The sequence below is a fragment of the Dreissena polymorpha genome, chromosome 1, assembly GCF_020536995.1.
Source record: "Dreissena polymorpha isolate Duluth1 chromosome 1, UMN_Dpol_1.0, whole genome shotgun sequence".
Taxonomy (NCBI): domain Eukaryota; kingdom Metazoa; phylum Mollusca; class Bivalvia; order Myida; family Dreissenidae; genus Dreissena; species Dreissena polymorpha.
This window is the reverse complement of record NC_068355.1, coordinates 177,679,478-177,967,835: the sequence shown is the minus strand read 5'-3', so window position 1 is coordinate 177,967,835 and position 288,358 is coordinate 177,679,478. Positions and strand designations below refer to the sequence as shown.

The following is a 288,358-nucleotide window of genomic DNA, read 5'->3' as shown; positions in this document are numbered from 1 at the left end:
ATACAAGCAGGGTTATTCAGAACTTCTCTCCTTATAATGTATATGAACTTTCTTTATTCACATATATTGTTTAAGGATTGTTGGGTGTTTTACTATGGTATGGTTAAACACATGATCTAAATAAGACATTTACTGGCACTTTATTGTAATTGGTACTGTTTACATACGACCTACAATCAATGCAGAGTATGAAAACTCATAGTCCGAAGATTGCTTTATATTGAATATGTAACTTGGCTGATAAAATGGCAATCTATATTGCAACTATCTTAGTTTGAGATAAATAAATGATATAAACACTCGTCAATAGACTGTATCAAGATAAATCCGGATAAAACCCCAAACACGTGTTGTTGACGTCTTAGCATTTGACCTGTATATGCATATCAGGTGATTTTAAATAATCAGGTGATTTGACAACATGCGATCATTCATGTGACGAGGTGACCTAAACATAAGATAATTCAAATAGTATCTGTGTTTTAGATATTCAATTTATAGAACACGGGATAATAAAATCAAGGTGTCATTTTCTATACCATGTGATATTCAGATAAAGGTTGCAAGCTATTAGCCAAGTCAGCATTTAATGTCGTGCATGGATATCCAATCGTTTTACTGATTTGCCGTATACAAATGACACGCTGACCCCAAAATATAAAACCTAGTGAACAAGTTAAAAATAACGTTACGACTCAATTTTCATGAACTCGCAGTAGGGGTAACCCCGGTTGTTACGTTACTTTTCAGTCAAAGTCTAGTATCGTTCTATTTGCGAAAACAAAACCATATTTTTCAAAACTAAACATATTTTAATCAATCAATGTAAACATGAGTTTATTTAAATTTATTGACCTTGAATGAAGTGTCCTAAAATGTGTTAATCGCATCTTGCGAATGATAGGTGACACGCTTGATTCAATCATCACTGGATACTTCTAGGTAGCAATTAGCTGCTGATAATATCAGCTTGATATACAGAAAACATACCTATGAAAGTAGATTCGTGTATTTCAATACATTTAAATAAACATGTGTTTTAACGTTTAGTTGTGTATTAATAGACTGAAAGGAGGTATGATTCTTGAACTTCCGTAAAATACTCTACATCAATATAATATGTTTGAGATTTTGTAATATCTTCAATACCGTTTACGTAGTTGTTCACAAACAAATGGAAATAATAACTACAAATGAAAAAGTATACGTACTGAGGTACCAGTAAACCTATTGTAAATACTTGTAAATTAAAGAAATTGAAGAGGTGTGATCACAAAGAAGGCACAGGGGGCAAAAGTACGTTAATAGACTCTGGAAAAGTGGCATGCATAACTTAGTGACAAATCTTTAAAAACAGACATAATAATACGCACACACTTAGTATTGCTAGTGGGAAATTTCAACACAAAATATGTATACAAACCGTTTTTTTTGTTAAACAGTCAATCTTATGGATGCGACCACTTGTATTAAGCGACCTTTGTCTTATGCGACCATTTTGAAATCCCACGGAGCTTTTTCGCGATATAATGATATTGTATTAAGAGACTTTTGTCTTACGCGACCAGCGGCCGCTGATTTTTGTGTATTTTGATGTCCGAATCTTGAATTAAGCGACCACAAGGAGGTAAAAGTGGTTAATCTATTGATCTTTCAGGGACAAATCTGTGTTAATTGTTTATCTAAGCCGATAAGATGTACTGGTACACATCTGCTTTGTTTTCACACCAACCATTATGATTATGCTTTGTCTCGTTGACCGATTCTGACTGGTATTGTTGTAGACTGCGTATCAATTTATTTAGTTGAATTTTAGTGGAACGTATAACGCACAGTCTACAGCTTAAATAGTTTACTATGTGGAACGTTAAGAGACAACGCCGATTTTTCTCGAGTATAGATAACAGGTGCAGAAACAATGCACTGTAACAGGTGCAGAAACAATGCACTGTACGCAACAAACATTTCCTGAGAAGTACGGAAAATAAACTATTAATCGGCAACATCTGTCGAAATCCATACATTACCAATTTGTAATTATGTTAATTAGTAGATATTTGTTAGCCAATCACATTGTTATTTTCTTAATAAATTTTCCAATCAGGTCTGTTTGTTTGTTTTCAATTGACGTTTTTTTATTTTTTCAGCTCATTATGTATCATAGTCGAGTCAGATTTCCTTAAGCGTACATGCAGAAATTAAAATGTCAAAACGAACAGTGTTAACGTTGAACGAGAAAATTCGGGTTTTGGACGTAAAATTGCAGATGAGTTTGGAGTCGGTAAAACTCAAATTCAGAACATTCTTAAGCGTAAAGCCGAGCTGCTTGAAGACGTGGTAAATAATGTGTCAGGTGGAAAAAATTTCCTTGTCTTTGTTGTTTTTGCAAATAAATATGTACACACAGATCATTTATAATAAATGAAAATTTATAATAAGTGAAAAAATAAAACACATTATAAGTAAAATATTGTTTATGTATTGTGTTTATATTCATTTTATTATAAAAGTTAAAATCATTGTTGACGAAAGAGATTATCCTTCATATAGATTAAAATTGGGGGTAAGCATTCTTCCAGAATGGCCTTTTTTATTTAAAGAACATTTTATTAAGAGACCACTTTTGATTACTCCCTTAAGTGGTATCTTAATACAAGATTGACTGTACTTCTCATATTAAGGATACATATTTGACAGTATTCATTGGGTTGAATTCCTAGATGTGTATTATTTTGTTTTCTATCCCTGTGTGCATTGCTATCAATCTTTCACATATTCTCAATGACTTACTTTCACAATATTATTACATGGGACACTTGCAATAATCAAACTCTCACCTATATGACACCCATGGTCGTTAAACGAATGTACTCATAAAAGCTCCAATCATTCAAGATGAACAAGGCAGAGTTAACGGGTATTTCAGAAAGAACTCAGCGGAAATCATCATTATCAGCATCAATCCCTTGACCGGTTTGGCAATTTTGGGGGGCGGAGAGTGAGAAAAGCCGATAAAAAAATTCTCCTCGAGTCAGGTCTGCTGTGTGCTGCTGAAAGTAATTTATTCATCGGAAGGGATGTCCATTTCTTTCTTCTGACGGCCTCGATGTTGACCTCCCTCTAGCATGCCCTGGGGAACCGGCTTGCACAGAGAGTCGTGTCTGGTCACGTGTCCAAACCAAGCCAGCTTTTGTTGTATGACAGTCGCAAGTAAGGCCTCCTGTGGACTAACGAGTGTTGCAGTCATGTTCATGAACGTACTATTTGGTCTTGTGCTCCCTGAAGGAGATACTAAGCAGTCTTTGGAGATATTTATGTTCACATGCCAGTATCCTGCGTTCTGTATCCGCGTAAAGGGTCCAGGTGTCGCAGCCGTAGAGTAGGATGAAGACTACGAAGAAATTGTAGAGCCTGCACTTGGTGGGGAAGCTGATGGATCGGTTTTTTAACAACCTGCTCATTCTTATAATCGCTGCAGTCACCATGACAATTCTTTTTCGGACCTCAGCGGTACTGGTACCATCCTTGGACAGGGTTGGCTCAATTACTTGAAGGTGGCCACTTCTTTTTGCTTCTGGCCGTTCATGGTGATGTCTGCACTTGTGTTCGTCGTGCTCTTAACCATGATCTTCGACTTCTCCATGCTGACCTCTATCCCGTATGCTCCTGCCCTGCCATAGAGTATGTGGGTGAGATCTTGAAGTTCACTGCTGGTGCCACTCATGGGGTCAATGTCATCAGCGAATCTCTAGTTAAAGATGGATCTTCCAACGGTGCAGATAGAGGTGTGATGGTAATAGAGAGTCTCCAGCATTATCTTACCTTTTGAATGTAAAGGTTGAGCAGGACGAGAGAGAGCAGACAACTCTGACGAACGCCCAATGATGTCCTGATGAAGTTCCTCTTCTGTCGGTTGAGAAGCACTGCGGTGCTGGCGTTTCCCTAGATTCTTGAATGGCTTGCACCAGACCTTCGTTAATGTTGAATGCTCTAATAACATGCCATAGCTCATCATGTCACACGCGGTCGAAAGCTTTTTTAAAGTCAATGAAGTTGTGAAAATGGTCACGTTGATGCTGCAGGTGTTTCTCAATGATGATGATGAAAAAAAAGATCTGTTCCACCGTGCTCCACCCAGCTCTTAATCCGGCCTGCTTTTGGCTAGCAGTTCCTCTGCCATACGTTTCAAGTGATTAAGGATAATGCGTGGCATGGAATGACTGATGAGGCTGCTAGTGCGGTTATTCTTAGAACAACTTAAGGTTGCCCTTTTTCAGTAGGGGTTTGACCGGTGACGGGGTTCCCTCCTTGGGCCACTGCTTTTCCTACCAGATATTTTGGCATAGTACCGTCATTGCTGCTGTCGTTGCATCTCCTCCGTGCTTAATCAGCTGGGAAGGGACGTAGTCCACTACAGGGGATTTTGCTGGCTTAAGACTACTTCTTCCTCAGACTACACACTGCCTGGAAATCAGCGGATCCGCAAAACATCGCAACCATGGCATTTCTGATTACAAATCTGTGTATGCAGCGTGATAAGGCAGCTTAGGCACGACGATGCTAATGCCTCGACGGAAATGTGCAGATTATACAAATCATTAGCCAAAATACCACAAGTTGTTCCACATTTAATGAAACTAAGGCAATCGAAGGCGCATAACTGCATGTAACAATATATCATATTTGTCATATGCAAACATGCACTCATCTTCTTCTGAATGCATATGACAGCAAAACAGGAAACTGTTTCATCTATCATAACCGCATACTTTGCAAGCTCATTGCTCATTTTGAATTCGTATCAACACCGACATTTGCAAAGTTTCATTAGAATTTCTAAACAAATGAATTTGCGTTGGATATGCTATTGCTTTTATATAACGGGTTCAGCAAATTGCGATTCAGTTCAATCTTGCATCTGCACTCTATCAATAGTGTAAAAAGCGTTCCATAAAAAACTTCTTCAATCATGAATATCGTTTAAAGAAATTCTCTGCATCGCCCAATATTTTTTGCAAAACAATCATCCATTGAAAAATGTGTTCACACATGCACGCATGCAATTAATAATGTGACCTGCACGCATGCAATTAATAATGTGAACTTCATTTAACTTCACTCAGAGACGAACAATAATTATTGTCCTTCTTAGACTGAAACAATGAGTGTGTAATGGGTAAATGCCAATAATCATACCATCAGTGTGTTTATTTACAAGTATGACCATCCTAGATACATCTTGTCTGTATTCTGTATCAGTGTTGATTCCTAAAGTTGAATGTCATAAACGAAGTCAAAAATAAAATATATGATCGTTCATAATCCGATTTTAAATCCAATCAGTTCATGCTTTTGTTTAAAATCCTAACATGGTGAGCTAATTGTTTGGATTCAACTCTAGTTTTAGTTTGTTGTTAATGGAACTTTCGTTGATATTTGCATTTACAATCGCTTAAGAAATAATAAAATATACAAAAATGCATTCAAGTTGATATCAGTCAGTAAGGTTTTTAATATCAAAATAAGATACAATATTGTATTGTTCTTCATGTAACTAAGCTTTAATTTTAGAAAATGTTTAGAGGAATCAAAGTTCATAGTTTTAAAGTTTGAAGTCATTTTTGTCACACAAACTGAGGCTGGCTGTTGCAATATATATATATATAACTCTAAGCTCTACAAGCGTTAATTGTCACATATACTAATACTCATGTCTAAAATACCCAAATAATACTAGTTTAAGATAAACCCAACTTGGACATCAAAACTGAGACCGGAAACGGCTGCCATCTTGAAAAAAAATCGACGCCATCTTCCATCTTCGGGTGGCTCAAAGGTTTTATTGAAAACGCACATCAAACTTAGTTTTTATACCAAATTGCATGTTTCCTTGCTGATTTTTTAAATTATTTTTCATTTTTATATAAGCTGCCCAACTTGTTCACATAAACTGAGACCAGAAATGGCGGGCATCGATCTTGTACCTGGACGCCATCTAGAATTTTTTTCTTACTAAAGGATTTATCAAAAGTGTGTATCAAACTAAGTGTTTATACCAAATGTCATGCTAAATTGAAGATTTGCACAGTTTTTACGCATAGTTGCTTAAGATATACCCAACATGGCTGTATAGGTCATAAAACACCAAATGGTTTCCCTATATAATTCAATGTAAAAGCGACAACTTTGAGCGAAAATAAATGCAACATTTTGCACATAGAGACCCCCATAACCATACCTTTTCTTAAAGGCCATTCTAAGCGGAATCGATTTATGCAATAAAAAAGATATGTCATGTACAATGCAAGAAAGAACTTGACACAAATCAAAATCGACTGTTTTTGCAACTTTTCTTTTCGGCCGTTTCTTAGTGGAATGTAACCTTTTCTAGTGCAATGGTTTACTATAGTCTTCAAGTGTATCATATTTCAGGGATTCAGTAGTGAACACCTATTCATGCCCTACCATTATCTCCGCAAGATAACACCTGAATAATGGTAAAAAGTGTAAAACATGCCTTCCTGTCAACTATGATATTTTTTTAGAGAGTACAGCCCTACATGAAGCGTTCATTTAGTGTATTGTAACCTATAAGACAACGTTTACTGTTAACATCGCGAAAAATAAGCACTTCTCGATACTTATAAACCTATTTTCTATGTGCGTGCCAATTTTCAGACCGATCTTTCACGTAGAAATACTTGAAAATGCATTTTATTATAACGCCTGATAAGCCATGAGGCTTTCGCGTTCGGAGCTTTGATTTATAACGGGCGTTCAGGCGTAAAACGATTACCCTAAATAATTACAATCGGTCAAAATACTGGAATATTGTTACAAGCTATGTAGAAAAAGAAGTAAACAACTATTAAAACGTGTTCATGAGCTCTTTCAGCACAAATTGTTGCGATTTGAGATGCTCAAGACGAGTTTTTGTACATTTTTTTTCTTATTTTCCTCTGATAACGTATTTTTTTCTTAAAAACTCACGATGCTCCTTTAATTCGTGAAACAAACGCATTATTCCGTGAAATTTGCCAAAACGCATCATATCTCACTAAAAAAATGATGATTTTCTGTAAATACAGCTTCTTTGTGACTAGGCCTGGTTTTGCGTTTAGGTCATAATACACCAAATGGTTTCCCTATATAATTCAATGTAAAAGCGACAACTTTGAGCGAAAATAAATGCAACATTTTGCACATAGAGACCCCCATAACCATACCTTTTCTTAAAGGCCATTCTAAGCGGAATCGATTTATGCAATAAAAAAGATATGTCATGTACAATGCAAGAAAGAACTTGACACAAATCAAAATCGACTGTTTTTGCAACTTTTTTTTCCGGCCGTTTCTTAGTGGAATGTAACCTTTTCTAGTGCAATGGTTTACTATAGTCTTCAAGTGTATCATATTTCAGGGATTCAGTAGTGAACACCTATTCATGCCCTACCATTATCTCCGCAAGATAACACCTGAATAATGGTAAAAAGTGTAAAACATGCCTTCCTGTCAACTATGATATTTTTTTAGAGAGTACAGCCCTACATGAAGCGTTCATTTAGTGTATTGTAACCTATAGATTGAATTGGAAATGGCGGCCATCTTGAAAATGGCCGCCATTTTGAATTTTTGAGTGCCTAATGATTTCTATCAATTGTGCATATCAAACTGAGAGTTCATGCAAAATTTCATGCCTGCTTACAGATTTGCAAGATTTTTATGTTAATTCTCCTAGCTAATAATGGAAAGAATTGTTGATGCAATCAATTTATGCTAAATATAAATGTGCTGAAGACATTAAATGATGACACAGTAGTCAGGGCGGGTATTCATAAAGCACCTAAGGATTAAGGAGAAAATTTCCTTAGTTATCAAACAATTTTCCTAAGGTAAGGATTTCCTTAACTTTCGTATTCAAAACGTACCTTTAAGGTATCACCTAAGGTAAGATTTTTCCTTAAATACTTAGGGGAAATTTATGTGTTTTCGTTTCTTAAATAATTCTTAAACTTGATAGTTCACTCAGAAATATTACTATATTTAGTAACATGACGCTAGGAAGAGCTCGCAAAATGGCGGAACACTTTCACTGAACAAATGTGTAGTCACAATAATTCGTAATATTTCACGTGGTGGATAGCTAATTAATAAAACAAGTGCATAATGTATGAGGTTTACGCTTCCGGCATTTGTCGAAACAGTTGTCTCAAAATGTGTGTATCGATTTTATGCTGTTGTCGTTGATCTCTTTTGCAACAACAAACGTATCACACATTTTCATGATTTTGACAAAACACGTAAGTACTGTAAATGCAGGAAAAAGTTGAAAAAAATGGCGAAGCAGAGAGCCCCGAATTTTGTAATTCAGGAAACTGTCCTTTTCGCACAATTGATGGGCGAGGACTATAGAAACTTTGGAATTTCCTGATATAAATTTGACTGACAGATTACGGTACCAGTCGTAAGTTTTGTTATTATGAAAATTCAATGATTTCCCAAAAAATAATAATTACCAATTGGCTTTGTTCTCTTGAATATGTATGTAAATATATTTATTGTCGATAATTTTATTCCTAAACTTTTTAACGCTATAATAAACAATATTTGAAGTGACTGCCTCACATAGCAAAAAATATAATTAAGCATTTTATTCATACATTCATGTTTTACTTGATAAAGAGTTCATTCAGATGATCCATTTATTAGCTCGGATGTTTTCGGAGAAAACCAGAGGTATTGTCATAGCCAGCTCGTTGTTGTTGTGTCGTCCGCCGGCGTCGTGCTAAAACCTTGACATTTTGCTCTACAATCAAAGTGCTTCTTACTACAACTTTGAAACTTCATATGTAGATGCACCTTGATGAGTTCTACACGCCACACCCATTTTTGGGTCAAAGGTCAAGGTCACTGTGACCTCTTTAGAAAAAAAATTCTGACAAGCTTTCGCAGCCAAGCGTGGCACCCGTTATGCGGTGCTCTTGTGATTGCATATATTGCATGCGTTTTCATATTGCTTATTATGAAGTTAGTGGAATCTTTTTTGAGTTTTAGGTATGAAAGTTAAGTGCACAGAATAATAAAGTATATTATTTAATTTTTATGAATTGAAATAATTGAATTTTTAATTGGTTAACAATAACATATTGAGGCAATGGTTGAATAAATGTTTCATCATTTCATGATGTAGTTCATTTGCACAAACATTTATCAAAAGCATTATAAAACAAGAGCTGTGTTTGTCAGAAAAAAATGCCCCCTACTGTGCCTTTTTTTTATACCTTTGACCTATAAGGATGACCTTGACCTTTCAGCAATCAAAATGTGCAGCTCCATGAGATTAACATGCATGCCAAATATCAAGTCGCTACATGTATCTTCATTATTCCAAAAGTTATGACCAAACTTTAACCAAGGTTAAAGTTTTGGGACAAAAATATGCAATGATATTTGACCTTGAAGGATGACCTTGACTTTTCACCACTCAAAATGTGCAGCTCCATGAGATACACATGCATGCCAAATATGAAGTTGCTATCTTCAATATTGCAAAAGTTATCAAACTTTAACCAAGATTAAAGTTTTGGGACAGAATGACAGACAGGCCAAAAACAATATACCCCCTCTTCTTCGAAGAAGGGGGCATAAAAACAAGATTTAACATATTCTGATAGTGATATTTAATATAGAAAGTCACAATTAAGTGTATAATTAAGAGTATATTTATGTAAAATTGAGGATACATGTATATGTTTGGCACTTTGTTGTATGTAATTCGAGATTTCATGCTCGATAAAGAAAGCCAGTGAAATTGAACACAAGTGTGAATATCTCATTGCAAAATAACATGAACAATTTCAAGTGCATGCTTTAAAACTGTCAAAAGGAATGTTTTCTTTTACGTTTTTCAATATATTTTTTTCTCACCTTTTTCCGTGTTTAGATTTATTATTCACCCAAAATATAAGACTGGGCCCTTTCCTCAAGTAAAAAAGGACAACTTAAAACACTGTAGTAAATGTTGATACATTCTTTAAATAAAATGTAACAAGTATGTAATGGAATCTATATAGCTTGCAATTATGACCAAATAAATTTGCCATAATCATTTGGCAATCAAAATAATAACTTGTTTACTTATTTCAATATTAACTTTAATAAAGATTACATGTACATATAAATGCAGTTCTTCCAACACAATCCGTTTTATTAAAAAGCAATGATAGATATATGTGCATTTCATTTTTATGCCCCCGGTAGGGTGGCATATAGTGATCGCACTGTCCGTCAGTCTGTCCATCTGAAATTCCGTCACACTTTGCGTTTAGGTTTTGCGTTTAGGTTTCGAAAAATGTGGAAAAAGGGGGCATATGTCATTTATGTTTTACAACATTTATGTTTGAAATTGTTCAATCTATAAACAAACTTTAAGTTGGTAAGTTTGTTATGCCATCTTAAAAAAAAACAATGCTGATATTTAAACATACAGACTGGAGGAGGATGTATTTTACATTGTTCTTTAGTGGTTCAATACAGAGTCGAGAATGCACACTTTAACTACTACCGTATACATGCGCTTATAAGACGCCCTAGCTTATAAGACGCACCCCGATTTCGACTTTATAATCGGTGGATTTAAGACTGACCCGCGTGTAAGACGCGGTCAAATTTTGCCGTATCATCGGCCGAAAAACGGCAGAATGTTGAAGAAAATCAATAAGAAACACATTGAGAATTTTCAAACTCGCGCTGCATACAATTAGTAATTCACGCAAGTCCGAAAAATAAAACAATCAAACAACAAAGTAAATAATATTTGTTTATTTCATGATATATAAGTAGGTTTTAATTTATTTTCAAGTATTATTCATACATTAAAAATAATTTTCAAATTAACACAATTTCTAACAATTGCGTATTTAATCAATTTGCCATAACAATTTCAAACATATAACGTTCGTAATTGATCGTATCAGTCATCTTAAAATCCTTCGAAATCCTCATCATCACTTTCACCAAACAGTTCGTAGAATTCCTCACTAGTGAGATTGTCATAGTAAACCCAGTAGCCGATATCATCATCATCATCGTCGCAATCACTAACCTTTGCACAGGCCGATACATCCTCAGATTGATCGCAATTTTCCACAAGATCATCAAACAACTCGTCGTCCTGTGTACCATCCATTGAGTTTGAGATAATAAGAGTTTCGTTTGCGTTTCATTTTGACGATTCCAGTAGTTGTAATTTGTTAATATAATTGTATTGTTTGACGGGTATTGAAAACTAAGAGGCAGATATAGATTACCTTGATTATGCAAATGTTACGCCCATTGTCTATAGGTAATGCCTACTTTCATAAAATTAGCCAATCGCGTGATAGAGTGAAATCACGGGTCAAGAAGAAAGCCACCTGTGGATAATTGCATGCGGTCGCTCTTTGCTCCCGCTGTCGTGGGTCCCTAATAAATAAGGTGTCATAGGCATAAGGGGGTCGTCTGAATGAACGTGTTTATTTAACAATTGACAGTTGCAAACTGGTAACTATTTTCAGACGATACCCTTATTACCATTTATGTCTTAATTGACAATTAACAGCGTCGAAAAAAGACGATCAGGTGATACAAATTTGTAAAGAAGCACTTGTAATCGCGTGTTCATTTAACAATTGACAGTTTCAAGCTGTGAACTGATTTTGCTGTTATTTTAAGCATGTTTGGCATCGTGTCGCCGCTTACACACGTATACTATTATGTCCAATTTATATGACATTTAACGACGTCGCGCGCAGACAATCGGGTGATACAAACTTTTCAAGTATAACCATGGACAATATAACGCCTTACGACCCCAAAATAACAAAATTCAAATAAAAAGTAGTAGACAACAAAATCAATAACGATACATTTTATTTCAAGTAAATCGGTAACTGAACATAGCGTTCCGATACACGGTACGGGCAAATACAGACTTTGGAGAAAATGCAAATGGCTGCCGCGATGATTCAAAACAATTGACAAGTGTCCAACTTGGCCAGCGTAAGCCCAGTAAACTCGATATTTTGAAAAATTTCACTTATTTTCACAAGTATCTCGCTTATAAGACGCGACTCCCACTTTAACTTATTAATTTGAGTCTTAAAAATGCGTCTTATAAGCGCACGTATACAGTAGTTAATAGCAATTAGTGTACTCCGTAACAAGGAAGATTTTAGGCTGGCAAGTCTATACAAAATGACAAATTTTAAATTGAAACTGAAAGGCACACTGCACTAAACAATGCTTTCATTGTTACTTCTTACTTGGAAAAGTATTGTTAGTATTACCCATCATTGGTAAAAGAGGTTTGATTTTAGAAGATTCAATTCGTACTCTTATGCAATTTTAAACAAGCTCCACAAGATACTTTGCACATTATTTGTACATAACGGACATATGTATTTTAATATAGAATATATCTGCAATGTGCTATGTTGACCATCAATGACAGTATAGTACTTGCATATTACTGCATATAGTGTTATCATTTATTTCCATGGTTTTCATACCTTGATACAAGCAATTATTTCCTTTTTGCCTTATACAAATGGCTTGAGCAAACGTTTTGGTTCAAATTGTAGAATAAAGTGAATTTTAACAAGTTTGCAATTTCACTGCAGTTTACATTACCATTTTAAACTTTGTTTTCATTAATTTTCATTCTACAACCACTCTTACCTATTTTTTGTAGACAGATTATGAAATGAAAGATTCCAATCAATATTGAAGGGCTTTTTTTCCTTCTTTGCATGTGGCCTGGGTTAGCCATCTCACAATTTTGACGCAAGCATTTCACAAATCTTATGAATCAAAACTATTTTACAAAAACAGTCTTTGTAAACTGATTGACATTAAACAAACATTTTATATTCAAAAGAACAATTTGTGTTGATGTTTTTGTTTGTATTTCTTATTTCGCAAATTTGGTTTCCTTCTCAGGTAACGGGCTATGCTTGTTTTAATGGATTATAATTAGTCAACGCCAGGCGGGGGGATATACGTTTGTATCAGACCGCCTTTATAATCAGTCCATCTCTCGGGCTGTTTGTCACAAACTTTTTAGGGCTTTATCTCGGCCTGAAATTTTATGCACGTAGGTGTATAGATATAAATTAGGAGAAGGCGGGGGATATCATTTATACAATTTTGCTTGTTGTTACAGAATTAAAAGTATAAAACTGGTGAAAACAAATTTGTAAAGTAACCTGAACTAATAAACCACACCATTGCATTATAATATAAGTAAAGTGTATAGTAAAACTTTAGATCCTTTGTTAAAAAAAGTCAAAATAGGGCGCAGATGCAGATTCGTTCAAGTCTATAGTCACTTCAATGAAATCACAGTAAGATTTAACCCTTTCCTTGACAGCCATTTAGCCAATATAAGCCTCTCCAGTTACCACAAGACCTAGCTGCCTGCTGACCAGTGGCTGATAGCCATCTTATCAATATCAGTACCCCATCTTTACAGGCATTATTGGAAAAACGCTGTTTTATGACCCTCATTGCTTTTGAACCTGATATTCTCATAAAAATTGAATTATTATTGAAAAATACACAATATGAAAGTTTAAGCTAATAAAATTACCTTTCCTGTGGTGTAAACTGTATGTTTCTACCTTAATTTATTGGTCAGTTATAGTCATGCAAAGTTGACCGTTGTGTGTTTTACTGCGTTTCAATGCAAATCTACCTCTTTGGAAACGCAACCGTCATTGCCTTTAAACCTGATTTTCTCATAAAAGTTGAAATATTATTGAAAAACACTCAATATGAAAGTTTTAGCTAATAAAATTTCCTTTCCTGTGGTGTAAACTTATGTTTCTACATTATTTTATTCATCAGTTATAGTCATGTAAAGTTGACCGTTGTGTGTTTTACTGGGTTTAAATGCAAATCTCTTTCCAGCTCATATAGAAACTTTGCAAAGTTGGTGTGTTGAATCAAATACAAATAATTATATTTTGGAATATTATTTTTTTTTCTTACTTTCCAAACTACAATTCTTCTTTCTTGAAGATTTTTTTATTTTATAAATTCATTCTGCAAGCCTCAAAATTTATGTAAATTCTTATAAATAACTATAGAAAAACACAGAGTTTCTCAAACAACTTCATGCATTTTCAAAATCAATTGTATTATTTCTTATAAAATTCGTACGATAATTGGTATTTCTATTACATTAATTCACCAAATGATTTATAAATATTTATAGATACCGGTAACAATTTAATTGGATGTTGCATAATGTGCCATGAATATTCATATAATTAATTTGCATTTTGCATTTTATTACCGATCGAAATCCGGCAATGTCGGCGTCTTCAATAAGTCTTCAGTTTGTGTATTTATTTGCAAAATTCCAATTTTAAGCGGCTACTTTATTATCAAATACTCCAGTTTATCTGATCGCCGACATATAACTTTACAACCCAGAAGTCGCCGACAAACCCGTGTATTCGTGTACCAAATTACAAAACGCCGAGGTAACATGGCACGCGCGCCAATGTCATATGAAGACTACTGCTGCGTCCGGTAAACATGTTTATTCAAAGTGTCTAGAACCCGTGTTTCTTATCCCTAAATGTTAGATTAGCACGTGCGCTATTAATTATTATTGGTCAGTTCAAAGGCATATTGAAGACCGCCGACTGCGTCTTTGTTTTATTGCCCAATCAAGCACCGATAATCCAATATCCTGTGTATTACGAAACACAAACTTTAGATAAGCACGTGTCGTTTGTAAAAACATTTTAGTGTACATGCCATTAAACATATCGATGACATTAAACATACTGATGTAATTCTCGTATATGATCTCGGAAACAAACATTTACGATATAATGGAATCAAACAACAATAAGAATGAAATCGATTTACACCCAAATGATATTATATCCCTATGGAACGTGTTTATTTTTGCGACATTTTTAACGAGTTATTAATACGTTTTCGGAAAATGTCCAAATTAAAAACGGTTCGAGAATAGCAGTTATTTTAGGACATTACGAAATGCCTGAAGCGCGCACATCCCGGAACGTGATCTACGCATGTCAAATGGTAAACCCTCGTCTTGATTGGTCGCCAATTGCATCATAACTTTAAATAGCAACATTACCGGATGTTTACTTGACAGTTTAGAAAAATGATGAACGCAGGTGTATATGCATTTCTGTTACACTTAAAACGTCATTTTAAGCATTTAAATAGCAAATTAAATCGTGCCGCGTAAAAACGCGTATATATCAGGTAATAGATAGGGTAGTAGAAATGCGTAGATAACAGGGAATCGATACAGGCGTAGATACGCGTATTTGACAGGGAATCGATAGGGTCGTAGAAACGCGTACCTGTCAAGGAGAGGGTTAAGCAGTCACTTTTACAACGAAAATGGCTTGAATAAGAAAAATCATGGGACAAAACCCATGAGTAATTAAGTGATGGCTAATTGCAAGAAAGTGCAGCAAGCTGTAGTTAATTATTGTATTTGTATCCATGTACATGTTTATGCGTTAACATTAATAAAAGTTCGAATCATTTCTATTCAAATTAATTATGCCCCCCTTCGAAGAAGAGGGGGTTTATTTTTTTGCTCATGTCCGTCGGTCGGTCGGTCCATCCTACAGATGGTTTCGAGATGATTACTCAAGAACGCTTAGGCCTAGGATCATGAAACTTTATAGGTACATTGATCATGACTGGCAGATGACCCCTATTGATTTTCAGGTCACTAGGTCAAAGATCAAGATCACAGTGACCCGAAACAGTAAAATGGTTTCCGGATGATAACTCAAGAATGCTTATGCCTAGGATCATGAAACTTCATAAGTACATTGATCATGACTCGCAGATGACCCCTATTGATTTTAAGGTCACTAGGTCAAAGGTCAAGGTCACTGTGACTCGAACCAGAAAAATCGTTTCCGGATGATAACTCAAGAATGCTTATGCCTAGGATCATGAAACTTCATAGGTACATTGATCATGACTCGCCGATGACCCTTTTGCTTTTAAGGTCATTAGGTCAAAGGTCACAGTGAATCTAAATATTAAAATGGTTTTCGGATGATAACTCTAGAATGCTTACGCCTAGGATCATGAAAATTCATAGGTTCATTGATCATGACTGGCAGATGATCCCTAATAATTTTCAGGTCACTAGGTTAAAGGTCAAGGTCACAGTGACTTAAACAGTAGAATGGTTTCCTTATGATTACTCAAGAATTATTAGGCCTAGGATAATGAAACTTCATAGGTACATTGAATATGACTGGCAGATGACCCCTATTGATTTTCAGGTCACTAGGTCAAAGGTCAAGGTCATAGTGACAGAAAAGGGATTCACACAATGGCTGCCACTACAACTGACAGCCCATATGGGGTCATGCATGTTTTACAAACAGTCCTTGTTAAATTGCATTTTTATGAAATACATAACACTTTCAAACAGTGTAAATATTTGTTATGTGTTGAGAATCCTATGTGACATGGCACAATTGTTATTAACAGAGGCATCGGAGCTGTGGCGGCAGGGGCGGTGGCCGCTGGCCAATTATTTCCGGCAAAAAGGAAATTTTGGTAAAGACCTTAAAAAAAAATCCATTTCAATACCCGTATATTTGAAAATATCTTTACCACGAAGCAAGGTAATCACGCTTTCGCGGTTATGACACGTGTATTTTTGTTTGCCATCACCCGCCCGCAGTAGTGTATGTGTCAATTATGTTGTTAATTGATTGATCTCCTTTATAACGATAATCCCTTAATTATTGAGTAATTTAACCTGGGAATCTTTAATTGTTGGTATGATTTAAGCCTTCTTTCCATTAATATAAAGGAAAGTATGACATGAAACAAATGTGCCGATATCCAATGGTCCTTAATTATCACAAAATTAAAGATACCTCAAGATACCTGAATTAATTGTAATAACTCGAAGTAAATCGATAATTCTAAAAAACTTATTTAATGTTTTTTACCACTTTTTTGTGTCATTTTAATATTTCTACTCCAAACTAACGAAATTCAAATTTCAAAAACGGAATTGTGGAATTGTTTTTCCAAAGAACATTATTTTAACCCACATGATCCCTATCGTTGTGTCGCCTGCTACAAAGTACAAACTTTGACATAAAGAGATCACTTCTCCATCGATTGTCTGTCTGTCGCAACTTTTGTCTTACAGAATATGCCTGCAATAGACATGTTTAAGGTCAGGTAGCAGGTATAAAAATGCACCAGAATGCGCAGTTTGATGCTAAATTTGAAAAAAAAATCCGGGGGAGGCTCCGGACCCCCACCAATTGGAGGGGGATACCCCCTCCCATACCCAACCCCGCCGCGGCCCAAATGTCAATTTGCTTCCGACGCCTCTGAATAAGAATGCCATTCCTGACCACTCAAGACCATTCCAGTGCTCCCTTTAGCAAGACAGTATGTACTTGTGTAAATGTGGTACTTGTATGATCACATTTTGAAATTGTTCAGGTCTGAGTAAGCAAAAGAGAAAACATGTCCCAAGCCTCTTATTCCAAAGTAATTGTTTAATTATTTTAAATGTTTTGAAAAATTGCTGACAATAAAGGCATTAATAAATGCTGTATATAGGGATTTGTGTGCAGTAAAGTATAATTACAGGTATGTTTGCATTTATTGTTGATTTGCCTGCAATGAAGGGTTAATTCTGTCAATGTTTCATTTATTCTCCCCCGCTAGAGGCGGAGGGATATTGTTTTGGCGTTGTCCGTCCGTCCGGTCGTCCGTCTGTCCGTCCGGTACTTTTGTGTCAGGAGCCATATCTTGGAAGTGCTTTGGAGGATTTCATTGAAACTTAGTAAGAGTATATATATGCATAAGAGGATGATGCACGCCAAATGCCATTGTACACCATCTGTTAAAAATAGAGTTATGGCCCTTTGTATCTTGAAAAAATGCTTTTTACTATAGGCTCTTTTGTGTCCGGAGCCATATCTTGGAAGTGCTTTGGCGGATTTCATTGAAACTTGATATGAGTATATATATGCATAAGAGGATGATGCACGCCAAATGGCATTGTACACCATCTGTTAAAAACAGAGTTATGGCCCTTTTTATCTTGAAAAAATGCTTTTTACTATAGGCACTTTTGTGTTCGGAGCCATATCTTGGAAGTGCTTTGGCGGATTTCATTGAAACTTGGTATGAGTATATATATGCATAAGAGGATGATGCACGCCAAATGGCATTGTATACCATCTGTTAAAACAGAGTTATGGCCCTTTGTATCTTGAAAAAATGCTTTTTACTATAGGCACTTTTGTGTCCGGAGCCATATCTTGGAAGTGCTTTGGCAGATTTCATTGAAACTTGGTACGAGTATATATCCCCCGCCAGAGGCGGAGGGATATTGTTTTGGGGCTGTCCGTCCGTCTGTTCGTCACTTTTGTGTCCGGAGCCATATCTTGGAAGTGCTTTTGCGGATTTCATTGAAACTTGGTATGAGTATATATATTGATAATAGGATGATACACACCAAATGGCATTGTACACCATCTGATACTGTGAAACCATTATTATTCGTCCGACATTAATTTTCGCCTTTTTCGTCCTTCGACCGATGGACGAATTCAAGATCCTTACGCACAATCATGTCCCATATTTGAAACAAATAAGACTGAATTACCGTAGGCATGAGGCATTTAAATCCATCGTAATCCACGCATATACACAGGGCTCGAAATTAACACTTGCACACTCCCAAAATGCGAGAAAAAAAGATTGCAATGGTAAGTTATAAGCCACTAGTATTTTTTGCAAATAAAGAAATAGTGAAAAAAAACGAGTTATATTGCTTAATGCGTTCGATGGCGTGAACGCTAAACCGTAGGTCAATTTTTTGAACGTCCGAATACCCATATGCGGAAGCGCGCACCTTGTTTGTTGACTGGTATAGTTATAATACAGATACACAGATGGTATTGATACAAAGAACATGAAACAGTCGACTATTCACACTCAAGTTAAATCCGGTTTTGACACAAAGGGGTGTTCATTATACAGTGTACTGACAACTGACATTTCCTGTAAAACGCGAAGGCAATAAGGCTGTATCAAATGCGTCGACTTCGTTTAGGTATAAAAGTGTTGATTAGCGCTAATTGTTAACAACTTTATTACCCATTGTGTGTATTGTGTTATTCAGGGGTGTTGCAGATTATACAGCCTACACGCGGCAAAACCGGATTAAAGACAATACTATTAAACGCAATTAAAATATGACGATGTGTGATCAACACCTGACTGAAATATATCTGCGCTTTGTGACAAATTGATAAAGAACATTTTGATTTGTGTTTGGTTGTTTGGTTTTAACTGCATCTACTATTTTTGTACATATACATAAAAACCCGTACCTTTGTTTTTTGAAATATGACCAAAATAATTTGCTTACGCTAATTATAACCCATAATGTTCGCACCTTCTCTAATTGGCGCTGATAAAGGTAAGATCAGTTTGACCGTGATAGTAATGGAAAAAGACTAATTGGCAATTGTCTTCGTTGTTTAAAACACTCGTGAACGATTATTCAGTCCCACTTATCGGCTAATCATAACAAAGAACGTGTCAATGACATGAAATAATAAGGGACAGTTACTATCACCTAAAATAACAGACTTGTTAATTGGCATATGCCAAACAAGGCCCACCTCCTGCAAGTGACTTCCAAGTGTCACCTCTCTTTCCCCAGCACGATTTTTTTGCAACCGCGTATTACATGTATTACAAACAAATCGGACATTTTTTTTCAAAACCAGAAATGGACGAATTTAAGAGCGGACGAAATAGTCAGAAATAGTCATTTTTATAAAAAGGGCTAAATTTTGTGCCGACGAAAATAAATGGTTTCACAGTAATAACAGAGTTATGGCCCTTTGTATCTTCAAAAAAATGCTTTTTTTGTGTCAAATATAACACTTTTGTGTCCAGAAGTATATAGGCGGGGGATATCAATTCAACGAATTTGTTTGTTTATTATGTCATTATTACACTACACGACCCGTGATTTTTGCCGCAATTCTCGCATCACCGCAATCGATGCAACGTGACAAATCGCGGTGTTTCCGAGTGACAAGAAAATTTGGGTGATGTCTCAGCGACTCCACGGTGACCGTCGCGCGATGTATCTCGCTGTTACGCAATCAGCGCAAATCACCGCAAACCGCCGTGGTTCACCTTTTTAAGCGATTTACGTTTAGAGTTACACTACATTACATGTAACATATATATGTATACACTTACTTTATACATTGCAATACTAAAGCTTTTGTTGTTGTTGTTGCGTTTAATGGGCGTATTAGCTAAACTACTCCCGTTCCGACATGAACTTGATGAAGTAATGTCGGAAAAATTAACGGCTCCAAATTAATATAGCAGCGCAGAATGATCACGCAATAAATATTGAACATAACATGTAAACATTATTTAACTAATTGCATTAGCAGAATGTTTATTAAAACTTACATCAATTATATTCCAGGCCCGAATACACTACCACTGTTCAAATTCCATATTGTTGCCATATACAGGTACATGTAGCGTAGCACTGTGTAAATTGAAAGTTGCATAGTGGTTCGTCATTGGTCGGTTATAAATACATTGTTTCTCTATACATGGTATTAGATTTAGACGAAACTAATAATCTGGTAATTTACAAGAAATATGATATAAGTTTTCCATTTAAACTTTGATCTTACCGTGTGTGTTTATTGACATTATTAATTATGTTAATGCTTATTTTTGCATTTCATTAAGAATTATAATGTGTAGCCCTTTTGTTAACAGTGTTTAGCAAAATATTCGCGCCTTAAGACACGGAAAATTGTTTAAGTAACACTTTCATTTAAAGGTTAAATGTAATCGGTAGATTACGTCAATTTGGACTAAATTATGCTATACTTATTTATTTTCTGTTTCAGGCTCCAATGCACATAACTCGTGTTACTCGTGTTACTTTCCACAAAACAAAAAAAACAAACTCAACATTTGATTATTTATTGTGTATTGTCCAGTGGGTGATAGTGTTTGTTCTAGTGTCTAATTGGCACTCTTTGTACGTGTTCAAACTGTGAAAAGATGTGACAATCACAGAAACAACAGGATGGCACTGCCAATTAAGTGCGATAATGGATCAAAGGGCATTGACAAAAATAACAGTTTGTATATATTTTTCGGCGTTTACTCAGATGGTCTCTCACAACAACAAAACTATACAAGTCAAGGTATTATATTTTACATCTATCAGTAACGATACGGATACGGCGTGTTTGATTTGAAATGACTTAAAGAAATATCAAATTGTTGGCGATATAACTGTTTTAAAAATACGAAAGAAACATTTAACCGAAATCAACAGAATTCAATGTTCTCTGCGTATGCAGTTTGTATAAAAAATCAATACTTGCACACTCGTATACCTTGACGTTGTACATTGCCGCATAATTTTCGCGCTCTTTTGTCGGGAAATATACATGATGACTATATTGGAAGCATTTGTAAAGGTCGTGTTAACATTAAAACATCGGAAGTGAGTTTCGGATTATAAATTATTATTCTCATGTAGGAATTTAACGGAACATTTATACTTATGGTATATTTATTTTTAATTGTATATTAATTTGTTACAACGCTTTACGTGTCGAAAACATGTTTTGATAATATTATGCATTAATAGCAAAATTTCCAGGAGGAAAACATTTTTTACATGAAGGCTAATGACGCTATAAAACGTTTTTTTTGTAAGATCGTATTGCATTCAATCTAAATTTAAATTCGCTTGTCCAATGTAAGCTGTGTCCAACATTATGCGCTGTACTCTACACTTCTGAAAAATGGCGTAGTCATATGGTTTTGTTAATGAAATTCTCAAACATATTTACCGACATAAATGTTTAAGATTCTTTTTTTGAGGTTGGATTATCGGATTATTGTGAACATTAGAAGCGTTATGTAACATGTATACAGTTATCAATACGATTCGGTTTCTATGCATGAATTGGCGAGTCATTGTTGTCACCGATTCCACTGCCATCACGGCGAATTGCAGCGAATCTGCACCACAACATTGAGGGGGGTTCAGCGCGAAGATTATCTTGCTCTCGCGCGACGTCGGGGTGACAAATCACGTGAAATCGCAGTGATTTTCCACTCAAAAAGCAAAACACCTGCCTTGACTCCGCGAATTAGACAACAATCACGGGTCGTGTAGGGTATGTTAATTTACATGCATTTCAAGAATAGCCCATGTTGTGTGGTTTTTTAATAAGAAAAAATAATACAAACCAGGTTCATCTTTGAAAATAATCAAATAGTGATACATTGCATTGTTTCTAATTTGTAAGATTTTTGAATAACCAGTATATTGTTAAAACCTCTTCTTTATATGAATTAAAGTTATTCAATCAGTTCATACTTATAAAGCTATGTAATTGGATTAGATACGGAGATAACAGTATTAATGTTAATTTAATTGAATGAAATATAACATTAAGTCATACACATTGACTTTGCAATGATATTTTTGCCATTTGTCATGTATCAATTTAAGTACAGGGTACAATTTCAACGTTACTAATGTTGAACCTGCAGCCTTTATTTGAAGGCACTTTTTTACAATGTTAAAGACAAATGGTTAACATGACGACCAGATTTTTGCTTCAAATTATTAAAAGCTTTCAGTGGTCTGGGTATGTGGATTTTGTGTATTGACATGTACTTTGCATGCAAAATGATTTTATATAACAGTATTTCTCATTAAGTTATTACAGTATTCATTAATTAGTTTTGGAATGTCAATAATTAAAACAGCTCAGTTCATTTGTTCAATTTTATGCATTTTCACAAATATTAATAATTGCGTACACATTTCTATAATTATTCATCAAGATTGTTGTGACGAATTTTATGTTTTATGTTTAAAACATAGAAAAAATGTTTATTTGGGGATAAAATACCAACATTCAAATAATGGTAACCATGGAAACCATTTTTAATTTAAAAAAGATGCTTTTTTTTTTATATGTAAACATGTGTTTATATGTAAACATTTTAAAACTATTTTACTTGTGTATTCGTTTACTTGAATAATGCTTAAAATGAGTAGTTTATGAGTAATAAAAACAAACTCATTTAGACTTTTTCAATTTATTTATTTCATACATTGTGTTCACGAAAAAGGCTGTATAATGAAAAATACTAGGAATTTTTGCACAAAATTTCATACTTTGATTCCCCAAACTCTACTCTACCAGAAAATGATGATATCTCAAAATGTCATTTTTTTAACAAATGGGTCAAAATTGCTTGTGGGGCCACATATAAGTTCCCAAACATGTTTTTGTTGTGTTTATTTTGTATAAAATTTGCATTATACAGTAAGCAACAATATTTTATTATGCCCCCCTTCGAAGAAGAGGGGGTATATTGCTTTGCTCATGTCGGTCTGTCGGTCCGTCCACCAGGTGGTTGTCAGACGATAACTCAAGAACGCTTGGGCCTAGGATCATGAAACTTCATAGGTACATTGATCATGACTCGCAGATGACCCCTATTGATTGTGAGGTCACTAGGTCAAAGGTCAAGGTCATGGTGACCCGAAATAGTAAAATGGTTTCCGATGATAACTCAAGAACGCTTAGGCCTAGGATCATGAAACTTGATAGGTAGATTGATCATGACTCGCAGATGACCCCTATTGATTTTCAGGTCACTAGGTCAAAGGTCAAGGTCACAGTGACCCGAAATAATAAAATGGTTTCCGGATGATAACTCAAGAACGCTTAGGCCTAGGATCATGAAACTTGATAGGTAGATTGATCAGGACTCGCAGATGACCCCTATTGATTTTGAGGTCACTAGGTCAAAGGTCAAGGTCACGGTGACCCGAAATAGTAAAATGGTTTCCGGATGATAACTCAAGAATGCTTCGGCCTAGGATCATGAAACTGAATTGGTAGATTGATCATGACTCGCAGATGACCCCTTTTGATTTTCAGGTCACTAGGTCAAAGGTCAAGGTCACGATGACCCGAAATAGTTAAATGGTTTCCGGATGATAACTGAAGAACGCTTATTCCTAGGATCATGAAACTTAATAGGTAGAATGATCATGACTCGCAGATGACCCCTATTGATTTTCAGGTCACTAGGTCAAAGGTCAAGGTCACGGTGACCCGAAATAGTAAAATGGTGTCCGGATGATAACTCAAGAATGCTTATGGCTAGGATCATGAAACTTCATAGGTACTTTGATCATGACTGGCAGATGACCCCTATTGATTTTCAGGTCACTAGGTCAAAGGTCAAGGTCACAGTGACAAAAAACATATTCACACAATGGCTCTCACTACAACGGAGAGCCCATATGGGGGGCATGCATGTTTTACAAACAGCCCTTGTTTAATGTTATTATCAGTGAGTGTTCTTCTTAACAAGGAAGATTATAGACAGATGGTAATATTGATAGTGAGAAGTGTTTGTTTTATTTGTATGATAAAACTTTTCAGGGCAATATCTTAGATAGGCTACACTATTTCAACATGAAACTTCATGAATGTGTAGAAATTAATGGGAAGATGTGCGATGTACAATAACCATAAAACCTGCACTTTTTTAAGAGTTATTGCCCTTTGTTGTGTTTGTATGATGTAACGTTTAAGGTTTTACATTATGTATCTTATATAGACTACAATATTTCAACATGAACTGTCATGGGTGTGTAGATATCACTGAGGAGAATTGCAATTCATAAACATCATTACCCTACACTTATTACTACCTTTTAATTACCCTACACTTAATTATTATACTGTTTATCAAGGTATTTGCACCGATCCATAAACAAAGTTTATCATTTCAACAACTTTTCTTGTTTTTATAAGATTCAATGTGACTGTGGCTTTTATTTGCCTGCACGTGTTACGACAAAGTGGTCTGCACTGTAATTTTTCATTATCCCGCTATCTAAAAATTGATTACGACCATCTTAATATTTAGCCTGAAAGCACATTGTTCACTGACAGTGCCTTTGTCATTCATCATGCAATTTTAATATGATGCACTTCACATGTTAACCATTAGAGATTGTGTGTCATGTGTAACAATCTTCTCTCTAGTGAGCTAAAATGTCAAGAAAAGAATCAGAGATCAAAAGTGTGTCATGTGTAACAATCTCTCTAGTAGCTCAAATGTCAATGTAACAATCAGAGATCAAATGTGTGTCATGTGTAACAATTTTCTCTCTAGAAGCTCAAATGTCAAGTAAAGAATCAGAGATCAAATGTGTGTCATGTGTAACAATCTTCTCTCTAGTAGCTCAAATGTCAATGTAACAATCAGAGATTTAATGTGTGTCATGTGTAACGATTTTCTCACTAGTAGCTCAAATGTCAAGTAAAGAATCAGAGATCAAATGTGTGTCATGTGTAACAATCTTCTCTCTAGTAGCTCAAATGTCAAGTAAAGAATCAGAGATCAAAAGTGTGTCATGTGTAACAATCTTCTCTCTAGTAGCCCAGACGTCAAGTAAAGAATCAGAGATCAAATGTGTGTCATGTGTAACAATCTTCTCTCTAGTAGCTCAAATGTCAAGTAAAGAATCAGAGATCAAATGTGTGTCATGTGTAACAATCTTCTCTCTAGTAGCTCAAATGTCAAGTAAAGAATCAGAGATCAAATGTGTGTCATGTGTAACAATCTTCTCTCTAGTAGCTCAAATGTCAAGTAAAGAATCAGAGATCAAATGTGTTTCATGTGTAACAATCTTCTCTCTAGTAGCTCAAATGTCAAGTAAAGAATCAGAGATCAAATGTGTGTCATGTGTAACAATCTTCTCTCAAGTAGCTCAAATGTCAAGTAAAGAATCAGAGATCAAAAGTGTGTCATGTGTAACAATCTTCTCTCTTGTAGCTCAAATGTCAATGTAACAATCAGAGATCAAAGGTCAGGTTCAAACGTCCCTTTCAGGCCAAATGTCTGATTTTAGCAAATTACAAATTGTCTGCAATTTGTCTAACATTGTCTGCACGTTTGTTGTTCCGATGCTTGTTATCAAACCACTCGTGGTTTAATTACTACGCAAACCATTGGTTATAACCGCAATAACCAACGCTTACATGTAATTTATTTCTTAAACATGTAGCTTTTATTTCTGCTGTATCCTTGCCTGGAATGGTGCTTGTATAATGTAAGTGTAATAATTGTGTGTCTTGACAACCTTGATGGTTTTCAGAGTTTCCCATCATCAACAAAGATTTATTAATCTATAGGCCGTGACTTTAAGCTTTTGTTCCAAGCTGGGGTTTGGTTTAGCATTCAATGTTGAAATAACAAACCTAGCATAATGTCAGAGCTCCAGATAAGGGTCGTATTTTCGTAATTACAAATTATTTTCAAGTCCGTTACGTATTTATTTTAAAGTCTTGTCGTTCCATTAAGAATTACAAAATCAAGTTACGAATATTATTTTTACATCGGTTTGTATTGATTTTTATTGAGTTCTTTTCGCGTATTAAAGATCTTTGCGGTGCTTATATTATAAGAATGGTTATCGGGTTTGTTAAACAAAGCGCATTTTTTCCAATAAAAGCGGCATATACAGTCTATCTGTCAAAAAACAATGGCGGCGCCTAGAGAGCGTCCTAAAAAACTGCAAAGCGTCCAAAAACACGCTTTTAACATATTGTACGCAAAGTGAGCCGACGTTAAATGTTTAGAAAGACATTATAGAAAAGATCTTATACGATGTTGTATGTTCAGTTGCCGACACAGTCGGAAAAGCTAAACAAAATCGCGACACGACAGGTCCAAACTTAAACACAATTTTTTTTTTGAACAAGTGGGAGGGACAAGTCACGTGGCTAATCGTTGAAAAGATTGAAGGGGAGACCCGTTTTAAATGTGAAATATGTAAAAATTCATCTAAGGCATGCAATCTAAGCACAGTTTGGGCATATGAAGGTATTGGAAAAATAAAATTGTATAATACTGAAAAGACACTGTTGAACTCGTATAAATAAAGTTGCTAGTATGTTTATTTTGATTTTTTTTGCATGAAAATAACCATTATTATTTATTTTTAGATCATTTAGAAAAAATAAGAATTATTTTCCAAAACTTAGTAGTAACGTTAAAAATAAAATTTCAGAGTTAAGAATTCTTTTTGAAAATCTGGTAGTAATTTAAGAATTTCACAAAACCTTATCTGGAGCTCTGATATTGTAGGCAAATAGATTTGAAAAGAAGTCCGGTGTATGGTTTTAAGTAGAACGGACCTGATTCTGAATTTCTCACCATTACAGTTAATACAACTCATTAGCGTTTGATTTTATTTACACTTCTGAATTAATAAGGCATTGGACATTATTTAAACAATGGCTATACTATAGCCAATGATAAGATGGCGTACCACTTCAAACCACTTCTATAATTGCTATTACAAAATATCGAAACAAAAACATATCAAACGCATGGTAGTGTGTATACCTAAGTTTGGGTCAAAATCTGGTTTACACCAAAGTGAGCTCCCAGAGTTACAACGCATTAACATCGAAATGTTAATCAACATAGCCGTCTGTATGATTAAATGATTAATGAGTTCAATCTTTCTCTAATATTTATTTGTAAGCACGGCTGTTTTCATAGAAAACCAGAGGTAATGTCATAGCCTGCTAGTCGTGTCATCCGACGTCAGCCATCCGCCGTCCACGTCGTGCTAAAACCTTAACATTTTGCTTTAAAATCAAAGTGCTTCCACCTACAACTTTGAAACTTCATATTTGGATACACCTTGATGAGTTCTACACGCCACACCCATTTTGGGGTCACTAGGTCAAAGGTCAAGGTAACTGCAACCTCTAAAAAAAATCTGACAAGCTTACATTTATTTAAAACTGCACCCGCAGCGGAGTGCTGGCGTCCGTTATGCGTTGATCGTGTTAAGATATATTGATCGATTATCTTATTGTGTATTTTAGAATGTTTATGTGATATTAATACTTAATTGTTTTGTAAAGCAAGATTTGATCAGGATATTGTATGTGTTGCCTAATAAGAATCCAATATTCTGACGGCATATGCATGTGTTGATGATTGCATACAAGTTTAATTTATCTTCATGGTTCAAATAAAACAAGTGTCATCATACTTGCTATAGTTTCAACAAATCTAAAAAGAGGTCTGTTGGTGTTATTTGTACTAACTTTTTATGTCCACCACTATAGTAGTGGGGGACATATTGTTTTTGCCCTGTCTGTTGGTCTGTTGGTCTGTCTGTTTGCGCCAACTTTAACATTTGGCAATAACTTTTGCTATATTGAAGATAGCAACTTCATATTTGGCATGCATGTGTATCTCATGAAGCTGCACATTTTGAGTGGTGAAAGGTCAAGGTCATCGTTCAAGGTCAGAGGTCAAATTTATGTGGCCCAAATCGCTCATTTTATGAATACTTTTGCAATATTGAAGATAGCAACTTGATATTGAGCATGCATGTGCAGTCCAGAGAATCATGCCACGAAAATGGCTCATTCAGGCTGGTCAGTGACAACCATATGTACAGTTACAGATAATGGCAAGATGCCCATTAACGTGTGCTGTGGTCAGCACCCCATCATGATTAGAGTAATTAAGGGGCCATTGTAGTTGATAAGAAGTTGGCTGGTATGCCCAAACTTCAATTCTGAGGTAGCTTCTGGGATTTTAGTATTTCACAGCTACACAGTGTTTTATTCACTACAAAATCATGGAAGCACCTGCAAAAATTGTTGGAAATCGAGATTTAATACCTTGTGCATAATAAACATTGCGGGGAAATTGTTTGAATTTTTTCAACAACAACCATTTCTACTGACATCTGAAAACAGAAGGTAAGTTGAATTTATGCATATTTGTAAATGTTGAGTGTCAGTCCTGGAGATTAATGACAGCACAAACTATACTTAACTCCTGTAGAAGTTTGGCATGGTTTTGCGTCCAGGCATCGATATTACGTGTTTCTGGTTCAACCGTTTTTCGGCGTAAGCTGTATTACATGTAAGCCAGCTTTTCACCCTGACTTGACCTTTGTAAGTGTCCAATAATACTCAAATAAAATTTCCCGCGGCTAGGTACGAATGAATACACTTCATTTATTCCATTGGCTGATTTGAGTATAACACCAGAACATTGGAAACATATCCCCGTCTTTGTAACACTGTTTTACTGCATGAAACAATTTTATCTCTAATGAAAAGGCTCAATAGATAGAACAGTTTTACAATCAATTTTCGACATAAATACAGTTTGTGCGTTCACCTTTTATTTTCAGAGAATTACCAGCGCAAAAGCGTTTATACTAAAGGCTATGTTGTCATATTTAGTACTTACTTGCATTGCATTTCAACTCGCGAGGTTTCGGGTCAATTCGCGGCCATTTGTGAAAGTCAGAGTTTATATACAGTTCATCACCGGAGTTCGCAGAAGGGGTTGCGAAGTGTTACACCGGTCTTACTGACAATAACGTAGTGACTGTAATGCATTGCATTCCAATCCGCAAGGTATCAAGGTCAGTTTGCGGTCAGTTGCAGAAATCTTTATATAAACGCCGTCTCGTAAACTTTGTGCACTTGAAGTCTGTTTTGATCAGAAAGATACTAAATAAAGATATTCGGCGATATTATTGTGGTATGTCAATCATCGATTTTTAATATGGTTTCAACATTTGCATGATAAGGACCAATTTTGATAAAATTAATTAGAAATATTTATCCATTTAGACCAGTTTATTTATGAGCACAATAATTCACTATACTATAATTATGCAATTAAATAAGATTCGAGTATTGCCGGCTGACCTATATGCACTCGTTTATTTTCATGTTTCTTGTGTTTTTCTATTCTGTAAATATAGATATCTGAGTAATAATATCACATAAAGCAAAATAAGCCACGAGATCTGGCGCAACACCCCGTAATTGATTTGCTTATGATGTAGCTAAGAACTGTGCAGAAAAAAGGCAAAAGTTTTATTTCAGAAGAACTTTACAGAAATATCCTGGTGGAATTATAGATTTAGATAGAACGGAAGTTTTACCTGTTCGTTCTGTTTTGAATTACTGCTTTCAAGATACAGACAGTTCACAACCATGTGCAAATATAGCAAATATTGTCTGAGCTTTTGGGCGAAGAAGATTGTGTATTGTCCTCTCTGGAATTATACAGACTTATAGCCAAGACTAGCTGTGATTCACGAGTCATCACCTTTATTCCATACTGTTGACATTGATGAAAGCATAATAGATACATTAATAGCTGAGCACACACAACTGTTTACAAAAGAAGAATGGATCAAAATTTGTTGGTTTGAATGCCACCTTTCAAGATATCAAAATATCAGTTTAGACGTGCTTGTAATGATGATATTAGCAATAAATAATTCTTGTAAATTATGAGAGACATATTTGTTTATGTAACATAGTCTTGAATGTTTTACAGTATCTAATGAAAGAAATTAATTTTAAATCAAGGTAAGTGAATTAAAACATAAGAAATTATAACCAATACAGATCCAATATTATTTCAATCAGTTGTATATGAATATTCAAAGAATTTAGTTTTGTTTGCCTCAACAACAAAAAATTATTGGATGAAAGGTTGCATAATTTATAACATCATATATTTTGTGCCAAGCATTATTTGTTCATACATTAGCAAACATAGTTTAACCTAATCATGTACATCCTGTAGGAGCTGTCTCATCAGAGTTATAATACTTATTTTGCAAAAGTCGTTCATGGCGTCATACTATATTAGGACTGAATTGCCTTAGTACTATAACTCTGTAATAGTGTAATTTGTAAGTTGTTTACTTGACCTGGACATTATCTCTTAAATAGAATATGCATGGTCAGTATCAATATTATTGAGGACTCATTTAAAGCAATACATGATTATACCTTTGCATGCGTGAATTCAAAAAGATTAAAGTTAAGTAGAACCTGAGAAACAATTAAAGAGCCGTTCAATGAGCTTTCTGTTGTGCACAAAGTGTTGCACCTTTTGGAGAGCCTAGAACAGATTTAAGCTTAAGTTATAAATGATTGAGGACAATTTTTACTCTGGTTGTTTGAACATTTTTTTTACTCGTAGTGTTTAGAAATTTTTCAACATGTCACTTAACTTTGTATTTTAAAATTTAATAGATTTTAGATTTTATGTTTAAAATCTCGTGCATACAAAATCAAAGGATCTACACTGTCGATAATGAGCATTTTTGTCATTTGCTTGGCAAAATTTTTGTTAACTCCCATAGATTAGTGTAATTTCAGTGTCAACTTCGATTAAAATATCAAAACAATGCACACTGTGAGCTTAATTACTTCATTGATCTGTAAATAAATTTGTGTGACATTGTTTTTTTCTGGATATTTTGTTTTGTTCTTATTGCAAACAATACATTTTGAAATTAATAATGTAGCAATATGTCTCAAATATGACTCCAGTACATATTGTTCATACATGTACCTAATTTTTATCAATTCTGAATTTTGAAATATTCCATGTATTTTAAATATCTTAAAATTATATATTTTACTGTATTTTAATTAACTTGTCAGTCTAAACATATATCATGAAACATGCAAAACTGTTTGTTACAAGAAGAATTATTAGAATACATGGTTAAACAGTACTTGGAAGCAACTTGAAACCACACCGGCCCTGTGCAGATTTATGGCAGTTTTATAGCCCCTAATTACCCTAACATGCTGAGAGACTGACCACAACCCACATGTGGCTCATTAGCATAACTGTAAATATGCTTCAGCCAAGCCAGCCTGAACGAGCCATTTTCTTGGCATGATTCTCTAGACTGTGTGTATCTCATGGAGCTGCACATTTTGAGTGGTGAAAGGTCAAGGTCAAGGTCATCCTTCAAGGTCAGAGGTCAAATATATGTGGCCCAAATCACTTATTTCATAAATACTTTTGCAACATTGAAGATAGCAACTCGATATTTGGCATGCATGTGCATCTCATGGAGCTGCACATTTTAAGTGGTGAAAGGTCAAGGTCAAGGTCATCCTTCAAGGTCAGAGGTCAAATATATGTGGCCCAAATCGCTTATTTTATGAATACTTTTGCAATATTGAAGATAGAAACTTGATATTTGGCATGCATGTGTATCTCATGGAGCTGCACATTTTAAGTGGTGAAAGGTCAAGGTCAAGGTCATCCTTCAAGGTCAGAGGTCAAATATATGTGGCCCAAATCGCTCATTTTATGAATACTTTTGCAATATTGAAGATAGCAACTTGATATTTGGCATGCATGTGTATCTCATGGAGCTGCACATTTTGAGTGGTGAAAGGTCAAGGTCATCCTTCAAGGTCAGAAGTCAAATATATGTGGCCCAAATCGCTTATTTCATAAATACTTTTGCAACATTGAAGATAGCAACTTGATATTTGGCATGCATGTGCATCTCATGGAGCTGCACATTTTAATTGGTGAAAGGTCAAGGTCAAGGTCATCCTTCAAGGTCAGAGGTCAAATATATGTGGCCCAAATCGCTTATTTTATAAATACTTTTGCAATATTGAAGATAGAATATTGATATTTGGCATGCATGTGTATCTCATGGAGCTGCACATTTTGAGTGGTGAAAGGTCAAGGTCAAGGTCATCCTTCACAAGGTCAAGGTCATCATACAAGGTCAAACTTCATATAGGGGGACATTGTGTTTCACAAACACATCTTGTTATCATATGAACTCTGAAAGAGACAAATGGAAAACACGTTGTCCATTGCAATTAGATAGATTGTCTTATTATTTGGTAGAAGTAACAAGCATGGTTTGAAAGAGTGCAAGAACCAGGCCCCTCGGTCTGAGGTTAAGTTCACTGTTCAAGATCAAATGTAAAATATAAGAAACCAATTCATAAAACTTTGTCCTTAGAGGGACCTTTTTAAAGATTTTTGCATGTATTGATAATTGTCATTAAATGCTTTATATTGATACGTACATGTAAACATTGGATATAAAGAGCTCTATTATAAACTATTAAAGAAAGAAAAAAGTAACGTTCAAATGGGCTCGATTCACTGAACCCTGGAGTATATCGCTTAGACCACTCTGCCATTCGTGCTCATACTATGATTGATTTATTCCAAACTTTATATAAGCAGTCCTCGTAGTTTCACAAAACATAAGTACAGCAGCAGAACTCTACAAATTATTCAATTGTTTTGCGTTGCAACGCTCTATAATGTTCATGTTTTTAAATCCTCAAAATATACATATAATGAATATTTTAGAGCACAGTTTATGTACAGTTACTGTTTCCTCACACATATCATAACTACAACAAAAATTTGCGAAAATGGAACATTTTAGCTCACCTGTCACGAAGTGACATGGTGAGCTTATGTGACCGTGTGATGTCCGGCGTTTGTTGTGTGTGTGTGCGTGCATCAACAATTTGTTTGTGTAGACAGTAGAGGTCACAGTTTTCATCAAATCTTTATGAAATTTGGTCAGAATGTTTATCTTGATGAAATCTGGGTTGGGATTGTATTTGGGTCATCTGGGGTCAAAAACTAGGTCACTAGGTCACATAATAGGTCAAATAATAGAAAAAAAACTTGTGTAGACAATAGAGGTCGCAGTTTTCATCCAATCTTTATGAAATTTAGTCAGAATGTTTATTTTGATGAAATCTGGGTTGGGATTGTATTTGGGTAATTTGGGGTCAAAAACTAGGTCACTAGGTCAAATAATTGAAAAATCATCAACAATTTGTTTGTGTAGACAGTGGAGGTCACAGTTTTCATCCAATGTTTATGAAATTTGGTCAGAATAATTATCTTGATGAAATCTGGGTTGGGATTGTATTTGGGTCATCTGGGGTCAAAAACTAGGTCAAAAACTAGGTCAAATAATAGAAAAACCTTGTTTAGACAATAGAGGTCGCAGTTTTCATCAAAACTTTATGAAATTCAGTCAGAACGTTTATCTTGATAAAATCTGGCTTGAGAATGTATTTGGGTCATCTGGAGTCAAAAAGTAGGTCACTAGGTCAAAAACTAGGTCAAATACACTGTAACTCCAATATAGTGCGGTCCGTTATAACGCTGTGTCTAATATAACGCGGGGGGTGCTTGGATCCCGTTTTTGCTCCAACCTTCCATTTCTGATTCAAATCAATGTTATGCATCTTCATTTATTTTCAGAAAATTAAAAGATGGCGGCGATCACAGCCTGCTTGCTTTATCCGTCTGTTTAACCGATTTTAATCGATTTTAATCGATTAGAAGTTAAACGACACGAGAAAGCTAACTGGTGTTAATCTCTTGTATAATGTCAATAAAGGTCAATAAAGGTGTGAAAACTTGCGAGTCAGTGTTTATTACATGTTTTCTCTATCAGAGCGGCTCAGTGCGCTATTTTCAATAAGGTAAGTGCAAGTGGAATAATTATCAAATAAAAATTATTCAAAACGATTAAAACATTTTTACTTTGATTTGATTGCAGTTTGTCCATATGAAAGGAGCGGCTGTGAAATATACTGCGCACAGTTAGTATAAAACAGGGTAAGTTTTGGTGACATTCATTATCGTTCTGATATTATTGAGTACAGCAACATAGAATCACGAAAAAGGAAGGCATACAGTATTGCGGAGAAATTGAATGTAGTTGACCGGCTACGGCGTTGAGATGCGCAGGCAACGGTCTCGAGAGACCTAAACATCGCAGAATATACTCTGCGTGGTTGGTTAACAGATGAGTCGAAACTGCGATCAAGTCTGGCAGACATGGACTGCGAAGGGTCACAGCGGAAACGCCAGCCGCCGCAAAAGATTCTCAACTTGAAAAAGCCATGATAGACTGGTTCAACCAGGAACGGAGTGAAGGAAACACTATCGGGGCCAATCGTGCAAGGCCAAGCAAAGGCCTACCACGAACTTATACACGGCGTTGGTGCAGGAGGGTTCGAGGGCAGCAGCGGTTGGATAGATGAATTACCTGTTAATGTTTTGTATGTATCGTGTATTGTATTTCATTGTATAAACTTTGACAGTGTTATCGTTTATTATATGCTATACATGCTTGATAAATAAAAAGATCTTTGTTTATGTTTAATGTTTCTGTTGTTTCTGTACGTGTACGAATAATAAATTAAATAATCCTAACGATTTATTTACGTGCTAACGCAGTATACTTAACAGAGATTCACTTTAATTTACGCCATTTATCAGAAAGTCCACGGAAAGCACGATTTTTACATGACGCGTATGACGCAATAAAACATTTCTTTGTACATGTGTCGTATTGCATTCAATCTAAATTTAAAGTCGCTCTCCCAATTAAAGCTCTGTCCCATAATGCACTGTACTCTTTTTCTGAAAATTGGCGTCGGCATATGGATGTGTTTATGAATCTCATATTTCTCGTCATAAATGTTAAAGATTATTATTTTTTTCGTAATTGATGTTGTAATTATATTGGATTATAGGATGCATGTGCACATTAGAAAAGCGGTATGTATTACGTTATCGTTGGATTCGGTTTATATGCAAGTATTTGCGGATGACAACACAGCATGGCAATACACAGGACCTATATTATAGGCTATACTTTACCTGTTTTTATATCCCCCTGCAATAAATTAGCTCAAAACTTATAACGCTGTCCGTTTATAACGCGGTTGCGTGGCTTGGACCCCGTCATCCGCGTTATATTGGAGTTACAGTGTAATAGAAAAACCTTGTGTAGACAATAGAGGTTGCAGTTTTCATCCAATCTTTATGAAATTTAGTCAGAATGTTTATCTTGATGAAATCTGGGTTGGGATTGTAGTTGGGTCATCTGGGGTCAAAAACTAGGTCACTAGGTCAAAAACTAGGTCACTAGGTCAAATAATAGAAAAACCTTGTATAGACAATAAAGGTCACAGTTTTCATCCAATCTTTATGAAATATGGTCAGAATGTTTATCTTGATAAAATCTGGGTTGGGATTGTATTTGGGTCATCTTGGGTCAAAAACTAGGTCACTAGCTCAAATAATAGAAAAACCTTTGGTCAGAATGTTTATCTTGATGAAAACTGGGTTGTGATTGTATTTGGTTAGTCAGGTGAGCGATTCAGGGCCATCATGGCCCTATTGTTGTTTAGTTTAGTCAATTGACCGAAACGTGAAAAGTTCCCTTTAAATAAGTTTGGCTACCATAGGCATAATTTTACATTCTTTATAAGTAGTGACTATATTGTATTGTTTAACAAGTATTCTTTATAAAAGCCCATGTCAAAGCCACAATTCAAGTTCAAACGTCATAACATAGCCCATCTGGAATTAGTTTTAAATAAAATGTACCATTCTTGTTAACCTGGGCAGTCATTTGTATTATATGTTTTATGTGCTTTAAGTCAGTTTAAATTAGAATTTTATTGAATGCACTTCTTACAATTTCATTCCAGTAGGTTAAACGCTTTCCCCAATAGATGCATATAATCCCGAGCGCCGACAACATTGTAAAAGCTTCGTAGTAAATTTCCATTTGAGTATCGGGGTATCTCGCAAATGATTTTGATATTTTCCTGAATAAAATAAAAGTAATATACGCTGTATCATTTTCATATTTTAGTTCCTTCAATATTGCAACAATTATTGTACTGTATCTGATTGCACGCAAAGTGCCGTCCGTGTACAGTTCATATTCTTTTACAACAACCAATTAACAGCGTCATCTATATTTAGATTTTATGCAATATGTACAATTCATTTTCTGGAAATTGGGAGAAAGTAAAAGTGATTTTTCAAAAATTAACAAATGTTTTTTTTCCCATTTAATTTGTCATAATTATTTATATTTTGTGTTGTCTGTGTATGTTTGTTTGGTTCTCTTTTGTTTTTAGCAAATCGTATGAAAATTAATATCGTAATGATACATGTATAAAGCAAGTCCCGTTTCCGAGATCATATACGAGAATTACTTCGATATGTTTAGTGACATATAAAATCATGATTTTGACAGACGACACATGCTTATCTAAAGTTGGTGTTTTTGTAATACACAGGATATTGGATTATCGCTGCTTGATTGAGCAATAAAACAAAGACGCAGTTGGCGGTTTTCAGTAGGCTTTTTGTAATGACCAACATAATAATTAATAGTGCACGTGCTTATCTAACATTTAAGGATAAAACACATGGGATACTCGACACTTTGGGCTTGTTTGGGCCATAAAACGCAATCCCCGTGGCTTTTTTCAGTACCAAACGTGTCCAGAAACTAATGAGTTCGGGTAATAAAGCAAAGACATTCCCTTGTCAAAAAAGTGGGCAAAACCCGGTTTTAATCCGTGTTAAAACCGTGTTAAACCCTGCGGTATTGGCACCGGGTTAAAGCGTGTCTTTTAAACACACTTTTTGCTTACCGACTTGGTTTTTTGTAGGTAAACCCGGGTGTACTTTGTCCAGGGTTTTCCATGGAAATCCATGGAAAATATGAGGCTGGAGTATTCGGACTAAGTTTCCAGCCTTTTCCAGCGTCAATATTTAAAAAAAAAGGGTGGAAAATTGTCCATGGTATGTGAAAATAGCCTGGAATAGTTTCCATGGTTTTCCAGGCTCCCTGGAATAATAACCATGGAACAATTTCCAGGGTTTTCCAGCCAGCATGGAATAAATACCGTCCGAATACTCCATGTAATCTGGAAAACCATGGATTTTTTTCCAGGGTTTTCCAGATTACATGGAGTATTCGGACGGTATTTTTTCCATGCTGGCTGGAAAACCCTGGAAAATGTTCCAGGGTTTTTCTTTGTTTAATATTCCATGGATGCCTGGTATAACATGGAAAATTGTCCAGCGTTTTCCATGGTCACTGAATAGAAAAAGAAATTTCTGGTCTAAAAACAATATTCATGTATTAAATGAATACAATACTCACAGCTTAAATAAATCATAATTTAAGGTTAGATTAAAACAAAACAAAAAATCAACATAATGCCTTAGTTTCTTCGATGTATTATTTTGTTCACAATTCATCAAAATATAACATCAGATTACAAATTGTGTTACATTTATTTAACAAATTATTCAGATCAAACAAGTGTTGTTTAATACATGCTTACAAAGCCTCTAGGTCCATTATCATAAATCAGGCCCTTACATAACAGAACAGGCGCTACTTTAAAAGTTAAAAAGTATAACGCAACCTTAACAACATGTATTCAAAGTAACAAAATACAAGCAAGTCAAGTAATATACAGTAACAATTCACGAACCCTGTACAAACGATATACAAGAAACAAAATGAAAAATTAAAGTTATTTTAGCTACTTCATGTTTGTCACAATATATGTAGCTGCCCATGAGCACAAGGATACTATTTTTCTCAGCTACTTTCACTTTAATGCAATTTAGGTGCTGAATTTCATTAAAATACTTTTATATAATTTTATTGTTCAAAGAAATTCAGAACATAATGCATGTACATGTATTACTTTCCAAGTGACAGTTTAAAATATAATTGCAAGTCTAAAACTTGTGAAGGCAGCTTAGTAAATTATAAGTACCCAGGTGGGATAAAATTACAGTTTTTAAAAAACTTTTTTGTTAATTAGCTAGGCTTCAGTAGGTCGTGGATCTTTTATAGAACTTGTACTGCTGTTATACTGTACGGCTCCTGCATGATCTCTGAAAGAAAAACAAAGCAAACAATATTACAAGAAAGTCATAAGTTTTTTACATTTATCTGTAAAAGTAAATGGGCAGCAATCATATGATTGAATATCTATACTTCAATGCTCATTCATATTTTAATCTATTTTAGATATTTCATATCACTGCTCAATTAGGTACATCTGGCTTTTTTGTATTTGAGCTAACATTTACGATCCTAAGTAGTTAGCAATTATTTCTTTTCCATTTACTGAAATTTATTCTCTTAAAGTTTGCAAGCGGGCTTTAATCTACTTGCAAACAGGCAACCACACAGGAAAACTGAGACTTTCAAGTGAATAAATTGGTGATTTAACTTATATTTTTATATGACTCTCTTTTATTTTGAAATTTATATTGTTGTTTTCTTAAATGCCCCAAAACGGGGTACACTAGCATGTATCTGGAAACTCAAACATATATAGGAATTTTATATTCAGATATTGCTATATGAAAGTTATGCTAATTTGCTAATTCATATAAAAATAACCTGTAATTGAAACTAGACCAAAATATTGGATACCAAAAAGACAAAATACTTTCAGGTGGTTAACACTTAATTACTTATATGAGCCCGGGGCATAACAATATTTACCATGAATTTGTGGCCATGTTAGTCCTCTTGGTAAATGCGCCAAAAAAGCCGCTTTGCTGTCTTGGGTTATTTCCCTGCCAAACTCTGCAGTATCTTCCATCAACTGGTCAGCTACAGTTAAAGCACATAATGAAAATGTATATAGAAAATAATTCAAGTATTGTTTTAAATATTTAGTCAAATGGTCTTTAAATAATAACTTACAATGAAGTTAATACATCACAAAGCATAGCATAACAAAATTTGTAGGTATGATTAGTACAAATTTATTATTGCTATAATTAGAATCATGTGTAATTCTATTGGTATGAAAATGCACAGTGAAACCTAAAAAACAATGCTATTGGTTTAATTAATTTATTTATAAACATTAACAGCATTAATGAGCATTGAGTTCTCATCATGCACAGCACATAACTTCCTTAGCCTCAGTTCCCTAGCCATGCATTATAAACTTCCGATACTACATTCAAGCTTATTAATATCTCCACATAGGACTTCCTTTATCAAGCTGCAAACTGCACTTAGTGAAAATGTGTGAGACAGCTGCTTTTAAACTTCTATATTTGCCATACTTTTACCTAAAATGTCACATAAAAGAAGTCTACAATGATGACATAAGAAGAATAAATTTAAAGGAATATTTAGAAATAATGAAAAGCACAAACCTTCAGTTGTTGTTCTATTTCTAGACAGACTTCTGAAACACTTGTATGCATCACTTTTTAACAACATTTCATGTCACTTTCCAAATGATATCCATACATTATAATTTTAAGAAATTCTTGTTAATGGAAAATCTCATTAACTCTACTGTTTGTGAACATTACATTAACTTCATTTTAACAACAAGTTTAACCTGCATATTTTCTGCAATACGCCAGAATTTCAATCTAACAGGTAAACTTTCTGTATTTGAACTCAGCCAATCAGAAAAGGCTGTGATATTTTATAACCAATCGATTAGCAGCAGACATATCTGACTCACACACAGGTTTATCAGATAGTTTGTTAATTGCAAACCTGGACTGTAGTTAAATATTGAGTGTGCATACACCTTGAACAGGGTTAAATAATTTAAACTTGTAGACATTGCTTTGAAAGTTACTACTATTACTTCTACTACTAGTACTACTACTACTACTACTACTTCTGCAAAACTACTACTACTATTACAACAGCCACAACAACAACAACAACTACTACTACTACTACTACTTCTACTACTACTACTACTACTACTACTACTACTTCTACTACTACTACTACTACTACTACTACTACTGCTACTTCTACTTATACTACTACTACTACTACTTCTACTACTACTACTATTACTACTACTACTACTGCTGCTACTACTGCTACTACTACTACTACTGCTTCAACTACTACTACTGCTTCAACTACTACTACTACTACTGCTGCTGCTACTGCTGTGGCTGCTACTACTCCTGCTGCTGCTGCTGCTGCTACTACTACTACTGCTACTGCTGCTGCTGCTGCTACTACTACTACAACTCCTGCTGCAGCGACTACTACTACTACTACTGCTGCTGTTACTACTACTACTACTACTACCACCACTACTACCACTACTACTACTACTACTACTACTACTACTACTACTACTACTACTACTACTACTAGTACTTCAACTACTATTGCTACTACTGCTGCTGCTGCTACTTCTACTACTTCTACTTCTACTACTACTACTTCTACTACTACTACTGCTGCTGCTGCTAATGCTACTTCCTTAACTACTACTACTACTGCTGCTACTAGTATTGTTATTATTATTTATACTACTATTGCTACCGTTACTGCTACTATTTCTGTAAATGCTAAAACAACGACACAATAATAACTGCTACTACTGCTACTGTCATTTAAATTTGCACCAATAGTATAATTATAAGTAGTTTAACTGCTTATACAACTTATACAACAACCACTTTTACTTCTACTCCTACAACATATTCTACTGCCAGCCTCAGCATTACTACTTCTACCACTACTACTACTACTATAACTACTACTATTTCTGCCCAAACTATGCACATTGTTTTATGTTTTATTCATATGTTGTGTAAATTGTTGAACTCTGATTTACTTTGAATAAAATGTGTTGCATTTTTATAAGTTATTTTCTCCTCTTATAAAGTCTAAGTTTTTTCCAGGGTCAGTTGAAAATGTTTGAGTCTTTTCCATGCTTAAAAAATTCTATGTTCCACTTTCCATGCTATCTGGAAATATTTTCCATGGTTATCCAGCCTAAATCCAGCGTTTTCCATTCCTTTTCCATGCTTTTCCATCCAAGGCTGGAAAATGCTTGGAAAAAAAGTCCACGTTTCATGGACATTTCTAGAACAAAACCCTGGAAAACCCTGGAAACTGTTTCAAATTCCAGGGATTTCCATGGAATTCCATGTTATACCATGGATTTCCAGCCTAAGTTCCATGATTACCCTGGACAATGTACACCCGGGAAACCTGGATTTCACTCACATAAATCAACACACTTATACCTTCTTATACCAACTTAAACCAACTAAAACTAACTTAAACCCACTTAAGTGGGTTAAAAGTGAGTGTGTTTTCCTTCTCTATGTTGGCTTTTAAACCCGCTTCTACACATCAAGTCGGTTTTTCCTGTTCTTAAGCGAGTTAAAAGTTGGTTTTTGTTTGAGTGTTAAGTGAGCTAAATGTGTGCTTAACTCAGATTAAACGCAGTTAAAACACGCTTTAAAACCGAGTTTTACCAACTTAAGTTGGTTAAAAGTTAGTGTGTTCTCCTTCTTTATGTTGGCTTTTACACCCGCTTCTACACATCAAGTCGGTTTTTCCTGTTCTTAAGCGAGTTAAAAGTGGGTTTTTATTTGAGCATTAAGTGAGCTAAATGTGTGCTTTTCACAGATTAAACGCAGTTAAAACTAGCTTTAAAACCTGTTAAATGCTCAGTAAAAACCCACTTTTCACCCACTTGAAAACTGAAAAACTTTTTTATGATAAGAACAAAAATATCATAAATTAAATTCTAATTACTTTTTTTTAAACGATAAAACATAAAACTTTACATATATATCCATATACACAGCATGATAAAACTATTTTGACAGACATGGCATTGTTATAATAAAATATAATAGTGTTATAACATAACATTGAACACAAAGAAAGAACTGAAAAAAGTAAGATTGTATGGAATAAATACAAACAAGAGATGTGGATGTGTTCGTCAGAAACACAATGCCCCCTACTGCACCGCTTTGAAATAAAATTTCTATTTATCATTTGGCAGGTATAGAAATTATCTCTCTTTGCTTATTTCTTCCATTGGATTTTGACCTCTGACCTTGAAGGATGACCTTGACCTTGCACCACTCAAAATGTGCAGCTCAATGAGATTCACATGCATGCTAAATATCAAGTTGCTTTCTTCAATATTGCAAAAGTTATGACCAATGCTAAAGTTTTCGGACGGATAGACAGACAGACGGACAGTTCAACTGCTATATGAGACTCTACCGGGAGCATAAAAATAAGTTAATGTTGTTGAAACAGGTGCAAATCTATATAACAAAGTGAAAACAATGGTTAAATAATCATTTTATTTACAAAGACTTCAGTCTACTTGTGCATCAGCCGCAGATGCCTTAAACAACCTCTCATCTTTTCTTCAACATCAACCGAAGGCTTGTCAAAGGTTTTGGCTATGACATCTGAAAAAATATGATAGACTATTCATTTTAAAAACATGCAAAAAAACAACAAAATCTGTTCTTAAATAGAAAATACTCTAGCCAGAAAAAGAGGTTAAATATTTGCATATTAAGGAAGTCAACACAAATGAGTTAATTAGTGATTGTCCTGGAGACAGTGACTAGAGACACAGACAAAGTTTTTCAATCCCTGTCTTCATGAATAAAAAAAACAACTATTGTTAACTGTCACTTGGATTATAAAAACTCCCCCTTTTCACAAATGATGTAATAAAATGATATTTATGCGACTGTAAACAGTAAGTGATCTGAAAAATATTTGTAGAATGTGTATTGAATTTCTATATGGATAATTGGTACTTCAAATTTTTATGATGAAGAAAAAGAACCAATGATTGCATTTCTCTCAGCAGCGGGGAGGCTTGGTCTTGGTGACCCCTTTGTAGTTGTTGCTCCCTTCATGGAGCAAGTCACAAGCTGGTGAAAAGTGAATAGTCGGCACATGGCCTGTGCGATGGCCATCACCTCCCTGGTTTCATGCTGGATTTCAGCTTAAATGATACTCTGAAACCAAAAAAAGAAAAGGAGTTTTGACAAAATATTTACAATTGGTAATTTTCCAAAGCTTGTAATTTACTTTCATCACATTTCAAACTCTAAAAATCTTTGTCACATTGATCAGAATGGTGACGCTTTTAAAATGCAATAACCTGTATAGTTTTACCTCTCAACAAATCCAGCTTCCTTGTTCAACGACAGGGCGAGGTTTGCCCACTTCAGTTCCCCTCAAGTTGGCCAGCTCGTGCAGGGTAAAAGCCTGGTGTAAAAGTCCATACATCAGGTAGTATGATTTTGCTCTTGGGGCAAGAGTTTAACCTTCAAAATTAAAATATGAGGGAAAGAAATCTGTTCAGTAGTAACCAGAAATATCTATAAATAACAATAAAGATGACAATAATCATAAAACACAACCACAATAATTCACTGTACCCAACATTTACACTTTGTCATGTGTATGTTCATCTATTTTTTGCTTCAAATTGTGTTGTTTTTCCTTTAAGTTGCAATACATTAACTTATCAATTTACATTTCCCAGTGACAATACATAAATATAATAATGATCATAATTAATTCAGTAAACTAAATAAAAAAAGGATGAAGAAATGACAATACAAACCTGTTAAAACTGTTCTTCAGTATTCCAAAAAAAAACAGTTGAACTTCTTTTCCAACAAACTTATTGTTGATTTCCAAATTGTAGTAAAATACACATTGTTTTCATCACACAATACTTCATGCTGACAGTATTTCAATACATTTTACAGAACAATTATAAGTCTTAATGTTAATTTAATTTAGCTCAATTCAATTGCTGAAACCAGCTTGTTTTTCAAAAGTTGTTGTTTTCTAATAATTTCCTGTGCAAAAAATTGAACCAATCAAAAGTCTTATACCTCATTCCAGCCTTATGTCTGGGCAAACCCTATCAGTAGCCTTATCTGCCCCTGATAATCAGTACCCTGTTTAGCTCTGAATGCCTGACAGATTGTTATCTGTTTATTGTTAGTGGTGTGAAAAGGGGTGTTTTTAGGTATTGTCTTGTTATTTTGTTGACTGTTTATGTAACACAGGTCATGTTTGGCATCATATTATTTTATTGCAAATTAAGAAAATGGATACAATGGTATCATATGAAAATATCAAAATCTTGCATAACTTATGTACACAAATTAATAGATTATTTCCAAAATAATGTTTCCAATACCATAATTATTTAAATATGCAGATTTAACAAGTAAATACTGTTTTAAACAAATATAAACAATCATATAAGATTGTTTTAAAATTTAAAAAAAATAAAAATTTTAAGACATAAAACAATCATAAGATATTGTTTATAATAAAAACAAATATAAAGAAAAAAATCAAAGCGAAACACAAACTCTTTCATTTTCAGGTATAAAACTAAGTTTTATCATTTTTATAGTTTTTGGCAGTGATACTTGTTGTCCATCTGTGAACCTGTGATGTTCTGAAAGAGCCATTTTCATCCAATATTCACTAAAAAATTATGGGGAGCACACACATTTACAATAGGGACAATGGCAAACAAGCTGTAAAAAAGCCCCTTTACAATTGACTTGTATTATATAATGGCTATAAACATGAAACAAAGACCTATTTGAAGAATTCTTGTTTTATTGATGAGTATTATTTATAAACAAAAGACCAACTTATTGAAAAGTGTGTTTAAGTGAGTCTTTTAGCCTGGTTTCAGCTCTCAAATTATTTACAAAAAGACCAATTTAAACTCGCTTAAACCCACTTCTGTTTAAAATGGATCAACTTCTGTTGTAAAAGACTCGCTTATAAAACAAAAAGACACACTTAAACACACATAAACCAACTCATAAATAAAAAGGCTCACTTTTGACACAAAAAAACTGACTCCTTACAGAAAAAAACTCGCTTAAACACACATCTTCTTAAAATAACCAACTTTAAACTCAGTTAAGCACAGTTTAGCGCACATAAAACTCGCTTTTAATAGCAAAAACCAACTTCCGCTGAGAAAAACTCAGAAAAAACACAGTTTTATATTGGTTTAAGTGTGTTTTGGTATGAAAGTGGGTTATTTTTTTGACAAGGGTTATGATCTGAAAACTGCATGGAGTCTGAAATGAAACAAAATGCTGACAAATCAAAAGATTAACTGCCTAATGTTTCAGTATAAAATTCGATATTTTAAGGTGGGGTTCTCACTGCATTTCCTATTGCATTCGCATACGCTTGTATTACTATTTATATCCTCGTATTATTTGCACAAATTTCTTCTGTTACCATGGCTGACTACTTAGATCAGCTATTTGACAGTGATTCGGATGAGTCTGAGTTATCTGGTTTATCAGAGTTGGACTCTGATATTGAAGTCGGTGATTTGTCCGATGATGACATTATTCCCAATGCTGAGGCTGCAGATGATAATTGGACAGATGACTTCAGTCCATTGAGGGTGCGTCTACACAAAATATATGACTACACAAAAATAAAAACGTAGAATTATTGCTGTGCAAATTTGAAAATGTCAAAACATTTTTTTTCATTAGTAACCGCTAGCACCACATTATACCTATAATTATAATGCCCTAAACATAAATTATCGTAATATAATGTACATGTTATAAAATAAAATATTTCACATGACACGATCATATTATTAATAATATAGTAATTTATATTATAAATGTTGATAATTATAATATAATTATGTTAATAATAATATTTATTTCTTTTTTTCATTTCAGTTTGATGAGTTCAACGAGCAGCCGGGAGAACGCCTGCCAGATGGATTTGATGTAGACACAGCCACTCCCATGGATTACTTTTGGCTGCTGTTCTCTCCGCAGCTGCTTCAGTCCATTGTGGGGCATACGAATGGTTACTTCGATTTGAAGATGGCACAGCCGGACTTACCAACAGACCTTTGATGGCAGGACACAACTGAAGAAGAGATGAGGGCATTCCTGGCCATCAACATCCTGATGGGAATCATCCACCCCCCAATGTCGAGATGTTCTGGTCGTCTAATCCCTTCATCAACAATGCTGATATCACCAACACCATGAAATGCAACAGGTTCCAGAAGCTGGTGCAGTACTTCCATGTTGCGGACTGGTCGACTGAGCCAGGAAGAGGAGAGCCCGGATACGACAAACTCTTCAAGGTGCGACCTGTAATGGAGAGCGTCAGCCGGACATTTCAGGACATCAACATGCTCAACAAGGAGGTCTCCATTGACGAGGCCATATATGCGTTTACCGGCCACCTCAGCTTTAGACAGTATATGCCCATCAAGCCAAATAAGAGGGGAATCAAGATGTGGATGCTCTGCGATGCCAGGAAAGCCTTCCTTGCTCGTTTTGAGGTAAACCTGGGGAGACAAAATAACCAGACGGAACACGGACTTGGCGACAACGTTGTGATGAGGCTAGTGGACCACATCTACCACTCCTTCCGCTGGTTGATCTTCGACAACTTCTTCACAGTTATACCTCTCATGAAGGAACTCCTGGAGAAGGGCCTCTACGTCTGCGGGACTGTCAGGGTCAACAGGAAGGGATTCCCCAGCCAGTTGAAGAAACCAGCAGAGGTACGACAGCGCAGAGACTTCAAGATCATGCAGATGGATGACACCAACCTGACTGCCACAGTATGGAAAGACACGCGACTTGTTCACCACTTGGTCACGTTGAGCGACCCTACCATCATTTTACCTGTACAGCGACGATGTGGAGTCAACGTCCTGCAGCTACAGTCGCCACACAGTGTGAACGTCTACAACATGTATATGGGTGGTTTTGACCTGCATGATCAGTACCGCGCTAAGAATGACGTTGGGAGCTGTTCCAAGAACTACTGGCGATACCTGTTCTGGTTTCTTCTGAACTGTTGCATAGTGAATGCCTTCATCATGTACAAACTGACGTCCCGCAGGAGAATCGGCTGGAAGCGGTTCACCCACCTTGATTTCGGTCTGGAACTTGTCTGGGAACTGGCTGGGGTGTTCTGCAAAAGAAAAGGTGCAGCACCGGAAGGCAGAGGGAGAGATGGCTTGGTGGAGCAGATGAACATGGGGGGGGCCATGTCATGTTCCGACTCTCCGACAAGACAAAGGCCTGCAAGTACCACACCTGATACCTGAAGCAGTGAAAGGAGAGGAAGTTCGGGTGTGCTACTTGCGGTGTCCACCTGTGTCAGGATGGTTGCTTCGCCAGATATCACAGTCTGTGATGAGTAATTTCACTTTTTAATTTCGTTTTTGGAAAAAGTGTCATGCAATCAAGTAAAAGTTATCGTGGACATTGTTGCTAAGGAAAGGACATTGGTTAGGACATTGCTACTGTATATATCGCAACTATATTTTCAGTATTCAGATTATTATATTTTTAAAACTAAGAAGTAAATAATTTATTTAATATTTTATAAGCCATGAATTATAAAAATTGATTTTATTTTATTTCATTTGTCATGTAGCATTATAATTAAAAAAACTTAATAGTCAATAAGTTGTAAAAACACTTCTAACTTTTGTCTACAGAAGTCTCATATGTTTGCAAATTATAATTTATTGCAACCTATAATTGTTAGCTAATGTGTAAATACTGTTGTTGTGTTATGTAAATATATATGTTTATTGTTATGTAAATATTTATGTTATGTAAATATATATGTTTATTTTATTATTAAATGTGTAATAATGAATATGCATTGCAATCATGTGTATTTGTAAATTCAACACTGAATAAATTCTGTTTTATCTGAAAAAAGTATGTCTTCTTTGTTTGTTCAAACAATTCTTATGCGTTGTTTACAATACAGACTTAAAATTTATATGGTTGGAAGAATTTATTTCTCTACAATCTTTACATTTACACAAATGATGTGAAATGAAAGGAACTAAGTGAAAATTAAGCTTAAACTAGACAGGCGTAACAGTTGATAATTTTTCCAATATTTTTTAAATAAACCTATGGAGATGGAGTCACTGTTATCAGAACAGCAGGACTGATATTGGCCTGGAGTGGAGATGGTGTAGTCAGGCTTATCAGCCTTATATGGAGTCACTGTTATCAGAACAGCATGACTGATATTGGCCTGGAGTGGAGATGGTGTAGTCAGGCTTATCAGCCTTATATGGAGTTACTGTTATCATAACAGCATGACTGGTATTGGCCTGGAGTGGAGATGGTGTAGTCAGGCTTATCAGCCTTATATGGAGTTACTGTTATCAGAACAGCATGACTGGTATTGGCCTGGAGTGGAGATGGTGTAGTCAGGCTTATCAGCCTTATATGGAGTTACTGTTATCAGAACAGCATGACTGATATTGGCCTGGAGTGGAGATGGTGTAGTCAGGCTTATCAGCCTTCAGTGATTTTTTTTGCTCAAATTTACAGCCGAATTTCGGCTGCTTCCCAATCGCAAAAAAACACGTTTTTTCCCAAAATTCTGACCAAAATTTCCCAAAAAAAGCCCAACTTCCAAAAAAAAAAAAAAAAATTTTTTTTTTTTTTTTTTTTTTTAGAAAGAAGTCTCATATAACTTAATTATGACTTCTTAAATCTAGGTCTCAACTTTATTTTTTAAACATCTTACAAAATATATAACTTGAATTTAGTCATTTTTGTCCATAAATCATTCCCAAACTTGCCACTTTTATTGATTAAAAAAAAAAACAATTTGACCAGACTCCTTTTCTAGAAAACTCCCTGAACATGCACTTAAAAACAATATCACTTCTGTTACTTATAATCCTATTTATAATGCTTCATTTTTCCAAATTTTATGGTTTATCGTGCTATTTTTCCCAATTTCACGGTTTATCGCGCTAATTTTCCCAATTCAAAAGGCACAGGCTGTAACAAATTAAAGCAAAAAAAATCACTGGCCTTATATGGAGTCACTGTTATCAGAACAGCAGGACTGATATTGGCCTGGAGTGGAGATGGTGTAGTCAGGCTTATCAGCTGTATATGGAGTCACTGTTATCAGAACAGCAGGACTGGTATTGGCCTGGAGTGGAGATGGTGTAGTCAGGCTTATCAGCCTTATATGGAGTTACTGTTATCAGAACAGCATGACTGATATTGGCCTGGAGTGGAGATGGTGTAGTCAGGCTTATCAGCCTTATATGGAGTCACTGTTATCAGAACAGCATGACTGATATTGGCCTGGAGTGGAGATGGCGTAGTCAGGCTTATCAGCCTTATATGGAGTTACTGTTATCAGAACAGCATGACTGGTATTGGCCTGGAGTGGAGATGGTGTAGTCAGGCTTATCAGCCTTATATGGAGTTACTGTTATCAGAACAGCATGACTGGTATTGGCCTGGAGTGGAGATGGTGTAGTCAGGCTTATCAGCCTTATATGGAGTTACTGTTATCAGAACAGCATGACTGATATTGGCCTGGAGTGGAGATGGTGTAGTCAGGCTTATCAGCCTTATATGGAGTCACTGTTATCAGAACAGCATGACTGGTATTGGCCTGGAGTGGAGATGGTGTAGTCAGGCTTATCAGCCTTATATGGAATCACTGTTATCAGAACAGCAGGACTGGTATTGGCCTGGAGTGGCAAATCAGATAAGGGGTCTATCAGGGAAAGGGTTAACTATAGAATTTCAATGGTTTTATACAATAGTTTATGCTGACACAACCATACAAAATATACAACTGAACAATGAAGTCCATACATTTGTTAAAAAATGTAATTTTTAGAAGAGTCTATATATTATTGTATACTTTTATGAATTTATTCCAAACTTAAATGAGAGTTTCGCTTTTGCACAATTTTAAACTTACTGCTATTAGTGTATGGTAATGACTTAATTCAAATAACTGAATTTTTGGAGGTGTATTGATACATCATTGCCAACACGTTTTTACTTGACAGCAAAATTAAATAATGGCTACATTTTTAACCAGGTTTTCCGAAGGAAAAAACTGGTTATTAGATTGGCGAATGCGGGCGGGCTGGCTGGCTGGCGGGCTGGCTGGCGGGCTGGCGGGCTGGCGGAATAAGCTTGTCCGGGCCATAACTATGTCGTTCATTGTCAGATTTTAAAATCATTTGGCACCTTTGTTCACCATCATTGGACGGTGTGTCGCGCGAAATAATTACGTCGATATCTCCAAGGTCAAGGTCACACTTTGAGTTCAAAGGTCAAAAATGGCCATAAATGAGCTTGTCCGAGCCATAACTATGTCGTTCATCGTCAGATTTTAAAATCATTTGGCACATTTGTTCACCATCATTGGACGGTGTGTCGCGCGAAATAATTACGTCGATATCTCCAAGGTCAAGGTCACACTTTGAGTTCAAAGGTCAAAAATGGCCATAAATGAGCTTGTCCTGGCCATAACTATGTCATTCATTGTGAGATTTTAAAATCATTTGGCACATTTGTTCACCATCATGGGACGGTGTGTCCCACGAAAGAATCACGTCAATATCTCCAATGTCAAGGTCGCCACGACTAAAAATAGATTTAAAAAAAAAAAAAAACTTACAAAGGGGGTTAATTTTTTTTGGTCATTTCAAAAGTTCAGTTTGAGTTTTCTCCCTTTATCAGATTTTTTTTTCACAAAGAAAACCTGGTTTTGTGACAATTTTGTCCCTTGTTAAACATGACATGATAAGTCTTAATTTTGTTGATACATATACTTTATATGAAGAGGACTTTCATTTTCAAAGTGATATACAAGACATACATGTATATGAACAAAATACTGGGTACTCATTTCAGAGGTAAAGCATAACAATTTATAATATTCTTTTCCTAGTTATGTAAATATTTAATTTCTCATTTTGCAATTAATTGATGACTACCAGTCAGTGCACGGTCTCTCACTTGATCCGTATATATAATTCTATGATTTGCCACCAGGTTCAGCCACTTTTTTTCCAGTTTTTCAGCTGATAGCTTGCTCGCTTTCGTATTGTAAAGTTCGCACACACTTGCCCACATCTTCTTTTTTGTTTGGCTTGCGATTCCTGTTATTAAATATATGTATTTCATTCATAAAACAATTAACATGCTATAAGATTCTGTTGTTTTAATGGTAGCAAATAAATGAAATAAATTGATATGAAGATTTTTATGTTTATTATTATTATGGTCATTGAATATAAAATTATGAATATGATAAGATTATCTTCCATTTTTAAGTTCATGAGATAAGAGAATGGGAATGGGAACCCTTTTGCATGAAACTATACTTTCCATCATTCCAACAGTCATTCCCCCCCCCCACGATTGCCCCCCTTAGACGTTTCACTCCCATTTTGTGGGTGAAATGTGTACATAATATGAAAATGTATATTAGAAGTAGTACAGGGATTTCAATAGACGCAGAATCCTGCGTTTTGACGCGAGCAAATTAAAAACGACTCGCTTTTGACGCAACCCTTTTTTCTGCCGTGCGTCATTTTGACGCATAGAAAATTTGACCTGTGCGTCAGTCAGTTAACATCTCGAGTTCCATGGTAATAAATCCCGTTGTGCTCCTAATTGACATTTATGTTTCAGTATTTGAAACTCGGTCTATAATCGAAGGAATAGTCCCCGGGCTTTGTTTATCTAAATCTCATCTCTTCCAATACACATGTCACCGTCTAAATAGTGCGTGCGCACTAACTGGGTAATTAGCAGCAGTGATTACGTGATTTTCGATTGACAATCCAATAATTGCAGGGTTTTTGCAGACGGCATGGTTAAAGAAAGTAGGCAAAAATAATTAAAGAAAAAACAAAATTGATCAAAGGTCCATTAATTACGTAGATCCATTATTAAGTCCAGCGAGTTTTGTCAGTTTGTTAATCCACCGATAATTACGAGTAACACCCATCCTATATAAACTGGAATCACAGTTCATTTATTATACTAACAAGTCATAATACTTCACATAAACATTGAGAATACACATTTCTTTGATTAGATATAATTTATCCGAGTAGAATTAAATTGCTATGTCATGACCTTCGACATTGTAAATGCCGGACGCATTGTAAATTAACAGTCAACCCGCGTTCAATTCGAGCTGGCAATTCAACAACAACAGATTCAAATTACAAGTAATGGTTATTCAATAATGGAGAAAGCATTAACTGGATTTAACGAACATTTGATTAGGTATGTTAAACCAGATAACAACAAGGAAAATTTGGATTATTAAAGTTAAACTACTGCAGGTAATTAAATTCTTAAGTGTGCATATTTCGGACATGTATAGTATTCGGATAAACAGTAATAGATATTCTACATGTTCCATGCAGTTAGATTGTGTTTTGTTACAAAAGGGATGATGATAATAAACATGTAATGATGATAAATATGTGATGAAAAGGTGCTACCGGTACATATCTTAAATTACTTAAATGTGTTAAAAGACTTAAATGTGTTATGATGAAGTAGATTTTAATGAGCATTTATTGTTTTTACAAATAAACATAGTATAGTGATAGAAATAATAAAACTTGTGAAAGGAACAGGTTTTGTTTTTGAAAAACTTAGTCGATATTGTTCGCACAAATTATTTATATTTTGTCATTATCTTTGTGTACCAATTCATTAAAATATGTTGTGTTATGTATCCTGGTATTGTTATTTAATAATTAAAGCAGTATAACTTTTTAGATATTGTGTTACTCTTAGAGCATCTTTTTATCTGAAAAAAATGAATAATACAGACAAAAACACAATTAACGCGCTTCAAAATTGACCCCAGCATTTTTCAATTTGACTCCTCAAAATTTCAATCCAGGGGTCATTGACTCCTGGTTTGTAAAATCTATTGAAATCCCTGAGTAGATATTTGTAACAAAGTCGTGGATGTTAGAACTTTTAGCTTATTTCTTCTTGAAGGGTTTGAGTTTTATCAGTATATTCATACAGATCAGTGTCAGTAGCTGGAAGTTTGATTATTGCAACTACTTTAAGCTAGATTGAAATATTTGTATAAAGTTACTTGTTTAATAATGTACAGAAACAGCTGTATGTTCAATGGTGCAATTGCAAAATTTGCTAGAGACACTAACCTATAATTTCAGGGCCTAAAAAAACCTCTCCGCAAGGGTCCTCTGTTTATTGTGCTTAACCAAAAAGTCCTTTTCCCATATATAATTTTTATTTAAGTGATGCACTTTTCTCTAAATTTCTACTCTATCTCAGTATTTTTCATTCCCCAAAACCAGAAAAGTGTGTCTTTTTTACTTAAAAAAAGGCTGTGGTCCTTTCCCCAAAGTTGGTATGTATGTGTGTATGTATGTATTTCTTTTGACCTTGTGGTCAAGGATAACCCATGAAAGTGCAAGCACTTATTTCCAATGGGGTCCTTTGGTTTTTGCTGAAGAGACAGCAAGCAGAAGAGACAGTATTGAGATACAAGGAATCCGGGTGGGATACCCTAGCTCTTTGCGAATAGATCCCTTGGTTCTTTTAAGTGCTCAGTGTATAGCACCGATACACGCGAGAATTACCTGGGTTTCATACCAGTACATCTCTAGTTGGGTGGGAAACACTTGAAGCATTTCTGAAATTTCCAGTGCCCCGGCCAGGAATGGAACCAGGGACCTCTGGAATGGTAGACCAGTGTGTTACCACTAGACCACCGTGTTTAATGTAGTCTTTTACAAACAATGTTGAATCATGCCAATGTGTTCAAAATTAGTCTTGCTCCATTACCCAGGTGAGCAATCTTGTTCAATGTCGGCCGTCTTGTTAAAGCAGTTGTCACAAAAAACTTTTTGTCCCCTACCGGTTTCACCGGAGGGGACTTATGGTTTGCGCTCTGTCTGTCAGTCCCTCAGTCAGTCACACTTTTCTGGATCCTGCGATAACTTTAAAAGTTCTTAATAGTTTTTTCATGAAACTTGAAACATGGATAGATGGCAATATGGACATTATGCATGTCATTTCATTTTTTTCCTACATCAAAAATTCGGGTTGCTATGGCAACAAATAAACTAGAAATACTGCTGAAAATGGTGGTTTTCTGGATCCTGCGATAACTTTAAAAGTTCTTAATATTTTTTTCATGAAACTTGAAACATGGATAGATGGCAATATGAACATTATGCACGTCATTTCATTTTGTTGCTACTTCAAAAATTCTGGTTGCTATGGCAACAAAAAAAAATTATTCTGATAATGGTGGAATTTCTGACAATGGTGGAGCCGGTAGGGGACTATATTGCTTGGCAATAGTCTTGTTAAAATTTCAGATTGCATTTTATGACGAGAGTGTAACCATAATTTTGTGTTAACAAAAAGTAAACTGAAAAAAGAAACAATATAATGTTTATGCTGAACTGTTTATGCTGAAGGATCAGATGTGTGACTAATTCATAATACTACCTGTATAATTGATAATGTGTAACAAGCAGATTTACAGTAAGTTTATGCTACGCTACAAATCTTATTCAATGCAGAACATAATCTGAATGTCACGTGAGCCAATAGTTAGTTGACAGCTCACATTGTTAAACTGTTTACTTGTATCAGACCAATGAATGTCATTTGAAGCTCAGCTTGGTTTCTGTTCAGATCTAAATCTTTATTTCTAGACTTTTAACACACAATTTAAAGCGACTTATAAAACAAAAGGTGTTTTTGTTAAATATAAATTGTGTTTAACAGACAAACTCTGGTTTTACATTTCATTTTAATTTAAGTTTGCTTAAATTTCATTATTAAACATGGCAACATTTTCTGTAGATTCTGTTGCTCAAGGCCATGTTGTGGATAAAGAATATTGTTGTTCAATCTGCCAAGATCATAATAAGGAGATAAATGCAGTATTTTACTGTAAAAAATGCAATACTTTTTACTGTGGACAGTGTATTAAGTATCACAGAAAGCATGGTCGGTGGTTTAATAAACAATCTCCTTATGGAAGGGATAAAATAAGGAAGTGGCCACTGTCTAAGAAAAAGGAGCATTATCTCAGAACATGTGATATTCACAAAGATGAACAATTAACTAAATTCTGCCAAGACCACAGTTCTCTGTGCTGCTCTAAATGTGTTGACTTTGATCACAGGTATTTTAAATATATATTACCTTCTTCAATTGTAATGTAATATTTCAATACCAATTATTGTACTGCATTAAGCAAAAGTGACTAGCAATATTCAGTCTTATTGATAACATGCTTAATAAGAATCATGGTGTGGCAAATTGCTGTGGTAGCTAATTGCTACCTAGATACATTTTCTGTCTGTTTCTTACTGTGGCTTCTAAAAAAACACTTATCATCTGTTGTGATTTTACTCCCATTTATACAAATCATCATTTTGTTAATTACCATTTGATAATTCATCTTTTGACCATACAATCCTTTTTGGAATACAGGCTATTAATGAAGTAGCTATTCATTATCATGTCTATCTGTAGTATCGGCCATCTTAATGAATACATACGAATTTTGGAAGTGAAACATTACAAAAACATGCATGTAAAATGTCAACCAAAGTTTAATGTGTATTATTGGACATAACAACAAAAACTGCGTTTGAATTGGCAATGTTTTGACAACATACTGGCTGGACTTTAAAAAAATAAGCAGCATTTAAAACATTTGAAAAAGTACTATTAATCCATAAACAAATTAACATAATTGTGAGCTACGTATTTAAAAAGCATAGCATCACTGGCAAAACATTACCTACTTTCCAACGAACACTGGAAGTCATGACAATTATTGTTGTAATAGTCATGGATAACCATCAAATACATTAAATTTAACCAAAACATTAACTGTCCAGCACTTCTTGAAGGTGTTTCTTTAAAGGAAGAGGACCAATTAGAGCTCCAGATAACATTTGGATCAAATTCTTATTTTACTGCATAGTTTAACAATTAATTCTTATTATACCCCCTATTTATAAAATTGATTATTATATTTCTCTGTATGTGTTTAATTATTTATTTCAAGCCTGATGTATTACTGTTTCCTTGTCTCAGCTGTTCTTCTGGACACTGAGCTTGAATGTTTATTAAACCGCTTTAGATTCACAGTCATTAACGAATTAGCTTATAAGTTCATCAATTATTTACGAAACCATGCTTTGGTTATTTTGTTCTTTAAAATCGGATTGAAAGAATGCATGCAGCGTGGAATTTTCAAATGGCTTTTGTGCCTTCTATGCTTCGATACACCGCTTTGGTCGGCCATTTTGGTTTTTTAGCTCCAGAGGCCAGCGGGGCTTATGTCATGGTCCTATGTCCGTCGCGCGTGCATGCGTGCATCCGTGCGTGCGTTAACTTTATTTTTTTACATCTTCTTCTCCTAAACTCCTGGTCCAATTCTGATGAAATTTCTCAGAAATGTTCCTGGGGTGAACCTTTTTCAAATTTGTTCAAATTATGCTCCTGGGGTCAAATTTGACCCTTCCCCGGGGGTCACAAAATTGAAAATTTTCTTATATAAGGCCTATTTTGTGAAAACTTTAAAAATCCTTTCGTCCATAACCATAAGGCCTAGGGCTACCAAATTTGGTACGTAGTGACATCTTATAGTCCTCTACCAAGTTTCTTCAAATTATGCCCCTGGGGTCAAATTTGACCCTGCCTTGGGGGTCACAAAATTGAACATATGCTTAAATAAGGCCTATTTTGTGCAAACTTTAAAAACCCTCTTGTCCATATCCGTATGGTATAGGGCTTCCAAATTTGGTTTGTAGTGACATCTCATAGTTGTCTACCAAGTTTGTGCAAATTAAGCCCCTGAGATCAAATTTAACTGTTTCCCAGGGGTAACAAAATTGAACATAATTTATACTTATATTGGGCCTATTTTGTGCAAACTTTAAACAACACTTTGTCCATAACCATTGGGCCTATTTCTACCAAATTCGGTATGTAGTGACATCTAATAGTTCTCTACTTAGTTTGTTCAAATTATGCCCCTGGGGACAAATTTGACCCTGCCCCGGGGGTCACAAAATTGAACATATGCTTTAATAAGGCCTATTTTGTGCAAACTTTAAAAATCTTCTTGTTCATAAATATAGAGCCTAGGGCTACTAAATTTGGTATGTAGTGACATCTAATAGTCCTCTACCAAATTTGTTCAAAGTATTCCCCTGGGCTCAAATTTGACCCTGCCCCGGGGGTCACAAAACTGATAGATTTTTACCAGGGGAGATTACTGCGGCCGTGTGGCTGTGACCAACAACAACAACATCTTGTAAACATGAGATAAAACCCTGTGATTTAATGCCATTTAAGATCAGATAGTGACTGCTTACAAAGGAATTGAAGTAAGAACATGTGTTATGCATGTTTTTCTTAAAAACTGAAAACAGTCGGGTTTTATTTAAATATGTCGAAAGTGACCATATATCCGGATAAAAATATTTCGGATGACATGTTAAGTTCATGTATTTTTTGTAGTGTTTAAAGCGGGTATATACGATTTTTTATATGTGTTTATTTGTAATATATTGATAGAATATGTTACAATTACACATAATAGACAAGAAAAATTATACATTAAAGCTGAATTTCATAAAATGCAGCAAAGACAAATTAGCGGCCCGAGCCGATTGTGACAAACATATTTTCCTACAATAACCAAAGCATTCGTCTTTGTATTAGGATTGGAGTTAGTGTTCGTGTGCCGTATAAATAGATATCGTTGCAGAAATTCAAATAAACCATTAAACTAAGTTTAGATTCACATTGTACATGTATGATATACATGCTGGCGAATTCGGCTGTACAGCCGTTTTCAATTTGAGCATTAAATATCTGGCTTATTTCGCATTTTTCAACACATGTTCTTCTTAACATTTATTTTAATTTATATTGAAATATATATATAATTAGTTTTTCACACATTTTATATAAATTCATAAATATTTGACAAAATCGTATATACCCGCTTTAAACCAGTATAATAATATCTTATTATGCCCCCCTTCGAAGAAGAGGGGGTATATTGCTTTGCTCATGTCGGTCTGTCGGTCGGTCTGTCGGTCCGTCCACCAGGTGGTTGTCAGACGATAACTTAAGAACGCTTGGGCCAAGGATCATGAAACTTCATAGGTACATTGCTCATGACTCGCAGATGACCCCTATTGATTTTGAGGTCACTAGGTCAAAGGTCAAGGTCACGGTGACCCGAAATAGTTAAATGGTTTTTGAATGATAACTCAAGAACGCATACGCCTAGGATCATGAAACTTTATGGGTAGATTGATCATGACTCGCAGATGACCCCTATTGATTTTGAGGTCACTAGGTCAAAGGTCAAGGTCACGGTGACCCGAAATAGTCAAATGGTTTCCGGATGATAACTCAAGAATGCATACGCCTAGGATCATGAAACTTCATGGGTAGATTGATCATGACTCGCAGATGACCGCTATTGATTTTGAGGTCACTAGGTCAAAGGTCAAGGTCACGGTGACCCGAAATAGTAAAATGGTTTTCGGATAACTCAAGGACGCATATGCCTAGGATCATGAAACTTCACAGGTAGATTGATCATGACTCGCAGATGACCCCTATTGATTTTGAGGTCACAAGGTCAAAAGTCAAGGTCACGGTGACCCGAAATAGTAAAATGATTTTCGGATGATAACTCAAGAACGCTTTTGCCTAGGATCATGACACTTCATAGGTACATTGATCATGACTCGCAGATGACCCCTATTGATTTTCAGGTCACTAGGTCAAAGGTCAAGGTCACAGTGACAAAAAACGTATTCACACGATGGCTGCCACTACAACGGACAGCCCGTATGGGGGGCATGCATGTTTTACAAACAGCCCTTGTTGATTTTAAAAACACAACTTCCATGAACATAATTATTTCAAGAAAAGTCAATGTATGATACTGCATGGTAAACTCAAACTTTGTATCCAAGAGAAGGAGTTGAAATTAATGAAGTGCAATGTTCTTAACTAGGCTGCTTTTTAATTACTTATGATTCATTGTTCTGTTTGTGAATCATGACTCATGAATTGTGGATATGAGTGTCAATTGCTCAACGATCCATGATATATTTCTGACCATTTTATAATTTTCTTAATATAAGTTATGAATTGATCTTAGAATTCAAATGTATTATTTAATTAAATACATTTATAAATATAAAGAAATAATCTTTAGATTATCATAATATTCTCAGGCCTGTTGGTCTTAGGGATGTGTGGGTTGTAAATTATATTTTGAAATGATTCTTTACAAAGAAAGATGCTACTATCGTATTTGTTATAAATGTGTGAAAGGCTCTAAGAAGAAACAAGAGATTATTACCCCTTTACCAAACAATAACAGGATTTTACGGGTTTGTAGTAAGCAATTTCTCCTTTTATCACAATTATTTCTACCCTACCTGATTATTTCCTTCATATTCCATTACAATTTAGTTGTCATCTGCAACGTCTTTCAAATTGGGACAGTCCAAAATGTGTCGTTTGGTAAAGGGTTAAAGCATTTTGATTCCTATGGGTCTTGTGAATCTGATTCAAATCAAATGCGTTGTAACATTTTCCATATATAAAATCTGACCCTTCCAACTTTAAGCGCCCAGTGGGATGAGGGATAGAAAGATAAAGTAACATGCTTGCATAAAAAACAGTGGAACGATACAGTGCCATCATGGTCCTCTTGTTTATGTAAAACGGTCACTGACAGGGCTTAACACTAAGGCACGTCCAAACGACATTCACTGCCTGTACCTAGGTCTGGGCTAGCCAATGTCCCAGGAACATGCCCGACAGGTAGTGTGTATTTTGGGAGGGATTATGTGTTCTATATCAATAAACTGCATTTTAAATAAGCTTTTCAAAGATGCAACAATCTTAATACAGTACGATCAGATGACAGAAGTCCCAGAGTGAAGTGACTGTCAGAGACAACAAACGGATCGTACTCAAAATAGATTTGGAACCCCCTGATTGCAATAAAAAAGAGGCAGATACATGTTATTCAGAAAATCCCCGGCAGTTTTCCCGGTAAAACACGTCAGTACCTATTTTTAAACAGAATTCCGCTAGATACGGTTTTTGATTGGTTTCCTCGTAGTGACGTGTTTTCTCGATAAAAATACGTTATAATCTAAAAGCCAGGATCGCCCATGGTTTCCTCGTAGTGATGTGTTTTCTCGATAAAAATACGTTTTAATCTAAAAGCTGGGATCGCCCAGGATCGTCCGGGGGGGATGAAGGCAACTCGACATTAACACAAAGTTACTATAAAATTATTAGTTAATTAATAATTGTAATTTGTTTGATCGATTAGAAGTGTTTGAAAATCTTTTTTACGCAATTCAATTAGCAAAACTTATATTAATGGTTGATCCCGGCTTTTAGTAGAGAGTTAACCCTGTACAATTGTTACGACTACAGTAACACGTTATTTTGCGAAACCTAAGATTCACTTTCCATTTGTTGTCAGACGGTAACCGCGGCAATCTATGTAAAAAAAGGTTTGGCTTTACGGGTGGGGATGGGGATTCCTCTGATAAGAAAAGAAAAGGGAAGGAGGCAAGTAAGAGAAAGTATCGGGGAAAAAAAGGGAAATTTCTCCCGAAATGGCATGAAGATTACAACTAGATGTCTTAAGTAGATGAATATTGAATTCATTAGCATTAGAAAGGCAAGCTAATAAGAATGATTGAATCATAATTGCGCATCTCTACACACAAGAAGATACAAGTTGAATGATAAATATTAAGGTTTTGATATACTTGGGTCAGGGCACATGAAACATTGGTCAGGGCTAGTAGGTTCTGCATTTACAAGCCCGAATGGGCTAGTTGAAAAAAAAGTTAGTGTTAAGCCCTGGCTGAAACTTTGGCTTAGGTCATAATGGCCAGTGGCTCATTTACATTGAATTGTTATGACATTTTGAATAGGCATACAGTATATTTATTGTGTATAAAAGTTATGATTAGTGTTATTTACCAGATACTATGAACAATAATGACTCGCCTGCAATAATAGGAGAACAGAAGCGAGACCATTTGACCTTTCGACCATTCTTAGGTTTGACTCTATTCCTCACAGCACACGCTTGAGTGCCGTTGACTTAAAGTTGTAGTTTGTTAGCGCCTAGACAAGTAAGAACCAGGAGGAAATGTTTCTAGTGTACAGGGGTCATCAAACAGAAAACTTGCAAAAACATTTACTATAATTGATCTGGCTACATCTAAAGCACATTGCAATTATCCATAATTAGGATTGATAGTCATAATTCACACGGTAATTACACATCTTATACAATCAAAATGTTACAATGGTAACACCAATATAATTATTCCCGCAAATCTGATTTGCTTGGATAATCACCTTTCCAACTATTCAACAGGCTGTTTTCACACTCGCTAGGCCATATTTGTGTTGAATTGTTTAACAACGCTGTGCTCTCGTTGGATAATAACTGAGATGTTACTTTTTTGTCAACTATTGCTTGGTCTACTCTTGGTGTAGGGAGCCTGAAAAAGCCCGTTTAATTTTTTGAAAGCTTATGAACAAAAGTACTTAAAATTCAACATCAATTTTCTTAGGCAATTAACAAAGCATACCTGTCGAGTTTTCTAAGTGTCTCTTTGGTCAGAGATTTAAACAACAGATTTCATATGATCATTTATGGCCCGTATTTGCATCGAAGCTTAATATGCAAAAGAGCTTCAATACCATATGTAAACAGCACACACAAATACACCAACACGATGGATTGTTATGTCAGAGCTTCAATAATATGTACAGGTCACAGCAAACACAAATACACCAGCACGATGGATTGTAGTGTCACCATCTTAGAACCGTAAATGCAAAATCACAGGTAAACAGCAAACAGAAATACACCAACACGATGTACAGGTAAACAGCAAACAGAAATACACCAACACGATGCATTGTTGTGTCACCATATTAGAAAGGTAAAGACAAATTCACAGGTAAACAGCAAACACAAATACACCAACACGATGGATTGTTGTGTCAACATCTTAGAAAGGTTAATGCAAAGTCACAGTAAACAGCAAACACAAATACACCAACACAATGGATTGTTGTGTCACCATCTTAGAACGGTAAATGCAAAGTTACAGTAAACAGCAAACACAAATACATCAACACAATGGATTGTTGTGTCACCATCTTAGAACGGTTAATGCAAAGTCACAGTAAACAGCAAACACAAATACACCAACACGATGCATTGTTGTGTCTCCATCTTAGAAAAGTTAATGCAAAGTCACAGTAAACAGCAAACAAAAATACACCAACACAATGGATTGTTGTGTCACCATCTTAGAACAGTAAATACAAAGTCAAAGTAAACAGCAAACACAAATACACCAACACGATGGATTGTTGTGTCACCATCTTAGAACGTTAAATGCAAAGTCACAGGTAAACAGCAAACACAAATACACCAACAGGATGCATTGTTGTGTCACCATCTTAGAAAGGTTAATGCAAAGTCACAGTAAACAGCAAACACAAATACACCAACACAATGGATTGTTGTGTCACCATCTTAGAACGGTAAATGCAAAGTCACAGTAAACAGCAAACACAAATACACCAACACGATGCATTGTTGTGTGACCATCTTAGAACGGTAAATGCAAAGTCACAGTAAACAGCAAACACAAATACATCAACACAATGGATTGTTGTGTGACCATCTTGGAACGGTAAATGCAAAGTCACAGGTAAACAGCAAACACAAATACACCAACACGATGCATTGTTGTGCCACCATCTTAGAAAGGTTAATGCAAAGTCACAGTAAACAGCAAACACAAATACACCAACACAATGGATTGTTGTGTCACCATCTTAGAACGGTTAATGCAAAGTCACAGTAAACAGCAAACACAAAAACACCAACACGATGCATTGTTGTGTCACCATCTTAGAACGGTAAATGCAAAGTCACAGTTAACAGCAAACACAAATACACCAACACAATGGATTGTTGTGTCGTCATCTTAGAAAGGTTAATGCAAAGTCACAGTTAACAGCAAACACAAATACACCAACATGATGGATTGTTGTGTCGTCATCTTAGAAAGGTTAATGCAAAGTCACAGTAAACAGCAAACACAAATACACCAACACGATGCATTGTTGTGTCACCATCTTAGAAAGGTTAATGCAAAGTCACAGTAAACAGCAAACACAAATACACCAACATGATGGATTGTTGTGTCGTCATCTTAGAAAGGTTAATGCAAAGTCACAGTTAACAGCAAACACAAATACACCAACATGATGGATTGTTGTGTCGTCATCTTAGAAAGGTTAATGCAAAGTCACAGTTAACAGCAAACACAAATACACCAACACAATGGATTGTTGTGTCACCATCTTTAAAACGGTAAATGCAAAGTCACAGTAAACAGCAAACACAAATACACCAACACGATGCATTGTTGTGTCACCATCTTAGAATGGTAAATGCAAAGTCACAGTAATCAGCAAACACAAAAACACCAACACGATGGATTGTTGTGTCACCATCTTAGAACGGTAAATGCAAAGTCACAGTAAACAGCAAACACAAATACACCAACACGATGCATTGTTGTGTCACCATCTTTAAAACGGTAAATGCACAGTCACAGTAAACAGCAAGCACAAATACACCAACACAATACATTGTTGTGTGACCATCTTGGAACGGTAAATGCACAGTCACAGTAAACAGCAAGCACAAATACACCAACACAATACATTGTTGTGTGACCATCTTGGAACGGTTAATGAAAAGTCACAGTAATCAGCAAACACAAATACACCAACACAATACATTGTTGTGTGACCATCTTGGAACGGTTAATGAAAAGTCACAGTAAACAGCAAGCACAAATACACCAACACAATACATTGTTGTGTGACCATCTTGGAACGGTTAATGAAAATCACAGTAATCAGCAAACACAAATACACCAACACGATGCATTGTTGTGTCACCATCTTTAAAACGGTAAATGCACAGTCACAGTAAACAGCAAGCACAAATACACCAACACAATACATTGTTGTGTGACCATCTTGGAACGGTAAATGCACAGTCACAGTAAACAGCAAGCACAAATACACCAACACAATACATTGTTGTGTGACCATCTTGGAACGGTTAATGAAAAGTCACAGTAAACAGCAAGCACAAATACACCAACACAATACATTGTTGTGTGACCATCTTGGAACGGTTAATGAAAAGTCACAGTAATCAGCAAACACAAATACACCAACACAATACATTGTTGTGTGACCATCTTGGAACGGTTAATGAAAAGTCACAGTAAACAGCAAGCACAAATACACCAACACAATACATTGTTGTGTGACCATCTTGGAACGGTTAATGAAAAGTCACAGTAATCAGCAAACACAAATACACCAACACAATACATTGTTGTGTGACCATCTTGGAACGGTTAATGAAAAGTCACAGTAATCAGCAAACACAAATACACCAACACAATACATTGTTGTGTGACCATCTTGGAACAGTTAATGAAAAGTCACAGTAATCAGCAAACACAAATACACCAACACAATACATTGTTGTGTGACCATCTTGGAACGGTTAATGAAAAGTCACAGTAATCAGCAAACACAAATACACCAACACAATACATTGTTGTGTGACCATCTTGGAACGGTTAATGAAAAGTCACAGTAAACAGCAAGCACAAATACACCAACACAAAACATTGTTGTGTGACCATCTTGGAACGGTTAATGAAAAGTCACAGTAAACAGCAAGCACAATTACACCAACACAATACATTGTTGTGTGACCATCTTGGAACGGTTAATGAAAAGTCACAGTAAACAGCAAGCACAAATACACCAACACAATACATTGTTGTGTGACCATCTTGGAACGGTTAATGAAAAGTCACAGTAAACAGCAAACACAAATACACCAACACAATACATTGTTGTGTGACCATCTTGGAACGGTTAATGAAAAGTCACAGTAAACAGCAAGCACAAATACACCAACACAATACATTGTTGTGTGACCATCTTGGAACGGTTAATGAAAAGTCACAGTAAACAGCAAGCACAAATACACCAACACAATACATTGTTGTGTGACCATCTTGGAACGGTTAATGAAAAGTCACAGTAAACAGCAAACACAAATACACCAACACAATACATTGTTGTGTGACCATCTTGGAACGGTTAATGAAAAGTCACAGTAAACAGCAAGCACAAATACACCAACACAATACATTGTTGTGTGACCATCTTGGAACGGTTAATGAAAAGTCACAGTAAACAGCAAACACAAATACACCAACACAATACATTGTTGTGTGACCATCTTGGAATGGTTAATGAAAAGTCACATCTCCTTTTTGACAGCTCGATGGTGTGATCACTAGCACGCGCATTTAAACAAAAATTAACCTAACAGTCATAGCATTGGTCAAAATAGAAATGCAACACAATTGCATCTAAAATAAATTTAATTGCAATTTATTTCCATTCTGTTTTAATATGCTCTTGTGAAAATAATAAAACCTGTCTGGGGATAAACAATACTGAAGTTAATTCAAAAATGAAATACTTTATTTCTGATTTACAAGATTTGGGCAAGTAGCATCATACACAGGTGGTTAGCGTGTGGCTATGATATTAATTAGTGAAAACATCATTTTGAATGATAAATAATCATATTATAACGAAAAATTGAATTTTATGGAAAAAAAATTCACTATCAAATATATATAAAACAAGGTATGCAACTCAAAATCACCCCAAAACGGGGTGCATTGCTTTTAACAGCCATATCTTCATCAATTGTACAGCGATTTTCACGATCTCGGTCTTATTCAACGCAGAAATGAATTTCCGTTTTACAAATGTATATGTCTTGCAATATTTTTACAAATGCTGGGTCAACTTTTAAGAAATAACACGATACACAGCCGCCTGACCCAGTTGACAATGATCATGCAGTCTTTAAGACTGAAATCTTCACGGAGTAAAGGGCATCCAGGCTTTTTCCGCCCTATGCCACGGGTCTGAAATTCGGCCCCATTCCCAATGCAAATCTGGTTGTTTTTTTCCCAATTGAAAAAAAAAATTCCCAATTAAAAAAAAAATATATATTTTTTTTTTATTTTTTTTTTTAACCTTAAAATATATGAGTTTACCTGATCCAGTGTAGAAAATAGAAAGTATTGCATAATTAAATTATTTGTTGCCTTGAATTTGTTTTAAAAACTGTTAAATATGTTAATGATTATTTAAGACTTTCCTTATTTTCCTCAAAATCCGGCGCTTCGCGCAATTTTTTTCACCTCAAAAAAGGTCAGGCCTTTTCCCCAAATTCAGATTAAAAAACCTGCACTTATTACACATGTTCATATTTTGTAAAATTTTAATAATAAGTTATCAAAATAGTCATTATTTACCAGTTAACGGTTTCTTTGAAATATAAGAAACACTTTTTACTTGCGATAATTTTTCCCAATTGAGCCAATTTTGCGATAATTTTTTTCCCAAAATAGGGTTTTTCACGACGCGAAATTCCCAAAATTCCAGTGTGGCGTTTTCCCAAAATGGAGCGGAAAAAGCCTGTGGCATCTTCCCTACAAAGTTCATGTACCTCGATACCATAATTCAATTAAACGTATGAAAAAACATTATTACCGTTCTTGTCGTTACATTATGCATCAAGACTAACTGTCCAGCGCCGTTTGAAACATTTGTTTACATACATTTCATCTAACTGACATTTATATCACACGAGTGATTTCATTGGTCCAATGTGTGTCTTTACAACTGGAGATTTCATTCATAAAGACTGCATGATCATTGTCAACTGGGTCATGCGAGTAATTACAATTATCTCTATACAGTTTTACTGTTATTGCATGTTATTAAAATGGACAATATTCAAAGGTAAACATATTAAATATATTTATTGATTTTAGTTGAATACACCACTAATTAACTCTCAAGTTTGTACAGATGTGTTTATATGTGTAAAAATATTCCCCAAACTGAAATTTATCAAATTGGTGTTTATTTGCGCTTTTTTGGCCCCTTGACTTAAGCATTTACTCACATGCCATTTGTGAATATACTTTGCCATGACTCTATGCCCTCCTGGGTAAAACACTTTTAATTGAGGGGGGAGGGGGTGCAATTAACGACTGCCATTGAAATGTGTGCGTCCAGCAGAACTGTTTAAAATCCTATTATTAAATGATACACATATCTATTTATGCGGCTGTTATTGCAATTGTAATTTCTATTTATTATCGTTGTCAATCGCACCGTTATGACCTTCAGATTACTGCAATGAAACCAGATTATTTTACAACTATATTCTGGAGCAGGTAGGTTATGTACAAAGTTTTCTGAACCTCTGTCCTGTACAAAGTTGACTAGTTGTGCGAAGACTGTAACGTTATTCACACATAAATTCCTGTCAATGAAATTGCATTACTATTTTTACACCACAAAGTATTGTTAAATGGTAAATGCAGTGTGTTTTATTCAGCAAAACATAAAACAAACATAAAAGAATGTTTACCGGTAAAAATGAATTTGAGCAAAAAATATTGTGGTCATGTTTCAGTCAATATTTTGACGATATAATTGAATTTGTAAAAATTACATAGTGTGTTCTATTTTAGTATAGGGGTCAGTGTGCCCAGTGTGTCATACAAATCAACCCAAAGCTTTGATACACATGTACAATAATATTAACTGCTTTTTGTACTAAAATTTTGCAACCTTTATCTGTATATCATATGTAAGGGCAAAGTACAAATAGTTTTATCACCCCATGTTCTATAAATGGAAAACCAATTGATAAAGTCTGATACTATTTAAATTATCTTACATTCACTTCACCTTTATAAATGATCTCCTCGTAAAACGACCTGACATGAATAAACAGGTTAACTGTTAGAACATCCACAGGACATTTTGGTTTATCGTCCTCATAATCGTAGAAACATATCAGTTCAGATTGTTGACGTTAAATATTTATCTCAAACTAAGATAACTACAATATGGGATTGAATTTATCATCTTAGTTACGTATGAAAAGTCTTTGTACTGTGATTTTACAAGCTCTGATTTGATTGTGGTGTACTATGCGGTCAGTACATGTAAAATTAAGGGCCGTAAATGTTTTGATAACGTGATTAATTTCATTCAAACCCAACAAACAAACAATTAAATGGTGTTTTTACAAACGATTATGACCTCATCTTTTCAACCATACATACTTAAATATAAGAATGTATGGTCATGCCGTTAATTGAAATAAAACTTTACATTCTCTTTATAGAAAGACATAATTTATTTGACTATTTGTAACTTTTATGTTTTCTCAGGGAAGACAAGTAGCCCAGCAGCAAAATTACTAGCCCAAAATAATTTTTTTAAATATACACCCTGCTAATGGGTTTCATCATTCAATAGCAGATAATCTTTTAAAAAGTAAAATTGTATCAGCGTTAACTGTAAAGCCTATTGCAAAAACAATTGCAACACAATATAACAAGTCGAGGTAAGTATGTCCTTAAATGGTATATTAATCAAAACTCTTTAACATGTGATAAACGACTTCTTCGTTCATCTCATCATCACTGCAATCCTGGAGATCCTCTTTGTCAGAAACCATATCCTGTAAAACAAGCCTGATCATTATTTTCCATAAGATTACTTGACACGTGAAGGCATAGATGGCATACGTTTATCATACATGTTGACTTTTTTCTTATGCTGTGTTTTAAAGCATAGCTTATTAAACTCTGTCTTACAGAACAGATAGATAGTTTATTTGCGACTTAAGCATATACAGCTCATCGTCAAAAACAATAAATCAATCATAAATACATATACATACACATGCGTCAAACTAACAACAAATGTTTATGCATTTTTACACATAGATGATTTTTGTGAGAATGCAATATGAAAGAGAAAGAGAAGGCTCTTAATTGTTTAACAAAGTTAAGTAAATGATTATGATCCGTTAGTGATTGAGAAAAATAAAATATAGACATTATGCAGTTATAAATTATTTACAAAATCACAATTTTGGGGAAAAAACTATTCTCTCATAAGACTATAAATTTTCGGCTCTAAGTTTAAATGCTTTTATACAAAAATTAGCTAGACGTATCAATACAGATTTTCTAGTCTCATTCAACAATTGTACAAATTTAAACATACTTGGTCTTCTTTTGTAAAAAACAGGTATACATGTATTTCTAATATTATCATATAAAGGACATATAAGAACAAAATGGTACTCATCTTTAATTTCATTCATTGAACAAAATGTACATGTTCTTTCATTTCTTTGAATATTTTGGTACCTACCAGTTTCTATAAATAGAACATGGGAAGATAATCTCAATTTTGCGATTATGTTTCTAAATTTCGAATTTTCAATTTTGTCAAAATAAATGGATCTTTCAAATATGGGTTTCAATTCTTTGTACAAATAAAGTGATGGAGAGTCATTTACATCAATTCGCCATTTTGAAATAAACAAATCTTTTAATCTATTGCGAAACATTATAATAAAGCTGTTAACATTAACCGATTCTGGATATAACCATACGTCATTAAAACCTGACTCTTGCAAGAGTTTCCGAACGTTTGATGTCCATGACTTGGAGTGAGGATTATCACATGATTCTTTAAATTGTTTACGAATAATATTACTTAAAATACAGTTAGAAGATTTTTCGTTGAACAATTTTAAGAAATATTTAACTACTCGCAAATATCAACATAAATACATCGGATATCTCCCTACTTCGGCATACAAAGCATTTGAATTAGTAGAAGCTTTTACACTTAAAGCCATATACAGAATTTGCGTTGGACACGCACAATATTTTCGGCTTTAGTAAACCCCCATACCTGGCTTCCATAATTTAGAATCGAGGCAACATATGCATCAAACAGATTTAACATTATTTTAACAGATACATTCAATGATTTTGTAACAGTAAATAATGCGTTCATCGCTCTAAGCGCTTTGGCTGATAAAGTATTTGTGGCTTGTATAAACGAGCCGCTGCTTGAAACTACTTTTTCTAGATAATTAAAATTGTTCACGATTCCAATTGGATTATTATTGTACACCCATGTATAGCCTTTTTTTAATCTGCCTTTATGAAAAATAACAATTTTTGTTTTTTCGACATTCACCGTTATATTCCACTTCGTGCAATACTCAAACAAATTGTTCAAGGATGATTGTAAACCCTCAGATGATTCTGAGATTAGTACTGCGTCGTCGGCGAATAATAGAAGATAAATGGATAATTGATCAATTGTAATGCCCGCATTTATATCAGCTTGTAAGTGCAACTCAATGTCATTTATGAATAATGAAAACATTATTGGCGAACATATTTCTCCCTGTAATAACCCGATGTCGGATTCAAATAAATCGGAAATACTATTCATATGTTTGACACCTAATTTAATCTGGTTATACAAAGAGCGAAAAACGGACAGGAGTTTGCCATCGATACCGGACCTAATGAGCTTAAACCAGAGATGCATACGATCCGTTAAGTCATATGCCTTTAAATAATCGACAAAGCAGCAAAACAGTTTTTGTTTATTATTGATATGACTTTCAATCAATGATTGAAGGACAAATAATGCGTCGACCGTACTATAACCCGGTTTGAATCCGAACTGTGCGTCAGTTAAAATGTCATTAGCTGTAGCCCAATTTTGTAAGCGTTCATTGAGTATACTCGTGAATAACTTAGCAAAACAACTCACAAGGGTTATACCTCTATAATTGTTGGGTATTGAAGGATCGCCCTTTTTATAAAGGGGAATAATCAGACCCGTTGACCAGCTGTGAGGAACTTTCCCGGACTTGAGAATATGGTTAAATAACAATTCCAATGCATCACCTATTACATGAACACTTTCTTTAAAGTATTCGTATATTATATTGTCCGAAGAACATGCCTTATTATTTCCTAATCGTTTTGTTGCCATGATAATTTCCTCGATTGTTATGTATCTGTCGAGCTCCGGGTAAGTACTTTCAAAGTTATGGTTACTGTCGAAATTGCGAACAAAATTTATACTGTTTTCATTATTTATATTACCTTCGTTTTTAGCCAGGTTTTTAAAGTGTTTAACAAACTCATTTAATTCAATTGTTTCTCCGTCAGGATTTGGTGATCTTTATTTGAACATTTTCCAAAAGTCTTTAGGTGACTTAGATTTCATGCTATCCATTTTGCGTCCTAAAGTTCTATTAAAATCTGTCTTGCATTTACGACAATAATATTTATACGATTTCTTTTTCTCTAATACTGACTGTCGATTGCTCTCGTTATTAATTTGGTTATAATTGTACAAAGCATCCTTATATTCTTTACGTTTACTTTTGCACTCCGCATTATACCATTTTTGTTTATTTTTGCCATGTGAATCGAATTGATTTCTATCGCAGTTAATAGTGTGCGCAAAATAAGGATTACCTTTAGACGTTAAGTATTGAGTAAACATTGATGCTAGTTCCTCTGCATCATCGTTATTATCTATCCCTCGTTTTAAACTTAACTCGAGATTCGCAATGTCGCCCGATAATTCTGAAAGGAACGCTTCCTTGTGAATAGGATTCCATTTCACAAAAGTTTTACGTCCTCGCTTATATGTTTTGCTAGTTGTCCCAATTTTTAAACTATATTCAAGGGGAGCGTGATTAGAAAATTCATAAAAATCTTGTATTGTAAAGTGCACGATATTTACAAAATTTTCCGAGCGTGTTAACAGATAGTCAACTAAACTCTGCCCATTGTGTGTAAAACATGTTATTTTACCAATATTATTATCGTTATGTAATCTACTGTTAACAACTCGAAAATTTGTAGCCAAACATAAATCTAGTAATGCGTCCCCGAAGCGGTTTGAATTCAAATCACACGTTGCCCTAGGCATAGGATGGTCAATGTCTATAAAATCAAGATTACTTAAACTACGATCATATGCAATATAATCTAGTTTTCAACCAATTCTTGCATTTAAATCGCCCGTTACGTAAACCGCACCTAGCTCGCTGAAAGTATTAATATCAGATTCAATAGTTTTAAAAATATCTCCATCAAATCGTGGGTGAACAGGTGAATTTTCAGGTGCAATATATGTCACAGCAATATACATGTCATTTTCAGTATTAAAAAAATGTTGATCAAGTTTAATCCATAATAGACAATCTATTTCATTTTTAACAACTGAAACCCCTTTTCGTATATTATCGCGAATATATACAATAATTCCACCACTTGCAAGCTTCGCACGCTTATTTTGATAACGTCTATATGAATGTATTGGATCACTAAATCCAGACAATTTAATATTCGATTTTGAGTTTGTCCATGTTTCAGTTAAACAAATAATATCATATTGTGAAAGTAATTTTACAAATACCGGTGATGAAGACTTGTCCGTTGTGAGCCCCTCAACGTTCCAGGTTACACATTTCACAACACTCCCACATTTCTCCTAAGCATTCGACTTGTATTCACGTCCGTCGATGAATAATTTATCCAGCCTCAGGTAGGTCTCCTTATTCTCTTCTCTCGCCTTCTTCATGATTGGAATAAGCTTTTGTCGGGTTTCCATTACCTCCCTGGGGTATTGTTCCGATATGCCATACGGGGTCCCTTTTAGCTCTTTGGATGCCTTCCGCACTTGTTCTCGATCCGGATAATAAGCAAATTTGGCTACAATAGGCCTAATTTTTGCGCTGTTATACCGACCTATTCTATGAACACGGTGCAATTTAATGTCCCTGGATGCGTTCTCGATACGTAATTTTGATTCCGTGAAGTCCAGTATTTTTTTCTCACACTGTTCATCTTTTTCCTCGGGAATTTTGAAGAAAAGAAGATTATCCCGAATGCTTCAACAATTAAGATCAGTGACTTCGTGCTGCATGAGGCGTTCATGGTCTTTCAACCGTCCAGTTAGAAATTCAATTTCCTTTTGCTTTCTGTTTAAATTCTCCAGCATAGTACCGTCATATTCGCGGCTTTGTTCGATTTCTCTGATTTTGATCTCAATTTGTGACACTTTTTTGTCCATACATTCACATTTCACCGTAAGCGTATTCATTGCTGATTGAATGGTTTCTAATTGACACAGTTTTTTATCTATACAGAAGTAGCTTCTCCTTCATCACTGGTTGATGGACCTGGTGCTGTCATGTCTGTGACCTGTGACTCATCCTCTGGTACCTTCCTCTTTCGATAATACCCCAAACGTCTACCAGTGCTGCTTGTCTGCCAAAAATTGAAAGTCAACATATATGCTGCAATTATTAATTAATATACCATGTGCTTGTGAAGTGAAGTAAAATCAATACCCTAAAAGAGTAAATAAAACAACTGTAATATGATATACTGCACAATATCATATGCACCAACAGATATGTTTATAGTTAAAATAAATAGGTAATAGAAGTAAAGGGAACAAACCATCCACTCCATTATGGCATCATCTGGGTTGAATAGGGCAATGCTGGGGGCCTCAAGGTGGATGGCGACCAAATCATTTAATGTATCAGTGCTCATCTTTCCCCTTCTCTTATGCTTGATAAGCTTCATTGCACTGAATGTTGTCTCATTTTTAACAGAAGTCGGTGGCAGCGCCAGCACCAGTTCCACAAGCTTTAGGGCCAAATCAACATCCCGTCCATGCATCAGACGGAATATGTCTGGCCATTTCACGCCTTCTAGGGAGTCTGGATACCTGAAAAAGTATATTCAAATAAAGCTGAACATGAGCAAGCCTAGTATTCATTTTTTATAAGAATCAAAATCCTACAAAACCTCACTTACTTTTTATACACATGGTCTCGCAGAAGTTTCCAATCCTCCAGAACAATTTCCTCACTGTCAAACTTGAGGACATCTCTGAAGTGGCCACACAAAATTTTGACCTCACCATTTCCATACTCTGGAAGTAAACACAAACTAATTTTATTTACCAATATAGTTGACAATAAGTGTGAATCTTCTGTACAATACTAGTTCACAATTGCATTTCAGAGAAGTACTCATAATGAAGAGAAATAAATGGGGATATGGCTGAAGCCATATACCAGTAAAATTGAATACCATACACTGAAAACTGAGAAATAACCAATAAATAATAACAGAAAAATACAACACTAACAGGAACACCATAACACTTAACAGACCTTTCCCAAGAAATTTGCTAAGGCACTGGGGCAAATAGTCTTACGCGCTTGTACTGGGTAACCACTTGAATTTGTTTAATTTTAAGGTACTTAACTAAACCAAATCTTATTGAACTTAAACTTTAACTTGAATAGCTTTTGAATCTTTCTTAACATCTCCTTTTTGATTATTTTTTGAATACATGTTGAAAGATTATAGCTATACAAATTGGTGTAAACATTGAATAAATTGAATAGTACTAAGGCATAGGGGTGCCCTGGTGCTTAAAGCACACATGGAAATGCCTGCATAACTGTGTTATACGTTTCATTGATTGGTCTGAAGGCCAATTGTTCAGTCCAGTTATTTTGGTAGCTTCAATGACTGGGTCCTTCTGCGGAAAGTGTTCCTCAATTTTGCCTATGATAGAGTCAACATTTTTTTCAAGCACAGGTTGTGGTCTCTGACCCCTAAATGTCAACTCAATGCCATCATAAGCTTTGTCAGAGAGGACTTGCTCAACGTCAGCTATTAAGCACTCTGACTCCCTGAAGCAGGAATGGTTATTTTTTTTTAACTCTTTAACTACATGTATTATTAAAACGTGTTGGCACTATATTTTAACATACTTACGACTTCAAGGTCACAAGGCCTTTCATGGTTACAGCTACCCTAGAGTAAGCATCAGCCAAGGAAACCTCCTACTTCTGTAGATACTTTGACAGTCTCATCAACATTGAAACCACAGCCTTAATAAAATGAAAATAATTTAATAATGACAGCATTTAAATAGGAAAGAATTCCGTTGTACATGTAATATCCAAAAGCCGGTATTTAAAAGCAAGTCAAATATTATATTTTGTCAAATTTTCGTTTATGAAATTAATAAATGAATATCAATAATAAAATAAGCAAATATAATTAGATAGCAATTATTGTTATAAATACATTTAAATTAATATCAAACTAGAAAAAAAACTGTTATCATTTTAAATTACCTTGAGCTGTAGCAAGTAAAGGATCAAAAAGCCATCTGTAGCCAGCTTGGCAAACCCCTCTGCCTTGGCATTGTCATGGGATGACGTCTGTAGCTGGTACACTAGCACTCTGTAGCCTTTAAAGAAGGCTGACAGTGAACGGTCCAAGTGTGGCAACCATCTGGTCCCACCGATGCGTGTAGGCATTATAGATGCCTTGAAGCCCATCATGACGAATGCTCTCTGAAGCGCTTTCTTCTGTTTAGGGGACTTGTGGTACAAATAATACAGTCCAATAAGTAGAGTCATACTCTTTTCATACATGTTTATGTTTGTCAGTTTTACGGCATCTTTGAATGCCAGTTCGAGTCTGTGAGCTAGACAGTGTGTAGCTACTAGGTGTGGCCATTCTGCTTTCAACAGTGTTGCAAGTCCAGTCTTGTGACCTGAAATTTGAAATATAAATGAATTATTTTAAAGAAACTAGTCTAATACTCTATGGTAACAAACACGTAGATTACAATTTTAATTTAATGTGGGAATACATATTCAATGAATAAACCAAATAAATAAAAGACAAGAACATACAATTGATGAACACAAATAATGAACATGTTTGAAAAATGTCGGCTGAGGTATGGAACTCATGACTTAATAGTCATTCAAGAGTTATTTGCACGAGACGGCGTAAATACCTTTCCTTTCATATATAGTATTTTAATGTGTAAATATATAACTTTTTTTTTCAGATTTTGTTATTGACTGCCCCTTTGGGACGCTTCAACAAGCCATAGCCCCTTTAAGCGATTATTCATTCAAAATTGCATAATATATTTGTTTGTTACTCATCATGTTTTTGCTCAGATTTAAAGAAGGATTTACCAACTATTTTTGTTGTAACATTTTTTTAGCTTCTGCAATGTATTTATTTCAGAGTTGTGTATTTATTTAAGATTTTTTTCAAATATGTGCAATATAAAATGTATTTGTTAAAGACTCAGAGGCAAAGTGCAATATATTTAATAAGATTTATTATAAGCTTTACATAAGAATTTTATTTATACCCTGCATATTTGCTGCTCTATCTGCAGTGAAACCGACGAGTTTTGACTGCATTTCATCTGTAATGTGAAGTTTTGCAAACACTTCCTTGACATGCTCATGTATGTGTTTGCTGGAGCCAGATTCGGCACAACCTATGTGCAAGAACGTGTCCTCAACACGTCCGGAGTGAACAGTTCGAATGTAGATGTTTTCAAGATCATCTCCCGTGAAATCAGTTGAACCATCAATTGTGAAACTACAGAACTGTGTATTCTTCAATTTTTCTACAGTTGTTCTTTGCACAACAGTTGCAAAAGCTTTTGTAAAAGAAGCAACAGCTTTGTCATTACGATAGTTCACACCAACATCCAACCCCTTGGCCTCTTCTAACACACATATGGTACTGTATGTTCTAAAACTCATGTGGGTTTTGGCCAGTGCATGGGCAGTGCGAAATTTGATAGCCAGACTGTTGTGCTGACTTTCATGCAATGTTCTTAAAGCTTCAGCAGCCTTACTCTTACAGGATGGTTGTAATTTCACCTCTCCTATCTCAATGTACCTTTTATGCACGATGCTATCATCATGTTGTTTAACAGACTCGAGCTTAAAATTGTCTGTGCCTTTTACAATCTCATGATTGTACAACAAAACCCACAAATCTTGTCAATAAATCATATTCAACACTGGCTGCAGTACTATTTGATAGTAAACGTGCAGCTGCAGAGGCTATGCATTCAAGTTCATGTCTTAGATCATGCAAAGATTGATATGTACAGGATTCCAGCAAACCGATAACCCTATTCAGTCTATTGCTAAAAGTTTCTACACATCCAGGATCCATTCTGGAGCATTGATTTGTAGGGGATAGCTTCGATCTGAAACAATATTAAGGTAATTTTGAGGTAATATACATGTCTAGTATGTGTCATATTGATAACAATTGTTATAACAAAGCAACCACAGTTTAAAACTGCCTCGACAGCTCAGTGGTAGTCGAGCGTTCGCCTCAAGTGCATGAGGTTGTGGGTTTAATCCCTTGCCGCATCCTACCAAAGACGTATAAAAACGGTACCAGTGGCTACCTGAGGTTAACGCTCACCACTAGTGCTGCAACAATATACCGGTATATCGGTATATATCGCAATCCGCATATTGTATTGTGATACAATTTTCATCATACCGGTACGAAAATTCTGCAAAAATTCATCACATTTTGTCCAGAAAACCCATCCGAAATAATGATATCAAGGTAAACTAAACAAAATGGTGTTTAGTTAAAATAAATTGTTACATAAAAATAGCATTCTAAAAAGTCTAATATACGGAGTAGTGTTGATACATGGGAGTCCGCAAGATCTGATTTTGCATGTCATACTGTTACATTTAAGATGAAGCTTATGGAAATACGAAAAAAAATGAATTACATAATAAAATTGTAACTTGATGTTATTATAAACAGAAGTAATAATGATCAAAAAAACATTATATAACTGCATTCTGATAAGTTAAACAACCGGCTTTTAACATCCACAATTCTCTTTCGGGTTATTGTTCTTCTTAATGTCTTGTCGGCTTTCATAATAGATCTCAAAATGGCAGACGAAACAAACGCCGAGTTGGACTGTATAGACAATTCCAAGGGAAAAAAGAATTGCCAATAGGATATAACTAGAACCTAAACATACAATACAAAGGTTGTGTTCGTGTAATTAAGTTGGTTTTGGTGATTAGCTGGCGATTTATAATTCTGTTACAAGTTAGCAATATATTGCAATACGGGTTTTTGAACAGACAATATATAGCAATACGTTTTTTGGCGTATTGTTGCAGCACTACTCACCACTATGCAGGAAAGCACTGGCTTCTTCTCAAAAAAGAAATAAGACCCCCGTGGTGATGGATTCCAGGAATGAACTTGTTTCACAATCTACCTCGAATAATTTACCATAATCTAACCATTACAAATCATTATAACTATAACAAAATATCACACAGATGCCAAACAGTCTTATTTAAAAAAAAAACATTTAAAAGGGGATCAATACAGGATTCCTCTTTGAAGTAATGTTCAACACAAAATCGCTCTCCTGTGCTTCCTTGTACTCTCATGCAAGAGGAAAGCCAAGTCTAAATTGTACGTCTTTGATCAGAGAGAACACTTTTGAACTAGGTTAGATGCTGAAAATATATATAAATCCACCACAAATTAGTTAAACGTAACCATGCTGAGTCCGGTCTGCGTTCAATAGATAATGAGGTCAGACTTCCATGTTAAATCAGATGTTTAAACCTAATATGGTAATGAAAAAAAATATGTAAATTTCTGATGCATTGTTTATTTACATTGTGTTACAAAGTAAATTGTTTACAGCACGCAGGTGGTTGAGAACCACTTATTGAGTAATACGATGCGTGAAACAACCATCTGCATCCATGAATATAACAATGATGATAAAGATATATTTTAATAAATCGTTACCTTAATCTAGAATCGTCCACAATAATAGAAGGGAGGCTACTACTAACGACAATTTGTACCCTAACACCAGTTGCATTGTAGTATGACAATGCGTTGTAAAATGTTGAATTGTGATTCGTCGACTTGTGTTCTGTACAATGGTATAGTGTAAACATGTTATATGCTGACTTGTAGCAGATTACTAATATGGATCGTACAACTTTAAAAATATTCAAGATGCTAATGTAGTTTTTCATCGACTACTTTCAGAGAGATCTACTATCTTTTATTCATTATTATGATTTACAATATTAGGTATATTTACATGTAGACTTTATATATGCGATATCTTCATTTTCAGATCTGTAGTTTATGAAGTTACATGTGTGTATTTAAACATTTAAACCTGTGGAAGTTTAGCAAACGGTAAATTTACTTCAATAACAAAGTGCAATTCTACACATGCGTACTGTGCATTTGTAGAATCGGAACATACAACATTTTACACTTAACAATTGTACAAAACAGATATTTTAAAGTTGTAATTAAGCATTTTAACAATTCTCTGTTTAACAAATAAAATACTATTATAAAAAAGGACAAATAATGAACAAGAACATTGGGTAGAGTCAAATCAGTCTATTCAAGGTTTTAAGAGCTAAGGTCAAGGTGACCTGAAAGGTTTTGGTCAAGGCTTTAAGGTCGAGGTGACTATCACACTTAGTGTGAAAATCGTTTCCGATCAATAACTCGTCAACAAATTAACCGATTGGCTTGATACATGTACATCACTTCTGCATTGGCCTTGGACAGTATATGATCCCTATTGAAATTGTAATCACTAGGTCAAAGGTCATAGTCACTATCACACTAAGTGTGAAAATCGTTTCCGATCAATAATTCGTCAACAAATTGACCAATTGGCTTGATTCTTCACATTTGCATTGGCCTTGAACAGTAAATGACATATATTAAAATTGAGGCCACTTCTTCAAATTTCAAGGTCACTATCACATTAAGTGGTATCCAATCAATAACTCGTCAACGAATTGACTGATTAGCTTGATACTTCATATGTGCATTGGCCTTGGACAGTAGATGACCCAGATCTAAATTGAGGTTACTAGGTCAATGGTCAAGGTCACTATCCTATTTGATACTTTTCATGAACATTTTCCTTGGACAGTAGACTGATGAACCCAATTGAAATAATTTACACAGTAAGTGTGAAATAGTATTTTAATCAATGACTTGTCAGCTTATTCACTGATTGGCTTGATACTTGTCATGTGAAATATCCTTGGACTGTAGATGACCCCTCTCGAAATTGGGGTCACTAGGTAAAAGGACATGGTCACCGGCACAATAAGTGGGAAAAGCGTTTTTGATCAATAATTCGTCAACGAATGGACCGATTGGCTTTTTACTACCCTTGCGCATTGGCCTAGGACAGTAGATGACCCCTGTCAAAATTGGGGTCGCTAGGTCAAATGTTAAGGTCACTGTAACAATAAGTGTGAAAATTGTTTCTGATCAATAACTCATCAATGAATTGACTGATCTGTTTGATACTTCAGATGCTCATTGGCCTTGGACAGTAGATGAACCCTATTGAAATTGGGATCACTAGTTAAAAGCCCTGTTTGGGGGGGGGGGGCATATGCCTCTGACTGCAGAACACTTTTTCTCATTGTGTGTAGTATAAAGTAAATTGCAAAATATAATTCTATTCTTATTTCCCAATTTTTAAAATATCATTGACTCTAGGCTTGCTTCTGTATGAAATGTCAATATCACGCATGAATAAACAGTAGACCAATCTCTTGGATTCTCCAGTAGACCAATCTCTTGGATTCTCCAGTAGACCAATCTCTTGGATTCCCCTTTAAAATATTTGACAATGGCGTCTTTTCTTGTCCACGAATAGATCAAGTGACAACAACAAAAGCAAAATAATCACAATAGGTTAAATAACAACAAAACATATTGTGAGATAGTAGACCAGGTTGCATTTCATAAGCCACTCATCACAGGCTAGATTGTTCATTTAAGAGACTTTATTTAGAAATAGAGGACCTCTTCTAAGATTCGGGGTTATTTTGCTTTGCATCTGTCCTTTGGTCCGTTTGTCGGTTTGCCGTAGACCAATTGTTTCTAGACAATATCTAGGGAATGCTTTGACCTACAGCCATGCAAATTGTTTTATGGTTACATCGAGGAAGATGAAGAGGCCAATCCATCTTGATAATAGTTCAACCTTTTAACATGAAATTATAATGGTGTATATGTAGTAGTCAGGTTTTGAACATTTAATACACATAATAACAATCTTATAAGCAGATTTTCAATTATGATGAAACTTAGTAATAATGTAGTAACATAAGGCATTGTACAGATATATTACAGTACTGCCATCATTAAATGCATTCACTGATTGAATTTTAAAACATTTTAGACAGGTGCTTGCAAAAAACAGTCCCAGCCAGTTTATTAAACAATAATTTATATGATTTTCATTGCTGGCCAATTAAAAAAAATCTGGAAGTCATGCCTGTTTTGTGGGGTGGAAGAACATTAATGATCTTTTCTTGTATTATTATGCATAGTGTTGTCAAGGTTTACAATATCAAAAGTGAAAACAATGTAAACAACAAGATATGTTTTCTTAGTACATGAATATCTCTGCAATCGTGAATTTGTCCCGAAAGTGTCAAAAATTACGAACAAACATACAGAGTTGCACGAGTTTCCCTGACGATTAATATGTTACTGTAGACGTATCCATGTATCATCAATCCTTTTTAGTTACGCTTATCACAATTGAAAAAGATATGATTGTTTGGTTAAAGGGACATGCACGTGGGCAAAATTACATGACGATAAATATTGATGTAAATTGTCAGTCCTCTAGTAGCAATACTGTTTATTTTACAATCGACACATATTTTAAAATGTAATTTTTTTATAAAAATTAGACTTTGCTACAATTATAACTAGAAATGGCGCAGCAGAGGCCGACGTGTATCCCCACGCAGCATGTTTGACCCAGGGGTGCCCCAGGGTTGGTAATGGGGTCATGCATAGTTGAGATTGACCGTATTGTCATAAGAGAAGTTCAGTAACAATTAGAAGTGAATCGGTGTAGAAATGAAGAAGTTAAGTAAAAGGCAATTTTGGGTGGGTGTGGCCTATGTGGGTGGGGCGCCCCAGGGTTGGTAATGGGGCTATGCATAGTTGAGATTGACCGTTTTGTCATAAGAATAGTTCAGTATGAATAAGAAGTAAATCGGTGTAGAAATGAAGAAGTTATGGTTAAAGGCAATTTTGGGTGGGTGTGGCCAATGTGGGTGGGGCGTCTCAGGGTTGGTAATGGGGCCATGCATAGTTGAGATTGACTGTATTGTCATGCATAGTTGAGATTGACCGTATTGTCATAAGAGAATTTCAGTTTCAATTTGAAGTGAATCAGTGTAGAAATGAAGAAATTATAGTAAAAGGCAATTTGGCGTGGCTGTGGTCTATGTGGGCGGGGCGCCCCAGAGTTGTTAATGGGACCATGCAATTAGTTGAGATTGACCGTATTGTGAAAAGAGAGGTTCAGTATCAATTTGAAGTAAATAGGTGCAGACATGAATAAGTTAATGTAAAATAACGTACAAAATGAGTGAAAATCTCTGACCCGCCCGCCCAAACCCCCATAACTTTTGACCCATTGGTCAGATCAAAATTCCAAATAGTGCAGGGTCGCACATATGCTCATAGCTACCATGTGTGTTAGTTTCAAAGTTCTAGTGCTTAAGTGTAGGAGGAGATATTGGCCAGGACGGACAGACAGATGGACGGTGGAGATAACCACAACATCCCCATGCTTTTCAAAAAGCGTGCGGATAATGAAATAAAAAACAGAACGAAAATATAGAGGTGCGCAAGCTCACATGCCTGGTTACTGTACTCGTAAAATTCAGGAATACGTATTGAGTTATATACGACAGAAAAGTCACACGTATGGATGGAAGAGTGCAAATCTATATACCCCTAGCTATTAAGCCAATGAAAAAAGCATTCATTTATTTTCCATGATTGTGTTGAGCTCGACTATTATATATCAAATATATAGTGGAGCTATCATACTCACCCTGGCCTTGGCGTCGGCATTAGCATCTGCGTTAGCGTTAGCGTGCAAATGTTTAAGTTTTGTACTACCCCAAATATTTTCATTGTGCCTTATGACATATTGCTTTCATATTGCATACTTGTTAATCATCATGACCCCAACCTATAAACAAGAGCAGACAACTCTATCAAGCATTTTGTCATAATTATGGCCCCTTTTCCACTTATAATATGCAGCAAATGTTAAAGTTTGTGTACTACCCCGAATATTTTTAATGTCCCTTGACATATTGCTTTCATATTTATGCCCCCCTTCGAAGAAGAGGGGGTAAATTGCTTTGCTCATGTCGGTCTGTCGGTCTGTCGGTCCGTCCACCAGGTGGTTGTCAGACGATAACTCAAGAACGCTTGGGCCTAGGATCATGAAACTTCATAGGTACATTGATCATAACTCGCAGATGACCTCTATTGATTTTGAGGTCACTAGGTCAAAGGTCAAGGCCACGGTGACCCGATATAGTAAAATGGTTTCAGGATGATAACTCAAGAACGCTTAGGCCTAGGATCATGAAACTTGATAGGTAGATTGATCATGATTCGCAGGTGACCCCTATTGATTTTCAGGTCACTAGGTCAAAGGTCAAGGTCACAGTGACCCGAAATAGTAAAATGGTGTCCGGATGCTAACTCAAGAACGCTTAGGCCTAGGATCATGAAACTTGATAGGTAGATTGATCATGACTAGCAGATGACCCCTATTGATTTTCAGGTCACTAGGTCAAAGGTCAAGGTCACAGTGACCCGAAATAGTAAAATGGTTTCCGGATGATAACTCAAGAACGCTTAGGCCTTGGATCATGAAACTTGATAGGTAGATTGATCATGACTCGCAGATGACCCCTATTGATTTTCAGGTCACAAGGTCAAAGGTCAAGGTCAAGATGACTCGAAATAGTAAAATGGTTTCCGGATGATAACTGAAGAACGCTTATTCCTAGGATCATGAAACTTGATAGGTAGATTGATCATGACTCGCAGATGACCCCTATTGATTTTCAGGTCACTAGGTCAAAGGTCAAGGTCATGGTGACCCGAAATAGTAAAATGGTGTCCGGATGATAACTCAAGAACGCTTATGGCTAGGATCATGAAACTTCATAGGTACATTGATCATGACTTGCAGATGACCCCTATAGATTTTCAGGTCACTAGGTCAAAGGTCAAGGTCACAGTGACAAAAAACATATTCACACAATGGCTGTCACTACAACGGAGAGCCCATATGGGGGGCATGCATGTTTTACAAACAGCCCTTGTTTGCATACTTGTTAAACAACATCACCCCAAGCTATAAACAAGAGCAGACCACTGTATCAAGCATTTTTACATAATTGTTGCCCCTTTTGTACTTAGAATATGCATATTATTTATAAATATATGTTCAAATTTGCGTACTTCCCCAAATATTTCCTATATCCTTTGACATATTGCTTTTATATGTTGCATACTTGTTTACCAACATGACCCCAACCTATAAACAAGAGCAGACCACTTTATCAAGCATTTTTATATAATTATGGCCCCTTTTACACTTAGATAATTGAAAATTTTGCTTAATTTGCCATAACTTCTTTATTTATGATCACATTTTATAATTACTTTGACAAAACAACACTTGGAATACCACAATGGATTCCATCCAAACAATTCCCCACTAAGTTCATCTTATAAATTATTGATTATGAACAATTTCCCCATGATGGCTTATGTTATATTGTCAAGCACTCGAATAGTCAAACGCGCTGTCCTCTGACAGCTCTTGTTATTTGACACTGTATACTTGTTTGAAGCATTACATTATTTTACTGACTATTCCTTGGTATGTACATGTATTAATTATTTATTTCAGCAAGTGCAGTAAAATGACCCCGATTTCGGAGCTGACCAACTCCCAGCCCACAGACCTACAGGGACTGTCAGAGGAGCTGGAAACTGTCATGGGGGGAATCAAAAGCCTACAGATAAATCAGGAGGCCAGTGTTCAGTCATTGCAGAGAACATACAAGGAACATGGGGCAGTCATGATAGAACAATTGCATGGCAACTTAAATACTAATATAGATAAGTGTTGTAATAGTTCTGTGGGTACATCAAACAAAAATTTAAAAGAAGAAATGTGTTGGAGTGTTCTTTCTATCTTGAATGAATTTGATAATATTACTGTGAAGGAACTAAATAAGATGAAAGATGAAGTTATAAGCATAAAAGGGTCAATTACAAGTTCTATTCATAAATGCACCAGTCTTCACAATGACTTGTTGCAATTACTTGAAATCTTTCAGAAAATTGGAGATAATAAGGAGCTCTGCCTTATAGCCAGCATAAAATGTAAGCATATAATACAGCAGGCATTGACTCTGCTTGGAAAGTCAGGCAAGGTGTTTAAGGTCCAGGGGAAGTCTGAGTACAATGTGAGAATACCAAGTGATTCAGTTACATGTGATATCTCAGGCATATGTGTTCTTCCAGATGGACAGGTCCTGGTTGTAGACTGTACAAATAATAATGTCAAGCTGCTGAACCAGCAGTACCAGGTGGTGAGTCACTTGGATGTGAATGCTTGGCCATTTGACATTTGTTTGATCGCACCGAGTGAGGTTGCTGTGACTGCTAGCAACATACATGAGGTCCAGTTTATCACTGTCAACCAGGGAAAGCTTGTTCCTGGCAGGAAGTTTCAGTTACAACATGAATGTAGAGGTATTGCCCATCAAAATGGAGACCTTTTTGTCACCTCTGGTATAGAACTGTACAAATACACGCTGAATGGGAAACTGATCTGCAGACTCTATAAAGCTTTGGGTTATAATACAGGTAAGAATCATGGTGAATCCATCCTGATAACATTTATATTATGTACAGGGATTTTTCTAGCCATTGTGGGAAAAGGAGTCTAGTCAAATTGTGTTATTTTAAATCCATACAATGACAAATTTGGGAATTTTTATTGACTAAATGAACCGAATTGGGATTTATTTTTTTAATCAACAGATATTGACCCATAAGGCCTTTATCTTTTTTTTTTAAATCATATAAATTATAGTTATATACTTTGTGAGATGAAAATAAAATAAAATTCAGATGTCATAGCAGAAAACCCGCTGATGTATTATAAAAATTTTGTCCTATAATTCATATGTGCCCTTTGAATGCTACAGTACATTGTAGCCAAAACAAGATTCAGAAATATTGATTTATAAACATGAGTAATGAAGTATTTTGACTGTCACTACATGACATGTCTATAAATAGAAACTGAGTTCCTGGGAGTGAGACACTTTCTGACCTGGTCTTAATTTTGTGGTTTTTAAATGATTGTACATGTACAATATGTTTGATAGATTGAACAATTTCATAACACCATATAACAAAGGTACTCTTGTGGTTGTATTCTTTTATGAAGCGTTCAAATGTATGTATTAATTATATTGTAATTATAGTAGTACAGTAATTTAAACATTTTGCTGTTGAAATTGGTTTGGTAACAAACTAGCTAGAAAAGTTTCAATAACTTTTGTTTTGAATATTATTTTTCTTGTTATAAACACTTGAAGAACACAAATAACGATGTAACACGGCACATGAATAATGTCTGCTTTGGTCAATTTCACTCATTTCAGTACATAGTTATCATATGTATACATGCATGGGAAATCTATTCATGCTGCACATAGTAACATGAAGCATGTTGATTGAACTGTGCAATTGTTTTTGTATGTGTAATTGTTTCCATCTGTGTAATTGTTTTGCTTCAATTTATATCTAACTCACCAGTCGCATTTAAACATGTCAAACGTTAACACAATAGCTCTGCTACTTAAGTTAATTGTCACGCGTAGCTATTGAATCATTGAAATGTATGCATATATTTTAGATGTGTAAAAGCCTCTTTATAACAACATATGCGTAATACAATATCACTGCAGTATGTTTAATAAGATTATTTAACATTGACAGTAATTCAATATCTTGATGTTACTCTGTTTGGCAGTATACAAGTGTGCTGTGAGTCCCTTAGGAGACAGGCTGTACATCAGCAGCTACCTGCAGGACAAGCTTCTCACCCTGGCCAGGGATGGCACACTCCTGGCTACATACACAGACCCAGCACTAGGGTGGCCACATGGTCTACATGTGACCCCTGCAGGCCAGGTGCTGGTCTGTGGATGGCAGTCCAACACTGTACTACAGGTGGGCTGGGAGGGAGAGAGTAAGCTGGCTACGCTGGCTACTCAGGAGGATGGAGTGAGGAGGCCACGGTCAGTCTGCTACAGCAGCACCACATCATCCATCATTGTGGGACTGTGGGGGGACTACATCCGGGTGTTCAGAGTGGAATAGTGTGTACATGTATGTATTAGTTGTTGTAATTAGTGATTAGTATTTCAATGACAATGTGTTGTTAAGCATATGAACATAGTAGTGTGTGATGTTACAATACAACATTGTGTGTGTAGTTAAAGATACACATAATTTATGTGCACATATTGTTATCTGATTATACAATGTGAATGTTTTTGTTGAAACATAAGATGTAATGCATATTATGTTATGTTGTCATAACGTTTTTGTCATTATGGTCCTAAATTTTAGTTCTTGTAAACTTTCCATGAAAAAACAAAGCATTTCACATGAAATTTTAACATATAGATGCACATGTACATAGCAACTAGGGCTATTTTTAGACTTTCATTTCTATAAATACCATGCCATGTAAGAAATGTAAATGGATGAATACTTTCATTTATAAAATATGAAATTGTTTAAGTAATCTTTCGAGTAGTATATATTAATACTTTTCGCATTATTTACAGATAGGTAACACTTTTTATGCCCCCTTTCGAAGAAGAGGGGGTACATTGTTTTGCACATATGTCCGTATGTCCGTCCGTCCACCAGATGGTTTCCGGATGATAACTCAAGAACGCTTAGGTCTAGGATCATGAAACTTAATAGGTACATTGATCATGACTTGCAGATGACCCCTATTGATTTTCAGGTCACTAGGTCAAAGGTCAAGGTCACGGTGACTCAACTTAGAAAAATGGTTTCCGGATGATAACTCAAGAACGCTTATGCCTAGGATCATGAAACTTCATAGGTACATTGATCATGACTCGCAGATGACCCCTATTGAGTTTCAGGTCACTAGGTCAAAGGTCAAGGTGACTTGACAAAGTAAAATGGTTTCCGGATGATAACTCAAGAAAGCTAACGCCTAGGATCATGAATTTTCATAGGTACATTGATCATGACTTGCAGATGACCCCTATTGATTTTCAGGTCACTAGGTTAAAGGTTACAGTGCCAAAAAATGTATTCACATGATGGCTGCCACCGCAACTGACAGCCCATATCGGGGCATGCATGTTTTACGAACAGACCTTGTTAAATGTGAGATTTATTAATTTGTCGTATTTTATGTTATTGAACATTTGTTATTTATTTTTTATTACATTTATATAAATATGTGTGAGTCCTAAATATAAATACAATAAATACATCAATCTATTCTGCTTTTCCAGTGGCTGCTGAGTCAGGACAACAATGATGAGGATGTGGTGGACAAAAATGACCTGAGTACGCAGAAGGTAAAATAGACGTTTTAATTGAAAGGCCTTTTCTTGGCTACTTTGGGAAAAAAATGCGATTTTGACATTTTTTGTGCGAAAAGTTTATTGATTTCAGCAAAACTAATATAATATAACTCTTTCTAATACTTCAAATTATGAAAATAAAATCATAGTATGATAGTAATATACTTTTCTAGATTTAATTGAAATATAATTGAGATATATTAATCATAAGGCACTTATTAAAAAAAGAAAAACGCTATTCGTATGGGTCCGTTTCACTTGCCCATAAATGTACAAGGAAAAGGCATGCTTGTTTATTTCCTATGTATTATGAATGCAAAACAGATGAGGTGGAAAAGAACAGTATGAATTTACATAAGGTAAACTATCCTTTTTAATTGTTTGTAAACTGTAAACCATTCATATTTGTCTGCATGAAATTTCCTGGTTGAAAAGACTTTCGTGGACACAGTAGTTAAGCGTGGATTGCTCAGTTTGGACAAATAAATGAGGAATTTGTGTCAGTGTGTTTGTGTTAAATTTGTGGATCTGTAAAGCCTTACAATCAATACACAATAATGTCCCAATAAAAATAATGATTTGACTGTGTACCTCCGTATTAAGAATAATAAAGATGAATTGGACAATACTGATACGATTTAACAAAAGGTAAAATGACTTATTTTACTTGAGAATCCATAACGCAAACCCTTCTTCAGATCGGGGCTTTCCAAACCTGAGTAACAGAGAATTTCAAAATGGAATTCAAATTAAGCATTGTTCTGTGAAAAGGGGGCTTAATGCATTCAAATTAATTCAGGGACAATATTTTCTGCTTTTGAGGAATTTTTGTTTAAAGGAAATTTCTTCTAAACAAAAATCAAATCTTAGCTGAAATTGTCGTCCCAGGTTAGCCTGTGAGGACAGCACAGGCTTATATGGGACGACACTTTATGCACATGCATTAAGCCCAATTTTCCCAGAACAAGGCTCGAGTTCTTAAGTCGAAATTTATTTTTAAAAAAATGCAATAATGTATGTACAATAAAGAATGTATGAAGAGAACCTATTCATGTATTAGGACTTGTTCACAGATTAGTAGAATGGCAATTTTTTACTAATTATAATATTCAGCAATAAATATTAAGATTGTATTAAAACTAAGGAATACACCTGACTAAGAAACGAAAAAATGAATAAAATAAAGCATTACAAACACTAGGTCAAAGGTCAAGGTCACAGTGACAAAAACATATTTTTCATATTGGTTTCCTCCACATTACAGCAACTGCTCAGCACAGAAGATGACTGTCTGATGAAAAGGCTCAGCCGTATCACAGTCCAGTGATGAGGGGGGATGATGCGGTCGTTCCATGTCTTAAGATCACATCATGAAAGACATTTTAGCTGACACTTGGAAGGGAGAGAACTGAAGATCTGCAACAGCAGTGAGTTGTTTACCTAAAGTTACTGTTTAATTAATTTAGCTGACATTAACAAGGGAGAGAACTTTTGATCTGCACCAACAATGAGTTGTTGCCCTTGTTGTTATTAAGTTTATGAAGCTGACACTAACAAGGGATATAACTGTAGATCTGCACAAGCAGTGAGTTGTTGCCCTTGTTGCTATTAAGTTTATGAAGCTGACACTAACAAGGGATATAACTGTAGATCTGCACAAGCAGTGAGTTGTTGCCTTTTAGTTGCCTTCTAATTATGTCTGCCACTGTTTGTTGATTTACATTTAAATGTTTGTCTATTGAAACATGTATCTAAAATAAAACACCTTTGGGGCATTTTAAAAGCTAAGTGATTAATTGAATAAGTACCATAAGAAAACATTACATTTTCCATAATATTTGTGTTGTTATGCAGGACAGAACTGGCAAACACAAATAAATGAGTCGTGCTGTGGGAAATTGGGGCTTAATGCATGTTCTCGAATTGTTATTCCATATTCGTCTGCGCAGTGCTCAGACTAATAGGGACAACACTTTCCTCTACAAAGGTATTTTTCGTTGAAAGGAATTGCCCTTTTTATAAAAATCCAGTCTAGTTAGGGAAAGTGTCCTACCTGATTAGCTTATGTGGACTTGATATGCTTATCTGAGACGACAACAATTAATATTAATGAGCTGCATATTGGTTTACGAAATAACATCTCTTCAAGTTGAGAAAAAAACGTTATTATAAATTTACAGTTTAATATAACATTGACCAACACTTTTAATGATTTAATACGAAATGGTTTGATTGAATAAATTGTCATGCTTTGTATGCTCCCCCAACATTTATTTTGGGGGGGGGGGAGCACATAGTCGCCGCTTCATCCGTCCGTCCGTCTGTCCGTCCGTGCACAATTTTTGTCCGGTCTATTTCTCAGCAACTATTGACCGGAATTCAATGAAACTTTATGGGAAGCTTCGCTACCAAGAGCAGTTGTGCATATTATCAGCGGGTTCTGGTCAGATAATTTTTCACAGAGTTATGGCCCTTTGAAATTTTGCATTAACTGTACATATAGTGCAATTCTTGTCCGGGCTAATTCTCAGCAACTAAAATCTGGAATTCAATGAAACTTTATGGGAATCTTTACTACCAAGAGGAGATGTGCATATTATCAGCCGGTTCTTGTCGGAAGATTTTTCACAGAGTTATGGCCCTTTGAAATTTTTTATAAACTGTATATATAGTGCAATTCATGTCCGGGCTATTTCTCCCCAACTACTGACTCAGGAATTCAATGAAGCTTTATGGGAAGCTTAACTACCTTGAGGAGATGCCCATGTTATTTGTGGGTTCTGGTAAGATGATTTATTAAGAGATTTATGGCCCTTTTAAATTTTTAAGTTGCTAAACAATCCATCGTATTATTTTGTCCAAAGTTATGCCCCTCAAGACGTTTCCTTTTATCTGAATATACCAAAAAACCTTTGGTGAGCATCACCCGTCTCCGACGGTTTCTTGTTTGGACAAGGAACCAATGAAATGCCTGATTAAAAATTGATGAGAATGAAATGTATCAGTTGAAAACCTTCACATCCAATCCAATTAAGAGGCATAGTTTGTTATAGAGTGTTATATGAACCTTTTTGTTAGCTTGTCTTTTTTTTCAAATGATGAGCTAATGTCAATCACCTTGGCGTCGGTGTCGGCGTCCTGTTAAGTTTTGTGTTTAGGTCCACTTTTCTCATCAAGTATCAAAGCTATTGCATTCAAACTTGGTACACTTACTATCATGTGGGGACTGGGCAGGCAAAGTAATATAACACTGGCGTACATTTTGACAGAATTATGTGCCCTTTTTATACTTAGAAAATTGAAAATTTGGTTAAGTTTTGTGTTAAGGTCCATTTTATTCCTTAAGTATCATAGCTATTGCATTCAAACTTGGTACACTTACTTACTTTCATGAAGGGACTGGGCAGGCAAAGGTAGATATCTCTGGCGTGCATTTTGCCAGGATTATGTGCCCCTTTTATACTTAGAAAATTGATAATTTGGTTAAGTTTTGTGTTTAGGTCCACTTTATTCCTATAGAATCAAAGCTATTGCTTTCATACTTGCGACACTTACTAACTATCATAAGGGGACTGTGCAGGCAAAGTTATGTAACTCTGACAGGCATTTTGACAGAATTATGCCCCTTTATACTCAGCAAATTGAAAATTTCGTTAAGAATTGTGTTTTGGTCCACTTTATTCCTAAAGTATCATAGCTATCGCTTTTAGACTTGGAACACTCGCAAACTATCATAAGGTGACTGTACAGGACAAGCTGCATAACTCTTGTTGTCATTTTGACGGAATTATGGTACTTTTTTGACTTAGTAACTTTAAATATATGGTTAAATTTTGTGTTTACATCCACTTTACTTGTAAAGTATCAAGGCTATTGCTTTCAAACTTCAAATACATTCATACTATCATGAGGGTCAACTCTCAAAGTCAAATAATTAAATTTTGCTAAAATTGCCATGACTTCGTTATTTGTGATCAGATTTGATTGATACTTTTACAAAACAACTCTTACCTGACATACTACAATAGACTCCACCCAAACCATCCCCCATGCCCGCCCCCCCCCCCCCCACAATCCCCCCCCCCCCCCAAAAAAAAAGGTAATGTTTATTTTTATTTTATTTTTTATTTTTTGAAAGATCATCTTTTAAATGACCACACCCTCAAACTATACCCCCGACCCCCCCATTTTTATTTCATATTTTTGGAAGATAATGTAATGAATGACCACACTCCCAGACTATACACCGCTCTCCTCCCAACCCCTCCAATTTGTTGATTGGAGTATTGAGATAGGTCCCTTCTCCTTTAAAAAGAAAAATAGATGAGCGGTCTGCACCCGCAAGGCGGTGCTCTTAACTGTTTCATATCACCCATGGTGCTGTTGTTTTCAGGTGAGCATGAGCATTGTTATCGAGTTGACATGGCAATGGCAACAGTCGGACCCCAGGAGCCTCAGTCCAGGACAACCCTTCCCCTCCCCCCGACCCATAGGTCCTCCTTTTTGATCTCCTGCCCCATAGCTTCGTTGAACAATACCGGTCTGCTGGAATATCTGAGCATGTTGAGTTTTCACAAGCTGTTCTCAACAACTGTCATCTCCGTGTTGATCGATCTGCACTCGAGCCTGAGTAGTTTGTTAAGCTCCAGTGCCGAAGAATAAAAAGTTGGATAACTTGTACCATGCTTTGTGGGACTAACAGAGCAACAGCGAATTATGGGAGAAAATCAAGAAACAGTTGAAGAAGAGTTAAAATTCGAAGCATAAGCTATCCACGGGGGCTACTTCTGATTTCAATAGTTGTAGCATAATGGACCATCCTGATTTGTCCTCTAATGCGTCCAAAATGTTCAAAGTGAAAGTGCTTTTTACGCAGTTGCTGACAAAAAAAACTTTGTTATGAACACTCATAGCATGATTAATACATCGGGTGTGGTTCAGGCGTAAATTCTGAACATCATCGTTTACAAGGTGCTTAAGGTGCACCCATCAGGGTTTGTTACGATCACTTCACACTCCAAGACAAAACGGCCTCGCATTGAATAGACACTAGATAAAGCGTTGAAAAATGACAGCAGTTTTGTTGTGTGGTCCAGTATGCCCTTTGACTTTCAACCCGACATTAGGTAGAACTCTAACTAGGCCCTCAGCAATATCAGCGAGGCCAGCACTTTGTCTCACCTTCTTGAGCCTCAGGTGAGACCTAACAGTTTTATTTATTTTGAAAATTGGGGCTGATTATTCAGTCCCATTCCTAATCTCAAAACGTCTATATTTTAACATAATTACTTGCTAAAGTTCCCAATTGGCGGTTTGCCATGACAAAGGACACTTTTCACAGAGCTAGCCCCTAGTTCTAGCACATGTCTAAGTCTTTTAGAAGAATAACTGGCTTCATAGTTATTTCACTAAGTTTTATTACTATTTTGAAGTTAAAGATGTTATAAAAAAATTATTTATTTTTTTCAAAAAACTGTTAAACCATTTAATTTTCGTCAGTTCGAAATTGTGTGTTGAAGAAAAATGACTATTCATCAGCACTTCAATTTAATAATTTATGATTAAAAATATAAAGAAAATTGTTTCAGTCCATACCCGATTTGTTGGTAGTACATTTCCGCGATGAATTGCGGTGGGAAAAATGGGAAAACCCTTGAGAGTATAACTTGCAGGAGGTAGACCATGTTTAGCACATATAAATTTACTAGTCTTTTATTTCTTTTCTTTCGAAGAAATGGGGGCATATAGTGATCGGACTGTCCGTCTGTCTGTCTTTCCGTCACACTGTGGGTTTAGGTTTCGAAAAATGCTCATTATTTCTATGTCCCTTGAGATATAACCTTCATATTTGGTATGCATGTGTATATGGACAAGGCCTTTCCATACGCACACAAATTTTTACCCCTGTGACCTTGACCTTGAACTTAGGGTCCGCGTTTAGGTTTCGAAATCTGCGTTAAGGTTTCGAAAAATGCTCATAACTTCTATGTCCCTTGAGATATAACCTTCATATTTGGTATGCATGTGTATATGGACAAGGCCTTTCCAAACGAACACAAATTTTGACCCCTATGACCTTGACCTTGAACTTAGGGTCCGCTTAGGTTTCGAAATCTGCGTTTAGGTTTCGAATGATGTTCATAACTGCAATGTCCCTTGAGATATAACCTTCATATTTGGTATCACTGTGTATATAGACAAGGCCTTTTCATACGTGCACAATTGTTAACCCCTGTAACCTTGACCTCCAACTTCGGGTCTGTGTTTAGGTTTCAAATCTGCGTTTAGGTTTTGAAAAATGCTCATAACTTTTTGTTTGAATTCCACCTTAAATCTAGTGATAGGCGTCTTGCTTCCCAATTATCGGTGCAATTGTAGATGATGGCGTGCATTTTACACTAGTTTTATTGGCACAGGAAACGCTTACTGGTATTAATTGGTGTCTTCTAGAGCATAACTGTTTTGGTGTTATGAATGACAATCAATTTAAACAAGGTCTTTTCATGTTGCATTGTAACAAGAATAAAAAATAAAAAATACTTGTCGATTATTTAATTGGCACTTGGTAAAACTTACAAAAAGAAGACTTTCTATGTCCCCTTTCAAAGAAAAGGGGGCATATAGTGATCAGACTGTCCGTCTGTCTGTCCGTATGTCTGTCTGTCTGTCACATTTTGCGTTTAGGTTTCGAAAAAAGCTCATAACTTCTATGTCCCTTGAGATATAACCTACATATTTGGTATGCATGTGTATATGGACAAGGCCTTTCCATACGCACAAAAAATTTTACCCCTGTGACCTTGACCTTGAACTTAGGGTCTGCGTTTAGCTTACGAAATATGCCTTTAGGTTCCAAAAAATGCTTATAACTTCTATGTCCCTTGACATATAACCTTCATATTTTATTGTGCATGTGTATATGGACAAGGCCTTCCATACACACAACATTTTTTACCCCTGTGACCTTGACCTTGAACTTAGGGTTCGCGTTTAGGTTTCGAAATCTGCATCAAGGTTTTGAAAAATGCTCATTACTTCTATGTTCCTTGAGATATAACCTTTATATTTGGTATGCATGTGTATATTGACAAGGCCTTTCCATTCGCAGAAAATAATTTACCCCTTTGACCTTAACCTTGAACTTAGGGTCCGCGTTTAGGTTTGGAAATCTGCGTTTAGGTTTCGAAAAATGCTCATAACTTCGATGTCCCTTGAGATATACCTTCATATTTGGTATGCATGTGTATATAGAAAAGGCCTTTCCATACGCACACAAATTTTTACCCCTGTGACCTTGACCTTGAACTTAGGGTCCGCGTTTAGGTTTCGAAATCTGCGTTAAGGTTTCGAAAAATGCGTCCCTTGAGATATAACCTTCATATTTGGTATGCATGTGTCTATGTTCAAGGCCTATCCATACGCACACAAATTTTGACCCCTGTGACCTTGACCTTGAACTCAGGGTCCGCGTTTAGGTTCAAAATCTGCGTTTAGGTTTTGAAAAAAGCTCATAACTTCTATCAAGCGTTTATAGGGGGCATAAGTCTTCCTATTGTGACAGCTCTTGTTATCAGGTGAATGTGTTTTTTTTGTTATAGGTCCCCGTAGTAACTGGCCCTTATTACTGCATGCAATTAACAAGTTCATTGTTATGAATTAAGCTGATTGGTGGGACTGACTGGTTACATACCATTTTTCTAATATTATTATATATCCTTTAATGGAATATAATTACATCTTTTTTTTTATTCTGGCAATTTATGACAGAAAGTTTAACTGCATGTACATGTATATCAGACAATAATGTCAATAAATTAATCAAATTTGAATTGATACACAAACATTAGATAATAGTAAATGTGGGTAAGCGCAAACAATCAAACACACATTAATACGTTTTTAATTGCTTTGTAATAATAATGCAGAATCTATATCAGTCAGTTGTCGATCATAAAGCGTTCTTGTCTTTGATCCAGATCCGCCGCTTCCCTGCAACACCTGAAAAACACACAACGGATAATGCAGTTGTTAACAATTAGCGCTAATCATTACTATTGTACCTTAGTGAAGTCAATGCTTTTGATACAGCTTTTGGATTGTAATTGGATTTGATTATTATTTAAATCAGAGCCCAGATGTTTGCCAGAAACAATGGTGCTGTATTGCTTTAATATCCTAATGCACACAATTTCAACACTAGAAGTGAAACTTTAAATCTAAGGTGTGTCCTACAAAAAGATGCCATATAATATAGACACACTGTATAACTGCATGTTATATCTATTCAATATCACTTACATTGCATAGTTTTAACCAGAATAGGCTGATAATAGGCAATAATAACTATTAATATTATAAAAGTCCCCTTTAGCAAGAAAGAATGTGGTACACTGAATTAACCATAGACGTCCATCTGTATTACTGTATCTGTTTCTAATCCATAGCCAAACGTGTGTGATCCAATACTCATACACTTACAGTATTCAACTCACATCTATTTGTTTCTGAAGATATGCTTTACAGTTGTATAGTCCCACATTTAAAGTTGAAAAAAGTCTCACATTTAACGTTGTATAGTTTCACATTTTAAGTTGTATGGTTTCACCTGTAAAGGTGTACAGTGTAACATTTTAATGTGTATAGTCACACATTTAAAGTTGTAAAGTCTCAAATGTAAAGTTGTATATGTTCACCTTTAAAGGTGTACAGTGTTATATTTTAATTTGTATAGTCACACATTTAAAGTTGTATAGTCTCAATTGTAAAGTTGTATATGTTCACTTTTAAAGGTGTACAGTCTCACATTTTAAGTTGTGTAGTGTCACATTTAAAGTTGTATTGCTCATACTCATATTAAAGGGGTCATCCAACAGATTTTGGCATGTATTGAATGAAGCATGTCATTAAATGCTTTATGTTGATAAATTTAAACATTTGACCCAAATATCTCCAGAAAAAACACACAAGAATACAACTTTAAAAAAAGGAAAACATGTCCCCATATATATGACCTTTGACCTTGAAGGATGACCTTGACCTTTCACCACTCAAAATGTGCAGCTCAATGAGATACACATGCATGTCAATTATCAAGTTGCTAAGCTTCAATATTGCAAAAGTGACATTAAATGAGCGATTTTGACCAATATAGATTTGACCTTTGACCTTGAAGGATGACCTTGACCTTGATCTTTTACAACTCAAAATGTGCAGCTCCATTTGATACACATGCAGGCCAAATATGAAGTTGCTATCTTTAATATTGCAAAAGTTATGGCAAATGTTAAAGTTGGAGCAAACCAACAGACCAACAGACAGGGCAAAGACAATATGTCCTCCACTATAGTGGTGGGGCAAAACAAAAATAACCCTCAACAGGGCTCGAACAACTGACCCCTGGAGTCCTGGAGTTAAAAGTCTCCCGCCTAGACCACTCGACCATCCATGTTCATGCTTAGAGCGGATGTATTTTTACCTATATAAGCAATCCTCTTAGTTTCCCAAAATATAACTACAACAACTGTTACAGAACTTTCCAAATTATTCAACCGTTTCACGTCGCACGACGCTTTATAATTTGTCTTCAAATTGTCAAAAGATGCATATAATGGAAATTTAAAAGCATTGTTAATTGTCAGTATTACTATTTCCTCAAAAATATCATAAAAAACGAAAATTTGTGAATCTGAAACAACTTTTTTTAATGATGTCAATGTACCAATCTGTTGGACGGCCCCTTTAAAAGTTATGCAGTCTCACATTTGAAGTTGTTTTATCTCACATGTTAAGTTTTTCTTTTCAGCAAACAGTATTAGCCAACAAGACAAATATCGTTGAAGTAAATGTTGATGGCAATTCGCACCCCCTTCTTTAACAAATACTACAACTCGCTCTAGAAATTAAGTAGCAAGACGTCTTGCATCAGCCTAGCACGCCACATCTTCTCCAATGTTGGCTACAGCAACACTTCAAACAGCAGTGCCTTGATGAGTCCGACTTTTGTCCCATTCAATGCTGGACATAGACAACTTGTTCCAGACGAGTTGCTGAAGTGAAAAAGATTTGTCATTATACAGCAGATAGAGCAGGCATTAAGTGACTTTCTGTAATTGTGACTGACCTCGATATGTTGCTCTGAAATAATGTGAACCTGACGCCTGAGGAGCAGTCTGTGATTGACGCCATTTAGCAGCAGCTGTTTACTGACATACCCAATTTTGGGTTTGTTGACTTTGGCATCTGGACTTGCACCATCTCTGTCTGTATCCCATTCAAAGCAGCAGCAACATTTACAACAACAACAGGTAGTAGTTCCGCCTCGCTCTTGGAAAATAGGGCTTAATGCATGAGGATAGTGTTGTCCCAGAAAATCATGTAAAGTTTGCTCAGGCAAATCAGAGGCAACCCTTTCTGAACAAACCTTTAACAAAATATTCCATAAAAGCAGAAATATCATAACTGAAAAGATGTACAGACTGCACAGGCATATCTGGGACAACACTAGCCACATGTATTATGCTCTGTTTTTACATTTTGCGTAAATTGGTATATAACTGTGTTTACCTGTAATGGAAAATGTCTACACCGAACAGCCTTTTAACTGATATCGTATGAAGTAAGCAGTATGTAAAATGTTTTTACTTTTTGTTCTATATCATTCTAGGTTAAGGATTAAGGTGGCATAGCTTTGGCGTGGTATTAAACAATCATGTTGTATTAGTCATTGATACATAGGTCGCTTTATATATTGCATTATATTATCTGATCGTCCATGCGATATTTTAAGTTTCTCTAAATTTTCACCACATTTTTTGTTTCTATATTTTCAGACACCTGCAGTCTTGGAATATGTTTGGTATCAAAATTTTTTAACAAACATTCATTTTTATTCTGTTTAACTGTCTGAAAACTTAGATTAATTAAGGTAGTATAGATTCAATATCACTTACAGCAAATAGTTTTAAGCAGAATATGCAATATTAACACGTAAAATTATGAAGGCCCTGTTAGCAAGATAGAGTATCGTATACTAAATTAACCATAGACGTCCATCTGTATTTCTGCATTTCTGTCTAATCCATAGAAAACAACGTGTGTTAACAAGTACTCATACACTGACAGTATTAAACTCATATCTATTGATTCTTATGATATGCCATACAGTTGATAATCTTACATTTAAAGTTAGAAAATGTTTTACATTTAAAGTTGTAGAGTTTCACATTTAAAGTTGCTTGACTCATGTTAAACATGGTATACTCTAACATAGTGTCACATTAAAAATTAGATTGTCTCAAATTAAAAATTGTACAGTGTCACATTAAAAATTGTATAGTATCAAACGTAAATTTTTCCTTCTTTGCAAATATTATTAGCCAACAAGATGAACATTAATGATTTTTAGAGGTGCATATCTTCATGAAGCATATATACTTTAAAAATTTTCTTAACAAAAGAAACGTACGATAGGGAGATTTTAGGTCAAATTTGGGAAAATATTTACTTTTTTCAATTAGGAATGGGTCCCTTTAAGGCTCTACATTTGAATGAAAAAAAACTACAGTATACTTTTTGAGATTGGAAATCTGCCCCAAAAGTGAGCAAAAAATTCAGTGGTATCAATCCCAACTTACATTTTAAAGGGAGCACTGCTGAAAAAATATAATATGCCCTCAGGGCATAGATATACCACCTTATAGTCATTTTTGTAAATCGGAAATTCCAAAACCAAACAGTGCAAATAAAGCAGAGAGGAAAATGACAAAAAAAAATACTACACATCTGTGTTATATTTATATAAAGTTTGTTAAAATTTTAAATAATGCCATCCCAGCATCGATTTTACTTAGCAACAATTTAATGCTGTGAATCGACAAATTGTTTCAGACGAGTCGCTTAAACAGAAATTATCTGATCCAACAGATAGAGCAGGCGTTGCGTGACTTGTTCCTTATGCGACTGACCTCGATAAGTTGCTCTCGAATAATGTGAACCTTATGCCAGTATGCGATTGGCACCATTTAACAGCAGTTGTTGTTGAGAATTCCCGGGTTTGAGGAGACATCTTTGGCGTTGGGACTCGCTCCATCTCTGTCTATGGCCCCGTCAAAGCAGCAGCAGCAGCAGCAATAAGAACAACAAGTAGTATCTGAGCGGTGCTCTGGGATACGGGGCTTCATGTATGTGCTTAAAGTGTCATCCCAGAATAGCCTGTGCAGACTGCACATACATCAAGCCCTATTAAAGTGTCATCCCAGAATATCCTGTGCAGACTGCACATACATTAAGTCCTATTAAAGTGTCATCCCAGATTAGCCTGTGCAGACTGCACATACATCAAGTCCTATTAAAGTGTCATCCCAGAATATCCTGTGCAGATTGCACATACATTAAGCCCTATTAAAGTGTCATCCCAGAATATCCTGTGCAGATTGCACATACATCAAGTCCTATTAAAGTGTCATCCCAGAATATCCTGTGCAGATTGCACATACATCAAGTCCTATTAAAGTGTCATCCCATATTAGCCTGTGTAGACTGCACATACATTAAGTCCTATTTAAGTGTTATCCCAGATTAGCCTGTGCAGACTGCACATACATTAAGTCCTATTTAAGTGTCATCCCAGATTAGCCTGTGCAGACTGCACATACATCAAGACCTATTTTCCAAGAATGAGGCTCATATAGTTCACTTAACGTCAGTCCTTTTTCTGCCTGATTGAAGAAAAGCTCCTAACATCAAATGTGAATTATTCGTTTTTAAATTGATCAAACTTGGAAAATAAATAATAAATAAAAGTTGATCTGATATCAGTTTTAGTCATAGAAGGTCAGAACATAGTTTTGTCTATTTTTGGGCCAAAATTCAAACCCTGAACCAAAAGTTTCTCCTTGCATAATTAAAATATCTGCTTAAATCGAATTGTTGAATTCTCTTTAATTTGAGTAAAAAAATATTTAAATGCATTCAGCACATTTAAATATTATTTTCTTCATTTATTTAATTTAATTCCTGCATTTTGTTTTAAGAGCCTGTTCCTCCTGGTCCAGGACCTTTGGACAAATGTTCAAATAGTACTACCCACAGGATGAAGCCACTCTGAATCCGGGGCTCCATACTTTCTTGGCCAGGGGCCAAGACTACCTCGTCAATAAGGTATGTTGGTAATGTAATTTACCATGTATAATGTGTAGTGTTTTACTCCAAATGTCAATGAAAATAGTTTGTGTGTGTTTAATATTAATAAAACTATATTCTTACTGCTAACTAAAACAAATCATTTATGTAATTGTAAACTATATATAATAGCTGCCATTTGTATTGCCTTGAAAGGGCTTGGTGGGAGTGGGAGCATACAAATTTGTCCTTGTCTGTAATTCTCCCTGTCCTTCCTTTCATCCTTATTTAAGTCCCAAAGGGACATATAATGTATGTATCAAGTGTTTAGTTTATATCTCATTTGTATGAAGATCCATCAAACATACTTTATTTCTTAAATATTGTTTTAATCAAACAACATTGATTGACTTCTAATATAACTGATGCCATTATTGAGAATATTCAAAAGCAATAAATAAAAGGAAAATTTGTTTGCTTTTGGGGTAAGACAGTCAGTTATTGTTTTCCGTGGTCCTGGAATGAGGAAGTTTACATGTTTCCACAGGTGCTCGTAAACATATCTATTTTCTTACTTTGCTGAGAAAAAGAATTCACGGTATTACCCCAAAAGCTAACAAATTTCCCATTTAAGTTAAATTTACAAGGACTATTAACCCATTTATGCCTAGTGTCTTGAAAAAAGGCCTTGGTGCAGTGTAGACCTGATAAATAGAATAAGTACAAAAAAAATAAATGTTTAACCAGATGGTTTTCCTCCTTTTTGTTATGCAACAAAAAATTGGCTTATAGATAAATAAGCTGTGATGTGGAAAAATGGGGCCTAATGCATGTGCTTAAATTGTTGTCACAGATAAGCCTGTGCAGTTCACACAGGCTAATCATGGACAACACTTTCCTCTTAAAGGTATTTTTCATTGAACAAATAATCCTCTTTATGAAAACCCAGTCTAGTCAGAAAGTACCCTCCCTTATTAGCTTATGTGAATTTCACATGCTAATCTGGATCGACATTTTCTAACATTAGTGATCCGCATATTGGCTTATGAAAATACATCTCTGAAAATGGAGTAAAGACAATAGATATAAATGTACAGATAAATATAGCATTAGCCAACACTTTTCTTGTTTTAATACAAAATGACTTAATTGTATTTATTTTCATGCTATTAAGAACAAGGAACCAATAAAATGCAAGATTAGAAATTCATGTTGTTGAAAACCTTCAAAACCTGTCAAGAGGCATAGTTTGTTATAGATTATAATATAATTTGTTACAAGTTCCTATCACCCACTGTGTTGTTGTTGTTTTCAGCAGAGCACCAGCATTGATATCGAGTTGGCCCAGCAACCGCACAAGTCCCGCCTGCAGGAGCCCCAGTCCAGAACGACCCCTCCCCAGACTTCTAACTCCTCCCCCTTGACCTCCTGACTCAAAAAGTCAGCATCATTGAACAACTCCGTTCTGCAGTAAATTCTGAGCATGATTCTGTTCTGAACAAACGCAATGCCCACGTCAAGTTGTCAACACATAAGCCTGGGTAGTTTTGTTAAGCTAAAGTTCTGCGTGGGCCTGAGAGGGACGAGTTTTACAGACACGAAAAGTTATAGCAGTAGTTATGGTAAAGCTAACAGTCAGTTGTTGCTGTTGGACATCACAACGAATATCATGAAGAATAAAAAGTTCAATAACTTGTTCCAATCTTTATGGGACAAACAGAAATTGAACGGGAGAAAATCAAGGAACAATAAAAGCGTAAGCTTTCCTAGGGGGATACTTCTGCTGTTGATAGTTTGGACAACAGTAGGGTTACAGACTGCCCAAGATTGTCCTCTCAGCGGCCAAAATATCATAATAGACTTTTGGCAATGTTACTGACAAAGAAAGGCAGTAATGACTTGGTTGTGAATACCCAGAGCACGATACATCCATGCTGACACAGAAAGGCAGTAATGACTTGGTTGTGAAAACCCAGAGCACGCTACATCCATGGTGACATAGAAAGGCAGTAATGACTTTGTTGTGAACACATCGAGCACGATACATCCATGCTGACAAAGAAAGGCAGTAATGACTTGGTTGTGCATACCCAAAGCACGATACATCCATGCTGACAAAAAAAGGCAGTGATGACTTGGTTGTGAACACTCAGAGCACGATACATCCATGCTGACATAAAAAGGCAGTGATGACTTGGTTGTGAACACCCAGAGCACGATACATCCATGCTGACATAAAAAGGCAGTGATGACTTGGTTGTGAACACCCAGAGCACGATACATTCATGGGGTGTGCATCAGATGGAATTTTGCCTATTATTGTTAACAAGTTGCTAACAGTGAACACGTCTGGTTATGTTATGAGCACTACCCACTCAGAGCCCAAAGGTCCTCGCATTGAATCGATGCAAAAGAAGACTTTGAAAAATGACAGCAGTTGTGTTGTGTGGTCCAGTAATCCTTTCAGCTCTCAACCTGAAGTTTATCAAAACTCAAACTCAGCCCTTTGCAATATCACACCTTGCAACACAGTGTACTTTACCATGAATGTTTTGCGGTTTAAAACACCAAAATTTCAATTAAAAGTTTGTGCTCGTAACATATTGATACATTGCTATTCTGAGTTCTAATTACGATATCCTTAATATCAATAATAGATGAAATGTTTGGCATTAACAAAACAGGTGTGTAAAGTAATTTGTTACAGTGCATATTCATTTGTCACTAAAAAAATTAGGGTTAAGTTTGCTTGTCATTTCCTTTTTAGCAAACATTATTAGACAACAAAACAAACGTCGTTTAAGTGAAAGTCCAAGACAATTCTGACCCAGTTTGGGCATAAATACAACAACTAATTAAAGAAATTCAGTTTGTCTTGCGTCAGCCTACACGTAGCAAGCCTCTTATAGACATCTCCCAAGTTGGCTACATCAAAGCTTCAAACAGTGGAGCTGGGCATCGACACATTGTTCCGAACGAGTCACTCGAACTGAAACGATATGCTCCAACAGAGAGCAGGCTCTGCGTGACTCGTCTGTTAATGTGACTGACCTCGATATGTTGCTTTCCAATAATATGCACCTTACTCCAGATTAGCTGTCTGCGATTGACGCAATTCAACAACAGTTGTTGTCAGGAATTTCCGGCTTAGGGATGGCGATTTGGCGTCAGGGCTTCATCTCTGTCTTTGGCCTGGTCGCAGCAAAAGCAGCAACAAGAACAACAATTAGTATAAGAGACGTGATCTGGGATATGGGGCTTCATGTATGTGCTTAAAGTGTCATCCCATATTAGCCTGTGCAGACTGCACATACATTAAGTCCTATTTAAGTGTCATCCCATATTAGCCTGTGCAGATTGCACATACATCAAGTCCTATTAAAGTGTCATCCCAGATTAGCCTGTGCAGACTGCACATACATCAAGTCCTATTAAAGTATCATCCCAGATTAGCCTGTGCAGACTGCACATACATAAAGTCCTATTAAAGTGTCATCCCATATAAGCATGTGCAGACTGCACATACATCAAGTCCTATTAAAGTGTCATCCCATATTAGCCTGTGCAGACTGCACATACATTAAGTCCTATTAAAGTGTCATCTCAGATAAGCCTGTGCAGACTGCACATACATTATGTCCTATTAAAGTGTCATCCCATATTAGCCTGTGCAGACTGCACATACATTAAGTCCTATTAAAGTGTCATCTCAGATTAGCCTGTGCAGACTGCACATACATTAAGTCCTATTAAAGTGTCATCCCAGATTAGCCTGTGCCTGTGCAGACTGCACATACATAAAGTCCTATTAAAGTGTCATCCTAGATAAGCCTGTGCAGACTGCACATACATTAAGTCATATTAAAGTGTCATCCCAGATAAGCCTGTGCAGACTGCACATAAGTCCTATTAAAGTGTCATCCCAGATTTAGCCTGTGCAGATTGCACATACATCAAGTCCTATTAAAGTGTCATCCCAGAATATCCTCTGCAGACTGCACATACATTAAGTCCTATTAAAGTGTCATCCCAGATTAGCCTGTGCAAACTGCACATACATTAAGCCCTATTTTCTCAGAATGAGGCTCATATACTACACTTAACATCAGTATTTTATGTGACTGAAAAGTTCCCAGCATCAAACGGGAATTATGTGCTAAATTGATCACACTTAGTAAATAAAATGCAAATAGCACTTGATCTGATATCAATTTTAATCATAGAAGATCATTGCATTAAGTTTTGTATATTTTCGACTGAAATTTAGTTTCTGAACCAAAAGTTTATCCTTGCAGAAAAATCTGATTTAAAAGAATTGTTAAATTACATTTAATTTTAGTAAAATAATTATGGAAAAGCCTTCAGCTCATTTCAAAATTATTTTCTTCATTTATTTTCAATATTTATTTAAATTACTGGATTTTGTTTTAAGAGCCTGTTCCTACAGGAACCCTTGCAATCATAGATCGGTACCTAGCTGAACAACAGGCTGTCTGGTCAGCTGGGCCCAGACGCCCAGTGACACTTCCTGGCCCAGGACCTTGGTGCAAATGCTCAACTAGTCCTTCCCGCAGGGTGGAGCCACATTGAACCTGGGGCTCCATACTTTCTTGGCCAGGGGCCAAGATAACCTCGTCAATAAGGTAGGTTGGTAATGTAATTAATCATTTATAATGTGCAGTGTTTCACTCCAAATTTCAATTTGAACAGTTTGGGTGTGTTTAATATTGATATAACTCTATCCTGGCTGCTAACTTAAACAAATCATTTATGTAAGTGTTAAATATTTATGATAGCCGCCATTTGTATTGCCTTGAAAGGGCTCAGTAATTCACCCCGTCCTTCCTTTCAACCTTCCTTATGTCCGTCCCACCTTTTAGTGTTGCACATAACTTAATAAATATTGGTTCCAGAGGGACACAAAATGTTTGTATCAAGTGTACAATATATAGAAGGCTATGTTTGTATCAAGTGTTTAGTTTATATCCCATTTGTATCAAGATCCTTCAAACTTAATTTATTTCTTAAATATTTTTTTACTCAAACAACATTGATTGACTTCTTATACAACTGATGCCATTTCAGAATGCATTGAATTATTTGGTTTACAGGGACACATTCCTGGTATGCCCTAAGGTTTTTCTATCTGTTCCAAGAGGTCTTATACTCACAAGTTCAAGCCCAGTGAGCGATGTTCACATTATCAAACTCTGCATCTTAATAGGTAAGTCACCTGGCCTTTGCAAAAGGGGCCACTGTGGCAAAGCATTCAGGAGACCCAGTTGTAAAAGCCTAAACCTTTTGATGCAATAAAGCTTTCACAAATACCCAATAGGTAAAACTCAATACAAACTGGGGTTTCTGCTCTTCAATTAATTGACCAGTTTATCTAATCTAATTTTAAGGGTTCAGCCACAAACTACTTATCTTATAAAGAAATTTGAAGAAAGTGCACAAGTTTCAAGTTAAACCCTCAAATTTGCATTTTAAATTTTACATCTAGAGTTATATTAAAACTCAAAACCACAACAACAACAACAGCAAACAATTTATCAACAGGTTCCAACATATCTGACTCTTTCACTCTTTACAAAATCATGTTCCATATCAACTGTAAGTGTGGTTCTTATTATAACATTGAATTACGAAGAGGGGTCAGTGATGTTTTAGTTTAGGGGGTATATAGGAGTGAACTTGTCTGTCGGTCGGTCTGACGGTCGATCCGTATTAAGTGTTCGCTCTCTAATTCAGGTTGTTTTCATCCGATCTTCACCAAACTTTGTCAGAAGTATCTAGATGGTGTCATGGTCAAGTTTGAATATGGGTCATGCAGGATCAAAACCTAGGGCATGGTATCACTTAGTGTGTTTTAAACATTCAGCATGATGTCTGCTCTCTTATTAAAGGGGCCTTTTCACAGATTTTGGCATTTTTTAACATATTCATTAAATGCTTTATATTGATAAATGTAAACATTGGATCGTAAAAGCTGCAGTAAAAAATCAAGAATAAAATTAAAAAAAGGAAAAGATCATTGCCCGGAGCAGGTTTCGAACTAGTGACCCCTGGAGTCCTGCCAGAGTCCTGAAGTAAAAACGCTCTAGCCTACTGAGCTATATCGCCGAATACACACCCTTGACGTATTTTATACGTTATATAAGCAATCTTCGTAGTTGCACAAAATTTAACGACAAAAACAGAACTCTCCAAATTATTCAATCGTTTCGCGTTGCAACGCTTTATAATTTTTAGGTTTTAAAATCGTTAAAAGATGCATATAATGGCTATATTAGAGCATGGTAAATTTTCAGTATTACTGTTTCCTCACAAATATCATAACTAAAACAAAAATTTGCGAATCTGAAACAACTTTTTTCAATTTTGTCAATTTACCAAAGCGTGAAAAGATCCCTTTAAAGTACTTTTCATCCAATCTTCACCAAACTTGGTCAGATGTTTTATTTAGATGATCTATAGGAAACAATTGAACATGGGCCATGCCGGACCAAAAACAAGGTCACAGAGTCACTTAGTGCGTTTTACATAATCAGTAGGTGCCCACTCTCAATTTTAAGTACTTATCATCCGCTCTTCACCGAACTTGGTCAAAAGTTTTTTTTATAGATGATCTCTAGGCCATTATCGAAAATGGGCCATGCCGGGCAAAAAACTAGGTCATGGGGTCACTAATTGCTTTTTACACATTAAGTTTGGTGCCGGCTCTCTATTTCAAGCACTTATCATCCGTTCTTCAACAAACTTGGTCAAAAGTTTAATCTAGATGATCTCTAGGCAATGTTCGAACATGGGCTATGCCTTGCCAAAAACTAGGTGGCGGGGTCACGGATGCGTTTTACACATAAGCATTTCAAGTTCTTTTCATCAGATCTTCATGAGGGGGTGTTTGCCACGTCTATGACAAAGATCTATTTTTTAAAGTTAATGGCTTTTTCAGAGAGTATTAAGTGTGTTGCCAGGGTTGAACCCGCATTTTGATACTTGACAATTTTTATGAAATGCTAATAAAGTCTTAAAAATTGTTGTCTTAATTAACACATGACCAACTTAATTGCAGAAACCCGGATAGCAAAGCGTTGGTTTGCTTTTGAAGCATTTGAACCAGCAACAGTCATCATTCGAGTTTCTGGCATGTCTATGGTGTGGATCCTTCAGTCTATGAACATCATAACAGCACATGAACAAGCAGCAATCATCATCTCAAGATTCTGGTATATCCAAGGTACAGGACCCTTAGTCTGTACAGATCTTGCAGAACAAACTTCGGGTGAGTGTTCTTGTCGTGTCGATGTTTTTTACATGCTCCCAAGTTCAGAGATGTGTGAGTGCATGTAGATGTACATTTGTCCGTTCATACGTACATCCAGCTGTTGAATTTGTATGTCAAGTCTAAACTCAAAAAGTATTGCTTCTTGTGTGATTAAACCAAAGATATTTGCTATTCTGTGAACTTGCCTACTTGTGTATTTTGGTTCTTTGTCTTTTAAATTAGTGGAATTTTGAGACAAAAAGAAAAATGTTGGTGCATGATGGCAAACCAGTTTAACTATTTATTATCTATCATTATTTTATAAATAGTCTCAGGACCATCATTGCCTCAATGGATTCAAATCAGATTAGTTGTAACATTCTGAAATACCAAGTGCGGCGCTTGTTCTTGATTTGTCATCGGTATAAAAATTAATAAAAACTGACATCTACAGTAACGAGTCTTTCTTTTTTCAGATGCAATTTGAGGAAGTCAAACAATCCAATCAGAAACACAGCCTGTTGCAGCAATTGTTAACATATTGACCCCAGTCAAACCTAAGAAGCTCAGAGTTACATACTGTTTTAGATGTGCAAGTCTTCACATACCTCCTGGTTTGTTCAACACTTACTCTGAATCTATGAATGTTATGACGGGTGAAAATGAATGACCTTGTTCAGATCGAAATGGCAGAATGACACATCACAACAATTCAAGTGGAAAGCCACAAAGTCATGTCAACAGCCACATGTTGTATGTTGCCAGCCAAGTTGTATTAAAAAACACAATAGCTTACGTTTTATATTATATGTGACCAACCAAGTTATATTCATACAAAAACAATAGTTTATGTTTTATGGGAATTGTTATGCTGTCAGTCTTTATGTTCAAACATTGTGTTCAATATAGCATGTTAAGTATTTTAAAAGCACGCATATTGCACGTATATGCAATCTCTTTGTCTATATTATGATATCACTACATATTGTGATCCTGATAATGGTAAACTAATGGGAAATACACTTTTATCAAAGACTTCAAGTGTGACAAAGCTTTCTAAATGAGGTTGGTAACTTAGACAACATTAAAAAAATATTGGAGTATTTTCATGTTATAAAACGTGTTTCAGTTTTCTGTTTTTTACCGGTATTATAGATAAGCTAGATAAAAGTAGTGTAAAGAAACTAACAATCTTTCTAAAAATAATACTTGTTAATTTGCTCATTCGGGTCGGTATTCAAACAAGAATCTTGTTTAGTAGCATTCGTGAAAATCTAAATAAATTATGTGCACACTTATGTAATGTACCTAAAAGTATTGATTCTGTATTTACTACCAGTGCTTTGTTGATTTCAATGGATATTGTTTGCGAAATAGTCGAGAATGGCTCTTGCATTTTTGGGGAAACTTTAAGGAAAACTGAAAAAAAAAAAAATGTTTTGAGTTTTATGAAAAATGGCAAAAGTTATAAATGTTAATTTGTGTTGTTAGATCATAGACTTAGATGCTCATAAGTGTTTAAATTTATTTTCGGACATAATAGTTTATTATGCTTTATATTTGTATATGCATATGAAGACGACCAAAATGTATCCTCTTTAATCACTGAGTATCTTAATCAATATCTCTTGATCACTGCATACACTAGAGAGGTATATTTTGACATTTATATACAGAGCAACTGTGAAACAATAGTATTTTAAATGTACATTATTTATTTATTGTTGCAATTTTTATAAGATTCACTCACTGTTTACATTAATTTGTACAAACCATAGTCATACAAATATTGATTGTGTGAATCCTCATATATGTATTAAACTGTTAAAAAAATGCACAGTAACAGATTCTGAAGAGAATACTGTACTCAATGTAATATAAACACCTTGTTATATCAACTGCTTTTGATTAAGAACAACTTCTTAAAATAAGTTTAATTTTGTTTTACATTATCAAAAGAAAATTTAGTACCTTGTTATTTGAAATCAGTCATTCACAAATTAAGGAAGAGTGTTGTCATATGCTAACAATTGTCAAAAAATGCAATTGTCTATATTGGTAAAGTAGAGAGCAATAGTATTTGCTTAAAAAAATAAAAACAAAGATGTCTGCTTTGTAAGTGTATGTGGAATTAACACTTATGTTTGTGCTTATATTAAACGTGAACGTATTGACGTATTGCTGAAAATAAAGTTTGACATTTTATTAGTTTTGTAACAATGTGTTTGACCTTTTATGTTAACATTCCCACAATTGATGACAGTGCAGTGCCTTCAATGGAGCCATTTTCTGTAAATCTCCCACTGTTTTGGCTTACTGAGCTTAATTTTGTCTATAATCGTGAGTACTTTTATTGTGGTTTCTTATGCTGTTGTTTTTGTCCACCATTTCTATACAAAATGTTGTTTGTAAATAATTAAACATGTTGATGTTGGTAATAATGTAATTCCCAATCTAATATTGATGATGCACTCAATAAAGTACATAACCATTTATGTGGACTAGTATTGTTTAGTGATACTTTGTTGTTATTACTAATAAAATCTTCAAGGATTGGCTTTCCACTTACATATAGCTTTCCCCTATTGAACCTGGGGAGCACATTTTGTTTTATTGTAACTGTCCTCTCGCCCGTAAGTCCTGTATAACACTTTTGTCACTCTTCATTATTCTTCATAATTTCAAGAAATACATATCCCTTACAAATCATATTTCACATTCATTTCTACGAACATTGTTATAAAAAAATTGCTTGTGTGAATGATAATAAATGTATTGAACTGTTGAAACAGCATAACGAATTCTGAAGAGAAAAATATACTTAAGGCATTGGAAACAACTTTTAAATAAGGACAAGTAAGTAAAAAAATATTTTTTGTTATACATCATACGAAGAAAATTTAATACCTCGTTATTTGATACAAGTCAATTACATATTAAGGCAGAGTCTTTATTGGTCATACTAGAAACCAATATAATTGCTTATACAACGAAAGCAAATGTGTAGTAGTATAGTAGTGGGGGACATATTGTTTTTGCTCTGTCTGTTGGTCTGTTGGTCTGTTGGTTGGTTTGCGCCAACTTTAACATTTTGCAATAACTTTTGCTAAATTGAATATACCAACTTGATATTTGGCATGCATGTGTATCTCATGGAGCTGAACATTTTGAGTGGTGAAAGGTCTTGGTCAAGGTCATCCTTCAAGGTCAGAGGTCAAATATATGTGGCCAAAATCCCTCATTTTATGAATACTTTTGCAATATTGAAGATAGCAACTTGATATTTGGCATGCATGTGTATCTTATGGAGCTGTACATTTTGAGTGGTAAAAGGTCAAGGTCATCCTTCAAGGTCAGAGGTCAAATATATGTGGCCCAAATCGCTTATTTTATGAATACTTTTGCAATATTGAAGATAGCAACTTGATATTTGGTGCATGTGTAACTTATGGAGCTGCACATTTTGAGTGGTGAAAGGTCAATGTCAAGGTCATCCTTCAAGGTCAGAGGTCAAATATATGTGGCCCAAATCGCTTATTTTATGAATACTTTTGCAATATTGAAGATAGCAACTTGATATTTGGCATGCATGTGTATCTCATGGAGCTGCACATTTTAAGTAGTGAAAGGTCAAGGTCATCCTTCTAGGTCAAATATATGGGTCAAAATTGCTCATGTAATGTAACTTCTGCAATATTGAAGCTAGCAATTTTATATTTGACATGCATGTGTATCTCATGGAGCTGCACATTTTGAGTGGTGAAGGGTCAAGGTCATCCTTCAAGGTCAAACGTCATATAGGGGGACATTGTGTTTCACAAACACATCTTGTTTTTAATGTGTTTGTTAAGACAAAGCGCATTACACTAATGCTGTTGTTTTGTCCATTTCTAAAAATCATGCTGTATGTAAAGAATAAAACATGTTTATGTTTATGTTGGTAATATGTTTTTCCCGCTCTAATATTGATGTGACACTCTCGATAAAGGGCACAGCCATTAATATATAATAGTATTGTTGAGTGACTCTTTGTTGTTCTTACAAATACAATGTCCAAGGATTGTCTTTCCATTTATACACTTCCACATATATAGCTTTTACCTATTGAACCTGGGGAGATCATTTTGTTTTCTTTGTACTGCCCTTCCGTCCGTTAGGCCTCCATCACACTTTGGTCACTCTTGATTATCCTTCATAATTAAAAGAACTATGCCTTACACACTGAGAGCATATTTCACGTGGTGATTGGTCGTCCTCCAGATTACAATTGTTTAATTAGGATTCATCTGGTTGAGGTCACAGGGGTCACGTATGGCAACATTGTTATAATGACGGGATATGGTCGTTTGTCTTGTCTAAACGAGGTTGATGGTCACACTTAGAGTTCAAAATTAAGTCCAAACAGTTACTTCATCACTTATCATTTTAAATAACTTGCCAAACATATTTGACATGTGGAGACGATGTGTGTAAGATCATTGTCCGCAGCCAAAAGGCAAAGATCACATTTGAACGGCAAAAGTCAAATGAGCATTATTTAGTGTGTCCTGATTGCAACTTTCGATCATGATAATGATGATGTTGGTGATGATGATGATGATGATGATGATGTTAATTATCATCATCATCACCACCAAAACCATCACTTTCGCTACTATCTCCATCATCATCAGATGCACTTTCAATATTACCTCACAACTGTCGGCACAGAGCACTGAGATCCCGAACGATGTCCCGACGATGTCGGTCGCACTTCATCCTCTGTCAGTACGCCTTTATTAAGTATGAGCGCCTGGCTGGATGTTGGCATTACGTAGGAAACGGAACCGCATTTTAAAAGCCAAAACATTTTTTTATAAATAAAAGAAAGTCATATATTCATAATAATAGATTTCAATCTGGACATCGCTTCGTATATGGATAATAAGTCAATCAAAATAAATAAAATTATAAAGCATTTGTAAACATTTTCATTGATAATTTGGCTAGCAATACAATCTGCATTACTGACAGCGTTTAGTTCAAACCTATTTATTGTAGCTTGATTGCGTGAACAGCCTCAGATTTATCGTAACGCTCTCGAGTCCGTTTCCTGGTTTCATCAGTACTTGGTGTCTTTTGGGGAGATGAAGACAGAACGTTCTCACTGTGGGGAGCGAACAAGTGACATCTCGGTGTTTAAATGACAGCGTGTAGAATGTGAACTTTTTGTAGTGACGCACAGGGCTCTGAATCACCCAGTACGCTTGATTTTCCACCCCAGAAAAAAGTTGATTCCTGATTAATTCATTTTTAAATATTCCCAATAATATTGTTTAAATTTTAGCATATAAAAATGATTATAATAATAAGCTTGTGTAGTAGACACGTTTAATAACAGTAAACATCAATACGAAAATCCTTCATTCAAATAATGTTACATGTATTCAAGAAATTCGTGGCTATATATTAACTTGTATTCTCGCATTTCATAGCAAAATGTTTATATATTTTTGGATAAAACAATTACATTTACCAGCAAAAACTATGATCGTAAGACTTTTGGACTAAATATATTTACTAGTCATTTATTTTATTAATGATTAGTTGTAAACATTCCAAATTTCATAAATGGTTCCGTGTCTACATTATATCATTGTGTAACGTAACAATACTTTGCGATGACGATCTATTCTGACATTCATATGTTATTATTTGATTTTCAATGAAGTATAGAATTTTTTATGTGAACAAAATCGAGCTTAGTGAAAAAATGAGGCGCACTCTTGGAAAATGGGGACTAATGAATATGCTGCGTATAGTGTAATCCCAGATGTGGACTTCACAGGCTAATCAGGGACGACTCTTTCCGCTGTTATGCAAGTTTTCGTTTAAAAAGGAAAATCCAGTTTAAGCGGAAGGTGTTGTGTCTGATAAGCCAGTGCTGACAGTCTTATCTGGGACAACACTTTACGCACACGCATTAAGCGCCGTTTTCCTAGACCGCTGCTCATATATTTATAAATTCAGTGAAAAAACACACACACAATAAAGGCAACATGCTTCTATCAACAACCTTCGAGTACACTTTGAAACTTTTCTAATACATCACTTTATCATATCAATATAGCTCCCTTATTTTTGAACGGCTTGTATTGAAATTTGGACCATGGATAATTCTACACATATCTGATAATTCCTGAAAATTTAATTAAAATTGAAAAAAAAACTTAAATTAAAAACGCCACTTCAAAAATCAAATTCGCAAACTCGTACAACGTTAAATAATAACAATGTGAAAAGTAAAACGCATAAACTTACACGTCTTGATAACTGACCGGCTTGCAACATGCCGATTGAACAGTTTCGCTCCTCAATATCCATACGAGCCATATTGTTTTTCTTTCATTACTGTAATGTTTTCCTAGTGTAAAAACTTACCTAGAATTATGAAATTGAAATTAAATCGGAATAACATGTATATCGCCATTTACAACAATTGGTGATTTTTCTAACGCAATACTTTTTAAAACTAACATAGCTCAGTAATGAGTAAATATATTTATTTAAAATTGCACATGTGATCACTTGACTACAATATGTGCAAGCTAACGATAAAATCATTCATCCGTGACGATCAGACGCTTTAGCAAGTGGGAAAGGTAGTCTGTAAAATACAAAGTGCGCGATTGCGCTCCTGAATATTCATACGAGCTACCGGTATATGGTTTTGTAAATTAATTTTATGTTTTCCTTATGGAAGAACCCTCCTAAAATAATGAAATTGAAATAAAAATAGAATTAAATCGCGTTTCAACGTTTCAACCTGCAAAAATATGGAACCACACCTAGCCCACGTGCTAAAGCGTTCAATCGTCACGAAATAATGATTTTATCGTGAGCTTGCATAGAAGGTAGTCAAATGATCGTATGTAAAATTTTAAATAAATGTCTTTACTCATAACTGAGATATTCAAGTATGAAAAGTGATGCGTTAGAAAAGTCCCAAAGTGTAACAAAGTCTGATTCTTCTCTTGACAAATCTACATTTATTACGTCATTTTTGGTATATATTTATGTTCGTGCTGATTTCTTTTCGTCCACATATGATCGTTGTTTACCTTACAATTAATACATAACTGAATCATTAATTGCCAATCCGAAAGTGGCACTCTTTGACAAAACATGCCCAACTTTGTTACCATGATGTTCGATGCCATTGACTTATATAACAAAGACGTAACTTCATCGATATAGTGACGTTATGTTATTGAACTTAGTTTATCTTCGGTAGTCCGTCTATCGTTGTATAACAAGCGTTGTAGGACTACATTACTGTAAGTTATTCAGTTCATTTGGAACAAATCATCATGGAGACATGCGTCTTTCTACCAATTTATTCTCATACATACGATGACGAATGCGTAGACGTAGACGTAGACGATTGTCTAAACACAAATACATTCAAATTAACACAAATACAATCAAATTATAACAATGTTATATTAAGCAATGTAAAATTATAATAATTATTATTCTAACAACTCATTTAAATTACATTTAAACAAAACATGCACGTTACATTTTTGAAAAGATTTAATCATTTCAAATCAACCTAAATGATGATGTTATTTCAGGAATTCAATACGAATTAAAACAATATCTCACGTGTACGTTATTTTATGAAAGTATTCATCATAAGTGACGTTTTGTTGTGGGCTAAATATAAAATTGCACCTCATATTAGCCGTTATGTTTTTAATCAGACAGAGTCAATTGGGGTATATTTGAGCCTCGTTCTGATTGTCCGCCTATCTTGGATTTTTGCTCAAAAGAGACTTTATTTAAACGAAAAATTCCATTAAACGGAAGCCTGCTCGTACTAACACAGGACGATACTGGAAGCACGTGCATTATGTCCAGTTGTCTCAGTTTTGTATGTTTTATTTTCGTGTGTACTAAGAATCCGATTACATGAAGCATCAGCTCGTAAACACACTTAACATAAACTTTGAACAAGAAAATGTTAACCGAGCAACATGCCAACAAACCGCATAGGAAATCGGACAATAAATAACGATTTGGTATAGTTGTGTATTTGAAGCATATATCCTTTAGAGTACTTACATCAAAATGCCGTTGCATTAAATCGGTTGTTGCGTATTCCGCACGTCCCAAACTTATTTGAAAACGGCCATTAGAATTGCGCCGCGCTGTGGGAAAAAGGGGCTTAATGCATGTGCGTAAAGCTTCGTTCTAGATAATCCCGCACAGGCTAGATAAACGACTGCACAGGCTAATCTGGGACGTCGCTTCACGCACTTGAATCAAGACCATTTTTTCCAGAGCGAGGCAAAATTCAACATAACCGATTTCAAGATGAATAGCAGGTATCACCGAACGTGAGTATCGACGATGTAAATACACGACAAATGTGGCATAATAAAAACTACCCAGAAAAAAAACAACAGACGGTTCGCAATTTTGCAGTCACCATTTAATTAAACATACCTATACATGTATTATAATATTAAAGAGGCCTTTTCACGTTTTGGTAATTTGACAAATTACAAAAAAATGGTTTCAGATACGCAAATGTTCGTTGTAGTTATGATATTTGTGAGGAACCGGTATATCATGCTCTAAAAATACATTATTTGCATCTTTTGACGATTTACAAGCCTGAAAATAATAAAGCGTTGCAATGCGAAACGATTTACTAATTTGGATAGTTCTGTTGTTCTCCTTATATTGTGTGACACTACGAGGATTACTATATGAAGTATAAAATACATCATTCATTTTATGAGCACGGATGGCCGAGTGTTCTAAGCCTTAGACTTTTACTCCAGGTGGTTCGAGCCCTGTTGAGGGTTACTTTTTTCTTTAAAAAAATGGTATTCTTGTTTTTTATTGCAGCTTTTTAGATCCAATATTTAAATTGATCAATATAAAGCATTTAATGATGAACTTTAATACATGCCAAAATATGTGAAAAGATCCCTTCAAATCTCATTTCAGTTGAGACCGACTCAACTTGCCGTCTCGACTTAAATATTATTACTTGTTAAAGATGTAAGCAACGTTCTTCAAAAGGAGGTTAATTTATAACATTTGCGGGAAATCGTCTACCAATCTGACACGCAAATAAACAGTTTCCAGATGAAAAGGTAACATTCTCTTACTTTTCTTATTGATAAAACTGCTAGTGGGTTGCTTCGGTACACAAATACGCGTTCAATTGACTGACGGCTTCGTATACGTTCAATTAATGTTTGAGGTTATTTTACACTAAATCAAATGCCAATGGCTGCTATAGAGACTCGTAATGAAACCGCCAAATGTTATAGCATTTTTTCCGTCTTTGCTTTATTTTAGATTGTGCAAGCCTAGTTTTAATTTAAATATGAACATGGCTTCTTGGACATTAGAATAAAAAAATGTATGTCATGCAACTTCTACGAAAATCTACCTGAACGCAAGCACCATCAGGTTTTTGCAGTGAGATTTCAACAAAAGCACAGTATCGTCGAGTATCCCAATATCGTGGGAGTTCTAACATCGTGGTATCCATTATTCTCGTGAACTCTCGTCGCGTGCGTTATTTTTCCGTGTGCGACTTATGTCAAAAGTGACAGCGGTTTGTTTACACAGCGTCCGAGAAGAAATTCAAAGAAAATGCGATTCAAACAGGTAAATAAGAATAAAGGTATTAGCACCTTTCTTAAAAAATGATATTTTACTTTTCTATGTTCATCAGGGTTTTTTTTCCCACTTTTTGGGAAATAGCCCATGGCTTTGGAATTGGGAATTTTATCGGCATTTTCATGAAATTGGGAAAATAAATTCATTAGCCTTTTTTTCTAAACGAAAAGTCTACTGATTAGGGAAATATTAAATTTGAAATAACCCTTTATAATCATTCAAATTAAAAGAACAAAATCATATAATACTTTGTTAGATGTAATTGAATTAAAATTGAGATAAAATACACATTAGACTTTTTTTTGAAATTGGGAATTTTTTGCCACATTTTGGGAAAAAAGTAAACTTTTTGGGATTGGGAACATAGCCGAATTTCTGCTATAAAATCGGTCCAAAAAACCCCTGTCTATGTTAGCGTTTCCGATCGCCAAAATCGCCATCGGCGATTGAATCTTTCAGCTGGCAATTAAAGTTTAAAATGCGAATGAAAATGGCGATTGCAAAAAACCCTGATATTTCTCTATAAGTATATAATATTCCCTACTTTTAAAGAGAACTCGATACCGATTTCCACATGTAATCGCCATAAAAGCTCCAGGTGGTAACAGATAGTCCATTGATAAGAGATAACCGAAGCCACATAACACAGTCATGTATGCTGACAGATGCATCACGGGAAATTTTCGGGTAACTTTCCAGTCGCCAAACTGTGAAATTTAACATCCAATCGGTTACGAGAATGTTTATGGAGGCGGAGTTGTATAGAGATTATTATTTTTGATTGACGTCGGTCACAGAGTAAGCGTTTATCGCAGGTTTATTAACAATGAATCACAGTTGTAGCATTAATACGTGATATAAAACCGGTAAATAAAGCAGTACATTAAAGGCGGTTACGGGCATCATCATCACACCTATTTACCGTACTGTAAACAATCATTAATTATGAGAAAATAATTGCGATTGGTGAGCAGTGTAAAATTACTTACGGCGAGTAAGTTGTGAAAAACAAAACCCGTTAATAATATGATGCGGTAACAAATTAAATCCAGTGCATGTATCTTTTAACATGTCTATTTGTAGAACTGATTCACACCGTTTTTCTACAGCCACGTGATAACGACTATTCACCATGCATTAATACCGGTATGCCATGTAAAACCCGTGTTATAAGAAAGAGCGCGAAATTATTGCTGTCGTCTGCAATGCCAAGTTCTACGCATGCAAAGCATGCTTTTTTTAAAACAGACGATGTGTAACTAAATATAGCCTAGCCACTCAGTACATGCAGTATTTAAGACTTACAAATTTACCGGTACGTTTCAATAAATTATATATTGCCACTATGGAAAAATATGTCAATTCAAGAATACATTGCAGTAAATGTATTTTTCAAGAATCAAGAAGCACCAGACTACGGCAATGAGAGAAGGGGGATGGCGAATAAGAGTTACGCAAGACCCACCCAATCAAAGACCGGGGCATATCTGAAAGTTCTAACATTGTATACTGTTTATGCCTGTGTATGAAAATAAATATAAATGAAAAATAAAAAAAACATAAAATTATTTGATTTCAGGTAACAAATAATTTATTTAAATGTGACTTCAATGATAATTTAATACAGTCATTGTTGATACCTATAGATTCATGATAATGATTATTTCGTTCATTGAGCAAATAAGGTTATAATGTGGGTCGTTATCGTAGTGCTGAAATTTGGCTACTAATTTATTTTCCTTAGCGCCAACCTAGCCTGTTCATAGCAAGTGTAAAATGACCAATAAAGCCCCAAAGTGTTGCCCCCATTTTTTTGGTTTACAGAGAAGACGACGTGACATTTCCAGGGCCGCGTATGCAAATGTAGTGCTGCAACAATACGCCAAAAACCGTATTGCAATATATTGTCAGTTCAAAAACCCGTATTGCAATATATCGCAATATATTGCTAACTTGTACCAGAATTATAACTTGCCAATTACCCGATAATCCTGTACATTCCAGTTTTATAGCAAATTCTGTTAAATATTTACTATACATGTGCTCAAGAATTACAAGTAACACAAACGTTTGCATATTATCTTAAGTATCAAATACATTTTGGCATTTGTTACTATTTAAAGATGTGATGAAATCACGTCCAACCGGGGCCTTTTTTTCCCACGGAACACACGTAAATCGCCTATTAAATGTGATGTTCCCGCTTTTATAAAACACAAAATACACCCATACTTTCCATGCAAAGTTCTACATGTTTGCATAATTTTCGCGCGCTTTTTATTGAGACAAAGATAAAGCACTTTTTATTTGACCCTAGCATTTTGTATTGTCGCGTAAGCATTAAAATTTGTAAACGTGTTTCCAAAATTCGGATTACAAATTTAATAATGCTCAATTCAGAATTGAACGAAACAGTTAATTCAACGCTAATCTGTTCAAAAGCATCAAACAAATGCTCCCATGTACCAACGCTACTCCGTATAATACACTTTTTAGAATGCTATTTTTACGTAAAAATTTATTTACACCGCTTTGTTTTGTTTACCTTGATATCATTATTTCGGATGGCTTTTCTGGATGGAAATGTGAATACATTTTTGTAAACTGTTCGTACCGGTATGATGAAAATCGTATCGCAATACAATATGCGGATTGCGTATTGCAATATATACCGATATTCCGGTATATTGTTGCAGCACTATGCAAATGAGTATTTAAATTTTAGGCCAAGCAATTTTTATTTTTCTGTTAAAGTGATTTGATATTTAAGCTGTTTTCTACATTTTATCAATGGTCTGCAATAAAATAGCACTGAGTTAAATGGGTTAAAGTCTCTATTTAAACGCTCAAAATCAACGAAAATTTCGTAAAGTATTTCGTCAAATAAAGTTAACATCTAAACGATCAGTGTTCCTTATAGCAATAGCCACAATTTCAACGCAAATGTGGTATGATTACTAGATTTTTGTAGATACAAAATGCTCGTTTTTATTTATTTGTGACCACAATAAATTTCATGTTAATTTCCTGCGATAATATCTATTGATACGACACATGAACACTAAAATGGTACCATGTTAAAACCATAATAAAAAACGAGCATTTTGTATCCACAAACATCTAGTCTACCAGACCACATCTGGCGTTGAAATTTCGACAGTGACCATAAGGAACAATAGTTTTTAATTGTTTAGCTTTATTTTACGAAATATTGTACGAAATTTTTGTTGATTTTGAGTAGTATTGTTACTTTATGTAAACGCAGCTTATTCTATTATGTAAGGATTGGGGATCCCTTTTACTGCATCCGGCCATTGCTGGTTCCGAGGAATAAGTTCTGTTTTAATGAGACATACGTAGGTAGCGTTTATGTTGTTTTCAGTGTTCAAAAGTTAGAACTTGTTAATCCCACATAAAAAAATTCTCAGCTAAATGAAAGTTAATTAGTTACAGTAAACAATTGTTTTGATCGGCTAATGCAAAAAAAACAAAACATTTTGAAACCGGAAGTTTATCAATTTTAACCTGGAAGGTTTACCACGAACTTAGTATACACAGGGACCGAGACGCTGAGCAATGGGTATGCAATGAAAAGGTAGATTATGTAATATTTTGCTGCATGTTGTTTTTTTTTTATCAACCGTAGTAACATTAACTGATAACCGATGTAATATTTAAGTGTTGAACCGCCAAGATCTCTTGACAGTTTACGTCGCGCGAGGCAGACTTTCGTTTTTACCAAGAAATGTTAGGATACTCCAGGATACTTTAGGGGTGTTGCTGCAGTTTTGCTGATTTTTTTACAACAAATAGATTTTGTTCAAAATTTATATTCAAGTACTATAAACAAATAATATGATTTTAGGTGCTACCTAATTTACGGGAAAAAGCTTTTAAAGTTTTTTTGATAACCATGTATTTTTAATAAATATATGGACATGATTGTGTTCAAAATATTATAATTGTTGCAATAATTTAAGTAATGCATCCAAAAAAAAAAAATCTTAAAACTAGTTACATGTTCCAAGCTTAAAGATCTAGCATCTTATAATTTTTAGCATAGGTGCAACGCACCTATGCTTAAGGTATATACGACATTTCGAAAACCCACAAAGATCGGTTGACCATTATGAAGCCTTACCTGATCAAAAATCAGACGAAATATTTATTTAATTTAGTATATGGTAATTCTTACAATTTTTGTTGAAAACGTTTTTCTAACGTTTTCTTCCAAGAATATTGCTAACACCGTTTTTAGTGAATTTTTCTAAGACCGTTTTACGTGAAAAAAACTTTTAAGAAACTAAAACAAATTTCGTTCGTAAAACAATTCTGTTCTTGTTGATAGTGACCTCACACCTAATTTCTATTTCCTTTGTTTACTGTTCTGTGAGAGGTCAAATGTTTACATAACTGAATTTATAAGGCCCTGGTTTAAGGATATGTAACATTTCATCGGTTTATTATAAATAGAAATTAAAACATATTCTCAGCAGGAAGTGGGGCATAAAGCACTTTTATTCTTTAAAAATGTGTAAAAAATGGCGGAGTACGATGAATGTTTTCTGATTTATTTAACGGATTCTGACCTGCCTTTCTATGGATTTGATGAAGTAGAGTTTGAAAGTAATAGAGATGTGTTAATTGAAGTTAAAATGATTTACTTTGAGCCAGAAATTAACGTTACGAGTAGAGCAAACGGTTTAAATGTGGCATCGGATTTAATGGATTCGCGCGAATTCTGGACGAGTGTTGTGTCTGTAAAATATTTAATGGAAAGCTGTAAATGTATCAAGTCGGAAAAGAAAACGGATGGTTGCATAATGGTATGCGTGAAATAATGTAATTCTACGTATTTATTTTCATAGTTATGTCATTTTGTAACCATTCACATTCGTCACTATTTGGAATTCCTGTTTCTAAAAATAGAACATTTTGGTAACAAGGGGGGCGACTCGTGATGTAAGCAATCGTTAAGGTTACAATATACTAAATAATCGAATCATGAACTAAATAATCGAGTCATGAAGCTGTACTCTCTAAACAAATCATCATATTTTCCTCGAAGGCATGTAAACTTTAGACTGTTGTTCTTGTTTTATCGTTTGGAGATATTTATAGGGTAAGCATAAGTGTTCACTACTAAATCCCTAAAATAGGATAAAGTTGGAGATTAAAGTAAAAAATGGCACTGCAAAAGGTTACAATCCACTAGAAAACTGCCGAAAAAAAGGCGCAAAAACAGTCGATTTTGATTTGAGTCGAATTCTTTTTTGGTTTGAACATGACATATCTTTTTTATTGCTTAAATCGATTCAGCTAAGAATGCCCGTCAAGATAAGGTATGGTTATGGGGGTCTGTATTTGCAAAATGTTGTATTTATTTTCGCTCAAAGTTGTCGCTTTTACATCGAAACATATGAGGAAACTATTTAGTATATTTTGACCTAAACATTTACTTCAGCAGCAACTTCCCTGTATCTTGCAACTATGCTTTCAGCGCCATCGGCGCTCTCATTTTGTTTTCTAGCCAAAGGAATGTATAGCTGGTTCGGTGTCTGTGGTATAGTGGATGGGGTGTCTGCTAACTGGCTTAGTCACTGGGGGGTCTCTGTATTGACCCCTTAAGTGGGAGCATTCTTTAGATGACCCTAAAGACATACTATGGCGTACAATTTGGGTTGAAAGTCAAGAAGACCTATAAGGTAAAAAGAGAAATGTACGTCGAAGTACAATAATTGTACGTCAACATAAATATAACATACACTTCGAAGAATATATTTGTACGCCAAAGTACAATTTGTACTTCGACATACATGTTTGTACTTCGACGTACACATTTTCTGAACAGCCAATCAAAAAACTTGTCTCATGAGCCACTTTTCCTGCAGATTTATTCATAATAAATGTTTAAAATCTCTTTTTTAATTGAGGACAAAATGAATAAAAATATCAGAATGGCAAAACAACAACACATAGAAGTTTGAAGTATTTAATGCATTGAAATAGATTATATACAAATTTGAAGAAGATTCAATTGTTACCTTTTTAAAATTAAAATAATTCAGCATATTGTGAGTATTTATTGATCATGCGGGTCGGAGTATCACGACCGTCCAGTGCATTACTGTGTAGGAAATTCCCAACGGTAACCTAACAGTTACCAAGCATTTATGGGATAAATAATGTATAATAACCTCCCTGTTGGTCGTATTTTGTGATAACCATAACTTGCATAAGTCAGAGGTTAATTCCGCCACGCCAGGTCAATAAATACGCACAATATCTATGAGTTAGCGGTCGATAGTCGCATAATTGGGTATAAATTATAATAATAATAATGTTTAATAAATACGCACAATATCTATGAGTAAGCGGTCGATAGTCGCATAATTTGGTATAAATAATAATATTGTTCAATGTCAAATATCTCTAAAAGCAACAGATGTAAGGTGTCTTCTGATTGGCTAACACTCAAGGGTCGGTGAAAATTGTACGTCGAAGTACATTTCTCGTTCTACCTAGTAGGTCTCGTAGACTTTCGACGTCATGGTACGTCATATAGACACTAAGTACTGGTCCTACCCAGGAAACAGTTTGTTTCATCAAATGTCTCAATTAAACTTGACAGCTTGCTAAAGCAGTTGCATTTAGCATACAGTACACTGATTTGACATACTGTGAAACCATTATTATTCGTCCGACATTAATTTTCGCCTTTTTCGTCCTTCGACTGATGGACGAATTCAAGATCCTAACAAACAATCATGTCCCATATTTGAAACAAATAAGACTGAATTACCGTAGGCATGAGGCATTTAAATCCAGGGTAATCCACGCATATACTACAGGGCTCGAAATTAACACTCGCACACTCGCAAAATGTGAGAAAAAAAGATTGCAAGGTAAGTTATAAGCCTCTAGTATTTTTTGCAAATAAAGAAATAGTGAAAAAAAACGATTTATATTGCTTAATGCGTTCGACGGCGTGAACGCTAAACCGTAGGTCAATTTTTTGAACGTCCGAATAATAATTTGTTGACTGGTATACTTATAATACAGATACACAGATGGTATTGATACAAAGAACATGAAACAGTCGACTATACACACTCAAGTTAAATCCGGTTTTGACACAAAGGGGTGTTCATTATACAGTGTACTGACATCTGACATTTCCTGTAAAACGCAAATGCAATAAGGCTGTATCGAATGTGTCGACTTCGTTTAGGTATAATAGTGTTGATTAGAGCTAATTGTTAACAACTTTATTACCCATTGTGTGCATTGTGTTTTTCAGGGGTGTTGCAGATTATACAGCCTACACGCGGCGAATCCGGATTAAAGACAATACTATTAAACGCAATTAAAATATAACGATGTGTGATCAACACCTGACATCATAACAAAGAATGTGTCAATGACATAAAATAATAAGGGACAGTTACTATCACCTAAAATAACAGACTTGTTAATTGGCATATGCCAAACAAGGCCCACCGCCTGCAAGTGACTACCAAGTGTCACCACTCTTTCCCCAGCACGATTTTTTCGCAACCGCGTATTACATGTATTACAAACAAATCGGACGTTGTTTTTTTCAAAACCAGAAATGGACGAATTTAAGAGCGGACGAAATAGTCATTTTTATGAAAAGGGCGAAATTTTGTGCCGTCGAAAATAAATGGTTTCACAGTAATCAAAACATGTGATGTGTCAAATCAATTTTGATTGACAAATTTGACAGGATTTTGTTTAATCCAATAAGTTTTAGGCTGTCAAATAACACACACTACGTATTGAAAGCCATACCTGGAGCTTTTGTCTGTATATCTCTGACTTCATCAGAAGAATGATTTTACTGTTGGGAAACGTTAATACCACAAATTGTCTTCTTATTTATTATCAATGTATAATTATGTGTAACAGCATAACAACATACTTGTTTCGCAATTAAAATATTTAGTAAATACAGGTATCTTGCAGGTTTCTAATTTTCTTTCGCAAACTATTGTTGAAAAGTTTAAATTTTGTTGCCACTAAAAAAATAGCCATTTTGTAGCAATTCTAAAATCACAGTCTAAACTGCATACACTTAGCTCTATAGTTACAATTTGAATTCAAATATTAGAATGCATCATGTTATATCATCCATATTTTTTTATTTAAACATTCAAATAACACATACAGGGTTCGCACAGGGCTTGAAAAGTGCTTGAAAACGAGTCCTAGGCTTGATAAGCCCTTGAACTAAGGTTGGCCTTGAAAAAGTGCTTGAAAAGTGCTTATTTCATGTAAAAAAGCATTGAAAATGTTTATTTCTGTTCAAAATTACTTTTATCATCGCCATGAACTTGACTCGTTCTTAAGGGAAATATTACGAAAATTTATCATATATTCCTTCGCGCAAAAAGTTGAGTACGAAATATAAGTTTGTACACTACTGGGTACGAAACGTTAAGTGTACACGTCACAGATAATGTGTACTACGTCAGAGATTCTACATTGTAATCAATTTTCGCGAGTAAAAATGCAGCGATGGGGTAGTGTCGTTTCAAACCAGAGTGGTTAACTGAATATTCCTGGAGCTACTTTCTGGTCATAAACACAGATGAAATGCAGAAAAATGCTTAAATAATTACAACTTATACGATACATCAACATTCTTTTAACATAAATATTCATGGCGCTATTTTCTGGTCATAAACAAGTTGTCAAAAGGACGTTAATCGTTATGTTTTGCGCAAAACTTATGAATATTCCTGGGTACATTAAACAAATGACATTCAAAAAGCACATTGTTGGGTCTATATTAAAACCATTGGTGTCGGGGGAATGGGGGAAAGCGCTTTGAAAAGCCATTATAAAGGGGAAACCCACAAAGAAAACATGAAATTGAGAAGCAAACAAGGTTCCTGCAATGTGTTTTTTGGTGAAACAGGAAGGTACTATTGTTAAAACTGTTGAATCTAAAACAGACATAACAACAACAGCCCCGTGAAATACAAAATGTTATAGTAACTGACTTCTGTTTAAATGAAATAAACTAGTCTGTTTGATGTGAGCATAGAAAGAGACAATGTGTTTGTTTGTAATATCTTTAAAAAGTAAATACATATGTGAGACTCATTGAGTTAAGGATGGATAACATGTATTTGTATGTAATAACTAGAAATAACATGTATGAGTTATTGTGAAATAAGTTTAATGTGTTTGAGCAAATAAATGATATATTACTGTGTTAATCTGGCTTGAAAATGCATTTTTTTAAAGGAAACTAACGTACGGTTCTTGGCCTTGAAAATGAAAATTTGGCCTTAAAAAATCCTTGAAAAGTGCTTGAATTTAGGTTTGAGATTTCTGTTTGAACCATGACATAACACAGTACATATACAAATTGGTATGTGATATTGTGTGGAGATAAAAAAACACTTCACATCATTTATTTACACAAAAAATAATAGTTACAAAATAAATAATACTAAAACACTGTCATCAACCTACAGTACAAGAATATTTACGTACTATTATATGAAATTACAAAGTGGTGTTATTGTATTACCTTTTACAAAATTAACATTGCCGGTTTTGTACTAGCCATAAAACATTTATCATTGATTTACAAGTAACAACCAATTTATTAATTACACAATAGAACGGAAATCATATTAATTGCATTATGCATTTACTAAACAAGCTATTTGCTACTGTTAAGAATTACACTATCTTACTAAAAATGATCTTAGTACTTAGTGCTTTTACATACTTGTGGTAAGTTTTGTATTACTAGTTTGACAATTATTGGCAGACACTTGTCGATATACAGACAAAATTTGCATGGGAACTTTCATATTTTTTCAGCATAATTGCCTTCAAATTGCTAATTTAACAACTCTTTGACATTGTTTGCACATCTGATCTTATTACACTACGCGGCCCGCGATTTTTGCCTAAATCACCGGCACGCGGTGGTCATTATTTATTTTGGGTGTAAAATCACCACAGTCTCGGGCGTTTCATCACGCTAGGTCGAGCATGATCATCGCAAATGCAATAAATGTAATCTCCGCGGTGATTCACCGCGATTCACCGCGTTCCCGGTCAACGTGGTGAAGAACGATTTTCCTACGTTACATGTTCATATATAATCTTCACAGAGATAATAGCAATATGGGATTATTAGCATTGTTGGCAGATATGATAGAGTATCCTTTTTTAAAATGTCAACATGTATTTCACACCCATGTCCCTGACAGTTTTTTTTTGTCTTTCTAAATGCTGCGTATAAAACAAAACAGTGTTCGCACCTAGCTGTATGATACTGCACCTGGAGGAGTAATAATTGCGTTTTTGATTATGCAATTAAAGGGATCTTTTCACGCTTTGGTAAATTTACAAAATTGAAAAAAGTTGTTTCAGAATCGCAAATTTTCGTTTTAGTTATGATATTTGTGAGGAAACAGTAATACTGAACAATTACCATGCTCTAATATAGCCATTATATGCATCTTTTGACGATTTTAAAACCTAAAAATTATAAAGCGTTGCAACGCGTAACGATTGAATAATTTGGAGAGTTCTGTATTTGTCGTTAAATTTTGTGCAACTACGAAGATTGCTTATATAATGTATAAAATACGTTAGGCATGTGTACTCGGCGGAATAGCTCATTAGGCTAAAGCGTTTTTACTTCAGGACTCTGGCAGGACTCCAGGGGTCACTGGTTCGAAACCTGCTCCGGGCAATTTTCTTTTCCTTTTTTTAATTATTTCTTGATTTTTTACTGTAGCTTTTACGATCCAATGGTTACATTTATCAATATAAAGCATTTAATGAATAAGTTAAAAAATGCCAAAATCTGTGAAAAGGCCCCTTTAACAGTTTGAAGCCATGGAGAACTCATAACTAATTGTAATGCAATTGTCGTATTTTTCCGAGTCTTTCGATTCCCCGATACATACGTTTCAACTGTCTCAATCACATACATGCAACTTTTTCCCTCTTTATCCATTACTCGATAATCCCGCATATGCCCGATTTCCATTTTAAAAGCAAATTCTGGTTAATATTGACAATAAGAGTCCCAAAGAATGTCATACACAAGCGTTCGAAATTATCCAATGAATTTCGGCATATGTTTCTATTTAAAGATTTGATGAAATAAGCGCCCAATCAGATCAGTTGTATTGTACATCCGTAAATCACCTGACACGGTTTGCACGCGTCCTGTACAGCTATTTTCGGTTACAAATTCTAGCCACAAATACATAGTGCAAATTAATTAAATTAATTTCTTTGTTCTGATAAAAAGCGCGCAAAAATTGGCGTGTGTGTATTTATTTGTAAATAAACATTTCATAGTGGGTAAAACATTGATATCATTAATTTTAATTTCCATTAAAAGTTTCGTTGTGAATTTCAACTTAATTACTGGGGTACCTCGCGAAAAACTTGGCATTGACATTTCCTCTAAATAAAATATAATTAAAACACGCTGTATTGAAACCGTCACGCTGTTTCAGTTCCTACGGTATTGAAACACATTGTATACTGACTACACACAAATGTCGTGTACAGATCATAATATTCTTTAACGACCAATAAACAAATTAATTAAAGTTTAGATTTAATGCAACATGTACACGTCATTTTGGAATCGAGAAAGGGAGTTTAAATATTGTGAAAATAAACCAATATCTGTTTATTGAAATTGTCAAACTTATATATATATATATATTTTTTAAATGTTTTATGCAAGTCTGTTTCCGAGAGTATATATCGGAATTAACTGTGTGAGCAATTCAATATGTAAACAGCTATACATTCATTGTTTTGACAGACGACACGTGCTTATCTTAAGTTTGTTTCTGGTAATGCACAGGATATTGGATGTTCGGGGCTTGATTGGATAATAAAACAAAGACGCAGTCGGCGGTTTTCAATAGAACTTTTGTACTTACCAACTCAATCGATAGTGCACATGCTTATCTAACATTTAGGGATCATCAACACGGGTCCTAGCAACTTCCACGGACCATAATACACAGCCCGATGGTTACTTTAAGTAGCACACGTGGTCAGAAACTAACTAGTTCGAGTAATAAAGCACAGAGATTATGATCTGAAAAATTGCACGAGGTCCGAAATGAAACAGAATGCCACCAAATCAAACGATTCACCGCCTTATTTTACGTGTAGCAAACTATGTTTGAAACATTAAAAATAACGATAATTCCGAATTATCACGGCTTCCGTTTTCAAAAGTATATGCCGTTCAACATTGCTCGAGAAATAGTAAAGACAAACGTTTGCTATTGTTCCATCAAATGAATTTTACACGCTACTATTTTATTAAATAGATCTAGCAGCCCAATCGGGATTGGAGACGGGTACATCATCTGAAGCAATGTGTAAATTTAAATTTAGATGCACATGTAAAAGTCATTTTCTGAAAATCGGGACGAAGTGAAAGTATTCATTTTACAAATAAACCATTTGATTTTATTCAAATGGTCCACATTTTTTTTATATTTTTGTCGTCTGTGTATTTTAGCAAGTTTTTTGCAAATATATATAATTTATTTCAAAGTTTAAAGCAATTCTCGTTTCCGAGATTAAACTATGTAAATTTCTTCGATATGGTTACTGACCTACACAATCATTGACAGATGACATCCAATGGTTATTGTATGAAGTATGCAGAGAAACTGACGAAATGTTTAAACAATCGCGTAGAAGTAAAAATATCAGGTTATTTTCTGTACCCGTTTCTTTTATATGCGAATAATCGCTGACGGCCTCGACATGATTCGGAGTGAATACTCGTTGTGGCTGCGGAGAAACTTCGAGAAAAAAGAATCTGTAGCCTCGAACTATGTTGGTTTTACGTGAGCCGTACTGTACAATTGTTATTTTAACAAATAAAGATATTGTTTGGAATCAGGATTCGACATTCAGCAAGTACAGTGTTTACTTTCATATTGGAATACATTTTCGCGATAAATGTGATCGTCAATAATAATGACATTAGATAATAAGTTGAAATTTAAATATAGTAGTCAACGCCCATCACGGTGTTTTGCGATGATTCAATAGCTGATCTTTATCGCGAGATGGTCGCAGTGAAATCATGGCGGAATCACCGCGAGTCACCTGTAGAGTGTCATCATGGTGAATCACGGCGATTTGCCACGTTGGCCCAAACGCGGTGATCGGTAATTTAGGCAAAAATCGCAGGCCGCGTAGTGTATACCATAGCTGATTTTTGTTTATATATAGACGTATATAGACTTTTCAAAGTTCTATAAAAGTTCACACATGTTCCATCCAAGTAAACCAACAGAAGCAATAAAGATCACCACAGATAATAACTGTATGTATAGCTTGGAAATTTTGATAGTTCAGGAATTCCTCCTTTGTTGATTTCTGTAAACCAAAACTGTCAGTTTTGCTGGATAGAATGGCTTGTATGATGCCCAGCTCTTGCCTTCGCAGAACAGCTTTTAAAAACGGAAAACCAACAAATATCTTAAAATTTGATCAATAATGCAGACCATTTATAAATGTCTTGTTTTTTGTTGATTCGAATCATGAAGATTTTTTACGTAAGATTGTGGTACGAAAATCCAACGGTTTCGAATTTTGTGGTTTTAGGCCTAAACTTATCATAGTGATATGTTACCTTTCGGGATATCGGTAAAGTGCGAGCAGACGAGGTGTAAATACGTTAAAAATAAAAGCTAAAAGACTAAAAAGTTAGATCGGAATATCTTTAAATTTTGTGAATAAATGTGTTTCTGGTGGATAACAACGACAACTTACCAGAATATTGCTCATGATCACACGTAAAACTTCTTTCTGAGAGCGAATGGAAAATGCGTCACAAATTTTGACAAATAAACAGTAGGGTGTCGTTATTGAAATACCGCGAGAATACTGGAAGAATAGAGTTGCCAACTATAATGATTAAAACAAATAATTTTTTAACAAGCGTTTGTTATTTGTCAGGATAATAATAACAATAAGATATCGAAAAGATCAAAGCAAATAAATTCGACAGAAATCTGAGATTCGGCAATATATTTAAGACGGGTTATGTTCACGTAAATTGTGTTTGGTACAGACTTCGGCTTATACCCACTGAAGAAGAGTATTCAGGGGACATAATTGAGTAATGTCTTAATTCTGGAACGGTTAATTGCGAAGAAAAACAAATAATGCGAAAATATTTAGTGCGATTCGCTACACAATTATGATGTAATTGATATAATTTTTCCTGAGGTATGTATTTACATGTGATTTAGCATATGTCCAAGTGTTTTTGATTTGTTCAAAGTCATAAATAGCATCGCCAAAATATATGTCGCGTGGCAAATGTTTTTGAGATGCATCCATATGTGATATTCTTATGTAATTTTATGTCTAAATTTCCATATGTATGAACAGTCAACGCCCGCTTTGCGGGCTTTTGCCCGTACTTTATGAAAAATGAAATAAAAATATAGGGTCACCGGCCTTGTTTTGATTTTATTCACCATTTTTATCACATGTGCTTTTTCATTAAAACTGGAAAATCTCTAATTGCCTCAAACCAATTAATAACCTATGAAATAGACAACATAGAGATGTTATTTAAGCTGAGATACATAAAATACCATTTGATTAAACAACACAATGCCAAAAATATGGAGAACACAAGTTACATTTACAAAAAAAAAAAATTGTTAATTTTTATGTCACCCCAAAAAACATCAATTTTTTACTATTTTTAACACCAAAATGAAAATTAAAACAATTCTGTCAAATAGAATTCTGCAAAACTGCTCAAATATCTTCATCTATGTATTGCACGGTCATCATAAAACACAAATAAAAAAGGGGGTCACCTCACTTTTAACCGAGATTTTTTGTTGTACCTATCCCTATTGTCTACGTCAAATTTTATAAAAATACATCAATTAAGCAAAACCCAAGTACCTGTGCTAAGAAATATGCATAAACATTAGAAATTGTTTAAAATCTTAACTGGGATCACAACAGCTTATCAAAAGACATTAATAAAAACAATATTTAATCACAAACATAATATCATACAGTATAAACTCGACCTTAATCATTAACAACTAACATGTACTTGTTCACAGATTTCAGCTTGTTTTGAAGTTTGATAAATTTAAACGACATGACTTAAAAGCTCCAGTACAAAACAAGAATGAAATTAAAGAAATAAAAAAAGTAAAAAAAAAGGTTAACCCCACCTGGGATCGAACCACTGACAATTGAATTATGAACCAACTCGGTCATTTCTGACGATACTGATAACAAAAATATTGAGTTGTGATAATAGCATCATCGGTGTTGCTATAAATATATTCTTGGTTAAATAAACTGCCGCAACACATATAACACACATATAGGAAAAAAAGGCCTAAAGGAAATAATCACAAAAAGGCTTGGTTGCAAATGCTAAATGGCATTTTAAACATAGCAGAATAGAAAGTTAGAAATAAGCACTTCTGTCTACCATGGAGGGATACATTATGATTTAGTATATTGGAACCTTGAGCTTTACAGGGCTCGATATTAAAGGTAGTCCGACTGTCCGGGACAACCAAATTGTTAGTCCGGACAAGTAAATAAAGAAATTTGCTTGTCCGACGGGACAAGTGGTCATTATAATTGTATAACTTAGAAAAAATGCCTTTAAAGCCATTATTTCTGTGGAGATATCACTCAACTTTTCTGAGTTTTTGTATGCGTTTAATCGTCGAAGCCCGTGATATTCCGATAGTTTCATGTGATACATGTACTACACTGAACTGTTCACAAGGGAAGCAACCCTTAACATTTTTTTCTTTGCCAAGATAACAACAATATTCTCCCTTGTAAAGAATATGCATTTTACGACTCCGGTACACACCGGTCTTACAGACAATTAACGTAGTGACGTCCTCCCTATGTATAGAATGATTTTTTTTTAAATATCAGTTAAGTACTGTACATATACATCACTTTTAACATTTTCTGTTTGATGTTGGCAACACACAAGTTTTTGTCAGGTATTATGGCTTTGTATAATGTTTAAAAATCAATAATCTCTAGTTTTCCGTTATTCTAGTCAGTTCTTTTTGTATTGAAATTGCCTAAAATTATGTTTACATGTAATTTGAACGATTCAAGTCTTTATGATTTGAGCATTTTGTATTATTTCATTATTTTGCAAAGTACTGAGCAGAATAAAGATATAATGGTCAGGACAAGTTCCTTTTTGGTCAGGACAAGTGAAATTATGGTCTACTTATCCGAATGGACAAGTGGCTTCAAAAGTTAATGTTGAGCCCTGCTTTACTTAAGAACTTTTGACAGGTAGAAGGCTAACTCAAATATTGTTGCTCCAATTCATGGTTGAGTAAGAATCAAAGCTAAACATTTGATGAACATCAATTTAAGCAAGGTTTTTTGCACTCGTGTCAAAAGTTGAAAAAAACTCAAAATTGGGTAAACATATTGACGCTAATAATACTTGGCCATGGAAGACACAAGCCCCTATTACTGCGTCCACAATTTTTAATGGGTGATTTTATGTCCTTTTTTCATTACTTAAAGGGAATTGTTCACAGTTCACATTGAATTTCACGTTTTGTATTTTTGAAACATGTCATTGTTGACCAACAAATCTATAATAATGTTTTAAATAGTCTAAACTAATTATTATAGCAAGAAAATACAGATGATTAAAAATACCATGAATTTGAAGCAGGGACCTCTTGAAGCCAAAGCTAATGCGCTACCACGGAGCCATGCAGACTTTAGTATTTAAAAGCAAAATATAAACGCTGCTCAACGTATTTTCCAGATTGTTGAGGAAAATAATTACAAATGCTTAATTATTTTATCAATATCATTTAGTTATCCAATATTGTTATCCCCACACTTGTTGGAGAAAAAGTCCGTCCATCCTGGCCACTATCTCCTCTTACACTATTAGCCTTAGAACCTTGAAACTTACACACATGGTACGTTGAGCTATTGGGCATTTTGATCTGACCCCTGTGAGGCCAGGTCAGAGGTTTTCCTGGGACCGCGATTCGAAACAATTCGATATTTGGTATGCATATGTATCTAGACAACACCTTTCCATGCGCATATAATTTGTTACCCCTGTGACCTTGACTTTGAACTTGAGGTCAGCGTTCAGGTTTCAAAATCTGCAACAGCAATTTGAAAAAGGCTCATAACTACTGTGTTCCTTGAGATATTGCTTTCATATTTGATATGCATGTGTATCTGGAAAACACCTTTCCATGCGCATTCAATTTTTGACCCCTGTGACCTTGACCTTGAACTTGAGGTCAGCGTTCTGAGACCACGATTAGAAAAAGGCTCATACTCACTGTATCCCTTCAGATATTAGTTTCATATTTGGTACGCATGTTATCTGGACAACACCTTTCCATGTGCATAAAATTTTTGAACTTGGGGTCCGCGTTCAGGTTTCGAAATCTACAACCAGGATTCGAAAAAAGCTCATAACGTCTGTGTCTCCTCCTACACTATGAGCACTAGAACCTTGAAACTTACACACATGGTAACTGTGAGCATATGTGCCACAGTGCACTATTTGGAATTTTGATCTGACCCCTGGGTCAAAAGATATGGGGGTTAGGGTGTAGGTGGGTCAGAGATTTTCATTCATTTTTTATGCCCCCGTATCAAATGATAGGGGGATTGTGTTTGGTCTGCCTGCCTGCCTGCCTGCCTGCCTGCCTGCCAGCCTGCCTGCCTGCCTGCCTGCCTGCCTGCCTGCCTGCCTGCCTGCCAGCCAGCCAGCCTGCCTGCCTGCCTGCCTGCCTGCCTGCCTGCCTGCCTGCCTGCCTGCCTGCCTGCCTGCCTGCCTGCCTGCCTGCCTGCCTGCCTGCCTGCCTGCCCTCCTGCCTGCCTGCCTGCCTGCCTGCCTGCCTGCCTGCCTGCCTGCCTGTCTTTAACCTTAGTCATAACTTTTGCAATATTGATGATAGCAACTTGATATTTGGCATGCATGTGTATCTCATGGAGCTTTACATTTTGAGTGGTGAAAGGTCAAGGTCATCCTTCAAGGTCAAAGGTAAAAAAAATAATTAAATAAAAAATTAAAAGTGGTGTTTTAGGGGGCATTGTGTTTCTGACAAACACATCTCTTGTTTTAGGTTATTTTACATTTACTTCTTCATTTCTACACCGATTTACTTCAAATTGATACTGAACATCTCTTATGACAATACAGTCAATCTCAACTATGCATGGCCCCCATTACCATCCCTGGGGCGCCCCTGGGTCAAACATGCGGCGTGGGGATACGCGTCGGCCTCTGCCGCGCCATTTCTAGTTTACATTTCTTTTAGTCAGAACCAATATTGTTTACATTTCTTTTAGTCAGGACCAATATTGTTTACATTTCTTTTAGCAAGGACTGTTGTTAGGCTTGTTTCAAGATGAAAATCTTAAACAGCATACCATCAGAAACACACAGCATACCATCAGAAACACACAGCATACCATCACAAACACACAGCATTACCATCACAGACACACAGCATACCATCACAAACACACAGCATACCATCACAAACACACAGCATGCCATCACAAACACACAGCATACCATCACAAACTCACAGCATAACAAAACAAACACACAGCATATCATCACAAACACACGTCATACCAAAACAAACACACAGCACACCATCTTAAACACACAGCATACCAAAACAAACAAACAGCATACTATGGCAAGCACACAGCATATTATTATAGGCACACATCATATGATTTAAAAGTGAGGATTTTAGTTTTAGTGATTAATAGTCTTGAATACTGATGATAAAATGTTGCTTATTCGTAGATAAATACATGTAATAGATGGAATTAGAAAATAATTGAATTTTGATGTGGCAAATTGTTGAAAAAAGTCAACTTTGATTCTACCTTGAATCAATCATATTTTTGTTTCATGAATAGAGAGTAGTATAATTTGTGTTCATTATGTTATTGATTTTGTTGTTATTCTTGGATAAAAATATAAATACACAAGCACATTGGTTAAATTGATATCACACGCCACATGCTTGCAACGCCAAATTCTGTAAACAACTACTGCTTTAGATTCATACATTGATAAACTTAAATAAAGGTCCAATGAAATCCAAAAAGCAGTTAAAATACCAATATGAACATGTATTTTTATGTAAAAAGTAGCCATAACTCCTTTATTGACCAATTGTTTGAGTGACAATTTGACCTTTACCATCCTCTTATCAATATGTACACTCATTCCAAGTTTGTATGAAATCTGCACAAGCAGTTCCAAGATTTCGCTCCAGACACAATAGTGAGATTATTTTCAAGTAAAAAAGGCCATTACTCTGTTATTTGCAAATGAATTGCAACAGCATTTTTCACACATCATTCTATAATGATATATACACTTCTATCAAGTTTCCATGAAATCGGTTCAAGCAATTCTGAGATATTGTTCCGGACGGACAATGCTAAAACTATATCCGTTCACCTATGGCGGTGGATAATAACATAAAGAAAAGAGAAGCTATTTCTTAAACTTTGATTGATTATTATATCTTACAACAAAACATTACTGCAAGAATGTTAAGGGAACAAACTATAATAATAACATATTAGATCAACACCATGTATAAGAGAATATGCATAATTTAAAACCCAAACATAATAAAATATAACATTTAACTGCATCATGATTCAAGATGTGAAGATATTGATACTTTATAGCATTATTATGTAAATCATAACAAAATAATCATTTATATACAAAATGAAATCCAAATGTGCTGTTTTATTAATCATTATTAAATTATAAATCTTATTGAAACTTCATCTTGTCATTATAAAGGCTACAGTGTACGTCTGAATTAAAGTCAATTGTGGTCAAAAACTAGAAAACCTAGTAATGTCTTCAACAATTGGTAACCAATTTTTAGCTCGACTATTATATCTGAAATATATATAGTGGCGCTATCCAACTCACCCCGGCGTCTGCGTGAGTGTCTGCGTTAGCGTTAGCGTCTGCGTTAGCGTGCAAATGTTAAAGTTTTCGTACTACCGTAAATATTTTCTTTGTCCCTTGACTTATTGCTTTCATATTTTGCATAATTGTTAACCAACATGACCCCAACATATAAACAATAGCAGACAACTCTATCAAGCATTTTGTCATAATTATGGCCCCTTTTCCACTTAGAATATAATGCAGCAAATGTTAAAGTTTTCGTACTACCCCATTTATTTTCTTTGTCCCTTGACATATTGCTTTCATATTTTGCATACTTGTTTAACAACATCACCCCAACCTATAAACAAGAGCAGACCACTCTATCAAGCATTTTGTCATATTTATTGCCCCTTTTATACTTAGAATGCATATTATTGATAAAACTATATTAAAGTTTGCGTACTACCCCAAATATTTCCTATATCCTTTGACATATTGCTTTTATATGTTGCATACTTGTTTACCAACATGACCCCAACCTATAAACAAGATCAGACCTCTGTATCAAGCATTTTGACATAATTATGGCCCCTTTTACACTTAGATAATTGAACATTTTGCTTAACTTGCCATAAGTTCTTTATTTATGATCACATTTTATTATTACTTTGACAAAACAACACTTACCTGAATACCACAATGGATTCCACCCAAACAATACCCCACGCCCCTACCCAGAATCCCTTCCCCCCCCAACCTACCCCCTCCCCCAAATGTTTATTTTCTACATTTTTTTAAACATCATCTAATAAATTTCCACACCTCACATTATACCCCCCCTCTCACCCCCCCCCCCCCTCTATCCCCCCCCCACCCGATTTTTTTTTGTTTTTGAAAGATTGTCTAATAAATGACCACACCCCACATTATACCCCCTCTCAACCCTCCGCCCCCCCCCCCCCCCCCAAAAAAAAAAAAAAAATTAAATAAAATATTTTTTCCTTTTTTTATTTTTGAAAGATTGTCTAATAAATTATTGAATATGAACACTTTCCCCATGATGGCTTACGTTATACTGTCAAGCATTCGAATAGTGGAGCGCGCTGTCCTCTGACAGCTCTTGTTCAAATCTTATTTAATCGAGCTATACAAACATTTGAAAAAAAACAACACTCAACATAATAAGAGTTGGAACATTTTTTATCCTATGTATCATGATATCAAATTAGTGTTTGGTATTTAATAAAGAATATAAATACAATGTAGATACAGGTATGAATTTTTGCCAAAACCTGCTTATCTTTTAGGTGCACTTTTTGCCCTAACAGGTGGTCTACTTAGTACATGTATGTAGTGAACAAAATGGATTTCTTTACAAATAATTTTACTTACAAAAATCATATTCATTATCTCATTCATTTTTCTTTTTGTATATTCACAGTTGATGTACTGGAGACAGATTGGTCAGCCAGTTCTGTGGGTATTGAGAATAAATGGAATTCTAGCCAGACACAGGACATCTTCTTACCTGTTTCCTGTCCATGTGGAAGTGAGTGTAGTTGTTATAGTTTCTGTTGAGCAGCAGAATTAATAATTGAACTTAAATCAGATCCTGGAAATCTATTGACAAGATCCAGTGTCTAGGTGACATTGACGGGTTGGAATAGTAGTCTAGTGAGTAGTGGTACCAGAACTAAATCAAGACACTAGACATGTACGGACCTCCATCATGTCTTGGTGGAAGTGACTTAAGTTGGAATAGTTGTCAAGTGAGCAGCAGGAATTGAACTTAAGTCAACCACTGGACCTGTACTGACCTCCAACTTGTTGAGGTGGAAGTGACTGCGGCTGGGATAGTTGTCAAGTCAAGAATTACAAGCCAAGTCTTGTCAGGTAAGATAAACTTGATATCAATAACAGCCACAGCCTCAGTGGCATGCAGCCCAATCACAGATTATGAACTGTGGTTTAAGTTCTAAGGTATGGGATATTGTGACAAGTCATTGTCTGCTGTCAAATGTGTGTTGCCTGTCATTTCAAGTACCACTTTCGGCTCTTGACATCTTCCTTTTAACCACAGGAAAATGTGTAGATGTTTTTGCAGTCTTTACCCAATAGAGAAGAAATCCATATTTGATACTGTGTGTTGGAAATTTGTGTTGAACATTGAAGTTTAAGACAATTATTTATTAATTCCAGATAATAGCAAGTTGTTCTAAGCAATTCATTATCAATATAAAGAAGTGAAACTCCAGCTGCTGGAGCAGTATTGAATTTTTATTAAAAACAATTAGTTGGTCCTTTATTTAAGGCAAGTGACCGATTTCCCAAACAGTACAAAACAGCACAATACAGCACAATACAAACTAACATAAACACAAAATCAAGCCTGTTATTTATCACCAGTATTAATGTGGTCAAATTATTTTGAATGAGTATTTCATAAATTCCATATATTTACCTCAAACATCATGTTTATGACTTTAGTTCATGTCTAAAAGTATATTCAGTATGTATTACAGTTTAATAAAGACATTAAGAGCTTCTACAATTCCATGAAATGAAATTAAGTAATATTTCCTGGACAAACAGAGAAGTTTGGTAAAAAAAAATAATTTTGAGTTATCTCCCTTGGACTGGCATTACTCGTATAATTTGTCACTTCCATTTCCAAATGTAGCATGATCCAACAAGGGAGGTCACATTTGGGTTGTTGACAAAAAATGGTTCTTTATTGCTTCACTTTACATGAGTCTAACTAACGTTTAAGAGCTCTTTTCTAGTTGGATTAAACAGTCTGAAATCACCCACTCCAGAAAGTCGAAACACTTATCTGACAGAACATTCAATTCCATGCTACATGCAAGATATTTACATCACAAAAATTGTAAACCAAAAAGATTGGAATATTTGTTTTCACGGTTATAGACAGTGTTCCTGATTGAAATCAACGTGCTATTGCTTGAAAATCATTTATTTATTGGTATACACAAGAAATGTCATTATGTGGTAGAATATTTGCAGAAATAAGAATTTTGAAAACATTTGTGCCTGTCAACATTTTCCGATTGGTTTCGGAAGTTGCCGATCGTATTTATATACACTGTATTGATAGACATAGGCCAAAGGACAGAATATCCTTCATATTTCAAGTGTGTCTGCCTTGATATTGTCACTTTATAAATGAGAAGCAAAATCATACATGTATCAACCCGTTATAGTCAGTTACATTAAAATATTTGGGTGCAGTCATTTGTTTTTTGTAAACCGCAACATGCTTTTTTTCGGTAATTTTCGTAACCATTGGACATTTCACATCACAAGTTTTCGTATAAATGCATATGTTTTCCTTCAAATATTCTTCAACTTTCTTGGTGTATGCGAATACGTTAAGGATTTAAAAGTAATATTACCTTGATTTTGGTCAGGAAGTCTTTATAAAATTGCTTAAAAAAGAAGCCCCAAATTTAGTGCATACAATATTTGAACCCCCAGGCCCTACATATTTCATGTTATTCTTTTTTGGATAGTTCCATAAATTCCTATAACTTCGACCACCCACTTATTTTGGACATTATGCCACTTACATGTATCTGATTAATCTTGAGTTATTTCTTTGTATTTAAAAATGCTATCACATAATTTATTTGTTGTTAACAACATATTAATATTATATATAGTTTGAAAAAAAAAGGCCTTTGTTTAAGATTTAGCTAAATTTGCTACACATGTAAAATTAAATGCCAATAATTTTTAGAATATTCACTTTAAATCAGTACGTTTTTATTTATTAGTCTAAAAAATTATTAATTTATTTATTTATTAAAAAAATATTACAAACATAAAATGTTTTCCTTAAAAAATAATGACATAACAGATTGATTGTAACATAGGAACTAATCACTGGGTTGCTAGGGTGCCATCCTAGGAGTGTCATGTAACTATTAGGAAGTACATGATATGTCAATTACTTTGCCTTTATTTTGTTGTTTAGACATGGAGTGGTTAATGAAATGTTTTACTTTTCCTGAACATGTTTTTATTCAGTATAAAAAGTAAATGAACTCTGCATTGTTGCTGAATATACAATGCATTTGAAAATAGGCTTTATGCTGATTGAAATTAAAAACAAAAAAACAACTTGAGCATCAGTATCTGTTCTTTCTGAGCAAAAGTGGCATTTATTGTTAGTGAAGAAGATACATTTTCAAGAATAAACATCAGAACTATAAATGTTTTTTAGAATGTGAGCATTTTATTCAGTAATCTCATAGTACCAGTTTTTGGATAGAAATCCAATAGCATTATTGAAAAGTTTGCAATCCCTTGTTCCGAAATAAAAATCATTAACAAATATGCGGAGTAATTCATTTAAACAAACAGAAAATGCATTCTGAAACCCTTAATAGGAGTCCTGCAATCATTTGTAATCAATAACTTATGTTTTAAAAATCATTGGTTCATGCTACCAATTTTAAAATATTGAAACCAATCCCTGAATAATGTAAATATGCCATGACGTTGGAATAACATATATCCCGATCAGACTAGAATATTTAATATACCCATCGTCTGTTATAAAAAATAGTAACATAGGTTACAACTCAAATTTCTCACTTTGTTTAAACTTATTATAATTTGTAAATTATCAACTGGTAGGAGAGAAACATACATTTATGTTTGTTCTCCCTTTATTCTATTTGAATCACATTCTGAAGAAGTACATGTATTTGAACTTAAGTAAACTACTTAAAATTTAAACAAAGGAAATTAAAGCAAATTTTGTCACAGAACTGTATTTTATTTTGTATACTGTCTTGCTATACCATTCGACATATTGACTGATTATATTCATAAATGTAGCAATATTTGTATGTTTCTTATTGGCTTTTGTGGTCTTGTGCTTCATTTAAATAAAAAAGCCTGTGTGGTAAGAGTGGTACAATTGTGTAGTAAAATACAACACCCTGATGCCTGTGATGTTAATCAAGATTAAAGGTAGAGATAAATATTACTCTAAGAGGGATTTGCAGGACTGTTATACACTTAGAAGTATGATGATGATCATACATTGTTTAACCCCTAAGAAATGATCTACGTAAATTGATGTGGGTGCTGCATAAAACAACAATCAGGTCTTGTGTTCGCTGCATAATACAACTAAATAAGGTAAACATGTACATGTAAATAAGACCAACGTGTTCACTGCATATAACGACAATAAGGTCATTAATTTGTGTTTGCTGCATAATACAACTAAATCATTGCGATCCATCCCTTGACAAAGAAATTAGTTTTTACAGTAATGTATGCAATTGTTTTTGTGTTCATTTGCTGTTCTTGTTGATATCCGAGTTTTTCAAATGGCAGCATTATTTGTTCCCTTTGATATATTGCTCAAGAGCTAGAAGGTTACAACATTGCAGGGCATAGACCTCATTTTTGTAAGTTAATACATGTTAATTATCCAAAAACTACTTCATTACATTTTTACTGTATTTATTGTTTTTAACAACAAAAACATACATCTGGAGCAGTTTAAGGCAAAACTTCTCTCTCATACAAAATTGATATAAACAACCAATAATAAACATCCTTAAGGTAATTGTATTAAAATGCGCATACATGTTATGTTGTAGATAATTGTATAACCTTAATGTTGCCTTGCTAGGCTTTTCTTGTAAGAATGAATGTGGCTGTCCCACTTGTGTTTTCTGATAATAATTCACACTGTTTGTATTAACCCTAAGCTACCAATAAAAAGAACAATTTTTAGCAATTATCTGATATGACTGTAAAGTGGTTTACTCTTTATGTGTTTAATTTGGTTGTAGTTGTATGCATGAACTAGGATGTACATGATTGTAATACTTAGCTATCTATTCTCCACAGTCAACATTTAAGCATGCACTTCCGTTTACCAGATAGGCATGACTCTCCTCACCAGTGGTTATTTCTGTTGATCAAAATAATAATAAGTGACAGCAAAATGTGTCTTGTTCTTAAATTAATATATTTATGAGTAGACCAGAAATATTGTGTATGTCTCTGCATTGACTGATTTGGGAGGTACATATTGATTGACCCATCCTTCCATCTCTACACGGTGAACACAAATCTTTCTTACTTGCATGGATTTTGTACTTGAACACTACCAACACACCTATATCAACCTTACTGCACGTTGCTGTTGACGCTCACCTACTTTTGGTTTAGACAAATGCAGAGTCCAATCTCTTGTAGGCTAAGAGCTTATATAGGCTGAGAGCTTGTATAAGCTTTATTGCTAAATAAATGTTGTTGTTATTTATCCCTTTACCACATAAATACGTATTTTGACGCATTTGTATTCCCTCAGAAAGTTAAATTTAAATAAAGACCTATCTTACTAGATGCAAGTTTAAAAGGCTTTATTTCAAACTTTTAAATACTGATTAGCTGCAAACAGCATAAAACCTGAACAGCCTGCAAGTTACTAACAGGCTGTTTTGGTTTTATGCTGTTTTCACATAGCCATTTTTACATTGCTTTGAGTGGGAAAGAGTTAACTAAAATTTATGCATTCCATCTAACAAACATTTTCGCTTTCTACAATGCTTAAACACTGACATAGTTTGTATGAACACTCTTAATAAACTAAAATCACCTGCCTTATCTTGACTATGACATTGACCAACTTTGGGACTTAAACTCAGAAGGTCTAAATTTTGGTTACACCAAATTTACCCATCTTAAGTTTCTCCTAGAAATTTACCTCATTTTGTACTTAGATTTCTCACTCTGGCCTAGTTTTTGGTTAATTATACCCCACCAAACGAAGTTGAGCTTGTCTGTCGGTAGGTCGGTCTGTCTGTCGGTCGGTCTGTCGCTCCGTATTAAGTGTCCGCTCTCTGATTAAAGTTGTTTTCATCCGATCTTAACAAACTTGGTCAGATGTTATATCTACATGTAGGTGATGTCTAGGTCAAGTTCAAATATGAGTCATGCCGGGTCAAAAACTGGGGCCACAGGTTCACTTAGTGCGTTTTAAACATTGAGCATGGTGTCCGCTCTCTAATTCAAGTAGTTTTCATCTGATCTTCACCACACTTAGTCAGAAGTTGTATTTAGATGATCATCTGGTTTTAAGATAATGTATTGCCTATCTGATGAGCAGGGATCATATTTTCCCGCAACATCAATCGGTCCGGATATAAATGGGAAAAACTATCCGAAAATGTATATTCGAAATCATGACAAATTACGTTAATATATATACCATTGATTTTGCCATTCATGAAGGTGGTATAATACATGTACAAGTAAAATTCCCTTAGGCATTTTTTTTAAACGGAACGAGTTTTCTCAACTGGTTTTATCATTTGGTATTTCATTGTTGTTTTGTGTGCTGTTTTATCAGACTTTTTTCAAAGTTGTCAATATTATAAATCTGTGTAAGTCTATACCGATGTTTTAAATTGTTGTCGACTCAATAATAGCTTACAAACATGCACTGAACCAAACAAATGTCTGTGCGTAGGTTGGCTACTGACAACAACAACCAAATATTTAATAAATAATGTGTTGTCAAAAAACCTACGGCCGATAGTTTAGATGCGTAGGGATTTAATCACGAGAGCAAAGCATTTGAAACCACGCATCTAATTTTCCGGTCGTGAGTTATTCAACAACAAAGTATAAAGTACACGAATTATTTCGATTCTAACACGGTTTTACTAAAGATTTATTCAATGTATATTATTTTCCTTGTGTACTATTTTATGTGAAGTTCCGCCCATAAAAATAACTTTCGGCTGTTCTGTCGATCAGATCCGCGACTTTCATTCATAATTATATTACCGGATTATTACGCTGGTGGAAAATGTATCGGCATGTTTTGTTTAGTTAAAGCGCGTGCGTTCAGACGCGTCTTTTCGGATGCGTCTTTAATCCGCTGTTCACAAGTTTTTGGTTCTTGGTCTGACGTGCAATTAACCGGTCCTGACCGGTTTAGAGACTGCAGCGAATGGTTTATCACATCTTATCGAGATAAGAATGTCATAAGGGTGTGTTAGCATGTACACTGTGTAATCGATTCATGACATGAGAATTTTAATAGCAAATAGAATCGGATCGACTGTTTGGGATTTTTAATCGGTCTTTCATGACCCCAATCGGTCTAGGACCGACAAAACCGAAAAAAATATGATCCCTGCTGATGAGCATATACTTGTGAGGCATGCTCACACTCTTCAATAAATCTTTGTTTACTATTGTTTGTTGGTCAATACACAATGATTAGTAGTTCTTATTCATGGGAGTTAAAAATTGTCTGTTATGGTGTTAGCCAGTGTCATTAATAACCAGGCATCATACAAACAAGAGGTTTTAAAGTGGGTTTCAATTCAAACAGAACTTAATTGTAGTATATACAGTAAAACCAACGCAGAACAAACATAATCCTCGGTCACGCCACGGCCAGAATGTTGGTACTCAACAGCCGCGTCGTGTGTTCACGTGTTGTATCGCCGAGGCACGCGGCATCGATGCACGCAACGACGCCATGTCTGTATTAACCTTGCGTACTTTCGCGGAATAAACCCGCCGCATACGTTGGTGGCAGATTGAGTGCAAAGATATACACCTACATGTACATTTATGAAGCGTCAAAGCCTAGATTTACGCTACTTTAATAGACTAAAGTTATTATTTTCACGTTTCAATAAGCGGATTTGATAAGTATTTGATGCTTTGAAGCTTATTTATATAATATCACGTCCTCAAATTTGACACGTAATGTTCCTTAACAAATAATCGTTGAATTAATTACATGCAACTGTAAATGTTTCGTTCAATTCTCAAATGAGCATTATTCAATTTGTAATCCAAAACAAGCTTCCGAATTTTAATGCTAACACGACATTAACAATTAAATTCAATCGTCAAATAAACGGTGCTTTATCATTTTTGTCTCCTTTGTCTCAAAAGGGGACGAAAATTATGCAGACATATAGACCGTCGCATGGAAAATGTGGGTGTATTTTGTTTTGTATAAAAACATTAATATCCCATCAGGCGATTTACACGTGTTCAGTGGAAAAAACAAACGCCCCGATTGGATGTTATTTCATCACATCTTTAAATAGAAACAAATGCACAATTTATTTGACACAAAAAGAATAATGGCGAATGTTTGTATTTCTTGAAATTCATGAGAACTTTTATTGTAAATATTTCCAGAATTTGCTTTAAAACTGGACTATACTGGATTATCGGGTTAAGAGTAGCGACAGGAAAAATAGTAAGTATGCAGTAATAGATACATTAAATTTATTATTATTTTAAATATAAGTATAATTGTTCTTTTAAAATGTATTGACCAACTAATCATTTAAAAAAGATTTTTATTTTATGATGCGCATCGACTTGCCTCGGCGGACAGATGCAAAGCATCGCGGCGAAATCAGTCAGTGCCCAGGGTTCCCGCTGTCGATCGCCATTGGCGCCAATTGCGACAAAATAAAAAATCTGGCGACAAAATTTCGTAAATGGCGATTTAAAAAAAAATCGTCATTTTTCTGCATTTATATTTTCTTAAAATGACAAAAGACGCTGTGTTTTCCAGCCGCTTTACGGCAGTCGTAATACTATAGATTTCCATGATGTAAGCGATACAGCTGTTTTCAATGGAGCGTGGAGCTGACTGCATACTACCGCAAAGTGGCATGTTATGGTGATAATTGCGATTATCTGGAGTGTTGTTGCAAGTTATCTTAATTGGTCGGCAGTTTTATTGCATCAGAGATAAGGCAATATTGAAATATGCCGACTTTGCGCTTAAATGTGAAGTGTTTGTCACAGTGTTCGAAGCAGATTCAAGACCATTTAATTGACAACAATGACAATCAGAAAGGTAAGTATCGATTGTTTTTAGAAATCGGGTGTAATTATAGAAAATAGTTAAACATTTTACATGTATTGGTTCTATTTAAACAGTGACATATTTCTCTTTCACTCGTCAAAATGGCAAGTTCAGAGTGTAAAACGACTTTTAAAAAGTGAACATTAGATTCTGCTAATTTTGAGACTCATTCAAAATGCAAACGTTCCCCTCCCTAACATTCACCAGCTAACAAATAAAAACCAAACAAAAGACAGTTGTTTATCAGAATTTTATTTCCTTCAATATGATTTCCAACACACAATCTATGCTGTGTAAACTCTTTATATCCTCATCACTTATCAATTCACTCACTACCGAATGTACTGTTTTAAGAAAGGTAAACATAGTTAAGCACATTTATATTATTCATATACTACACATTAATTGATTATTATTAGTTTAATATTAATATTATATCTCCCTTTTTGTATTTTCAGAATACCATAGAGCTTATGAAGCACCAATACTGTGGCAACATATTCAGGCTGCTAAGAAGGTGTCAATCAACAAGAGTTACAACTGATTGAATGTGCCTTTATTTAATGAACAATTTTAAATGTGTTGTTATTATAAATACTACTGTTATTAAATAAATTCCTTTAACATACTGTAAATGCTCATTTTTTTTGGTATTATAATAACATGATCTTCATCGCCCAAATGTTGCCCCAGTGTGGCGACAACTTTTTTAATTTGGCGAAAGTAAGTGGCGACAACTTTTGAAAGCCCAGAGGGAACCCTGAGTGCCTTCTTTTAGCTCATCTATTTAAAATAAAAATGAGCTATTGTCATCATCTGAGGGTTGGCGTTTGCCTCGGAGTCAGGTTAAGTTTTGTGCTTAGGTCCACTTTTCGCATAAACAAAGCTTTTGCATTCAAACATGGCACACTTACTTACTATCATGAGGGGACTAACCAGGCAAAGTTAGATAACTCTGGCTGGCATTTTGACAGAATTATGTGTCCTTTTAATGTTAAAAACAGATAAAAATTTGGTTAAGTTTTGGGTTTAGGTCCACTTTATTCTTGATGTATCAAAGCTATTGCTTTCATACTTACAACACTCACTATCATAAGGGGACTGTGCAGGTCAAGTAATGTAACTCTGACTGGCATTTTGACATGATTTTGATCCTTTTTATACTTAGACAATTCAAAATTTGGTCAAGTTTTGTATTAAGGTACACTTTATTCCTGAAATGTCAAAGCTATAACTTTCATACTTATAACATAATCTAACTATCATAAAGGGACTGTGCAGGCAAAGTAATGTAACTGGCATTTTACGGAATTATGGCCACTTTTATACTTAGAAAATTGAAGATTTGGTGAAGTATTGTGTTTGTCATCTGTATTCCTAAAGTATCTAAGCTATTTCTTTCATTCTTGCAACACTTACTTACTATCAAAAGGTGACTATACAGGAAAAGTTATGTTACTCTGACTGGAATTTAGACAGAATTATCGCCCTTTTTATACTTAGAAAAATGAATTTGCGGGTTAGTTTTGTGTTTTGGTACACATTACTCTTTAAATTGCATAGCTTTCACACTTGGAAAAGTCGCTTACTATCATAGGTGGACTGTACATGACAAGTTGCATAACTCTGTTTTGCATTTTGATGGAATTATGGCCCTTTTTGTTTTTGAATATTTTGTTGTTTGTTTTGTCTAGATACACTGTATTTCTGAAGTATAATCGCTATTGCTTTAAACTTTAAATACTTTCTTAATATCATAGGGTACTGTACCTGGCAAGTTAAATTTGACCTTCACCTTTGAACAACATTGACTCAAGGCCATGTTGTGGATAAAGAATATTGTTGTTCAATCTGCCAAGATCATAATAAGGAGATAAATGCAGTATTTTACTGTAAAAAATGCAATACTTTTTACTGTGGACAGTGTATTAAGTATCACAGAAAGCATCGTCTGTGGTTTAATAAACCTTATGGAAAGGATGAAGTCATGAAGTGGCCACTTTCCAAGAAAATGGAGAATTATCTCATAACATGTGATATTCACAAAGATGAACAATTAACTAAATTCTGCCAAGACCACAGTTCTCTGTGCTGCTCTAAATGTGTTGACTTTGATCACAGGTATTTTAAATATATATTACCTTCTTCAATTGTAATGTAATATTTCAATACCAATATATTGTACTGCATTAAGCAATAGTGACTAGCAATATTCAGTCTTATTGATAACATGCTTAATAAGAATCATGGTGTGGCAAATTGCTGTGGTAGCTAATTGCTACCTAGATACATTTTCTGTCTGTTTCTTAGTGTGGCTTCTAAAAAAACACTTATCATCTGTTATGATTTTACTCCCATTTATACAAATCATCATTTTGTTAATTACCATTTGATAATTCGTCTTTTGACCATACGATCCTTTTTGGAATACAGGCTATTAATGAAGTAGCTATTTATTATCATGTCTATCTGTAGTATCGGCCATCTTAATGAATACATACGAATTTTGGAAGTGAAACATTACAAAAACATGCATGTGAAATGTCAACCAAAGTTAAATGTGTATTATTGGACGTAACAACAAAAACTGCGTTTGAATTGGCAATGTTTTGACAACATACTGGCTGGACTTTTAAAAGATAAGCAGCATATAAAACATTTGAAAAAGTACTATTAATCCATAAACAAATTAACATAATTGGGAGCTACGTATTTAAAAAGCATAGCATCACTGGCATAAACATTACCTACTTTCCAACGAACACCGGAAGTCATGACAATTATTGTTGTAATAGTCATGGATAACCATCAAATACATTAAATTGAACCAAAACATTAACTGTCCAGCACTTCTTGAAGGTGTTTCTTTAAAGGAAGAGGACCAATTAGAGCTCCAGATAACATTTGGATCAAATTCTTATTTTACTGCATAGTTTAACAATTAATTCTTATTATACCCCCTATTTATAAAATTAATTATTATATTTCTCTGTATGTGTTTAATTATTTATTTCAAGCCTGATGTATTACTGTTTCCTTGTCTCAGCTGTTCTTCCAGACACTGAGCTTGAATGTTTATTAAAACCGCTTTAGATTCACAGTCATTAACGAATTAGCTTATAAGTTCATCAATTATTTACGAAACCATGCTTTGGTTATTTTGTTCTTTAAAATCGGATTGAAAGAATGCATGCAGCGTGAAAATTTCAAATGGCTTTTGTGCCTTCTATGCTTCGATACACCGCTTCGGTCAGCCATTTTGTTTTTTTAGCTCCAGAGGCCAGCGGGTCCTATGTCATGGTCCTGTGTCCGTCGTGCGTGCATGCGTGCATCCGTGCGTGTGCGTGCGTTAACTTTTTCTTTTTTTACATCTTCTTCTCCTAAACTACTGGTCTAATGCTGATGAAATTTCTCAGAAATGTTCCTGGGGTGAACCTTTTTCAAATTTGTTCAAATTATGCTCCTGGGGTCAAATTTGACCCTTCCCCGGGGGTCACAAAATTGAAAATTTTCTTATATAAGGCCTATTTTGTGAAAACTTTAAAAATCCTTTCGTCCATAACCATAAGGCCTAGGGCTACCAAATTTGGTACGTAGTGACATCTTATAGTCCTCTACCAAGTTTCTTCAAATTATGCCCCTGGGGTCAAATTTGACCCTGCCTTGGGGGTCACAAAATTGAACATATGCTTAAATAAGGCCTATTTTGTGCAAACTTTAAAACCCTCTTGTCCATATCCGTATGGTATAGGGCTTCCAAATTTGGTTTGTAGTGACATTTCATAGTCGTCTACCAAGTTTGTGCAAATTAAGCCCCTGAGATCAAATTTGACTGTTTCCCAGGGGTAACAAAATTGAACATAATTTATACTTATATTGGGCCTATTTTGTGCAAACTTTAAACAACACCTTGTCCATAACCATTGGGCCTATTTCTACCAAATTTGGTATGTAGTGACATCTAATAGTTCTCTACTTAGTTTGTTCAAATTATGCCCCTGGGGACAAATTTGACCCTGCCCCGGGGGTCACAAAAATGAACATATGCTTTAATAAGGCCTATTTTGTGCAAACTTTAAAAATCTTCTTGTTCATAAATATAGAGCCTAGGGCTACTAAATTTGGTATGTAGTGACATCTAATAGTCCTCTACCAAATTTGTTCAAAGTATTCCCCTGGGCTCAAATTTGACCCTGCCCCGGGGGTCACAAAACTGATAGATTTTACCAGGGGAGATTACTGCGGCCGTGTGGCTGTGACCAACAACAACAACATCTTGTAAACATGAGATAAAACCCTGTCATTTAGTGCTATTTAAGATCAGATAGTGACTGCTTACAAAGGAATTGAAGTAAGAACATGTGTTATGCATGTTTTTCTTAAAAACTGAAAACAGTCGGGTTTTATTTAAATATGTCGAAAGTGACCATATATCCGGATAAAAATATTTCGGATGACATGTTAAGTTCATGTATTTTTTGTAGTGTTGTAGCGAGTATATACGATTTTTTATATGTGTTTATTTGTAATATATTGATAAAATATGTTACAATTACACATAATAGACAAGAAAAATTACACATTAAAGCTGAATTTCATAAAATGCAGCAAAGACAAATTAGCGGCCCGAGCCGATTGTGACAAACATATTTTCCTACAATAACCGAAGCATTCGTCTTTGTATTAGGGTTGGAGTTAGTGTTTGTGTGCCGTATGAATAGATATCGTTGCAGAAATTCAAATAAACCGTTAAACTAAGTTTAGATTCACATTGTACATGTATGATATACAATTGCTGGCGAATTCGGCTGTACAGCCGTTTTCAATTTGAGCATTAAATATCTGGCTTATTTTGCATTTTTCAACACATGTTTTTCTTAACTTTTATTTTAATTTTATATTGAAATATATATATATAATTAGTTTTTCACACATTTTATATAAATTCATAAATATTTGACAAAATCGTATATACGCGCTTTAAACCAGTATAATAATATCTTATTGATTTTAAAAACACAACTTCCATGAACATAATTATTTCAAGAAAAGTCAATGTATGATACTGCATGGTAAACTTAAACTTTGTATCCAAGAGAAGGTGTTGAAATTAATGAAGTGCAATGTTCTTAACTATCGTATAGGCTGCTTTTTAATTACTTTTGATTCATTGTTCTGTTTGTGAATCATGACTCATGAATTGTGGATATGAGTGTCAATTGCTCAACGATCCATATATATTTACGACCATTTTATAATTTTCTTAATATAAGTTATGAATTGATCTTAGAAGTCAAATGTATTATTTAATTAAATACATTTATAAATATAAAGAAATAATCTTTAGATTATCATAATATTCTCAGGCCTGTTGGTCTTAGGGATGTGTGGTTTGTAAATTATATTTTGAGATGATTCTTTACAAAGAAAGATGCTACTATCGTATTTGTTATAAATGTGTGAAAGGCTCTAAGAAGAAACAAGAGATTATTACCCCTGTACCAAACACTAACAGGATTTTACGGGTTTGTAGTAAGCAATTTCTCCTTTTATCACAATTATTTCTACCCTACCTGATTATTTCCTTCATATTCCATTACAATTTAATTGTCATCTGCAACGTCTTTCGAATTGGGACAGTCCAAAATGTGTCGTTTGGTAAAGGGTTAAGGCATTTTGATTCCTATGGGTCTTGTGAATCTGATTCAAATCAAATGCGTTGTAACGTTTTCCATATATAAAATCTGACCCTTCCAACTTTAAGCGCCCAGTGGGATGAGGGATAGAAAGATAAAGTAACATGCTTGCATAAAAAACAGTGGAACGATACAGTGCCATCATGGTCCTCTTGTTTATGTAAAACGGTCACTGACAGGGCTTAACACTAAGGCACGTCCAAACGACATTCACTGCCTGTACCTAGGTCCGGGCTAGCCAATGTCCCAGGAACATCCCTTGTCAAACAAAAAACATACTTTTACCAAAAGCACACTTTAAACCGACTTTTAAGTGGGTTTTTTCTAGGTTTTTTCCCAAAAGTAGGCTAAAAGTGAGTTTTTTGTGATTAGAAGTTGGTTCAAGTGGGTTTTAAGCGTGTCTTTCATTTATAGCAGTGTGTTTAAGTAGGTTTTTAAATAATATAAGTAGGTTTAAGTGGGTCTTCTATTCTTAAATTCTTAGAAGTGGGTTTAAAGTGGTTCTTTTAAGAAATTAAGTTGGTTTTTTAGCAAACCTATTTATTGCAGTTTTACTTTTGAAAGACTCGCTTAAAACTTACTTTTGAAAGAAGTTGGTCTTTTATGCAGAAGATATCCAGCGATATATTCTCTTTTGTTCAGTAACCACATTGTTCATCCTTTCTTTAATTTTTGCTTGAAATTTTGCAAACACGTTGAATGATTAGCTACTAATAATGTTATATTGTCAACAAATATTATACAAGACACATGTTGGCAGTGTTTGCAGGTTTTTTTTTCCACTTTTTGGGAAGATAGCCCATGGCTTTGGAATTGGGAATTTTATCGGCATTTTCATGAAATTGGGAAAATAAATTCATAAGCCTTTTTTTCCACATGAAAAGTCTGCTGATTAGGGAAATACTAAATTTGATATAACTCTTTATAATCATTCAAATTAAAAGAACAAAATCTTATAATACTTTGTTAGATGAAATTGAATTGAAATTGAGATAAAATACGCATAAGACTTCTTTCTAAAAAAAAAAAAAAAAAAAAAAAAAAAATTTTTTTTTTTTTTTTTTTTTTTTTGGAAATTGGGAATTTTTTGCCACATTTTGGGAAAAAAGTATACTTTTTGGGATTGGGAACATAGCCGAATTTCGGCTATAAAATCGGGCCAAAAAAAACCCTGGTTTGTATGTGTTTTATTGCAATGCTTTTTACAGTCCAGTATCAAAAACAAGTTATTGTTCAATACAACAATAAGAACAAGTATTTTTCAAACTAAGTAAGGAGATATACTGTGACTTAACAAATATGGGAAATAATATTTAATCAACTTAAGCATTACCAGCTTATGTTGAGAAAAATACAATAAAAAGATACATGGCATGGTATACGTTGGATTTTAACAAGTATACAAAAACTATTGTTAATACATATATATATATATATATTGATATAGGTACAGAATCATTTGAGTGATAGCGTTTACTGTTTAAAAGTACATGCGGTTCATTTTTTTGTAGTCAGATCAATTATCTTTACAGGAATGAAGATTCTATTTACTTAAAGCGGGTATATACGATTTTTTATATGTGTTTAATTGTAATATATTGATAAAATATGTTACAATAACACAAAATAGGCAAGAAAAAATATACGTTAAAGCCGAATTTCATAAAATGCAGCGAAGACAAATTAGCGCCCCGAGCCGATAGTGACGTACATATTTTCCTACAATAACCGAAGCATTCGTCTTTGTATTAGGATCGGAGATAGTGTTCGTGTGCCGTATGAATAGATATCGTTGCAGGAATTCAAATAAACCGTTAAACTAAGTTTAGATGCACATCGTACATGTATGGTATACATGCTGGCGAATTCGGCTGTACAGCCGTTTTCAATTCCAGAATTAAATATCTGGCTTATTTCGCATTTTTCGACACATGTTCTTCTTAACTTTTATTTTAATTTATATTGAAATATATATATTATACGTTTTTTACATAGTTTATATAAATTCATAAATATTTGACAAAATCGTATATACCCGCTTTAATAATGGTTTAGTAATTTCTCAAAGTTAAATAGCTTAACATAAAAGGAAATCAGTTGTTTATGTTCATAATATATATCTGTTATATTAAAAATTCAACAAATAAAGAAAAGAGCAATTGTTTGGATGAATAATAAAATTTAATAAAATCGAGCAAAGATCGTGTGAAATAGCTAAACAATTAAGTCAGAAAATCAGGAAGATAAAACGTTAACTAAAGTATAACATTATTTTTATCCCATAGTCGCCAACCGATATGAAAACGAAACTATAGTTAATCTATAGGGATTTGTTTCCTTAATGAATATTGAATACTAAAAAAAAACTATCATGAAAGCAGACTATAAAATATTACATCTATACCTTATTATAAGGTATAGATGTCATATCCCCATATGTATGTATAAGTTTTAATCATACCCCCAAAGTCGACCACCTATGCGAAAAGAAATTATAGATGATCTATAGGGGTATATTTGTTAGTAAGAAATTGAATTTAATTGTACGATTTAGACAACACATGCTATATAATAGATAAATCAACAATTAAACAATGTATTCAATATTTTGCAAGGAACACACTATTACATAATACATATAATCTATAGGGGTTTATTTGCTATGTATGTTAGAAAGCGAAAACTGACGCAACAATGCTATACAATGGAAAAAGCAAAAAATAAACAATGCATTCAATATTTTGCAATGAACATACACTTACATAAGACCATAACAATATAAATACTGTCAAAATTACAGGACCTCTGCTTAAAGTAAGTAATAAGTAATTGGAAACATTGACTCTTGTCTATATATCTATTTAGACTTTACTAGCAGTAAAACATACGAAAGTGGGGAAACAACACAAACATATAACAGGGAATTTTTATTATGCTATAAATTTTGGTTATTTGTTTACTCTACTGTTTACTTTATTGTTTTTAATCTGTTGACCCATATTTCAAATAACAGTTACATGACCAGAATAAATTTCCCCCCATTATCCACACATGCCATGTAAGTTAGGCAGTCTACTGACACAGACAGTTTCTGCATTGCCATCCAGCAGAAGCACTTGCTCCATGATGTCATTTACAGGGATGAGTTCCTGAACACTTGATTCTTTTACCTGCAGTAGGTGACGGACATGTGGCGAAACAAAACCAACAATTTCAAGTCTGTTTATATTTGCCAGACACGAGTCAGTGTGGCTTTCATACAGGTATTGATTAACGATACTAAGTTCTCCTTTTGTTGTGAGGATCGCGTAACAGACTCGTTTTTGCTGTTTTTTGTAACTCCTTGACGTAATAACTTGACCACTAGGTAGTCTTATTCTGGAGGCACAGCAGAGGGCTGGTTTTATTGACAGGTTTAGAACCTCCATCACATGTCTAGAGGTGATGTCATCATTCACTTCGTGCAGCTTGCCTGCAATCTGGCAGTTACTGCACTGGGTTAGTGACTTGATGCGCCTCCCAGTAGTCAGCATGTCCATCGTGAATTGTTTCAGTTCGGCTGACTGGATGTTCTCCACCTCTCTACACAGCTGCTTTCTTGCAAACAGAGTTGAAAGCAGCTGTGTGCTCACATCTCCTGTGCCATGGGAAGATTTGATCAAGAATCCATTTAAATCCTCAAACCCAAAACATGACCATGCCCAGAGTGGCCCGTGGTGCTGTACATACTGGGCAAGATGACAGCCAATGTTGTGAACATTCAATCCACAATTTTGGGGGCCATACAGCGTCTCGAATGATAGCTGGAACTTGGCCAGAGACATTTCAGCTCTTAGCAGGTCATCTTCTGTGATGGCATCACCCAAAAGGAGATAGATCCCATCGACCAAAAATCCCAGGTTGTCCATATACTCTTTCTTCAAGAGCCCATTAACACAGGGAACACTGTAGAAAAGAAGCCAGTGTTGGAATTCAGAGGCTTTCCAGTGGGACATGTTCCCTTCCAACCTTCTTGGCAGGCGAGTGATGGAGTCCACTGGCTTCATCTGCAAAAGTCTCCTGTCTATCTCCTTCACATCATTTCCTAGGTAGTAGGCTTCCTTTGCACTGGCTTTGTTTAACCACAATGACAGGAGTTTCTTTGTCGTTCCAAGTAGAACGCCGTGCATGTAGTCGGGTACACAAGCAACGATTGGGTCCAGATATTGAATGCCGAAGAGCACCGACACACTTTTTATGCCTTTGACGCTCACATTTGTATTCATTGCCTCTTCTGCATTGGACAAAACAGTGTCGGGAGACCTCAGAGCTAGAGGAGAGTCATTCAAAGGAAAGCCCCGGCAGTGGCCTTTTCCCTGCTTGTACATTCTTCCCGGGTCTTCACATGTGACGCATCCATATTCCCCATTATGCTGCACCATCTCCATTACTTGGGCTTTAGCCTGCAGATCCATGGTACAGCATGTTAGGGTTATCTTAACGGAGACATCGTTCACTTGAATCCCGTCTGTAAACAAGACATTCAGCTCCTCTACAAGCGGCTTTAAATAAGTCTTGAAACAGGGCTTTCCGCACCCTTGCCACAATCCCCATATCAGTAAATTCTGTGGCAGGAATCTTTCTGTTGGTGGCAAGTTGTTTATGATGAAAAGGACAGGCCACAAACTTACTGAGGATGAGTTATACAGTGGTACACCATCTGTGTTCATGGTCAGTGTTAAGCTATCACCAAGTTTCTGCAGTACCCTGTCACGCTTCAAAATCTCCTCAAGCTGCTGGGCGATTGGAACAAAAGAAAAATAGCATTTTCTTCGTTTTTGGTGTTGCTTATTCAATGGCCCAATGTATCTTAATTCATTGCAACCCTCAGTCTGACAAACACAAACATCTGATGAAAATGCCCCCCCACACTTTCCACAATAGTCAATAGTCACTGGCTGCACATCAGTAAATACGCTTCGTATGTGTGTGGCAGATATATTTTCAAAGTCTTTGTCATTGACCAGCAGTTTTAACAATCGTATCAAATTCTCCGATGCCGTCGCAGAAAGTTTCATTTTGTTCACATACGATAAAACAGCCATGTATTTATCCCGATCACAGTGAGATGACGCAGTTGTATCCTGATTGTTCATTGTATCAGCTGCTCCATATCCATCACTACAATCTTGCTCAGCATGGCAATCCTCTTCAAGTCGGCTGTGTTCAAACTGGGGCTCTGAGTTGTGCCGCATTCTTGTCCGTTTCGGTACTGGGGCCGTTTCATCCACCTCGTACCTCTTGTAAGGGCCCCGAACTTGCCCATCGAAATCTGAAAGCAAACAAAATAAATAACTCAAAACTATGAATGACAAGACTATTGCCCAGCAATATAAGTCCCCTACAGGCTCCACCAGTGTCAAAAATTCCATATTTTTTTAATATATTTGTTGCCATAGCAACCATAATTTTTTACGTAGGAACGAAATGAAGTGACGTGCATAATGTCCATATTGCCATCTATCCATGTTTCAAGTTTCATGAAAAATATTAAGAACTAAAAGTTATCGCAGGATCCAGAAAAGTGTGACGAACGGACTGACAGACGGAGCGCAAACCATAAGTCCTCTCCAGTGAAACCGGTAGGGGACTAATAATCATAACAAGAGCTGTCAGAGGACAGCGCACTCGACTATATAAGTGCTTGACAGTATAAAGTAAGCCATCATGTGGAAATTGTTCATATTCAATAAGTTCAAGGTAAATATAATCATATTCTAACAGGAAGAGGACCATAATTGAAACATATTGATCGCTTATGTTTTAAAGAAGTGGTACACTATAGACGATTCTGAGTTCAGGTATATTTTCCACAATCTATTGAACATCTGTAAAGACATAAAACAAACCAATAAGATAATATTTCAAGTTTGATAGCAATAGCTTGTTTGTCGGTCTTTCAACAACAACAAAAAAGTATTCTATTTTTTTTACCATGTTTAAAAAAATCTTTTGTTGAGGGGGGAGGGGATTTCTGGGGTGGGGCGTGAGGGATGGTTTTGGGTGAAGTCCATTGTGGCATGTAAGTGTTGTTTTGTCAAAGCTTACACGACAGTTTAGACAAATGGCGGCTGCATGTGTTCATGCAATTCTTTAAAACATATAGCGTCATTTTAGGCATTTAAATAGCGAATTTAATCGTGCCTCTTAAAAACGCGTATTAATCAGGTTATTGATATGACGCTCAAATATTTAATCGACCTATCGGGCTATTTTATAAGCATTTAGGATCGACCGACCGGCCCAAGAATCGACTCGGGCTTCGGGCTTATAGGCTAATTCGAAGACTGCCTCTGTGTCAGTATTATTATGTTTGCCTATAATGCCAATTAGGCAAATTTGCTTTGAATACAATGTAAAGGTTCAAGTGGTTAACATATTCAACACTTGCCATTTATTATTTCTGGGTGTTTCCTTTCCATGTGGGTCTGCAGTCGTTGTTTCCGTGACAAAATCTGGCCACAGATTGTACAAGCCCATGGATGCCCTGAAAATAATAATGTTGATTTTTTTTTTGGGGCAAATGAAACTAAAATACTATGTTAGATTTGTTTTATTTTTATAACAATTTGAATGTTCATGATTGTCTTCACATGTAGTGCATATTACATCTCATTCTTGTGAATGTAAAACTAAAATAATACTATGCATATAAATTAAACTGACATGTTTCAAACTAGATTCTTTTAAATACAATTATTGTCTAATTAAGTTCATTCTTCAATCTTGTATAAAGCTTTTCATTATTATTCATTTTCAATAAATCTGTGTCATGCAATCTTAAAATTGACTAATACACGTCTAGGGCCTTGTTTGACACTGACTTAGGTTGGTTCAATATCAGCAGTTTTAGTTTTCTTAAAACCATACGTTGACAAGGGCAGATATCCCTGAGGCTTATGTACTTGTTTAATTTTCAAAAGTTGCAGATTTTAGTATTGTTTCTAATTTTGTTTCAAAGCATTCCTTTAAAAAATATATAATTTGCCAGTGAATTCCACACAAATTAAACGGAAATAGCCTGATTGATCCAACATGATCAGGGATGGAAATTACTGTCTGTCTGTAATTCTGTCACAATTTGCGTTTAGGTTTCAAAAAATGTGGAAAATTCGAAAAATGTGGAAAAGGGGGGCATATGTCATCCTATGGTGAAACGCCTTGTTTTACCTGATTTAATCTAGCAATTAAGGTTTGAAATATGCACTGTACACTAAGTATGATATTAACTCTCATTTTGCATAAAGGTTATTTATTTCTGTATCAAGAAGGGTTTTGCCTATTTATCTATTCAAAACATTTCTGATTTTGTCATGGCAAAATAATAAATATTTATATATTATCGTACCTGTTTTAGTTCCATTTTGATCTGGCATCAAAATGCTGGCCATCTGAAAAGTTACGAAAACTTCTGAACAAAAAATAATAATGCATAAACTGAAAAGCTCATGAATGTTCAAATTCATAAATAATGTACGTAAAATAAAGAGTTGTACTAGGAGTGATTGTAGGAAAATCTGCACCCGGACAATCAGTATCCAGCGTTTTTTTGCAATCCTGGACAATGGGTACCCGGTAAATTTGTTGACCCAGACAATTGGCATGCTCTTAAATTGTAAACCCGCACTAACGGCACCAGATTATGTATGAAACATTTAATGTTTTCTTACCAAATTAGACATTTTGACACCTTGTTGGACTTAATCGTTGTGAAATATTCCATTTTCGTTTTTCTATTTACACTTGCTTTGATTATCTTTGCTGTGTGTAAACTATTGTTTACATGTGTTATTAAACCAATAAGCAGATTAAGTTAATCAATCCACACTTAATTACATTGTAGTTTGATTAAACAGTTTGTTCACGGGATTTATTAATCATCTCTTTTACCAAAACCAATTAGCGGATTAGAAAAATTACTCAAACAATGTGCTGACAGGTTTTATCAATCGCCTTTGATCGGGTGACAAATGTCCGGGTTTACAATTAAATCAGGTGCCACTTGTCCGGATCTAAAAATTTACCAGGTGCAGATTGTCCGGGATTGCAAAAAAACGCCAGGTGCCGATTGTCCGGGACCGCTAAGAGTTTCTAATAAGTCTCATTGGTGTAATTTTTTACATAAAAATCTATGATGTATGAAACAGTTACAAACATAGAGGAAAAAATACCAAAATTACCATGTTTAAAATGCTTAAGTTCATTCATTTGCAATTAAACTTAAATTTGGCATTATAAACTTATTTAATTCAGTCAGCTCAGAGCTGACCTGCTTACATTTTTGTGAAAGCATAATTCATCTAAAACATTTACCAAAAAAAAGCGCCTATTCTTAGAAATATTACCTTGATAAATGACGATCCACCATCCAAGCGTGGTTCGCTTCCTTCAATACAGCAATATCAGAACTCTGTTGGTGACTACATGGCAATGGAATTTCCAGTTGCTTTAACCTGTTGAGCAAAAAAAATAAACATTTAATATCCAACAAAAAAAATTATTTGAAGTCCACAAAAGGCAATCAACAATGTACAGTGAAACTTTATTTTAACAAGGCTTGTCACCATAGGATGACATATGCCCCCTTTTTCCACATTTTTCTTAACCTTATAAACGCAAAGTGTTTTTCCACATTTATCGAAACCTAAACGCAAAGTGTGATGGAATCTCAGACGGACAGACAATACAAACATAACCCACAAATCTCATCATATATTGCCTTCATATCGCGACACATTCTTGCCGTTTAGTTTAATATGTATTTAAAGCGAGTTAAACCTTAAGGTCAATGTGATAAAATGCAGAGTGAAACTACATAACTGGCACTGAGCTGAGGCGCCAAAATATTACCAGATTCAACTGTCACCTAAGATTTACTAAGCAATAATCTTCTTTTTACTAAGCAATTAATCAAAATCGATTTAAAGCTTTTTTTAAGGTCTTCGAGAAATAAAGAATTAACGGTACTTACCAAGAGATAATGCTATAAAATGTTGAATGTTTTCGTCGTTCGATTGTTTACATCCTAGTTTACATCCCGTCATCCGTGTTGAAATTGTACGAGTGACGTCACACGCACTTTGTTAGTTTCGAATCACTCTGGATCAGCAGACGATTTATTTCATAAATCCTATCTTACGGAGGAATCCGAGATAGCCGATGTATCACGATTGAGTTTCGAATTTGAAGTGTATTACGCACAAGCTTTGTAAAAACGTAGTTTATGTGTGAACAACATCAATTTGATTTCGCAGCATCAATAAACATTTACATTACTTATTATGAGTTGTTTCGCCTTAGATATACGTATCTGCTAGTATCATATTGCGCACGTTTCGCGCCCAAATTGTTTCACTCCATTAAAAAAAAAATCATACACAAACAAAGTCTATACATAACCTTGAAAGCTCGTAGATGTTTTTTTTTAATGCAAAATAAAGAATCTTTACTCTATAGTGGATTTACATCGTATACAAAATCCGTACACAATACATCTAAAATACGACCACTTAAACAGGCGTTAATGAAAGAAAATGACGAATCAGATAATTTTCCGTGTATTATTTTTTTATCGACTTAATGCGGTATATGGGTACTCAAATCTCTCATTTTCCAAACCTAAACTAAATGTAAGGAGTTAAAATGAGCGTTCATTTCACATACGCGGAAAAAAATACCTCGTAGTAGAAGAAGCAGCAATAGTGTAGCATCGTTACGAATGAAACGTCATTTAAGTGCTGCAGTTTTGTAAAATACTTTGCTAGTACTTCATATTTTTCAAACGGGTGTGTTCAATTCAGATGAGACAATTGATCCAAAATATGGTGGCATTGCCTAAATTTGTTTAAAGATCGCAGTCATAAATGGTTTTACTATCAAATAATATGTATGTGATAAGTAAAAAAATTACATCGTTCAAATAATGCGTGTCTATATTTATGAAACGATGGAAAATATATATGCGAACACAACGCTTACTTTGTAAACAATTGTGAGCGTTATGTGTGAATAATCTTAAATAATTGTCTTAATTAGAAATTAATATAGTTTTGAATAAGGTAACCATCATTGTTGGATATCTTATTACTGCTACTTTAATATATTTTATGATTTTAAAATTCTTTATTAATAGTTTCGTTTATCTTAAAGTGTGTGGTAACGTTATTAAAACAATATTCTTTTTTAACTGATTGTGCGAGTAGCGTATTAATAAATTGATTTCATATTTTTGTAAGTATTCTTAAAAGGATGGCCAATTTACTTGTAACTGTTTCGTATTTATTATAAGAAAGGTATTTCTGTACAATTATTTTGGCGAGAATGTTTTATGTTAACGTTTAATATCAAAATAAGATGTTCTCGTATATTTTATTGTTTTTTAAGTGGTTTACGATATGTGTATGTGCCATGGTTTACCATGAACTCATCAACTACAAACTTTTGCGTTATAAAAATTTACGAGTATTAAGAAGATAATTATTTTTAAAATAAAAATGCAATTTTTGGTGTTAAACTACTGAGCCTTTTACTGTTTTCTTGTTGTGGCAAGTAAATTAAAATAATATTAATAATAATAATAATAATTGGTGATCGTCGCCTCTGTCTTTGTTTCGTTGTTTTATTATCTGCTTATCTTTTTTTATCAGAATTCTTGCAACAAGACAATCACTAATTGATTTTATCACAAAGATATAAGGTATTAGAATCTTAACGGATTAAACCTCCTACTGCTTTGCCGACCTAGATCATTCAGTTTATTGCCCAGACGATTGTAAATCACGGCTGATTAAATCTTGTATACTCGTAGGCAATATCCTGTATATTCGTTGGCATTATCCGTATATTGATAGGCAATATCCTGTATATTCCTTCCCGATCACGAGAGTGGAAGATGCTTCAACGATAACCAAACATCTGTCGAACTGCGACTTATTGAATTTTAATAGGTGTTAAATTATTTCAAGAATGTTTGACATATGTTATATTATAATTGTTTCAAGAATGTTTGACATATGTTATATTATAAGTAAGCTGAGTTGCCCCAATTTGAAATACTTACATAACATTTAGTTACTGAATAAAAAACAACTTATAATGAAAGACAATACATGATTTTCGATGTCATTTCATACTGGCGATCATTATATTGCAATAGAATACAAGCACAATCTATAACCATATATTTTGCATATGTAATTGTGATATTGCGAATAAAAGTATATTGTGTCAAGCTGTTATTTCAGCAAAAAAAATGGTCATAATATGTTCGACAAAAAAAGTTACCGCACACCACAAATTTAATATTTATAAACTATAATGAAGAACCAATCTTGTTTAATAATAGTCGACGATAGTTGTTGTTTTTTTTTTCTTCATAAAAATGTTCTCGTTACAAATAACGGACCACATATAAACAACGATTTCCAAACAGTTTAAAACACGTTGAAGTTGAAATAGAATCGCAATCATTATGAAAATAATGTTGTTGTTTTTTTATACTTTTATTTGAAAATTATTAATAGTTATAAATTATTAATTAAACGAGCAAAACTATTCCAGCCATGAAGTAACACAATCCTAAATAATAATTTACAATTAAAATCATAATATAGAGGTTCTATCATCTTTAAAATAATCAACTATTGTGAGGCACGTACGTATAGATATGAATTACTTCCATTATAAATTGCAATAAATAAATGTAATTCGTGGTATTACAAAGCAATTTTTTATTAAATAAAAAATCTGAACTCGTGTAAGGCAGTCTACTCGTTTGTACGGAGCTATTGCAAGTTTCGAAACTATTTTCAATTATAAGGTTACCTTTGACTGTGTCTATTATATGAAATGAGAAACATGCTTAGTAATCACATGTGTAAGCAAAAGTTGGTTGTTGTTCTTTGTTTTCAAACAAATTGTCCGAAGAAAATATTAATGTGCTAAAGACAGCAAAATATAAAAACATCGCCCTTTTCTATGTGCACGTGCATCGCAAGGGAAGCGTGGTCTAGATGTGCCAGAGCGTCATGATTGAGTGTCAGATATCAATTCACCTATGTAGAAAATGGTATAAAACAACATAGTATAAAAATTACAGATGATATTTCGAGTCGTTTTTAGAGATTAGAATTGTAAATAAAAGTGATCAATGTTACGAATAATAGTTTATAATAAAGATGTAAACAATGGGAACTGGTTATGAAAACGGAGATTCTTGGCGATTAATTAATGTAAATTAGTCCATTATAAGTACTTCCTAGGTCGAAATTACGTTTTGTTTATTTGGTTTGTTTGGTGTCAGCATGAAGTAAAAAAATGTTATTGTGAAATATGTACCAACGCGTTTAGTGACCCACAGAATAACAAAATAAATAATAATTAAAAACACTCGACGATAGACAAAATAATTAGGGCTTTTGTCGAAACATTTAACGGAATCGTCCGAAATCAAACGCGCCTGTACTATTGGTCGAAAAATAAATCCGATACTCAACGGATTTGCAGGTGCGCTAAAACCCGTTGATTTGATTGGTCGAAACGGCGTAGTTATTAATATCGCGAGAGCGCGAACTTTGACATTCGAACTGCAAAACAAAAACAGCAAACATGTACGCAATTCTATATTGGGAAGACTCGACATTTTCAGTAGTTGCTTTGAGCGGTATTTTGTCGCCTAGGAAAGAGGTGAATGAGTATGCTATCGGCGACGTGGTGCAGGCGAAGTTTCAAGGAAAAGTTTATTCTGCTAAGATTTACGAAATTGGAGGTAAGTTTGTTTTTGTTTTTCATCGCAAATTGAAAGTTTAAAACGCAAACATACGACTCAATGCAACAATCGTACTTAAATTAAGTCTAGTTATACGCTAGAAAATTTTCATTTGACCGTAAATCACTATATTTCAGTGTGAATTTACAGAACAACAACTCTTGTTTAGACAACTGAATGGCACTTGTATTGTAAACACGTGAACGCATACACTTTAAAATTTTAAGGAAAAAAAATCGAAATGACTGGCGATTATTTCTGTTGTTTTTTGTTTACAGAAAACAGGGCAAGTCTCAACAAGAGCCTCAGTGTGGGCTTTAAGATTGATTTGACAAGTAAGTTAATCGAAAGAATGTTTGTGAGAATTGGTGATTTATTATTTTGCTTCATTATTTATGGTAAACAGGGACATGTGTGCTAGTAAGTAGACCACCAAATAGTATATCATTGTTCTCCACTTGATCCAAATGCCAACTTCTTAATTACCCATTAGGCAGTGGTTTGATTTTTCCTCATTTCAGCTGATTTCCCCATTTCAATGCCAAACTGAGTTTACAAATATTTATAAACTTTGCTGGATCTATATATAAATGAAGAGTTAAGTTAAACTCTGTAGGGGGGGGGGGTATTTTCCTCCCCCGAGGTGGTTCTTAAATCATAAGCACATTATTTTCAGGAATTGCGCCAAGTGCCTGTATCCAGCCTATGCATCCCAGACTGACACCCGAAGATGCTGCCAAAGAAGACAAAACAGACGGACCAACCAAAAGGAAGCGCCATCGCTCAGTCCCAAGTAAAGCACAAGAGGATGTTGCCAACAAAGATGAGCCCACCAAAAAGCGACACCGTTCGGATATGAATGTTGGGCAGTCTTCGGACCCTCTTGGTACATTGTTAATTGATAGTCATACTGTAAAATATTAACAAAAAAGTTTAAAGCCATTATTGTCCACATGGTCTTAACTATTTCTGGCCAGTTAACTTCCAATTAGTACTTGACCTGATTTACTGGCCATGAAGACTTATATTCTGGGAACTGTAACAATATTTATAAGAATTTTATGGAAGTGACAAAGCCATTCACACTGTGGCAAAGAATTGATAGATAACAACCTGAAAAAGTTAAATTAAACATCTTCAAGCAGCAAGCATTATTTTACAAACTGAGTTTGTAAAATAATGCTTGCTGCTTGAATATGTTGTAGACTAAAATTTAATATAACCAAAACAATGTTCATAGTTGAAAAATACTTGTATGTAGTTATTTAGTTAAAAGCCCTTTAAAATACAGTTTAAACTATAGTTTTGCAATGCTTTTTTTGCGTTTCAATAGTTGAACAGGCGCGCCAGATGTTACTTATGCGTCGACAGACGACACTGCCAGTTGCCCCACCACCTGCGACACTTCCAATTGCCCCACCACCTGCCACACTGCCAGTTGCCCCACCACCTGCGACACTGCCAGTTGCCCCACCACCTGCGACACTGCCAGTTGCCCCACCACCTGCGACACTGCCAGTTGCCCTACCACCTGCCACACTGGAGGTTGCCCCACCACCTGCCACACTGCCAAATGCCCCACCACGTGCGATCCTGGCACCTGAGGCTTTGATGCTTCCAGCTGTGACACTGGTACCAGAGACTCCACCCGTGGTCCCTGCAATTTTGGCGCCATCACACGCAAACCCGGCACAAGTGACATGGGCACCACAAGAAACAACATACATGGGATTGGAGTATGGACCACCCCCACCGACAGCAAGGCCCATATCATTTTTGGAGATGATGGAAGAGCCATTTATCAATGATGAGGTAATTTTTACTTGTTTTTTATAATTAAGTGATTTCAACAAACACATTAATAAATGAAGGCTTCAGAAGCATACTACAAGCAGTAAAAAAAAAGAAGCCACACATAACAATCATGTCAAGTACAATTTATGAATTTCATAAATAAAAAAAATTCATAAGCAAACCATTATGGACATATTTTTTAAGATATTTATGTTTCAAAGCTGTAAACTTTGTGTTTTTCATGTTCAGATTACTCAGCAGAGTTTTGGTGGGCCAGTCTCGTGCCACAGCTGCTGTCAACTAATGGAGCAGCTGCAGACAAGGGTTGCTCAGCTGGAGAATGAGGTACATATAAAGAAAGGCATCAGACAAGGAAAATAAAAAATTGTGTTTTCTTAACTCAAATAAAACTATCCAATATATGAATTTAGCTCAACACATTATCAATGTTTTTACAAGCTTTGGTGAAATTCGTTGTTGTCAATTATTATGGTATTGTTTAAAACATCTTGGATTTCCCTTTAAATTTTAATTCAAAAGATAATTTAAGACCATTTTTTACAATATCCGTTATATTGTTTAAATATATAATTGGTCCCATTGAAGAAATGTAAGGCATTAATACCAGAATAATAAAGATTTTTGTCTTCCTAAAGATTCAACGACGAGCAAACAGCCCTCCTTCAAAATCACCGATGTGTGCAACACCTTCTAGACGACCTGTTGTGGCGTCAACACCTGCCAGGGAACCACTTGGAAACATTACTGTTGGGAACAACAGCATGTTACAGGTAAGAATATGAATAGTTATGACTTATATACAAAAAATTGTGGTTACCAATATTAATTTAGACCAAAACAAACTTCCATTCTGTGGCGTACACATTGTTTCATTTGAGATATTTCTTCTTGGATCTGCATAAGGAAAACAATGATCTCATTTTACAATTGATTAACCAAAAGCTACATTATGAAGATTTGTGTGAATACAAAAGCTGTCATATGTCCACTTGAAAACGTAAACGCTAATTAATAGTTATGAATTTATTTCCCTTTGTCGGTTCACTCCATGACTGTTTAAGAAACATGCTTCTGTATAACATATGATGTTGTATAATATTCAAACAAATGACTATCTGTTCTGATTGCAGCAGACAATTCTGTTGTGCATTCTATTGTGCAATTATGTTGCTGTTCCTAATTTAAAAAATGCATTGTATTTGCAAGACATTAGCTAACAGGCAATTATCAATCAATTAATAAAAGTTGTATAAATATTTCCATTACATGAGTGAACATATTGAAATTGAACCAACTTACTGGGTGTATGAATTTCGCATTTGTACTCAAAATTTTATGTTATCATCATATCACATTTTGTTATGTTCAAAAACATGTTTTGTGTATTTAATATTTTCAGATGCTTTAGCCAGCCGATTCAATTTGCCGCTCGTGGAAGTCGAGGAGAAGGTGCGGGGGGCACTGAGGCGCATGCGGGCAATGCACAGAGATATTCAATGTTAACGACTGGGATGTTATGTATATAATGTATATTTTTGTTTTTTTAATATTTATTAACCATTTGATGCTTTAACTTATTTATTTTACACTTATTAATACCAAATGTTTTTGTTAAACATGTTCAATACATGTATAACGCTATCTCATGGCAATGCACTCAAAAAAATGTTTATAATGTCAAAATTTGTCAGTTTGAAAATTCAGAGTTTTTTGTTTGTGTGTTTTTAAATATAAAATATGACATCATTTTTTATTCATTATCCTGTCTTCTCAAGAAATAATTATGTTTGTACAATTTTGAAACTTGTTCTGTTATAAATATGTGAATGATATATTATTATGCTGTACAAATGTATATGTGATTTTTGGCATTCAGACAGTAAATTTTTAATTCAGTTTTTCTAGTTTTGGTTGATTATATTTTCCGTGAGTTTTAAGTGAGTTTAAACAAGCTTTTGTTTTCTTCACAGATTAGAAACTGAGATGTTTATAACTAGGTTTAAGTAAAAAAATATATAATTAAAAAACCTAGATGTAAAAGACTCGCTTTTAGCTCTGTGCCAATACCGCAGGGTTTAACCCGGTTTTAAACTGGGTTATAAGCGAGTTTAAAGCATGTTTTCACTGTGAAAAAAACTAAGAAAGGCTCGCTTTCAGCTCACTTTTCTCTCACTTAAAAACCAAGTTTAGCCTGCTTTTAGCTCACATAAAAAACCCACTTTTTACCCACTTAAAACCAACTTCACAGAAGTTGGTCTAAAGAGTGTTTAAAAAACCTCATAAAACCAACTTCCAGAAAATCAAACTCACTTTAAACCCACTTAAGATTGTTAAAAAACCCACTATGTTGGTTTAAAGCGAGTTAAACCAAGATTTAACTCAGAAAAAACCAAGTCGGTAAGCTAAAAAACCAAGTCGGTAAGCTAAAAAACCAAGTCGGTAAGCTAAAAGTATGTCAGAAAAACTCGCTTTTACAGCTGAAGAAAACTCACTTTAAACCCACTTAAGATGGTTAAAAAACCCACTATGTTGGCTGTAAGCGAGCTAAACCAAGATTTAACTAAGAAAAACCCTAGTCGGTAAGCTAAAAAACCAAGTCGGTAAGCTAAAAGCGTGTCTAAAAGACTCGCTTTAAGCTCGGTGCCAATACCGCAGGGTTTAACCCGGTTTTAAACTGGGTTATAACTGGATTTTGCTCACTTTTTTGACAAGGGATGCCCGACAGGTAGTGTGTATTTAGGGAGGGATTATATGTTCTATATCAATAAACTGCATTTTAAATAAGCTTTTCAAAGATGCAACAATCTTAATACAGTACGATCAGATGACAGAAGTCCCAGAGTGAAGTGACTGTCAGAGACAACAAACGGATCATACTCAAAATAGATTTGGAACCCCCTGATTGCAATAAAAAAGAGGCAGATACATGTAATTCAGAAAATCCCCGGCCGTTTTCCCGGTAAAACACGTCAGTACCTATTTTTAAACGTAATTCCACTAGATACGGTTTTTGATTGGTTTCCTCGTAGTGACGTGTTTTCTCGATAAAAATACATTATAATCTAAAAGCCGGGATCGCCCATGGTTTCCTCGTAGTGATGTGTTTTCTCGATAAAAATACGTTTTAATCTAAAAGCTGGGATCGCCCAGGATCGTCCGGGGTGGATGAAGGCAACTCGACATTAACACAAAGTTACTATAAAATTATTAGTTAATTAATAATTGTAATTGTTTGATCGATTAGAAGTGTTTGAAAATCTTTTTTACGCAATTCAATTAGCAAAACTTATATTAATGGTTGATCCCGGCTTTTAGTAGAGAGTTAACCCTGTACAATTGTTACGACTACCGTAACACGTTATTTTGTGAAACCTAAGATTCACTTTCCATTTGTTGTCAGACGGTAACCGCGGCAATCTATGTAAAAAAAGGTTTGGCTTTACGGGTGGGGATGGGGATTCCCCAGATAAGAAAAGAAAAGGGAAGGAGGCAACCTGTACGAAAAAGTTTGGGCAGACTGTAACCAGATTATGTGCAGAATAAAATACACAAAATCTGTATAGAACCTGTGCAGAAAATATTTGGTGTCCATTAAAAATGAGTTGAAGCAGATTTCTATTTATAGATTTTTTCAATATAAACAAAGAACGAATTCTGTACAGATTTTACGAATTATTTAAATTAAGCAGAATTTTTTAGGGGCAGAAAAAAACCTGGGCAGAATTAAATGTGGGGTGAACCAAAATGTGAGAATGGGATTCTGTGCAAAATAAAATCTGTACACACAAAAAATTCTGTACAGAAAAATGTAGCAAAATGTAAAGCAAAATATATAGACTGTAAATATTAAACATTTTTATTTAATGATATTATGACATGTTTATATATATAAGAAAAGTAACAAATACTGACAGTCAATAAAATAAAATAATTTACTCTTACACATCCCGTTAAGAAATAAATCCTTAAATACAACACACATTATTGTATCACTGTTATATGACATAAAAACACAGTAAATAAAGTAAGTTTATGTTTTAAGAAATTACAGTTATTATATTGAGATGAAAATCCCTTTTTCTTCATTTGCCTGAACTAGACCCTGGTGAGGTACCATCACTCTGTGACTGCACTTAACTGAGCCAGTGGTCGTTGTCAGGGGAAAGTTGCTACACAATCTTTTTTGATAGTTGCTGAAAGCAAAAAATACACATAACTATTTTTAAATCATTTTGTTTAGTCAATCTGAATGAAATGATCATATGGGATCTACTAAAATTACAACTTAAATAACGCAACATGGTTCACCAACTTGCTTCTCTTTATATTTTGCTTTTCACATTATAAAATAAATTTGACATTTTTTCAAATGTAGGTCATTTCATAGCGTGTTTTATAAAAAGAGAATTTGTAATGTTGATTTAGTTACAAACCGCATTATATTAAGTTTTTGCTTCACACCTTTTAAGTGATAACAGCACCATTACTCTGTGACTGCACTTCTGAGGTCGTTGTCAGGGGTAAGTTGCTACACAATCTTTTTTGAAAATCGCTGAAAGCAAAAAAAATACAATTTACTATTTAACAAGGGACAAAATTGTCACAAAACCAGGTTTTCATTGTGAAAAAAAAATCTGATAAAGGGAGAAAACTCAAACTGAACTTTTGAAATGACCAAAAAAAATTAACCCCCTTTGTAAGTTTTTTTTTTTTTTTTAAATCTATTTTTAGTCGTGGCGACCTTGACATTGGAGATATTGACGTGATTCTTTCGTGGGACACACTGTCCCATGATGGTGAACAAATGTGCCAAATGATTTTAAAATCTCACAATGAATGACATAGTTATGGCCAGGACAAGCTCTTTTTTGAACTCAAAGTGTGACCTTGACCTTGGAGATATCGACGTAATTATTTCGCGCGACACACCGTCCAATGATGGTGAACAAATGTGCCAAATGATTTTAAAATCTGACGATGAACGACATAGTTATGGCTCGGACAAGCTCATTTATGGCCATTTTTGACCTTTGAACTCAAAGTGTGACCTTGACCTTGGAGATATCGACGTAATTATTTCGCGCGACACACCGTCCAATGATGGTGAACAAATGTGCCAAATGATTTTAAAATCTGACAATGAACGACATAGTTATGGCCCGGACAAGCTTATTCCGCCAGCCCGCCAGCCCGCCAGCCAGCCAGCCAGCCAGCCCGCCAGCCAGCCAGCCCGCCCGCATTCGCCAATCTAATAACCAGTTTTTTCCTTCGGAAAACCTGGTTAAAAATTACTTTGTTTAGCCAATCTGAATGAAGTGATCATATGGGATCTACTAAAATTACAACTTAAATAATGCAACACCTTTTAAGTGATAACATAGCTTTCGTAAATATGTAATTAAAAAAAAGGCTTTACATTTTGTGGCAGAGTAGTTATTCATAAATAAATCTAAGTATTGGTTACATTGCCCTTTCATTTGGTCACTGATTAGGCAATTGATTGTTACAACTATATGTTGGTTTTGTAAGATAGAGATACCTTTGACTGACTTATGTCTTTTATGTGAACATACTGCAAAGATAATTGGTTTCATCATTTATTTAAAATGTAAATCACCCACCAAAACAGATCTTTGTTTAGCGACCGTCTAATGTGTTTGATGTAAAATTCAGGTCGATACGGCCTGGGTATGATTAGCCCAATTCCCGCTTACACTACGCGCGAAGAAAGAGTTGTATAATTTATGCAAGAGGTTTGAGTTCTCCAATTATGTTTATTCACAAATGGAAACATTATTTTAATCTCGTGTTAAATGCAATAGTTTCGAATGGTGTTTTATAGAAAAGAATAAAAAAAACAATGATCGTATTGCACGTGTCGCGGAGGAGATTGTTTATGAATGATTAAAATAGTCCACTTTCTGCTGCGTCTGCGTGACGTAGTATTTTCGCTCATCTCATTCATAAATCTGAGGCTGGCGATAAACAAAGGGGAGTCCGGGTGAGAATTACGCACTAGTATAAGGTTACGCTTGTTTATATTCACAGGTCTCAATTAATAACACGTTGACCACGAGTTCAACAATTATTACCGGGATACGATAGACAACATAGAAATTATTCATTATCGCTGAAACTGTTAAAAAACATTTAAATATAACAAGAATATTCTCTCAAAAATGTAGTCTTGCTGTTTTGAAATAAGGTTTGGAATTTTGGTTTCTAAATAACTTAATTAAAAACAAAAGTTTAATTATAGTGTTTTTTACTTTTAGTCGCATATTTACCGCATTAAAATGTGTGTTATAATAGGCAAACCATACATTAGTAAAATTCAATCTGCCTTCGCACATAGAAGGAATGGGTCAATTAGGTGCTGCGTTTCCTTTGCTTACTTCAGTTAGAGGTCAATTCTTTACGTAAAAGCAATCACAAGGCCCCGGCTTCAGAGGAATTGCGGAGCGTTCTTACATAATTAAAGTCGTAGTCGCATGGTATTTGCGTTTAGCGTCCTATTTGGTCACGTGGTTCTTTTTCGCGGGTGTTTTGGCATTCATGATATGAGGCTATTAATAGATGCGCCTGTCGATAAACAAAGGAAAGTTTACGGGCGATAACAACGCAATAGGTTACGCTCTCACATACAACTCAATGACGTAGTACAGGTCGTAAATTGAGAGATTTGGGAAAAAGTTGACGCTTATTTATATTCTCAATTTATAAAACGTTGAACATAAGTTCAACAATAACTTCAGCGATACGATAGACTAAAAAAATCATAATCGCTTAACCCGAATATAACAAATAATTTATAATAATAATACGAATGACCTGTTTCATAACCTCGTTGAAGCTACTACATCGGGTATTTCTGGAAAGCGTTCTTGGTTCTCAACACATAGCGGCGATCTTTTGTATTTACGGGTGCTAGCAACGCAATAGTAGAAGCTTAGTAGAAGGGTTAGCTTGTTTATATTCACAGTTCTCAATACATTGACAGTTGGATATGAGTTCATCAATTACTCAGGCATACTATAGGCAACCTCGAAAATGCTTTATAATCGCTAAAACCGAAAACAACTAAATATATTATATTAAATATATTTATAACAATACATGTCTTTTAAAAATGTAGTCGGCGTATACGCCGACTTTGAAATAAAGTTAGCAATTTACTTTTCTAAAAAATTGAATACAATTAAACAAAAGTTAAACTATTGTGTTGTGTTTTTCACTTGTAAGCTGCATATTCACCGCATGAAATGTGTGTTAGCATTGTCAAACCACACATTAGTGTGAGTAAATAAAAAATATACTACGGGAGAGCACTTCATATGTGTCCTCATATGCCTTGTTATGAGTATCTTTCTTCATTATCGAAATATATCGTATGTTTATATTTGATTTAAACGCAGTTTTCTTTCGTCACATTTAAATCACACGTCAATAGCGCCGTCATGCGAAAATGGGTCTTATGCGTTTCGGCAAGCGTTTGTTAAACCCAACATGTGCTCTTGCGCAGTCAGGCCATTGGCGACGCTGTTCGCTTTAAAATCACTCAATATGTTATGTTTCTCCTTACCAGAAGGAGGGATAGCTGAGTGGGCTATTTATATGAAGGGCGCATATGGAATAAGACCCATTTTCGCATGACGAGGGTCATTACAAATCTCATTGCGAATTGAAAATCCCACATTTAAAAACAATGCTTTTTGATACAAAATTGAATTCAAAATAGCAAACTTGTTAATAATGGCAGCCTATCGACGCATTAAGGAATGATTTCCAGACGTGCTGACCAAGTACGGCAAACATTGTGGTATGATAATTAAACGATTTTCTCTTATCGTGACACTATACTATTTCGCTAATGATTGTTTTCTCATCTTGGAGGCGAAATTGAAATTCTGCGAGATGGATTGTAACGCGTAATTGTAACAGGGCCACAATTTGTGTCGTTTGAGCATACAGAGAGTAGTCCGGAATTTCTTACACTGAACAGTGCTACATCCTTTGAATTGAGCACATACGCAGTGATGTAGCAAAAATTCAGAGGTTGTATCTCGAATCAGCTTATTAAATATTCGAAAATATTCATGCGTGTCTGTTGGCGTTATGTTAAAGTCACTAAGATGAAAACTGAAACAGCTTCGCCTAAAAGCGCATTAGTGCTCTATACCTATGTTTATGTTAGCGTTGTTGACACCGTGTGAACTGCTCGGGTAACAAGTAAAGCATAAACAGCAATGTTTATATACTTTTATTCCTCCATATACAAGATACGAAGATTATTGTATATTTTGAATTTGTATATGGTGTCAAAAATCAAAAGTTTTGTACACGGAACTTTCATTATGAATTTATATTCTTGGTGAGATAGTCATTTGATATTAGAAAAAATATTCCTTTAATATGATGGTGACTGCAAATTTTCTTTATATTAAGTTCTCATTACCATTTTCATCATACTTTCTTTGCTTTCAGAACTTCCAAAAAAGCATGCTGTTTTTATTTTGTCTTAGTTATTTCTATGAAATAATAAGGATGATAAAAAGTGCACACAAAACTCGACCCGTGCGCTATGACACACACTTTTTTAACTTGAATGGCGTGTGTTCATTTCAAACTTGCGATTGATTTTGAAAAATGAATTGCGTGTTAAATTATGCAATAGCGAACATCGTCAGTGCCTTCAGCGCTTTGATTCATAGATAGAGTCAGAGGAAGGCAAACTAAACATTTAACCCCAGTGGAAATACATATACCATTAAAGCAAAGCAGTTTTCATAAGTCAGGGGGGGGGGGGGGGGAGGGGGAATTGAAAAACAATTTTCAATATGTATTCAACCCTAAATCAAGTTTACTGTAAGAACCTTAATTCAAAGATATTTTATGATTATAGTAGATCTACATGTACAAAGGTACAATTAAAAGGTAAATTATCATTACATACTCACATATTTTAATATTATGACATGTAATATATACATGAATGGCAATTATTGTATAAATTGAACTGAACATAAATATTGTTTTTCTTGTATAGGGCAAATGTTTCTCATAATAAACATTTAGAAACTTGAATCAGGAGTCTATTTTTTTTAATTATCTAAGTCCCATTTTGAAATTTTGTTTCAATAGTTTTCTAAGTCCAATATTCTGCCTTGCTTATACTGCCAAGTACCAAAATTCTGTCTTGCTAAAATGCAGAGTGCTAAAAATCTGTCTTATAAAAATGAAAAGTATAAAAATTCTGTTTGGTATAGTAATATGTACAGATGAAATTCTGCTTCATTGTAATTCTGCTTAAAAAATCTGTACAGTTTTCCAGGCAGATTCTGGGTCTGTGTGCTCTTTGTACAGAATAAATGAATTCTGTCTTGATTCTGGGCAGATTTTGTACAGACTCAGTACAGAATCTGCAAAGAATTTTCGTACAGGAAATGATTTTTATTACGGAACAAGGGATTGCAAACTTCTAAATAATAATGCTATTGGATTTCTATCCAAAAACTGGTACTTTGAGATTACAGGATAAAATGCTCACATTCTAAAAACATTTATAATTCTGATGTTTATTCTTGAAAATGTATCTTCTTCACTAACAATAAATGCCACTTTTGCTCAGAAAGAACAGATACTGATGCTTAAGTTGTTTTTTGTTTTTAATTTCAATCAGCATATTTTCAAGTGCATTGTATATTCAGCAACAATGCAGAGTTCATTGACTTTTTATACTGAATAAAAACATGTTAAAAAAACGAATTTTGAAGGCCTTTGCAAACAGTTTGGATCCAGATGAGACGCCACAGAACATGGCCTCTCATCAGGATCCAAACTGTTTGCTATTCTGATAGTATTCTTTGAAAAAAATCGAAGAAAATGCTAATTTTATAAATTCAGCAGACGACATTTTAGCAGACAACAAATTTCCCAGCATGCAAAGGGTTTAAGTGTCCACATGGCCAGTTACTCTCCAGACATTGAGTCATTCCTCTCTCTCATGATATTTTGATAACTGGTTTGAGCCACTCTCTTGGAAAACCAGACTTAATGCATTGTAATGTACCCCCGAGACTGGACTTTTGTTCAGACTAGAGTTCCTTTAAAAAAAAAATCCATTAAAGCCGAAAGTGCTGTCCCCGATCAGTCTTCGCGGACTGTACATTCTAATCTTGAAGACACTACACACACACGTTTTAAGCCCAGTTTTCCCATAGTGCGGATAAATTATAATTTATCAATGAATAAAAATAAAGCCATTTGAATTTGTATAATAAAAGTAACCATGATGAGTACTTATACTGATAAGTATAACTTGTTAGTCGTTGAGCACTAAAATAAAAAATTCTTCTACTGCATTTTTTCGTAAGTACTTGCGTATCTTACATCAGATAATCCTAACTTAAATACATAAAAGTTTGAGAGAGTCAATATCAAGGGTGGCAAATAAGTTTGATGGCATTTTCGTCTGGGATGCATATGTCCGCTTGACTAAACACAACAGCTTGCTGGCATATTTATTGTACACATAATATTCACCGGCACTGATTGGGTTTTAATTACATTAACTTTGATGTCTAAAGATTTTGCTTCTCTTTGTAACTTGTTATGTCACCTCTTCTTTGTATTACAGAACAATTGTTTTGGTCCCAATAAATTAATGGGTATAGATGCTGTTTGATCAATTATAAAGAGTTCAATTTTGTAAAGACTTAACAATGATATTAATTCTATACACTGGCTTAAGACATTACTAACAGCTATCCTATTGATAAATTTGGTTTACTGGATCTTGATTCCTTGGCATTTTGTTTTCCCAGTCATAAAAAAGTCAATGACAGCCCTTAGCCCATCTAAAAAAATGGGGAGGGTTGGGCGTAGGGCAAGCCACCCTGTGATAAACCCACTAGCTACAAAACGCCATTTGAGACCACAGGCGAAGAGGATGAAATTAATTGTTACAATATAATTTTTATATGTATTTAGAATGAATAATTAATAAGCCTGTCTGCGTTATTCTTGAAAAATTGCATTTTTAAATATTGTTTAAACATATTCAGTAATTTATAGCCTTGCATTATCTCCCGCCTATCTCCAATATTCCAAAGTGCTTCAATGCACATGCTCTTGGGTTTCATAACTCAGATTCAGTTCTGACATGCCCTGTGCCAGGTCACAGCAGGGGCTGAAACTATATTGGAATCATAGACATCACAGGGGCATGTCTTTTGGGAACAACTAAATAGCTTGAAATTTCAGCTATAATTCAAATTTCGTCCCAAATTATGTAAGTCTTGTATGCAAAGTAGGTAGGCGTGCTGGGACGCACTCCAGGTCCTCACATAAATCCACCTCAAGCGCAGGACATCATAAAATTGAAAATACACATTACAACTGGGGCATATCTACTTGATTATTGGGGATTTGTAATAAATATCAGTAAAAATGCCAAAACACATCCAACAAGATCTTTAGCAGAATGTTGCTTCCCAATACAATGTTAACAAACTATCAATAAATAAAATAATTTTGTGTTATAAAGTGTACAGCAATTTTATGTTGAAAATCATAGAGGTTAGTTCTTAAACTGAAAAACCTTATCAGCAGAAATTGGAGGTACTGCAAACACCCTGTTGGATGTGCAGTACATGAGGTTTTGTTGTATATGGACATGGTGCATTATTGAAACATTAGTAATTTAGTCAGCAAATTTTGTGTGTGTGTGCCAGGGGGGGTGGGGCGGTCATAGTAGATCTCTAAAACAGTTAAATACAACATGTCTAAATCCCATATTTGGTCTTAATCAGCGTTTAATAACTTAAATAAAATGCTGTTGGTGATGATGATGATTCTGCCTGGACTTAATTTGTAATAAGAAGAGACTTACCTTTAAAGGGGCCTTTTCATAGATTTTGGCATGTATTGAAGTTTATCATTAAATTCTTTATATTGATAAATGTAAACATTAGATCTGAAAAGCTCTAGTAAAAATCAAGATTACAATTAATGAAAGAAACAAAATTAAACATCAACTTGGGTCGAGCCACTGACCCCTGGAGTAAAAGTCTATCGCTTAGACCGCTAGGCCATCTGTGCTCATACTATGATTGTTGTATTTTTTACTTAATATAAGTAATTCTCGTAGTGTCGCATAATTTAACGACAACAACAAAACTCTCCAAATTATTTAATCGTTTCGCGCTGCAACGCTTTATAATTTTCAGGTTTTTAAATCGTCAAAAGATGCATATGACGGATATTTTAGAGCATCAGGTAAATGTTCAGTATTACTGTTTCCTCACAAATATTATAACTAAAACGAAAATTTGCGAATTTGAAATAATATTTGTTAATTTTATTGTCAATTAAGTAGAAGATTTTTTTAAAGAAAAGTCCATCAAAGTGAAAAGTTTTGTCCCTGATAAGCCTGAACAGACTGCACAGGCTAATCTTGGGCAACAATTTACGTACATTCATTTAGCACAGTTCTCCCAAAACGTAGCTCATATTATGATGACAAATCCAGAATCAAAACAAATCTAGGTATCTGGTACAAGAGATGTGACCTTGTTCCTACATCAATCTGTATGATATCTGCAGCTTGAAGACATATCATATCTCTTGAAGCAATATCACCTGGTCAGTGGTTGGGTATGAATCATCCTATTAACACAAATACTATACATTTTTTCACTACACCTGGAGAAATCAGAGCTATTTTACTTACCATTCTATCAAATGTCATATTTTTTTGCAGGTTGCATTTATCTCTGATTAGCAGATGCAGACTGCACAGGCTAATCTGGGACAACACTTTAGGCATGTGCATAAAACCATTATTTCGTATAGTGAGGCTTATTTGCAAGTGTCGGAAATAGACAGTTGCATATTCAAATACATATTTTTGTGTGATAAATAAAACAAATATAATGGGACATAATTACATTGTAAATTGAAACTGACAAATACAGAGCTGTAAATTGTGTAACGCCCCAAAACTGGTATAGGCTGTGCACTCGTATATTAACATGTACATGTATGTAACACATAAAGTACTTTAAAAAATATTGCATTAGGGCCTAAGAACAAAATTACAAATAGTTTCAAACTTTGATCTGTCATTTCACCCTTATAAAGCAGATAATTTGAACAAAGAACACTCAAGCATAAAAGATGTACAAACATTGCCGAACCCTAAGTATTTGATAGAACTCATTAAGATTTTTGGCAAACCCATACTTTGTTTTCCTTGTTAACCGTAGGAAACATTTTGAATAGTCTGGTTCCATTATTATCAGAATGTAATTCATATGGTATGTAAGAATTCCTGACAGAAAATGAATTGTCCACGAAAATACTAGGTATTATGAAGATGTTTCTCTCACCTGTAAAGTTCACCACTATGCTATGAAAGAGAAACAACTGACACTGTAGGTAAGAACTGATTGATGTTCTATTTTGTTGTTTGTTACTGGAACAGCATAATGCTATCAAAGTTGGCAAGAAACTATACTCCACAAAAGAAACAGTTTAATATTAGTTGAAAGTAAAGTTCTAATCAATGCACATGTATCCATTAATAAGCAATAAGACTAAAGTATTTGCTCTTGATATGAGTTTATTGTACTTAACATTATGTTTTCCATCTCATGATTGTAATTGATAAAAACTTTCTCCATCACTTGTTATGTTAACATTTATAAATTCAATACATTGAAGCTAGATTATTAAAATGCTTATTCCTAACAAGAAATATCTTTAAAAAAGATATACGGCGTAAATAGTTTAATGAATGAGATCAAGGATAGCGAATGTCTTTTTCTGTGCAGTTCTTAGCTGCATCACACGCAGTACGGGATGTTACGGGGAGTTTTCGCGGCTTATTTTACATTATAACATATTGCTGGTCATAAACCTATAGATACAAAACAGAAAACCAAAAGAAGAATGGAAGTGAAATTTAAACATATGAGTCAACCGGCCACACGAGAAGTATCCGTATTTATAGGCGCGTTCTTCGAACAAACCTGTTTTAGTGGTTTGTCGGGCATTGCTATTTGATTCGATTATTAACAGTATCAATTATCATCGTGCAAATGCTTAAAGTGATATTATGGGCATTTTGCACTGTTGAATTGAGCTGAAAAGAATTAACAGGTCAAAATAGTTAGTAAAAATGTGGTTACTGATTAATTATCTGCAACTCACCTTGCTACCAGTTGTTTATAAAAATATATTTTATATTCGATATTCTTACGTGACCCACCCAGTCCTGTAAGCTGAAATGATCCGTAAAACAATTTCGTGTCTTTGTGTCGTATGAACAAATCTGCACTAAAACTAAATTTAGGTTCAACTCGTAAACGCATGATCAGTTGTCAAACGAAAGTACGGTTGATATTCAAATGCATTATTTTTCTCTTTCTGGTATATTGTTTTAGTATGATGATGCTGCATTAATTAATATAAGTGTATATGAAGTAGAAACATCAAAAATAATCAACGGTTGCGATAGACACCTATAAACTGTTACATGCTCATAATATCACTTTAGTACATTAGGCAATATGGACGAATAATTATTGTTAAATTTATCAACAATAATATTTATCATTGTATTGTTGAAAACACATTAAGAATCTATTATTTACATACCATAATTATATTGCTGAATATCTTCATTTAACATATTTCTGGTCTAAAGAAAATTCCAGGTCACCTAGTTCACGGATAGCGTCTTTATTATATAACGATTATTTTACTGGCCGCCAACTCCGGTGATGACCTGTATATAAACTCTGAATGTCCGCGAATTGACCCAATATACCTCGCGGGTTGAAATGCAATGCTTTAAAGTGAGGCCTCGCTTCCAGTGCTCTTTATACTTTTACATGTTAACATGTTAAGGAATAAGGAAGTAAGTACTAAATATGAGAACATAGCCTTTTAAGTATAAACGCTCTTGCGCTGGTAATACTCTGAAAATAAAAGGTGTACGCACAAACTGTATTGATGTCGAGAATTGAGTGTAAAACTGTTCTATCTATTAAGCCTTTTCATTCGAGATAAAATTGTTTCATACAGTAAAACAGTGTTACAAAGACGCGGATATGTTTCCAATGTTCTGGTGGTATACTCAAATCAGCCAATGGAATAAATGATGTGTATTCATTCGTACCTAGCCGCGGGAAATTTTATTGGAATTTTATTGGACACTTACAAAGGTCAGGCTAAGGTGAAAAGCTGGCTTAAGACAGCTTACGCCGAAAAATTTACTCTCTGTCTGTATTATTTTGCATGCAGTAATCCAAAGGAAAGCATGCACCATGTTTTGGTGTGTAATTTTAATGACAGGTCATTAAACAAAATGGGTCTGGTTACTAGATTGGCTAAAGCCTTCTGCATGAGCATATTTAAGTTTTATGAGCCATTAACATGCACTAGACCTCTGAAAATAAAAAAGATTGATAGCAACCTGATGTTACTGTATATCCCCTAAAAGTACACTCCATGCAAGGTCAAGTTTCTCCCTTCTGATAGATTAAGGCTGGTATTCCATCTGTCTGAATCAGCATCCGCATATCCGCATCCGCAAAAAAATAGAACAAGTTGAAATGCACTTTATTCCATTCGTCCGCATCCGTATGTCCGCATGCGCAAAAGGCGTCCGCAAAAGAAGTTCCAGGGCTCAACATTAACGGTTGTCCTATTGCCCCTGGCAAGAAAAAGTTGGGTCCGGCCAAGTTATTTTATAATCTAGTTGTCCGCCTGGGCATGTGCAAAAAAAGAACTCGGAGCATTTAATTTAGACTTTAATTGCTGTAATCATTTTGCTTAATGTTCAAAAATAAAAAATGTTTTGTGGTGTATCATTTTAATCTTTATTAAAAAATATGAGGTTTACAGGTAATGTGATATTTCATGTTTGGGCAAGTGGCTTAATACGTACAGGGCAAGTAGATTTTTCTAAGTACTTGCCCGGCAGGGCATGCTGGTTTTTAGATTAATGTTGAGCTCTAAGAACGCTCAAGTGAGCATTCTAATGCGGATGCGGACAAGATACAGACGGCATTTAGCATGATGAGAGTAGCTGTCATCTCAAAAATCAACTGAAAAACTATCAAATTCGTGAAAAATTACCCGGAATTATACAACTAACTCAGTCCTGCATATCGGGATTTTACTTCAAATGTTTGGAAAAACATAGCCTAGGCACTTAAAGAAGATGTTTCAGGTATTTACCATTTGTATTCTTTTACAGAGAGAATGATGATTTGTACCTTATATCTACTTAAATTCAGGCCTGTCCTTCATAATAATTATCTCAATTATAATATTTAGTTTTATCCATATACAAAAATAAAGATACGCTCGACGTATGCGGATAAATGGAATATAGCGTCCGTATTATGATTTTGCGGATTCGTATGCGGATACGGATGCGGATAGATGGAATACTAGCCTTAGCAGCAGGAAGAAAGTCAAGATAAAGTACGGACTTGGTATTACGGGTGTTAGTATCACAAATAGACTGTGGTCAATATTTTGTCTCAACTTTGATTTTTTCTCAATTTGTGTGCAGGATATGTGCGTGGATTACGTTGCATATTAATGTATTTCAGTCTTCCTTTTGTTTTAACACTATACATAATTATTGGTAAGCAACTTAAATCCACCAATCTGTCTACTGACGAAATATGCGAAAATCAATGTTTGGTGATTAATAATAATTGTTTCACAATATTAATTGTTATCTTTGATACGTCTGTTTGGATTGCACTGTGGTATCTGGGATGGCACCTTACGTACATGCAATAATCCAATGACAGGACTCACATGCTTGCTGTGGGAAAACAGGGCTAAATGCATGTGCGTTACATGTTGTGCCAGATAAGCCTGTGCAGTCAGCATTGGCTTATAAGGGATAATAATTTCTGCCTTTACTGGATTTTGCTTTTAAGAGACTTCCTTTGAACGAAATAGCCCCTTATGTTTAAAGTGGCGTCCCTATTGAGCCAATTCTGTGCTTATCTGGGACAACCCTTTACACTTGCATTACGCCCCGTTTTCCCAGATTGAGGCTCATGTATTTTTTAGCAGTACTGATGGGTGTTATTATTAGCAGAACTACAGCATACTTGCAGGTTAACTGTACTCACCTAGCCAGCGTGCCCTCGTTATATCATTGAGCCCAGGTTTACAGTTTTAATTGACCATAAATGGAATGCATGTGGGCCTTGCACTATCAGATTACTGTTCTGTCTGATTAAAACAAGATAAATTGACCATACAAAAGGACTGATCAACAAGGTAAATTCGGAAACTTGATGAGAAAAACCTCACAACATGAAACTTTCCTCACAAAACTGAGTTCTAAAGGCAGTACATCTATTTCAGTTTTTTATTGAAGGTCGTGTTTTTCCAAATAATGTTCTGTCAGAATATAAATGTAATGATGAAATATAAACAAATCTTATGCCTGTTTTGAGTTGTTTGGCTGACGAGATATGCATTGTGTGTGTTTATTCATTAACATAAATGTAACATATGTATGTTTTATATATAAAAAAACCTCATGATAGTCCATAATTATCTTTATTATCTTTAATCATGATTACGTCTTAGTAAAATGCAGAAAACAAACGAATATTTAATTATGTGTGTACGAAAAATAGCAATGCATAACAGCTGGGATATATGAGCCTCACTCTGAGAAAACGGGTCTTAATGAATGTGCGTAAAGTGTCGTCACAGATTAGCCTGTGCAGTATGCACAGGATATTCAGGGACGATATTTTCCACTTTTATTGAAATTTATGTTTGTAGGTAGTCTTTTCTGAACGAAAATCCAGTTTAGGTGGAACGTGTCTCATCTGTTTAGCCTTTGCCTCTGGGAGGACACTTTAAACACATGTATTAAGCCCCTTACAGCAAGGCTCACATGGAAGGATTGTTCAAACTTGAAATCAGTTTTATATATGTACCCATTTTTTAAGTAGCCAAAATATATTGTTACAGATAAAAACCTCTATCTTTTTTCAAACTGACATCAAAGAGTTTTTATATCCAACACATGATGTTTGAAGCAATAATTTATCTATTAACTTGTTAATCCCCTAGATGTTGGGATGCAAACCTAAGCATAGGAAGATTATTTATTTTGATTTAATGACATTTTTACCACACACTATAAAAGGAATTGAATAAAATATAAGTACATGTTATTAACCCATTCATATTAAAGCTGGTACCCCTCCTACAATAGATAATTATAACTTTCAGAACATGAGATCAAAGGGGTGCCCACATTTTGAAAACTGAGGCATGACTATTTAGCATGTGACCTATATTTTAACTATTTGCTTATCACCATGGCAATTAAAATCTTATTAGTGTGAAACCCAGCAACCACATTAAAGAATTAGAGCAGACTACAAAAGCAGGCTTTTCTTTAGTCTTTATCAATGATGTGAATTTCTCTTTGAAAATGAAATATTGCTCAGTTTTCATGCTAAATGATCTTGTATCATCTCTAGACCATGTTAAATATAAAAAGTTGTATATTGTTTTCAAGGGAAGTCATGTTCTCTGATCAATTGTTAAATACAACCAAAATGGAGACTGTCATACTGGGAAGATTATAATTTATGTGCAACAAGGGACAAAATTGTCACAACCAGGTTTTCATTGTGAAAAAAAAATCTGATAAAGGGAGAAAACTCAAACTGAACTTTTGAAATGAACAAACAATATTAACCCCTTTGTAAGTTTGTTTTAAAAAAAATCTATTTTTAGTCATGGCGACCTTGACATTGGAGATATTGACGTGATTCTTTCGTGCAACACACCGTCCCATGATGGTGAACAAATGTGCCAAATGATTTTAAAATCTCACAATGAATGACATAGTCATGGCCAGGACAAGCTCATTTATGGCCATTTTTGACCTTTGAACTCAAAGTGTGACCTTGACCTTGGAGATATCGACGTAATTATTTCGCGCGACACACCGTCCAATGATGGTGAACAAATGTGCCAAATGATTTTAAAATCTGACAATGAACGACATAGTTATGGCCCGGACAAGCTTGTTCCGCCCGCCCGCCAGCCCGCCAGCCCGCCCGCATTCGCCAATCTAATAACCAGTTTTTTTCCTTCGGAAAATCTGGTTAATAAACATTTTCTGTTTAATCATTGCATATACAAGCATAATTTAACTTCATTTGATGATCAAAAAGAAAAAGAACAAAGATCTATGAACATAAGTATCATGGTATTTTCTACATTAATTGACCGTATTTAATGAATAAACACAACATTTTACAAAACATATAATAGCTCTATGTAAACATCAAAACCAGAAGAACTTTTTAAGAAGTAACATAATATAAAATTGTGCAAAAAAAATAATGTGCAAAATCATTAGCTCAACATAGCTTGTAACAAAGAATTAAGCTGTGCTCTGTAAAAAAAAGTGCATTTGAGTACAGTATTGTACCAGATTAGCCTGTGAAGTCTGCACAAAAAAACTGTAACTGTTTTGAGACTGACTGAAATAATATTGTTTTTTTAGGTTTACTGTTGTATCAAAGGCATCATGCGGCGTCTCATCTGGGTCTACGCTGTTTGCCAAGGCCTTTTTTCTAGACGCTAGGCATAAATGGGTTAAAGAATATCCCTGATATGTGTGGTAAATGTTATTAACATCCCCTTGCATATTACATAAAACCATCCATGGCTTTAAATAAAGGTCGACTATAAACAATATGGCAAATAAACAGTTTTTTGTTACAAAGGAAATTGTTATTCACTGGCTAGATCGTTAATAGTTTTTAAAATAGTATTCAATACTGGTAAAATGTATGCCGAAAAAATATGCTTGCACTTAAAAAATAAATTTTGGCTTGATGTTTTGAAAAACTATATATTGAAATATTGAAAAGCTGCCAATATTGAATTGTGATGATATTCTGGATATGCCTCTTTTTTATAATCATAATTTTAAAATTAGCAATAGCTATATCTATATCAAATGTCTATATGAAAGAGGTATTCGGTTTGTGAGAGACATAATGGTAGAAAGAAACTACTTTATTTCCAAAGAATCTTTGGATACACAAGTTGGAACAAACGTAGACTTCCTATTGTACCAAGGATTAATAAACACAATAAAGAAATACATTGACAATTTTGAAGACCTGCCAAATTTTGACAAAAACACTCAAGGACCTATATTACCAACTTACATAAAAAAATAGTAGCCAGCCCTAAGGCCAGAGTTTTTTAATTAAAAGATTTTCGGATTTTTTTTCAAAACATGTCCAGTAGGAGGACGGAAAAAAAAAGAAAAAAAAAAGATGGTGACCAAAAATGCACTTTGCTAAAAATGTTATAGTATGAAGTTCTTTGTATATTTCATGACCAAAATAATAAATGTCAATGAAATTTATTATGTTCTAAACATTCTCATACAAATCTTTAGCAATAAACACATTTATTAAAGGACCTGCATTTCATTCATACGAATATAATTATAGTTGCATAATTTTCTTTTATCCGAAACAGTTTCTGTTACAAATGAAAATGCACAAACACGCAAATATGTCTTTTGCAAGTAATTCCTTTTAAGACAAAATGAACTTCTGAATTAAAAAAAACTCTGGCAAAGTCAATCTTCAAATTAAAAAAATCTTAATCTGTCGTCCAATCCCCCATGTCACTGCCTAGGCACTTTAATATTCCTCTATTAAATCAACATCTTTTATATGTAATTCAAAAATGAAACACGCCAAGTGTTGCTCGAGTATTAAAAGAAAATACAAACCAAAATCTATTAGTTACAAAATTAACAAGATTAAGCTTGTGATGGTTTAATATTTAAAATTGTAAAACATGTGCAGTGCACAAAGCTGTACAAGTTTCCCACTACAATCTTATAGCAAAGAGGAATTATGTAGAGATAGAATAACACATTTTTAATACATTGCACCTTGAAAAAAGTGGCTACAGTATGTCCTTCAATGTTACATTTTGATGAAAAACAGATCTTTTTAAAGTCACTATAAAAGTCACATATACCACCTTGCCAAGACTATCAAAACAGATTTGTATTTTATCAATTATAAAGCAATTAACCCTTTGCATGCTTGGAAATTTGTGGTCTGCTAAAATGGCGTCTGCTGAATTGCTACAATTTATTAGCATTATCTTTGATTTTTTTCAAAGAATACTATCAGAATAGCAAACAGTTTTGATCCTGATAAGACGCCACAGAAGTTCTGTGGCGTCTCATCTCGATCCAAAACTGTTTGCAAAGGCCTTCACAATTCGATGAAGCAATTCGATGAGGAAATTGCTTAATTTAAGTACAATATAAGATATATATTTTACAACACTTTATTTCACTCCTATACTAATTTCATCATTGTTGACGGTTAAAGTGTATCTCGAAAGTGAATGAAAATATGACCAAAAAAAATTACCGGTACATGCACATTGGTATATACTCATTCCAAATCACAGGTGGCGTGTGAATTAATGATATTAATTAGTGAAAACATCATTTTGAAAAAACAAAAATCAATTAATAACGAAATGTCAACTTCTCTGAAAATAATATGTCACTATCAAATATATATATTGTTATAATTTTGTTATTTTTCATTCAAACTGTGTTCCAAACAAGATGCTTATTTGTTGAAATCATAATTGTATGTCCCAATTTGTGTTATAATTCATCATGATCTAGACAAACAATGTTTTAAAGTTCTGGATGGGGTTGTAGAAATTAAAGCTGATTTGTTCATGCTGTAGTAAAACTCTTTGTTGAGGTAAATTCTCATTTTGAAGATTCTTTAGGTCGACAAAGTTTGGCATGATACCGTCTGGGAAGTGGTCTGAGAAAACCTGTCTATAAAACATTGGAATATAATTCTTCTGGCTATTTGCTCTTTCCCAGTCTGTTTTTGTATAATTACTAATTATTAGTCCTTTGGTAATTTTTTCAGAAAATGTACTGACTCTGCTTATAAAATTGTGGCATTCAAAGATGCAGCAGTAGTATTTTCCTAGTGTTTATATTGAAACCAGAAGTAGGTATACTGTCCCGCACGAACGACAACTCTGTCAAGACGGCATTATGAAAATCTGGAATTACTCAATTGCAACAAATTAAGCAACTTTATTCATTGAAATTTAGAAACCTTATATAATGATCCTGCTTATAAATTCATGTTGAGTTGGTGGCTGAATTCATGGTAAATTTAAAGAGTATTACTCTTAATACGCAAATGATTTTCTTTCTATAAATTTAGATCGATGTATGCTTTTATAGTGGCACTGTGGATTGCACTTGGTGTTGGTCTGGCCAAAGCTCAAGTCAATTTTACTGATGTAGAAATATTTGTTCCTCTAAATGACTTAAATCATGTGCAATCTGTACAATCCATTTAAGATCAACATTTTGGTAATGGCGTCATAGTGATAATAATAGCCTATGAACTAATTGCACGTTTACAGATAGTTAAATAATTTCAATATTACTAATAGATTTTTACTTGCATATAACTGAAGTGGGGGCCAGAGTAATATTGGTGTGAAATAGTGATTTTATTGAATATGCAAGTTCAAATGAAGTGTCATAATTTCAATATTGAGGAACACTTAAGTTATTTAAAAAGTGTTTGGCAAAGAGTTGGTCAAACGTGGTCCATCTTTGATAATAATGAGGTTCTCAAGTACATGTTTAGCTCACCTGAGCACAAGCTCACCTTGTGATTGCCTTGTCTGTTGTGTGTTTGGCGTCGTGCGGCGTAAATATTTACCTTGTTTACACTCTAGAGGTTACATTTATTGTCCGATCTCCATGAAATTTGGTAAGAAGATTTGTCCTAATGATAACTTGGGCGAATTCGATAATGTGTCTGGTTGGTTGAAAAACATGGCAGCCATTGGGCTGGGCATTTTACCTTAAATGGCTATATTAAAACCTTGGTAACACTCTGGAGGCCACATTTATTGTCCTATCTTCATGAACCTTGGTCAGAAGAATAGTCCCAGTGATATCTTGGACGAGTTCGAAAATGGTTCTGGTTGGTTGAAAAACATGGCCACCAGGGTTGGGGCATTTTTCATAATACATGTATGGCTGTAGTAAAAACTTGTTAACACTCCAAACGTCACATTTATTGTCCAATCTTCATGAAACTTATCAGAATATTTGATATCCTGGATGAGTAAGAAAGATGGTTTTGGTTGGCTTTTTTCCTAGTGGCTATATATTTATTTCGTAAAACCTTGTTAACACTGTAAAGGCCACATTTATTGTCTGATCTTCATGAAACTTTGTCAAAAAATTTTTCGCAATGATATCTTTGTCAAGTTCCAAAATGGTTCCGGTTTGTTAAAAAACATGGCTGCCAGTGGGCAGCACATTTTTTCTTATAATTATGGTTTAGGTAAAAACTTGTTTACACTCTGAAAGTCACATTTATTGTCCAATCTTCATGAAACTTGGTCAGATTTGTTTTAATGATATCTTGGATGAGTTTGAAAATGGTTCTGGTCTGTTGAAAAACATGGCCACAAGGGGGGCTTGCAATAATCCTTATATAGCTATATTAAAATCTTGTTAGCACTATTAAAGTTACATTTATAGTTCACTCTTCATGAAATTGGGCTGGACAGAACATGTCAGTTCCTTTGTATCTGGGGTGAGCGAATTTGGGCTTTTCAGACCATCTTGTTTGTTATAATCTGTGGATTTTCAATATGTTTGAGTATTTTAAATAAGAAGTATGTGACCGATAATGATTAGTTTTTATAATTATATTGATAACATGAACTATTAATCCATTATTGGTCCTTAATTGTTATCGTAATTAGTGTAACTAACTAACTATTGTTTTACTAAGTTGCTTTACAAATTAATTGAATTTATGTCACTTTCAAATGACTTTGCAACTTTAAATTGAAATTTAAAAAGATATTATATCATACAAAAAGCAGCCATTAGTGTGTGCATGTATAGTTCTTCAATAGGTCTTTCATACAAAGCTATAGGTGCTTCTTTGATCCTGTCATTGAGAATTAAAGAAACGTACTTGGTGAGAGCCATTACGCCTTGAATATATCTCTCCCCAGTGAATTCCGTTCAGATAAATGGCCATGCAAGCTCAATATAAGATATATTATACCATAACCTATGAAAAGGTTACTAAAATGAAAATAACTTTCAAATTAAAAATAATTGACCAGTCGCCAAATACGCGATTGCACAGCCCACTGAGTTGTGTATTCATAAAACGCTTTATCCATTACTCCGACAGTCTTTGTTTGTCGTACACTGTGGCCACAACAAACGAAATCTAATTGAGTATTGCTTGAGTTTGATTGACAGCTGGCGAATGGTCAATTGTGTGTATATGCCCCCAATAGAGTGGCATATGGCAGTCTCGCTGTTCACCGTCAGTCCGTCTGTCTGTCAGTCTGTCTGTTTGGAATCGGTTTTAAACTATTTCAGACACTGAAGTTTTGGTGTATGAGTCTACCTACATTACCATAGAGTTTTCTAGCCGTTTTTGCAAAAGAAATCTGGTTAAATAGAGTTTTGTTTTTATCGAGAAAAGTGGCAAATTTGGGAATTTTTTGTATCAACAAAAAGGACCATTTTGGGATTTTTTCATCATCAACTATTGACACAACATTTATTTTCCTGGCCATTTTGGGAAAACATTTTATAGATTTTATTTATATATCATGTAGGATGTTTAAAAAATTAAATTGAGATATACACATGTAGAGTCTAATAATCATAACACACTTATTTCTAAGGGGGGGGGGGGGGAGTGGGGAATTGGGATTTTTTTTATAATTTCGGGTTTGGATTGGGTCCGTTTGCTTTGGGATCGGGTCTGTTTTCCAGCCTATTATACATAGCAGGAAATTGACTTACAGATCAACTTTGAGTTTCGTTCTTGAACATTTTGATTTTTGACGAAGTAACATGACTTGGACTTGAAACTTTTCTCTATAATAGATCTAGCTGCTGTGCTGTTTCAGAGTGCAGTAGAAGGCATTGTGTTTCACAAACGTAGTTCATGTTTTTAAAATTTACTGATTTATATTTTGAACGGGCAAAAAAATTCAGCAGTATTGCGATAGGTATTTGATACACTGAGAGCAATTTGAAACAAGCAAATTTGTTGATTTGATATCCTCCACCATAACTAAAAAGTGTTTGACCGGCTGACAGATGGGCTGACAGCAGACGGACGGACTGATGGATGGACAAACAATGCCAAATTATATCCTTCTGCCTTTGGCGGGGGATAACAAGTGAATTCGTTGAATTGATATCCACGGCTATAAAAAAAAGGTTTGTGACACACAGATGGAGGGACTGACAGACTGACAACGTCAAAACTATATCCCTCTGCCGTTGGTGGGGGATAAAATTTGTATGAAAAACTTAAGAACACTGATGGTAAACATCTTGAACATAATATATCATAATATTAGTTGTTGTCTAACGGTAACGTTTTTTTTAATGTATAATTTGCTGTACAAACTGAATTATTAAATGTATGAAAGTCAATTTGCTTATTTACAAGTAATTTAATACTATTTTTAGTTTGATATGTACTGTAAACTTCACATTTGCATATCGATGGTCCCCATTTCAAATGCCGAACTTACAAAAACACAACTTTCCAGGAGGGCTATTTTTATGTCCCCCACTATAGTAGTGGGGGACATATTGTTTTTGCCCTGTCTGTTGGTCTGTTGGTCTGTTTGTTGGTCTGTTTGCGCCAACTTTAACATTTTGCAATAACTTTTGCTATATTGAAGATAGCAACTTCATATTTGGCATGCATGTGTATCTCATGAAGCTGCACATTTTGAGTGGTGAAAGGTCAAGGTCAAGGTCATCCTTCAAGGTCAGAGGTCAAATATATGTGGCCAAAATCGCTCATTTTATGAATACTTTTGCAATATTGAAGATAGGAACTTGATATTTGGCATGCATGTGTATCTCATGGAGCTGCACATTTTGAGTGGTGAAAGATCAAGGTCAAGGTCATCCTTCAAGGTCATATGTCAAATATATGTGGCCCAAATCGCTTATTTTATAAATACTTTTGCAATATTGAAGATAGCAACTTGATATTTGGCATGCATGTGCATCTCATGGAGCTGCACATTTTGAGTGGTGAAAGGTCAAGGTCAAGGTCATTCTTCAAGGTCAGAGGTCAAATATATGTGGCCCAAATCGCTTATTTTATTAATACTTTTGCAATATTGAAGATAGCAACTTGTTTCATTTTCATAACTATATGCAAAAAGCAGCAGTTAAAAATTATTTGGCTTCGCATTTTACAATAATATTCAGCTTCCCATTTTTGAGTATCTGCTTCAAATGTTTGCATTATTTTATTTCCACAATCACAGTTCAGCATTTTATCATATGGCCAGTTTGGCGTGTTTTGATAGGTGGTTCACCGTTTTCTGGGCATGTGCGCACTGATTTTCTGCCCTACACAGAGCAAAAATCACGATAGTGCAAAAAAATGTAGGTTCAGCATTTTAATGGGGACCATTGATATACCACCTGAATAACTGTTTATGAAATGGAATACTCTTATCAGATAATAATATCAGTTCTCAAGCTATATCTTCAATGGATTTTGATGTCGATTTAAAATCAAGTTCAAATAATAATGATTTATTAGTATTACTGCTATATAGGATTTCATAACGAGGCTGAATGTGTAACTGTCTTTTTCTTTGCTAATGCAAATTTTGGAGAATACGAGTTACCCATTATCTCAACATCAATAATTGCTCAAAACAAAGATATACAATAGCCGTATAATACTAATTACATAAGTGTACCTAATTACAATTTTCAAAAGTATCGAATCAATTTGACAAGAATAAGGTGTTGAGAGTGGGATTTAAATCACTTTGGTCAAAACAATAGACACTATGTAGACGGGGACGTTTTTTACTAGCTCACCACATTCCGGAGGATTTGGATATAGTCGCTGTATCACGGTTGATATCAGAGGTCTATTTTGATGTTAAGAGTGATCACCCATCAATAGTAATGTGTGCTGGAATTTTGGGGTTTTAATACTGGTTCCCTTTTTTGTAACGTGAAATATTATATAATGACTGTGTATGCAGAAAAGAAGACTAATTCTGAATCAGAGACTCAATAGCAATCGACTTTAGAAGTACTATAGATCCACAAAGATGTTAACAGCTAGTTAAATTCAGTAGCAGCATAGCCAAATGCACATAGTAAAACAAAGAACAAAGAACATCTTTAGAAATAGCATTAATACAAATTTCGAAAGTTTAACTTCAGTTGTCAATAACACACACAAAGTAAAGATAGATAAATTATGAAGTGATTATAAACTTATCAATTTGTGGCATAGAATATGGAATGTTTGCACATCAATTGTAACTAGAAATGTCGCGGCAGAGGCCGACACGTATCTCCACGCCGCATGTTTGACCCAGGGGCGCCCCAGGGTTACTGGTAATGGGGCGATGCATAGTTGAGATTGGCCGTATTGTTAATAGAAAAGTTCAGTATCAATTAGAAGTGAATCAGTGTAGAAATGAAGAAGTTTTAGTAAAAGGAAATTTTGAGTGGGTGTGACCTATGTGGGAGGGGCGCCCCCGGGTTGGTAATGGGCCTTGCATAGTTGAGATTGACCGTATTGTCATAAGAGAACTTCAGTATCAATTTGAAGTGAATTGGTGTAGAAATGAAGAAGTTATAGCAAAGGCAATTTTGGGTGGGTGTAGTCTATGTGGGCAGTGTGCCCCATGGTTGGTAATGGTGCCATGTATAGTTGAGATTGACCGTATTGTCATAAGAGAGGTTCAGTATCAATTTGAAGTGAATCGGTGTAGAAATGAAGAAATTTTAGTAAAAAGCAATTATGGGTGGTTGTGGTCTAAGTGGGCGGGGTGCCCCAGGGTGGATAATGAGGCCATGCATAGTTGAGATTGACCGTATTGTCATAAGAGAGGTTCAGTATCAATTAGAAGTGAATCAGTGTAGAAAGGAAGAAGTTTTAATATAAGGCAATTTTGGGTGGGTGTGGCCTATGTGGGAGGGGCGCCCCAGGGTTGGTAATGGGCCATGCATAGTTAAGATTGACCGTATTGTCATAAGAGAACTTCAGTATCAATTTGAAGTGAATCAGTGTAGAAACGAAGAAGTTATAGTAAAAGGCAATTTTGGGTGGGTGTAGTCTATGTGGGCAGTGCGCCCCATGGTTGGTTATGGGGCCATGTATAGTTGAGATTGACCGTATTGTCGTAAGAGAGGTTCAGTATCAATTTGAAGAAAATCGGTGTAGAAAAGAAGAAGTTATACAGTAAAACTGCGATAACTCGAGGAAGCACAGGACCGACATTGATGCTCAAGTAATCGCAGGTTTCGAGTAATTCATGGTATTATTTGTTTTCACTGTCTCGGTTGATAATGCTAAATTCTGACCGCAAACGCTTTATGTACATTTAAGACGGTGCTAGAGAAAGAAAAGGCTTTGTAAAAATCGCTTAAGGTTACAGTATAATAAACATAACAATTAAGATGATCGTAAATTCATTTAATTATTTCAACATACACACAAAACATATATATAATCAAAAATATCTCATCAATATTCACTGTACATGTACAGTACAACCAAGGCGGAACAAACATATTTCGTGATCCGCGGCGGCAAGGCTTAACGAGTCGATGCCGCGTCAGCTGTTGAAGCCGCGTAAGTATGCGGCGGCAAGTCGAATTTCGCCGCGAACCTTCGCATCTGTCCGCCGCGGCATGCCGAGGCAAGCCTCGATCTGCGACACGACGCCGAGTCGATGCGTACATGTATCATAAAATAAACAATCTTTTTTAAATGATAAGTTGTTAAAAAAATAAAAGAACATTTATAATAATATGTCAAATCATAATATTTAATGTGATAAATAAAATAGATAACATAGTCAATAAAAAAGTGTGCTGTTGTGTTTTTAGTGAGTGCATTCCCATTTATAAACAAATTGTTGTAATCCTGAAAAATTAACAAAAATCGAAGTCATCAAAACAAAACACGATAATCAAGGGCATGTATAAATTCAAATTCAATAATAATTTATCTTTGTCATTTTTAGAATCGGCTTGAGTAGTTTAAGTTACTTTGGGTGCGTCTATTAACAGCACCATTTCATTATTATTTTTATATTAAAGTGATATTGTGGGCATTTTTCACTGTTGAATTGAACTGAAAAGAATAAACAGGTCAAAAGAGTTAGTGAAAATGTGGTTACTGACAATTAGCTGCAACTCATTTTGCTACCGGCTGTTTATAAAATTAGATATTTTTTATGACTAAACATTCTTCTAAGCCGAAATGATCCGTAAAACAAAATAGTGTCTTTGTGTCGTTTGAACGAATCTGCACTAAAACTAAATTCACATCGTAAATCGAATACTTTCTGTCGTAAGTTGGGAAAAACGAAAGTACGGTTGATATACAAATACATTACTTTCTCTTTCCTGGATATTGTTTTAGTATGTTGATGCTGCATTCACAAATATAAGTGTATATAAGTGAAAACACAAACAATAAACAACGGTTGCGATTAGGCACCTATAAACTGTACAATGCCCATGATATCACTTTATAACATGAAACTAATAACTATGAAAGTGGCGTTAATCTAGGTTTCTATGCTACACAAATGAACATGTACATGTAGATGTATATCTATTCACTTGATCCGTCGCGAACGTATGCGGCGGATTCACTCCGCGAAAGTACGCGAGGTTGATATAGGCTCAGCGTCGTTGCGCGGAACGATGCCTAGTGCCACGGCGATTCGCCGTGTGAACACACGATTCGGCCACCGCGTACTAATAATCTTGCCGTGGCGTAGCCGCGGATAATGTTTGTTCCGCCTTGGCTGTACTGTAGCATAATTATTTTAAAGAAGCACACAAGGTACGTACATTTAGATGAAAAAAACACACACTAAAAACAACATAATCACTTCACACTTTTCATTTTATGTACATTAGTCAGACTTGTGTTGCGCAAAGTCAAGGATTGAAGATTGTCGCAACCCATAAGCTTCCCAGAACTGATGGCGGAAGACGTTTCACGATAATTATCGATTGCTGGTAATTATTTAATTATCATTAAAACTGTGTAGCTTTGATCTGCTTCTCAAAGGATGACAATTTGCAGTGTTTCTCAAACTGCAACTACCTTCACACCTAATCGAGCGTCCTTTGTCTGCTGATTGCGCTGTTTTCACAACTCGAATATTTTTAGCACCGACCAGACGAGAAAGCGTCCTCGAATAATTGTGGGTTAATTAGGTGTGAAATGCCTTTCAGGGACCGGCACACGACCTCGAGTTATCGAAAATCGCATGTTTGAGTTATCGCGGGTATTTTTATATAGACATTAAAGGAAAATGCTAGGAACTTTCTTTAATGCTCGAGAAATCGCCAGTTTTCGAGAAATCGCCAGCTCGAGTTATTGCAATTCTACTGTAGTAAAAGGCAATTTTGGGTGGGTGTGGTCAATGTGGGTGGGGCGCTCCAGGGCTGGTAATGGGGACCATGCATTGTTGAGATTGACCCGATTGTCATAAGATAGGTTCAGTATCAATTTGAAGTAAATCGGTGTAGAAATGAAGAAGTAAATGTAAAATAACCTAACAAAAATGAATGAAAATCTCTGACCCGGCCCCACCCCAACCCCCATAACTTTTGACGCAGGGGTCAGATCAAAATTCCAAATAGTGCAGGGTCGCACATATGCTCATAGCTACCATGTGTGTAAGTTTCAAGGTTCTAGTGCTTATAGTGTAGGAAGAGATAGTGGCCAGGACGGACGGACAGACAGACGGCGGAGATTTTCAAAAAGCGTGTGGATAACTAGGAAAAATGCAACTGCCATGTATCAGAAAGCATATGCCAGTAGTTAAAATAAGAATATCAACTAACAGCATGCATGTACTGGCCGATATTCCCTTCCATATTATGTGCATCATTATATTAACTGTCAGTTTTAAATACTGTTTGAGGAAAAAGATCAGATATATTATACTAAAATTGGTTTATGTAAGAACCTACTTTATTGTCATTATAATTCTATGTTCATAACAGGGCATTTATTAGAGCAATTAAAAATGTGGTGTGTTAAACACTTTGGGATAAAGTTTTTATCTACACAGCTTCTTTGTGCAGTTTAAAGTAATCAATACACTCAGTACCCAATAGTCAGGTGACAGTATACATAGTTACACTGTTTGCTCCTATCATACAAGCGCCATTTGACAGTAAACTTGGTTGCTGTTCAGTTCAGTTCAAAATTTCATATTACTTGCCTGTGTTAAATAATAATTGTGTGTGTTTTCTGGGATATTTATTGTAAACATATACTTGGACATAAATATTTCAATTGATTTTAGATTGTTTGTTGAAAGTGAATTATCAAAATGGCGACATCTGCATTTTCTAGAAATTTTGATTTGGTTAAATATTATTGTTGTACAATCTGCGAGAAAGAACAGTCTGTAGAAATAGATGCAGATTTTTACTGTAAAACATGTCTTAAATACTTCTGCAGAAGATGTATAAAATCCCACAGACAGCATGGTTTGTTGTTTTTTAAAAAATCTTCTTATGGAAAGGATAAAATAATGAAGTGGCCACTTTCTAAGAAGATGGAGACTTCTCTTTTAACATGCGTCATACACAAGGGTGAACAAATAACAAAGTACTGCGAAGACCACAGTCAGCTGTGCTGCTCTAAATGTGTTGAACTTAATCACAGGTAGCTTATTATTACTTATTTTATATCAGTATAAATTATTGCATTGTATTACCTGTATGCAACAGGGGCGTCGGAGGCACATTAACATTGGGGGGGGGGGGGGCGGATGGGGTGGGTATGGGAGAGGGTATCCCCCTCCCGTTGGTGGGGGTCCGGCGTACCCCGGAAATTTTTCAAATTTAAGCATCAAAGGGCGCATTTTGGTGCGTTGCTATGTCTGATACCTGACCGTATACAAGTCTATTGTAGGCATTTTCTAAATGACAAAAGTTGTGACAGACAGACACACGATGGAGAAGTGATCACTATATGTCGCAGTTTGTACTTTGTAGCAGGCGACACAACAATAGGGATCATGTGGGTTGAAAGAACGTTCTTCAGGATTTTTTTGTGCCGAAATTCCGTTTAAGAAATTTGAAATTTTGAAATTCGTTGGTTGGTTTGGAGTACACATATTGAAATGACACAAAAAGTGGTAAAAACATTAAATAAGTTTTAAGAAATATAGTATTACTTCGAGTAATTACAATTAATTCAGGTATCTTGAGGTATCTTTAATTTTGTGATAATTAAGGACTATTGGATATCGGCACATTTGTTTTATTTCATACTTTCCTTTATATAAATAGAAAGAAGCAAAGGCTTAGATCATACCGACAATTAAAGATTCCCAGGTTTAATTACTCAATAAATAAGGGATTATCGTTATAAAAGAGACCGATTAATTACCCCTGGTAACAACATAATTGACACATACATTTCCGCCGGCGGATGATGGCAATCAACAATACACAAGTCATAACCGCGAAAGCGTGATTACCTTGCTTCAGGGTAAAGATATTTTCAAATATACGTGTATTGAAATGATTTTTTTGAAAGGTCTTTGCCGAAATTTAATTTTTGCCGAAAATATTAGGGCGGCAGCTGCCGCCCCTGCCGCCCCTGCCGCCCAAGCTCCAACGCCTTTGTAGATTTATATACCACCATACATGTTGATCTGTTTAGATTATTCTATTAAGTTATATAAGGTTTTCAAAATCATTTCTTTTGTGCAATTTTTTCTTGAGCTTTAATTTGTTAATTTGTGTTTGTTTGTAATAACATTTCAAAGTTCAAGCATATGGATTACAAGACATTGGCAACACTTTAGCAACAAATGTAGTATATAGTATAGCAATACCTTAAGGCTTTAATCAACCTGCCTGTATAATGTCTCATGCAAATGTTCCTTTACTTAATTTATGAAAGGATAGTTCACACTTGACGTTTGCTTGTTTGAGCCTGCATTTTTAATCTTCTCATCGTGACCTTTTCTCAGTTTTGTTTCTTTATGTGGGTTGTTTGTTGCCTGTCATCAACAATTTGCATATGAACACTATAGAGGCGCCACATGTCTTGCCCAATATTCGTGGAACTTTGTATTAACAGTTCGTGTAGATTAAATATACGCTCAATAGTGCATTTTCATCGATTTTTAGTTGGTCGCGTAAGATTGGTCGAGTAAATTTACAGACCTTGTTTTACAAATCAGTATGTGTTTAGAAGCCTTAGCTATGCTAAGAACCGTAACACACTATGCTAGGAAAGATTACCACTGCCTGTCTGCACTCCAGACGACAAATACTAAGGATCGTCTGCTCTACTACTCAGTGAGTGTATTTACCAGCTTGTAAAACGACATTGGCCTGTATAGTGTATATCATTAAAATCTGTACATATTGGCTGCTTTCAGGGAAAACAGGATTTAATGCATGTCAAATAAGATTAGCATGTGCACACTGATTAGCCTATGCAATGCACACAAGCTAATCAAGGACGCGATCAGCAAACAACTTCAGTGCCTTCAGCGCTTTGATTATAATTTTGTGTCCGGTTTGTTGACATTTGTAGTTTAAATCTGAGTTTTCATGTAATTTCCAGACCTGAAAATATATGTCTTTGACCCAATATCCTGTGACCTTAAAATACTTTTGGGAATGTCTGGTTTGTCCGATCTTCATTAAACTTTTTCAGAGTTTTTTTCTATTCATATAGCCACTAAGTTAAAAACTAGTTCCAGCTTATTAAATACATGCCGGACAGAGGGACATTTTTTCGTCGTCCTTTGTCCATCATCAACATTTGCCTTTTGAACACCCAAGGACAGAATTTAGTGGAAAATCTTCATAAAATTCATTCAGAACATTTTGTCCTAATGATATGTCAGCCACATTTTAAGTCTGGTCATGTGAGGTAAAAACTAGGTTACATGAAAGAACAATCTTGTGAACACTCTAGAGGACAAAAAAATTGCCCAGTTTTTTTATGAAACTTTTTGTAAGAATGATATACCCAATGCATTTTAAACTGGGTTGTGTATGGTTAAAACAAATAGTTTGTTAGATAAAATAAAAAAAAGCATGTGAACACTTAAAGACCACATTTATTGTGTAATGAAACTTAGTACCATTATCCAATTAAAATCTTAGCCAGATTGCAATCTTCCTGAAAGCTCAAGAAGAGTATCAGACATTCAGCCCAGCAACCATATTTTACAGACCAATACAATATAAATATGTAATCGCTTAAACATATTCATGGTCTATCACAGCAAACATACTTTTAAGCTCTTCTGCCAAAGGCAAAAGAGCTTATGGGATGGCATGGTGTCTGTCTGTCTGTCTGTCTGTCTGTCTGTGCGTGCATGCGTTAGACTTTTATTGTTTATCCGATAAAGTCCACAGTTTTCATCCGATTCTTTTCAAACTTGTCCAGTGTCTTTATTTAATGAGGGCTCGAACCCTATTGATTTTCAGGTCACTGGGTCAAATGTCAAGGTCACAGTTACTCTAAATAGTAGGGCTGTCACGATTCACCGGTATATCGCGGTGCATGTCGTGAAAAAAATCGCACCGCGGTACGGCGTTGCCTCACCGGTTATTTTAATATTATTATATTAGCACAGATATAAATACATTACATAATTATTTTGATAAAGATATCGTTTTGAAAACTGTAGAAGCGGTTCGAAAGGGCTAAATAAATAATCCGTTAATATCCAGGTCAAGCAAGCGCTTCCACTGGTAGGTGTTTAACGTTCACGTTAAAAATACGGCGATGTATGGGTCCGTACCTTTTTGGAATTTGGGACAGATTTCCTTTGCAAATAAGTTCATAATTATCCAAAAGATGTTTACTCTATTTCTTATTTTCTTTCTTTAGTATATCGATCGTTCAAAGCATGGCACTTCCGAATCATGTTATCTTAAGATTATGAATAAGGCGAGGAAGAGTCAGAACGCTACGGATTTTCAATACTGGGCCTGCTGACTCCGCATTTTAAACATGCCCTTGAAGCGTTCGATTTGCACAGATTGTAGTCACAGCTATTGTAAACAACATGGCGGACATTTTAGAAAAAGACGCGAATAACAATAACAATAACAATGACTACTTCTATCAAGTTTATTACAGTTCCTTTTACAGTTTCTAGTCATACTATGATACCAGTCTTTTCTGATTATTGAGTTTAATAAAGTTTGTAAAACTTGTTATTCTGCTGTTTTCTTCACAGAAACATATTCTGTAAAATATCGCGGTACGTACCACGATACAGTGTTGCCGTACCACGATATACCGCGGTACGCTCACGGCGTATCGTGACAGCCCTACTAAAAAGTATAATGGTTCCTAGATGTTAACTCAAGAATGCTTAGGCCTAGGATCATGAAACTTCATAAATGCATTGATCATGACTGGCTGATGACCCCTATTAATTTTCGGGTCACTAGGTCAAAGGTCAAGGTCACAATGACTCGAAATAGTAAAATGGTTACTTTTTCTTGTTTGTCTGATAAAGTCAACACTGACATATGACCCCTGTTGAATTTCAGGTCACTAGGTCAAAGGTCAAGGTCACAGTGACAAAAAACGTATTCACACAATGCTGCCACTACAACTGACAGCCCATATGGGGCATGTTTTACAAACAGCCCTTGTTTAAAAAGAGCAATATCGAAGCAATAAGTCCAGAATGACTTCCCCTTGAATATGAGAAAATTTTGAAATCCTGCATGTTTACGCAATTAATTCCACAGTTTTCATCCAATTATTTCCAAATTTGCACAGTATCTTTATATCAATGAGGACTTGAACCCTATTGAATATGAGCAGTATTGGATAAATTAGTACACAATAATCTCCCCTTGAATTTGAGAAAATTCTCCTTGTTTGCGCGATTAAGTACACAGTTTCCATCTTATTATTTCCAAACTTGCAGTGTTTAAGCAGTAGAGCGATTCAGGCCCTCATGGGCCTCTTGTTTATTTAAGTCCATATCCAGCGACATAAAATTATACAAATATTTTATACAAATAAATACAAACTGACAATAATTATGCATGTTATTGGTAAAAAAAACAAATCATTCATTTGTACGAAGCACATTACTCACATGTATAGTCCATCTTTATGAAACTTGGTAATAACATTTAATTTTGTTCAAATGATATCAGTGGAGTTCAAAACTGGTCATGTTGGATGTAAACCTAGATCGCTAGGTAAAATTGAAAAAATGGCTTGTTGACATACTTGTAGATAACATTTATTGCATATTTTTTGCATGACATTAGGTGAGAACATTTGTCCCATTCATATCTCAGACTAGATCATAAATGATACGTGGGTGCTGTAGGGTGAACAACTAACTAAAGTCACTATGTAAAACTGCATGATTACAAATCTTATAAAAACTCTAGAGGTCAAATTGATTTTATAATGCTCGTGAAAGCATTTGTTTCAATGATATCTCGGCCGATATGAAAACTTTTGAAGTAATGACATTTGTCCAAATAATTTCAAGGTTGAGTTCAAAGCTAGATCACTAGGTCATATTTAAAGAAAATATTATGAACACACAGTAGAAGTATTATATGTTTCCTCAATATCCTAGAAACTTGCTGAACATTTATTTGAGTTATTTCTCCACAAAATAAGATATGATTAAAGTCAATTAATAAACATGTCTTCAATGCGGCGGGTAGTTTTGCTTATAATGCTACAGTAAAATAACATGTATCTTTTTTTTAACTCAAGAAGTCACATGTGTGACCCGCTTCTAATGATCTAATGAAACTTGCTCAAAACATTGATAAAGTGTGCTGTCATAATATCTGTTCTGCATAAACATTAAACAATTTTTTTTAATGACCACCAGATGTTAGGGCTGTTTTAATCACCAGACCAGGAAGTGCTATAATTTTAATCACCCTTTTCGGTGTAGTTCGGTGTGTGACTGTAGTGTTAGGTGTCCGTTTTGCATACATGCCAGACGTCTCGATCTCGGCGGGACAGTCCCGCTTTTGGGCCCTTTGTCCCGGCGTCCCGATATGAGATGATTTGTCCCGACATTCGTAAAAAACGATGTAAGGTCTATAGGTTCACAATAAAATTCGCTATTCAAGCTCTGTTTCGCTAATACTTCCCACCGCTAATCCCTTTATTGCCCCCAATTAACAATCCGATTGTACTTCTCGTGTGTACCAGTGTTGTTTATGACACCTTATCAGCGATTTATCGGCTAATTATTGATTTTATCAAGCATTCACACCATGGCGGTCTTCAAGATAGCGGTCGCTTATTGCTATGGATAGTTGTATTATAAATTAATGAACTAATGAAATAAATGTTGAAAATGTGTTTGTTTTTGTCTTTGTTTTAAACGGTTTACAAAACAATTGTTTTGTAAAATTAACTCTATGTCATTAATGAGTCTTTTACATTCAATGTTTAGTTCCAAAATAGCGGGATAATCCGAATGTGCAATATACCAAAATCGCAACAAACAGTTAAATAAGTGATACCCATCCTGTCTAGTGTAATTGGGCGTAATTGTAATAAAAACAACGAGGTGCTATGCATGACAGTTTGACCCTACCCCAATTAAGCTAAAAACAACGAGGTGCTATGCATGACAGTTTGACCCTACTCCAATTAAGCTGCGACAATTGACAAGTAACAAACTGCGCATAGATACATGCTTAAAAAACATTGCATTCCGTGTCAAGCCGATGTGACTGTTCGGTAGATAGTTTACTGTAACCCGTACTTTCAGTGTACTGGCGTTTTGTACCGTCTTTGTTACCACTTTAGATTCACATTTTAATATATTATCAATGAAACTTTAAACTTTGTTAGAATTTTTATCTAGACAGTATTAAGGCAAAATATTAATCTGATTCATGTGCGCAGCCGGCGCATACAAAACTTCATTATTGAATACGCCTGAAACTGGTGCCAAGATTTCACGTTGCATGCAGCACAATTTGTGTTTGAATTCATTACACATCATATGTTTGGCCTATAACAAAGGCTTATTTAATAAAGTCATTCCAATGTTTTTCACACTGTCATAAACTGTATAAAAAACTGTCCTGTATGCACTGTTTAAAATTCTTTTAAAAAAATGATTTAAAAGTTATTTGAAAAAAGCATTACTTACCGGTGTGTTTACATCCATTGACATGAATTAGTGAACCCTTTAAAGTCCTCCCCTGCGAAGATTTTTAGAACTGTTCTATAACATTTCTAGAATTGTACTGGAACTAATGACTAGAAGTGTTCTGGAATCATCCTTAAAATGCTCTAGAACGATTTAGAACAGTTTTTGAGAATAATTTCTAGAACAATTTGTTCTGAAACAGTTCTGAATGTTTGTTCTAGAACAATTCTTGAACTAGCGTTCTAGAACTATTCCAGAATTTTTCTTGAATAAATTTCCAGAACTGTTATAGAATTCTTCTAGAAATTTTTCTCATTTAACGTTCAACAACTGTTCTAGAACAATTCTTGAACTATCGTTCTAGAACTATTCCAGAATTTTTCTTGAATAAATTTCCAGAACTGTTATAGAATTGTTCTAGAAATTTTTTCTCATTTAACGTTCAACAACTGTTCCAGAATAATTCTAGAACATTTTCAGTATGATTACAGAACAGTTCTAGCCGGTGTGTTCCAGTACAATTCTAGAAATGTTTAGAACAGTTTCGAAGGGTTGCTTCAAATAAGTCTGGAACAAATGTTCTAAAACAGTTCTGAAAATGTCTGTAAACAGTTCTTTTCAATCTCTTCGGAGGCATCTGATGGGATCAGGCTCATCTGTGTACAAGCAACTTGTCACGAGGCTCTGTAGGTGTTTGAGCACTTTGCTCTGAAATCATTTAGATAACAAATGTAGTCACATCTTAAACTAAACAAGAAGTCTAAATGATCCAGCTGGACAGTATTACAAATATAGACATAACGTCTTTTTATTTAGTCAATATTGAGTGTACTTATTATCAAAGTATTCAAACAAATAATTACACATTTGATCACAACATTAGTATTTTCAAATTGAGAATGCTTCAATACAGCAAACCTTGTAAGTAAACTGGTGATGGATAACACAATTTGACATTCAGCACCAACTTAAATACGAACGCAATATATTCAAGACACTGTTGCAGGTTTTTATGATTTGAACGCATTAAATACTGGATTTTATATATTTCTAAGGGATTAAAATAAAATGTATTAGACAACCAACATACTACTGAGATTTAGCTTTGCAGCATTGTTCGTCAGGTCAATATCTTCGGAGGCATCTGATGGGATCATGCTCCTCTTTACAGGCAACTTATCACGAGGCTCTGTTGGTGTTTGATCACTGAACTCTAAAATCATTCATGAAATGTGTTGAAAACCAAACTTGAGCATTGTGTCATGCGATCATGAATACTTTGTTTTAGTCCATCAAATTTCACATTTGGAAATTCTGGCTAGACTGAGTAGTTACTCATACAAACAATTAGCTAATGTTATCGAACGTTTGTTCATCAGATTTTTTTTCCAAATAAATTCACTCACCCCTGGCTAGTGAGTGAGTGTGAAATTGGATAACTGTGAACAATGTGTTCATGTTTCATTTATAACAGGGAAAAAATCATGTATCTATAGGCAGTGTTGACCAACTGATAAAAAAATACTTATAATAACACTTATTCAATGGAGGCAAATTGAATTTCTTGAGTCTCATTTAAGTGTCCAACTCACATTCATAAATATTAAAGCCTGTAATTTTGGACTGCCTGCCTGTCACTGAACTGTGAACATGCCTTGAAAATAATACCTACCTTGAGTTTTTTTCCTATCTTAAGTTGCCTCGAAAGCATGCTTAGGCGGTCGCTTTGCTTGCTTTAAGAGAAACCTCGTCATCTGTAATCAACAGTATATACAAATTTTAATATTATTATTATGATAATATATTTATTTACAAGATTATTTTTCGTTATCCGAAAATATGATTGCCCGAACCTGTACTATTTACAACAAATTGTTTAACAATGATCAGGAAGACCCCTTAACTTTAATATTGATTTATTTCAATACTTTGTGTTTTTTATCAATACACAGTGTTATAAACAGTAAGTGAAATATACTTGCTCTACGGCGATTGAAATATGGACATTTTTAGGGGACATTGTTAACCGAGACACCGCCTCGTTAAATAGGTCCGCGTTGAGCGAACTGAAATATCATTTTGCGGTATTCTCCGACAGGAATTTATTAACATTAGATCTAGTGACGAGGCGGGCTTAACGCTTTCAGTCATAAAAAAGTGTTCGCCCCATTCAAGAACCTTTTAGATTGGTACCAAAAAGTTTGGCTATCAAACGAATTTACTTACGATGGATTTCACTGATCACCGCATCGTATGTTTGTTTTTGGTAAGTGGCTTTGATGAGATCTCCCTCCTGGTAGTGAGCAACATCTATTTTGGGTGCGACTACATTTTGTGGTTCGATAAAGCTCATAACGCGATTGAACAAGAAAATAACGTCTGCCATTTCAAAAAAGCGCGCTTATATGCACCCGACTGTTTTTCGTTAATGCTGCTCCGCTGACATTCTACGTAAATAAAATAAAAACCAGTCAGCTCGGTTTTGTGAATTTTGGCCAATGAAATTATCTCTTACATTTGGGGTTAGGCTGGGTAGATTTTCAGAGACCCGTATGATGCGGTGCTGAAATAAGCTTTGGAATTTAATTTTCCAACTTAAAATTAATCCCTCCTTACTAAATTCATATCTTCATGTTAAGTTAAACGACACATCGAAAGGAAAACCATCTTCATGTATCGGAAAATGGTAAGTACCAGTGCTTGATATGTGATAAAGAATAATCAACCAGACAGAGAGTTCTTACGATGCTGTCCGGTAATCTTGCGCAGTTAAGGGTCAATTGTTTTAAAAACATGTTCTTTTATAAATTGGCAACATAATATCTAAATTTATTATGAAAATTATAAGTTCATGTGCTTATTAACACAAAAATATCTGATTCATTCAGTGAAGAACTGTCCGATTTGATTTCAAAACAAACATGACCTCATTTTCAAACTATCACAGTGTCCGGTAATCTTGCACACTTTGTATAATGACCTCGTTTAGGCAAAATTGTAGACATATGGTGTCCAATTATTGACAAAAAACATTCCAGAAAAATATTTTAAAAATCAGTTTGCAAAACCATTGAAATTAAATGTGGATTTCTAGTGCAGTTTTTGTTCACTACAAATAAAAAAAAATATAATCACTAATAATAGTGGACAATTACAACAATGTAATAAAAAAGTACCGGTATGCATGAAAAAAAAAGCATAACAGGTTTGATACCACAATCATGCTTCCATAGTGTACAGAAAATATCAAAACTAGGCCATTGCGCATGCGGAGATCATACCAAATTGGTTTGACAGAATGGCGGGCTATGATGACTATGTCGTCTGATGCGATATATTTTCATGGCAAAAAATACCATAACTGATCGGATATTGTGCAATGGAATGCTTAATTACACATTGGATTTATGAATTCTTAATTTAAAGTATGAAAACGCTAAAGACTGCAGGGAATTTGTGATTCATTTTGAAGTTTTCGTAAGAAGGCCAGTGTTTACCATGTATAGGGATGACGCAACCGGTGTTTAAATGTAATGATCGAATTTAATTTTGCATGGAAAACGTAACTTTTAAATCCGTTAATTCTTTAAAATGTGAAATTCCATCTTTCATCACTAAAGAAAACCATTCGTCGTCTGCGAGATTCGCAAATGCGAAGTGCGCAAGATTACCGGACGCGCAAGATTACCGGACTTAACTGTACACTTCGAAACACGGGTTAAGTAAGTCAACGTGTATTGTGGGTCGAACACTATTCTTAATACAGCTGTTATTACAATTCATAAATGGTCCATTTGCTGAAGGGCGAGTATAAGGGAAATGGACGCTTTTTTTCTGTTTTTTAACTGGTTATCATTTTTTTAAACCACATAAACACCAATGCTTATTTTTTTGAAGATTACACTGCAAGTTAGGCAAGTGATTTCAGTATTTAACAATGCTCAATGTTTACATTGAAAGTCTCATTGCACGCAACTTCAGGCTGGGATTATAGACCTGTGATGCTCACTAAAATGACTTCTTGAGGCCCGGGAATAGTTTATTATGAGACTTTAATCTATCGATGACTACAAGAAGATGAGACTTGGCAAAACATTAAATAATCTAAAAATTTGTGAAATTAACATTAATAACATGCAAGAGTAAAATGACATTGGTCACCTTTACACCCATGTATTCTGGAATGCCTGACTGAATAAGGTTAATTACTAAAATTTTAAGAAAAGCATATTTCTAAAACATCATTACAGAAGAAAACACTTTGTTTACATAAAACGAAAAAAACAAGTGTTATTTTGTCCGAATTATGTTGCCTTCCAGAAGTAGTTACACACTTGGTAGTGTGGCTCACACATGAGGTAGAATGGCCGTGGTAACTACTTGGGAGGCAAAACAACTAGGGGAAAGGAAACTACTTGGGAGCAAAACAACCTGATACTGTACAGAATTTAATTTTGTTTGAACATGTTGATTTTTGTAAACCACAATCATTTGCTTGTGAATTAAGTTTCTGTAATTATAAACCTGTTAATGAATTAAAGAGTTTATATTTGTTTCAAAATATACATTCATATGTCTTTTTTCCAGGTCCACTGAAGTGTGTGATTAGAAACTGTATTTTGATGATGAAACACTTCCAGTGCCACGTTCTACGCACTATTGGAGACAGATTTAATGTAGAAAAACTACACAAATATCTGAATAATGTTATGAAAAAGATGGATGAAATCCACCCATTACAGTTACCAGAAGCTCCTGTAGTTAGTCACCTAATTGCAGTTTAGTTCTCTGAGATTCTTGTGATGGTGAATGTTGAGGAACTCTGTGAAGTCCTAGTGTTTTAATTGTCACAAGATTACATGCAAATTCAGAAGACACTAAGTATGCAGAATTCCGAACAGATACAGTAAAAAAAAAATTAAATAATGTGTAATTTGGTGACAAATTATAGTCAGTTATATACATGTATATGTATGTGTGTAGCAGAAGATTTTGTAAGGACTTAAAGGAGAAGTACTTTTTGGTATTTCAGGGATAATTTTCTTCAGTTCTCCATAAAAGCTTATGTTTGGATACTCATTAGGAGTGCCTCGTAAAGTTGTTTCTAGTGAGTACCCACATAATGTTTTAGGATTAGAAATAATACAAAGTATCCCAGACCTATCAACAAACACTCCTCCTTAACATTAGTCCTCTGTTTGTGTATGATATATATATATATATGTCATGGTATGACAGCAATATCTTGCAGACACCACAGCAAGCAAAGTTTCAATGTGAAAATTGTTTTGAAATATAATTTGAAAGAAGTCAAATTATCATTGTCTGAACTAGTTTATTTTAAATATGTAGAACAATTGTAGGACAATTGTAGACTTTGGTTCTAGACCTGTTCTATATGTGTTCTTATTCCCCACTAGAATGTTTGTAGAACTTACTGGTTCTTAAAGAGTTCTAAATGTGTTCTAGAACTACAGTTTAGAACATTTTAGAAATTTCTTGAACTTATTTTGTTCTAGAAATGTTCTAAAAATGTTCTTGTATATTATTGGAACAGTTTCAGAACTAAGCCTTGTTCCACAAATGTCTGGAATTATTCTAGAAAACAGTTCTGGAACAATTCCAGAACATAAGTTCTAGAACGGGAATATGGAACATTCTAGAACTGTTCTTGATGTTCTAGAACAGTTCCAGAACCGTTCCAATTTCTAGAACAAATCTTCGCAGGGGATGTGATCCTGCTTCCTGAATATATTTCAAGGCCGAGTTCAAATTTATTGTCATTTGTGTTTTGAAAGTAGTTTACCAGGTAACTACCAGGCAAAAATATAAATAACGCCAGTAGATTGAACATCATCGTCACGTGGTAAACTCAGGAATGCAAATTGTGCATGCGTAGTGAATTGTATACATTTTATATATACAATGATCAATATACTTGCGTTATTTATAGTGTGTATATCGTTATGTCACATATTTTTGCGATGTACTTTTGATTTCACATTGCGAAATTGTATTACCTAATATACTAAAAATATGAACTTTTTTCAAGTTATGTAATATACCAGTCGTGATTTTTTAATCAATATAAACTAATAATTGTAAAAAAATGCGGTATTTAACAACTTTTCTTTTCTTCGTCGTTGTAGTTAACAGTCCCTTTAAGGGCCATGATGGCCTTCTTTATTCATACTATGTTTTTTGTTTAAATACAATATGACATGATGCCTACATTCTTTATACTCAGAAGAAAGTCAAGTGTGGGCTATTATGCAACCAATTATGATGGGAGCTAAACATTTTGAAACTAATATATTCAAAGAAATGGTTTCATAAATGATAACATGTTTAAATGCAAGATCAATTCGCCATGTTGGTGCAAAAATTGCTATGTGCCTTCTCATTTCAATGTCATATGATACCTTTTTGCACCAAGGGGGCAAATTATACTTTTGAAAAATCACTTTAAATTCGTTGATTGCTTTACATTAGACGGTAATAGGAATTTATCTCTTGATTAAAAATTATGGAGTTTCAACATTTGTCAATATACTTGTGATTTGTGTTGAAATGGTTGCGTGTATGTGTGTATGTGCTAGTCCATTGTTAATTTTTACAGTATTTAACAATAAGTATGAATTACCACATCATTCTTCATCTATTTATTAATGAAGCTAATGCCAATTTATGCAAGAAAGCAATTAGTAAAGAGGAATTAAGTTCTCATAATTTATAACCTTAAACAAGAGAAAAATATTATAGTAAAAAAGACATATTAACGGCTTATGCAAAAACATATTTTATAATATACTTAGATTGCCATTTCATAAGAATTATTTCAATTTGAAACACTGAAAACACTGAATGTCTTAATATAAACACACTTTGTCCTGTGGCACTTTAATCAGTATAATAATGATGAGTTAAATATACATTACTTTATGTTATACACATGCATTCTAGTAATGACATTATTAAAGAGTTGTAATATCAGTATAATGAATAAATGCACAATTTGTTGTTCAATGCGGTTTGCATAATTTCCCAAACACACAGTAGATAGATACATTTTTATGCCCCCCTTCGAAGAAGAGGGGGTATATTGCTTTGCACATGTCTGTCGGTCGGTTGGTCGGTCTGTCAGTCGGTCCGTCCACCAGGTGGTTTCGGGATGATAACTCAAGAACGCTTGGGCCTAGGATCATAAAACTTCATAGGTACATTGATCATGACTCGCAGATGACCGCTATTGATTTTGAGGTCACTAGGTCAAGGTCACCGTGACTCAAAATAGTAAAATGGTTTCCGGATGATAACTCAAGAACGCATATGCCTAGGATCATGAAACTTCATAGGTAGATAGATCATGACTAGCAAATGACCCCTTTTGATTTTGAGGTCAGTAGGTCAAAGTTTAAGGTCACGGTGACCCGAAATAGTAAAATGGTTTCCGGATGATAACTGAAGAACGCATACCCCTAGGATTATGAAACTTCATAGGTAGCTAGATCATGACTCGCAGATTACCCCTGTTGATTTTCAGGTCACTAGGTCAAAGGTCAAGGTCACGGTGACCCGAAATAGTAAAATGGTTTGCGGATGATAACTCAAGAACTTATATGCCTAGGATCACGAAACTTCATTGGTAGATTGAACATGACTTGCAGATGACCCCTATAGATTTTGAGGTCACTAGGTCAAAGGTCAAGGTCACGGTGACCCGAAATAGTTAAATGGTTTCCGGATGATAATTCAAGAACGCTTACGCCTAGGATCATGAAACTTCATAGGTACATTGATCATGACTCACAGATGACCCATATTGATTTTCAGGTCACTATGTCAAAGGTCAAGGTCATGGTGACCCGAAACAGTAAAATTGTTTCCTGATGATAACTTAAGAACGCTTTTGCCTAGGATCATGACACTTCATAGGTACATTGATCATGACTCGCAGATGACTCCTATTGATTTTCAGGTCACTAGGTCAAAGGTCAAGGTCACAGTGACAAGAAACGTATTCACACAATGGCTGCCACTACAACGGACAGCCCATATGGGGGGCATGCATGTTTTACAAACAGCCCTTGTTATTTATATATTTTTATTTTAATAATAATCAATATAGTATTGCTTCTAGAAAAGTCACATGTGAATTGATGTATCATATTGTTATTGTATGTGCCTAAATATTTTTTTGTTAAAATGCCCCTTTAAATTTGTATTATAATTAATATTGTTTCGGGGTAAACAGTTGGTTATTGGTCATTTGATTTCTATTCAATCACTTACTGTCTCCTGTGTGGTTGTTTTTCAGACTATGCTTACAAGTAACTCCATTACCTCAGGCTGCCAGAGGGAAGTCAACCAACTTTAAGAACCTGTCTGTCAGAACGGAAAATACTCTTTTACTTATGAAACAATGTCAGACGTATCAGGAGGACAAAATGATGTCTCTTAAGGTTTCATACAAAGAACATGAGAGGCTTATTGTGGATGGTTTGCGTGTGAATATAGTATCGTATTTACGCAAATGTGAAACCAGCACAGTTAATACAACACATGAACATATGCAATACCCTATCAGTGAAATGCGTGAGGAAATCAAATATTTATTAGCAGATTTTGAGAAAAGCACTATTAAGGAGAAGAAAGAAGAGCTAAACCTGAAACAAGCTCCTATCAAGGTTGTGAGAAACAGCTGCATTAGACTTCACTATGAATTGTTCCATCTCCATGTAGCCATGCCGAAAGTACTGGGTAAACCTGAACTCTCTTTTATTGCCAGTAAAAAATGTCTGGAAAATATACAACAGTCTGATATATTTATTAAAGAGAACTTACCAAACCATGTTTTCACTGTGAATGGGAAGTCTGTGCACAATGTAAAAATGCCAAGTGAATCAGGCACATGTCATATCACAGCAGTATGTGCACTCCCAAATGGACAGGTCCTGGTTGCAGACTACCATAATAAGAGAGTAAAGCTTCTGAACCAGCAGTACTGTGTGGTGAGCCACTTGGATGTAAGGGATGGATTCATAGAGGACATGCGTCTTATCACACCCACTGAGGTTGCAGTGGCTATGTATGGTGAGGTCCAGTTTATCACAGTAAGCCAGAGCCAGCTTGCCAAAGGCAGGAAGCTTAAGTTACAACATTATTGTGCAGGTATTGCCCACAACCAGGGTGACCTATATATCTGCTCTAATACTGCTCTGTACAAGTTCACATTGAGTGGCGAACTGGTCTGCAGACTCTATGAAGATTCATCAGCTGATTTCACAGGTAAGAATCACGGTGGATTCATTCTAATAACATGTGTGATATGTACAGAGATTATTTAGCCATTTTAAGAAAAAGAGTCTCGTCAAATTGATATTTTTAAAATCGATAAAATGGCACATCTGGGAATTTCGTTATCGACTAAATGGACCGATTTTTTCTTAACAACAAATATTCGGTCTTTTCGAAACTAAGGGCAAACAAGAGTTGTCTCGCATTCAGGTAGGTATCGGGTAACAAGTAAACGAACCAAAAGAAAACAAGTTATCATATGCTTCTCAGATCTCTGAAATCGTAATATTTACTGTTCATTTCAATTTACATATACAGTTATTTCTTTATTGATTGATATACTTATATACTAGTTTGTGTACATTAGTATTTTAATGCTGTATTGCCATATAACTTTGCAACCAAAAGCTCTTCATCAGTAAAAGTTAAGCACCACTGATAATTGAGCTGTCTGCTTTTAAAACTGTGCCTGTTGCATTATTCAATTGATTCCCAACATTTATTACGTTCCTGTCAAGTATTTCATTGATTCATTCACCTCAGTAATGTGGGTTTATTTTAAATATTGATTGATATTCTTCTGTCACTGTCACACTTGACTATCAGTTTCTGAAAGAAAAATTGTTTTAACAGCAGTTTCATACCAGTTAACTTAGAACATTATTTTCTTGATTTTACGATAAATACTTTGTGATGTTTTTAACTGATTTTTTGGTTTAAATATCTTCTTGATAATACTGTGTGAGAGTGTTGTGATTGGTCATAGTTCAGTGTTGTGTTGTTTATTTTGAATGTCCACTGACAAAATTAATTGACCGGTTTCTTTTTCGAATACAGCACTCCTTCTAGCACTCTCTTACACTCTCTTTCACCTCTGTCGTGGGCTCATGGACTACTTTCTAACGCACGTGACTTTAGTCACATGATCATAGTCGCATATTCAAAATGGCCGCGCCCATCGGCTTTGCTTTATCTTATAGTATTTGACGTTTACAACTGGGCGCGTGCTATTCAATTTTATTTCATGCACATATTTAACTAAATGAACATATTGCAATATTAACAATGAGTCAAAGCTGTATATCTGTATTAGAAAATAATATAAAATTATACAGAAGCATCAATAAGTAGTTGCTGCTTTGACAAGATTTTGAGTGAATGAGAAATATTGAATATAAATATTGACCAAAGTAAACCGTCTGTTAAAGTTTTACCAATGCAATGCCAGTTTGGTACACATAGACCCTGAAGATGTTTACTCAAACTAATTCTATGGTAAAATACACGTCTTAAAATAAATTGCAGGCCAACATCAGTACAGTTGTTGTGTTATTGTTGTTTTAACAATATACATTTCATTGTCCCATGCTTATCCTGAAAGGGGACAACTGGAAGCATCTATCATACACTGACAAGTTCATTCAGGAATATGTTTACAAATACAAAATTATATAAGAGAAATATGACAATCTGTCAAAGAAGAATAGTATCAAAACTTCACAGAATCATATTATGCTGCTATAACAAATTCAATTCTTTACATGATCTTTTAACTAAATAATAAATTGCAATACTTGTTATACTCATGCCTTTTCCCCGGCTCTTTAAGCACCTTAGCGACTGAATCTTTAATTTATTACTTTATCTCACCAATTTGTGTTGCTGTAATTCTTCAATATCATGAAAGACATTAAAGATTCATCAGGTTTTTAAAGGCTGATAAGTTTACTTATATTTGTTCAATTATTGCACTTTCTTAAGTACAGTGCCTAACATTAAATTAATTCAAAGGAGTAACCCAGTACACTGTAAATCACATATTTTCTCCTGTGCAAATTTCTGGAAAAAGATCTGCATTGCTGATACAGTAGTGCATGTCCTTGTTTTGTTCAATGTCAATATCATTATTCAGGATATTCAGAAGGTTCAGAAATGCATCAAAGTACACACATTTAAACAAACATGATTACATATAACAGGATTTTTTAGGTATTCTTCTCAAGTGTAGAGGATGAGTTTAATAATAGAAAGCAATACGAGAAAAAGGGACGGTGGGTTGTAAATTGAATGTCCTTAATTAATACTTTTTATGCCCCTTGATCAAAGGATGGGGGGTATATTGTTGTTGGCCTGTCTGTCTGTCTGTCTTTCTGTCTATCATTCTGTCCCAAAACTTTAATCTTACAGTAAAGTTTTGCAATAACTTTTGAAATATTGAACATAGCAACTTGATATTTGGCATGTATGTGTATCTCATGGAGCTGCACACTTTGAGTGGTAAAGGTCAAGGTCATCCTTCAAGGTCAAAGCTAAAAAATTTCAAACTTTTACATAGTAAAGTTTTTCAATAACTTTTGAAATATTGAACATAGCAACTTGATATTTGGCATGTATGTGTATCTCATTGAGCTGCACATTTTGAGTGGTGAAAGGTCAAGGTCATCCTTCAAGGTCAAAGGCCAAAAATTTAAAACTTGACATAGTAAAGTTTTGCAATAACGTTTGAAATATTGAACATAGCAACTTGATAATTGGCATGCATGTGTATCTCATGGAGCTGCACATTTTGAGTGGTGAAAGGTCAAGGACAAGGTTATCCTTCAAGGTCAAATGACAAAAATTTAAAACTTTAATATAGTAAAGTTTTGCAATAACATTTGAAATATTGAACATAGCAACTTGATATTTGGCATACATGTGTATCTCATGGAGCTGCACATTTTGATTGATGAAAGGTCAAGGTCATCCTTCAAGGTCAAAGGTCAAAAATTTAAAACTTTTTCACTATTGAACATAGCAACTTGATATTTGGCATGCATGTGTATCTCATGGAGCTGCACATTTTGAGTGATGAAAGGTCAAGGTCATCCTTCAAGGTCAAATGTCAAATTTATGGCGTCTGTCCGTTAGAAAAACTTTAACATTGGTCATAACTTTTTCAATATTAAAGATAGCAACTTGATATTTGGCATGCATGTGTATCTCATACAGCTGAACATTTTGAGTGGTGGAAGGTGAAGGTCATCCTTCAAGGTCAAATGTCAAATATATGGCGTCTGTCCGTCCGAAAACTTTAACATTGGCCATAACTTCTTTAATATTGAAGATAGCAACTTGATATTTGCCATGCATGTGTATCTCACGAAGCTGCACATTTTGAGTAGTGGAAGTTTAAGGTCAAGGTCATCCTTCAAGGTCAAGGTCATCCTTTAAGGTAAAAAATAAATTTAAAGCGGCGTGATCATGAAGCTGCACATTTTTAGGAGTGGAAGTTCAAGACCAAGGTCATCCTTCAAAGTCAAGTTCATCTTTCAAGGTCAAATGTCATTTTTTTTATTGAAAGCAGCGTTATCATGAAGCTGCACATTTTGAGTGGTGGTAGTTAAAGGTCAAGGTCATCCTTCAAGGTCATCCTTCAAGGTCAAAGGTAAAAAAATATATTTCAAAACGGCGTTCTCATGAAGCTGCACATTTTGAGTGGTGGAAGTTCAAGGTCAAGGTCATCTTCAAAGGTCAAAAGTAAAAAAAATAAATGAAAAATTTCAAAGCGGCACACTAGGGGGCATTGTGTTTCTGACAAACACATCTCTTGTTTCTTTCATACACTTGCATACTTTTCCATTAATAATAAATGATTTAAAAAAAGGAAAACACCACTTGTCTTTTAATGTTTAATATCTCATGTTCAGCTTTATTTATTTTTCAACATACAGTACCATACCAATAGCATATTTTTTAGTCTTTTTTCAATCTAAACAACAATAAATATACATGCACATGCAAGCACTTCAAGAAAAAAATATTCTAGCTATTAAAATTTGATCTAACCCTTTTATCTATATGAATGCTATTCATAATCATGAATTCTATTATTATGAATGGGTACATAATATTGCACTGATAAATGTAAACATCGATTGAAGTGAAGTTTATTTATTAAACAATAACTGTGATAATTTACTAATTACTATTATATTGTAATAATTATAATTAACTAATTAAGATAATACATGTTTATGGTATTTTTGTTTAAAAAATATAATTTATATTGTGAATAATTTGTATATGAGGCCTATTGTACCACAAGCTGTTTCAGAATATCAACTTGGTTAGGAAATATAAAAGTTTAAACAAATTTCATGATTCATGTACATTACATTAAGAATGGTTCTAAATGTAATCTTAGTTATTTATCAAAATTAAAGATAGCACATATATCCTAGTAAACCTGTTTAAAGGAAAGTGTAAGAAAATTTGACCTCTTTCCAAATGGGTTGACTGGAAAGTATTCTCTCTTGAAATACAAGGGCAGGAATTAAGAATTCAGCAACGTTAAGCATTTTATTTATCATAATTTATTATATCTGTAAGTGGCAATAAGACCTAGAACTGCAGTTTATACATTGATAGTTTTAAGCATTGTGAACAGAAACAATCATCTACTATTCTACATGTACATGAAGGTTAGTCAATTTACTCAAAACTTGATATAAATGACCAATAGTATGATCCCACAATGGTGGCAGTTCCAAATTAGCAGGTTACCGGTAACCATTAATAGTGTTCAAGAAATTAACTACATGTTTATTAATTGTACACATGTAAACAGCATTATCCTAGACACTGGCCCTGATAGCCAGGGGTAAAAGATTCGAGTTCCGGATTGGCTGTACAATTGTCCCATCTTGCAACATTTGGTGCCCAATGTGGGACCATGGCACAATCCATTCTCAACAAAACCTGTTCATGGTTTGAATGGATCAGGTTTACAATGATCCCCGTGACTTGAATTCTCGAAAAAAATCCAGCTTGGCAGAGGAGAATGTTAATGCACGAACTTAGTGATTGTCACTAAACAGGAGATTTTTATTGGCATATCATTAGCTCAATCAGAAAAGCAAGGGGTCCCTGGTTAAAATCCAGGACTGGCTGCACAATTTTCTCATCCTGTGTCAATCTAAACATAAAATACCATAGTATATTTACAATGCCCAGTATGTATTATGCTTGAGCATTAATTATGTGTATAATTTTTACCACAGGAGTTTGAAATTCTATACATGAAGCTAATCTTGTGGCAAAATAATAAAAATAGACCCCTATATAGTAAGTCTATATACTATATTAGTATATAGGGGTCTAGTTTTTGACGATGCGAACAGCATCGTCCAAGGTTTGATAACCATCCTAAAAAATTTCACAATGGCGGCCTATGTAAAAGACTGAGCCAGTCCGATTGAGATAACTAGATTTTTCAGTTACTTCCCTTTTGCATACGCCAATGGTAGGAGCATTGATAACATTCTCCTAGCAGAGTTGTCGTTCGTGTTTCAACATTCAACAATGGCCACCTTAATGAGAGTCTTGATTCAAAACTTTCTTACTGCATACATTGGCTTGTTTCGCTATTTAGAAGCTGTCATTTAGGATATATGAATTATTTATTCACTAAATCTCCGCTTATGATAACAATATGGAATTCGAAGGACATATACTCGATGTGAATGAAGGACTTTCTGGATCGTAACAGCTTGACACGGCAAAACTGGCATACTGATTACTGGTATTTTTAGTTATCAATATAAGTCACATTGTGCTTTATAAATTGTATTCGAGCATTTTGCGACTTATTGAATGACTATGATACCCGATATCAACATTTCATCCGGGATTTGCAAATCACCAAGCTGTCCTGAAATTCAACATTGATTTCAAACTCTTTACTGGTTAGTACTCTTTCATAGTGTTAGTACTTTTTATCATTTTAAAGTTAAATGAACTGTGTCACAGTAAAAGAGACATTAAGGCGATTTTGGCCAGTTTGGATCTAGATCAGCCAGCAGTCACTTGAAAGCTGTTTGATTAAAAGCGTTTTTCTGACAATAACAAATAATGTAATTGGATACTGATTTGACTGCGCTTTTCCTGTGACCTGGTTCAAATAAGAGAAATGTCATTAATCAAATTATTTATTTCGAACATTAATAAATTGTTTTTCTTGTCCCTCGGGATCAATGACTCCAGCACTTTCCTGTTGAGAATTGAATACTGCTAAAGGCGATGCTAGGGGGCGTGAGAGATGTTGCACCTTCCAGTATCGCTCGATTGTTCATTGTCGGCTCGGGTACTACGTACATGTACCCCGGGTACTCTTAAGTATACTTACATGTATTCCGGGTACGGTAAATATACTAAAATGTACCCGGGAAATTTAACCCTAAATCAGTCGTTGTCGACTATTTTTTTGTAATAATTATATATACACATTTATGTCAATTTTCTGTAGAATAGCCTCTATATTATCGGAACACATACTCAAAAAGCATGTTGATGCAGTGTTTTTTTAAGAGAAGTGTGTTTAAGATAATCGGTTGCGCGTTTTACGACATCGGATTTTGGGCTCGAATACAACTCGGGTACAGTCTAATATGGACCGAGTACAATTACGTTTATTTACTGTACCTGGGGTACATGTAAGTATACTTAGAGTACCCAGGGTACATGTAAGTATACTTAAGAGTACCCTGGGTACATGTAAGTAGTACCAGAGCAGACAATGACCAATCAAGCTCCATTATCCCTCATGAACCGACTCAAAAAAACGAGTCGGCATTATTTGACTTAATTTTTGGTTTGGTTGCTCTCGAGGGATCAAAAATTTCAGAATCTTCCTAAAAGCCCTACGGGTTTGATCCCCAGAAGCGACATTGAAAACTAGCATACTTTGTTATCTTAAAGGTTGCTAAACCTGATATACAATGATAATGTGAATTTTCTCTCACATGATGTTCATCTGTCATATTATATAAAAACTTACAGCAGTAGTAAACAACTGGACAATAATTAATGAACGCATCTTTCATTTGTCTTTGACACTTTGATTTTGACATGGCCTAGATTTAAATATGTGACTGGACTTAACCAGCACTCTTGTAACAGAGCTAAAGTTTAAATGTACCATTGAAGATCGCCTAAATCCAGAGTTGCTATTATAGACCTGTGGAAAGTTTTAAGGGTGTGACATGTAAGCAAAAATTGGTCATTACCCAGAGGCTACAACTGATCTATGACTGTATTAAAACAAGAAAAATCAGTGCCTGATTTAGATTTCCTTAGATAGTTCAATAAAAACTAAATTCATTAGCCTGGTAACAGTTTAACGGTAATGCTACCAATGTGTCACACCAGAGCCTTGAATTTGAAATCTAGGACATGCATGTTCATTTCTTCATGAAATCAGGACACAAAATTGTATTTAAGTCCTTAATTGACCTGGCTATAGTTCTCAGATTATTATAAGCTCAATCAGTATATTTATATCATTATTTATGCTTTGTGTATTGTAAACATATACACAATCATGCAGTTACATGATAGCAATAAATAATATCAAAGCTACCCATACTATAAAGGTCATTGACAAAGCCTATGGTCAAAATGTGAACACATTGAGTGTAATCGCCCTCTTGTGCCAGCAAAAACAACACGTTGACAGGTTGTCATTTTTGACAGTTCTACTTTCACTTTCATTTTGTGATATCAAACTATAAACAATTATGTGGCTGAGAAAAATATCGCCATTGCTTTTTATGCTCCCGGTAGGGTGGCCTATATCAGTTGAACTGTCAGTCAGTCAGTCAGTGTGTCAGTCTGTCCGTCCGTCTGAAAACTTTAATGGCCATAACTTTTTTAATATTGAACATAGCAACTTGATATTTGGCATACATGTGCATCTCATGGAGCTGCACATTTTCAGTTGTGAAAAATGAAGGTAAAGGTCATCCTTCAAGGTCAAATGTCAAATATAAAGCATCTGTATGTCTGTCCGAAAACTTTAACATTGGCCATAACATTTTCAATATTGGCGTGCATGAGTATCTCATAGAGCTGCACATATTGATTGGTGATAGGTCAAGGTCATCCTTCAAGGTCAAGGTCAAAGGTCAAATTTTGCAATATTGAAGATAGCAACTCCATATTCGGCATGCATGTGTATGTCATGGAGCTGCACATTTTGAGTGGTGCTAGGTCAAGGTCATCCTTCAAGGTCAAAGGTAAAATATATGGGTTCAAAGCTGCGCAGCAGGGGGCATTGTGTTTCACAAACACAGCTCTTGTTTAATATATTTTCTGCACATTTCTTAAAAAAACTTACATCTATACACGATTTTCTTCGTTAATTCAATCATTCCTGACAGACTTGTGTACATATTTCGCTTACATTTTGACGCGTGTAGGTAGGAGCGCATTACCGCTTCCGAAATGTGTATTCATACTATTGCCTTCGAGGAACTTATCTGATGTTTGACGGAAGGGCCGAAAATGTGCGAGTGTGGGTCAAGTTCCCCACAGGTACTACTTTCCCATTCCCCCAATTTTTTTTCCAAACCTAAAATTTTTCGTACCCAATTTTTTTTTCGTACCCAATTTTTTTTTCATCCCCAATTTTTTGTTCGTACCCACAACTTTTTCGGTCCCAATTTTTTTGTTCCCAAATTGTTTTTTTCGTACCCAAATTTGTTTTCATACCCAAATTTTTTTCGCAAAATTTTTGTACCAAATTTTTTTTTCGTACCAACATACACAATTGTGGTGATTGTGGTGATGTAGATAAACTTAACTTGATGCTTTTATATCCATCCTCTCAAAAGCATCGTCACACCAGTACTGTCAGTACTTTGATTATTATTTAGCCATTATATTATTAGCTTCATGGAGAGAATTTCAAACTCCTGTGATTTTTACTGAAAAGCATTAAAAGCAAAATATTGAACAAGCACAGAAGCAACATTTCTAAAGTAATAAATAGTGCTATATAAGAATTAATTAAGACACATAAAATAATGTTGATTAGCAATATTTCAGCAATACACTTGCAAATTTGTAAATGTGATATAATTATTGAATGTTACACCTTACGTACTACCAGTCCGTTTATGTACTGGCACTTTATGTACCACTATCTGACACTTTATGTACCATATATATAATATAAATAGAAAATAATATATGGTTTAATATGAATGTGTGTTATTAATTAAATTTTTTTTTGTGATATTATTTATGAATTTAGACTTATATATAGCCATAAATTATATTTTTTGCCAGATTGTCTAAGTGTCTGAGTGAGTGTCTTAGTGTAATTTATTAGCCCAAGTAGTTAAATGATTCATTATTCTTACCTGAAATTGAAGTAAACGATAAAAATACATTTCATTTATATCCTATATCATGAAATAAATATACAAGTAGCATAAATAAATAAAACTTATAAAGTTCTTTAATACAGACATATGGTATCCAAATTACTAAAACTTTCCTGATATCAAGAAAAAATTGATTCAATACAATGATTTGCAATGTTATAGTGGGAACGATGTTTGATTAACTCAAAATTGACTCTATCAACACTAGAGTCAAATTAAGTGGTTTACACAGGTAATTATTGCCCATTCATAATGCTATGAATGAATGGACAATAACACCTATATAATATATAGGTGGTAGGTGAAGTTTCAAAGTGGAACATTAAAGGCCTGGTACATAAAAGGACTAGTACATAAGGTGTCACATTCAAGTCAAGTCAAGTAAATTGTATTTAAAGTCGGAAAGAGTGCTAATATGTAACATAAGCTATAATTAGCTTTTGAACCGACATTATTAACAATTTTATAATAATAACATATTAAAAGCAGCTGTTAACAGAGACAGTAAGGTAATTTAAACATTGTTAAGACAAACATAATACTGAAGTACATTATGGCATAAATAGCAAAGCATTCGTCACACTAAGGAAGTAACTAGGAATAAAACATAAAACAAAAGATTTGTGCTTATCTAGACCTTAGGGCTACTAATAAATTAAGACAATTTAAAATAATAAATAAGCATGGCAAAGAGGCTTAGGCCAGCATATTTTATTTATTTTTTTACGAGAAATTTTTCAAAAAAATTGAGTTTGGGGGGATAAATAAAAATAAAAGCATGAAAAGTGAGCAGTCTACCTAAAAAATTAATATAAAACTGTTTAAACCGATTATTTTTTTATTTTTGAAAATTTAAAATTCAGCCAATTTAACCTTATGCATACTTGTATTAACCTTTAAGTGTTTTATATATCTCATTACACTTGTTGTAGAAGCTTTTTATAATAATAGTAAACATATTTTTATATATATTTATAGGTAAAAGCACCTTTCCCAGGTTAATTATACTATATTGCTTCAATAGAGACTATTAAACACGCAAGGTGTGTAGTGTATTATAGTGATCGTTAAACTTTTGTTGAGTGTATATCATATGTAGGTTTTATAACAAATATAGCATGCATTTGACTTAAATAAAAAAGACTTGAAAACTTTTAAGATTGTTAAATAGCTTTAAATAACAACCAACTTTGTAACTTTCATCCATGGGTGGAATATGCACACTAAAAATACTCTTTAATATACAACAGACTTGCTTTATATCATGATAATTTGTATCAATCATGAGAAAAAAATGAGCCAAGTAACAGGAACTTGAACCTTAGGGCGATTGCGACCATTTTCGCTCAAAAAAGAGCAGTCTGATCAGGATCCAAACTGTTCAACATTCAGTCAGTACTTCTAAAGAGGTTAAGCGAACACTTTGGATCCTGATCAGACTGTGCTTGAATTGATCTTGATTCAAACTTTGTGTAGTGAAAGTTCTAGTTCATAAAATGTGAATATTTCATTTAAGAAACAAAGAGTTAAAGACTTATAAAAACATGTGCTGCATTTCATTTTATATTCAGAGAGAGTAATAGTGTTTATATATGTAAAGTGAACACAAGGGGCATCAGACAAATACAATATTTGGTGTGTAACATCGTTATGAGGTTCTCTTTGAAGTTTGTTCAAATAATGCAGAAAATATGCGCTCCCTAGGGGTTACTGTTTTGCTTATAAATATAAATAATATAATTATTCTGACTGAAACCGTAAGGCCCATTGGTTTATTACGTTGCATGCCAACCATATAGTGGTTCTTTGCTAAGTTTCCTCAAAGCATGTCTCCGTGGTCAAAACTGTTTGCGCTTCAGGGGTCAACTGATTTATATAGATTAATGTATTTGATAATCCCTAACAACACAGAAACCGCAAGGGTCAGGGGTTCAATATTTAGTGTAACATATTAGTGTTTTCTTCTTCTAGGTGTGATCAAATCATACATTTGGAGTAAAAAATAACTCTTTCTTGTTTCACATGATTAATATTTACTTATATAATAAAGAGCTTAAACAATCTTATTCTCTCAAAAAGCATGGGTTAGGTGATAATTATTTTGTATGTGACATTGTATGGTGGTAATTTTCGTAGTTTTTGTATCATGTCCATTGGCTTCACATTAGCCCCAACAAAATATTGAGGTAAAAGAAACAATATACCTAGAAATCTAGATTTATTTCAATGATTATTTTCATAAGTGAAAGCCGTATAAAGAATTAAATAGTACATGTAGCAAGTATTTTAATTGTTCTAGTAGAATTACTCTGCTGACTGTATATAATTTAATCGCAATATTAATTTTATATAGAAATCAACTGTTGAACTATGTAATTGTATTTTAAGCTCATCTATTTTTTGAAAAAATTATGAGCTATCGTCATCACCTTGGCGTCGGCGTCCGGTTAAGTTTTGCGTTTAGGTCCACTTTTCTCAGAAAGTATCAATGCTATTGCATTCAAACTTAGTACACTTACTAACTATCATGAGGGGACTGGGCAGGCAAAGTTAGATAACTCTGGTGTGCATTTTGACAGAATTATGTGCCTTTTTTATGCTTAAAAAATTGAAAATTTTGGTTAAGTTGTGTGTTTAGGTCCATTTTATTCCTTAAGTATCAAAGCTATTGCTTTCATACTTACAACACTTACTCACTATCATTAGGGGACTGTGCAGGCAAAGTAATGTTACTCTGACTGGCATTTTGACAGAATTATGTGCCCTTTTTATACTTAGAAAATTGAAAATTTGGTTAAGTTTTGTGTTTAGGTCCACTTTATTCCCACAGTATCAAAGCTGTTGCTTTCATACTTGCAACACTTATGAACTATCATAAGGGGACTGTGCAGGCAAAGTTATGTAACTCTGACTGGTATTTGGACGGAATTATGGGCCCTTTATACTTAGAAAATTGAAAATTTTGTTAAGTTTTGTGTTTTGGTCCACTTTACCCCTAAACTATCATAGATATTGCTTTCATACTTGGAAAACTCGAACACTATCATAAGGGTACAGTAATAGGACAAGTTGCATAACTCTGGTTGTAATTTTTACGGAATTATGGCCCTTTTTTGACTTAGTAACTTTGAATATATGGTTAAATTTTGTGTTTCGAACCACTCAGTGATTTTGTTTTTGATTTTTTTTGTTACAGCCTGTTGCATTTGGATTGGGAAAATTAGCGCGATAAACCATGAAATTGGGAAAAATAGCGCGATAAACCTTGAAATTGGGAAACATTATAAAATATGATTACCGTATAAGAACAGAATAAAAATTGCTAAGGTTATGTTTGACAGCATTTTTATAAAGTGTTACTTTCATGTCTTCTTACAACGTTTAGTTAATATCCTTTCACATGCATATTAAACTTGCAATAATCTATAGATTCTTCAATATACATATACCATTATGATTTAATCATAATCTCTTTTAAGAGTATGAATTTAATTCCGGATGTTTTTTAAAGTAAAATATGATATGGTGAAAACATTAACAAATATTAACAAACACGCTTTAGTGTTCTTGCTGTTTTAATGTTGTATTAAATGGAGCTAAAATAATACATTTCATTTGTTTACCTTTTTATATCTTGCACAATTGACATCCTCACACTCAGTCCAATGCTATTTGACCTAAACTATACAGCGTGACAAACATAATAAAGCAGAATATGCATATGAATCTGAATATTTACAGATCCACTAACATATAAATCAAATCATGTTTGTCCCTTTCCATTTTCGAACGGTTCTCGTCTTAAATGCTTTAACTTTGTGAACTCCAATTTCCCAACACAGATTTCCGTGACGCACATTCACTGTGAACATTTCTAATAAATATTTGTTGTTGTTCATCTCAAACGTAGTATTTTGCGTTAATTGACACACACATTAAATTATCTCCTAATAACCATGTGATATCCGCAGTTAATCTTAGTGTTATTTATCATTTTCGCTGCTCATCGCAAACTTCTCGTCTGCTTGCCGCCATCTTGGACGTATGTAAAAACAGTTGTTAACAATCGGGATACATCGACTATCGTCGGTATCCTCCGCAATATAGAGAGAAATGTGTAGATAGCAACGTAAAATCGTATTCTGCTACATTGGCAAACATTCGTAAGTCAGTTGTCATTCGGCAAAGACTCAACAAGCTCGATCGGCACTCGTTCTATGAAATTAATGCTAAATGACATTGTAATCTTATTGGCTTAATTGGGAAAAGTTTATCAATTTTTTTGGAAATTTTGGTCAGATTTTTGAAAAAAACGTCATTTTTTGCAATTGGGAAGCAGCCGAATATCGGCGGTAATTTTGTGCAAAAAAAATCACTGCCACTTTACTTCTAAAGCATCACGGCTATTGCTTTCAAACTTCAAATACTTTCATGCTATCATGAGGTTACTGTACCAGGCAAGTTGAATTTTACCTTGACCTTTGAATGACCTTGACTCTCAAGGTCAAATTATTAAATTTTGGTAAAAATGCCATAACTTCTTTAATAATGATTAGATTTGATTGATACTTTGACAAAACTACTCTTACCTGACATACCACAATAGACTCCACCCAAACCCACCCCCCTAAAATTGTTTTTTTTTAAACGGATTAAAAAACACAAATATTTATTTTTATTATTTTATGTTTGAAATACCATCCAACCATCGCACCCAAGAATACCCCCCCCACCCCCCCCCCCCCCGAATTCCCCCCTATTTTTTTTTCTAAAGATCATCTCAAAAATGACCACCACACCCTCACACTATACTATACCCCCAATCCCCCCCATTTTTTTTAAATCATCTCACAAATGACCACCACACCCTAACACTATACTTTACACCCCCCCCGAATCCCCCCACCCCCTCTAATTTTTTTTTTAAGATCATCTCACAAATGACCACCACACCCACCCTCACACTATACTATACCCCCCCACCCACCAACCCCAAATTTTTTTTTGAGACGGTTAAAAACCACAAATATTTATTGTTATTATTTTATGTTTGAAATACCGTCCAACCATCGCTTCCAAGAATACCCCCACCCCCCTTCCCCTCCCCCAGAATTCCCCCCCCCTATTTTTTTTTTAAGATTATCTCACAAATGACCACCACACCCTCACACTATACTATACCCCCCACCCCACCCCCCCCCCAATTTTTATGCCTCCCTTCGAAGAAGAGGGGGTATATTGCTTTGCCCATGTCGGTTGGTAATACCGTCCAACCATCGCATCCAAGAATACCCCCACCCCCACCACCCCCGAATTCCCCCCCCCCCTATTTTTTTTTAAGATCATCTCACAAATGACCACCACACCCTCACACTATACCCCCCCCCCCCCCCCCGCCCCGCCCCACCCCACCCCCAATTTTTTGGAAACGGTTAAAAAACACAAATATTTATTTTTATTATTTTATGTTTGAAATACCGCCCAACCATCGCACCCAAGAATCCCCCCCGCCCCCCGCCCCCCCCCCCCCCACCACCCAATTATTTTTTTATTTTTTTGCATTTTTTTTCGCATTTTTGGAAGATAATGTAATAAATGTCCATGCCCCCACACTATACACCCCTCTTCACTCCACCCCTCCCTCCATTGTGATTGAAAATGAGAGTCCCTTCACCTTTTAAAAGAAAATAGATGAGCGGTCTGCACCCGCAAGGCGGTGCTCTTGTTTTAAAATAGTATTTCATTTTAATAATTTCGTAAAAGACTCACAGTATTGTCTAAATAAAATGGTGTAAACTTTTGCACATATTATTTTGTTCCTCTCTTATTCACAGTTTAAGTTCAAATGAAATTGTGTATGGAATGTGTTGTCTGTATTATTTTAAGGAGAAACAGCAATGACATTTTCTTGGATATATAATAAACAGAGAGAGCTATATAAATGTGAAAAATAATAACCCTTGGAACAAATACATAGAGCCAATTGAGCACATTTTATCAACAGAGCCTGAGGTGTGATAAATTTACTTGCATTCCTTGCAGAACAAATCCTGCAGTATGAAAACATTATGTACAGTTGATAGAACATCATATTTCGGCTAAATAATAACTTATTTTTGAAAAATACATTAAAGATGTATTTCTGATTTACAAAACTGATCAAATATTTAAAAAATAAATTCCATTTGCTTTTTCGTGACATTTTGAAAGTCAAAACGTTGGTTTCGTCTGTAGAAATTCAATTAAATGAACTGATCCAAACTGACCTAACTTGGTAAAGGTACCGGAAAAATGGTTAAAATGTTGATATAAAAATAGTTATACAGTTTAATATATGGAAAAAATGTTTTGTTTTAAGTTAATGAAGAATAATAAGCATGTTTATTTGCTAAGAAAAATATTTAAAACTTTCTTGTGACTTTGACGGACATACGGACATCCGGACCCAATCTAATTTTCTTCAGAAGCTGTGTTGAATACTTTTTTCTAAATAAAGAATATATATGGGTGGGTGGAGAATGGGATTATTGATGCAAGTACCTGCGGTTCAGTCCTCATGTTCATTATAAAGAAACGTGAAGTAGGACATTTTCGGGATGTTGATTTTTATCTAAAAAAAAAGTTTTATAAAAACATTACAGGATCTACATTTTAATAAATACGCACATTTATTAAACCTACCCAAATCGTTTAAACACACCGAAAGTTATTGATGGTGACACCTCTGCAAAAACTCTAATTATTTTTAATTTTGTATCACATTATATGGGCATGATATCAACAATGGTGTTCTGAAGATTAACTTTTCGAATTGAAATTGTTTCTGCTCCGTTTTTAATTAATTCGATTTTAAAATATGCTTCATTCGTCTCGTTGTTGTTAATGTCCGTCATTTCGGAAATGCAATATGAAAATCATTTGTTAAATACTCACCGATTGGCTAATAGCGTGTGGTATTGGCTGCGATAGCCAATGAAAATCGCTGACGCTTTACAAGTCGACTAGGCACAACGAAACAACCCGTATTATAAACAAATTTTGAACAACACTTTCGGCAATCTCCGCATTTTTTTCTAGTTTTGGATAAAATACCAGGTCGGCGGGTGAAATGTAAATAAAAAAAAACGAAAGTGACTTTTATTTTTATTTGTATTTGTCGAAAAATAGGGTCGGGCACTCCCGTAAAACAAATAATAAAAAAAATGCTGGCCTTAGAAGCACATAGTAGTATAAGTATATATATATATATATATATATATATATATATATATATATATATATATATATATATATATATATATATATATATATATATATATATATGAGGTAGAGCAATAACCAGACCAGCCTCAGCCAAATAAGCAACACAAAGCAAAAGATAAAGCAAAATGATAAGCAACTAATAGTAATAAATGATAACTGAGAGATTTACGCTAAGTTAAACCGTAAGCTTACAAATTAGTGAAGACAATTAAAGACATAAAATAAGCATGGCAAAGAGGTTATTAAGCACAGGGTAGTATACAAATATATGACAGAGCAATAACTAAGACCAACCTAGCCAAATAAGCAGAAGAAAACAAAACAAAAACATTGATCATTATCTTCATACAATGATACACTATTAATTATCAAAAATAATTATTATCTATCTATCCAAATTGCAAACTTACGATATGTTCCCATAATAAGCTATTTCATTTGATTACACATTTAACATAAACATACACGAAACTTTCAATGTGTTTGTAGATTAATACTTGCGGCCTTTGTTAACATTTTAGCGGAGTGATGCTATCTGCGTAAATGGGCATGAAAATTGTTCTCATAATTGTTATTAAATATCTCGATAAATTAACAACATATGCAGTTTTTAAAGGCTATAACTTAAAATATTATGCTTGGTGTCCTAAATATTTCCATGAAAGAGCGTAAAATTACTTCGATGTGTTTCGCCAAGATTTCTGGAATTTATTGAGCCCGCTGCAGAGATGTTGTATGTTGAGGCACGAACAACAACTGTGCTAGGAGAATGTCTTTCTAGATCAAATGTTTTGTGCCTCCCAAAAAGAGTTAATTTATTAAGTAAGTGCCTTATTCGTCTGCTTGCTTTAAGATTCTGATTTCATTTCCAGTCGGTTAATATTAATGCTTTTTACTGATAATGATTAAATCACGTGAAATTAAATTGCTTGGATTATATTTAATGAATATTTTCGATGAGTGTCTCCTTAATTTTTGTTCTTCATATATAGAGTAAAACCATCAATAGAGATACAATAAAAATTAGGAATAATTGTGGTAAAAGTGGAAAATTCTAAAAATAAGCAATATCTCTGTATCCCATAATTTTTAGAAATGTCTGCAAAATTATGTAATTAGATATATGCTCATTTATAATGAACCAAAAAAGTTTCCAACAGTTTTTTTTACAGATACCTGAAGTGTTTCATTTTGACATCAAAGAAATACACTTATAAATTCATATGGGCACAGTAACAATAAAAACTATTTTCATATTATTCTTCAAGTCTTTGTTGGTTCATTATATAAACACATGGCCAATTGTTTAGTTTTAATCAATTCGGAAATAAATATGGACTGTTGTGATAAATATATCAATCTATACTTATATGGCCTGTGATATATGTGATTTGAAAGTATATGTTACTGTCACATGTGACTGTACATAGCACTCAAAGAACAACAATACAATGAAAAGATACAACTCATTCAAAATTAACAAATGTTTTATTTATCAATACAATACTTGCAATGAAGAGGTTTGTTTTTTTCATTATGTTGCATCACAATTCAAATAATTTGTTTATTATGTCATTGAAACTCATCAACAGGTCAACTTTTTTACGCCTTGAATCTCAATCTTAACAGTTTTCAGTTTTTCAGAACATAACTCGTAGGCACCAAATTCAATCGATGTCAAAAACAAAGAATTAAAAATAACGAAAGTTGGCAAGCCAGTATAAAACATGATTTTATCGTCTGAGGCATTAACATATTTGATGGCTATTTCTGATTTTTAGCTCCATTTGCCAAAGGCCAGCGGAGCTTATATCATGGTCCTGTGTCTGTCGTGCGTCCATCCGTGTGCTTACTTTTCCTTCAAACACCTTATTCTCCTAAACTACTGGTCCAATTCTGATGAAATTTGTCAGGAATGTTCATGGGGTAAACCTCTTTCAAATTTGTTCAAATTATGCCCCTGGGGTAAAATTTGACCCTGCCCAGGGGGTCACAAAATAAAAAAAATCTTATATAAGGCCTATTTTGTAAAAACTTTCAAACTCTTCTCGTCCATAACTATTGGGCATAGGGCTATCAAATTCAGTATGTAGAGACATCTAATAGTCCTCTACCAAATTTGTTCAAATTATGCCCCTGGGGACAAATTTCACCCTTCCCCAGGGGTCACAACATTGAACATATGCTTATATAGGGTCTATTTTGTGAAAACTTTAAAAATCTTCTCGTCCATAGCCATTGGGCCTATAGGGCTACCAAATTCGGTATGTAGTGGCATCTTATAGTACTCTACCAAGTTTGTTCAAATTATGCCCCTGGGGTCAAGTTTGACCCTGCTCCGAGGGTCACAAAATTGAACATATGCTTACATAAGGCCTTTTGTGGGATTTTTTTTAAATCTTCTTGTCCATTACCGTATGGCATAGGGCTACCAAATTAATGACATCTTATAGTCCTCTACCAAGTTTGTTTATATTATGCCCCTGGAGTCAAATTTGACCCTGCCCTGGGGGTCACAAAATTGAACATACGCTTATATGGAGTCTATTTTGTGAAAACTTTAAAAATCTTCTTGTCCATAAACATCGGGCCTAGGGCTATCAAATTTGGTACGTAGTGACATCTTATAGTTGTCTACCAAGTTTGTTCAAATTTTATCCCTTGGGTCAAATTTGACCCTGCCCCGGGGTCACAAAGTTGAACATATGCTTATATAAGGTCTATTTTGTGAAAACTTAAAAAAAATCTTCTTGTCCATAACCATCCGGTCTAGGGCTGTCAAATTTGGTATGTAGTGACATCTAATAGTCCTCTACCAAATCTGTTCAAATTTTATCCCTAGAGTCAAATTTGATCTTGCCCCGGGGGTCACAAAATTGAACATATGCTTATATAATGCCTATTTTGTGGAAACTTAAAAAAACAAATTGTCCATAATCATTAGGCCTTAAGGGCTACACAATTTGGTATGTAGTGACATTGTATAGTCCTCTATTTAGTTTGTTGAAACTATGCCCCAGGGGTCAAATTTGACCCTGCCCTGGGGGCCACAAAATCGATAATATGCTTATATAGTGCCTATTTTGTGAACGCTTTAAAAATCTTCTTGTCCTTTAACCATAAGGCTGTGACACTTCTACCCTTATGTGAATATACTAGTGTTCAAAGGTTCGTTTAAGTCGCGTTGTGTAATTTTTTGTTTTGAAATAAATTTTCCAGGTTCGTTTAACTACTCGTCAGTTTGCGAAAGAAAGCAACAAGTCTTTTTATAGCATATATAGTCTTTTTATTCTTGTTTAAATGTTTGTATATGTTGTATTGTAAATGTATATTATTCTTATTTGTATTGTAAATGTATGTTATTCTTATTAAGAAATTGAACAAGATCAAAACAAGAAAGAAACAAGATTATCCAACACAAATATAATCCGTCCAGAAAGTAAATGTCCGTCTCTCCTGCACTTACCATAAAGCCGTAAAATTATAATGTTTACTGTGCTAGTTGCTATCAATTATGGCTCGATTTGTTTTAAAAACTACCCCTCTTTTATACTAATGCTTATATAAATGCTTATATAAATGCTTATATAAACGGTCATGTTCCAGAAAACGTGATCTCAGCAAGTAAACAAAACTTTCCATCACCCTGTCAAATTGGAGTTTTTTTTCCTAACCCCCAGTAAACAAGCAGTTTGTGACCATTTTAACATCAGTCTGACTGCCAAATAACCAAGGCTTAAGAGCATCCCTACATGTATGATAGCTTGAATTGAGTTCAGTAAGCTTACTAGGACAAAAGTGTTACAAGGCATAGGTCTACCAAATTTGGTATGTAGTGACATCTAATATTTCTTTACCAAGGTTGTTCAAATTATGCCCCTTGGGTCAAATTTGACCCTGCTCGGGGGTCACAAAACTGAACATACACTAATAAGGTCTTTTTTGTGAAAACTTTAAAAATCTTCTTGTCCATAACCATTGGGCCTAGGGCTACCAAATTTGGTATGTATAGACATTTAATAAACTTCTACCACATTTGTTCAAATAATGCCTCTGGGTCAACTTTGACCCTGCACCTGGGGATCACAAATTTGAATAAACGCTTATAAAGCGCCTATTGTGTGAAATCTTAAAAAAAAAATCTTGTCAAAAACCATTCGGACTATTGCTACCAAATTTAGTATGCAGTAACATCATTTTTATAGTCCTCTTATACCAAGTTTGTTCAAATTATGCCCTTTGGGTCAAATTTGACCCGCGGGTCACAAAATTGAACATTATATACGCTCATATCTTGCTTATTTTTTGAAAACTTTTAAAATATTCTTGTCCTAAACTCTAGGACCTAGGGCTACCACATTTTGTATGTAGTGAGATATAGTAGTCCTCTACAAAGTTTGCTCAAATTATGCCCCTGAGGTTAAATTTGACCCAGCCCAGGGGGTCACAAAAGTGTACATGTGCTTAAATAGGGCCTATATTTAAGTATTTGCACATACCAATAATATTTGTTTCAGCCTTTTCTTCAGCAGTGGAGTGATACAGAGCTATCATGGTCCTCTTGCTTGTTATTTGTGGTGATTTCATGCTCGTCAGGAGATGCCTGTCCACCGACACTTCCAGAGCTGCCATCACCGACACTGGTGTCATCAGCATGTGACCTGGCATAAATGAAATGCATGAATCTTATATATATATATTTATTTATTTAGATATTGAATCGTTTAATAATCTTGTTGTGGCATTGTAGATATGGTGCCTGCCTAGCCATTGGGAGGCCACAGGTTTGATCCCTACTTGGGGAGGGTTCTCATGATCTTTACAAAAACACTATGTACTGGTTCTTCCCAGAAAACAGACTAGAGAGTATCTCAATAAGCCTAAGGCTTTGGATGCAGTCTAGCTAAAATGAATAAGTTTATTATTATACATACATTAATCTTAATGTTTATTTGAATGGTTTTCAATAAAGTTAATATTAATTTCCTAGTCCTACCACATAAAGTATGTTATGTTTTGTTCTCACAAAAACAATTCACGTCCATATTAAAAAGTGTTTGTTAATCTAAAGAATCTTTTAACTACAGGCATGTTGAGTTAAAATTATATCTACATAAATATATACAAAAACAAACTTTCGCAGCCGAGCGTTGGCACCTGTTATGCTGTGCTCTTGTTTTAAATCCATACAATCACAAATTGAAAATTTTTTATCGACTTAATGAACCGAATTGGGATTTATTTTTTTAATCAACAAATATTGACGCATATGGCCTTTATCTTGTTTTTTTTAATCATATAAATTATAGTTATATACTTTGTGAGATGAAAATAAAATAACAGTCGGATGTCATAGCAGAAAACCTGCTGATGTATTATAAAATATTTGTTCTATAATTCATATGTGCCCTTGAATACTACAGTGCATTGTAGCCAAAACAAGATTCAGAAATATTGATTTATAAACATGAGTAATGAAGTATTTTGACTGTCACTACATGGCATGTCTATAAATAGAAACTGAGTTCCTGGCAGTGAGACACTTTCTGACCCTGTCTTAATTTTGTGGTTTTAAATGATTGTACATGTACAATATCTTTGATAAATTGAATAATTTCATAACACCATATAACAAAGGTACTCTTGTGGTTGTATTCTTTTATGAAGTGTTCAAATGTATGTATTAATTTCATTGCAATTATAGTAGTAGATCTATGTTCATTTAAACATTTTGCTGTTGAAATTGGTTTGGTAACTAACTATCTAGAAAAGTGTCGATAACTGCTGTTTTGAATATTATTTTTTTTTGTTATAAACACTTGAAAAACACAAATAATGTTGTAACACGGCACATGAATTATAACTGCTTTGGTCAATTTCACTTATTTCAGTACATAGTTATCACATGTATACATGTGTCGGAAATCTATTCATGCTGCACATAGTAACATGGTATAAACATGGTGATTGAACTGTGCAATTGTTTCTGTATGTGTAATTGTTTCCATCTGTGTAATTGTTTTACTTCAATTCATATCTAACTCACCAGTCGCATTTAAACATGTCAAACGTTAACACAATAGCTCTGCTACTGAAGTTTATTGTCACGCTTAATTATTGAATTATTGAAATGTATGCATATATTTTAGATGTGTAAAGGCCTCTTTATAGCAACATATGCGTAATACAATATCACTGCAGTATGTTTAATAAGATTATTTAATATTTACAGTAATTCAATATCTTGATGTTACTCTGTTTTGCAGTAGACAAGTGTGCTGTGAGTCCCACAGGTGACAGGCTGTACATCACCAGCTACCAGAACAAGCTTCTCACCCTGGCCAGGGATGGCACACTCCTGGCTACATACACAGACCCAGCACTACGTGGCCCATCTGGTCTACATGTGACCCCTGCAGGCCAGGTGCTGGTCTGTGGACACCAGTCCGACACTGTACAACAGGTGGGCTGGGAGGGGCAGAGTAAGCTGGCTACTCTTGCTACAAGGGAAGATGGAGTGAGAAGCCCATGGTCAGTCTGCTACAGCAGCACAACATCATCCATCATTGTGGGACAGGGGTGGGGTGACAACATCCTGGTGTTCAGAGTGGAATAGTGTGTACATGTATGTATGAGTTGTTGTAATTAGTATTTCAATTACCATGTGTTGTTTAGCATACAAACATAGTAGTGTGTGATGTTACAATACAACATTAAAGGTGTAGTTAAAGATACAAATGATTAATGTGAACATATTGTTATCTAATTACACACTGTGAGGGTTTTTGTTAGAACATTAGATCTAATGCATATTATGTTATGTTGTCATAACATTTGTGTCATTATGGTCCTAACATTTAGTTCTTGTAAACTGTGCATGAAAAAACAAAGCATTTCAACTGAAAATTTCATATTTGTACATAAATGCACATGTACATAGCAACTAAGGCTATTTTTAGACTTTCATTTCTATAAACACCATGCCATGTAAGAAATGTATATGGATGAATATTTTTTATATAAAATATTGTTTAAGTAATCTTTGGAGGCGCATATATTGGAATTTTACGCAATGTTTACAGAAAGGTAACACTTGATGTGAGATTTATTAATTTGCCACATTTTATGCTGTTGAGCATTTGTTATTGATTTTCATTACATTTATATAAATTTGTGTGAATCCTAAATATACATACAAGAAAAACATCAAGCTATTTTGCTGCTCCAGTCGCTGCTGAGTCAGGACAAGGATGCTGAGGATGTGGTGGACAAGGATGACCTGAATACACAGACGGTAACAAAGACGTTTTTAATTATCAGGCCTTTTCATGGTCAATTTGGGAAAAAATACAATTTTGGGATTTTTATTTTTTGTGTGCGAAAAGTCCATTGATTTCAGAAAAACAAATTTAATATAACTATTTCTAAAACTTAAATTTAAAGAATAAAATCATATTACGCTAGTAATATACTTTTTTTAGATCTTATTTAAAAATATTATTGAGACATATTAATCATAATTAATCATAAGGCACTTATTATGCCCCCCATTTGAAGAAGAGGGGGTATATTGTTTTGCACATGTCGGTCCTTCTGTCCGTCCACCAGATAGTGTCCTGATGATAACTAAAGAACGCTAAGGCCTAGGATCATGAAACTTCATAGGTACATTGATCATGACTGGCAAATGACCCCTATTGATTTTCAGGTCACTAGGTCAAAGGTCAAGGCCACAGTGATTCGAAATAGTCAAATGGTTACCGGATGATAACTACAGAATGCTTAAGCCTAGGATCATCAAACTTCATAGATACATTGATCATGACTGGCAGATGACCCCTATTGATTTTCAGGTCACTAAGTCAAAGGTCAAGGTCACAGTGACAAAAAACATATAAACACCATGGCTGCCACTTCAACTGACAGCCCATATTGGGGGCATGCATGTTTTACAAAACAGCCCTTGTTAAAGAAAGAAAAACGCTTTGCGTATGGGTCCGTTTCACATACCCATAAAAGGAAAAGACCTGCTTATGTATTCCCTATGTATGAAGAATGCAAAAAAGATGAGGTGGAAAAGAAAAGTATGAATTTACTTAAGATAAAATACCCTTTTTACTTGTTTGTATAGTGTAAACTCATATATATATATATATATATATATATATTCATCCGAAATTTCGTGGTCAAAAAGACTTTTACGGACACATTAGTTTATTTTGTGGATTTCTCAGTTCAGAAAAATAAATGATGAATTTGTGTCAGTTACTTTTCTGTGTGTGATAAATTTGTGGATCAGTGAACCCTTAAAATCAACCAAAATAATGTCCCTGAAATAATAATGGTTTACAATGTAACCTGTGTATTAAGAATGTTATATCTCAAGGGACATAGAAGTTATGAGGTTTTTTTGAAACCTAAACGCAGATTTCGAAACCTAAACACGGACCCTAAGTTCAAGGTCAAGATCACAGGGGTAAAAATTTGTGTGCGTATGGAAAGGCCTTGTACATATACACATGCATACCAAATATGAAGGTTATATCTCAAGGGACATAGAAGTTATGAGCATTTTTCGAAACCTAAATGCAAAGTGTGACGGAAAGACGGACAGACAGACAGACGGACAGTCAGATCACTATATGCCCCCTTTTCTTTGAAAGGGGGCATACTTAAACCATTTTGTATTAAAACATTGTTGGCTAATGTTATACTAATCTGTGAATTCAAAATGATAATTTTCACTAAACTTTCAGAGCTGTTATTTTATAAGCCAATATGCGGCTCATTAATAATATTAATTGTTGTCGTCTCAGATAAGCATGTCAAGCTCACATAAGCTTATCAGGTAGGACACTTTACGACTAGACTGGATTTTTGTAAAAAGGACACTTCCTTTCAACGAAAAAAACCTTTGAAGAGGAAAGTGTTGTCCCTATTAGTGTGTGCAGACTGCGCAGACTTATAAGGGATAAGAATTTGAGCAAATGCATTAATAGGGGGAATTTTGACAAGATGAAATTGACAAGAATGATATGATTTAACAAAACATAAAATGGCGTCTTTTATTGTGTATATCATGTTTACAGCAGGACTTGTTTTACTTGAGGATCAATAACTCAAACTCTTCTTCAGCTTGATGCTTTCCAACTTATCATACAGGAACCTCAGTTACACAACGCCCCGAGAATTTCTGTCATCCTCATTAGGCCTTGAGTTTTTATAAAGTTGTGAGATATTTAATTAAGCTTATAAATATGATTCCATGGAATGCATTTGTTCTCAATAAGAAGGACCCCGGCCTCATTCCCAGAACAGTGTAATAAAAGCTTTAGAGTTAGTTTTCATGCATGCAATGGCAACAATGTAAGGCTGCATGGGAAAACAGGACTTAATGCATGTGTGTAAAATTGTCCGAGATTAGCCTGTGCAGTTTGCATATTCCATATTGGCAAATCAAGGACAACACATTTTTAATTTAAATGAAGTTTCTTCTAAATAACAATTCCATCTATGCAAAAATTCCATGATAAGCCTGTGTGGCTGCACATGCTAATCTAGGAAGACAGTCTACAAGCTGTTACAGAGTTTTACAAGGTGATATAATGTGAGCATCATTTTTGGAAAACTGGGCTTAAGGCATTTCAAGTGCAATCCACAGGTAAGCCTATGCAGTGCGCACACAGACTAATCCTGCAAGTGCAATCCACAGGTAAGCCTATGCAGTGCGCACACAGACTAATCCTGCAAGTGCAATCCACAGGTAAGCCTATGCAGTGCGCACACAGACTAATCCTACAAGTGCAATCCACAGGTAAGCCTATGCAGTGCGCACACAGACTAATCCTACAAGTGCAATCCACAGGTAAGCCTATGCAGTGCGCACACAGACTAATCCTACAAGTGCAATCCACAGGTAAGCCTATAACTTATTGATCATGCGGGGCGGAGTATCACGACCGTCCAGTGCATTACTGTATAGGAAATTCCCAACGGTAACCTAACAGTTACCAAGCATTAACGGGATAAATAATGTATAATAACCTCCCTGTTTGTCGTATTTTGTGATAACCATAACTTGCATATGTCAGAGGTTAATTCCGCCACGCCAGGTCAATAAATACGCACAATATCTATGAGTTAGCGGTTGATAGTCGCATAATTTGGTGTAAATTATAATAATAATAATGCTTAATAAATAAGCACAATTTGTATGAGTAAGCAAATAATAGTCGCATAATTTGGTATAAATAATAATAATGTTCAATGTCAAATATCTGTAAAAGCAACAGATGTAAGGTGTCTTCTGATTGGCTAACACTCAAGGGTCAGTGAAAATTGTACGTCCAAGTACATTTCTCGTTCTTCCTAGTAGGTCTTGTAGACTTTCGACGTCATGGTATGTTGTATAGACACTAAGTACTGGTCCTACCCAGGAAACTGTTTGTTTCATCAAATGTCTCAATTCAACTTGACAGCTTGCTAAAGCAGTTGCATTTAACAAACAGTACACTGATTTAACATAATCAAAATCATGTGATGAGTCAAATCAATTTTGATTGACAAATTTTACAGGATTTTTTTTTAATCCAATAAGTCTTAGACTGTCAAATTACACACACTACGTATTGAAAGCCATACCTGGAGCTTTCGTCTGTATACCACTGACTTCATCAGAAGAATGATTTCTACTGTTGGGAAACGTTAACACCGCTAATTGTCTTCTTATTTATTATCAATGTATCAGTCTTCACGATAGTTAATTTTATCCACTAGCCATTCGGGCTACTTGAATGGTGAAGACATGTAGCCCAGCAGCAAAATTACTAGCCCAAAGTAATTTTTAAAAATATACACACTGCTAATTGGTTTCATCATTCAATAGCAGATAATCTTTTAAAAAGTAAAATTGTATCAGCGTTAACTATAAAGCCTATTGCAAAAACAAGTGCAACACAATATAACAAGTCGAGGTAAGTATGTCCTTCAATGGTTTATTAATTATAACTCTTTAACAAGTGATTAACGACTGCTTCATTCATCTCATCTTCACTACTGCAATCCTGGATATCCTCGTCAGAATCCATATCCTGTAAAACAAGCCTGATCGTTATTTTCCATAAGATTACTTGACACGTGAAGGCATAGATAGCATACTTTTATCATACATGTTGACTTTTTTCTTATGCTGTGTTTTAAATCATAGCTTATTAAACTCTGTCTTACAGAAGTAGCTTCTCCTTCATCAATGGTTGATGTGGTTGATGGACCTGGTGCTGTCATGTCTGTGACCTCTGACTCATCCTCTGGTACCTTTCTCTTTCGAGAATACCCCAAACGTCTACCAGTGCTGCTTGTCTGCAAAAAATTGAAAGTCAACATATATGCTGCAATTATTAATTAATATACCATGTGCTTGTGAAGTGAAGTAAAATCAATACCCTAAAAGAGTAAATAAAACAACTGTAATATGATATACTGCACGATATCATATGCACCAACAGATATGTTTATAGTTAAAATAAATAGGAAATAGAAGTAAAGGGAACAAACCATCCACTCCATTATGGCATCATCTGGGTTGAATTGGGCAATGCTGGGGGCCTCAAGGTGGATGGCGACCAAATCTTTTAATGTATCGGTGCTCATCTTTCCCCTTCTCTTAAGCTTGATAAGCTTCATTGCACTGAATGTTGTCTCATTTTTAACAGAAGTCTGTTCCACAAGCTTTAGGGCCAAATCAACATCCCGTCCATGCATCAGACAGAATATGTCTGGCCATTTCACGCCTTCTAGGGAGTCTGGTTACCTGAAAAAGTATATTCAAATAAAAATGAAAATGAGCAAACCTAGTATTAATCTTTTAATAAGAATCAAAATCCTACAAAACCTCACTTTTCATACACATGGTCTCGCAGAAGTTTCCACTCCTCCAGAACAATTTCCTCACTGTCAAACTTGAGGACATCTCTGAAGTGGCCACACAAAATTTTGACCTCACCATTTCCATACTCTGGAAGTAAACACATACTAATTTTATTTACCAATATAGTTGACAATAAGTGTGAATCTGTTGTACAATACTAGTTCACTATTGCATTTCAGAGAAGTACTCATAATGAAGAGAAATAAATGGGGATATTTAAAAAAAATATTTTTTTATTTCTAAAGTTTGCTTAAGCCATATACCAGTAAAATTGAATACAATACACTGAAAACTGAGAAATAACTAATGAATAATAACAAAAAAATACAACACTAACAGGAACACCATAACACTAACAGGCCTTTCCCAAGAAATTTGCTAAGGCACTGGGGCAAATAGTCTTATGCGCTTGTTCTGGGTAACCACTTGAATTTGTTTAATTTTAAGGTACATTGTACTTAACTTAACCAAATCTTATTGAACTTAAACTTTAACTTGAATAGCTTTTGAATCTTTATTAACATCTCCTTTTTGATGATTTTTTGAATACATACAAATTGGTGTAAACATTGAATAAATTGAATAGTACTAAGGCACAGGGGTGCCCTGGTGCTTAAAGCGCACATGGAAATGCCTGCATAACTGTGTTATACGTTTCATTGATTGGTCATAAGGCCAATTGTTCAGTCCAGTTATTTTGGTAGCCTCAATGACTGGGTCCTTCTGCGGAAAGCGTTCCTCAATTTTGCCTATGACAGAGTCAACAATTTTTTCCAGCACAGGTTGTGGTCTCTGACCCCTAAATGTCAACTCAATGCCATTATAAGCTTTGTCAGAGAGGACTTGCTCAACGTCAGCTAAGCACTCTGACTTTCTGAAGCAGGAATGGTTATTTATTTTTTTAACTCTTTAACTACATGTATTATTAAAACGTGTTGGCACTATATATTTTAACATACTTACGACTTCAAGGTCACAAGGCCTTTCATGGTTACAGCTACCCTAGAGTAAGCATCAGCCAAGGAAACCTCCTGCTTCTGTAGATACTTTGACAGTCTCATCAACATTGAAACCACGTGCTTAATAAAATTAAAATAATTTAATAATGACAGCATTTAAATAGGAAAGAATTCCGTTGTACATGTAATATCCAAAAGCCGGTATTTAAAAGCAAGTCAAATATTATATTTTTGTCAAAGTTTCGTTCATGAAATTAATAAATGAATATCAATAATAAAATTAGCAAATATAATTAGATAGCAATTATTGTTATAAATACATTTAAATTAATATCAAACTAGTTATCATTTTAAATTACCTTGAGCTGTAGCAAGTAAAGGATCAAAAAGCCATCTGTAGCCAGCTTGGCAAACCCCTCTGCCTTGGCATTGTCATGGGATGACGTCTGTAGCTGGTACACTAGCGCTCTGTAGCCTTTAAAGAAGGCTGACAGTGAACGGTCCAAGTGTGGCAACCATCTGGTCCCACCGATGCATGCGTGTAGGCATTATAGATGCCTTGAAGTCCATCATGACGAATGCTCTCTTAAGCGCTTTCTTCTGTTTAGGGGACTTGTTGTACAAATAATACAGTCCAATAAGTAGAGTCATACTCTTTTCATACATGTTTATGTTTGTCAGTTTTACGGCATCTTTGAATGCCAGTTCGAGTCTGTGAGCTAGACAGTGTGTAGCTACTAGGTGTGGCCATTCTGCTTTCGACAGTGTTGCAAGTCCAGTCTTGTGACCTGAAATTTGAAATATAAATGAATTATTTTAAAGAAACTAGTCTAATACTCTATGGTAACAAACACGTAGATTACAATTTTAATTTAATGTGGGAATACATATTCAATGAATAAACCAAATAAATAAAAGACAAGAACATACAATTGATAAACACAAATAATGAACGTGTTTGAAAAATGTCGACTGAGGTATGGAACTCATGACTTAATGGTCATTCAAGAGTTATTTGCACGAGACAGCGTTAATACCTTTCCTTTCATATATAGTATTTTAATGTGTAAATATATAACTTTTTTTTCAGATTTTGTTATTGACAGCCCCTTTGGGACGCTTCAACAAGCCATAGCCCCTTTTAGCTGTTTTTGCTCAGATTTAAAGAATTTACCAACTATTTTTGTTGTAACATTTTTTTAGCTTCTGCCATGTATTTATTTCAGAGTTGTGTATTTATTTATTCAAGATTTTTTCAAATATGTGCAATATAAAATGTATTTGTTTAGGACTCAGAGGCAAAGTGCAATATATTTAATAAGATTTATTATAAGCTTTACATAAGAATTTTATTTATACCCTGCATATTTGCTGCTCCATCTGCAGTGAAACCGACGAGTTTTGACTACATTTCATCTGTAATGTGAAGTTTTGCAAACACTTCCTTGACATGCTCATGTATGTGTTTGCTGGAGCCAGATTCAGCACAACCTATGTGCAAGAACGTGTCCTCAACACGTCCGGAGTGAACAGTTCGAATGTAGATGTTTTCAAGATCATCTCCCGTGAAATCAGTTGACCCATCAATTGTGAAACTACAGAACTGTGTATCCTTCAATTTTTCTACAGTTGTTCTTTGCACAACAGTTGCAATAGCTTTTGTAAAAGAAGCAACAGCTTTGTCATTACGATAGTTCACACCAACATCCAATCCCTTAGCCTCATCTAACACACATATGGTACTGTATGTTCTAAAACTCATGTGGGTTTTGGCCAGTGCATGGGCAGTGCGAAATTTGATAGCCAGACTGTTGTGCTGACTTTCATGCAATGTTCTTAAAGCTTCAGCAGCCTTACTCTTACAGGATGGTTGTGATTTCGCCTCTCCTATCTCAATGTACCTTTTATGCACGATGCTATCATCATGTTGTTTAACTGACTCGAGCTTAAAATTGTCTGTGCCTTTTACAAAGGCTAGGGACTCGTGCTGTTTTGTTTTCATGGACTGTACGCGACAAACTGAACAATACATTACATTATTTTCATATTTCAACCAAGGATAGATGTTAAACCATTTTCCTTGAAAATCACGTTTACGACTTTTTTCATAGTCATTGCTTGACTTACGTTCCGTTGTTGGCAGTTTCTTACCCGGCTTCGCTCCAGCGACGTATTTTAGCATAATGCACGTATGGATTACAAGTTTGGAAACAACACACGGAACGTAAACACACACAAGGTTACAAAATAAACCGATTTTCCGGAAATGCAAGCCGCGGACGTCGATTGGTTTACTTTTCAAGTAAACACATCAGCATGACGTGTGCCAATAGTAAATAACCAGTCTTAATTATTCATGACGTGGCCTAAATTAAGACTCGTAAATAACCGACGAATGTATGGACCAATCGAAACGCATTTAAGTCTCTTATTTTATGCGAACTTGAACGAAGTCTTCGCGAAGTACTCACAAAATAATGACGTTTATCACACTTAAAAATGTAAACAACATTGATGCATGGAATTTCTACTGGCCCCACGGGCGTACGATATGGCAATTTTAATACGCCCGAGCTATAATTTACACGCCCAGGCCGCCGGCGTGCGCTTAATTCGCAGACTGATGTATAATTATGTGTAACAGCATAACAAAATACTTGTTTCGCAATTAAAATATTTGATAAATACAGGTATCTTGCAGGTTTCTAATTTTCTTTCGCAAACTATTGTTGAATTGTTTAAATTTTGTCGCCACTAAAAAACTAGCCATTTTGTACCAATTCTTAAATCACAGTCTTAAAGGGGCCTTTTCACAGATTTTGGCATTTTTTAACTTATTCATTAAATGCTTTATATTGATAAATGTAAACATTGGATCGTAAAGGCTCCAGTAAAAAATCAAGAATAAAATTAAAAAAAGGAAAAGAACATTGCCCGGAGCAGGTTTCGAACCAGTGACCCCTGGAGTCCTGCCAGAGTCCTGAAGTAAAAACGCTTTAGCCTACTGAGCTATTCCGCCTAGTACACATACTCGACGTATTTTATACCTTATATAAGCAATCTTCGTAGTTTCACAAAATTTAACGACAAAAACAGAACTCTCCAAATTATTAAATCGTTTCGCGTTGCAACGCTTTATAATTTTTAGGTTTTAAAATCGTCAAAAGATGCATATAATGGCTATATTAGACCATGGTAAATGTTCAGTATTACTGTTTCCTCACAAATATCATAACTAAAACGAAAATTTGCGAATCTGAAACAACTTTTTTCAATTTTGTCAATTTACCAAAGCGTGAAAAGATCCCTTTAACTGCATACACTTAGCTCTATAGTTACAATTTGAATGCAAATATTATAATGCATCATGTTATATCATCCATATATTTTTATTTAAACATTCAATAACACATAACACAGTACATACCGTATACTTGCGCTTATAAGACGCCCTCGCTTATAAGACGCACCACGACTTCGGACTTTATAATGGGTGGATTTGAGACTGACCCTCGTGTAAGACGCGGTCATATTTTGCCGTTTTCATCGGCGGAAAAATGGCAGAATGTTAAAGAAAATCATCAATTAGTAACACATTGAGAATTTTTCAAACTTGCGCTGCATACAATTAGTAATTCACGCAAGTCTGAAAAAATAACAATCAAACAACAAAGTAAATAATATTTGTTTATTTTATGATATATTAGTGGGTTTTAATTTATTTTCAAGTAATATTCATGCAATAAAAATAATTATCAAATTAACAAAATTTCTAATAATTGCGTATTTAATCATTTGCCCTAACAATTGCAAACAATTGCAAATATATTACGTTCCTAATATCAATGCACAAGCAAAATTGATCGTATCAGTCATCTTAATTGTATGGTTTGACAGGTATTGAAAACTAATAGGCAGATATTTTAAAAGTGTTTAGTTTTATTACCTAGATTATGCAAATTTTACGCCAATTGTCTATCAACAATAGGTAACGCCTACTTTCATAAAATTAGCCAATCGCGTGATAGAGTGATAGACTCCGAAGCACAGATCGAAATCATGTGTCAAGAAGAAAGCCATATGCGGATAATTGCATGTGGTCGCTCTTTGCTCCTGTCGTTGTTGGCCCCTAATAAATAAGGGTTCATCGGCATTAGTGGGTCGTCTGAATAAACGTGTTTATTTTACAATTGACAGTTGCAAACTGGTAACTTATTTCAGAGGATACCCTAATTGCCAATTATGTATTAATTGAAAATTAACGAAGTGGAACAAAGAGGATCAGGTGATACAAACTTGTCAAGTAGCATTTGTAATCAGCAGTGTGTTTATTTAACAATTGACAGTTTCAAAGTGAGAATTGATTTTGCTGTTGTTTTAAGCATGTTGGCATAGTGTCGCTGCTTACACACATATACTATAATGGCCAGTTTATATGACATTTAACGACGTCGCGCGCAGACAATCAGGTGATACAAACTTTTCAAGAATAATCAGGGACAATATAACCTCTTACACCCCAAAAATAAAATTCAAATTAAAAATAATAGACAACAAAATCAGTAACAATACATTTAATTACAAATAAATCGGTAACTGAACATAGTGTTCCGATACACGGTACGGGCCAATACAGACTTTAGAGAAAATGCAAATGGCTGCCGCGTAGTTAGATCTGGCTACCATAACTTTAAATGTCGCTTTTTATGATTGTTGACTGGCGCGACTTTATAGTTATGGACCAACCCCATTAGGAAAGTCAACAAGAAATTCCCGAAAAGTTGACAGTTAACAAAGACCGGTCCAAAACAGCTTTTAAATGCAGTTATTGGCCCAAATCAACCACTTGATCGGAAAGATTGACATTTTTCACATTTAACTGATATATTCTTTCACAAAATACTATCTTAAACATTTAAAATTTATTCTGCTTTTACATATCGAGAAAAACAGCGATGTGACAGACTTACTTGAAATGCGATTCTCTCGAGATTTAACGGTCATATGACGTTATTTCTATTTTAAGTAACATACCATGTGCTCAAGTGTTTTCAAATTCACAATGACAGGGCTCGACATTAACCTAAAAACCAACTTGCCCTCCCCGGCAAGTACTTAGAAAATCTACTTGCCCTGAACGTAAAGCCACTTTCCCAAACATGAAATATTACATTAACTGTAAAACTCATATTTTTCAATAAAGAACAAAATGATACACCATGAAAGTTTTTTTTATTTTTGCACATTTAACAAAATGATTAGAGCAATTAAAGTCTAATTTAAGTCTAAATTAAATGCTCTTTGTTCTTTTTTGCACTTGCCCAGGCGGACAACTAGATTATAAAATAACTTGCCCGGACCCAACTTTTACTTGCCAGGGGCAAGAGGACAACCATTAATGTTGAGCCCTGAATGACATTTCCCGGTATTTTAGATTATTCTGGCTTGTTTTGTAAACAAATTGTAGTGTAAATACAAACTCAAAGTAAATATTATTTAAAACTACCAGATTCACACTGAAATCAGTCTTATAATCCACCAGACGTAAGTTGTTTATCACAAATAATAGATTTCAGAAACAAAAGTAATGTTTACAATTTCAGCCAAAAATGTCAAGGTCGATCCGAAAGTATCCAAATGAAAACTCGTCACGTGACAAAGCGACAATGGCTTCAAAATTGTGAATTTTAGACTGATGAGAGTTATTTTCATATACTGTAAGATGCATTTGAAACATTTGAACCTTAAAATAATACCCAATGCAGTAATTTATATTCATTTACCAATAAATGTAGAAATGTATCCAAGAAAATGAGCTTTCTTTGATTTATAGCGTGACATAAATATGTTATGACTCCGGTTGACTTTCGATACGGGGTTGGTTTCAGCGTACAGGTCTGTCAATACTATATAAACTGTACGCTTTTTAGCTAGCTGCTGCGATGATTCAAAACAACTGACAAGTTGGTACACTACGCGGCCCGCGATTTTTGCCTAAATCACCGATCACCGCGTTTAGGCCAACGTGGCAAATCGCGGTGATTCGCTGCAAATCGCGGTGATTCACCGTGATGACACTCTACGGGTGATTCCGCCGTGATTCCGCCGTGATTTCACTGCGACCATCTCGCGATAAAGATCAGCTGTTGAATCATCGCAAAACACCGCAAATCGCCGTGATTGATGTTGACTACTATATTTAAATTTCAACTTATTAACTAATGTCATTATTATTGACGATCACATTATATCGCAAAAATGTATTCCAACATGAAAGTAAACACCGTACTTGCTGAATGTCGAATCCTGATTCCAAACAATATCTTCATTTGTTAAAATAACAATTGTACAGTACGGCTCACGCAAAACCAACAAAGTTAGCGGCTACAGAGTCTTTTGTTCTTGAAGTTTGTCCGCAGCCACAATGAGTATTCACTCCGAATCATGCCGAGGCCGTCGGCGATAATTCGCGGATATGAGAAACAGGTACAGAAAATAACCTGATATTTTTACTTCTTCGCGATTGTTTTAACATTTCGTCAGCTTCTCTGCATACTTCATACAATTACCATCGGATGTCATCTGTCAATGATTGTGTAGGTCAGTAACCATATCGAAGAAATTTACATAGTTTAATCTCGGAGACGAGAATTGCTTTAAACGTTGAAATTAACGATGTATATTTGCATAAAACTTGCTAAAATACACAGCCGACAAAAATATATAAAATGTAGACCATTTGAATAAAATCAAATGGTTCATTGGTAAAATGAATGCTTTCACTTCGTCCCGATTGTCAGAAAATGACTTTTACATGTGCATCTAAATTTAAATTTACACATTGCTTCAGATGATGTACGCGTCTCCAATTCCGATTGGGCTGCTAGATCTATTTAATAAAATAGTAGCGTGTAAAATTTATTTGATGGAACAATAGCAAACGTTTGTCTTTACTATTTCTCGAGCAATGTTGAACGGCATATACTTTTGAAAATGGAAGCTGTGATCATTCGGAATTATTGTTATTTTAAATGTTTCAAACATAGTTAGTTATGCCCCACTTCGAAGAAGAGGGGGTATATTGCTTTGCACATGTCGGTCTGTCGGTCGGTCTGTCTGTCGGTCTGTCGGTCGTTCCGTCCACCAGGTGGTTTCCGGATGATAACTCAAGAACGCTTGGCCCTAGGATTATGAAACTTCATAGGTACATTGATCATGACTCGCAGATGACCCCTATTGATTTTGAAGTCACCAGGTCAAAGGTCAAGGTCATGGTGACCCGAAATAGTAAAATGGTTTCCGGATGATAACTCAAGAACGCTTAGGCCTAGGATCATGAAACTTGATAGGAAGATTGATCATGACTCGCAGATGACCCCTATTGATTTTCAGGTCACTAGGTCAAAGGTCAAGGTCACAGTGACAAAAACATACACAATGGCTTTCACTACAACGGAGAGCCCATATGGGGGGCATGCATGTTTAACAAACAGCCCTTGTTACACTTACAATTAGGCGGTGAATCGTTTGATTTTGTGGCATTCTGTTTCATTTCGGACCTCGTGCAATTTTTCAGATCATAATCTCTCGAACTTGTTAGTTTCTGACCACGTGTGCTACTGAAAGTTACCATCGGGCTGTGTTTTATGGTACGTGGAAGTTGCTAGGACCCGTGTTGATGATCCCTAAATGTTAGATAAGCATGTGCTCTATCAATTGAGTTGGTAAGTACAAAAGTTCTACTGAAAACCGCCGACTGCTTCTTTGTTTTATTATCCAATCAAGCCCCGAACATCCAATATCCTGTGTATTACCTGAAACCAGATAAGCACGTGTCGTCTGTCTAAACAATGAATGTATAGCTGTTAACATATTGAATTGCTCACACAGTTACTTCCCATATATGCTCTCGGAAACAGACTTTCATAAAACATTTAAAATAACGATATTTATTTTCATAAGAATTGCTAATATATATATATATATATATATATATATATATATATATATATATATATATATATATATATTTTAAGTTTGACAATTTCAATAAACAGATATTGGTTTATTTTCACAATATTAACTCCCTTTCTCGATTCGAAAATGACGTGTACATGTTGCATTAAATCTAAACTTAAATTAATTTGTTTATTGGCCGTTGAAGAATATTATGATCTGTACACGACATTTGTGTGTAGTCAGTGTACAATGCATTTCAATAATTAAGGAACTGAAACAGCGTGACGGTTACAATACAGCGTGTTTTAATTATATTTTATTTAGAGGATATGTCAATGCCAAGTTTTTTGCGAGGTACCCCGGTAATTAAGTTTAAATTCACAACGAAACTTTTAATGGAAATTAAAATTAATGATATCAATGTTTTACCCACTATGAAATGTTTATTTACAAATTAATACACACACGCCAATTTTCGCGCGCTTTTTATCAGAACAAAGAAATTAATTTAATTCATTTGCACTATGTATTTGTGGCTAGAATTTGTAACCGAAAATATCTGTACACGACGCGTGCAAACCGTGTCAGGTGATTTACGCATGTACAATACAACTGATCTGATTGGGCGCTTATTTCATCAAATCTTTAAATAGAAACATATGCCGAAATTCATTTGATAATTTCGAACGCTTGTGTATGACATTCTTTGGGACTCTTATTGTCAATATTAACCAGAATTCGCTTTTAAAATGGAAATCGGGCATACTCGGGATTATCCCCGAGTTATGGATAAAGACGGAATAAGTTGCATGTATGTGATTGAGACAGTTGAAACGTATGTATTGGGGAATCAAGAGACTCGGAAAAATACGACAATTACATTACAATCAGTTATGAGTTCTCTATGGCTTCAAACTGTTAATTGCATAATCAAACACGCAATTATCACTCCTCCAGGTGCGGTATCATACAGCTAGGTGCGAACACTGTTTTGTTTCATACGCAGCATTTAAAAAGACAAAAAAAAACTGTCAGGGACATGGGTGGGAAATACATGTTGACATTTTAAAAAGGATACTTGATTATATATGCCAACAATGCTAATAACTCCATATTGCTATAATCTCTGTAAAGATTATATATGTACATGTAACGTAGGAAAATCGTTCTTCGCCACGTTGACTGGGAACGTTGATCGCATTCTCGGTGATCATGCTCGACCTAGCGTGATGAAAACGTGCGAGATTGCGGTGATTTTTCACCCAAAATAAATAATGACCACCGCGTGTCGGTGATTTAGGCAAAAATCGCGGGCCGCGTAGTGTATATGTATACGGTATGTAAAAAGGTATGTGGTATTGTGTTGAGATACAAAACACTTCACATCATTTATTTGCACATAAAATAATAGTGACAAAATGAGTAATACTAAAACACTGTCATCAACCTACAGTACAAGAATATTTACGTATATGAAATTACAAAGTGGTGTTATTTTATTACCTTTTACAAAATTAGCAAGGCTGGTTTTCTACTAGCCATAAAACATTTATCATGGATTAACAAGTAACAACCAATTTGATAATTACACAATAGAAAGGAAATCATATGAATTGCATACATGCCATACGTCCCGGATTGTCCGGGACAGTCCCGGAAATGAAGAACTTGTCCCGCTGTCCCGGAAATCTGTCAAATGTCCCGGAATTTACAAAATCCATATATACATGTACCTTATCTTAGGCTTAACTGCACCTCGAATCTGTGTATATCTGCAGCGTCTCCATGACAATGCCTATCCGAATAGGCAGACTACGCTACGTGTCAAAATCGATCAATTAACAGGGGTCCTGTTATCATATCAATTGTCTCACGTTCGCGGTCAAACTGAAAAGGCGGCATTGTTTAATGTGGTTGTTAATTGACTTTAATCTACTACGTCATTATTTCCCGCTGCGTACGGGCAAAGGATAGTTGTTCACACATTTGAAGTCCAACATCGCTGTGACTGTCCGGATTTTAAGTTGACGATCTACCGGTACTGTTTTGTTGTATTTGTTTTATTGTGATTGGTTGTATCTATTGTGAGTTGATTTGAGTTGACGATCTAACGGTACTGTATTGTTGTATTTTTTATTATATAAATGTTATAAATGAATAAAGGCGTATCAACAACTACGCGTTACACACCGGTCTTAATAACAATAACGCAGTGACGTCACCATCCATGTTTAGAACGCTTACACTGAAAATACGCGGCTTGTATCTAGTAACGGAAGTAGTAATGTTTAATTTGACGTTAATAGATCAAGTGTATTTCGGATAGGCTTTCGAACTTTTGCAATTAACGATGCGAAACAAAAAAAAACGTACCAAAAATGCATATGTCTATAAATATTGCTACATTTTATACATGTCCCGGAAAATCGGCAAAAGTCCCGGACAATTCAACTCAATGTCCCGGAATTGGTCTGAAAAATTATGGCATGTATGTGAATTGCATTACGCATTTACTAAACAAGTTATTTGTTACTGTTTAGAATTACTCTATCTTACCTAAAATGATCGCAACAGGTACTTAGTGCTTTTACATACTTGTGGTAAGTTTTGTATTACTAGTTTGACATTTATTGGCAGACACTGTCGATATACAGACTAAATTTGCATGGGAACTTTCATATTTTATCAGCATAATTGCCTTCAAATTGTTAATTTTAACAACTCTTTGACATTGCACATCTGATCATATTATACCATAGCTGATTTTTGTTTATAGATAGACAGATTTAGTCTTTTTAAATTTCTATAAAAGTTTACACATGTTCCATCCACGTTAACCAACAGAACCAATAAAGACCACCACAGATAATAACTGTGTATAAAGCTTGGAAATTTTGATAGTTCAGGAATCCCTCCTTTGTTGATTTCTGTATAAACCAAAACTGTCAGTTTTGCTGGATAGAATGGCCTCAATTGCCTTGGCAAAACAGCTTCTAAAAACGGAAAACCAACAAATATCTTAGAATTTGATCAATTATAATGCAGACAATTTATAAATGTCTTGTTTTTTGTTGATTTCGAATCTGGAAGATTTTTTACGTAAGATTGTGGTACAAAAATCCAACGGTATTGGATTTTGTGGTATAAGGCCTAAACTTATTATAGTGATATGTAACCTTTCGGGAAATCGGTAAAGTGCGAGCAGACGAGGTGTAAATACGTTTAAAAATTAAAGCTAAAAGACAAAAAAGTTAGATCGGAATATCTTTAAATTTTGTGAATAAATGTGTTTCTGATGGATTATCTACGACAACTTACCAGAATATTGCTCATGATCACACGTAAAACTTCTTTCTGAGAGCAAATGGAAAATGCGTTACAAATTCTGACAAATTAACAGTAGGGTGTCGTTATTGGACTACCGCGAGAATACTGGAAGAATAGAGATGCCAATCTAATGTTTAAAACAAATAATTTTTTAACAAGCGTTTGTGATTTGTCAGGATAATAATAACAATTAGATATCAAAAAGATCAAAGCAAATAAATTCGACAAAAATATGAGATTCGGCAATATATTTAAGACGGGTAATGTTCACGTAAATTGTGTTTGGTAAAGACTGTCACTATATGTTGTGAACCAGTCTTCGGCTTATACCCACTGAAGAGTATTCAGGGGAGATAATTGAGTATTGACTAAATTCTGGAACGGTTGCGAAGAAAAACAAATAATGCGAGAATATTTAGTGCGATTCGCTACACAATTTTGATGTCATTGATATTATTTTTCCTGAGGTATGTATTAACATGTGATTTAGCATATTTCAAAGTGTTTTTGATTTGTTCAAGGTCATAAATAGCAAAGCAAAAATATATGTCGCGTGGATTTTTTTTTTGAGACGCATCCCTATGTGGTATTCTTATGTAATTTTATGTCTAAATTTCCATATGTATGAACGGTCAACGCCCGCTTCACGGGCTTTTGCCCGCACTAGTGTTTGATGCCTTCGTATACGTTTAATTTATGTTTGATGTTATTTGGACATCACTATTCTGCGACCACTGCGGCCATATCTCCAGCGCTAAATGCGGCTGTTCTGCGGGCTAAATCGAGTGCATAATCATTGTTTTATTGATTGATAAGATGATAAGATCTATACCACATACTGTTGATAATTATCATTAATATGTGCAAGTGGTAGAGTATTGTATAAATAAGAATTGGAATGTTAATAGACATGATATTACTCATGAAAGTTTATTTTTGTAATAGATCTACTTAAAATACTTAAATCTTAAAAATTATGTTTTCAAGCTTCTCGGTAAATATAAAAAAATGTACAAGAAAACACTAACAAAAAAAGTACAATTTGTTTAAATTACACAATATAATAACTTATAAACATTTTGTTTTAATTTTTTTAATAATTATTATTAATGATAACAAAGTTTCTAATTGAAAATAGCTAGATAAGAGATGGGTATGTTGGAAACTGCTAAAATATGAGCCCAAGTATTATTTCTAATAATGCAACTTTCTTATATTATACACAAACCGCTGAATTACATTAACTAAAAGAAGAAACCAAACGGATAGTGTGATATACTAAGACAGTATCAAAACTTTATTCACATCATAATAATGTACAGACCTTTATACAATGTCAAAAAACACAAACGTGAATCATAAATAATTATATATTTGTTAAAGCATAATTCTACTTAAAAAAGCAATAGCAAACACGCCGCGATCGGAAGAAATCTTGTGTTGTTGAATACGGGGTACATTAATATCGATATATTTGAAGTCAGACTTACCATAAATTTGACACAGCTGTATTTTAACTTAAGAATTTAATGTCCGGTTTGATTTCAGCCTAAAACATGAATTGCATCATTACTGTCTCAATATGAAGAAATCCAATGATCATAACCATTGTGATGAATCTGAATGTAAGGCCCTTCAATATTATTCATCTTTTTCGAAATGTTCCAGTGTGCCAAATTGGCATTGTAATATGCAACATTTAAAGTAGTTCATATGCATTCTGTATTTGCCAGTAATAGCCGTTTTACTGAGACAGTGAATTGTTATCATGAATTAACTTTACACATAAGTATATAGCCTCTGTATGAGTTTGACTGGACAGCTTCCTGTACAATTGGGGTTAATAGAGGCAAATATTCCAAGGGCCATAACTTCCTAAATAAATAGGCAATTTATAACATCCTGCATTAACGCACAACTGCATGTCACCCTGTAGAATGGCCATGAGTTTTAATGAAAATCCATTGAAATTGCAAGAGGAGATGCGTTCGCAAGAAATTATTCTGATACTAAGTATATTGAAAAAATAATGCAAGGGTCATTAGTTTAGTTTAATGGTAGGCGATATTAAAATTTCCGAATAAAAGAATTTCAAAAAACAAAATGGACATTATTGAAAACATACATAATATGAATCATTATTTTACATGTGTTCTGATTTATAGTGTGTTTTGGACATGTAGGCCCTATGAGTTAGTAGATTTATTTTACGCACTTACGCATCATTGGAAATAATAACTCAACGCGTTTTGCTTATGATTGCACTGTACTAGTTTGCATGAAATGCAAACGCCCCTTTTGTCATGTGCGATAAAGGTGAGTCATAATTTAATGATCGGTTCGAAAAATACACAAATTACGATTAGATTTTAATGAAACAAAATATTTTCCGGTACTTATAAATATGAATAAATCATTTGGTTAATACAAATGTTATGGAAATTCCAAGTATTGCAAGATTAAATTAATTTTATAAACTTGCATTAACTACATTTAATCATGAAAAAAATAAATTTCACAATTTGGAAACTTCAGGTTTCGTTTTTTTTAAAATAAGTGAAAGTTCGCGACTCATTTTTCACAATTCTGAAGAATTCGCGACTCATGTTTTCACAAATAAGCGACCAACAGACTACTTGCAATACAACCAGTATAATGCGAAGATGGATCTGATTTAATGATGGTTCCCTCGTTGAACTTATGTTGGCTGTCGACTTTTAAAATATTGTGTCAGTAATAAATGTATGCTTCAGACTCTCATGCTTTTTTAAGAAATGACAGATGCACATGTGTATGTTTTTTTTTCTGTGTCTAAAATGTATCTTATTTATGTGACTATGTGCACATTTTTTTAAGAAATGAAATATTCAAGTGTGTCTTATTTATATCTTATCCATTTCTTAAATGTGTCTTATTTATGTAAGACTAAACGTTCAATGGCACGCACACTTAACACGAGTATAAAACATCATGTGTATTATTATAATTATTTTTACAAATTATGTACAATTTGTATATGTTTTACATTGTTTTTTTGTTGTTTTTACTCAACCAGGTTGAAATAATAAAACATTGTAATATATAAAGCAAAATTCTACATTAAATAGAGAAATATCGTATTTTTTGTTAAGTGTATGTGCTTGACATATTTATAAAATAGCATTTTTTTATCCCCCGCCAAAGGCGGAGGGATATTGTTTTGGCGTCGTCCGGCCGTCTGTCCGTCCGGCACTTTTGTGTCCGGAGCCATATCTTGGAAGTGCTTTGGCAGATTTCATTGAAACTTCGTATGAGTATATATTTGCATAAGAGGATGATGCACGCCAATGGCATTGTACACCATCTGTTAAAAACAGAGTTATGGCCCTTTGTATCTCGAAAAAATGCTTTTGACTATAGGCACTTTTGTGTCCGGAGCCATATCTTGCAAGTGCTTTTGCGGATTTCATTGAAACTTGGTATGAGTCTATATATGCATAAGAAGATGATGCACGCCCAATGGCATTGTACACCATCTGTTAAAAACAGAGTTATGGCCCTTTGTATCTTGAAAAAATGCTTTTTACTATAGGCACTTTTGTGTCCGGAGCCATATCTTGGAAGTGCTTTGGCGGATTTCATTGAAACTTGGTATGAGTATATATCCCCTGCCAGAAGCGGAGGGATATTGTTTTGGCACTGTCCGTCCGGCTGTCCTTCCGTCCGTCACTTTTATGTCCGGAGCCATATCTTGGAAGTGTTTTTGCGGATTTCATTGAAACTTGGTATGAGTATATATATATATGGATAAAAGGATGATGCATGCCAAATGGCATTGTACACCGTCTGATAATAACAGAGTTATTCCCCTTTGTATCTTCAAATAAATGCTTTTTTAGTGTCAAATATAACACTTTTGTGTCCAGAAGTCTATAGGGTTTGGATATCTAATTAACGAATTTCATTGTTTATAATACAATCAGAATTTGACCTTTAATTTGATGCAATCCACAGTTTTAGCGGCCAAGCACAGTATTCTGCGCTCGGCCACTGATGGTGTATTGTAACATATATACACTTATGATAAGAAACAGTAGCAGATGAAGGCATCATGTTGATAAGAAGATCTGATGTCTTTTTTGAACGCGAATAACATTACCAACTAAAAATGTTTTGAAATTATCAATTTGCCAAGAATAATTGCATTACATTATTCATCTATCAGTGACACTAAAATGCTCTTTTTAAAGGCAAAAGTATCAAAATGTTGGCAGAAATAAACAGTTTGGTTGTTTTTGTAATACTTAACTTCACGCTCTAATTGGTGGTATTAAATAAATAACTATGTAAATAAATCGTAAGCAGTAAATAATGAACAATTTTATATCATTAATCTACCCGTTTATACAATATATAATCATATCATATTATATATGTGTACTGTGCTCGGTACTTACCGAAAAGAAAGGCGCAACTTCAAAAACGTCTTTCTCGTACACAAACTGGAGCGTATACCGGCAATATCAACATCATGTCAAAAGTAGCAATAACAGGTGGAGTTACCGCGACTTAGCGGCCTAAGCTGCCAATCTACCTACCCAGGGTTTTCATATTGGTGTAAACACGGACGTAGGTATATGTCCATTGTTGAAATTATTTGGAAATTGTAGAAACTTAAGAGGATTTTGCTCTTTTCTTAGAAACCAGTTCATTAATTTCGAGAGGAAAAGATACTACTTATAACAATATCCATTTTGAACCCAAATATTATTATAATTCTGGAGAAAACAAGATTAAATTAACTGCAAAATTTTAGAAATGTGTCCTCATTTATCCGTATTACTGTATGGGAAATAACAAAACCGTATACTTTGTTAGTTGATACAGCAAATATAAACTATAAAAATTTAACTATAAAACAAAAACAGTATGTGTTAGCATGGAAAGTGGTAGCACGGACAGTGTTTATCGTTCCCGGTGGTAGATCTTGTCATCTTATCAATCAATAAATCAATGATACTGCACTCGATTTTGCCCGCAGAACGGCCGCATTTAGCGCCGCAGAATGGCCGCAGTGGCCGCAGAATAGTGATGTCCATGTTATTTTACACTAAATCAAATGCTAATGCTGCCCTAGAGAATAGCAGTTTTCCCGTCTTTGCTTTATTTTAGAATGTGCAAGCCTAGTTTTAATTTAAATATGAACATGGCTTCTTTTGGACATTGGAATAAAAAATATATTTCTTGCAACTTCTAAGAAAATCTCATTTACCCGAACGCAAACATCCCCAGGTGTTTGCAGTGAGATTTCAACAAAAGCACAGTACTTAAGGGGTGTTGCTGCAGTTTTGCTGATTTTTTTTCCACCAAATAGATTTTGTTCAAAATTTATATTCAAGTACTATATACAAATACTATATGAAAAATGAAATAAAAATATAGGGTCACCAGCCTTGTTTTGATTTTATTCACCATTTTATAACATGTTCTTTTTCATTTAAACTGGAAAATCTCTAATTGCCTCAAACTAATAAATAACCTATGAAATAGACAACATATAGATGTTATATAAGCAGAGATACATAAAATACCATTTAATTAAACAACACAATGCCAAAAAAATGTAGAACACAATTTGCATTAAAAAAAAAAGGTTAATTTTTATGTCACCCTAAAAAACATCAATTTTTTACAATTTTTATTACCAAAATGTAATTTAAAAAAATTGTGTCGAATAGAATTCTGCAAAACAGCTCAAATATGTTCATCTACAATACCATCACAAACACACAGCATACCAAAACAAACACACAGAATACCATCACAAACACACAGCATACCAAAACAAACAAACAGCATACTATGGCAAGCACACAGCATATTATTATAGGCACACATCATATTATTTAAAAGTGAGGATTTTAGTTTTAGTGATTATATAGTCTTGAATACTGATGATAAAATGTTGCTTATTCATAGATAAATACATGTAATAGATGGAATTAGAAAATAATTGAATTTTGATGTGGCAAATTGTTGAAAAAAATCAACTTTGATTCTAACTTGAATCAATCATATTTTTGTTTCATGAATATAGAGTAGTATGATTTGTGTTATTGATTTTGTTGTTATTCTTGGATAAAAATATAAATAAACAAGCACATTTGTTAAATTGATATCACCCGCCAAATGCTTGCAACGCCAAATTCTGTAAACAACTATTGCTTTAGATTCATTCATTGATACACTTAAATAAAGGTTCAATGAAATCCAAAAAGCAGTTAAAATACCAATATAAACATGTATTTTTATGTAAAAAGTGGCCATAACTCCATTATTGACTAATTGTTTGAGTGACAATTTGACCTTTACCATCCTCTTATCAATATGTACTGTTTGAATGAAATCTGCACAAGCAGTTCCAAGATTTCGCTCCAAACACAAAATTGTGCGTATTTTCAAGTAAAAAAATGCAATTACTCTGTTATGTGCAAATAGATTGCAACAGCATTTGACGCACATCATGATGCACGCAAAATGGCATTGTAAACCATCTGTTAATAACGGAGTTATGGCCCTTTGTATCTTGAAAAAATGCTTTTTTTGTGTGTCCAGAGCCATATCTTGGAAGTGCTTAGACGTATTTCATTGAAACTTGGTATGGGTATGTATATCAATGAGAGGATGATGCACGCCAAATGTCGTTGTAAATCATCTTATAATAAGGGAGTTAAGGCCCTTTGTATTTTGAAAAAATGCTTTTTTAGTGTCAAATATAACGCTTTTGTGTCCAGAAGCATATTGGCGGGGGATATAAAGTCAACGAATTTGCTTGTTAAATGTTAAATCTTATTGAAACTTGGTCAGAATGTTCATCTTGTCATTATAAAGGCTATGTCTGAATTAGAGTCAATTGTGGTCAAAAGCTAGATCACCTAGTAATGTCTTCAACAATTTGTGTCCATTAATTTCAATCTTATTTAATTGAGCTATTCAAACATTTGAAAAAAAAAACTCAACACAAAACGATTTGGAACATTTTTTAGCTCGACTATTATATATGAAATATATACAGTGGAGCTATCCTACTCACCCCGGCGTAGGAGTTGCCATTGGCGTTTGCGATGGGGTTTGCGTGAGCGTACAAATGTTAAAGTTTGCGTATTACCAAAATATTTTAAATGTCCCTTGACATATTGCTTTCATATTTTGCACTTCTTTACCAACATGACCCCAACCTATAAACAAGAGCAGACAACTCTATCAAGCATTTTGTAATGATTATGGCCCCTTTTCAACTTAGAATATGCAGCAAATGTTAAAGTTTGCGTACTACCCCAAATATTTTCAATGTCCTTTGACATATTGCTTTTCATATTTTGCATACTTGTTTACCAACATGACCCCAACCTATAAACAAGAGCAGACAACTGTATCAAGCATTTTGACAGAATTATTGCCCCTTTTATACTTAGAATATGCATATTATTGATAAATCTATGTTAAAGTTTGCGTACTTCCCTTAATATTTCCTTTGTCCATTGACATATTGCTTTTATATTTTGCATACTTGTTTACCAACATGACCCCAACCTATAAACAAGAGCAAACAACTGTATCAAGCATTTTGACAGAATTATGGTCGATTTTATACTTAGATAATTGAACATTTTGCTTAAATTGCCATAATTTCTTTATTTATGATCAGATTTTATTAATACTTTGACAAAACAACACTTACCTGAATACCACAATGAATTCCACCCAAACAATACCCCACGCCCCAACCCAGAATCCCTGCCCCCCCCACCCCCCCAAAACAATTTTTATTTTTTTCATTTTTTTATTTTTGAAAGATCATCTAATAAATGACCACACCCCACATTATACCCCCCCCTCTCACCCCCCCTACCCCCCCCCCCCCAATTTCTTTTTTCCTTTTTTTAGTTTTGAAAGATTGTCTAATAAATGAATGACCACACCCCACATTATATATCCCTCTCAATCCCCCTTACCCCCCTTCCCCCCCCCCCAACTTTTTTTTTCCTTTCTTTATTTTTGAAATATTGTCTAATAAATTATTGAATATGAACCAATTTCCCATGATGGCTTACGTTATACTGTCAAGCACTCGAATAGTCGAGCGCGCTGTCCTCTGACAGCTCTTGTTTTATTCTATGATTCATGATTTCAAAGTAGTGTTTGGTATTTACTGTGAAACCATTTATTTTCGTCAGCACGAAATTTCGTCCTTTTTAAAAAAATGACTATTTCGTCAGCACTTGAATTCATCCATTTATGGTTTTGCAAAAAAAAAAGCGTCCGATTTGTTTGTAATGTTTGTAATACATGTAATACGCGGTTGCGAAAAAATCGTGCTGGGGAAAGAGGGGTGACACTGTCACTTGCAGGAGGTGGGCCTTAGTTTTTTTTTGTTTGGCATATGCCAATTAACAAGTCTGTTATTTCAGGTGATAGTAACTGTCCCTTATTATTTTATGTCATTGACACGTTCTTTGTTATGATTAGTGGATAAGTGGGACTGAATAACCGTTAACGAGTTATAAAAAAACAACAAAGGACGGGTTTTTATGTATATGTACAAAAATAGTAGATGCAGTTAAAACCAAACAACCAAACACAAATCAATATGTTCTTTATTAATTTGTAATAAAAGCGCAGAATATATTTCAGTCAGGTGTTGATCACACATCGTCCTATTTTATGCCCCCCTCGAAGAAGAGGGGGTATATTGCTTTGCTCATGTCGATCTGTCGGTCGGTCGGTCCACCAGGTGGTTTCCGGATGATAACTCAACAAAGCTTGGGCCTAGGATCATGAAACTTCATAGGTAGATTGATCATGACTCGCAGATGACCCCTATTGATTTTGAGGTCACTAGGTCAAAGGTCAAGGTCATGGTGACCTGGAATAGTTAAATGGTTTCCGGATGATAACTCAAGAACGCATACGCCTAGGATCATGAAACTTCATAGGTAGATTGATCATGACTCGCAGATGACCCCTATTGATTTTGAGGTCACTAGGTCAAAGGTCAAGGTCATGGTGACCCGAAATAGTAAAATGGTTTCCGGATGATAACTCAAGAATGCATACGCCTAGGATCATGAAACTTCATCGTAAGATAGATCATGACTCGCAGATGACCCCTATTTATTTTTTTAGGTCACTAGGTCAAAGGTCAAGGTCACAGTGACCCGAAATAGTAAAATGGTTTCCAGATGATAACTCAAGAATGCATACGTCTAGGATCATGAAACTTCATAGGTAGATTGATCATGACTCGCAGATGTCCCCTATTGATTTTGAGGTCACTAGGTCAAATGTCAAGGTCACAGTTACCCGAAGTAGTAAAATGGTTTCCGGATGATAACTCAAGAACGCATACGCCTAGGATCATGAAACTCCATGGTTAGATAGATCATGACTCGCAGATGACCCTATTGATTTTTAGGTCACTATGTCAAAGGTCAAGGTCACGGTGACCCAAAATAGTAAAATGGTTTTTGGGTGATAACTCAAGAACGAATACGCCTAGGATCATGAAACTTCATAGGTAGATTGATCATGACTTGCAGATGACCCCTATTGATTTTGAGGTCATGAGGTCAAAGATCAAGGTCACGGTGACCCGAAATAGTAAAATGGTTTTCGGATGATAACTCAAGAACGCATACGCCTAGGATCATGAAACTTCATGGGTAGATTGATCATGACTCGCAGATGAGCCCTATTAATTTTGAGGTCAAAGGTCAAGGTCACAGTGACCCGAAATAGTTAAATGGTTTCCGGATGATAACTCCAGAACGCTTACGCCTAGGATCATGAAACTTCATAGGTACATTGATCATGACTCGCAGATGACCCATATTGATTTTCAGGTCACTAGGTCAAAGGTCAAGGTCACAGTGACAAAAAACGTATTCACACAATGGCTGCCACTACAACGGACAGCCCATATGGGGGGCATGCATGTTTTACAAACAGCCCATGTTTAATTGCGTTTAATAGTATTGTCTTTAATCCGGATTTTCGCGCGTTGGCTGTGTAATCTGCAACACCCCTGAAAAACACAATACACACAATGGGTAATAAATTTGTTAACAATTAGTGCTAATCAACACTATTCTACCTAAACGAAGTCGACGCATTCGATACAGCCTTATTGCATTCTCGTTTTACAGGAAATGTCAGTTGTCAGTACACTGTATAATGTACACCCCTTTGTGTCAAAACCGGATTTAACTTGAGTGTGAATAGTCGACTGTTTCATGTTCTTTGTATCAATACCATCTGGGTATCTGTACTATAAGTATACCAGTCTACAAACAAGGTGCGCGCTTCCGCATATGGGTATTCGGACGTTAAAAAAATTGACCTACGGTTTAGCGTTCATGCCGTCGAACGCATTTAGCAATATAACTCATTTTTTTCACTATTTCTTTACTTGCAAAAAATACTAGTGGCTTATAACTTACCTTGCAATTTTTACTCGCATTTTGCGAGTGTGCAAGTGTTAATTTTGAGCCCTGTGTATATGCGTGGATTACGCTGGATTTAAATGCCTCATGCATATGGTAATTCAGTCTTATTTGTTTCAAATATGTGACATGATCGTTCGTTAGGATCTTGAATTCGTCCATTGGTCGAAGGACGAAAAAGACGAAAATTAATGTCTGACAAATAATAATGGTTTCACAGTAATAAAGAATATAAATAGATACAGGTATGAATTTTTGCAAAAACCTGCTTATCTTTTAGGTGCACTTTTTTGCCCTAACAGATGGTCTTCTTAGTACGTAGAGAACAAAATGAATTTCTTTACAAATAATTTTACTTACAAAAATCAGATGCATTATTTCATTTATTTTTGTTTTTGTATATTCACAGTTGATGTACTGAAGACAGATTGGTCAGCCAGTGAAAGATGTTCTGTGGATATTGAGAATAAATGGAATTCTAGCCAGACACAGGACATCTAGTTACCTCGTTTCCTGTCCATGTGGAAGTGATTGTAAGTGTTATAGTTTCTATTGAGCAGCAGAATTAATAATTGAACTGAAATCAGATCCTGGAAATCTACTGACAAGATCCAAATTGTCATGGTGACATTGACTGCTTGGAATAGTTGTCTATAGAGTAATGGTAACAGAACTTAAGTAAAACACTATACAGACCTCCATCATGTCTTGGTGGAAGTGACTGAGGTTGGAATAGTTGTCAAGTGAGCAGCAGGAATTGAACTCAAGTCAGCCACTGGACCTGTACTGACCTCCAACTTGTTGAGGTGGAAGTGACTGCGGCTGGGATAGTTGTCAAGTCAAGAATTACAAGCCAAGTCTTGTCAGGTAAGATAAACTATATTTCAATAACAGCTACAGCCTCAGTGGCATGCAGCCCAATCACAGATTATGAACTGTGGTTGAAGTTCTAAGGTATGGGATATTGGGATCAGTCATTGTCTGCTGTTAAATGTGTGTTGCCTGTCATTTCACTTTTGGCTCTTGACATCTTCCTTTAAACCACAGGAAAATATGTACATGTCTTTGCAGTCTTCCAGAAGATGCAGAAATCCATATTTGATACTGTGTGTTGAAAATTTGTGTTGAACATTGAAGTTTAAGACAATTATTTATTAATTCCAGATAATAGCAAGTTGTTCTAAGCAATTCATTATCAAGCCTGTTATGTATCACCAGTATTAATGTGGTCAAATTATTTTGAATGAGTATTTCATAAATTCCATATATTTACCTCAAACATCATGTTTATGACTTTAGTTCATGTCTAAAAGTATATTCAGTATAATAAAGACATTAAGAACTTCTACAATTCCATGAAGTGAAATTAAGTAATAATTCCTGGATAAACAGAGAAGTTTGGTAAAAAAATTAATTTTGAGTTATCTCCCTTGGACTGGTATTACTCGTATATGTCACTCCATTATCAAATGATCCAACAAGGGAGGTCACATTTGGGTTGTTTACCAAAAGTGGTTCTTTATTATTTCACTTTACATGAGTCTAACTAACTTTAAGAGCTCTTTTCTAGTTGGATTAAAAAGTCTGAAATCACCCACTCCAGAAAGTCGAAACACTTATCTGACAGAACATTCAATTCCATGCTACATGCAAGCTATTTACATCACAAAAATTGTAAACCAAAAAGATTGGAATATTTGTTTTCACGGTTATAGACAGTGTTCCTGATTGAAATCAACGTGCTATTGCTTAAAAATCATTTATTTATTGGTATACACAAGAAATGTCATTATGTGGTAGAATATTTGCAGAAATAAGAATTTTGAAAACATTTTGTGCCTGTCAACATTTTCCGATTGGTTTCGGAAGTTGCCGATCGTATTTATATACACTGTATTGATAGACATAGGCAAAAGGACAGAATATCCTTCATATTTCAAGTGTGTCGGTCTTAATATTGTCACTTTATTAAATGAGAAGCAAAATCATACATCAGGCCATGAAGAATTTTTCCAGAGCCACTCACCCTGCAGGGCGAGTAGGTCTGACAATCCACTCGCCCTTCACTTTAATCTACTCGTCCTGCAGAAAAAAATATATATCTATATTTATAGTTATGATCAACCAGAACCTTTTAACCTACATTGTACGTAACATAGTGACACTAAACTGAAAACAAATTAACTATACTATCTGATGGATTTTATTTGCTTTCCTTAAGTTTTGTGCACCTGTTTCCTTTTCTCAATACTTTCCGCTTCTCGTTTTGATGACCTTTCTTTCTGTTCCCTGTCTCCACCACCTTGCAGATATTTATGCCCCCCTTCGAAGAAGAGGGGGTATATTGCTTTGCTCATGTCGGTCTGTCGGTCGGTCGGTCGGTCTGTCCGTCCACCAGGTGGTTGTCAGACGATAACTCAAGAACGCTTGGGCCTAGGATCATGAAACTTCATAGATACATTGATCATGACTCGCAGATGACCCCTATTGATTTTTAGGTCACTAGGTCAAAGGTCAAGGTCACGGTGACCCGAAATAATAAAATGGTTTTTGAATGATAACTCAAGAACACATACGCCTAGGATCATGAAACTTCATGGGTAGATTGATCATGACTCGAAGATGACCCCTATTGATTTTGAGGTCACAAGGTCAAAGGTCAAGGTCACGGTGACCCGAAATAGTAAAATGGTTTCCGGATGATAACTCAAGAATGCAAACGCCTAGGATCATGAAACTTCAATGGTAGATTGATCATGACTCGCAGATGACCCCTATTGATTTTGAGGTCACTAGGTCAAAGGTCAAGGTCACGGTGACCCGAAATAGTAAAATGGTTTTCGGATGATAACTCAAGAACGCATATGCCAAAGATCATGAAACTTGATAGGTAGATTGATCATGACTTGCAGATGACCCCTATTGATTTTGAGGTCACAAGGTCAAAGGTCAAGGTCACGGTGACCCGAAATAGTAAAATGGTGTCCGGATGATAACTCAAGAATGCTTATGGCTAGGAGCATGAAACTTCATAGGTACATTGATTTTCAGGTCACCAGGTCAAAGGTCAAGGTCACAGTGACAAAAAACATATTCACACAATGGCTCTCACTACAACGGAGAGCCCATATGGGGGGCATGCATGTTTTACAAACAGCCCTTGTTTAAAATAGAACCCTTTTCCATGCCGAGTTTTAATATTTAAGACGAACTTTTACTGAAAGACACGCTAGATTGACAAATGGTTACAATATGGTAAATTTTGGCTAAGGCTTCTGATCACGAATTATTCTGTTTATTAATAATTATTTTTCTGTTTATTTTTAATTAAATATAAGAAGTAATATAATTAACCAGTTATGTACAAATGTATTTTTTTTTATTGATATTTACATTACAATGAAATTTTATTCTTCACGGAATGACCAATATATTAAACTGTTTTTGTCACTTTTAATCGATTAGCTAAGATCACTGGTACCTACGAAAAGAGGGCAGCAGATTACGAGAATTATTTTTCCTGTGCCTGTGACGTCATTTTTCATTGTCAAAACGAAAGTGCAGTTTCTTTGTGTACTAAATCAATTTTTTTTTCGTTAAAAAAATGTTCGCAATTTGTATCGATGTGGCAGGAGTTCTGGAACTGAATTAATATTTCTCAACTTGAAAAAAAAAGCACTCGCCCGATCGGTCGAGTATTTAACAAACTTTACTCGCCCGACCGTCAACTTCACTCGCATATGCGAGCGGTCGAGTGGATTCTTCAATGCCTGTACATGTATCAACCCGTTATAGTCAGTAACATTAAAATATTTGGGTGCAGTCATTTGTTTTCTGTAAACCGCAACATGCTGTTTTTCGGTAATTTTCGTAACCATTGGACATTTCACATCACAAGTTTTCGTATAAAAGCATATGTTTTCCTTCAAATATTCTACAACTTTCTTGGTGTATGCGCGTACGTTAATGATTTAAAAGTAATATTACCATGATTTTGGTCAGGAAGTCTTTATATAATTGCTTAAAAAGACGCCACAATTTTAGTGCATACAATATTTGAACCCCCAGGCCCTACATATTTCATGTTATTCTTTTTTCGATAGTTCCATAAATTCCTATAACTTCGACCACCCACTTATTTTGGACATTATGCCACATACATGTATCTGATTAATCTTGAGTTATTTCTTTGTATTTAAAAATGCTTTCACATAATTTATTTTTTTGTTAACAAAATATTAATATTATATATAGATTGGAAAAAAGGCCTTTGTTTAAGATTTAGCTAAATTTGCTACACATGTAAAATAAAATGCCAATAATTTTTAGAATATTCACTTTAAATCAGTACGTTTTTATTTATTAGTCTTAAACATTATTGATTTATTAAAAAAATATTACAAACATTAAATGTTTTCCTAAAAAAAAAATGAAATAACAGATTGATTGGAACATAGGAACTAATCACTGGGTTGCTAGGGTGCCATCCTAGGATTGTGATGTTACTATTAGGAAGTACATGATATGTCAATTACTTTGCCTTTATTTTGTTGTTTAGACATGGAGTGTTTAATGAAATGTTTTACTTTTCTTGAACATGTTTTTATTCAGTATAAAAAGTCAATGAACTCTGCATTGTTGCTGAATATACAATGCACTTGAAAATAGGCTTTATGCTGATTGAAATTAAAAACAAAAAAACAACTTAAGCATCAGTATCTGTTCTTGCTGAGCAAAAGTGGCATTTATTGTTAGTGAAGAAGATACATTTTCAAGAATAAACATCAGAACTATAAATGTTTTTTAGAATGTGAGCATTTTATCCAGTAATCTCATAGTACCAGTTTTTGGATAGAAATCCAATAGCATTATTAAAAAGTTTGCAATCCCTTGTTCCGAAATAAAAATCATTAACAAATATGCGGGGTAATTCATTTTAACAAACAGAAAACAGGGTTCGCACAGGGCTTGAAAAGTGCTTGAAAACGAGTCCAAGGCTTGAAAAGCCCTTGAACAAAGGGTGGCCTTGAAAAAGTGCTTGAAAAGTGCTTATTTCATGTAAAAAAGCCTTGAAAATGTGTATTTCTGCTCAAAATTACTTTAACCATCATTTTAATTATAAATTTTAATCGTTCTTAAGGGAAATATTACGAAAATTTATCATAAATTCCTTCGCGCAAAAAGATTACGAAATATTATGTTCGTATACTATTGAGTACAAAACGTTATGTGTACACGTCACAGATTATGTGTACTACGTCAGACGCTCTTCATTGTGTTCTGTTTTCGCGAGCGAAAACGCAGCGATGGGGAAGTGTCGTTTTAAACCAGGGAGGTTAAGTGAATATTCCTGGATACAGAAAACAAATGACATTCGTAAAGCACATTGTCGGGTCCGTATGAAGACCATTGATGTCGGGGGAATGGGGGAAAGCGCTTTGAAAAGCCACGAGAAAGGGGAAACACATAAAGAAAACATGAAATTGAGAAGCAAACAGGGTTCCTGCGATGTGTTTTTTGTGAAACAGGAAGGTGCTATAGTTAAAACCGACATAAACAACAACAGCCCATCTGTGTCAAACCAGGAAGGTACATCCGCAGAGAGTGTGCAGATAGAAGATAATCAAATTCCAGGATCTTCGCAATCATCAGCAGCAGTATCAAACTCGCAGACATCAATAGACAAATTCGTTTCAAAAAATAATATGTTGAAAGCGGAAATATTGTGGGTATTGCATACAGTTTGCACACATCAATCATTCAATTCCAATAAAAACATTACAAAGTTATTTCAGGTTATGTTCCCTGACAGTACCATAGCAAAGAAATTTTCTTGCGGAGACCGCAAGACAGCATATGTTGCTGTTTTTGGGCTAGCTGAACATTTTAAAACTTTACTTGATAGTTCCATAAGTGGACCATACTCAGTGTCTTTTGATGAAAGTCTAAACAAGAAAGACCAATCCAAGCAAATGGACATCCATGTTCGGTTCTGGGACGGAAGTCAAGTCGTTACAAGATACTACACTTCCGAGTTTCTTGGTATGCTTTTGTGCAATTAATACTGTTCTCTATAATATGGTTGATAAGCATGATAAATTCTTGAAATCTAAGTTATTTATATTATATTGTGTTGTCTATTCAGTATGGCCATTTAGATGCATAAAATTCATCATGTGTCATGATTATTATTTATCAATGATTGCCTTAATGGTATAATTATTTTGATAACAAACAAGAATTGTATTCTTGAGCAATGAAAATACCAAACTGATGTGCCAGAAGAAGAGAATAGTCATTTTCTGGTCGCACAATCGTTTTAATTATGTTTTGTTCCATTTTGTGTGTGAGCTAAACGTTTAAAATTCAAACAAAAAATATTGCAAAAATAAATGAGTATGTCCTGTGTTATACGCTTAGGCAAAATGTCAATTATTTCCTGGATTTATTTTCTTTAAAATTTGTGTACATATTTTTTAGGTCATGCCACAGCCACTGATATGTTAGACCATTTCTGCAAGGCTGTGTTGTATTCCCTCAAGCCGGCTGATATGATTCAGGTTTCCATGGATGGTCCAAATGTAAATTGGAAGTTCTATGATCTGCTTACGGAAAAATTAACCCATGAACATCAAACAAAGCTAGTGAATGTCGGGTCATGCGGACTTCATACGGTCCATAATAGCTTTAAGGCGGGAGCTGATGCAACAGGTTTGCAACTTAATGCAATAAAAATAATTAAAATAAAATGCTTTATCTTTTTCTAAATATATATGTTTATTTAGTATGCAGCTTTAATTTAAAAATATGATTAATAAGTTAATTTTTCAAACTATTATTTCCATGGTTGATGTGCATTCAAATTTCTGCTCAGCTGCAAGTTGTTGTTCCAGTATTTTTTTAAAACTTCACTATTATCATTTGATCTTTGAATATCTTGTGTATTTAAGGGTGGAAAATTGGTGATATCCTTACGAGCTTGTACTACCTCTTCAAAAACACACCAGCCAGGAGAGAGGACTTTACTAAGGTGAGGGGAAAGTACTGTGAGTTAACTGTCTGCTGCATGTTTTGAAATATAGGCAGATTACAGTATATTCACTGTCTTCGGAGACTTTGCTTCTTTATCATGTGAAGGAATATTTATATAACTGATGTTGAGACACAATGACATAGTTTCTTAGATTATATCTGGGGAAAAAATTACGATAACAAAGTACCACAACTGTCAAAATAATGAGGTTGCCCTCGCAACACAACGAAATGTGGCCAGAACGGTTTGATTGCTCTTGGTCAAACATTAGCAAACCTTAGGCCCTTGAAGTTCTAGGTTCAACTTTAGTTCAGGGTAATTTGACCAGAACAACTTAAAACTTTATAAGTCATTATTCAATACAAGAGCTAACAAACTCTGGCTTTGCCTTTTTTATGATTTTCATGTTTAACTTTTGTACAAATTATTTCCAGATAACTGGAAGCACACAGTTTCCCTTGAAGTTTGCAAATCATCGGTGGTTGGAAAATGTTCCGGTGACTGAACGGGCCATATCACTGTGGGACAACATGCAGCAGTATATTCAGGAGACAGAGAAGTCAAAAGCACCAACCTGCAAGTCGTACGAAGTCATTAGGACAGCAGTGAAAGATCCACTGATTATCGCTAAATTGCATGTTTTCAAGTCTGTGGCTAAGTTGTTGGACCCATTCCTCTCTGACTTTCAAACTGAAGCTCCTATGGCCATCTTCTTGGGTACTAGCTTAGCAGAAACTATCATCAGCATTTTGAGACGGTTCATCAAACCTGACATTATGGAGACAATTACCTCATCCAATTTGGGTAATGAAATAGACCCATCTGATAAGACACTGCATGTTACATACAGTAAAGTTGAAATTGGCTTTCAGGCAGAAAAAGCTTTGAAGGATGCTCAGCCTAAAACCTCTGAAAAGCAAAGAATGGAGTTTCGTATGAGTGCGAAAGACTTCCTGGAAAAAACTTCTCAGAAAATTCTGGAGAAATCTCCAGTTAAGTACTCTCTGGTGAGAAACCTTTCCTCACTGGACCCAAGAATGATGGCTGGAAAACCTGAAAAGTGTAGGAAACAGTTCAAAAGGTTAGTTCACCATTTGAACAGTCTGCATAAGGTTAATGATGATGATTGTGACAAAGTGTATGAGGAATACAATAAACTTATTGATAGAATTCCATTGATAGGTGTGAAAACATTCTCTGAATTTGATCTTAAAAAGGATCGGTTGGATGCATTCTATGCAAAGATACTGACAAATGACTTTGGACATCTGAAAAATGTGGTATGTCTTATACTTGTACTCTGCCATGGTCAGTCCGATGTTGAAAGGGGATTTTCTGTAAATAAAGAGTTGGTGGTAGAAAATCTTGCGAAGGAAACTTTAATTGGACAAAGAATCATATGCGATTATGTTAAAACTGTTGGCGGTGTTATGAATGTTCCCATAACTAAGGATTTGCTGAAATCAGTTCAGTCTTCGAATGCTAAGTACAATGCACATTTGTCTGTAGAAAAAGAGAAAAAGTTGTCTGAAGAAAAGAAATTAAAAAGGAAACTAGAAACTGAAGAACTTAACAAACTGAAAGACAAAAAAGCAAAACTTGAAAATGATGTGGTCATGTTGGAGGTGAAAACTGAAAAACTTATGGAGAAAGCTGAAGCAACTAGAAATTTTGCTTTTGTCACAGAAAGCAATATTTTAAGGATGGGTTGTAAGGATAAGAGGAGACAGCTGGAAGAACTGGAAAAGGAAATCAAATCTGTGAAAGACAAAATGTTAGAGTAACTAATTTCTATTTAGATGAAATGAACTAGTCATTTTGATGTGAGCATAGAGAGAGACAATGTGTTTGTTCGTAAGAACTTTAAAAAGTAAATACATATGTGAGACTCATTGAGTTAAGGATGGATCATGTATGTGTATAATTATAAGTAGAAATAATATGTATGAGTTATTGTTAAATAAGTTTTATTTGTGTTTGAGCAAATAAATGATATTTACTGTGACAATCTGGCTTGAAAATGCATTTTTTTAAGGGAAACTAACGTACGGTTCTCGGCCTTGAAAATGGAAATTTGGCCTTGAAAAGTCCTTGAAAAGTGCTTGAATTTAAGTTTGAGATTTCTGTTTGAACCCTGGAAAATGCATTCTGAAACCCTTAATAGGAGTCCTGCAATCATTTGTAATCAATACCTTATGTTTTAAAAAATCATTGGTTCATGCTACCAATTGTAAAATATTGCAACCAATCCCTGAATAATGTAAATATGCCATGACGTTGGAATAACATATATCCCGATCAGACTAGACGATTTAATATACCCATTGTCTGTTAAAAAATAGTAACATAGGTTACAACTCAAATTTCTCACTTTGTTTAAACTTTTTATAATTTGTAAATTATCAACTGGTAGGATAGAAACATACATTTATGTTTGTTCTCCCTTTCTTCTGTTTGAATCACATTCTGAAGAAGTACATGTCTTTGAACTTAAGTAAACTACTTTATAATTGAAATATAGGAAATTAAAGCAAATTTTGTCGCAGAATTTTATTTTATTATGCCCCCCTTCGAAGAAGAGGGGGTATATTGCTTTGCTCATGTCGGTCTGTCGGTCGGTCGGTCCGTCCACCAGGTGGTTTCCGGATGATAACTCAAGAACACTTGGGCCTAGGATCATGAAACTTCATAGGTAGATTGATCATGACTCGCAGATGACCCCTATTGATTATCAGGTCACTAGGTCAAAGGTCAAGGTCACGGTCACAGTGACAAGAAACATATTCACACAATGGCTTCCACTACAACGGAGAGCCCATATGGGGGGCATGCATGTTTCACAAACAGCCCTTGTTTTGTATACTGTCTTGCTATACCATTCGACCCTAACATATTGACTGATTTTATTCATAAATGTAGCAATATTTGTATGTTTCTTATTGGCTTTTGTGGTCTTGTGCTTCATTTAAATAAAAAAGCCTGTGTGGTAAGAGTGGTACAATTGTGTAGTAAAATATAACACCCTGATGCCTGTGATGTTAATCAAGATTAAAGGTAGAGGTAAATATTACTCTAAGAGGGATTTGCAGGACTGTTATACACTTAGAAGCATGATGATGGTCATACATTGTTTAACCCCTAAGAAATGATCTACGTAAATTGATGTGGGGGCGGTAGCATAACAATGTGTTTGCTGCATACCGTAATAACTCTATGTTTTTGGACACTCTAAATTTTCGGACACCCCCTTTTTAAGCAAAAATAATTATTTTTCGTGACTCTTAATTTTCGGACACACGAGTTTTCGTCCATAATTAATGTCTCTAAGTTTTCGGACAGTATATTTTACAGCGCTGTTTTACTAAATTTCGGTCCAGTTTTTTATATCTAATAACACTTCGATCATGGGGTTTTACAACCAGATTAACATCATAAAACATGGCAGGTGCATGCCTGAGGGCAACGGACCATTACATATGCATTATTGGGTAAATAACCTTGTAAACCGGTATTAAACAATGGTTTCGCCCGATAGCATAAGCGTTATGACAATTACCAGGGTGCCAATTAACAGTTCCATTATCTACCGCAATGGTACTACCCCATCTCAGTAATATAACTGTGACAAATACTAAACGCTTCAAAGTGTGATGCTCCCTATTGCAAGTTTTACGAACAATGGAAGGTGTTAGACAACAATTATCGGAAATAAACAAACAAAGAATTCATAGTTTGCTTTTGTATTGCGTTAATTACAGGTTCATACTAGCGTGTATCGGTACATCACATGCTCATCTTTGAACTCGTTGGTCAAAGTACAAACTTGTAGTAACTTTCGGTCACATAAATGAAGCATTTAAAATAATTTAAAATGCAGTGCAAACATATTTAACTGTAATTTATACTTTGCGGCATGGTATTTAACAAGCGCGTGCTATTACCGGTGGTCGTTGATACAACTGACGCTATTTTCGGACACTTCAATTTTCGACTCTAAGTTTTTCGGACACCTGTATTTTGTGAATATTTTTCGTATCTAAGTTTTCGTACAGGAAAAGAAATAATTATTTTTACATGTCCGAAAACATAGAGTTATTACGGTAATACAACTAAATAAGGTAAACATGTTCGCCGCATAATACAAATACATGTAAATGAGACCAACGTGTTCACTGCATAAAACAACAATAAGGTCATTGCGTTGGCTGCATAATACAACTAAAACATGACAATCCATCCCTTGACAAAGAAATTAGTTTTAACAGTAATGTATGCAATTGATTTGCGTTCATTTGCTGTTCTTGTTGATATCCGATTTTCCCAAATGGCAGCGTTATATTTTACCTTTGATATATTGCTCAAGAGCTAGAAGGTTACAAAATTGCAGGGCATAGACCTCATTTTTGTAAGTTTATACATGTTAATTATCCAAAAACTACTTCATTACATTTCTACTGTATTTATTGTTTTTAACAACAAAAACATACATCTGAAGCAGTTAGGCAAAACTTCTCTCTCATACAAAATCAATATTAACAACCAATAATAAACATCCTTACGGTAATTATATTAAAATGCGCAGACATGTAATGTTGTAGATAATTGTATAACCTTAATGTTGCCTTGCTAGGCTTTTCTTGTAAGAATGAATGTGGCTGTCCCACTTGTGTTTTCTGATAATAATTCGCACTGTTTGTATTAACCCTAAACTATGAATAAAAAGAACATTTTTTAGCAATTATCTGATATGACTGTAAAGTGGTTTACTCTTTATCGTGTTTAATTTGGTTGTAGTTGTATGCATGAACTAGGATTTACATGATTGTAATACTTAGCTATCTATTCTCCACAGTCAACATTTAAGCATGCCCTGCCGTTTACCAGATAGGCTTGACGCTCCTCACAAGTTATTTCTGTTGATCACAATAATAATAAGTGACAGCAAAATGTGTCTTGTTCTAAAATTAATATATTTATGAGTAGACCAAAAATATTGTGTATGCCCCTGCATTGACTGATTTGGGAGGTACATATTGATTGCCCCATCCTTCCATCTCTACACGGTGAACACAAATCTTTCTTACTTGCATGGATGTTGTACTTGAACACTACCAACGCACCCATATCAACCTTACTGCACGTTGCTGTTGACGCTTACCTACTTTTGGTTTAGACTAATGCAGAGTCCAATCTCTTGTAGGCTGCAGAGTCCAATCTCTTGTAGGCTTAGAGCTTGAATAGACTGAGAGCTTGTATAAGCTTTATTGATGAATGAATGTTGTTGTTGTTGTTTATCCCTTTACCACTTAGATACGTACTTTGACGCATTTGCATTCCCTCAGAAATTTAATTTAAATAAAGACCTATCTTACTAGATGCAAGTTTAAAAGGCTTCATTTCCAACCCTTATATACTGATTAGCAGCAAACAGCATACAACCTGAACAGCCTGCGAGTTACTAACAGGCTCTTCTGGTTTTATGATGTTTTCACATAGCCATTTTTACGTTGCTTTGAGTGGAAAAGGGTTAACTTAAATTTACGCATTCCATCTAACAACATTTTCGCTTTCTACAATGCTTAAACACTGACATAGTTTCTATGAACACTCTTAATAAACTAAAATCACCTGCTTCATCTTGACTATGAAATTGACCAATTTTGGGACTTAAACTCAGAAGGTCTAAATTTTGGTTGCACCAAATTTATCCATCTTTAGTTTCTCCTTGAAATTTACCTCATTTGTACTTAGATTTTTCACTCTGGCCTAGTTCTTGGTTAATTATACCCAAGCAAACGAAGTTGACCTTGTCTGTCGGTCGGTCGGTCTGTCGGTCGGCCTGTCAGTCGGTCGGTCTGTCGCTTCGTATTAAGTGTCCGCTCTCTGATAAAAGTTGTGTTCATCCGTTCTTCACCAAACTTGGTCAGATGTTATATCTAGGTCAAGTTCGAATATGGGTCATGCCGGGTCAAAAACTGGGGTCATGGGTTCACTTAGTGCGTTTTAAACATTGAGCATGGTGTCCGCTCTCTAATTCAAGTAGTTTTCATCTGATCTTCACCACACTTAGTCAGAAGTTGTATGTAGATGATGTGTAGATCAAGTTCAAACATGGGCAATGCTGGGTCAAAAACTAGGTCACGGGTCACTTAGTGCGTTTTAAACATTGAGCATGGTGTTCGCTTTTTTTGTTAAGACAACATGCAAAATATTCTGTTTCAATGTGTCATGTGGGGGTATTTGTCACGTCTGTGACAAAGCTCTAGTTATAATTGTCATTATTCAAGCTCCTTGTATTGCCTTAAGTTTTATTTCAATTTGCTGTCCAGTCATTGTTTTTTTCAATGATATATTTGATCTTGCATCAATTATGAGTATGAAGAGCTTCGTTTCATGCAAGGGCATTGTATTTTGACAATTGCTAGGATATCCTATATACCGGACTTCATTTTAATTCGACATTGACCTCAAACTTAACAAGCACTTCTTTGGGGTCTAACCATGATGCCACTGACCAAGTCAGATTATTGTAATGTTTAATAACAAGCAATAATGAGGAGAGTGTGACAACCACTGCTGGGGAATTAGTCACCATCTACGAGAAACAAAACGCTCTCATTCAATACAGGAGTATAACACAAAAAATAATGCTCATTGCTTAATAAAATTCTTATTTCAAGTAGATTTTTTTTATCAGATCAGGCGTATAGATCTTTAATAATTAAATGCAACCACTTCTGTCATATCAAAATAGAAGACTTAAAAGCCTGTAAACAGATGCTTAATACTAAGAGTTTACAGTAAAACATTTATCATACATGCCAGACGTCCTGATCTCGGCAGGCCAGTCCCGCTTTTGGGCCCTTTGTCCCGGCGTCCCGATATGAGACGATTTGTCCCGACATTCGTAAAAAACGATGTAAGGTCTATAGGTTCCCAATAAAATTCGCTATTCAAGCTCTGTTTCGCTAACACTTACCACCGCTAATCCCTTTATTGCCCCCAATTAACAATCCGATTCTACTTCTCGTGTGTACCAGTGTTGTTTATGGCACCTTATCAGCGATTTATCGGCTAATTATTGATTTTATCAGGCATTCACACCATGGTGGACTTCAAGATAGTGGTCGCTTTTTGCTATCAATAGTTGTATTATAATGAAATAAATGTTGAAAGTGTGTTTGTTTTTGTGTTTGCTTGAAACGATTTACAAAACAATTGTTTTGTAAAATTAACTATACGTTATTAATGAGTCTTTTACATTCAATGTTTAGTTCCAAAATAGCGGGATAATCCGAATGTGCAAAATACCAAAATCGCAACAAACAGTCCAATAAGTGATACCCATCCTGTCTAGTGTAATTGGGTGTAATTGTAATAAAAACAATGACGTGCTATGCATGACAGTTTGACCCTACTCCAATTAAGCTAAAAACAACGAGGTGCTATGCATGACAGTTTGACCCTACTCCAATTAAGCCGTGACAATTGACAAGTAAGTTTACTGTAACCCGTACTTTCAGTGTACTGGATAGCCTTCCCTGCGTTAATGTTTGCCATTGAAAGTAATATAATGAGTATTGTTGTTGTAATGTTCCAGATTTTGTACTCTAAAAAGATGAAAATTATCTTCGTTGTTTGCTATTGTCTTATTTAATAAAACTGTTATTGTTATGTTTTAGATTTCATGCTTCATATCAGATGTTTTATGTCTTGAATAAAAGTATCAAGAGTTTTTGTTAGTACTATACTGACTACAGTAAAGGTGGAATGATAGATCGTTTTAGATGTCCTGCTTTTTGGTCAAATGTCCCGACAATTTTTCTATGGAATGTCCCGCTTTGGACCTAAAAAATTCTGGCATGTATGAGCAGTGATTCATTTTGCTGTGCCTCCTGCGTGCCAGACGCATGTTTTTTTCTGGGGACGCATCATTCTCAAACATGTGCGTTTTCGGGACGCATTGTTTAAAAACTCTGATTTTCAACATCGTCAAAGTTGTACATGATACTGAGTACGATTTGTGGATATAAGCAAAACACATGTCAACACCGTTTTGAAAAGTAGAACGGAAGTCTTATTTCTACATTAGGAATGTAGTACGCATATTTTGATTGGTTGAAATATATCAATTATTCAATCAGTTACGGCGTTTTATTAAAAGTTAATTGGACGATTAATTTGCTGTCCCGGATGGTAAACAAAGAAAATGCGACCAAAAATAGCTTTTCGAAATTGATCCTGAACAATTTAAACTCGCTGTGTAGATATTTATCGATAACGCAGCCTCGATGTTAACTATGTGGTTTAAATATGAAGAATAAACGGCGGAAAAAACAGTTTGCGTTCTTCTGTTGTGTGCTGAACACTTATATTTATTTAGGAAAGCAATGTTATTATACTTTTCTGGATTAATTGAGCAGTGTTGGTGTTTCTTTAGTGACAATTAAAATATGCAATTTCTGAAATAAATAGCATCTTTTATTTGTATACGGTACATACATAAAAGTGATACAGGTCGTACAGTATTCCGTCCTATGTTATGCAGAATGTAAGTACATATAACAACACAGACATCTGCTAATTATACTGCAGGATGTGAGAGGGGTTTTTCTATAAAGAATAAGGTCTTGACCAAATTCAGGAACAGGTTAACTGTAGGGAAAGAAGGCAAACTCATGAGTGTGAAGTTGTGCAATTTTGCCCTGAATGAATTTGTGGTAAAAGCTCTCTCTGTTTGGAGAAAAAACCAAGCGACAAGGCTATACACCTTAAATACAGTATGAGTGTAAATGTTACACTTAATCTGTATTGAAGTTGTAAAACTTTTGACCAAAAGAGAAATTTTGTCACACTGTTTAAAAGGGCTAATTTTGACCAAATAATTATAAACACTGGTCATCCAATTTATTAAAAGTCTAGTCAGTCCAAATTGTTAAAGATGTTAAAAGTTCTCTGTTTAAGATGTTGTATGTTTCACTGTTTAAAATTAAAAGTAAAACAAATAAAGATTTCACTTGCTATAAACATATTTCTGTTTTTAGCTGTAAAATTGCATAATTTAAAAGAGCCCCTGGCTAAGGTGTATCATGTTAAGTAGATTATTTTTAACGAATTTACAAAGACACAATCTGGGACCCATTGCTTTCAGTTTGGACCCATTGTTTAAAAATATGTGAGTCCCAGAGACTCATTTATGTAAATTTCAAAATGAATCACTGGTTACATCAAAGACTGAGTTTATATCAAATAAAATTTGCAATCATCATTATATTAGATGAAAATAGTTGGAATATTGATGATACCTATCACACTAAGAATATCATTTCATGATATCATTTTAGAAAACTTTTATCATTTTGACACCATCAACTATTTCCAATTATGCAAAGAGATAATTGATGAAAATAAATGAAAAATAAATCCGCGAGCAATACTTTTTACTCATGAATTAGGGAGTCATAAAGGCAGTGGCTGTTTACACGTACTTTGTTGTTGATGCATTATGTACACATGTTACCCTAGCAGTTCACAGGGTGATAACCAGTCACTTACCTTTTAATAACATCGGTATAGAACACTAATGCGCTTTTTAGGCGTTGCTGATTTTTACCCTGCTTTTCATCTTTAATGACCATTAGATAAACATAACACCAGCAGACGTTATTGAATACATTCAAATATTTAATTGATTTATTTAATAGAGAAATCCCTTGAACTTTGGTCACATCATTTCGTCTGTACGTGCACAGCGTAAAGCATGTTACACTGTTCAGTTTGAGGCATTTCGGACTACTCTCTGCATGTTGAAACGACATATACATACAGATTGTTGCCCAATTACAATTATGCGTTAAAATCCATCTTGCAGAATTTCAGGGTCTCTACTCGGTCACTAAATTGTCAGAAGAATACTTAATTGACTATCAATAAACGCATTGTTGATAGACAAGATGATCTAAAAACACTACTGAAATAGTGTCTAGATAATAGGGAAATCGTTTAATTATCTAAACACAGATGTTTGCTGTACTTGGTCAGCACCTCTGGAAATCGTTCCGGAACTTCTGAATAGGCTACCCTATTTTTAAGTTTGCTTTTTTGAATTCAATGTTATATTGAAAAGCATTATGCTAAAATGTGCCATTTACAATGCCCAATTAGATCGTTAAAGACTCGCATCATGCAAAATTGGGTCGTATGCCATATGTGCCCATCATAGCTATAGCCCACCCAGCCTACGCATCTTGCAGTCTGGTCAGGAGATACGTAATGAGACCATAACAACTTTGAGTGATTTTATAGGGGAAAGCGTCGCCTCTGACCAGACTGTGCAAGTGTGCGGGATGGGCTTGAGCTAGCCTGGCCAAAACGCCTTAGGCCCATTTTGCATGATGCGGCTATAAAAGTGTGATTTGAATGTATGACTATAATAACACACACTTCATGGGGTAAATATGCCAAATTGTCAAAGTACACAGTGGATGAATGTTTGTTTCCAATTTAATTTATTAGACACTTACATATTTAAATTTTATTTCAAAGTAAGCATTTTCGCCGAATATCTATTGTAAAGATATTTCTTGTTATATCTAGCTGTTTTTTTTTTATATTTTGTTTTAGCGATTATAAAGCAGAATCTCCTGATGACATCAAATTAATTTAACTGATGTATTTTGTTTTACGATCAATATAAGATCAATGAAAACAAAAACAAACGCAACAAAGCTAAAATAATCCAAATTTATTCATATTCCATACATTTTATGGCATTTGTAAGGTCTCTTCAAAACATGCTCTAAATCCATCAGCGTGCTAATAACGGTGATAATTGTTTATATTAAGAACTATAATCCCCCCAATTACTTCAACTCAATTAAATTGGTGTATTTTGTTTAACTGTGAATTGAACAATGAAACAAAAAAAAACAAACATGAGAAAATAAAAAACATTATCAAATCGTACTTCAACTAAAATGATTCAAACGTATTCATATTCCATACATGTTATCATTCGTTTGGTTTTCTTAAGAAATTCCCCCAAAAAGTGCATAGTGAAGCAGAAAACTGCACAAGTGTAAAAACAGCAGTGTTATTGTCAATCGCAATAGATTCATCTTCCTTTGTTGTGATAACACCTGAATAAGGTTGCCTATGCAAATTGTTTTTGCTCTTACAGTTTAAATGCTATTGCATGGCAAACAGTGTGTAATTAAACAAGTTTGACATGGATTTTACGACAATTAAATAGTTCAATGAAGGTTTATCATTCAATGTTGCATTGTTTGGACTTAATGTTACAATTCCATTGATAAGAGATTTTAAAGTAGAAATAATATAGCACGTTATTGCATCTTGTAAATGTTCGACAACTCAATTCATTGATTTTTATTCAGCGAAATTTGTTTTCTTGCCAACTGTCTTTCTTTTTATTCAGCATTGTATTTATGTTTCTTCTTTAAAAAATAATAATAATGTTTTAATAAAACTTAATCAGATGTGCTGCGTGACTTTGGATGCTTATGAGAAGGGTGATTATGTTGCGAAGCATTCTGTGCACACTAACTTTTCATAATTATGCTCTGTCAAAATTCAAGCATGAAAATAAACAGAGTGAATTACCTCAAAAGCAATAGCGCCACTGATAAATGCAATATTTATATGGCTCTTTAATATCCAAGGACACACAAAACACAAGTATTTTTATAAGCTTCATTTTTTTTCATTCTAAAGCTTCGCAATTTTACACCTGTCTTTATTTCTATATCCTTTATCCTTGATGTCCATGTATTACAGACATAGCAACATATGTGATTGAGATAAATGTTATTTGATTTCAGTTTTATACTTATATATAATAAACCTTTAATAAAACATTGAAATATATCAGTGGCTATGATAAAAACACTCCCCACACCCTCCCGAACAAAATCAGGTAGCAATATTGGTGACTTGATTTCAATAAGATGTTTTTATGCCCCAGGTAGGGTGGCATATAACACTACGCGACCCGTGAATTTTGCCGCGATTCTCGCATCACTGCAATCGATGCAACGTGACAAATCGCGGTGTTTCCGAGCGACAAGAAAATTTGGGTGATGTCTCGGCCACCGTCGCGCGATGTATCTAGCTGTTGCGCAATCAGCGCGAATCAGCGCAAATCACCGTGAACCGCCGTGATTCCCCTTTTTAAGCGACTTGCGTTGAGGGTTACACTACATTACATGTAACATATATGTATACACTTACATTATACATTGCAATAATAAAGCTTTTGTTGTTGTTGTATACAATGAGCGTATTAGCTAAAATACTCCTGTTCCGACATGAACTTGATGTAGTAATGTCGGAAGCTTTAACGGCTCCAAATTAATATAACAGCGCAGAATGATCATGCAATAATTATTGAACATAACATCTAAACATTATTTAACAAATTGCATTAGCAGAATGTTTATTCAAACTTACAATCAATTATATTCCAGGCCCAAATACACTACCACTGTTCAAATTCCATATTGTTGCCATATGCATGTAGCGTAGCACTGTGTAAATTGAAAGTTGCATAATGTTTCGTCATTGGTCGGTTATTAATACCTTGTTTCTCTATCATGGTATTTGATTTAGATGAAACTAATAATTTGGTAATTTACGACAAATATGATATATTAAGTTTTCCCTTTAAACTTTGATCTTACCGCGTGTGTTTTTTGACGTTATTAATTATGTTAATACTTATTTTTGCATTTCATTAAGAATTATAACGTGTAGCCCTTTTGTTAACAGTGATTAGCAAAATATTCGCGCCTTAAGGCACAGAAAATTGTTTAAGTAACACTTTCATTTAAAGTTTAAATGTAATCGGTAGATTACGTCTAATTATTTGGACTAAATTATGCTATACTTATTTATTTTCTGTTTCAGGCTCCAATGCGGATAACTCGTGTTACTCGCGTTACTTTCCGAGCGTTGTACATACATTCACAATGCTTGATAAGCCGGAAATCGGAAATACATTACTGTTCTATTTTTAAGTACATGTTATTATGATATCGTGTTATATAATATGTTGTTATTACATCATTGCCTATATATTAAAGCCATTAAACATTGTGTTTGTTTTGCTGGAAAAAAACGAGTATATCAACGTAGCACTAAGCATTCGCAAAGTTCAATAAATATGATG

General features: G+C 34.8%; 5 protein-coding genes and 4 long non-coding RNA genes across 9 annotated transcripts; 6 read left to right on the top strand and 3 right to left on the bottom strand.

Moving 5' to 3' along the window:
* The first annotated feature begins 46,664 nt into the window (after positions 1-46,664).
* Positions 46,665-47,795, top strand: LOC127864622 (piggyBac transposable element-derived protein 4-like). Its single transcript, XM_052404469.1, has one exon. The coding sequence runs from the start codon at positions 46,665-46,667 to the stop codon at positions 47,793-47,795; it is 1,131 nt and encodes a 376-aa protein (XP_052260429.1).
* Positions 47,796-55,106: 7,311 nt separating this feature from the next.
* On the top strand, positions 55,107-240,760 carry LOC127862722 (uncharacterized). The gene is made up of 4 exons (XM_052401984.1): positions 55,107-55,693; positions 85,342-86,306; positions 87,484-87,842; positions 240,716-240,760. The coding sequence occupies exons 1-3, from the start codon at positions 55,350-55,352 to the stop codon at positions 87,831-87,833; spliced, it is 1,659 nt and encodes a 552-aa protein (XP_052257944.1). The 5' UTR covers positions 55,107-55,349; the 3' UTR covers positions 87,834-87,842; positions 240,716-240,760.
* Positions 73,844-75,583, bottom strand: LOC127862925 (uncharacterized). The gene is made up of 4 exons (XR_008040857.1): positions 75,471-75,583; positions 74,496-74,613; positions 74,133-74,406; positions 73,844-73,937 (listed from the first exon to the last, which is right to left on the bottom strand). It is a non-coding gene; the product is annotated as an uncharacterized LOC127862925 (long non-coding RNA).
* Positions 166,962-170,789, top strand: LOC127864621 (uncharacterized). Its single transcript, XM_052404454.1, has 7 exons — positions 166,962-167,566; positions 167,845-167,901; positions 168,243-168,452; positions 168,900-169,378; positions 169,610-169,705; positions 170,017-170,151; positions 170,781-170,789. The coding sequence occupies exons 1-7, from the start codon at positions 167,407-167,409 to the stop codon at positions 170,787-170,789; spliced, it is 1,146 nt and encodes a 381-aa protein (XP_052260414.1). The 5' UTR covers positions 166,962-167,406.
* LOC127864619 (uncharacterized) lies at positions 200,697-242,713 on the top strand. The gene is made up of 4 exons (XM_052404439.1): positions 200,697-201,243; positions 216,039-217,009; positions 239,754-240,018; positions 242,650-242,713. Exons 1-4 carry the CDS (start codon positions 200,906-200,908, stop codon positions 242,711-242,713), a joined length of 1,638 nt encoding a protein of 545 aa, XP_052260399.1. The 5' UTR covers positions 200,697-200,905.
* On the bottom strand, positions 208,409-210,100 carry LOC127862878 (uncharacterized). The gene is made up of 4 exons (XR_008040836.1): positions 209,948-210,100; positions 209,394-209,475; positions 208,812-208,934; positions 208,409-208,429 (listed from the first exon to the last, which is right to left on the bottom strand). It is a non-coding gene; the product is annotated as an uncharacterized LOC127862878 (long non-coding RNA).
* A 1,748-nt stretch (positions 242,714-244,461) lies between the features above and the next one.
* LOC127862864 (uncharacterized) lies at positions 244,462-248,729 on the bottom strand. Its single transcript, XR_008040825.1, has 7 exons — positions 247,732-248,729; positions 246,732-247,160; positions 246,377-246,492; positions 245,383-245,500; positions 245,041-245,296; positions 244,714-244,845; positions 244,462-244,577 (listed from the first exon to the last, which is right to left on the bottom strand). It is a non-coding gene; the product is annotated as an uncharacterized LOC127862864 (long non-coding RNA).
* A 17,641-nt stretch (positions 248,730-266,370) lies between these two features.
* LOC127862920 (uncharacterized) lies at positions 266,371-271,175 on the top strand. Its single transcript, XR_008040854.1, has 3 exons — positions 266,371-266,697; positions 267,279-267,359; positions 271,030-271,175. It is a non-coding gene; the product is annotated as an uncharacterized LOC127862920 (long non-coding RNA).
* A 2,247-nt stretch (positions 271,176-273,422) lies between these two features.
* On the top strand, positions 273,423-277,180 carry LOC127862711 (uncharacterized). The gene is made up of 4 exons (XM_052401974.1): positions 273,423-274,181; positions 274,620-274,850; positions 275,090-275,169; positions 275,607-277,180. The coding sequence occupies exons 1-4, from the start codon at positions 273,446-273,448 to the stop codon at positions 276,954-276,956; spliced, it is 2,397 nt and encodes a 798-aa protein (XP_052257934.1). The 5' UTR covers positions 273,423-273,445; the 3' UTR covers positions 276,957-277,180.
* The last annotated feature ends 11,178 nt before the right edge of the window (positions 277,181-288,358 follow it).

What these genes read in the sequence shown, in the direction of transcription:
- LOC127862722 (XM_052401984.1), top strand. Translation starts at nt 55,350, where the DNA reads ATGGCAACATTTTCTGTAGATTCTGTTGCTCAAGGCCATGTTGTGGAT. An exon ending in TGTGTTGACTTTGATCACAG is followed by an intron (nt 55,694 to 85,341) that starts GTATTTTAAATA and finishes TATTTATTTCAG; the next exon opens with CAAGTGCAGTAAAATGACCC. An exon ending in AGCTTTGGGTTATAATACAG is followed by an intron (nt 86,307 to 87,483) that starts GTAAGAATCATG and finishes TCTGTTTGGCAG; the next exon opens with TATACAAGTGTGCTGTGAGT.
- LOC127864622 (XM_052404469.1), top strand. Translation starts at nt 46,665, where the DNA reads ATGTTCTGGTCGTCTAATCCCTTCATCAACAATGCTGATATCACCAAC.
- LOC127862711 (XM_052401974.1), top strand. Translation starts at nt 273,446, where the DNA reads ATGGGGAAGTGTCGTTTTAAACCAGGGAGGTTAAGTGAATATTCCTGG. An exon ending in CTACACTTCCGAGTTTCTTG is followed by an intron (nt 274,182 to 274,619) that starts GTATGCTTTTGT and finishes CATATTTTTTAG; the next exon opens with GTCATGCCACAGCCACTGAT. An exon ending in GGAGAGAGGACTTTACTAAG is followed by an intron (nt 275,170 to 275,606) that starts GTGAGGGGAAAG and finishes AATTATTTCCAG; the next exon opens with ATAACTGGAAGCACACAGTT.
- LOC127864619 (XM_052404439.1), top strand. Translation starts at nt 200,906, where the DNA reads ATGGCGACATCTGCATTTTCTAGAAATTTTGATTTGGTTAAATATTAT. An exon ending in TTCATCAGCTGATTTCACAG is followed by an intron (nt 217,010 to 239,753) that starts GTAAGAATCACG and finishes TCTGTTTTGCAG; the next exon opens with TAGACAAGTGTGCTGTGAGT. An exon ending in GATGGAGTGAGAAGCCCATG is followed by an intron (nt 240,019 to 242,649) that starts GTCAGTCTGCTA and finishes CTTATCATACAG; the next exon opens with GAACCTCAGTTACACAACGC.
- LOC127864621 (XM_052404454.1), top strand. Translation starts at nt 167,407, where the DNA reads ATGTACGCAATTCTATATTGGGAAGACTCGACATTTTCAGTAGTTGCT. An exon ending in CTTTAAGATTGATTTGACAA is followed by an intron (nt 167,902 to 168,242) that starts GTAAGTTAATCG and finishes CATTATTTTCAG; the next exon opens with GAATTGCGCCAAGTGCCTGT. An exon ending in GCAGTCTTCGGACCCTCTTG is followed by an intron (nt 168,453 to 168,899) that starts GTACATTGTTAA and finishes GCGTTTCAATAG; the next exon opens with TTGAACAGGCGCGCCAGATG.